Source organism: Microtus oregoni, unplaced genomic scaffold, assembly GCF_018167655.1.
Source record: "Microtus oregoni isolate MIOR12 unplaced genomic scaffold, Mior012 000013F_ref0000133, whole genome shotgun sequence".
NCBI classification, from domain to species: domain Eukaryota; kingdom Metazoa; phylum Chordata; class Mammalia; order Rodentia; family Cricetidae; genus Microtus; species Microtus oregoni.
In genome coordinates this window covers 9074-285359 of record NW_024543072.1, presented here as the reverse complement: position 1 = coordinate 285359, position 276286 = coordinate 9074, and the positions used below count along the sequence as shown (strand labels likewise).

The window sequence follows — 276286 nt, the reverse complement described above, 5'->3', positions numbered from 1 at the left end:
AACAACAACAAAAAAAGATTCATTTTAAAAAAACATCTTAAACTGGGCGGTGGTGGCGCCTTTAATCCAGCACTCAGGAGGCAGAGGCAGGAGGATCTCTGTAAGTTTGAGGCCAGCCTGGTCTACAAGAGCTAGTTCCAGGATAGGCAACAAAGTGACACAGAGAAACCCTATCTCAAAAACAAGAAAACAAAACAAAACAAAAAAAAATCTTTAAAAAAAAAAAAGCCAGATGTGGTGGTACATGTCTTTAATCCCAGCAGTTCTGAGGCAGAGGCAAGTGGATCTCTATGTTTGAGGCCAGCCTGGTCTAGAGAGTGAGTTCCACGACAGTCATGACTACACAGAGAAACCATTTGAAAAACAAAAATAAATAAGTAAAAATAACAAGTATCTCTTGGGGCTGCAGAAATGGCTCAGCAGTTAAAACACTTGCTCCTTTTGCAAAGGCCAGAGGTTCAGTTCCCAGCACCCATGACCTGTAACCCAGCTCCAGGGTATCTGGCACCCTCTTCTGGCCTCTGAGGGTACAGGACATGTATGTAAGTGGTGTACATGCCAAAAACAAACAAACAACAACAAAACACTCATACATATCTAATAAAACTAAATCTTTTTAAAGAGTTATTCCTTGATTTTACAAAACTAAAGTACTGCTACCATTGAGAAGAAGAAATAAATACAACTCTGACTCTTTTCACCCAAGGCCCCACACTGGTGCCAATCAGAGCTCGTTCAGCTAGAGAGCAATCATGCTGGTTGTGGTGACTCATGCCTGTAACCTCAGGTTACACAGCGAGACCCTGTCTCAAAAAACAAAAAACAAACTTAAATCATTCCAGGCCAGTCTGGACTATATAGGACTCTGTTTCAGAAAACAAAGAAACAGAAGCACTGTGCTAACTACTTCCGACACCTTTCCTTGGCATGTTATTTAGGAAATAGCCCCACGTTGCCTACTGTTTCTTTTTTCATGCAAAGTTCCATAATTGGACCTAATGTCAATTTTTTCAATCGACTTGTGAAGAAAGGCCAGGCTTATCTGGAATTATCTCCATCCTCATAAACCTACCCCTCCCCAGCCCCCTCCCCTCATTTTGAGACAGGCTCTCACCATTTACCTTATATACTAAGATCCTTTATTAACCTTCTGTTAGGGTACAATGTCCAATTTCTACAATAAAAATTATTTCTGGAATCTGAGCTGGAAAAAAATCCTGAAGGGTTGTGGTATTTGTGGAGGTGGTTAAAAAAAAATGACCAGTATCCCCTGGCAGGGACCCAAGTAAAGAGGGCAGCAAGCTCAAGACGCTTTGCTGAGTTAGTGTTTATTTATTTTTAATTTTTAAAAGCTCTATAGGGATTCTTTAAGAAGACATAAACAAAATCAGCTAGCACTTCTACTTCTGAAAACAAGAGATGAACAAACATATATGTATACACACACACACACAATTGCAAGCACAGTATATATCTTAGTTCTATCCGACAAGAGGACCTAAAGTCAATAACGTGCTGGTAGCAGCGAGCACATCTAACACTCCAGTACTGATGCCATATTGAAGAACTCCTAGTAGCCATGGCTAGAACAACTTGAGCATCAAAATAAACAATGACTGTAAAAGAGTGTAACTTCTGTGCAAAACAGGAATCCTTAAAAGAAAGCAAGGTTTGCCCTACAGAAAGAAAGAAATCTAAAGAGTATATGCAATAAGGCAAGCATGGTGGACTCAACCTATAATCTCAATCTCTACTGAGGTGGAAGCAGGAGGGTAAGAAATTCAAGGTCAGCCTCAATTACACACTGAGACTGAAGCCAGCCTGAGCTACGTAAGACCCTGTCTAAAGCACCAATAAATAAAAAAATTAGTAAATCATGAAGTCGAGAAATGAGCAAGACCTCCAGAATCTAGAAACTGCAAAAACAAATGGATTCCCCTAGAGCCCAAGGAAAAGATAGCCCCTGTTAGCTCGCTTATTTATTTTAAAATATTTCATGTATAATTTAGTGTACCATGGTACACAAAATGCAAACTTTGGGGAGTCAGTTCTCTCCTTCCACCATGCGGGACCAGAAGATCAAACTCGGTCGTCAGGCTTAGCAGGAAGAACCTCAACCTACTGAACCCTCTTCTCAGCCTGATAACTTTAGCTCAATGGAGCGAGTCACATTTCTAACACAAGTGCAAACGTATGAACTTGTGTGTTCTTTCATAGCTCAGGCTGGCCTTAAATTTGCTATGCAACCGAGGACAGGTTAAACTCCTGATCCTCCTTCCTCAGCACCCAAGTGCACCACCTGGATCAGCCTCAAATGGCAATTTTTTTTTCTCTGTGAAACAGCCCTGGCTGTTGTTTTGCAGACCAGGCTGGTCTCAAACTCACAGAGATCCACCTGCCTCCTCCTCCCAAGGCCTGGGACCAAAGGCCTGTGCCACCATGGCTGGACTTTAAACAGCAATTTTAAGATCAAACAACCTAGCATAACACATTCCAATGCTATAAGATTCTGCTGTTTATATGCTAAGGACTCATAGTAGGAAAGTACTAAAAGTCATTGTTCTCCATAATTAAACCATAAGAGCAGAACACTCTGTATGTGAAATAAAAACGCTACAATTCAAAACAAAACATTCCACAGTCTCAAATTCAGTGTTGTGTGGTGTGACGGCAACGTACAGGACAAAGTGTGTGTGAAGTCTTCAATGTAACAGCAAGCAATTCCAGAAACACCTCTGACTCATGAGCTCTTTGCGTCTGAACTTTCTTTTTGGCAGCTGTGCATTCAGAAATCTTTCACTTGTGGTGAACTTTCTCAAGACACTCCCACCGACAGATGAAGAAGCTGCACGCTGGTGTGGACAGTACCGTCATTACTGCTCAGCCCACTGCTCCCACGTGCTCCCATGTGCTGCATTCAATAAGTTACTTAAAAAAGGGCTAACTCTAGACCATCCAGCTCCAGTGTCCTTACCTGTAGATACTGATATGGGGAGAAACAGGACGGTTTGAACTCGTGTTCTTGTTCCAGAACCGCTCCATCTCTTCTTTGGCTGTGGTTCCCAACGGAACAGCACTAAAATAAAACAAGAGGTTCAAAAAGGACTAAGGTTTGTATTTTACATAGTAAAAAGTGTATTTTTAAAGTTTTATCTTATTTTAATCATGTGTGTGTGTATCTGTGTGTGGGTGTGTGTATGTTACTGCAGAAGCCTGAGGAGGCCTGAAGAGGGTGTTGGAACCCAGAAGGCTGGAGTTACAGGCGAGGGTTAGCTATACATCATGGGTGTTAGGAATTGATCTGGGTCTTCTGCAAGAACAGTACATGCTCTTATACTGTGCTACCCCTCTAGCCCTTAGATGTCTTATTTAAGAAAGGAATGGTTGGATCAGGAGGATGGCTCAGTGAGGAGGTGCTTGTTGACAAATTTGATCTCCCTGGATGCACATGGTAGGAGAAAAACCACTCCTACAAGATGTCTTCTGACCATCACCTGACCATCCCTGAGCCCCACCACACACACATCAATAAGTAAAATATATATAAAGGATACGGGTGAAAAATACATTAAAAAAAAAAGATAAGGCTCAAAAGTTAAAGGCAGAGGCTGCTTTCTCTTCCAGAGGACCCGAGTTCGATTCTCAGCACCCACATGGTGGCTCATAACAGTAACTCCAGTACCAGGCAATCCAACTGACCTCCTAGACACTGAATAAATGTAGTACACAGACAAAAATGCAAGAACACCCATACAGATAAAATTAGATAGAAAAAAGTAAAGAACGCCAGGCAGTGGAGGTACACTCCTTTAATCCCAGCTCTCGGGAGGCAGAGGCAGGTAGAGCTCTGTGAATTCAAGGCCAGCCTGGTCTACAGAGAGAGTTCCAGGACAGTTAGGCTGCCGCACAGAGAAACCTTGTCTCGGAAAAAAAAAAAAAAATTTAAGAAAAAGAAAAGGTAAAGACCATAAAAAGATAAAGTGGCACACAGCAGCACACCAGCAGAGGCAAGAAGACTGGGAGGCCAAGGCCAGCCTGGACCACATAGTAAGTATAAGGCCAGCAAAAGAGCTCACAATCCTAGCACATAGGAGGTAGAAGCATGATGATCAAGTTCTGTATCATCTTTATCCACATATCAAGCTTGATGATTACCCTGAATTACACGAAGCCCTGTCTCAAAACAAAACAAAACCCAAGCCTAAAAAAAAAAAAAAACAAAACCAAAAAGAAAACATAATAGTTATGTATATTTATGAGTCTGACTAGGTTCTGGCTGTAGGAATAAAAAGGCCATAGTTCTCTAAAGTACATTTGGTATAAACAGAAAATTCGAAAATCAGCTGTGTATCAGATAAGCATTAATCAGCTAATTTCTTAATGATAATGATTATGCTAGTACAATTATACTGTTATGTAAGCAAACAAACATGTTAGCAATTGATGAACCTGGATGAAATGACCACAGGACTACACACACCCTGACTGTCTATAATGTCAGCACACAGAGGCTCACGCTGGGGTCACCGAAGGTCAACACCATGCTGCGCCACACTGCAAGACTTACTCGAAGAAACAAGGCAATGAGACCAACACAAAGGACCAAAAATGTACTATTCTTATTTTCTGAAAGTATAAGGTTTTTGATATTTCCAAGGTAAAAACCTTTAAAAAAAATTGTTGAAGGCAACTGCTGAAGTCAACAACTAGGAATAAATATTTAGCAGGAAAAAGTAAAACTCCCAGAGATTCAGCTTCCTCTGCCTCTGGAGTGCAGGAACCACACCCAGCTTTCTACAGCCTTTTCATGAGGAAAAAAGTTAATAATATAAAAGAGTCATAGTATGTAGACTAATTTTTCCTACGTTTTAATCTTTTAATCAACATTTGTTCACGTGGCTGAGTTGCCTTTACTCTGTACTGCCCATCCTGTGTTCTCAACGGCTGGCTGGAGACTCCGCCTTTCTTTCCAGAGCTCTTTCTGTCCAGAAGTCCCTGCTATACCTCCTGCCTAGTTATTTATTAAACCAATAATAGCCCTGTTTAGCTTTTTATTAAATCCATCACAGTGACACACCTTCACACAGTGTAAAGGAATTCCATAACAGACTTCAAAACTTACTTTCTGAGACAAAGCTGAGAGTTAAGGTGGGCTCGGAGGCAGTGACGACCAACGTGTCTGCAAGAGATTCAAGAAGACAAATTTAGTCACTAACACCAGCATATCAACTTCCCCACCTTGTACTATATATATATATATATATATATATATATGTACTATATATATATAGTCTTGTGAGACAAGAAACAAGTTTGTTGTGTGTTTTTTGAGACAGGGTCTCATATAGTCTAGGCTGGCCTCAGACTCACTATGTAGCTAAAGTCTTTCCCACCTCCCAAGTGCTAGGAGTTCACATTTGTCTTCAGGATGTTTTTGTTGTTGTTTTGTTTGTTTTAAAGCTAGGTCTTACAGGAGGTTGTTTGACCACACCTCAACTTTGGCACGAGAAATAATTTAGGTGCGGACTGGTCCTGGATCCCGACATAGGTTAAATAAAACACAAGAGTTTAATAAGGGGGTTGTAATAGTTCAGCGCTTGCCTAAAATTCAAAGGATAAGGCTTTGGGTTTAATCCCCAGCATTGCAAAAACTAAAAAAGCCAAAATGAGAAATTGACACTAGGAAGCACATAGTTTATGTATGGCAGAGACCTGCTCCAAATGGATGAATTAAATTTTGAAGAACAAGGGATCTGAGGATGGGCAGTCCTAATATTAAGCCAGGTCATTTCAAAAACTACCATCTGGAGCCAGGGAGATGGCTCAGTGGATAAAAGCACTTTATAAAACCCTGACAACCTGAGTTCAGTCCTACAAAACCCACCTAAAGGCGAAAGACGAGAATCAACTGTACAGAGTTCTCTCTGTCACATGTGCACACAGCCACACACACACATGCAATAATAATAAACAATTTTTAAAAATTAAAAGCCTACCACCTACTTCCAGCTAACAGAGACAAACTTCAAGTCCCAAAGCTTTCTACATGGTAGTATAAAAACATGAGAAAGCAAAAATTCTCTCCATTCCCACAAAAAGTATTTACAAAAAATAATTACTTTTTCTACCTAAAAATTGCTACTTAAAAAAAAAATTACATGGACTGGAGAGATGGCTCAGCAGTTAAGAGCACATGTTGCTCTCTTAGTGGACTAGGGTTTAGTTTCCAGCACCCACATGGTATTCACAACCATCTGTAACTTCAATTCCAGGAAACCTAACGCCCTTTTCTGGACTCTGAAGGCACCAGGCACACACCTGGTACATAGACCAGGCAAAACACTCATACACATAAAAAAAAAAAAAATAATTAAATTTTTTTAAAATTACATTTTATTTATTTTGTGTGTGATGGTGTACACCACAACACACATGTGGGAATCAGACAACTTGCAAGGACCTGGTTCTCTCCTTCCAACATGTGGATCCTGGGATCAAACTCAGGTAATCAGGTTTGTAAACTGTAATACCGGCATTCCGGAGGTAAGACACAAGACTGCTGTAAATTCAAGGCCACCCTGGTTTAAACAGCAATTTCCAGCCAGCCAGGGCTATATCAAGACCTTGTCCAAAAAGCCAAAAAGGAAAATGAAAAAGAAAAACATTCAACAACACATTCTTTAATCTCCTAATTCCAGCGAACACTTCCAAAGCATTGAAGAAGGTGACCACAATGAAGTTCTGGAAGCCAAAACATTTACTATGTTAATTCTATGTAATTAGAATTGTTCACTATGTGCAAGGCATGTGGAGATAGAAGAGCTTATTAAGACCCCAAACCTGAGCCAGATAGTGGAGATGCACACCTTCAATCCCAGTACTCAGGAGGCAGACAGTGGTGGATCTCTGAGTTTGAGGTAGGTTGGTCTACTCTACAGAGTGAAGAGTGCCAGGACAGCCAAAGCTACAGAGAAACCCTGTCTCAAAAACCAAACTAAAAAACCAAAAACGAACAAATAGTATATCTTACCTGGATAATTTATTTTAAAAAATTTAAACTCCTGCATCTAATAGTTTAGGAATTAGCTTTCTAGACAGTAGGTTGTGGCACATGTCTTTGATCCCAGCACTAGGGAGGCAGAGGCAGGCAGAGTCTACATTTGAGTTCGGCCTAGTCTACAGAGCAAGTTTCAGGACAGTCAGGGCTGTTACACAGAAAAACCCGCTCTGGAAAAATAAAACAAAACAAACAAAAGTCTAAACAAACAAACAATCGTCTAAATCCAATAGTGTTCTAAAAGGTTTATGATGTCCATCAAATCATCGACATTAGACACATATCATTTCAAGAGCCTTATGCTCTACAACAGAGCATCAGAAGGGACCATTATTCGAAGAGAAAAACCCAGCCAACCCTTCTTCAGTTCTCTCTCTTCCCTTTGGAGGCAAGAGGTGAATGCAGACATTGTGTACTGAGGGCTCTTTGAAAGAAGTGGGAACAAATCTCTTTAAATCAACTGAATTGTCTCTGAAGTTGCAGGGCACACATTCCTCACACCAAGTTAGGCCCTGTCACTCAGCTACCCAGCAAGAGTTTGCAGATGTGGGCTGGAATCTACCGCATGTTCTTCTGTCTGGTGCTATTGTTTCCCCAAATACCAATGTACGCTCGACACAAGGCCCTACAGAAACAAGCTGCATGAACTCCATAGCCTTATTTGAAATATGAAAGTAAGTATCTATCCTTGTGTTCCACGTGCAACCAGAACCTCTGAAAAGACTTTCTGTGCTGGAAAGGAGCCAGCAAGACGGTTCAGAGAGCAAAGGCACTTGCCACCAAGCCAACCTTAGTTGGACCCTTGGGAGTCACAATTGTCCTCTGACCTCCCCACACAAGCCACGGCGCATGTGTGCCCACCCACACCCACAATAAAGGAAAGTGAAAAGATTGTAAAGGGTTATGGCTAGAAGCAAGTGCTTTGTTTTGAGATAGGATTCTACTCTGTGGCCCAGGCTGACCTGGAACTCACGCTATAGCTCAGGCTGGCTTCAATATTACAGCAACCCTTCCTGTCTCAGTCTCCTAAGTGCTGAGACTACAGGTGTGAGGGTGTGAGCCTCCTCAGGCAGCTGATTAAGTCACTTATTGTAGGGCCCGGGATGTCCTGAGCACATTGTCCAATACTTCCAATAATTTCTGTATTACTTATTATGCCCAATATAATTTAAATGTTCCATAAATGTTATGCCATATGGTTTAAGAAAGAGGGGTGCTACCTATGTGCAGTCCAAATACAATCAACGGGGAAAAGTTGATATATATGTATATATACACACACCAACAGGCAGTCCAAATAAACCAATCCCATGCCTACACGAGAACAAAGGTTTTGAAGCAAACAATACCCATTAAGTGCTGGACTGAGAATGAGTATCTGAATGACAGAAGGCTACAGCAGGGTAATACCTACAGTTTCATCCACATGAACTCAGCATAACACTTGTCAGGTAACAAACTCAAACTGCTTTTTGTAACTTGTTCTTCAAATATTTTCAGCCTGAGACTGGCTGACTCCAGGAAGAACCCAAAGATGAAGACTCTAAACACTAACCCTGAAACTCCTAAAATGAAATGTTTGAAACCAATACGATCATTTCAAGCTAAATGTTAACTCACCCAACAAGCCCTAACAGTCACCAACATATGTTACATCAAAGAATTTGAAGGCATTCAATTACGCGTCACGTAACTAAGAATGAAGGACGCAGCTCTGGAAAACTGGTCCTGTCGTATCTCAGAGAAGAGACGCTTAAGAAAATGCACAGCACCATGAAAATAAGAGTAAAGATAACTGACCCCAACTTCCAAAGACTCACTTTGTAACAAAGAAAACGAAACAGAATTCCTCTATTTTTATACTGCATGACTGAAGTGGAAAGAGAAATGAAAACACATTTGGGAGAATCAGGGACTGGAATTTCAACAGCACTGAAGTTAGTTTTCCATAACAAATAATTTCCAAAAATAGGCAGGCATAAAACTGCGTTGGAATTCGTACCACAACTGTCTATGCCCTCACAACTATAGAGGCTCTGGGGATGATACCAAAAGAGTGAAGAATTCAGAACAAAAGAAAATCTCTGGACAGGAAATTGATTTCAGAGAAAAGCGGGGGTATCCACCATAACATAACGCTAATGAAAACAAAGCGAATTTTCTGGGCAGCAGCAGAGACCCACTCCGGCTGCTACTGCTAACCCTGGGCTGGGAGGGATACATTTGGAAACCAGATAGTGCCCACGCGTTACAGCAGCATAACTGCCAGGGATTAGGAAGCATGGAGGTGCAACACGGAGCCCCTCCCCATGGTCCCTAAATCCCCCTCCCCGCAGGCCTACGGGGCAACTGATCTTGAAGTTAGAGGTTTTTGGAGCCTCGGACCTGGGTGGGTTCACAAGAGCAATTTGGGAAGAGGCTTTAGACGTGGGTGGAGCAGAGGGACAGCCGCGCCACTCATCCACACAGAGTGACCTCTAAGCCCTTCCGAGCCCGCGCGGGACTGGGGGATGCTAGGATCCCTGGGGCGCGGCCTGCACATCTACGGTCCTTTCCTTGTCCCCGTACGCCTACGCCGCTGTCACCACCCTGAGGGCCCAATTCAGGTCCTCCAAGGATAGCGGGCACGGATTCCCAGCCCCAGGCTAAAGTCACCTCAGCAAGAGCGCAGCCATCTTGAGTTCCGGTCTGGACGGAAATGACGCACTGCTCCCATGCAGCCCCTCCCTTTGCGGAGGAGCGGGCAGGGCTGTCATGTGACGACTTAGTTTTTGTTTTTTTTTTTTTTTAAAGCTGTGTTTTGTGGTTTGGTTCTTTGTGGATGGTGATCCCCCATCCTCCACCCCGCCCCCGGGTCTTTGCTTTTCCTCTCTCGTCGTAGTTTCTAGCATCGTTTGTCAAAGCTTTGGCCAAAGCGTCGCGTGATTATACTTAGTGCCTTTACCTACCTAAGTGTTTATTTTGTACGGCTCGCTTTACCAGACAGCGACTTCGCCTCGTTTTTTCACTGAGGGTTTCGGCAGCTCACTTCAACTCCCTCCTTTCCAAGTTGTCCTAAAATCTCCGAGTTAACTGACTGAGACACTCAAGGAAAAAGTTACTTTGGGCTTCCTTTGGTTCCTTAGTGCTTTCTCACGGTTCTACAGTCCTAAAGAGATGTTAGGCAAGCACTATACTTTCGAGCTGTATCCCTAGCGAGATAAGCACACTGAACCCCAATTTGGACAGTACAGGATGGGGGCGGGGCTGCCAGAGGGCCTTACACCATTATTTGCAAGGATCGGGGATCCTCTTTGACCACCTCCATTAGGCCTGAGAATTCCAGGGCTTGAGCTGCGGCCTGAACCAAACTCCCACCGGCCAAAGACAACGCTCCCTTGTTTCTTTTTCAGGGCTATGTGGGTGACGCCCACAGCCACAAGAAGCTGGGGCGTGGAGAACCCAGTTTTTGATTTATATGTGCTGTATATAAATGGTTTTGAGGAATCCAAGTACTGAAATCAGTTGCAGAGCACTCTCAACTGAGAAAAGAGAGTGAGCTAGTGAGAAAGGAACGAAATTGAATGCCAAAGTTCCTGACCCTGGGAGCTGTGGTGGCGGGGCAAAGGGAGAAAGACTAGGGGGAGCGCAGGGCGACTAATTCTATTGTAAATCTCTTTCGGTTGTGTTAATATTCAGATCCCATTTATATTTAGCTCGCTAGCACTCTCCTGCCTTTTTCCTTTCAGGATTTAAATAGCACAAATTCGCATTTCCCCCTGCATCAAATGAATAATATTATTTCTGTAAGGTTTGACAACTCTCTTTCATATTTTAGGGACTGGAAGGGACCTTAGAGGTTCTCTCGTCCAGTCTTCTATTCAGTGCAAGAATCTATTTTGCAGTGTTTCTTGATCTTCAAGACGGCTGCAGCACAGTTCAGTGCTGGATACATCAAAAAATAAGTTTCATGCTGGGAATAGTGTGCTACCTGCAGTCCCAGCACTTAGAAGGCTAAAATAAGAAGATCGTGAGTTTGAGGACAGCCTCCAGAGATAGGAAAAACAAAACAACAACAACAACAAAAACAAAACCCTGCTTTTAAAAATTTAGTAAACAGGGGGCTGGAGAGATGGCTCAGTGGTTAAGAGCACTGGCTGCTCTTCCAGAGGTCCTGAGTTCAATTCCCAGCAACCACATGGTGGCTCACAACCATCTGTAATGAGATCTGGCAACCTCTTCTGGCGTGCAGACATACATGGAGGCAGAATGTTGTATATATAATAAATAAATAAAATCTTTAAAAAAAATTAGTAGGAGCCGGGCGGTGGTGGCGCACGCCTTTAATCCCAGCACTCGGGAGGCAGAGGCAGGTGGATCTCTGTGAGTTCGAGGCCAGCCTGGTCTACAGAGCTAATTCCAGGACAGGCTCCAAAGCCACAGAGAAACCCTGTCTCGAAAAACCAAAAAAAAAAAAAAAAAAATTAGTAGGGGCTGGAGAGATGGCTCAGTGGTTAAGAGCATTGCCTGCTCTTCCAAAGGTCCTGAGTTCAATTCCCGGCAACCACATGGTGGCTCACAACCACCTGTAATGAGGTCTGGTGCCCTCTTCTGGCCTGCAGACATACACACAGACAGAATATTGTACACATAATAAATAAATATTAAAAAAAATTAGTAAACAGGAGAAACAACAAAAAAAACAGCTTTTAAAAGTAAACAGGTTAATCAGTAAATACAGTCTTCTGATATTGAACTCTAACCCTCTCTAACCCAGGCTTGGTGGCACACAGGCAATCCTAGTACTTCGAAAGTAGAAGTAGAAAGATCAGGAATTCAAGATCATCCTCAACTACAGGTTGAGTTCCAGGTAGTCTGGACTACATAAACCATTATCTCAAAAACAGAAACAGTAAAATGTAATGAATGTCTGTTTAACTCAGCTCTGTTTTTTTTTTCATTTTGTTTTGTTTTAGTATATATAGGTGTTTTACTTGTTTTGTGTGTGCACCACGTGTGTGCTTGGGGCTCCAGGAGGCCAGAAGAGAGAGCCAGATCCCCGGAGCTGGAGTTGCAAACCTGTGAGCTGCCATGTGGGTGCTGTGCTGGGACTCAGTCCCCAGCCTCTGGGACAGCAGTCAGTTTTCTTAACTGCTGAGCCATTTCTCGGTCCCATCACTTGTCTTTTATAATTTTATTGACCGTATATGTATAATTGACTTCTTGCCAGTCTGTGAAAGTGCTATAGGGAACTCAAAGATACACGAATATGCTGACCAGCCCACCTGAAGAGACTTACAGCCTTAGCAAGGTCAGTAAAGAAACAAACATAGAAAATAGTAAAGCTAGGCATGTAGCCAAGCAAGTAGAATGACTGCCTAGTATTCACAGTGCCCCAGTTTTTAGTCCAGCACTGCAGATAACAGCACAGCAGTGCACACCTGTAATCCCAGACTCTGGTCATGTAGACATTCCAAACATCTTGTTTGTTTGCTTGCTTGATGAGATGATCTCTTATAGCCCAGGCTAGGCTTGAACTCCTGAACCTCCTGCTTCTACTTCCTAAGTGCTAGGAAGACAGGCATAAACTGAGGCTGATTTCCCCATCTCTAATTCAATTCTTGAGGAGATCCTTCCAGTGCACTAGAATAAGTCTACCGTCTTGAGACTGTCATTTGAGACCTTCAAGCTTCCTGTTCAGACTTGTTTCCTACTGTACCGTAAGATCCCCACATCAAATCAAACATGGATGTATATAATCTGCTCTAAATATGCCCAGAGCTTCACAAATGTCACACACACACACACACACACACACACACACACACGGGATGGGGGAAGACGACTTATTTTTGCTTCTGCTCTCCGCTGTTCCATCTAGCCACTGTCCCTCCTAGTCCCCTTTTTAAAATGGCACTTCTCCTTCAAGGTCCCTATAGAACATTATCCCCTAGACCTGGCTGCTCCTTTCTCTGAACTTTATATATGAAGTGAAGGTTATTTGAAGAACCTAAGCTTCCTGATGGAGTGAGTGGTTGGTGTTGTGTGGTATTCCCAGCGTTCTGTTCATTGGCTGTTGATGAGTTTGTTGGCTGTTTCTCCCCTCTGCCTCCTCAAACTAGATTTTGAGCTTGCAGGCAGAACCGACTTACCATTTGAATACCAGCATTCTTATACTTTCTAAATGGCCGGCACGCAGGACGACACGTGCCTTTGCTTGTTTAAACTGCCTTACAGCATAAGGTGTTGAAGGGTTTCCTAACAAAAGGGGGAGATTTGGGCTTTTTCTTGGAAGTTTCTAAATTAAAAAAAAAAAAAAAAGCTTCTGTCTAGGTAGAATCTCTTAGGATTCAGAGAGATGGAAAAAGTTGTTCCCAAAGGGCTTTGTCATCTCAAGGAGGCTACAGTGTTGCCGTAGCAATCAGAACAACATGGGACATCCTAATTTGGGAGTTCTCTGAAAGAAATTGGCCTCTAGGTCCTGGGGCTCTCAGGCAAGGAGGCTAAGAAGGAAGCTTTTGCATGGCCTTTTGGATCTAGATTTCTCAGCTTATCTATTCCCCAGAGAAGGGTGTCTGTGTCCCTTTTTCTGTCCCTCTCCCTCACCCCCCCCCAACATTCCAGCCTAGGGTAGGGGGAGGTCAGAATATACAAAGCTCTCTGTGTATGGGGTGGTATGTGTTCTCCCACCCCTCCACCCAGAGTATACAATGTCCCTTCTGCTCCATGCCCCCTGCCACCCTCCCAACCACCTCTCAGTCGCACATGCCAGGCTGCAATTGGTCACTGGCTCAGGACAGCCCCCTCATGCTGGGAATCCAGGGGATTTTAAGCAGGTTCCAGAAAACCCTGCTCAGTTCCTTGTCCCCCACTTTCTTCACCCCACAGACGCTCTGGGCCCTAGCCCCTACCCCAGCTATGGCTCCTGGGGCTCCTTCATCCAGCCCCAGCCCTGTCCTGGCTACCCTGCTCTTCTCTTCTTTGGGTAAGTGAAGCCCCCAAGTCCCGGAACCCTGAGATTCAGGTGTTCTCTCAGCAACTTCTCCAGGTCCCCGCTATGCTCTTCACAGCAAGTGAGAGCAGGAAGGGGGTGCCATGTTAGGTGTGGGGAGGGAAGGGATATATCATTTAAAGGAAGCAGAAAGGGTATTTCTTGAAAAGACACAGTAAAAGAGATCACAGAGAGCTTCCCTGAGCATCCAGGTTGGAAACCAGTCAGATGTCCCCAGATCCACGCTGACAGCCCACCAAGAAGCAAAGAGGGGTATGGCAAAGAACAGGATCAGACGCTGGGTTCTGAACCCCATTCATTCCCAAGTGGTGCAAGAGCTATCCAACCTTAATTTCCCAGAAAAGAAAAGCCAGGCAATAAGAACTAATGAGTGAGCCCACCCTCAGGGGTCTCAACTTCTTAGATTGGGTGTCTGGCTGTGGCCTCTCGTCTATAATGTGAGTGAATCCTAAGATCCTGTCCCACTAAAGCCTTCTTCTTTAAACTGAGCAACCTTTTCCTTTACCTCTGACAGATGTTGAGTGAGCAAGAGAACATTAGAAAGCAAGGTTAACTAAGTGGATTCTTCCAAACTGCCTTGCCTTCCAAAGGCAAGCCAGAGTAAGGGTGGGATGAGCAGCAGGGGAGGGGAACGGTTAGAAAAGCCAAGGTTCTTTCCTTGGTCAAGTTCAACTCTTTGGGTTGTATATCCAAAAATTAGGCTTTTTTGGTTCATACTGGGCTTTCTGTGGTTCCCCAAGATTATGGTGAAGATAGGAAGTTGGGGGAAGCCTTGGTAAAGGAAATGAGGAGCTAGGGAGGCTAAGGGGGTGAAAGCTCTGTCCCACCCATAGAACCACTGAGCAAGTTGAGAAGAGCAAAGATTAATGATGGAGTAGGAGGAATAGGAGTCAGAACCAATGAATAACCCTCTTTATTATATTGGGGATTCCCAAGGAGGCTCTAAGGTAGAATTTCCAGGAGGCAAAGAAAAGATATTGCATGCTGAGGTGGAGGATTCAGGACCAAGAGGGTGAGAGTGGGTGTGGCATGAGCCTCTAGCACTGTTTAGACAATGAGACTTTGTTTGGTTGCCCCCTCCTAAAGAACAGAAAAGTCTACAGTTGTCCCCAGGGCCAGCCCACACATAGTCTCCCTGGAATGACTCTCCTTGTGTGGGTGTGTTATAGGGGTGGCAGCGGGCCAGTGTGACCAAGACGAGGGAAGATGCGTGAACCGCAGAGGTCCACATGCAGAGTCCCCTGAGTGCTGGACTTTGGGTCTTACTCTGTACCAGTTTTTCCCGACAGTGATATGAAGTCCTTTCTTCCCTGGCTCCCCAGTAAAGAGCAAACTAAACGGCAACCAGGGATGCAGCAGGACAATTGTGCCCAGCAAGAGGACTCGTATTCCTAGTTGTCTTCTTCTTCCTCCTCCTCCTTCTGTGTTCTTGCAAGAATGTGAATTTGCTGTACTGTGAAATGCTATAAAACTGCTTAGTATGGGCCAGGCGGTGGTGGCGCAAGCCTTTAATCCCAGCACTCGGGAGGCAGAGGCAGGCGGATCTCTGTGAGTTCGAGACCAGCCTGGTCTACAAGAGCTAGTTCCAGGACAGGCTCCAAAACCACAGAGAAACCCTGTCTCGAAAAACAAAAACAAAAACAACAACAAAAAAAATTGCTCAGTATGGAATGATGTCTATGAGTCATCACAGAAAGCCATCCCAGATACATAAATTCTTAATTCAAAACAAAAAAGTAAATTATAATCCAATATATGGTATATACACTGTATTTTGAAAAGCTCCATAAAACAAATTTAGCCATTTGTTATAAGCACAGATAGATCTTGAGTGTATTGCATTTATATTGGGTTTTATACATAGAGAAAGTATATTTACTAACTAGTAATGGTGGTTCAAAGTGGGTGGAGATATCAGGAAAGAAATTGGTTGTTAGAGTAAGTGTCAAAGGAGACATTATCTTTATTTGTATTGCTTTAACAGCTTATAAGAATGCATGCACGACACGGTGGTGCATGTTTTTAATTCCAACATTCAGGAGACAGCAACAGGTGTATCTCTGTGCATCCCGTTGGTCTACATATTGAGTTCCTGATCAGCCAGGGCTACATAGTAAGACTCTTTGTCTTAAAAAAAAAAAAAAGCTGAGTGGTGGTGATGCACACCTTTAATCCTAGCATTCAAGAAGCAGAGGCAGGCTGATCTCTTTGAGTTTGAAGCTAACCTGGTCTACAGAGTGAATTTCGGGACAGCCAAAGCTACACAGAGAAATCCTATCTTGGAAAAAACAAAAACAAAAACATTGGCACATGACTGTCATTCCAACACTCAGAAGGCTGAGACAGGAGGATAATTACTATGGGCTATAGTAAAGCTGCCTCAGAAGAAAGGAAGAAAAAAAGGAAGAAAGGAGAAAAAAGAGACTAAAAGGGAAAGTGAGAGTTGGCTACCACCCACCTTCTAGAATCCTACAGAAAAGCACTGATCTATCTCCTCCACGCTGAGCCTGCTTAGCTTTTGAGATCAGACAAGATGGGATACATTCAGGGTGGTATGGCAATAGACACGAGGAGCAGTCTTTCTGCTGAGACCGTGGGGCTGATGCAAGCATTTACATTCACCAACCAAATTCGTCCAGATGTGTTTCTTTGGTACGGCCTCACCTGCGTCCCAGCCCTTGATGGCTGGTTGGTCTCACATCCTCTCCATGTCTGACTGTTCCCGTGTGTACATCTCATGTTCTTCTGCTTGCAGTGCTGTCCCCGGCCCTGGCCATTGTGGTTTACACAGACAGGGAAGTCTATGGTGCTGTTGGCTCCCAGGTGACCCTGCACTGCTCCTTCTGGTCCAGTGAATGGGTCTCAGATGACATCTCTTTTACCTGGCGCTACCAGCCTGAAGGAGGCCGAGATGCCATTTCGGTAAGTATGCTAAGCGGGGTAGGGGAGTATCCTGGAGTTAGATAACAGGGTGCTTCAAACAACAGAAAAGTGAACTTGGGCTACAGAGGGAAGCTATTTTATGAGCCATAAACTCAACTGTAGCAAAGTAAGTAAACAGTCTTTGTCACCTTGCCTAGGACCTGTGTGCACTGTCCTTCCTCTCCTGGGACAAGATCTGTTACCCTGAGTCTGGAGCCAAGTTTCAGCAGTTTTCACACTAGGGTTCCCTCACACTATTTCCCTCGTTCCTCGTAGATCTTCCACTATGCCAAAGGACAACCTTACATTGACGAAGTGGGGACCTTCAAAGAGCGCATCCAGTGGGTAGGGGACCCTCGCTGGAAGGACGGCTCCATTGTCATACACAACCTTGACTACAGCGACAACGGCACTTTCACCTGTGATGTCAAAAACCCACCAGACATAGTGGGCAAGACTTCTCAGGTCACGCTCTATGTCTTTGAAAAAGGTATGGGAAGGGACAGGGGACAGGGGTCTGGGAAGCAGTACAAAGAAGGTATCAGGGAGGGCTGATAGACTGGGGGGAGGGCAAACAGATTAACTAATCTGGATGTGGTGGTGTGAGCCTTTAATCCCAGCTCTGGGGAGGCTGACGAGGTGATTGCCTGGGTCGCAGAGTGACCAGGCTGAAATATATAGTAAAACCGGGGTGGGGGGGTGTGAGGAGCCGTGGGGGTAGGCATGGAGGTTCTGACTGGAATCCTAGTACTTCAGAGGCAGAGGCCGATCCATCAGAAATTCAAGGCCGTTGTCAGCTATGTAGCAAGTACCCAAAGACTAGTCAAAGGCCAATCTGGGCCACGTGGGACCCTGCCCAGCCCAAAAAATATAATAAAATAATAGTAAAAAACAAAACTCTGGGAAGGGAGGCAAAAGGCAGTCTTGGCTAGAATTTTCACATTTCCAACCACTGGAAATGGGTGTAGGGCGAAGCAACATAGATACAGGCTTCTGTTACCTACCCCTCCACCCACGTTATTTCTTTGCCCCTTCCTAGTGCCCACTAGGTATGGGGTGGTGTTGGGAGCCGTGATCGGGGGCATCCTCGGGGTGGTGCTGTTGCTGTTGCTGCTTTTCTACCTGATTCGGTACTGCTGGCTGCGCCGGCAGGCGACCCTGCAGAGGAGGCTCAGGTAAGGGGCGGAGCCTGACCCCCACCTTCTATCCAGGATCCCCCAAGACTGCTTCAGAGGTGGGAGGGCGAAAGAAAAGAGGAAGTGCGTTCGCTAGGAGTAGGTTCCAGTGAGACCAATCCTGCTGCAACCCCTCTTTCCACAGTGCCATGGAGAAGGGGAAATTTCACAAGTCTTCTAAGGACTCCTCGAAGCGCGGGCGTCAGGTTAGCGAGACGTGAAACTGGGGAGGAGAACGATGGGAACCCGGGACAGCAGCGAGGGATGGGTGGGGGAGGTCAAGACCTAAGCTGAATGTGTGCAACCCTCCCCGCAGACGCCAGTGCTGTATGCCATGCTGGACCACAGCAGAAGCACCAAAGCTGCCAGTGAGAAGAAGTCTAAAGGGCTGGGGGAGTCTCGCAAGGATAAGAAATAGCGGTTAGCGGGCCGGGCGGGGGGTCGGGGGTCTGCGACGGAGTCCTCCAAAGGCTCTCAGGTGGTGGTCATCGAGATGGAGCTTCGTAAAGATGAACAGAGCTCAGAGCTCCGGCCTGCAGTCAAGTCCCCCAGTAGAACCAGCCTCAAGAACGCCCTCAAGAACATGATGGGCCTGGAATCGGACAAATGATGGTCACGTCCAGGCCCTGTCAGAGCAGGGGGACCTAGGCTCCTCTTTTCCCAGGTCTAGGTACTTTCCTCTTGCTCCTCAGCCCTGCCCTGCCCTTACCTCCCAATGAGATGTAAAGTTTCATTTCAACCTTCCTTTCCAAGTTCTTGTATTCCTCCCTCATCTTTACCCCTAGGCTTTCTCGGAGCCTAGGGACTAACCCTACTCCTCGCCTGCCCCAAGGGCTGCGTGTTTGGTGCCTGTCCCTCAGGCACCGAGAAGAAAGGGACCTTGATAGCCTCTGCCCAACAATAGGCCACTTGGCCTCCCATCCCCCACAACTCCACCCCAGCTGATCCCCCTGGCTCTTTCCTGCTCTCTCTTTTCCTTCCCTCAGAGGCCCAACTCCACACTCTTGTCTTTGGGCTCAAGTCCACATCATCTAGACCAGACTCTCCATCGGGGTTTATTTAGGTTGTCGAGCATTTTTTATTTGTTCACCATATTTTTTTCTGTTTGTTTATCTGAGCCCATGCCCCCATGACTGAGGACCAATGACGTCATGTGGCTTTTGCAGTTCCCCACTCCCTGCTAAGTCTTTATCTCTTCCGGAGAGCCAGCCAGCTCAGGCAGTGGAGCCCCTGATCCTCAGACCTCAGCTACATGATTGATGCCCTCTGACCACACTGGAGCAGAGTTCTGGGACTCAAGATTTGGGGAAGGAGAGAGAGAAAAATGGATCCTCACGGGTCAGGGGTCGTGTAGGGGGCTTTAAGAAATAATGAGACAGCAAACAGCAAAACCACAGGAGGGAAAGGAAGAGGTTGCGCTCCCAGGCGCAGGGGATTGTTAGGATTTTTCTACGTTCTGCACATTTCTTCTACCACCTCCAAATGTCCTTAAATGTTTAATAAACACTGACATTTCCAGACACCGCTGCCTCTATCTTGCATTTTCTAGTCCTCATAAGAATCCCCACCTCTTTCTTCTCTCATTCCCAACCCACATTTCTCTGTGTCCAGCTCTGCTTGTACATGGGTGGAAACGCAATAGAATAGCTTTCTTTCCCGAGACCTGAACTCTAAAACATGCCAGCTGCTCACTGGTTGTGTTCCCCAGGCTGGTTACTTGCCTTTGGTAAGTTTGGTTTGCTCTTCATAAACACACAGGACCATTTTATCCACCCTGTGTGATTCCTAGACCTTTTGTAAGAATCAAGTAAGAGACGGTGGAACCCTCCACAGCTATAAGCTTAGTTGTACATAGTATAACATTCTGGCCTTTGTGGGCAATGGGTGCTCACATGGTGCATAGACACACATGCAGGCGAAACACATGTACAAATAATAAAATAAAATTAAAAATAAATGAGTGTACTTTATAAACTAGCAGAAATTTCATTCACCTTCACAAATATACATAGAACTTTAGGCTAAGCATGACAGTACATACCTATAACCTCAGCACTTGGAAGGTACAGTCAGGAGGATCAGAAGTTCAAGACCAGTTCTGCCTAAATATCAAATTAAAGTTCAAGGCTAGCCTGGGCTACAAGAGACAACAACAACAGCAACTTCATGTTCTTTGTTCTCTATTCTAGAAACACTATTAATAACTGACTAGACAGTTTGTTGATATATCAATACACACACATACACACATATATATATCACTAATATATTAGAATCCTTAGCTGACTGTGGAAACATGTTTGTGACAGCTTCCCCTGGGTCAGGGGGATCCACTGGTTACAAAAGAGAGAAAACAACTATATGTCATTCCCCTTGTAAGCCAAAGACGTAATTGACACTGGCTTTGCCAAACCCAAGAGTGTGTCTATTCACTTGAGGATATGGTTTACATATTTAAATTTTTCATTTCTCATTAGTTTTTAAAGTGAGGGTGTGTGTTCACACACATGTGAGTTCTGCTGCTTGAGGAGTCCGGAAGAGAGTATTAGATTTCCTGGAGCTGGAATGACAAGCCATTGTGAGCTGCCTGATGTGAGTGTTGGGACTTCTCAGCAAGAGCAGTGCACAGCCTGTCTGTGGAACCATCTCTCCAGCTGCTCAAAAGGGTTCTTCGTAAAAGACACCAGCACAATGTCTGAAGGAAAACGGAGATTTTATTTCATGCTATATTAAGAAAATGAAACATAGAGGTAGGAAAGTGTAGTGGTCCACTACTGTGACCTTCAGAAGGCCGGAAGGTGAAAGGATTGCAAGGAGTTCAAGGCGAGCTAGAGCTGTGCAACAAGACCTTATTAAAAAAAAAAAAAACTAAACAAATACACATATGAGTAGCACTAAATGGACTCAGCATAGTGTGTTTATTCATCTTTCTCACACACACATATACACACACATACAGACACACTCACACACACACCATTAATTAAAGAAAAGTTCGTGAATTTGAGGAGTAGGGGAGACAATTATTAAAAAGAAACATTTGTCTAAAGTCTGACAAGTTGGCAGATGCCTGCAATCATCACTTTTGGGATTTTGAGACAGAAGGATGGCCTTGAATTCAAGGCCAGTGTGGGAGTTAGAGGGGGTGGTGGAGGCACGGGATATTTGCTTAAACTCCTTTAAGCAACCCAGGAAATCTAAAAATCACACAGGAAACACTTCAAAATTTTAACCTCTTTATTGGCATAAAATACTGTAATAAATATTATAAACGAAATCCGAAAGTGAATTGGTAGTGACCGAGGAAACACGAGGCATTTTAATAGCGTCCATACTTCCACTCTGTCTACAGTGTGCTTCCCTGTGTAACGAAGCCATTTGAATATGTCTATTCTGGTATATTATCTGCAGTGTGTCCCATTGTCCTATGACTTCCAGAAGGAACTATCTAAGGAGGGAATGAGGATGCTTTTCTTGCGGTCTTGTGATCAGGCTGACTTTCTGCCTCTCTGGAGACTGTGACTCTCTTGCTTTTCCAGATTTGGAGTCTGACCTGTCACTTAACCAGAAGAAAGAGCACCTGTGATACCTAACAATATAAAAAGCAGAACTCCCCACCCTCAAATTCTCAATTTCCAGAAGCATAGACAACAGGGACTATATTTAGAGTGGTTATGACAAACAGGATGACAGCGGGTAATTAAAGTTAGTCCGGTGAGGCCTGATTCCCAAACACCAAACACATGGCAGGGACAAGGAAGCTTCCAGGAACCACTACCTCTGCTAACAAGATCAGAAATCAGGAACACTCAGGAACAAGAAGCTAAGGGCTGGGAAGGAAGGGCAGATCCTAGAATGATATCAGCCAGGGATTCCCGTAAGAGGAAGCCAGTTCCAGGACAGGGTCTAAAACTACAGGGGAAACCCTGTTGCGAAAAACAAAAAAACAAACAAACAAAAAAAAAAGGAAACAAACTAGCTCAACACTGGGCAAGATCAGTACAACTCTTTCCTGCAACACTGTCAAGTCTCTGAATGCAGCTTGAAATACTGCCCAGAGAGAATTCTTGTCTCTTTAACACCCTATTCCCTGTTCCCACTCCTGACCTCACCAGACCTTTATCTGTCCAAGTCTGGGCTTTGGAAACACCCCATGCCCTATTCCCACTCCTGACCTCACCCAGACATTTATCTGTCCAAGTCTGGGCTTTGGGAATGTAATTAAAAGTATATCCCTAGCTTATAAGATCCCCAGGCTCCTTCCATTTTTGTCAGGGCTGCAACCTTAACTCTGTCATCCCCACACAGCCTGAGAAAGCTCCAGAAGAGAAGTCAGTGTTACAGATGTGATAATGTGATACAGTAAGAAATGTAGGGTCAAACAGGCCAAAGAGAAAAATCCATTTCTAACTGACAGATCCTAACTCTCTGGTGTCTGACCTAGTGACTTGTAATTCTTTAGGCAATTAGAGACCAGCTCCTAATGGCTTGTGGAGCCTCACCCCGAGTGGCGTGTGTCAGAGAAGACAAGTGTTGATCTAAGACTGGGATTATGAGCTGCTCTCTGGATTGTATTCAAGTATGACCCTGCACAAATGGCCCAGGAGGCAAAGCTGAGGGGCTTCAAACTGCTGCTAAAGGATCCTGCTGCATCCTGGATCTCTCTCTCTCTCTCTCTCTGTTTTTTTTTTTTTTAAAAAAAGTGTGTGTGTGTGTGTGTGTGTGTGTGTGTGTGAGAGAGAGAGAGAGAGAGAGAGAGAGAGAGAGAGAGAAAGAGAAAGAGAAAGAGAGAGAGAGAACAGAGGCCATAAGAGTTTGTCAGATTCTCTGGAGTTGGACGTTACAGGCAGTTGTGAACTGCCTCCTGTAGAAGGTAGGAACCAAGCTTGGGTCCTCTGCTAGAGCAGCAAGTGCTCTTAACTGCAGAGCCATCTCTCCGGCTCCACCTACTGTACTTCTAAGCCCAAAGTGTCTATTCTTCATGAAATTTTTATATTAATTCTAGTCTAGTAAATTCCTTCCCCCCACAAGCCTTGGACTAGTTCCTACTAAACACAAATGGTTTTCACCCTTAGGTCTTGGCACAGGAATCCTAGAACCCCCGGAATTTACTGTGTGCTAAGGGTGAGGGGAACAGCTTTCAATATTCCTAAACCCTTTAACCCCTGCTCAGGCTGACTTCAAATTTCCCAGGTTATTCTCCAAATCAAAGCAATCCAGCCTCCTGAGTGCTGAGATTACAGGCCTGCAACACCTCAGCTAGCTCAAAAGCACAATTCAGCAACACCAGAGCTGATGTTAGTTATGACTCCAAGATGACTCCTGGAAGCTGGCAAGGTCAACTGCGTGAGAAGCCAACTTTGTGATGTGAGGATGAGAGCTTTTAGCCCAACCCTGATCTCTAGGAAGGGGAAAGGGAGTGGAAATTGATTTAACCACCAACATCAGGTGACTTAATCGTGATTATGTAATGATGATTCTATTAAAAACTCTAAAACTGGGGTTCAAAGTTCAGAGAGCTTTCAGATTGGTATATCAGTGGCCAGGAACATGCCCAAAGGCGGCACGTGAGATTCTGTTCACCTCATTCCTTGCTCTGTTTATTTCTTCCAGGTTCATAGCTGTTCCCTAGGAGATAGGTAGGGGAGTTTTTCCGTGTTTCTCACCTCTCACTAAGTCACTACTTAGCTCAGGCTACCCCTGAACTCCCCATCCTCTCTTGACTCAGAACCCCAAGTGCTGGGATTGCAAGTGTCCCTCACCGTGGTGGGTTCTGGGTTATCTCCTTTATGATAAAGTTTCAGTAATAAGTAAGGAACTTTCCTGAGCCAGTCCAGCAAATTTCTGAGCAGGAGGAAGTAGTCTGACTGGCAGCTGATTAGCTAGAAGTGCAAGCCACAAGTGGCCTTAATTCTGGATACCTGGTGTCATAACTACAGGATAAGATGTCTGGAGCTGGAGAAGGGCTTTATGTGAGAGGAAGTCACACATGTGCTGTCAGAAGTAATGTGCATACGTTTCTTTTTTTTTTTTTAACTTTTTTGGGGCATGGAGATTGAGACAAGGTCTCATGTAGCCCAGGATAGCATTGAACTAAGTATGTTGCCAAGGATGACCTTGAATTCCTGATATTCCTGCTTCCACCTCCCAGTGCTGAAATTACAGGCACAGCCAACCATGCTCTGTGTCTTTTTTTCCCCTTCTGTTTATCTTTTCTGTTAAGATCTCCAGTTTTTGTTCCACAAGACAAAATACGCGAGAAAAAAAAAAAGTCTCTCTGTGATTAGCATTCAAAGATCATTTCTTTGACAGAGTTTTAGAGCTCCAAGGAGAGCCCATCAAAAGTCCTGGACCTCAAGAGAGTGTTCCAGGCAGGCAGAGAGAAGCAACTCAGCTTAAGCCATGAGGAACGGCAGGTGGAAGAGAAGCAGCCCTTAGAGTGTTCATTGAGAAACACCGCTAATTTAACTGAAGATGCCAAGTCTCTGTTTTGGGTCAGAATTATCTTTCTGAAATCAAAGGGGTTGGGGCTGCATCAATAGGCTCCACATTAGTGTGGCAAAATGATTCAGCAGATACCCTCCAACTGCAGGTCTACAGAGACAGGCTGACAACAGAGAAATCACCATTGCCTAGCACCAGCCACACAGGCAGGACCAGGAACTTCTGCCTGGCCTCAGTGTCATAGAGGCAGATGAAGGTAGAAGGCAGTCAGTTCTCCTCTCATCCATGGACCAAAGGACAGGGAGTATTTTAAAAGGGTTATTGTTGCTGTTGTTGTTGTTCTTACTATTTAGTGTGTATGTATGTATCTGTGTGTGAATGTGTATGTGCATGTGTACTTGAGTGGTCACAGAAACTAGAAGAGGGGCTGGAGAGATGGCTCAGTGGTTAAGGGCACTGACTGCTCTTCCAGAGGTCCTGAGTTCAATTCCCGGCAACCACATGGTGGCTCACAACCATCTGTAATAAGATCTGGCGCCCTCCTCTGGCGTGTGGGCATATATGGAGGCAGAATGTTGTATACATAATAAATAAATAAATCTTAAAAAAAAAAAAAGAAACTAGAAGAGAGCATTGAATCCCTTGGGACTGGAGTTACATCTGACCTGGGTCCTCTGGAAGACCATTTTTACAGCTGAGCCGTTTCTCTAGCCCTGGGAGTACTTATTTTACATCCCAGCTGTAGCAATGGGGTCCTTTTTTTATTTGCCTACGAGGCTGAGATTTAAGACTACCGTGATCACAGAGAAACCCTGTCTTAAAAAAACAAAAATAAAAAATAAAATAAAATTAAATTAAAAAAAAAAAGACTACCGTGATTACTCTATGGCACTCATATCAGATTCCAAACATAACAATGAAACTTCCTTCTTTTCTCTGGCATCCGGAAGAAGTACTTCCTTTTGCAGAGGGCCTTCCTATTACTTAGTATTCAATTCTATTAATATTCCATAGCCATGGGCTCGCTAGGAGTGAAAATACTCTGGAATACAGGCTGACTTCCAGAGATACCATCACTTGTTTCTTACACTTGGCTACTGCGTGGTTTTGATTCCTATATTCCTGGACCAAAAAAGAAGGAAATTATGTTGTGGAACATTACTTTAACTATGTGTTACATTTGTTTCTGTTGCAGAATACTACTTTAAATGTGTAAAGGTGTGTTACCTTTGTTTCTGTTGCATTAGTTTAGCTACATAAAGATATGTTACATTTGTTTCACCTTGCCTGCCTAAGGCACCTGATTGGTCCAATAAAAAGCTGAACAGCTGATAGCTAGGCTGTAGAGGGACAGGCAGGGCTGGCAGGCAGAGAGAGTAAGTGGGAGGATGAGTCTAGGCTTGAGAGAAAAGAGAACAGAGAGAAAGAGATGGAGATGACCAGGGCTAGCCAGCCAGCAACCACTGGCCAGTCAGACACTGAAGAAGCAGGAAAAATAAGAGATACAGAATGAAAGAAAAGTAAAAAAAAAAAAAAAACTCTGAGGCAAAAATAGATTAAGACACACAGTTTAAAATAAGTTATAAGAGCTAGTGGGACAAGCGTAAGATAAGGTTGAGAATTTATAATTGATAGTAAGTCTCCATGTCATGATTTGGGAGCAAGTGGGTGGCCCAAAAGAAGGCCTGCTACAGAGTTACACATGGTGGTTTTTGTACACTCCTATAATCTCAACCCTCAAAAGAGGATCTTAAGTTTTAGGATAGCACCAGCTGTGTGGTAACACCCTGTCTTTAAAAAAAAAGGGGGGGGGAGCCAGAGAGATGGGCAGTAGAACAATAAAATTCACAGAGGCCAGGAATAGAGGGTGGGAGTTGTTTAAAAGATAAAATTTGGGGACTGGAGAGATGCTGCTGCTCTTGCAGAGAACCCAAGTTCAGTTCCCAGCACCCACATGGCAGCTCATAACCACCTGTAACTCCAGTTCCAAGGAAATCCGGGGCTGCCTTCTAGCCTCTGTTGACACCAGGCAAGCACATGGTGCTCATGTATACATGCAGGAAAACGCTCACATACATAAAAAAATGAACTCAAGGTGGAGTGATGGTTTAGCCGGTAAGAGCACTGGCCGTTCCTCCAGAGAACCTCGGTTTGGTTTTCAGCAGCTACTTGGTGGCTGACAATCATCTATCTATATTCCCAATTCCAGGGGATCTGATGCACTCCTCTGGCCTCCATGGACACCAGGCTCACAAAAGGTACACAGACATATATGCAAGCAAAACGCCGATATACGTAAAACAACTAACTCAAAACTCCCAACTCATAGTATGTATAAAGTAAAAACAAATAAAAAAATGGTAAAATTTATGTTTTACAAAGTTTACCAAAATAAAAACCATTAGCTGGGCATAAAGGCTGTAATCCAAGCCACTTGGGAGGCTAACGCAGTAGGGTTGTGAGTTCAAAGACATCCCGGGCTACATAACAAGTGCTAGGTTAGCCAGGACTACAAAGAGAAACCATTTTGTTTTGTCGTGTTTTTCTGGAGACAGGGTTTCTCTGTGTAGCCCTGGCTGTCCTGGAACTTGTTCTGTAGACCAGGCCGGCCTCAGACTCAAGAGGTCATCGTGCCTCTGCCACCTGAGTGCTGAGATTAAAAACATGTGCCACCACGCCTGGTTATTGCAGTGACACTGTTTTAATCGCCACTCCCTGCAAAAAAAGTAAAGAGAAGCATGACAGGTATAAATGATTTTTTGCACAATCTTCAGTCATGTTAACGTGTAGAGCCCATTGCTCAGCAATGCTACCTCAGTTCAAAATCATTTCTGCTTGATTGCTGGTTAAAACCCTCAGTGCAAGAGTGATACTCTTTTAGTGTCCAGAGCCATTGTCTCCGCCTCTTAATTTTATAAACGCTAGGAGGGGAGGGGACGATCTGGGATGAAGACCAAGCAGGAGGGAAATCTAGAACAGGTCATTTGGGGATAGGAGACAGGGAAGAAAAGGTTCGTTTTCAGAGATGTGTACCAAGGGTGATTATAGCTGGCAGAAGAGCAGGAAGCCATTGTCCTTGCAGGTGCACCTGGGGGCGGTGATAGCAGCAGAGCGACACCGTGTGGGCATCCGCATCAAGGTGAGGCCAAGGTGAGGAGCAGGAAGGCAGGATTAAGCATCAGCGGAAATCTTCTCAGGCTGTGTTAATTTCCTGTGCCACCCTGTAACCCATGCAGTTTCTCCACTGCCCTCCCTGGGCCAGTGTAGGATTACATTCGTGCTCAACCCAAGAAAAAACACTAGTAGAGGTTCAGTGGCCCCATTTGAGGGCTTTTTTTATTGTTATGATTATTAAACATGCTAAAATCACATTACAGTGACTATTTTTGCCCTGACTCCACAGTGGGGTGGCTGAGAACTATAGGGGTGTCACTTGGCTCATGTGGCTCTGGGGATGACTAGAGATGGGGAAGATTAAGAGGTAGGCAGATTAGCAATGGCCAGAAAGCTCCTCACGTAGTATTTATTTAACAATTAAATTTAACTTCTAGCTTCAGACATCTTTCCCTTCTCTACTTTTCTTTCCTTCCTAAATGTTTCCTGGCCTCTGGGTCTTCTGCCATCTTTGACTCCTCTGATCTCAGACTAGACCATGAAGGAAGGTTTTCCTGTCTCTACCTGCTTTCCTTCCTTGGAAGGAATCTACTCAGCATGCACTAATTTATTAAGCTGCTTTTTTTTTTGGGGGGGGGGTGCAGGGTTTTTTTTTTTTTGTTTTTTTTTTTTGTTTTGTTTTGTTTTGTTTTTTTGAGACAGGGTCTCTTTCTACATAGCCCTGGCTGGCCTTGAACATACAGAGATTCCCCTGCCTCTACCTTCCAAGTTCTGGGACTAAAGGCATGCATCATCACATTCTGCAAGCTCCTTGATTTATGTCTGCCCAGGGGAAAGGACAGCTGCATTGTGGCTGAAACACAGGAGATGGGAGGGATGGTGCAGAAGGACCAGAAAGTGTTACCTGAAGCGTGAGTGCTGCCTCTGGCAGAGTACATCTCCCCACCCTCAGGCACTGCACCCTGAAGGCTTTCCCATCCTGCCCTTGACATTAGGGGCAGGGGAGGGTCAAATCTCAAAACCTTTTGTTCTCTGCAACGCACTGATCCACCTTTAGCCTAGTGACAATCAACTGGCATCTTCTCAAGTCCTGTGCCTCTACTACTGTGATGGCTTAAGAGAGCCTGAGAAAAGAATCTATAAAGGTTCAGCTTTCCTCTAGGAGAGGCCAGAGGGATAAAGGGACAAGACACGTGAGAGCCAGAGCTGTGGAGGGGAGAGAGGAAGTAGAAGGGTGAAGGGAAGGCTGGCCATTCAGGAACTGGAATCCTTTTTCTTTTTCTGGAATTGCCTGAACTTGCCCTGAATTGCAAGGGCAGCCTTCTCTGTCTCTGGAGCTGTCAGGTCAATGTCAATCTCCTCCTCCTCCTCAGCCTTCTTGATGCTGCCAGCCTTCCCTGTAGACAGAAGGAGACAGATTGATGAGTCAACCCAACCGATTCCACGTCTTTTCTCAAACCTCAAACCCAGCACCTAGAGTCCACTTAGAACTAGAGTCTTTGAGGTTCCCCCAGTCTGGAGATTACAGACAACTGATGATTCTAAAAGTTAGGGTGCTAGGCTTAGAATTAGCATAATTACCACCAGAAGTTTTGCTGTCCTTGAATCAAATGACAAATGTCTTCTCTCATTACTTATTCCTAAATCCTATGGTTTAAATCCCAAAGCACACACCCTTCAGTGTCTGATGGAGAACAGTGGCTTGGATTATCTGAGAAGTTTCTTTTTATTGCTCGATGTTTTATGGGGCTGGAGAAATGGCTCAGTGGCTAAGAGTCCTTAATGCTCTTGCAGGAGACCATGGTTACAGTCCCAGCATACACATCTGGTGGCTCACAACCACCTGTAATGCCAGTTCCAGGGGCTCTGAAGCCCTTGTGGCCTCTTTGGGCACCTTCAAGCGTGTGGTGAACATAAGCTCATACAGGCACACACACATACATAGAAAACATTTTAAATAAACAAATCTTTTAAAATATATCACTTTTTTTTTCCCGTATGTGGAGGTCATAGGACAACTTGTGAGTGCCACTTCTTGTCTTCCATCATGTGGGTCCTAGAGATTGAACGGAGGTCGCCAGGCTTGGCAAATAAGCGCCTTTTCCCACGGAGCCATCTCGCTGGCCCTTTATCACTTTACAGGCCTTTTCTAACCTGTAGAGCCCGGGTCTACCCTTGTTCCTGGGGTGCATCTTGAGGACAGTTTCTGGTCAGCTAACTAAAGCAATCTGTTTGTTCCTGTGCTCCCCCTGCCCCACCTGGTGGTTAGCTGCAGGGCATTTACTCCATCGTTGGTATGGTAATTTCCCACCTGCCTGGGCGGAAATCCTTGTGCAGCAGCTAGGTATATAAGGACTTCCCCAAGGTTGAATAAATGGCATTCGGCTGATCTCCTTTCGAATGACCCAGGTCTCTTTGTGTGTTCTTTCAGTCTCCAGGCCCTTGCCCTACTCACGTACAGTGGCGCGCGAACTGTACCAAGGGGGTAACACAGAATCAGGTGTTACACTAACCATTCACAGTTCTTGTATCACGTTTCTCCCTTCATCAGCTCTGCTAATGGCCTAGCTCAGCCTCACTTACCTTTTTCCTCAGGGTCAGATGCCTGGTTGGTCGCTGGGGGTGTTTTTGTGTTCAGCTGGAAGAGAAGAATCACAGTGTGAAATATTCATGGAGGGATGAAGGCACCACTGTCCCAGATCTCTTATGCGCATTCAAGTTTTCCATGACCCGGCAGATTTCCCACATCTTTCAAAGAAGGAGGTTTTGAGATCAGATGAAAAAAATCATCAACATTCATTCAATAAGCCCAGCATGATAGAGAGTGCTTGTAATACCAACATTCGCAAGACTGAGGCAGGAGGACTACCATGAATTCCAGACCAACTGGGGCCACGTAGCAAGCTACTTAATAAAAACTTTTTTTCAAAAAGAATTAAATCTGGGCGGGAGAGATGGCTCAGAGGTTAAGAGCATTGCCTGCTCTTCCAAAGGTCCTGAGTTCAATTCCCAGCAACCACATGGTGGCTCACAACCATCTGTAATGGGGTCTGGTGCCCTCTTCTGGCCATCAGGCATACACACAGACAGAATATTGTATACATAATAAATGAATATCTAAAAAAAAGTTTGCTCTGCTTCTGACCGACACACTGAGTTCTAAGACTCAAATGTTTAAAAAAAAAAGAATTAAATCAATGGATATTTATTGATGTCAGAGATTGTAGAGGACAAACCAGATAAAGTAACCCGCCTTCACAGAGCTCATTCGAGGGATATTGAGACAAACAAGGTAACTGTGGTGTAAGATGGTAAAAAAGGTAGCCAGGCGGTGGTGGCCCATGCCTTAAATCCCAGCACTGGGGAGGCAGAGATGGGAAGATCTCTGATTTTGAAGCCAGCCTGGTCTACAAAGTAAGTTTCAGTTCAGCCTCCAAAGCTACAGAGAAACCCTGTCTCAGAAAAAGTACCAGAGAAGAGGGCAAGGTAGGGAAGTGATGACTGCTAGCTAAGGACAGAGGTACAGGCCTTTACACAATCATCAAGATAAATCTATCTGGTGAACTATGGGGTCATCATCATATGATGATGATGATGATGATGATGATGATGATGATGATGATGATGATATAGATGTACTGGGGATTGAATCCAGGGCCTCATGCACGCTACACCAGTGCTTTAACACTGAACTATATCACCAACCCTGGAAAAGTCTCTCTGAAAGGTGGCACTTGAGCAAGCAGCTGTAGGAGATAAATTGGTAAAGATTGCAGAGATCCGTGGCAAGACCCTGGGGTCTTCGCCTCTTTGAAGACCATCAGGATCCAGACATAGCTGAAGTGGAGAAAGGAAAGAAAGATGGACGGACAGAGACCTAGCTACGGGTGGGAGCAGATTATGTAGGGCCTTGGGGGAGACCTAGTAAGGGATTTCTTGGACTAGAAGTAAAAGCCATTTGCAGAACTCTGATTTGCACAAAAGGCAAATGAAAGAGGAAGCAGAAAGCCTGCGGGGAGGGCGCGGGACTCCTGCAGTAAACCAAGCAAGAGAAGATGGATGGTAGCTTGAATCAAGAACAGTGGCAGTGGTGAGGTTTTGAGTACTGTGTTCAAACTGCGACCAAGGTGACTTTAGTTGTATATGTGGTATTGGGAAAGAAGGAATTGATTCTCCTCCTGAGAAGGAGAATTGGCCTGAAAATTGAAAAGAAGGATTTCTCATCTCCTGCTACAGAGACGACAGCTAATGGCGTGGGTTTTAGGGACAGGATCAGGAGGGGCTTTTTTTGTTGTTGTTGTTTTGTTTTTTTTCGTTTGTTTTTGTTTTTAAAACAAGTTTGGGATATCTTTTAATTATCCAAGAGGAGACTTTTCTTGTCATTTGCTTGCTTGTTTGACATGGGGTCACTATGCAGACAGGGTAGCCCTTGAAGTAATCCTCCTGCCTCTAGCCTTTCACCTCCCAAGTTCTGGGATGACAAGTGTGCTCCGCAATTCCCGACTCTGGCAGGTTTCTGTTGTTGTTTTGATAGTGAGGGTTTAAGGAAGGATATAGCCGGTCGTGGCTCAGGAGGCCTGGCAGAAGGTGTGTGAGGAGGCTGATCACGTGGCAGCCTCTCTTTCAGGTGTTTCAAGGATGAGTCTATCTGACAGAGAAAAACCGTGGGGGAAATTGGGAGGGTCTGGCATCATTGTAAGCAGGACATTGGGCATTTAGACTAGGATCACAGTGATGAAGAGAGAGTATCAGCTGTTTTAAAAAAGTTTTGTGGTAACAAGTTAGATTGGCAGGTGTGATTCTGAGCACACAGAACTCTGTGAAAGAGCTTTCTCTTTAAAGACAGCAGAACGGGGCAATAGTTTGGGCTGGATATGAGGTTGTAGAAAGGAGCCTGTTACAGTAGCAGATCTGAATGCTGATGGGAATAATTTAGTGGAGAAGGAAAAATTGATGATGGAAGACAGAAAGGATAATTACCAGAGAGGCATCCCAAATGAGCAAGAAAGAAAAGGATATTCAGCACATAAGTGGAAGGGTTGGCTGTAGACAGGGTCCTAACACAGCATTAACAGATAGGAACGAAAGCATGCGACGGATGCCAATTGGTGGCAGATATGGTGGGAATGTACAGATGATCTCTATCGAGTGTTCCCATTTTCTCAGTGAAACAAGGACAGTTGTCATCAGAGAGTTAAGGGCAAGATGTGCAATATTATTTTAACTAGGCAAAGACGTGATACATTTGTTTATGTTGCATTTGTTTAACTAGGCAAATATGTGTAACATTTGTTTCGGCTGCATTTGTTTAATTATGTAAAGATGTGTTACATTTGTTTTACCTTGCCCTGGCCGAAGGCACCTGATTGGGCTAATAAAAAGCTGAATGGCCAATAGTTAGGTAGTGGAGGAATAGGTGGGGCTAGGAGGCAGAGAAAAGAGAAGGAGGGAGAAAGAGAGGGAGCTACCTAGACAGGATTTCTCTATGTGTCAGCCCTGGCTGTCCTGAAACTCACTCTGTAGACCAAGGTGGCCTCAGACTCACAGAGATCTGGGATTAAAGGCATGTGCCGCCACTGCCCAGCACCTCACTGGAATTTTATGTTAATATTTTTTTAACTTTAAATTACTTTCTCATCTTTGTTTACTTATTTAGAAGCAGAGTTGGAGTTAATTTAAAAAGTTGTAAGATGGCTCAAGAGGTAAAAGCACTTGACCAGCAAGCCTGCCTGACAACCGGAGGTCTAGTCTTGGAAACTCTGTCTCAAAAAAACCCAAACCAAAACAAAACAGTGAGTTATGGAGTGGGAGGATAGCTCAGTTACTAAAGTGTTAGCTTGTAGGCACGAAGACTTGAGTTCAATACAAAAAAGCAGTGTAAAAACCCAGGCATGATGGCACACATCTGCCATCCCAATACTGAGGGGGCAGAGACAGGTGGACCTCTGGGCTTGCTGAGAAGTGTCAAGTGTCAAGTCAACAAGAGACCCTGTCTCACCACCCATCCCAAAATAGGTGGATGTGTTCAAGGAATGACACCCTTCCTGAGGGATCCCTCTGGCTTCTGTATGTACACACACCATGTGCACTTGCACACCCCACCATGTAACTAACACACGCATGCTCACACAAATGATGATACACTGTATTTAGCATAGGAAAGTGTCTTTAAAAGTAGGTCATTGCCAGGTATGGAGATGCACACCTTTAATCCCAACACCCAGGAGGCAGAGGCAGGCAGGTCTCTATGAATTTGAAGCCATTCTGCTCTACAAAATGAGTTCCAAGCCAACCAGTGAAACACTGTCAAAAAAAAAAAAAAGGTCATAAACCAGTACTGACTGGGCGAGGATTTATCTCAGTAGTAGAGTATATACTTAGCATGTTAGAGGCCCTGGTTTCTATTCTGAGAACCAAATAAACAACAATAAACTGATTGGTGATTTGACTAAGAATGGCCCCCATACACGTTTATATTTGAATGCTTAGGGAGTGGCATTAGGACATGTGGCCTAGTTGGAGGAAGTGTGTTACTGGGGGTGGGTTTGGGGTTTCCAATGCTGGAGCCAGGTCCAGTGTCACCCTCTTTTCCTCCTGCCTTCAGATCTGGATGTAGAATTCTCAGCTCCTCCAGCACCATGTCTGCCTGGGTGCTGGCATGCTTCCCTCCATGACAATAATGGACTAACTAACCCTCTGGACTGTAAGCCAGCTCTAACTAAATGCTTTCCTTTACAAGAGTTGCTGTGGTCATGATGTCTCTTCACAGCAATAGAAACCCTAACGAAGACACTGATAGAGTCTAATATTTTTTAAAGATAGTATTTGTTTACCTCTTATATATATATATATATATATTTAAATCAGAGGATGGGTCTGGAGAGATAGCTTAGTCCAGGAAGTGCTCGCTGTGTGAGCTCGAGAACTTGAGTCCAATCCCGAGAAACCACATAAAAAAAACAAAAGGCATAAGGAAAGACAGAAACAGGTGGATCTCTGGGGCTTTCACCTACCAGTGAGTCAGAGAGACCCTGACTCAAAAAAACAAAGTAGACAGAGCCTAAGAAATAATAGTCAGGGCTGGAGAGATGGCTCAGTGGTTAAGAGCACAGGCTGCTCTTCCAGAGGTCCTGAGTTCAATTCCCAGCAACCACATGGTGGCTCACAACCATCTGTAACGAGATCTGGCGCCCTCTTCTGGAACACAGGCATATATGGAGGCAGAAGGTTGTATACATAATAAAAATAAATAAATAAATAAATAAATCTTTAAAAAAAAAAGAAATAATAGTCAAAGTTAGCCTGGAGCCTCAATATATAGGTATACTTATATGCTTTAGAACACACATACATACACATAGTGTATAAAAAAATAAGAATTTAAAATCTGAGGCTGCATATGCAGACACAAATGTATAATACCAACATCTGGGAGGCCAATGAATAAGGATTACAAATTCCAAGCCAACCTGGGCTACAGTAGTGGGGGGGGTATTTAAAAACACACCAAACCAGGCATGGTGGTACACACACTTAGTACCAGTACTTAGAAGGCAGAGGCAGGCAGATCTCTGTGAATTCGAGACCAGTCTGGTCTACAAAATGAGTTCCAAAATAGCCAGGTCTGTTACACAGAGAAACCCTGTCTCAAAAAAAAGGGGGGGGGGGCTAGAAAGAGAACTCAGCAGTTAAGAGCACTGGCTGCTCTTCCAGATGTCCTCAGTTCAATTTCCAGCAACCACATGGTGGCTCACAGCCATCTAAAGCATCCAGAGCACGCATAAAAAATACACACATAAATAAAAGTTTAAAAAGAAGCAAAGACACCAGTCAAGATACTGAAACCCCAGGGAAGTCCTTCTAGTCTCCTGTAGACCAGAAGAGCTTCATGGGAGGAATGATTATTTTTTGAAACTCTAGGATGACTGATCCTGTCATTCTTCTTTTTCTCTTTTTGGATTAATTAATTTTTACTTTATTTTTGCACATGATCAAAATAATGGTCTAATCGGTCATACCTTACACTGTGCCATACTGCCGTCACAAGAGGTTTGCTCACGCTGTAAATGTATAGCATAGATCATGGGTAGTGAGAGATTTGCTGGCCAATTGTCAAGACATGAGAGTCATGGAGCAAGAGGCAAGTTCTATAGTTGCATGTTCTCTAACTTCAAATCTTACTTTTTCTATTGGCCAGCAAATCTCTGTTATCCTGGCTTTAACCATTATCCCTCTGTCTGACTCCAAGCTTATAGCCTTAACCCATCAAAACTTCCCCTTCCTCCAAACTCCTCCTTTTTAAAAATAAAAAATTGGCTGGGCGGTGGTGGCGCACGCCTTTAGTCCCAGCACTCGGGAGGCAGAGGCAGGCGGATCTCTGTGAGTTCAAGGCCAGCCTGGTCTACAAGAGCTAGTTCCAGGACAGGCTCCAAAGCTACAGAGAAACCCTGTCTCGAAAAACAAAAACAAAAAAAAAATAAAAAATAAAAAAATAAAAAAAATAAAAAATTGGAGCCCCATGCTAAATATCTCCCCAAAGGGGATTTTGTGATGATTTTAATGAGAAATGTTCCCTAAAGTGTTGAATACTTTATATGTATTGTCCCTGCACGTGTTGGCTAGTTTTATGTCAACTTGACACAAGGTAGAATCCTTTTTTTTCTTTTTCTGAGACAGGGCTTCCCTGTGTAGCCCTGGCTGTTCTTGAACTCACTCTGCAGAGGAGGCTGGCCTTGAACTCAGAGACCTGCCTGCCTCTGCCCTAGAGTGCTGAGATTAAAGACACACGCCACCAACTTCTGCCACCAACTTCCGGCAAGGTAGAATTCTTTTAGAAGAGGGAACCTCAATTGAGAAGATGTCCCCACCATATCATCTGGGCAAGTCTGTGGTACATTTTCTTCATGTGAGGGGACCCAGCTCATTGTGGTCAGTGCCATCCCTGGGCTGGTGGTTCTGTGAACTGTAAGAACACAAGCTGACAAGTCATGAGGAGCGAGTCAGTAAGCAGCACTCCTCCATGGCCTCTGCATCAGCTCCTGCCTCCAGTTTTCTGCATTGACTTCTCTGGATGATGGACTACAAGCTGCCACATGAAATAAACCCTTACCCCCAGAAGTTACTTTTGGTCATGCTGCTTGAGGCAGTTTGAAAGAAAATGGCCTCCAAAGGGAGTAGCACTATTAGGAGGTGTGACATTGTTGGAGTGTGTGTAACCTTGTTGGAGGAAGCGTGTCACTGTGGAAATGGGCTTTGAGGTCTCATATATGCTCAAGCCACACAGAGAGAGAGTTTACTTCCTGTTACCTCTGAATCAAAATGTAAAATTCTCCAGCACCATGTCTGCCTGCATGCTGCCGTACTCCCAGCTGCCATGCTCCCTGCCATGATAATGGACTAAACCTCTGAAACTGTAAGGGAGCCACCTCAATTAAATGTTTTCCTTTATAAGAGTTTCCATGGTCATGGTGTCTCTTCACAGCAATAGAAACCCTAACTAAGACAGTGCTTTATCACACACCAGTAGAAACCCTAACTACGACACTGTATTTGTTACTTTTTTATTGCTGCAATAAGACACTGTGACTAAGAAGAGTAATAACAGAAAGCATTTAATAGGGTTTACGGTTCCAGAGTGTTGAAGTCCATGATGGCAGGGTGAAGCCATGGCAGCAGGAACAGCTAAGGGCTCACATCTCAAACCAAATCACAATCAGGAGGCAGAGACACTAGCCATCCCCAGTGACAAACCTCCTCCAGGCCACACCTCCTAGTCCTTCCCAAACAGTTCCACCAACTCAGAACTAAGTATCAAACCTAAGAGCCTCTGGGAGCCATTCTCATTCAGGCCATACAGTTACAGATGGTGACGCTCAAGAAGTGCGGGCTTGTGGAGGTTAGCATGTCACTTGGAGGCAGGCTGACTGTGAGAGTTTAAAGGCATAACACCATTTTCTAGTTTATTCTCCCGACATTGTGCTCCTGGTTTAAACCATGAGCCCTCAGCCTCTGCTCTCAGCATTCAGTCCCTAACACAAACGGTCTCCACTTCACTATCATGGACTCCAGCCCTCTGGAAACATAAGCCCAAATAAACTCTTCTGTAAGTTGTCCTGGTCAAGGCATTTTACCACAACACTAGAAAAGTAACTAACACAAGCTGTTTCCTTCTCGTGTCTGTTGATCTTGAGCCAAATTCTCTAAGCAAGAGATGTGTCAGGGCTGAACCACACAGGCTGCCATGTTTGTCCATATGCCAGCGTTCCTCTTTCCTGAGCCTGTCCTGGCCTCGGAATAGAGAGGTAGCTGTGATCTGGCTCCCTAGGGGTTCCCAGCTCCACTTGGGATATATTTATGAAAGGTCATAACCTAAGATCAAGAGTTTCCATTGAGGAGGCCAGAAAGGGGTACGGTAAGGTCCCCACTGCTCCCAGCGCCCCGTGAAATCTCCCTCACACCATCAGCTGAAAAGTGCTAGAGGCTCTTCTTCCTGCCCCTCCTCTCTCCATTCTTTCTGGCCAGCTCTCAAAATAGCTGCTTGTGGGCACTGCGTTTCTAGATTTAGCTGTTTGTGACTTGTTGGGGGTAGGGCCAGTTGGACTAGCCTCTGTATGGTACCGGGCTTGCTCACAGGTCCCTGTCCTCTACTTCAGTGCTCTGGGCTGTTTTCTAGAAAGTCATCGGTTTTAGATGGATGAGGGTGGTCTGGTACATGTATGGGAGACATCAGACTCCATATTTCAAGTTCATCCGAGGCTCTAGGAGAAAACCCCTTACAAACACTTCTCTCTCCAAAGGAGCAATGTCAACTCAAGGGCCGCAACAGATCTGCGCATCTCAGCCTCTTCTTAGACCCTCCTTCCTGGCAGGTGTGGATCCTAAACCTCTCAGCTTCTGCTGCTTTCTGGTCAGAAATAGCAATGGTAAATGGTTTAGCAACGTCTTTATTCTTCTTACAGGATACAACAAGGAGAGCTGACAGAAATCAAGGACTTGGGAATGTTACCTTACCTTGTTAATTATTATCACATAGATAATATTACTAACCTTTTTGTTTGTTGGTTGGTTGGTTTTGTTTGTTAGTTTTTTTTTTTTTTCCAAGACAGGGTTTCTCTGTGTAACAGTTCTGGCTTGCTCTGTGGATCTCCTGGAACTCAATTTGTAGACCATGCTGGCCTTGAACTCACAGAGATCTACCTGTCTCTTCCTCCCCAAGTGCTGGGATTAAAGGTGTGCGCCATGCAACTAGAGTCCAGGCTCTTGAACATTATGTTAAGTGACAACTAAAGTATGCATATGTGCGCACACATGCCTTCACCCACATGAACTTGAGGAAGAAGTTTAATATGAACAACTTGACCATTCAGATTATCCCATACAGCACAGCAATCCCCAGGCAGGAAGGAAGATCTCAGGAATCATGACCTAATTCTATACCCACAGTTAAGCAGCTGACTCCAAAGTCTAGCTTCTCAATTGCACATCCAAAACACCTTTTTCACATCTGCTCCACAGGGAACGCTGGGGAGCTGCAACCTGCCTCCTCCTTACGGTGCCATCTTCCATGCCCTGTGAGGACTTCATCCCTGTCCAATGCATACCCACTCAGGTTCCTGCTCTGACCTGACCATCCAGCTTACTCCCCTCCCCCTGCCCCCTGCCATGCTTGCTATGTGGGTCTCTTGACACACCAAACTGACCTCCAGGGACTAGTCACATTCTTCACTCACAGGGCCAGATCCTGGCCCTTCCGAGTGAGTCTGAGACTTACATGTGCAAGATCACCCCACTCTTTTCCACAGCAAATGACTCCCTTGCTTACATTCAAAACCGTTATTCCAGTTCTAGCGAGCCTGGAGCTTGGTTCAGTTCGGTGTCATTGCCCACACAGGACCAATTGTTTCGCACTCCTCAGTACCAGACACTAATTAGCAACTGTGAAGCCCATCAACTCCTGCCTTCCCTAGAGAGTCCTAGTTCCTTTCCTTGCCTACCTTCTTGTATTCCTTTCCACCACTCTCTCCTTTGGGCCTGATGTATTCCAGCAATGTTCCATTCCATCATCTTGGCAGTAGGTGCCAATTCCCATGAGCATCCTTTTGTTTTCTCTGCAGCTCCAAGTTGTGGACTCTCCCCTCCCATGTGGGCTGGGGCATAGAAGATGAAAGGCCTGCTGGGTTAGGGAACTTTTTTCTTTAGGCTTTAAGATGCAGATCAGGACCAATCTTCTCTTTCTCTAGTATTTCTCTCCTATAAGCTTTCTACCCTTTTTAGTTCTTCCAATTCCAGTAGAGGAAAACATATACTTTGCCCATCTCTACCTTCCCAGAACTTTTGTCAGCATCCAGATGATGTCTGGTCCCATCTGAGCTCCCAGCTCATCCCTCTCTCTCTTCTAGGAATCAGGACAATCAGTTCCTTTTACTCTCAAACATAAACACTCCCTTTCTCTCCTGCCTGTTCCCCTGCTTTGATGTGAATTCCTTTTCCGAGCACCATTAGAATGAAAAGAAGCAGGGTGGGCCTGGGATCAAGGTCTGAGGAACAATACTATTAAAAGGATAGGGAAGATCATTATGCTAAGAGAAATAAACCAGACTCAGAAAGATGAATAGCAGGTTTCTTTCACATGCAGACTCTAGACGGGAGGGAGTGTGTATGTCTTGGGCGATGTGCAAGATGAAAATAGAAAGGGGACCATGAAGGGGAGGAAGCGATCTTAAGGGAGAGTAGAAAATGATGGAATACAAGTGACAAGGAGCAGAAGGGGAGACGCTGGGACAGGAAGGGGAGGAAGGATCTTCTTTCCAACAAACAGTAAAGGAACAATTGGACAGTCGTTTGCAAAACCAAAGAAGCCCACCTCAAACTATATTTGCACCTTCCAGAAATGCCCTACAAACAGACATGGGACCTAAACTTTGAAGAAGCAGAGACAGGAAGACTCACGCAAGTTTAAGATCATGGTCTACGCAGCACTGCAGGGCTGCCAGCAGCACAGAGAAATCCTGTCTCAAAGCTAAGTGTGGTGGCGCTCACGTTTAATCCCAGCACTCAGGAGGCAGAGGCAGGTGGATCTCTGCAAGTTTGAGGCCAGCCTGGTCTACAGAGTGAGTTCCAGGACAGCCAGGGCTGTTCCACAGAGAAACCCTGTCTTGAAAAACAAACAGGAAGAAAAGAAAGAAAGAAATCCTGCCTCAACAAGACAGCAGTAGCTACAATTAAGTGTAAATTTTTAAAATAAAGCATAGGGAGAAAGTTTTTGCAACTTTAGGTTAAAAATAATTTCTTAGATATAACAAAAGCAAAACGCATAGAAAAACATTATAAACTGAATTTTTCCTAAGAGAGGAAAGGGGCAAGCTACAGGCAGAAAGAAAATATTTACAAATCCCATATCTGATAAAGAATTTGTATTCAGAGACTTTTTTCATTGTTTGGTTTGGGGTTTGTTGCTTTTTTGAAACATGGCCTTACACTGTGTAGCTGAAGCTGACCTAGAATTCACTAGGTGGCCCTGGCTTATATCAAACTCATAGCAATCCTCCTTAACCTTTTAAGTGCTGGGACTGCAGGCATGATTCACCATAGAGTAGGCTTTAAAACAAATTTTTAAGAATTTCTTATTAGAACTGGAGAGATGACTCAGTAGTTAGGAATACTTGCTGCTAAAACAGAGGACCAAGTTTGATTCCCAGAACCCACATGCTGGCTCACAACCACCGGCAACTCCATTTCTGGGGGGTATAGTGCCTTCTTTTGTCTTTCTTGGACACCAGGCAAGCTCATGGTTCACTTGCATATGCACAAGCAAAACCCTTATATACACATAAAAATAAATCTTAAAGGAGGTGGGGGAGGCTGGAGAGATTGCTCAGTGGTTAAGAGTGTTGCTGCAGCCAGGTGCCTCGGAGCACGCTTTTAATCTCAGCATTCAGGAGGCAGAGTTATGTTCGCGGAGGCTGTTTGTTCATTCCCGGCTGCCCAGAACCGAAGTAATCACACAGAAACTAAATTATTTGCAATACTGTTTAGCCAATAGCTTAAGCGTATTTCTAGCTAGCCCTTATACCCTAAACTAACCCATCTCCACTAATCTGTGCATCACCACGAGGTCATGGCCTACCAGCAAAGTTCCCAGCTGGAGGCTCATCTCTTTCTTCTAGTGGGGGCTACATGGCTTCTCTCTGACTCCGCCTACTCTCTCTCTCTATCTCTTTCAGTCTGACTTTACTCTGTTAAGCCATTGGCCAAAATCATCTTATTTATTAACCAATGGCAATAAAACACATTCACAGCATACATCATCTCCCACATCAGAGTTAGGCATATCTCTGAGAGTTCAAGGCCAGCCTGGTCTACATAGTAAGTTCCAGGACAGCCAAAGCTACATAATAGAGAGACCCTTGATTAAGAAAAAGAAAATGAGAAAAGAAAAAGAAAAGAAGAAAAAAAGGGCACTGATTGCCAATTCCTGGGACACCCAACCCCCACCCCAAGGAAAAAATTAAAACCCAAGAACAAAAACAAACAAACAAAAAACCCAAAAGATAATGTATTCAAGCATAGTATAGCATGCCTGTAATCTCAGCACTGGGGAAGCTGAGTCAAGAAGATCATGAGTTCAAAGCCAACATGAACTATATAATGAAACTGTTGTCTTTAAAAAAAGAAATAAAACACAAAAAGAAAAAAAGAAAACAAAATCCAAAAATAATTATATGAGCCAGCATTGTCTTGCTTAGCTGCTCCTTCCCAGCTGCCACTATTGAGGAGTAGGTACCCCATAGCTCAGTGTTATACAGAACTAACTCACCCTGACCCCTTCCCTTGTTTCTTTTCTACCTTTGTTGCTTTCCCTTTTAGTGGTGTTACCACAGCAACCATTATCACCAGAAGGGGAAGACAGGGTCACCCCACACACACACACCCCTTTTCCAAGCAGCATGTTAAACCAGTTTGGGGAAGGGTAAACTCTTCAGCTTTCTCTGTACTCTTCACACTCTGAGGCTCTTTAAAGCGGGAATGAGGCCGGTGGGTTTAAAAGCAGCAATCCTCAGAAGCGAGCATCAGTCCATTGTACCCGGGCCAACTGCACCCTGTATTTGCATGACATGACTTGGGTGCTGTGCAGATGGAAATACAATCACGTAACTTCGACGAGCAGCCACGGATACCCACAGTTCTGTCTCTGTAGACCAGGGCAGAGAAACCCAGAAAGAACTTAAAGCCGGAAAAAAATTCTAAATAATAAGCTTGAAAAGAGTCCCGCCTTTTGTTTTTGTATTGTTGTGAATCTGAGACTTCACCAACTCCATTTTCAGGAAGTAAAGGGGAGCTCAAATCAGTGGATGTTTTAAAGGGGCACGAGTTAGTGGATCTTTTTCCAGGCGGTGGTAAGAGACTTTGTTCCTCCCTGCCCACGGGGGTGTGTCAATGAGTGCTGAAAGTGTACTCCACCAGGGTTAAAGGAAAGTCACGGTTACAGGCCCGGACAGAAGCCGCCGGGATCCCGTGCCCCGGCGCGACCCCGGACTGCTGTTTTTGGAGTACTGTTGGAAGTGTTTCAACTCTTCCAGCGCAGCAACCAGCTGCAGTCCTCCGACTGCTTTAGAAAGATTTGCTCAAGGTCACCTTCAACATAAGAACAGAAAAAGAACTGGGAACCTGTACTCTAGTTTCTACAGATGCACATTCCTCTCCTCATACAGAAAATACAGGCCACGTGCCTGGTATCTCAGACGCCTTTTACCCTAAACAGCCCCAGTCCCCTTGTTTGTCCCTCTCCCTTTAGCCACCCCACCCTGTTTCCTGGAATAGTGCCCTGGTTTGTACCTCTCCCCTCAGCCACCCCACTGTTTCCTGGAATAGCAGTACCCCCCACTAGAGTCAGGGGCAGAATTCCCTGCCCATGCCAAATCATGGTATGCAGTGAATCAACAGCCCCTGCCCATTCCTCCCAGCCAGGGCTGCCACGGTTTAATAAGTGGTTATTTGTGGTACTCTGCACACAGCTTGGCGCTGTGCCTTTACCCCATACTGAGGACTAGGGGATGGGGGAGAGAGAGAGGGAGTAACGCCAAAGCTTCATTTATTACTATAATCTTCAATGTGCATCCCACCCCTGGTGTTAAAGTTCTAAAATAACCGTATTAATCCCCCCCACAGCCTACAAAGCAAACACTCAGCTGGAGGGCTTTGTGTGGGAGGGAGACAGCACTGAGCACAATAGAAGGGTAAATGGCACCGCTTCCCCTGGGAGGAGGTTGGGGACCAGGTGAGAAAGCCTTCAGGGCTCACCCAGTGGGAAGCAGAAATCAGCTGCTGAGTTGCTGCTCATCCCTGTGGTCGCTCACCCCTGTAAGCTCAGTAGTCAGGAGGCTGAGCCAGGAGCATCTCTGAGTTTGAGGCTAGTCTGAGCCAATAAGCCTGGGCCAGCCTGGGCTAGCAATGCAGGAAGGAAGGGAAGAAGGCAGGGAGGATAAAGGGAAGGAGGGAGGGAACGAGGCTTGGGCAAGCCTGATCAGTGAGAAGATCACAGGTCTAAATCCATTGTCTTGCTTTTGTCACTGTTTTAGGTTTTGGTGTTGTTTCTGTGTCTTGAGCCAGGGTCTCATGTTGATTTTGAGCTCTGGCTGATTTTGAACTCTGTATGTATTGAACTGCTGATCTTGCTAACTATCACCTCCTAAGTACTAGGATTACAGGTACACACCACCACACCTATCCGCAGAGTCTAGGCTTTTATGCATTTATTTAAAGGAACTTTGAAGGAATGAAGATTTTGTGCAAAACAGGGGGGGGGGACATTTGATGTTTTGTTTACTCTTCCTCATTTTCATATTCTTTCCTCTCTGTATCCATAAATTCTCATGTAACACAGCCAGGACTCAAACTCACTACCTGGGGAGGACCTTTTCCAACTTCAGATTGCCCTGCCTCTAACTTGGGAGTGCTAAGATTACAGGATCCTATTTTATGCAGTACTGGAGAGAAAACGGAGGGTTTTGTCCATGTTAGGCAAGCAATCCACCCCACAAGCCACAGCCTTAGTCTTTGTTGGTTTATTCATATATGTTCTGATGGAGGATCTCCCCTCAGACCTGAGACCAGCGCTGAGCTGGCTACATAGCCCAGGGGGCTCAAACTAACCATCCTCCTGCTAGGAAAAGAAAGCCTCACCACAGTGTGGCACCGCCAGGGAGGGATCAGGAGGTGTGGCCTTGCTGGAAGAAGGGTGTCACTGGGGGTGGGCTTTGAGGTTTCAAAAAGCTTACACTAGGCCCAGCATGGCACTCTCCCTTTCTCCCCCCCCCCTCGTGTGTGTGTGTGTGTGTGTGTGTGTCTGTCTGTCTGTCTCTGTCTCTGTCTCTCTCTCTCTCGTGTGTGTGTATGTGTCTGTCTCTGTCTCTCTCTCTCTCTCGTGTGTGTGTGTGTGTGTCTGTCTGTCTCTGTCTCTCTCTCTCTCTCGTCTCTCTCTCTCTCTCTCTCTCTCTCTCTCTCTCTCGTGTGTGTGTGTGTGTGTGTGTGTTTATGGATCGGGATGTAGCTCTCAGTTACTGCTCTATCACCTACCTGTGTGTCACCATGCTCTCTGCCGTGATGATAATGAACTAAACCTCTGAAACTGTAAGTCAGACTCCAATTAAATGTTTTCACTTAGAAAAGTTGCCTTGGCCAGAGTATCATTACAGCAACAGTGACTACCAAAATATCCTATTGATAAATACAGAGGTGTTATGGGTCCAAAACGTCTTTCTATCTTCTTTCTCAGCCCTTATTAAATCACACTGTTTCTGTTGCTTATAAAATATCTATAATATATTAATTAAAAATTAAGCCCGGTGGTGGTGTGTATACCTCTAGTCCCAGCACTGGGGAGGCAGAAGCAGGAAGATCTCTGTGAGTTCAAGGCTAGCCTGGTCTACAAATCAAGTTCCAGGACAGCTGGAGCTGTTACATGGGAAAACCCTGTCTCAGAAGAAGAAGAAGTTACAGACAGGTCCTGGTAATGTAGTTCAGTTGGTAGGGGGCTTGCCTAGCATGCAAGAAGCCCTGGGTTTTATTCCCAGGGCTGCATAAAATCTGACTTAGTGGTGCATCCTCATAATCTCAGTACTAGGGAAGTGGAAGCTGGAGGATCAGAAGTTCAATGTCATCTTTGATCACACAGGGAGTTTGAGGCCAGCCTGGGCTATAATAGACCTTGTCTCAGGGAAAGAAAGAGAGAAAGAGAGAGAGAGAGAGAGAGAGAGAGAACACTACACTATAGGTTGGCAGGGTGACACATTCCTGCAGTCTCAATACTTGGGAGTCAAAGAGGATAGAAAGTTCCAGACCAGCCTGAGCTACATAGTGGGATCCTGTGTCAGACACCAAGGGAAGTGGGGGAGCAAAAGTAGAATTGCAAGATTAAGGCAAGTATGGGCAGCCTAATATGAGCCTGTCTCAAAATAACATACAAAAGGAGCTGGGTATGATGATGAATGCTTGTAATCTCACCATTTGGGAGGTAGAGGCCATTATGTGAGGAGGTTATGGTAGAAGTACATGTCTCCATTAATAAATTAATTAAAAATGAAAATTTAAAGGGAAAAGATAGCTTAGTGATAAAGTATTTGCTCTGAGCTCAATCTCCAGTGCCATACTTTTTTTTTTTTTTTTTTGGTTTTTCGAGACAGGGTTTCTCTGTAGCTTTGGAGCCTATCCTAGAACTAGCTCTTGTAAACCAAGCTGGCCTCGAACTCACAGAGATACTCCTGCCTCTGCCTCCCGAGTGCTGGGATTAAAGGCGTGCGCCACCACCGCCCGGCTCAGTGCCGTACTTTTTAAAACTCTGCAGGTGAATCAGATTCCTCCAGATTCAACAGAGTAACCAGTTAAAAGAGTCCTGAAGAAAATTCATTTGGAAAGAGGCACCAGCAGTAATGTGCCCTAGCCTTTTAGTACTCCACAAACTCAATGAGATTTTGGCTCAGGTTCTTCACCTGTAAAATAGGAAGATCGGGCCAGATGATCTTTAGAGCTCTTCAGCAAATCTAAAACTCTGGCACTATACCGTCTAGATATTTCATATTGGGGTTATCCTGTAGAAGATATACCCAACTTTCTTTTTTTTAAAAAAAAAATTTTTTTAAGGTTTATTTAACTTTATTTTATGTGCATTGGTGTGAAGGTGTCAGATCCCCTGGAACTGGATCTTCAGACAGTTGTGAGCTGCCATGTGGGTGCTGGGAATTGAACCCGGGTCCTCGGGAAGAGCAGTCAGTGCTCTTAACCGCTGAGCCACCTCTCCAGTCCCCCCCCCCCAACTTTCTACTTTGAAGAATTTTTGTGAAACAAAGTTTCATTTTTCTATGATGAACCAGACTTACAAAAAATCATTTAGAAATTTAGAAAAGTAGAACATAAAAGAAAAAAAAGTAAGCATCTACAGAATCAACAGTTTAAAAAGAGAGCTGTTGGTTTATTTTCTTCCCCTTAGCCAGGATTACAGTCTGTATAAGTCCATTGTTAGGACCCCCCACAGACAGGCAAGAGAGATGCATCGGACACACCCACCACACCCCTATGGCAGATGGGCAGGAGAGATGCATCAGACACACCCACCACACCCCCCATGGTCACCTGCCCCACAGAAACGACATTCTGTGAGATGGTGGCTGCCATTTGGGAGAATGAGTCATCTTTAGACGCCTGCCCCCCCCCCCCATCAGAAGATGAGAAAAACCATCAACTCTTTACCACCAGAAATTCTTATTCAAGCTGCTAAAGCCGGCAACCTAAATGGGTGAGCAAAAAAAGGACGAACAAAGTTGTGAACCAAATTCTGGTTTCCCTGTTTTGAAATACAGATTTTAAAAAATTCTAATAGTAAGTAGCCGGTCCTATGCTGTCTGTTCAACTTAACCATAGTAATAATAAACCATCAATGAGAGAGAGAGAGAGAGAGAGAGAGAGAGAGAGAGAGAGAGAGAGAAATAAACTTGGATGACAGGCCTCCCTAACAATTGGCTCACAAAAGATGCTCTAATTGATGCCCTTTGTGAGGAAGGTTGCAGGTGAAGATGTACTCGGCCGGGGGTGGGATGAGCACGAGGCAATCCCTAAAGAGCAATATCTGTTTCCGTTAGGTAAGAACACAAGTTCTCTCCTAATGATCGAGAGGATCTGTCCCTTGTTCTGACCCCTGCCAGCTAAAACTCAGGCGAGGAACTGTGGGGGATTGTCACCAGAAGCCATGGCTCCCATTTCAGGAGAGTGACTGCTGGACCAGAGGATTCTTCCAGTTAAGTTTCTCACAGATGAGAAACTGCAACATGCAAAACCCTGCAGTTCTGCTCCGTGCAGCCAGTTATGCTGCATAAAAAGGGATTAGAGGAAAGAGCCCCCGGGGACTGATGGATTTCCTATAGCCAAGCTTCACAGGAACCAGGGGAAAGTTATTAAACGACAGGAGACAGACTATGATTCACAGCAATCAAGTCCTGCCTCCAGCTGTGAACACAGACAAGCTGGCGATGGTCCCCGCAGCTCCTCAGCACAGGAGCGTGGAGACACAGGGAAACGCTCTGCTGCAGTACTGAGTGACAGAAGAGAGCCACCGAGGGAAAACAGAGCGAGCAGTCCTGCTCAGCAGCTCTACCGGGACCCTCACACTTCCAGTCGCCCTGGTCAAGAGTCCCCACCCCACCACCGTCACCTCTAGTCGTTCCTCAGTTGAAATGTGAATCTCTTAAAGACATCCCCAATCCCATTTTGTGCAGTGTCTCTGAAGCAAGGAAATAAGCAGGTGGGGGAGGTGAAACTTACATAAGATTCAGGGTACACGGCTTTCCTGGCCTGGGCACATCAACTTGAAGGAGGAGAAGTAAAGCCCTTTGGAGTCTCCCCAGAGTTCCAGAGCTCTGGGCAACACTTCCGCTTTTATCAGAGTTTTTTTTTTTTTTTTTTTTTTTTTACAAGAGGAAGAAAACATACTGGTTCTTAGACTGTGGGGAAACAGAGATCCCCCCTCGGGGCTCTGATTTCAAAACAGCTGGTCTCTGTGTACACCCAGGTGGCTGCCTCTGGATATTATAAATAATCATCCCTGAAGCAAGGCTCCTCTCTGCAATAGGAGGCAACTTGGATGGCTAAATTGCTAGCTGGAACCGTTTTTCTCTGACAGCTTAGGAGGCTGGGCAGTCTCACATATAGAGTCCCCACCAAAGGATCCCACTTTTTTCCTGCAGAGTCCCTAATTAAGGCTAGCCAAATTCAGCTGCTGTCTAAGAGTGGCCCCAAGGTATGACTTCCCCGAGCACACGCCAGATTGTTCTCCTTACCGTACAACACCACTGTTGCACCCCTAAAGATCCCTTTCAAAGCCCTCTAACGCCTGTCCTACCCAGGGGCCATGTGTCTCTCCTCATATGCACAAACTAACCACAGACCATGTCAGCAGAGCCTCAGATAAACTCCCAAGGGGGATGGCTTGGATTCAAATGGTCAGATTTAGAAGCACGATGGTGGGAGGAGTGGTTTGAGCCCTAGACCTTGGTTGCAAGGGGGTGGGGAGAGAAAAAAGCCCCTCTTCTCTTGGGAGAGCTAAAAAGCCAGAGAAAGTCACTCCTTTTATTTTTATGATTATTTTCTTTCTGCAAGATTGCCACAGTCACAGTCACAACCAGCTGAGGTACGTGGAAGCTACTGTCTTTCCTCTGCAGCCCACCAGACTCGCTGGATTTCCCAGGATAAACTCCGTGGACATGGCAACCAAAACAACATAGCAGCTGGCACTAATTGACACCCTAGGTGATAACTTTTGGTAGGAGTCAGCAGAACTACTGAAAATATTCTTCTTTCCTATCTAAACTGGGGCCCAGGCTGCAGGGAATTCTCTCTGTCTCTCTGCCTCTGTGTGTGTGTGTGTCTCTGTTTCTCTCTCTCTCTGCCCCTCTCGCTCTCCCCTCCATGTCTCTCTCTTTCTGCATCTCTCTCTCTCTTTCTCTCTGCCCTCCCCCATTTCTCTCTCCTCTCGCTGGAGATTGAATCCAGAACTTCACTCATACTAGAGGCTAGTGCTCTATCACCAAGCGATCTTGGGAATTCTTATGCTGGTCTCTGCAGCTAACTTGAAACACACACAAAGACACACAGACACACAGACACACAGACACACACACACACACCCCACAATCGCTAAACCAGACTCCAGATTGAATGCCTATTCAGAGCCAGGTAGTGCTTAAAGTTTTTTGCACATATAATTTAATCTTTTAGAACAACCAGAATTACCTTCATTTTACAGAGAAAAAGTAGAAGCCCAGACAAATTCTGTGATGCTCCTAAGGCCTCATACTGAGTAAGTAGCAGAACAAGGGACTAGTGGATTCCTGAGAAACAGATTGAACACAAGGACATGCTCACTAGGAAAGAGGGCACAGAAGGAAAGCATGAGATGCTACTGCTCATACCAACCAACATCACCCAGAGACGACAGTCCTCGTCGTAATATGAGGATGTGCCCGGGGTGCCACAAATCAGACAATAGGACAGGTCTTCTCAAAGTCTTACCATGGATAGTGTTCTTTGAAATGAGTCAACCAATTAAAAGGACTGGGTTGGCTCTGGTTGAACATCAGAGAACCTGTCCGAAGACTTCAAGATGTAGCAGGCGCTGAAGATGGAGGTCTACTCTATAAGGGATCATCTCCCCAGGGATTGGACTTGCTTCTACCCCAATGCTCATGGGAGGCAGGACAGGTACCCCAATGTTCCTCACTGAATGAGTGAAAGGGCCAGGGATGGAGCTCTTGGCTGCTGCTTATGGAGAACAACACAATGCTAGGGTAGGCTGGACAGAACCGAAGTGAGGACAGTAAGGAAAACCATGGTAACCTCGGAGCAATAAGATAGATGCGGAGGACTAACACCCCAAGAGACAGCTTATCACCCTGAGAGCTCAGTTCCCGCCTACAGCTGACTCCAGTCACCCCCTCCCCAAAGCATTGTCGACAGTTGGTAGGCTAAAAGCATCCCCTTTCCAGTAGCTTCAGGAAGACGGGAGATTGGGAGCTGTCCTAGAGGGGCAGTGGCGTCCACCCAGAGAGTACCCCTCGCCTCCCGGGGACCTGGAGCCGCAGCCTCCTATCCGGTGCGGCACGGCACGGCTCACCTCGCTCATCCCGGCGGCCGGACGGGGCGTGGCAGGCGCAGGTGAGGCGAAGGGTCCTCGGGGGATGCGGGGACCGTGGCCGAGAGTTGCCGGGCTCCGGGGCAGGCGCCCTAGGGGGCTTGAAGGAGTAAGTGCGCGCCTCGAGCCGCTGCTTCGTGCTGCCCTGGGCGCTCTGGCTGAAGCTCTGCTAAAGGGACCCCTTCTGACCAGGTCCTGTCAGCAGCTCCGCGCGCCTTGACCGGCCCCATCTTTTATAGTGAGCTCCGGTCCCCGCCTCCAGCCCAACCAATAGAAACTCTGCCTATCGCAGACTGACAGCTCCTAGAACCCAGTGGTGGCAGACTCAGAAATCTGCTGCATTTCCAAACTAGGGTAAGACTGAGAGAGCGGGAAGGAGGGGGAGACCGTCGGGGGATGAGAAGACAGAAAACGAAGTAGGAAAGCGGTGAAGGAGAGAAAAGTAGTAAGTAGTATCCGAAGGAACTGAGCTCTGGTCCTCTGTGCAAGAACAGCAAAGGCTCTTGAGCTATCTCTCTAATCCCATATGTTGTCTATATATTTTAGGGGAATAAACAGGGAGGAAGAAAATAAACAGAATACAGGTAAATGTACGAACCTTCTGGTAACTTTAGTTAACGTAGCTCTGTTACCTATATAGTTTTCATCCCTTAAGGAAATTCTTTACATTTTCATGCCTGTGTTACTTGTTGGCATTGTACAATCTCTTACAACTTCAGTCAGCCAAACGCAGACACTTTTAACTTTCACAGATATATTCTTTGGTAGAATATAATACCTTCACAGCTGGCTAAAACCATAACTGCGTTTGTCTCAACCATTCCAGTGGTTTGGCCTCTTCTCAACAACCGAATTCCAGTAAGACTTCAAATAGTCTTTTTTTTTACTAGCTTGCCTCTGCGGTTACACATTTCCCCTGGAAAGAAGATCCACCTGAGATCCTCTGGTTCTGTTTCTATTAGGAATCTGGTTGCCTCGGTTACTAAAGTTCTAACTAGGCTAGCTCCTACTCCCTTTATGCAACCTCGGGAATCTTTCTAATGAACAATTAATTAGCTTTGAAAGGGTTGTCTTCAGTGAAACAGACCTCAATTCTTAAGCTACTATGAAGAAATTCTAGTGAGAATTCAGCCTCCAGGTTAGGGATCAGCTAGTTTTGCAGGTAGCTATCAAATTGTTAAATGCTTTTGTCTTTGACGGACATATGTACTGCGGGTGAGCCATCTCCTATTATGCGTGAATATAGACACAAACAGTTATGTCAACAAACAGGCTTGACTGTGGCTGATATAACTGTATTTGTGATCAATGAAGTTTGAATCTTATATAAATTTCATGAGCTAAGAAAGTTCTTTAAGTTTTAGTGGAAGAGCTGGAAAGATGGTTTAGCAGTTACGAGCACCTGCTGCTCTTCCAGAGGACCCAAGTACAGTTCCTAGAACCATATCCAGTGGCCCACAAGTGTCTGTAACTCCAGCTCCAGAGAATCTGGAACCTTCTTCTGGCCTCCGTAAGCACTTGCACATACGTGACAACATGGCAGATACTCACAAATACATTAAATAAATTTTAGTGAAAAGTTTTCTTTTTTTTTTAAGGTAAACTCCCAAAGAGGCTAACAATACCACACGATGGGAATAAATGACCTAATTGTACGGTTTAAATTTTCCAATTATTTAACTTTTTTAAAGATTTATTTCGCTGGGTATGGTTATGATGCGCACACCTTTAATCCCAGCACTTGGGAAGCAGAGGCAGGTGGATTCCCGTGAGTGCGAGGCCAACCTGGGCTACCTAGTGAATTCTAGAACAACCATGGCTACACAATGCCCAAGGAGGCCAGAAGAGGGCATTAGAACTGGAGCTACAGGGGGCTGTGAACCTCCATGTGGGTGCTGGGAACTGAACTTGGGTCCTCTGCCAGATAGCAAGTGCTCTTAACCAACCCTCTAGCACTGGTTTTTATTTTGTTATCTATTTATTTATTTTGTTTTTCAAGACAGGGTTTCTCTGTATAACCACCTTGGCTGTCCTGGAGCTAGCTCTTGTAGACCAGGCTGGCCTCGAACTCACAGAGTTCCGCCTGCCTCTGCTCAAGTGCTGGGACTAAAGTTGTGTGCCATCACTCTCCAGCAGCACTAATTTTTTTTTAAATAATGTATTTATTTTTATTTTACCTGCATTGGTGTTTTGCATGCATGTATGCCTTTGTGAGGGTGTCACACAGAACTGAGTTACAGGAGTTGGAAGCCACCACACGATTGCTTGAAACTGGACCCAGGTCCTCTAGAAGGGCAGTCGTCACTGGACCCAGGTCCTCTAGAAGGGCAGTCGTCACTGGACCCAGGCCCTCTAGAAGGGCAGTCGTCACTGGACCCAGGTCCTCTAGAAGGGCAGTCGTCACTGGACCCAGGTCCTCTAGAAGGGCAGTCGTCACTGCTTTTAACCATTGCTTCACCTTCCCAACCCTATTTTTTTTTATTATTTTTACTTTGGCTTATGTGTATAAGTGTTTGTCCGTGCACCATGAGTGTGCCTGGAGCCCACTGAGGCCAGAAGAGAGTATTGGATCCTCTGGGACTGGAGTTATAAACAGTTATGAGCCACTATGTGGGTGCTGGGAATTGAACCTGGGTCCTCTGGAACAGCATCCAATACTCTTAATTGCTGAGCCATCTCACCATCTTCTGATTTATTTTACTTTTAATTATGTGTATGTGTGTGTCTGAGGAGGGGACACTATACATGTATGTGCAGGTGCTGATGGAGGCCAGGAGAGGGCACTGACTTGCCGGGAGCTGGACTTACAAGTAGGTGTAAGCCACCCTGATGTGGCTTCTGGGAGCCAAACTCTGGTCCTCTGCAAGTGTCGTCCATGCTCTTAACTCCTGAGCCATCTCTCAACCCCCAGTAAAACCATTTGTACCTATATAGCAACCTATATTTGGCTCATAAATCAATCCCTGACTTAGATGATTCATAAGACAATATAAATAAGTCTAAATGTGCTATAATAGTAGGTCATATAATGTTAAATAGTAGTATGTCAAAGAAGAAATACATTAGTTAGGACTAGCCGGCCTAGTTATTAGTTAGGTGTTACACGCCCTTAATCCCAGCACTTGGGAGGCAGAGACAGGTGGATCTCCATGAGTTTGAGGCCAGCCTGGTCTACAGAGTGAGTTCCAGGAAAGGCCGCAAAGCTACACAGAGAAACCCTGTCTTTAAAAAAAAAATCAGTTAGGACCAAAAAAGTCAAAAGATTCCTGCGGAAGATAAGATTGAAATTAGGTCTTACAGGAAGGAAAGAATATAGATAAACAGAAGAAGGAAAGCTGAGTAACAACAAGAAAAATATAATTAAGCTAGATATGGAAAAATATATAAAGCTATATGGAAGGGTTTTTGATTATCAAAAGAATTTTTTAACTTAGCTCCCATACAAATAGCATTGCTATGGCTGAGAAAATGGTTCATCAGCTAAAAGTGCTTGCTACATAAGCCTGATGACATCAGTCTGCTCCCTGAAGCGTATATAAAGGCGGAAGGGGAGAACTGACCCCACAACGCTGTCCTCTGACCGTCATATATGTGTAATGGCATGAGTTCCTGCCATCATACACACAATAATAAATAAATCAATAAACAATGTTTCTAGATTATTTTATTTTTACAGAGGAAACAAGATTGGTTTTATAAGAAAAGCACTAACAGTAAGAAGGCCAGGATAGGAAAACTGCAACTGTACAGAGAATAAGAACCTGGGTGACAGTTACAGGAGAAAAGGGACAGCGTCTAGAAACCGACAGCAGGTCAAGAATGGGTGCATGCCTGTAGTTCCCGCATCAGAGAGGAGAAGGTAGACATAAGTAACGTGAGTTATAGGCCAATACGGGCTAGACATCCTTTCTCACAAAACAGAAATCCTCGTGCAGCGCGGTCTTTATAGTCTAATGCCACAGAAAGGCGGTGTTGGAAGTGCTAGGAAGGAAGTCTAGGGAAGTGAGGAGTACCATAAAGTAATAAAAGTCATTGAAATTGTTGGGTGTGGTGGTTCAGGCACAGGCCTTTGACCCCAGTGTTTAGGAGGCACAGGCAGGCAAATCTCTGAAAGTTCGAGGCCAGACAGACCCACATAGTGAGACCCTGTCTCTAAAGAATGAGAGAGAAAGAGGAAGAGAGAGAGAGAGAGAGAGAGAGAGAGAGAGGGAGAGACTTAACTTGAGAAAACAGCAGAGATGATTTTTAAAGAATAGCAATTTTAGTTGTTGGTGTTTGTTTATTTGTTTTTTTGTTTTGTAGGGTCTAGCCCTGCTGTGGCTGTTCGGGAACTCAGACCAGGCAGGCCTAGAATTCATAGAAATCCACCTGCCTCTGCCTCCTGAGTTCTGGCAAGAATAGCAATCTTTTTGTTTGTTTTTATTGAGCTATATATTTTCCCCACTCCCCTCCCTTCCTCCCCATTCCCCTTTCTCTCCTATGATTCCCCACACTCCCAATTTACTCAGGAGATCTTGTCTTTTTCTACTTCTCATGTAGATTAGATCCATGAATGTCTCTCTTAGAGTCCTCTTTGTTGTCTAGGTTCTCTGGGATTGTGAATTGTAGGCTGGTTTTCTTTGCTTTATGTCTAAAAACCACTTATGAGTAAGCCAATATGGTATTTGTCTTTCTGGGTCTGGGTTACCTCACTCAAGAATAGCAGTCTTAAAAAAAAATTACAAGTGTTAAGGCATACACCTTTAATCCCAATCTCCGGAAGATGAAGCAGCAGAGCTCTATGAGTTCAAGGCCAACCTGGTCTACACCTTAAGTTCGAGACCAACCAAGAACACATAGTGAGACCCACTCTCAAAAACAAGCAAACAAACAAATAACATGATTCTGTGGAACTAGTTATAGATATTGGAGATCTTCACACACTAAGATGAGGATAAATAAAGCATATAAAGGCACCTTGTAAATGGTTATCTTATCTTAAGCTGTTAGATATTTTAGCTTCTTACTGGTGCCTTGGGAATAGATGGATCTTTAGGGAAGAAGATAGAAGATGGAAGGAAGCAAGACAGAGCCTGAGTAGAGAGTCTACATAGTTGATATCAGAGTCTTGAGAGAAGAAGCACCTCTGAAGCTGGAAGAATAGAGAGCTGTTGGAATAGAGGGGGCAGGGCTGGAGGCGTGGGGGCAGGGCTGGAGGCGTGGCTCCTACTCAGAAGCAGGGTTCTTCTCTGGTAGTTTAACTCCCAGCACTAGGGGACAATGAAGAAAGAACAGTAGCCTCCTTAATAAATAAATAAATTAAAAAGAAAAAGAAAACCAATTTAGTCTCAAAAAAAAAAAAAAAGAAAGAACAGTAGCATGGAGGTTAGAGAAGAAAAGGGTCACAGAAGACAATGTAGCTATCAGGGTTCAAAGATAGTAGAGATATTGATAGGGGAAAAACATAAGAGAAAGCCCACTGAATTCAAGAGACTATTAGAGATCACTGGTGAATTGGAGAAAAAAAAAAAAGATTAAAATCAGATTATGAGACTCAGTTGAAAGGATCTCTTCCCGTTCAGAGTGTTTGTGCCAGTACCTGGGAGGTCAAACAGAATAGAGCAGGCCCAGACTGGAAAGTTGACTCAACGGACCTGAGGGAAGGTCAGCCAATATCAAATGCAAACACACGGAAGATAGGAACAGCGTGTAGCAACAGTTCAGAAGTCAAAAAGGAGTCTGGAATCAGCATGAGAGGATAATAGGCATCTGGCCAGAGAGTCGGAACAACAAAGGATAATCAGGTCTAACAGACAGCAGCTAGAGGAAAATAGGAATGTTTCCAGAAGACACGTTGGGACTTCGGTGTAGCAAAGTGCCCCACACAGACAAGACATCCATTAAACGTTTATTGTAAGAATGAGTACATTCACTCAATATTTACTGAATGAGTGAATCACACAAATAATATCGCATGGAGTGTAAGTTTAGAATGAGACGGTATTTTATTTTACATTACTTTATGTGTATCAGGGTTTTCCCTTTATCTGTGTATATGTACCACGGGTCTTGCCTAATATACTCTGATGCCAGAAAGGGGGCATTGGATCCTCTGGAACTGGAGTTGCAGACGGCTGTAAACCAACAAGGAGGGACTGGGAATGGAACCTAGGTCCTTTCCAAGGGTAATAAAGGTAACAAGTGCTCTTAACCACTGAGCCATCTCTTCAGCCTCTGGAATGAGACTTTAATTCATATCTTACTCAACTGTTTTAGCCAGAAAACATTTATATGTGCCTGGAGTACTTAAGACTGTGTATGTCCCACCCAGGTACCATGGTCCATGCTTGTTTTTGTTTTTGTTTGTTTGATTGATTGATTTTTCTATAGAGGGTTTCTCTGTGTAACAGTCCTGACAGTCTTGGAACTCATTTTGTAGACCAGGCTAGCCTCAAACTCACAAAGATCCACCTGCCTCTGCCTCCCAAGTGCTAGCATTTAGGGGGCTGAGGCAAGAAGATTACCATGAGTTTGAGGTCATCCTGGGCTACAAAGGAAGACATTATCTCAAAAAAACCAAAAGCCACATCTCAAAGCCTCTGTGAATCAAAAAGTAAAAGATGCAGGCTTTAGTCTGGCTCACTGGTTCATAAAGGTTTGTTATCACGGTACTCAGGAGGCCATGATAAATCTCAAAAGGAAAAGAAAAGGGGGCTAGAGAGATGGCTCAGTAGTTGAGAGCACTTCTGCTCTTCCAAAAGACCTGGGTTTGATTCCCAGCACCTACATATCAGTTCACAATCGTCTATACAATGCCCTCTTCTGATCGCCATAGGCATCAGGCTTGTAAGTGGTGCACAGACATATATGTAGGCGAAATATCCATACATATAAGACAAAACTTGGAAAGAAAAAAGAAAAAGGAACCAAGCAGTGATGACACCTTTTAATCTCAGCATTTGGGAGGCAGAAACGGGTGGATCTCTGTGAGTTCCACAAAGGTAATTCCAGAACAGCTAGAGTTGTTACGCAAGAGAACCCTGTCTTAGAAAACCAAAAAAAAAAAAAAAAAAAAAGAAAAGAAAAGAAAAAAGAAAGAAAGAAAGAAGAAGAAAAGGAAGAAAGGAAAAGAAAAGAAGAGAAATGAAAAAAAGGAAGGAAAGAAGGAAGCAAAAGGAGCAATCCTTGGACTGGAGAGAAGCTCAGGGGTTAGGAACTTATACTATTCTTGCAGAGGACACACAACAGGCTGCTCACAACTGCCTGGAACTCCAGCTCCAGGGCGTCTGATACCTTTCTGGTCTCCTACACAAGCTCTTGCATAGACATACAATAAATAAGGATTAAATTTTTTTTTTGTTTGTTTGTTTTTTGTTTTGTTTTTCGAGACAGGGTTTCACTGTGGCTTTGGAGCCTGTCCTGGAACTAGCTCTGTAGACCAGGCTGGTCTCGAACTCACAGAGATCCGCCTGCCTCTGCCTCCCGAGTGCTGGGATTAAAGGCATGTGCCACCATCGCCCGGCAAGGATTAAATTTTTAAGAAAATATTTTTTTTAAAGCTCCATTTTAAAAAAGCAGTTCTTGTTGGGCAGTAGTGGCCCACGTCTTTAGTCCCAGCAGTAGAGAGTCAGAGACAGGCAGGATCCCTATGAGTTCCAGAACAGCCTGGTCTACAGAGCAAGGACCGGGACAACCAGGGCTACACAGAGAAACCCTGTCTCAAAGGAAAAAAAAAAGTCATGTCTTTAATACAGCAGCTTACAATTGATTGATAGTCAGAAGCCCACAATTGTTCTTCAGATAGTACAGTGACAAATTTGAGTGCAGATATAGCTTAAAGGCTCCTAGAGGCCGAAGGGCCAGGAGGACCAAGACAGGAGGGACTGAGGGTGGCAGGAGTTGGGTGGGGAGGGCGGGTATGTGAGGTGATTCCCTCTGAATGAAACAACAAGGGCGGATGTCCGAGGTAAGTGAGCACAGCCTGTTCAGGGCACTCCAAATGTTTAAGCACTTCTAGCGCCAAGTGCGATGTACTAGGTCAGGGCAGGGAAGTGAGGACAGAATAGAAGAGGCCAGCGTGATAAATAGGGGTCAGATCACAAAGGACTTTGTGTTACATGCTAAAGAGATTGGATTTTTTTTCCCCTGAAGGTGATGGAAATCAAATGAGGAATTTTAAGCAGGGGAGAGACATGATCAAATTTGCATTTTTGAAATAGCAACCAGGGAGGATGGGTTAGGAGATGAGGCTGAAAGGAGGGAGAATAATTTAGTAGGCTGCTGCAGAGAGAGTGAAAACTGTGTGGGCCTGAACTCGGCTGAGAGGTGGTGGTGGGCGGTTAGAGGTCAGGGGACAGCAATGACAAATTACAACTTCTGGTCAGTTTTAGGGAGCGAAAAGAGGCCAGGTTGTCCATCTTCCCACTTAACATCTGGGAGAGGGTGGGAATGGAAGAACAAAGAAGGAAGACAATAAGGGGATGAACACGTACAGACCCCTCCCATCTTTTAAGCACTGTTCAAAGAATTTTACATATTACTTTATTCTTTACAATAAAGTTGTCTGGTAGTTCCCTGACCTCAGGTAAAAGAAATAAGAATTTAGAAAGTGTAACACTCAGGTCTCAGACAGCAGTTTTCCGGATCCTAGCCTGGAGTAGGTGTGTAGGGAGAGGGTGAACACATCAATGAACTGAAATCCTATTTTCCATGGATACTCATGACTCATGCAGAAGATTCCACAGAAGAGGCCATAAGGCTGGAGAAGCTGTGCTGTACATAGGAAAGTTAGCTCAGAGAAGTCTGCTTTCAAGAAACCCTGTCTCAAAGAAGTATAGGATGTCCTACACGTGGTGCTCTGTGTCTATAATCTCAGTACATAGGAAGCAGAGGCAGGAGGATAGGGAGTTCAGTACCAGCCTCAGCTACATAACAAATTCCAGATAAGCTGAGGCTACATGAGAGCCTGTCTCGAACAACAGCAGCAGCAACAACAACAGAAGTATAAGGTAGACTTCTCAAAACAAAAACAACAAAAACAAACAACAAAAACAAAAAAACCAAGGCTCAGCATAATTTCTAGACCCCAGTGAATGAACAGCCCCAGGCTCAAATGTTTCCTCCAGTTGACCTCTCCCTAAGCATCCTGTACTGTTTAAGTCAAGGTTCTATTGCTGTGAAGAGACAACATGCCACAGCAACTCTCATAAAAGAAAGCATTTAACTGGGGTTGGCTTACAGTTTCAGAGGTTTAGTGTTGGGATCTTTTTGTAGACTGTGTAAAGATGTGTCTCTGTCCTTCCTCACCTGTCTAAGGTACCTTCTGATTGGTTTAATAGAGTTGAAGGACCAATAGCTAGGCAGGAGAAAATAGGTGTGACTTCCAGGCAGAAAGAGGAACTCTGGAAAAGAATCTAAGACAGAAGATTTGCCAGCCAGATGCAGAGGAAGTTGGACTGATGGCACTGAGGAGAGGTAATGAGCCTGGGGCAGACATGGATTAATATAAACAGGCTAATTTAAGTTTTAAGAGCTAGTTGGTGTTGGGTGGTGGTGATGGAGCTCTATAAATTTGAGGCTAGCCTGATCTACAAAGCAAGTTCCAGCACGGCCAGGGCTATTACATAGAAAAACCCTGTCTTGATAAAACAAAACAAAACGAAACAAAAAACCTAAGCTAAGGCCAAGTTTCCTTTTTCTTTTTCTTTTTTGAGACAGGGTTTCTCTGTAGCTTTGGTACCTGTCCCAGAACTAGCTCTTGTAGACCAGACTGGCCTCGAACTCCCAGAGATCTGCCTGCCTCTGCCTCCCCAGTTCTGGGATTAAAGGCATGCACCACCGCTGCTCAGCAGTAAGAGCTAAAGAGCTAAGGTTAGAACTTGAACTTAAGTTCTTAGGGTCTTGTTGCAAAATATTTGGCTAACAGCCGGGCGGTGGTGGCGCACGCCTTTAATCCCAGCACTCGGGAGGCAGAGGCAGGAGGATCTCTGTGAGTTCGAGACCAGCCTGGTCTACAAGAGCTAGTTCCAGGACAGGCTCCAAAACCACAGAGAAACCCTGTCTCGAAAAACCAAAAAAAAATAACAAAATAAAAATATTTGGCTAACTATGTAAAGATGTGTTGTTGTTGTTGTTGTTTCACCTTGCCTGCCTAAAGTACCTGATTGGTCTAATAAAAAGCTGAATGGCCAATAGCAAGGGAAAAGGTAGAGGTGGGACTTAGAGGTAAGGAAAGTAAATAGGAGGAGGAATTAGACTCAAAGGAAAAAGAAAAGGAGATGACAGGGAGATGTAGAGGCCAGACAGACAGACATGGAGGAAGCAGGAAAGTAGGACAGACATAAATGAAAAAAAGGCTAAAAAGCCCCAAGGCAAAACCTAGCTGAACAGAAACAGGTTAAACTAAGTTAAAAGAGCTAGTGGGATAAGCTCAAGCTAAGGCTGAGCATTCATAATTAATAATAAGTCTCCATATCTTTATTTAGGAGCTGGTTGGTGGCCCAAAGAAAATTCCAACTACAGGTTTCTCACTCTTCCTCTCTCTCCCCCCACCCTCTGAAGCAGGGTCTCACTATGTAGCCCTGGCTGTCCTGGGGCTCACTCTGTAGACCAGGCTGTCCATAAACTCACAGAGATCCCCCTGCCTCTGCCTACCAAGCACCGGGACTCCTGAGTGGTGGTGCATTCTAGGCTCTTAGGGCTTTATTGCTGTAGTTAAACAAAAGTGAGGAGAAAAGAAGCCTGCTCATGGCTCCACCATATCTGCCTTCATGTTTCTGGCTTCTTGACGATCTGCGTTGCGCTTTCAGATTGAGTTTGTCTTTGTTTTCTCCTAGCTAATTCTTCATTGTCGCTTAAAAATCAACTCAGTTGCCACTCTTTCAAGAAGGAAATGGAAAATGGTATCACTCTGCCAAATCAGGATTAAGGTCCCTTCTTTTGATCATAATCCTCTGAACATAGCTCTATCAGAGGTCTGAATATATTTCTTTATATGTGTTAAAAGAACTGTCTGCTTAACAGGTTTAACCCTCATCAATACAGGAGAGTGTCTTACTCATCTTTTTATCATTGTATCTATGGTATAAGACCCTATGGTAGGGTCTCAATTGGTATTTGTAGTTTTGAAGTTTTTGTTTGTTTGGTTGGTTGGCTGGATGATTGGTTGGTTGATTTTTTTGGTTTTTTTGAGACAGGGTTTCTCTGTGTAACAGCCCCAACTGTCCTGGAACTCACCCTGTAGACCAAACTGACCTCAAACTCAGAGAGATCTTTCTACCTCTGCCTCCCAAGTTCTGGTATTAAAGGCGTGTGCCACCACTGCCCAGCTTCAGTCGGTGTTTGTTAATAGAAATAATTACTACACCATCTTCTGAAGTTCGTGGATAAATGTATTCTTGTGGTACACATAAAAACACTCTGGCATGCACATACACATAAAATAAATAATTTTAAGGCTAACTGTTGTGGAATAATCTTTTTGCACACTGTGACAATGTGTTGCTCTAACTGGCTTAATTAAAAGCTGAACAGCCAATAGCTTGGCAGGATTTCCAGGCACAGAGGATGCTGGGAAAAAGAAGGGCGGAGACAGGGCAAGAAAGCTGGATGGACAGTGCATAGATGAGGTAAATGAGCCTCAGGGCAGCACACACATTAATAGAAATGAGTTAATTTAAGTTAAGCTAGCTAGAAACAAGCTTAAGCTAAGGCTGAGCATTCATAATTAATAAGTTTCTGTGTCATGATTTGGGGGCTGGTGGTCCAAGAAAGCCTGCTACAAATGGGGCTGGGCTTTAGGGTTTCAAAAACCCGAGCCAGTCCCAGTGTTGCTCTCCCTCTTCCCCCGGCCTGCAAATCTGGATGTAGAAATCTTAGCTACTTCTCAAGCACCAAATGCGCCTGCATAGCACCATGCTTCCTGCCATGGTAATAATGGACTAAACCCCTGGAACTGTAATCAAGCACCAATTAAATGCTTTTTTTTTTCTTTAATAATAGTTTCCTTGAGCTAGGTGGGTGGTGGTTCAGGCCTTTAATCCCAGAACTCAGAAGGCAGAGGGAGGTGAATCTCCAAGTTAAAGGCCAGCCTGGTCTACAAAGACAGCCAAGGCTACATAGAGAAACCGTGTCTTGAAAAACCAAACCAAACAAACAAACAAACATGGCAACAACAAAATTGAACCAAGTATGGGAATCCTCTGATTGCTAGGTCAATCACACAGGTCCTACACAACCCATGCACTCAGCTCTAGGACAAGAATTCCCAAATCAAGTTCAACTACTTCTAACTTATTAGAGTCATGTGTGTGTGTGTGTGTGTGTGAGTGGGGGGGGGGCGTGTGTGTGTGTGTGCGTGCTTGCGTGTGTGTGCGTGCGTGTGCGTGCGTGTGGGGGGGGCACATGTGTAAATCAGCGGACAATCTTGGGTATCATTCACTTCTCAAGTGCCATCCGCTTTTTTTGTGAGGGTTTTTGCTGTTGTTTTTACATTCCTTTATTTGGGAAGGGGTGGACATATGCATTGATAGAGGTCATAGGACAACTTGCAGAGGGCCAATGTTCTCCTTCCACCATGTGGATTCTGGTATCAAAGAGGTCATCATGCCGGGCAGCAAGTGCCTTTACCCACTGAGTCATTACGCCAGCCCCACCCTGTTTTTTGAGACCAGTCTCTCACTGGTCTGGAATTTGCCAGCTAGGCTAGACTTACCCCAGAGATACACCTGTCTCTGCCTTCTTGGCATTGGGATTACAAGTATGTCCCCCTGTAATGAGTCTTTATCTGCTCCACCAGCTCCCAAATAATGACTCGAAGACATCGCATTAATTATGAGAGATCAGCCTTTAGCTTAAACTTATTCTTAACTAACTCTTATAAAAAATTAATCTGTGTTCTACCACATGACTCAAGGCTGTTACATCTCCTCCTGCACATCCTGCTTGTTCTGGATCTCCTGGCATCTCTGCCTTTCTTTTCCCTAGAGTTCTCTTTCTGTCCATTAGTCCCACCTATACCTCCTGCCTAGCAATTGGTCATTTAGCTTTTTATTAAACCAATCATACTGACACATCTTCACACAGTGTAAAGTAATATTCCACAACATCCACTGTGCCTTTTAGAACAATGTGGGTTTGGGTCTGATAAGATGGCTTGTGGGTTAAGAACACTGGCTGCTCTTCCAGAGGACCTGGGTTCAATTCCCAGCAAACACATGGCAGCTCAATATTGTGTGTGTAACTCCAATCCAAGGGATCTGGCACCCTTAAACAGACATGCATGTAGGCAAAAAAAAAAAAACTGTTGTGATCCACAAAAAACAAAGAACACAAAATAAAAAAATAAATAAAACTTAAAAAAAAAAAAGTGGGTTCTAGGATTTAAACCCAAGCCCTTGTTTGCTTGCATAGTAAGCACTTCAATGGCTGAGCTATTGCTCTACCACGTAGGGTTCCCTTTTATTCATATCTCAGTCATCCCAAGCAGGGAAGAGGTATCTCTTCTGACTTGATGCCTAAATTCTTAATCTCCTGAAGTCTTTTCAAAACAAATTTCTGGGGCTAGAGAGAAGGCTCAGAGGGTAAGAGCACTTAACGCTCCTGCAAAAGATTCAGGTTCAATCTTAGTACAGAACATTGTAGCTCACAAGCGCCTATAACTCCAGTCTCAGAAGATCAGACAATGTTCTCTAGTCTCTGTGTGTACTAGGTGTACACATTAAAAGAAAAAAATCAATAAATCTTTTTTAGAAAAAAAAAAAGAAAGAAAGAAAGAGCTGGGAGGTGGTGGCACACACCTTCAATCCAAGCACTTGGGAGGCAGAGGCCGGTTCATCTCTGTAAGTTTAAGGCCAACTTGGTCTACAGAGTAAGTAACAGGACAACTAAGGCTACACACAGAGAAACCCTGTCTTGAAAAGCCAAAAGGAAGAAGGAGGAGGAGAAGAAGGAAGAAAGGAAGGAGGGAAGAAAAAAGGAAGTAAGTAAGTGGGGGGCGGTTAAGAACACTGGGCTGGTCTTCTAGAGGACCTGGGTCAATCCCCAACACCATACGGCAGGTTATAACAGTCCTGTAACTCCAGTTCCAAAGGACCCGACATCCTCACACGCCTCACACAGACATACATGCAGGCAAAACACCTTTGCACATAAAATAAATAAATAAATTTCTTTGAGAGCCTGGTATAATTGTCATAGCTATCCTTTGACTATTGGCATACTGCATGTGAAAAACCTTGCCCTCTCTCCCTCTTCATCTCTCCTCACTTTATGCAGGATCCACGTAAAGAGAGGACTGTAGATTTAGCCTAAAGCTCACCAATAGGGAAAACAAGTAGCAGTTTTCAATGATCTGTGAGGGCCCCACCTATCATAGCCCCTCCCCATCTGCTACCAACCAACAGCTGGAACATGCTTAGGAAAACCTCCCGCCTCAGGTCTTTGCCCTGGGTCCAGAGTCTGCATCCTACCTACTACATATGGCACAGAGAGTACCCGGAGGTCACATGCATGAGACCTAGAGACAAGGTACCGAGGATAACCCCAAATTCCTGCAGCTCCTGAGATCACAAGGAGAGTAGGGTCAGCGTGGAGGCTTGGGGAGAGATTCTGTGGCCTGTATGCGGCGTGCTGCCTAAGAGAAACAGGTGGGTAATCTGTGGAAGGCCAGAGACCAAAAACAACATTTCTGCTTTTAGTGCAGACAGTGCTGGTATTGGGTGGAGGGTAGGTAGCCTTGGGAAGGGATCCCACAGAAGAAGAGGAAGAGAGTCTAGTGTGTTTCCGAGCTGACTGTTAACTTCCTCCCACATCCAGGAGACCATGACAGCCATGCTAACACTTGAAACCATGGCCAGTGGAGAGGAATATGAGCCGAGGAACTGTGTGGTGTGTGGAGACCGAGCCACAGGCTATCATTTCCATGCCCTGACTTGTGAGGGCTGCAAAGGCTTCTTCAGGTGAATGCTTTCTCCCCATCAGAAACAACCCCCACACTCCTATTAGGCCGCCTTGAAACGCTGGCCCATCTCCAAGCTTATGGGGCTGTCATACTCTCACAGCCAAGCTGTACTGTCCTGTGTCTAGCACCCTCAATCTTGCTGCCCCCAACACTGTATGGAACCGGTGACAATAGAACAGCAGGCCAACCATTTGTCCTAGAGGCTCAGCCTCTTAGTCAAGAGTAGTACACATGATCTGCCCAGGACCAAGTTAGTACTACACAATGAGGGTTCCTGAGTGGCCTCGCTTCCCCGTGAAAATGCTCCAGCAGCTTCTGAGGACCTTTGGACACAACTCAGATTAGCCTGTTGTTAAACCAGCAGCTGCCTGCTTCGCTGCCATCTCAGATCCTGCAGTGTCTTTCTCTGTCTCGCAGACGAACAGTCAGCAAAAACACTGGTCCCATCTGTCCATTTTCTGGAAGCTGTGAGGTCAGCAAAGACCAGAGACGCCACTGTCCAGCCTGCAGGTTGCAGAAGTGTCTAAACGCTGGCATGAGGAAAGACAGTGAGTTGGCCCCCTACCATCCCAGGACGCCATTGAGTGTGCTTCTCTGCTGTTTGGTATACCCAATAGCTCATGTTCCACATAGCAGGCAGAGTAAGCTTTTTGAAACTTAATTAGATTATGCCACAGTTCCCAAAGCTTCCAGTCTCTCTCTTTAAAAGTATTTTTTTTAATTTTTAATGTGTATAAGTGTTTACCTGCATATATGTCTGTGCACCTTGTGTATGCCTGGTGTTCACAGAGGCTCGAAGAGCATGTTGGATCCCCTGGAACTGGAGTTACAGATGACTATAAATTGCCATGTGAGTGCTGGGAATTGAACCCAGGTCCTCTGCAAGATCAGCCAGCGCTTTTAACCCTGAGCCATTTCTCCAGTCTCTCCCTGCTCCAATCTCCTTTAAGGTACATGATTTCATACAAATCCTACTTCAGACTTTGTCTCTTAAGCCCTTCAATACATACTAGCCACACTGGCTCGGTGCTGTCCTCGAGCGCCCCAAGCTTACTCTTCCCCAGGGCTTCCCCATTTCCTCTCCCCAAAATGTCCTTCCCCTTCAAAGTCACCTGGCTTGCCTCTTCTCTTCTATCTCTGGAGTACATGGTACCCGTCTTCTTGTAGGAACTTCTTAGTTATTCATTGCTGTGTTCCCTGTGCCAGGTAACTGTGCTGTGCTCCCACCAGATTAATGCAGCTGGCCTCCCACAGCTTCAGCCTGTCAGCTAAACAGCACAGTCACACTTAGGCATCAAGCCCGTCCGCCTCTCAAACTCCAGCACTTCCATCTCACACTCCTTTCACCATGGAGCGGGTGGAAAGGACACTGTAGAAGCCAAATGGCACTGCCTTGAGTTCCGCCTGTCTCACTTATTTTATGACTGTGGAAGTGTTGCTGGAGTCTACGCTTCTGAGAAATACGAAGCCTGCCCTGTCTAATTAGAGTCGCTACTGCCAGTGAAATCTAGCCATAGAACCTTTGAAAGTACAAAGCTATGCAAATCTAAAGTGACATTTTCAAAATAAAGACCCTTCTTCAACGTTCCCAAGGAGCCAAACATCTCCCCTTCCCACTGTACTCTCCACCCCTCCCTTTTTTCCCATGGTGCACTGTTTCCTGCTGCAGTGTGTCACCGGTAAATACGAGGTCAGTAGATGTGTGCAGGAACCCTCTGCCGCCTAGGCACACTGGTTCAGTGAAGTCCACGGAAGCCTCAGAAACCTTCCTTTCTTCCTCAGTCCTTACACGGGGAGACTGAGTAGCCTCGCCTCAAGGGGCAGAAGAAAGGTGCTCTCTGCTGCTCTCAACTTATGTCGTCTTTCTTGCCTGCCACAGTGATCCTGTCAGCAGAAGCCCTGGCATTACGGCGAGCCAGGCAGGCACAGCGGCGGGCACAGAAAGCATCCCTGCAGCTGAGTCAGGAGCAGAAAGAGCTGGTCCAGACCCTCCTAGGGGCCCACACTCGCCATGTGGTCCCCATGTTTGGCCAGTTAGTGAAGTTCAGGGTGAGAACTTACAGGATTTGTCCTGGGTGCCTGAGGGAGAGTGCTATTACCATGCCCTGACAGAGGACAGATCTCCAGAACCCCAGAGTGGGCAGGTTCCTCAGCCAGAAACCCTTCTAAGGCTGATGAGACCCAAAGGATGGCCAAGGCCGAGGCTTCTCACTCATCCTCTGAACTCTTCTAGCCTCCACCCCACCTGTTCGTCCATCACCGGCCCTTCCCCACTCTGGTCCCCGTGATGCCACTGCGCACACACTTTGCAGATGTCAATACTTTCATGGTGCAGCAGATTATCAAATTTACCAAGGAACTGCCTCTTTTTCGGTGAGTACCATGTGGTCTTTCAGGAAGTAAATGCTTCATAAACCATACCAGGCTCTGATAAAAGTCACATATCCGCTGGCCATTCTGAGCACTAGGCCTTTAATTTTCAGCACTAGGTATGTCAGTTGGGCCTTTTGATGGGCAGGCCTAAGTCTAAAGTGCCCTTATTTTCTGCCCCACACAGGGCCCTACCCATGGAGGACCAGATCTCCTTGCTCAAGGGAGCGGCTGTGGAAATACTGCACATCTCACTCAACCTTACTTTCTGTCTTCAAACGCAGAATTTCCTCTGTGGGCCTCTATGCTACAGAGTAGAAGATGCGGTCCATGGTAAGATGGTAGAAACAGCACAGGCTGTGTGTCCGTGGGGTATAAAGTATGAAGCGTGACCAGGAGGCTCCTAAGCCTACCGCCTCTCACAGTAGGGTTCCAGTGGGAATTTTTGGATTTGATCATGCGCTTCCATGGGACATTGAAACGACTAAAACTCCAGGAGCCCGAGTATGTGCTCATGGCTGCCATGGCCCTCTTCTCTCCTGGTGAGCATCATCCAAAAGCCAAGGAACTAACTCAGCCCCTTTAATCTATCCCTGACCATCATGCTTCCCAGCCCACAGTGTGGATCTATAGCGTTCTCAGTCCCTGTACCACGTGAGGCTCCCCACCTGGGTCCCTGCCATCTTGACCTTCCCGCCTCCTATCTCAGACAGGCCTGGAGTCACCCAGAGAGAAGAGATTGACCAGCTGCAAGAAGAGATGGCACTGATTTTGAACAACTACATCAAGGAGCAGCAGAGGCCCCAAAGTCGGTAGGTAGGAGGCTGGGGACTCACAGGCTGCACCGGGGGAAGGAAGGGATTGGAGAAACATTGGGATCAGAATGAATGCATTTACCGTTGTTTCCTTCGGGAACCTAGATCTTCCCTTGGGCCACCCCTATCACACCTAGTTCCAGTACCCAAACTGTGCACACTGCTGTTCCTTCTCACTTTTCCAAGTTTTTTTTTTTTTATTCAGTAGAGATGCAAAGTAGTAGCTCATAGCCTGTGTGTGATAGCATTCCTGAGACTGGTGATAGCCATCACCTCCTCTCCAACTTCATTCTTCTTTTTGGCCCTCTCCTTTCCCTTGGGTCAATTCCTTGAATTTTTCAGTTCCATTTGAAGTCCTGGTCATTCACAGTTTCATGGGCAAAGCCTGTCCCTGGCTCGATAGTCCAGGCTCTGAAGTTAATGCCACTTTTGTTTTGCTCATTCCTTGATAAATCAGTTTGCTAAGAGGGGGATGTTTTATACCATAGAACAACACACCCGCCTTCTAGAACTCCATCTAGAAGGCTCCACCTTCAGGTTCTATACAGTTGAAGTTTTGGCCAGGTCTAGTTCTTTACATTTGACCTCTAAGCCCTGGGTTCAGGAAAAACTAGGCACAAAGAAGGAAGACAGTGCTGACAGAGGCCCTCTTGGGGACTTCTGAACATTTTCAAAATGTAGTATGTGCCATCCACAGCAGGATTTTCTAATGTTCAGACTTAACCTCCTGGAGGGGACAGTTCGGGGGACTGAGGCCCCAGGACGAGACTCCTAGCTGCCTTATTTCCCTCTTCTTTCCCTGGTAACCCTACTACTCCTTCCAAAGGTTTCTGTATGCAAAGCTGATGGGCCTGCTGGCTGAGCTCCGGAGCATAAACAATGCATACTCGTATGAAATACAGCGCATCCAGGGACTGTCTGCTATGATGCCGCTGCTTGGGGAAATCTTCAGCTGAGGCCCAGGCTGGCCTCCTTCCCCAGACCCCCTGGGATACACTGGACTGGCAAGGGGAAATTGCTGGTGCCCAAGATAGGGACCAGCTAAAAGGAGCTCAGTGGCAGCAATGAAACACTGAACAGTATCTGTCTCTCCGTGCGGTTATCCATGGGGCATGGACAGGGCAGGGGGCAGAGAGTGGGGAGTTGGGGTGACCATAGGACCAAAGCAGTTCTCTGGAAACACAGAAGATGGGAAAGGAGGAAGTCTCAGGGCTAGGAGATGACGGTCCTTCAAGGAATGGGTGGGCCCATTCTTTGGTCTTTCTATGGCCAAAGATTTAGCTCTTTAACCCTATTTTCCCAACCTTGGGAGGCTGAGGGATGGAAAATGGGAGAAATGGTATAGGAAGTGAATCCCATGCAGATCTTTCTGCTTTGAAGAAGCTAATACCTTAATCAAATAAAAATAATAAAGAAGAAAGTAGGGTGAGGGAAGCCAGATACATCCCTTAATCCTTCTCCTTCAGTCCAGAGCCATAGAGATACGGAAAATTATAGTGGGGCTGCTGGCAGAATTGGGAACCTCAAACCACTGCCTCATGGGGAATTGATCGTGTGGCAGCTTCAGTTCCGAGGAGGACACGGTCCTGCCCGCCACTCTGCCCTAGAAGTCATCAGCAAGGTAGGCTCTGGAGAGGGACCTAGTTAGTCTCTGGCCCTAGGGCATCTGACTCAAAGGTTCCAGCTGCTGTGTGGAGGTCGCCTCCAGGACCACTTCAGCCCACGGTGATGCTGAAGCCACAATGGAATCTGTTGCGCCAGTGATTGAGGAAGGCTCCGAGGGCGAGAGTGACGGGCAGGGGGGGCATCTTCTTCTCCAACACAGCACCAACACACCAGTTACTGTCCACCAGGCCTGCCAGGCAAGAGGACACTGGTCAGGCTGTATAGCAGGACTTGGAATAAGGAGTTAACAGAAGCAAGGTAGAGCTTCCTCCCTTCCTGTGTAACCCCAAATCCCTCACCAGTTCCAAACATCACAATAACCCTCACCTCTAAACACCATATTGGCCTGGGGCAGAGTCAGGTGGTAACCAAAGGAGAAGGTTGTATCTTGTAGCCTTGTATTTGCCTCAAACTCCACTCCAACCTGAACCTGAGAAACAGGGACAAAAATGAGAGGAGGAACCGACACCTTGAATACCAGAAGAGTCCCAACAGGGTAGTAGCAAGCTGGGCGCATGAGTGGAGATGTATACCAGAGTGAGGGTAGGAAGAAGAATAGGCCGGGAGCTTGGGGGACCTGAGGGGCAGAGTTTCTCGCTGACCGACTAGGATAGCGGACCAGGTCAATAATCTTACCTGTTCATTTGCCCTGTGGTAATAACTTGCATGGGCCCCACCTGACCCAACATTCAACGTAGCTACCCAGTGTAGAGCTGGGGGGGAAAGTACAGAGGGAAAAGACAGTTACTGTAGTAGACACGGGCAAGGAACCCCAGAAAAGCCCAGAGTCGCTCCCCCTCACCACTGTCTCACTTGGCTCCATACCTGAGTACTTCCCAGCCAGAGTCAAGATGGCCCCCTCTTCGCCTGGTCGCCGGTGATAAACTAGCTCTCCTCCTAGCACCAGCCGTTGGGTGATGCTCTGCAGGAAGTGAGCGACCATGATCACTGTGGGCGAGTAAGGAGACAAGAGTCAGGTGTGTGCCCCTACCATCCAGTCATCCCCACTCTGGCCTGCCCAGAAAGTTCCTTTTCTAATCCCCAAACTACATTGAAGATGAAACGGCATGACTGACATTGTTTGCAAACGGACAAGCTAGAAAGAACTCCGTCCTAGCTCCCCACCTGACTCCCCAATCAGGTCAGGATTTCCCAGGGTCAGAGTGGCTGTGTAGTCCTCTCCCCGATACTCGCCATCAAACTGCCACGTCAGGAACTTGGCCTGCTGTGTCTGGGGAGGAGAGTAAGAAATAAAATACCCTTCCCCCTTTTTATGTTCAATATTGCCTCTGCTCCTCCCCCTAGACCCCCGAGGCAGGATACCCATGGAAGAGAGAGAGAGGTGCCTCAGCGGATGGAGGCAGGAACTGTGGGTCACCTGGAAGACAGCCTTAGCTCGTAGCCGCTCTGCCAACAGAAGCAAGACCTGGGCGTTGAGACTGCCACTGCTGTCCATATCCCCCACCACGGTGGGGAACACCTGTTAAGGAGTGTAGACAGGAAGGCTGAGATGGGTAGGTAGTTTTTATTGACCTAAACAGGAACACTAAGGGATTTCCGTAACGACCCACAGTGCCCCCTGGTGGGCGTCAAAGACAAACGCGGGCATCTTTGCACAGGCGTATCTCTCTACCCTGTCCCATTCAGAAGAGCCGCAGAGAACAAAGTTGCTGGATGATTTTCCTGACAGCACATACATTTCCTCCTCAAGACCTACGCCCGCGTGAGGGTCTAGGAAGTTGATGCAAATGTGGTGGAGCCCTCACCTCAGTGGGGCTAAGCTGCCAGTCCCCTGCGTAGGCGGCATGGAGATGATACCCTGGCAAGCCCAGGGCACTCATGTGCACAGTATGAGCCACCTGAGGAAAGAGGAGACGACGGAGAACACGACATTCTTCTTTAATTCCCTATCCCACCCTTGATCTTTTTCCATTCAGCGGGTGTTTCTAAAAACCTCAACTGTTCCGACATATGAAGAGGGTCACTGGATTTTAAGCAACAAGTCCCACAGGCAAAGAAAGGAAAAGGGACCCCCACATCGTCCCTCACTTGTCACACCTAGCCTTGCTAAGACTCTGGAGTAAGAGGTGTGAAGAAGAGGATCCGGGGATGGGCAGGGAGGTGAAGTGAGGAGGGGCCGGAGAAGTGGGAGCACCTGGAAATGGCTGCTCAGAACCTTGTTGACAACCAGCTTCACGCCCTCCATCTGTGCTGGAAATACATCTGAAAGAGTGAGGGGAAGGGAAGGAATAAGTACAGATGAGGACCCCCTAGCCAAGGAGATAGACCTCCCTTTCAGTCCCACATGAAGCACCGAAGGAAATGACCTCCTTTCAAATCCTGCAACAAAAATGCTCTGCTTTGGACATCTGACCCTTCTTGACTGCTGGATGCTCCAGCTGTGATCTCTCTGTTCACATCACGGGGCATCAGCATTCAAGAGCCTCCCCTCCTCTACCCCTTCCACCTAAGACACCCAAACCCCACATCCTCACCTTTGCACAACCGGTGCAGCTCATCGAAGCTCCCGGGGTTGGGCAGTGGTTCCTCTCGACGGGGGGTCCGGCGGGGTAAAGTCCCCAGCGGTGCCAGGCCCAGGGTGTTACCCATTTTAGTCCAGAGGACAGGGAGGGGTCGGGGTTAGCCTGGGGAAACAATCTATTGCTCCCTCTACCCCCCACGGGCTCCACCCCCCATCATCAGGCTCCCCAGTTTCAGAAACTTCCATAGGGTTCAATGCTAGACCTGCAACAAGGAACAGTAGGAGAAGAGAGCACCGATGGAAAAATTGAATCTCAGGCACACTCCCGCCCCAACGTTAATCCTTCACCCCCACCTGTCACCCCTGTCCGCTCTCCCATTATCTATTCTTAACCACCACCACAGGCTTCAGCTAGCTCCCTAGTTTCTCTATTCTTCATTCCCACGTCCCAAGGCTCTGCCCGCAATGGAACACTAACCCTTACCATCTCAAAGCATCCCGCTGCCTCTTTCCCCTAGGCACACCCCGGTCATCTTGATGGGGGCAGCCATCTTAAGTAATGGCAGAACTATAGCTTCAACCTGCATTCTAAGCATGGCCATAAGCGCCATCTTGGAAATGGGCAAAGGAAGCGCTCAAAGACCCAACCCACCCAATGATGAAAAAAGGTGCTTAAATTTCCAGTGACCAATGGGAGAGGAGGAAGCAGAAGAGTGGCAGCCCTGACGGCCCCAGAGCTTCAGTCCTCCGCTGCAGGGGCGAGTGGGAGTTTGTGGGTGGTACTTTAGACTTGAGTCGAAGGCCACGTAAGAAAGCCCAGCCTCTTCAAGGTCGAGAAAAATTTGTGTGCGTTTGAGACGCCAGAGGGAGCATTTTGTCCAGCATCGCTGGAGCTCCTTAAACCAGACCTGAGAAAAGTGAAACTACAGTTTGAGTTTGGAGACGTGTTTTATGAAGAGACGCTCGGGGAGGGATTGTGAAGACACCAGTTCGCATTACTCTCTACCTACCTAAAATCCTCTGGGGGATCCCCACAGCCGTCCCACACCTCCACAGGGCTGCTGCTCACAAACACAGCTCTCCCTTAGAAAATAGAACCCTATCACCACTACCTCCCCCGCTCTGGAATTCTACAAGCCAGGCCTTCTTGTTAGAATAGGAAAGGCTGTGAGTTTGAGGGAGGGGAGCGGGTTGTGGGCAGAACTAATTTCTGAAGCTGCCCTCTCTAGTTACTCCTTCTTTGCAGACAGGACTAAAGCAATCCAGGAATCCGACTCCTGCCTGTCCTTACACTCTGCCCCCAGGGCCAGGGGCAAGCGGCAGTGTGACAATAGAGCTACTTCACAAGAGGACAGCTGGAAATGGGAAAGATTTCTTGGTCATTGTCTGCACCCTGCCTCTCAGTAGTGTTCAGTGCACACAGGGTAAATTTGGGGGCCAAAGGGTGAAAGATAGCAATGTTTTCAATATCTACTTAGCTTCCACTGGAGAGCTCTGGGCCTAGGGAATGCGCCTCATAGTCGTCCCCCCATGACAATAATTAGAGCTCGGTCAAAGGGCCAGGACCTAACTGATAAGGTGATTAAATAACCAGGCATCTTCGACCTTTATCTGGACTGAAACCTCTTAACTGTTGCAGCTGGGAGCAGGAAGGAGGGCAGAGGCTATTTTTCTGAATTTGTTTTTTTGGGGGTAGGGATGGGAACCCAGGAGTGTTAGTCCACATTCTCATTACACATTAACTCAAAAAGGGACAGAGTCAGCGGTATCTGTTCTTGAATTCCCCTAAGCCCCATTCCCTGCCACTTCCGATTTCAATTCCTTTTTCCTGTTCTTCTCTCTCTCTCTCTCTCTCTCTCTCTCTCCTTTCTTTTTTTAAGACAGGGTCTCTCTATGCAGCCCTGAAACTCACTATATAGATCAGGCTGACCTCCTGAAACTCACTATATAGATCAGGCTGACCTCAAATTCACAGAGATCAGTCTGCCTCTGCCTCCCCAATGCTGGGAAGAAAGGCACATGCCATCATGCCTAGCTTCTTTCTCCTTTCTTTTGTTCCCAAACACCTCTTTGCCAGGTTGCTATGAAAGTATGAAACGTATAGGGTTGGGGGAATGAAGTCTATCCACAGTGAGGTAAAGATAACAAGGGCTATGGGCTTTGTGTCAGAACTTCCCAGAGAAATAGCTTTGAATCCTGATTCCCTGCTATGTATCAATCCCGTTAACTTCAGCCCTCTATCCCAAAAGAATAAAACATAGGCAGATAGATCTTGGTCTTCCCCTGAGTTTATACCCCCTGCCTCTCATTCGAACACCAAGAGTCCCTTTTGCTTGTTATTCCGTCCATCTCTGCAGCATGTTTACTCCAGCATGATCTCTGCCCCTCTGGACTTGCCATACTCGGCATCACCTGACAGGGGTGGGGAAGGAGAAGAGTATATAGCCCTGTCTCCATCCAGGCCGGGGTAGATGCCAAGGACAGCGACACTACAGGTATGATGGGGGAGCAAGGATGTGGGCAGCATGCAGAGAGGATGGGGCTTTGATTGTGGAAGGAATGGGAATTAAGTTAGTGTGGGCATTCAGGTGGGGGATCTCTGGAAGGGGCTACAGCCCATTTGACTTCAGTGTCCTTCCCACCAGCAGCACTGTTCCAAGGCTACGTTCCCACTGCCGCCATCATGAAGCTGCTTGCTATGGTTGTTCTGCTCGTCACTGTCTGTAGCCTGGAAGGTGAGTTTGTAATACGGAGAAAGGAAACCAGAGGAAAGAAGGTGCTGGGGCTCGTGGCTACCCAACTCTCTGTGCTTCTACAGATGAGTATGCCAGCAGAACCCAAGAGGAAAATCGTTCCCTTTCGAAAATCTAAAAAACAAAACAAAAACCCAGAAAACAAAAAACAAAACCTCAAATACCTAGCAGGACACCAGTTCGGGGAAGCGGCTGAAAGCTGGGATGGATCTTGTGAGGTGTGAGGGGAGACTGGGATTCACTGCTGGGAATCCAAATGAAAAGATGGTGCATATGTGTTTGTGTAGGGGCTTTGGTTCGGAGACAGGCAGAGGAGCCGGGTCTGCAGAGCCTGTTCAGTCAGTATTTTCAGACCATGACTGACTATGGCAAGGACTTGATGGAGAAGGCCAAGAGCACGGAGATCCAGACCCAAGCCAAGTAAGTCTCTAGGAGAGGACTCAAGGGGCTCCAGGACTGCAGAGAATAGGAAGACAGGCGTTCTCGTGGGAATCTTAACTCAGCGGCTGGGGTACCTGGAGATTAGGCTTAAAAATCGAGAAGAAAGCCAGGTGGTGGTGGCACACACCTTTAATCCCAGCACTTGGGAGGCAGAGGCAGGTGGATCTCTGTGAGTTCGAGACCAGCCTGGTCTACAAGAGCTAGATCCAGGACAGGCTCCAAAACCACAGAGACACCCTGTCTTGAAAAACAAAAACAAAAAAAAAATCAAGAAGAAAAATTCCTCCCTCACCCCAGTAGATCCATCCAGTGTATTCCTCAGGTGGGGGCAGCAGGAAGTGGACCTTGGACTCTAGTCGCTAGTGTCTGATGCCCTGCTTGCTGCATGGAAGGTCTACTCCTCCTCTTCCAGACTTTCCAGGGTACTTCAGGGTGCCCCATTTAGAAACCTGGGTTGTCACACACTGAGACAATGGGGGTGTTCTATCGGGAACTCACCAAGGCCAGCTGGCCTGGGTCTGAAAAAGCCTGGGATAAAACCGGACTCGCTGAACATAGCGGACAATGAGGACTACTGAGAACTCAAGAACAATGGCAATGGGTTTTTGATCCTACTGCACGTACTGGCTTTGTGGGAGCCTAGGCAGTTTGGATGCTCACCTTACTAGACCTGGATGGAGGTGGGTGGTCCTTGGACTTCCCACAGGGCAGGGACCCTGATTGCTCTTTGGGCTGAAGGAGGGGGACTTGATTGGGGGAGGGGGAGGGAAAGGGGAGGCGGTGGCGGGGAAGAGACAGAAATCTTTAATAAATAAATTAATTAATTAATTAAGAAAAAAAGAAACCTGGATTGGGTCAGTCTGCTCTGACCTTCACCACCAACACAGACCCGGTCAGCGACTGGGGCCCTTCACATCAGCATCTGGTCCTTCCCCTCCCCAGGGCTTACTTTGAAAAGACACATGAGCAGCTGACACCCCTGGTCAAGAAAGCCGGAGCAGATCTGATGAGCTTCCTCAGCAACTTTATGAACTTTGAGAAACCAGCTCCTGCTGCTAAGTGAGGTGTGGGGCACCCGTCTTCCTACCCCAGCTCCCCACTGGCCTGCCCTAGAGCCCCCTCCTGCCCACTGGCCTACCCTAAAGCCCCCACTCTACCTTCTGCCCGTGTTGTACAATAAATGCGGAAGGAATCAAACTGTGCCTCATGTCTTTGGGTGACTGGGAAGACCGTGGCAGAGTGGGGGAGGAGTAGGAGGAAGGAAAGAGATTAATCTGTTTCTAAAAGGGGAAAGGGACGAGAGTTTTGGTGTGAGCTGTGAAGAAAGGGCTGAAGAAATAAGTGTTGGACACGATAGAGTAGATGCCTGTGATTTGTCTCCACACAAAGGAGTCTCCCCCGTGAGTGGCTCAGTAGCATCACTGAAGGACATGGACCTAAACAAGGAATGAAGGACTCACAGCTCGGGGTCACGGAAAACAAGGGCAACCCCCAGAAGTTCTTCTTAACTTTCTCTGAATAGATCATGAGGTGGTTGTTGCTTTGTTTTCTAAAAAAAAAGCCCAGTGGTGTGACCCAAGACTCCATCTTTCCCTTTGAACCTGGAGAACACTGTTTCCGCCATCCCACAGTAAAAGATTAGGCTAACCCTTTTCTCCCAAAGCACTCTAGTTTCTTCCCTCAAAACCACTCATTTAGCCAGGTATGGTAGCACACAGCTGCCTTTAATCCTGGCACTCGGGAATTCCAGGACAGCCAGAGCTACGAAATAAAGAGGCCCTGCCTCAAGACAAAGCAAGCCAGTAAACAAACTGCAAAAGGAAAAAGAAAACAAAACAAAAAGGCTAAGGATATAGTTTATTTTTTTGTTGTTGTTGTTTTTGTTTTTGTTTTTCGAGACAGGGTTTCTCTGTGGTTTTGGAGCCTGTCCTGGAACTAGCTTTTGTAGACCAGTAAGGATATAGTTTAATGGTAGAGTCCTTACCTAGCATGTGTGAAGCCCTAGGTTCAATCCCTAGCATTTGAATCAATGTAAAACAACAACAAAAAAAAGCAAAAACAAATAAAACCTTTTTGTTTTATGTAGAACAGTGTATATATACAAGAAAGTCAGTCCCTACCTTCAAAGTGACCTTAGACGAGTTAATATTTTAAAGAACCTGAATTTTTTTATATTTTTTTATTTTTCAAGACAGGGTTTCTCCGTAGCTTTTTGGTTCCTGTCCTGGAACTAGCTCTTGTAGACCAGGCTGGCCTCGAACTCACAGAGATCCGCCTGCCTCTGCCTCCCAAGTGCTGGGATTAAAGGCGTGCGCCACCGCCGCCGGGCAAGAACCTGAATTTCTTATACAGGTTAGTGAACAGATAAAATGATACAATGGGAAAATACTTTGAAAATATAAATCACTATGCAATGCTGTGCTGTCCAGCACAGGGGACTGCTAGACTGGACACTCTAGCCTTTCTGGAAGAAGGCGGGCAGGTCAGAGACAGAGCTCACTGCACCCTCCAAGGCTTAAATATCTCCATGAAGAGCTTCCTGGTGACCGGGAAGAGGACAGGCACTGGCAGGGATTCCTTGTGGGAAATGACCTCCCATTTGGACCCAACTTGTTCCCCTTGACCTTTCCTACCTCCAACCTATCAGGTTCTAAGATCCTTCTTGCTTCCAAATCCCCTGAAAATCCATTGTCCTTATAAAATCTTCCACTAGGAGGGTCACATGATCTTTGCCATCACATTCCTTCCGCTTGCTTAGCCCTTCAGCGATGCTAACTCAAACGTGCACGAGCTGAATTGATATTATCTAGATTGGTGACTCTTTTAGGTTAGACATACAGTCTTCTCTACAAACCAATCAGGATTCATTTTCAGACACAAAAAACTACACTGAGTACAGAAGTAATTTCTTAGGTTCCAGGGTCTCTGAGTACATGTATACTCCCAACACAGGGTGGGAGTGTGAGAAGGCTCCCTGCACTAGGTTCCATTCCAGAGCACCGAGAGAACAAGGGTCTTATCACTCTAGATACAGTCAGCACTCATACCTCAAAAGAGCAAGGTAGCAAGGCAGTGGTAGTGCACGCCTTTAATCCCAGCACTTGGGAGGCAGAGTTCGAGGCTAGCCTGGCCTGCAGTATGAGTTCCAGGACCACAGAGAAACCCTGTTTGGAAAACAGACAAGCAAACAAAAGAGCAAAGTAACCCTGGAGTCCTGTGTTCTCAGGAGCTGAGTTTGCCTCCCTCTAAACTGTATCTTCAGTATCCAGTCTAATGCTTGGTACAAGCTGAACTGTTATATGACAAATGACAAAATGAGTAGAGTCACATCTGTACCGGCTTTATTGGAAGGTAATCCCTTCCCATTGTTTAGCAAGAGCTGGGGATCAGGGGAGGAAAGAAAGGAAGTAATGGAATATGTAAGGGAACAACCATCTGTGAGTAAGTCTTTAACGGAAATGAGCGACTGCTGGTGGACATTAACTTAGAGCCTGGCATCATGGGAGTAAGGTCAGCTAGCATCAAAAGCACAGAGGTAGCATCGTGATGTCAACTGTGAGGGCTAAGAGAGAACCAGAAGCAGAAAGAGAATGCAGCCAAGGACATATGCTCTAAAGCTACTGGGGTGGTTTCTCATGCTTCAGAGTCTCGTATGTCTCTTGGTTCCGGGTACTCAGGCCCTGCAGGAGAGTCAAAGGCTGATCAGGAGTTTGAGCTCATCACAGGGCCCCCATTCACCTCAGACCCCATTCCTATCAAAGTCACTCTAAACCCAAGCCTCTTTTTTTGACCCCCAAGGTAGGGAAAAGAGATTCACTCACCGTGTAAACAGCATCTTTCTGTAGAGATGAAAGGAGCAAGGCATTAAAGACCTATACCTTCTTCGGGCCCTGTCCCCCATCATCTTCTTTCCCACCCAAGGACTATCTGGGTCAAGGTTAGCATTAGCTGCTGCCTTAAGCTGGGAGCACTCACATACTTGCTCCCTTACCCGTATGGCTACAAACACCCTTCAAGTGCAACACATAACTCTCGGGCGTTGTTACCTCTGCTTCATTCTATATTTTATCATATTTTATCTGCAGCTCAACTAGATGGCAGCATGCTACTCATGCTGAGGTGAGGGGCAGGGTACAGATCAGTCTCTAAAACACACGCCTTCCCAGAGGTCTCAGCGCTAAGGCTAATAACCCAGGAAAACTGAAAGCCTGAAAACAAAAACATTGACGCACAGGTGTGGGACTCCATACCTCATAGCTGGCTATCGCTGCCTTTCTGACCTGGATCTGGAGGGGGGGAAAGGCAATTAGTAAGGGAGAAGTTGGAGGCCCATCTCCTTCCCCTCCAAACCATGGAGAACCCCTTCGGTTTCCCTTCCTGAGACCTCCCACTCCTGGGTCCGGTTCTTCAACCGTCCCTCCCCGCCTTACCTTGAGTCGACAGTAGAGTAGGGTAAGGACAATACCATACAAAAACAGGATGGCGTCCAGGATATAGCAGAGCTGGGGCTCTCCCAGGGCAGCTGAGGGGATACAGGATGCCCATGGGACCCGGTGCACAGGGAAAGGGAGAGTTGTCGCTCAGAGGAAGGGGAAGGGGTCAGAGAGGTGGGACAGGGTCTTGTGGGGGGTCCTTCTAAGGGAAGAAACTAACCTCATCTTTAGACTGTTGTTCCTCTTACCTGCCCCTCTTCCCCCTCACACTATGGCTGGAGCCGGATAGGATGCATAAAGGGTTCGGTTGTGGTAGGACTTGGGTTTACTGAGGGTTACAGACTTCCCTCTCAGCCCCGACCTCTCTTTTCAGTACTGTGGTTCCTCAGGCATCATTGAGCACTTCTTCTACCTCAAGGACCCATCAGAGTTTACTGGGCTGAGACGAAAACCTCAGCCCAGTGGGGGAGGGAGAGAGAAATAGTGGCAAAATTTCAACAAAGAAACCACAAGAGTGTGTCTCTGCTAAGTCCTGTGACCTGTGGCTGAGGGCTGGACAGGAAGGATGTGAGCTGGGGAAGGGAGGGAAGGCAATTACTCTATTATTGGTCATCTCAGCCTCTCTGCCATTTGCCACCCAAGGCACTAACTATACCAAAACAAGCCAACAAACAAACAAAAACAAAGTGACTGCTGTTTGAGGCCCGATAGACACCATTGACTGTCCACATAACGTTGGGTGGTGACCACAGCTCAAAGAAATGACCACAAACTAAATCTAAAATATAGATTCTTCCTCTTGCTACTCTGCCCTGTTAATCATGGTAGGCCTCTAAGAGGGGAAGTTTGTGCAACTGAAAAAAAAAAAATCACACAGGAGCTGAGAGTGGCGGGCCATGCCTATAATCCCAGCATTTGGGAGGCTGAAGCTAAAAGCATTGGGTGAGTTTGAGACCGGCCTGAGCTATATAATTAGTGAGTTCCAGACCAGCCTAGGATATACAGTGAGAGCCTGAAGGGAAAAAAAAAAAAAGCCGGGTGGTGGTGGCACACGATGCCTGGGAGGCAGAGACAGGTGGCACTCTGAGTTCGAGGCCAGCTTGGTCTACACGGTGAGTTCCAGGACAGCCAGGGCTACACAGTGAAACCCTGCCTTGAAACATGAACAAACAAAACAGGAACTCACAACAAGCAACAAACAACAGTCCCCCCCCCAAAAAAAGAGAAAAACCAAAAATCTAAGAAACAAAACTTCCCAAACAATAAAGTGTACAGGAACTGAACATGGTAGCCCCACAATATCAGGAGGCTGAGGCAGAAAGAGTGTGAATGAGATCCCAGGGCTACATGAGATCCCGCCTCAAATGACAGCACAGGATCTGGGCTGAGATTGCTCCCAGCCTTTTCAGGACCACGGGGGTGAATGTGAGCTACTGGACCCCTGAGGTTTGCCTTTCTCATCTGATTCATGAGTCCCTAGGACTGGGACCTTATACCGCCCACCCCCTCACCAGCTGATAAAACAGTGTGACCCCTGTCCAGTCCACACAAGTCACTTCTACTTTTGATTCTACAACACTCCTACACGGTATTACAGAAATCTCACTACATTGTGAAACAAACATCAGCATCACCCTTTCGCGGAGGATAAAATGCAGGTACTCAGAAAAGCTTAGAAACACCCAGGGCCAGTGTCAGTCAACAGAATTGGAACTCAAATCCATTTTTTTTTTCTGCTTCCAAAGTTCATTCTTGTTTGCCTACAGTTTAAGCCCTACCTCTGTAAAAGCCAGCCCTCAACCAGGTTTTCAAACTCCTTGCTGGGCATGGTAGTACAGGCCTAGAAACCCAGCACTTCTGGTGGGGCAGGACTAAGAAATCAGGGTTAGCCTTAGCTAAATAGGGAGTTCTCAGGTTTGTCTGGGCTACATAATACCCTGTCCCCACCACACCAAGACAAACACCTCACACTGATAGCAATGCAAAATAAGCCAAAGCTGAGGGAAGTTCTTTGGCAGCCTAGAAGCTCAGAGTCACTGGATCTTGGGCTTTTGCTTTTACTTCTCAACTGATGATTGAGAACACGGGACTCAACCCTCTGCTGCCTACTGGTATCAGCTGACAGAATGGTATGGCCCACGCCATCCCCAGAAATGGAACTCATGTCTATTTTGAGTCCCCATGCCTTACTCCCAACTCACAGACAGGCCCTAGTCTATCTAGAGAGCGTTGTATATAGAGATCGGCTCCCAACAGAGACCGAGAGCGTCCGTGGTACTGCTGATCAAGAGACGGAACTTTCCTACAGAAGCTCTCCATGCTGCTGCTGCACGGCCCACCCCGACAGACTAACCCAGTACGGGAGGTAAGAAAGGAACAATAAAGATGGAATTGATGAGTAGTGTCCAGGTGGGGACCCAACAGGGCTAACTTCAGAATCTGCCACAGCCCTGCGCCCACCCGCCCGACACCAGCCTTCTCCCTGCCATCCATAACTCACGCCCTGGCTTCCCACTCAAGCACAGCTAGAAACGCCAAACCCTTTCACCTACCTGCTTGTTCGACCAAAAGGAGCAAGAGCAAGATCACGGCTGGAATCATCCTGGGCAGGGGCTTCGGGGCTGGGAACTGGCGACCAGACACTCTGACAGAACTGCGCAGCTGTGCCCACGAACAGCTCCCTGACCACAGTTCCCCCCTTCCTGCCACGCCTTCCCCCCACACTTTGGCCCCTTCCCCTTCCTGCACTAGAGACCAGGCGGCTCCCGGAAGGGCCAACTAGGGGAGCTGGAAGATCTGGCCTCTACACCTCAGCCCTTTCAGGGACCAACCTCCTAACCCACAGAATGAGCAGACTTTCATGTTTGGGAAAGGCTGTCTATATTCGCCATGTTTAACAGCCCCCTCATCAGGAGGAACTGAGGGGAAAGGGGAAATGGGGAATGGAGAAGTGGAAAGGGCGAGCAAGAGTCAGAGAGGGGGTGGAGATTCTGCTGGGAAAATCAAACAGAAATACAAAGTGAAAGACAGTAAGACACCAAGAAAGACTCACTAGAAGCTTGGCATAGGGACCGCAAGGCGGCTAATTTAATATAATTTCTCTTTTTCTAGTACATGCACAGAAAGCCTGTACAGCTAAGTCGGCATGTACATGTATGTTTGTTTATACACACGGAGACACACAGCTTCGTTTCCTATGAGGGACAGGCCTTGCAGGGGAAGCTGCCAGGCGTGGGAACACAAAGGCTGTATCTCTGCTCATCGGTCTATTTCTCCAAACACAATATCCTGGGTACCTAGAAGGTGAAAGGATAAAGTGTTATTGCCAGAGATCCAGAGCACAGGACTGTGTATAACACACTCTGGCCTAGAGTCTAGGACAGTCTACAGTGAACAGGGAGCATTTGGTTTTGTTCCCAAACAGAATCCCAAACCCCATGCCTTAGACAGCCTTACCCCATAACAGGTCTCATACCTATGATGGCTACGACATCTGCCAACATGTGTCCCTTAGACATCTTGTCCAAACCAGCCTGTGGAGATGAGGATAACAACATGTTAATGTAAGTTTGCAGAGAAGAGCTCTTTAAAATTCCATCCAAGGCAGGGTTGACAGTACATAAAGTTAATCTCAGCACATGGGAAGATGTTTATAGTCTGAAGCCAGTCTAGTCTACGTAGAGAATTCTAGGCCAGTCAGAGCTACATACTGAGATCTCGCCTCAAAAACAAAACAAAACAAACCACAACAAAAAACCCCAAGCCAAAATCCTCATCTAAGTCAGGCACAGGAGCTCTTGTCTGTAATTCTAGCACTTGAAAGCTTTAAGGCAGAAGGGTCACTGTGAATCCAATGATAGCCCACACACATAGTGAGCTCCAAGCTTATCTGGGTTATTAAGCAAACTTCTGTCTTAAACAAACAAATGGAAAAAACAAATTCTCATCCGAGAGTTGGATGTGGAGGTGTGTACTGTAATACTCGTACCTGGGAGGCTAAAGCAGGAGACATAGGGAGTTCTAGACAAACCATAGCAAAGTCCTATCTCAGAAAACAAGGTGCTGGAGACATGGCTCAGCTGCTAAGAGCATGTACTGCTCTTGCGGAGGACCCAAGACTGGTTCCCGAAACCAATTAACAGGTAGTTCACAACTGCTTGTAACTCCAGCTCCAGGGGATCTGAGTCTCTCTTTTGGCCTCTGAAGGCACCTATACTCATGTACCATACACACATACACATACAAATAAACTAAAAAGAACTTTTTTGTTTGTTTTTCTAGACAGGGTTTCTCTGTGTACAGTCCTGGCTGTCCTGGAACTTGCTTTGTAGACCAAGCTGGCATCAAAGTCACTGAGATCTGCCTGTCTGCCTCCCAAGTGATGGGATTAAAAGTATGCGCCACTACCGGCTAGCTAAATAAAATTTTTTAAGCAGCTGAAAATAAACAAAAATAATTATTGATGTATTACAGTTAGAACCATTGAGATTGTCTTACCAGGTGGGCAAAACCAGGGGCCTTGATCTTGCACCGATAAGGTCGGCTGCTGCCATCAGATACCAGGTATACCCCAAACTCTCCCTGTTCAAGGAAGAAAGTTGGACACCCTATGAGTAGGAAGAGTGTTCTCTTTTCTACCAAAGCCTCTCTGGTTCATCTTTGAACTTTGAACCTTCTCTGTCACTGTCAACCTCCAGCACCAACTTTTCTTTCCCCTTCTCTCCTCACCTTGGGTGCTTCAATGGCCGTATATGTGGCTCCAGGAGGAACTTGGTAGCCCTCAGTGTACAGCTTAAAGTGATGAATTAGTGACTCCATGGAAGTCTGAGGGAAGAAAAGGGAAACATAAAAAAAAAAAAAAAAACCAGATCCAGCCAGGTGGTGGCACACGCCTTTAGTCCCAGCACTCAGGAGACAGAGGCAGGCAGATCTCTGTGAGTTCAAGGCCAGCCTGGTCTACAGAGTGAGTTCTAGGACAGCCAGGGCTGTTACACAGAGAAATTCTGCCTTGAAAAAAAACTATAAAAGAAAAAGGAAGAAGTCCTATCTAAGCTCTTCCCTTGGGCTTTCCCCCAGCAGAGAAAGCAGTCTCTGCCCTTTGGGAGACTAACAACCTACATGTAAATCAGGCAGCAATGAAGACAGAATAAAACTTGAGTGTGGTTAAACTGAAAGGCAGAATTTAATCCAAGGACTTTTCTCTTTCCCATGCCTGACCTCTCGTCCCTGTCCCTGCAGCCCACCTTCATCTCTGCTCGCTTAGGTGGGGACACTTTGGCGTCATCAACCTTGATCTCTCCCGGAGGCATCTTGTTCAGACACTGTACGATGATGCGCAGGGACTGGCGCATCTCCTCCACACGACACAGGTACCTGACATGGATGAGACAGACTCAGAACAAGAGAAAGTAGGCAGAGGAGTAAGCAGGAGTCTGGACGGATGCCCTTTGGGAGATCTGAAATGTTGGGTAAACGTTCCTGCTTCTGAAGGAACAGTGTCTCTGCTCGCCTTGGCTGCCCATATAAACCCTGCAGTATTTTGATTCTACCACTGAGTCCTTCTCCAATCCCCCCCCACAAGAATGTGGCCTGTAGTTTTTCCCTCCTTACCTCTTACCCTCTTAAACACAGTTTTGACTACAGAGTAAAGGAGTCAAATGGAAAGATAAACAGAGAACAACAGAAGCAAATCTTATTCAGGGTCAGTAAACAGGACTGGATTTTGAAGCTTAGAATCAAGCAGGAAGATCGCTGGGTCAGGAAGATTCCAATCCTAATCACTAGCAGGCTAATCCCTAACTCATGCTTCAGCTTTCTCAGCTACAAAAGCATCCAGGCTAGTTCTCTCTAAGGCAGGATGGTGGGATAAGGGTAAAAAATAAATAGCGCTATTATTTGGCATTTGTATTGGGGGAGAATACTAGGGGCTATGAATGCTAAGCACAACTCTACCAAGTTTACACATTACACAGGCTCCTACAGATACTAGGAAATGGAGCAAAGAAACCAGCAAGGACAAAGAGCTGAGTAAGGATTTGGGTCTTACCTGTCATAGCAGTCCCCTCGAGAACCAATAGGAACATCAAACTCGACCTGGTCATAAACATCATAGGGTTGGGTCTTCCGCAAGTCCCACTGGATGCCTGAGCCTCGGAGCATCACTCCACTGTAGGGTGTAACGAGCATAAGGATCACCCTCCACAAAAACAGGAAAGGACACGCGTGCGTCCTATCTGCCGCTCCCCGCCCACCACTTTGGTTATGGAACACAAACTCACAGAATGGAGAGGAGAGTAGCAAGCATGTGTGCAACCAAGACACTGGGCTGTAACCCTCTATACACTTTTCCACCCCTAAGGAAAGAAGCTGTATTCTCCTACCTGAATCCATAGTTAAGTGCATCTTCTGCTGATACAACCCCAATATCGATCGTCCTGTTTCGCCAGATCCTATTGTTGGTCAGCATCTATGGTTGGAGAGATCCAGTGTGCTAATATTCTACACGACAATCTTCAAAAGTCTCTGTACTTACATAACACTGGGTACTAAAACTCCACAAGCCCTTTTAGGGGACCAAGATATTTTTTTCCCGTTGATTTATATCTTACCTCCTCCACCTCATCAATCCGAAGAGAGAAGTTCTTAGAAAACTCGTAAATGTCATCCATAAGACCAAGAGGTAGGTCCTAGAAACCAGGTAGCGATTCTTGTTACAGTACCCTTTCCCAAGGAGACAGAGTTAATTCCGTTCCATGAACCCACACTGCCCTCCAGTGGACAAAGAGGGAAGAGGCATGTGGAGGCTGAACCACTCACCTGGTGCACTCCTCCTGGTCGGATATAAGCAGCATGCATTCGGGCTCCAGACACCCGCTCATAGAACTCAAACATCTAGACAGAACGCACTGGGAATTAGAAAGAAAGTTCAGCAACACAGCAGCCCACTGCCCTACCTCTGACTTCTTGTTCTAACCAAACACTTCCTACAAATACAATCCAACAAAATATGCTTCTCCCCTGTTTTCATCTGTCTCCTCCTTCCTCCATCTTCTCCTTCCTGCCCTCTTAAACTTCCTTCCCTATTCCTATCCACGCCTCTATCTTATACCTTCTCTCTTTCTTCAAACATCCAGAAGAAAGGAGTCATGGCACCAATGTCCAGGGCATGTGTGGTCACAGCCATGATATGGTTCAAAATCCGTGTGATCTCTCCAAACAGCACTGTGAGACAGAAAGACAACAAGTGATGGACAGGGCTGGAAGGATGGCTCAGCAGGTAAAGACTTGCTAACCAGTCTGGAGGCCACATGGTAGAAGCAGGGAACTGACTCCCAAAAGTTGTCCTCTGACCTCCCCATGCCTTGACACATGCTACTTCACATGCATCTATATACACAATAAACATACAAATCAAATATTTATATTGTGTGTGTTGTGGGTTTGTTTGTTTGTTTGTTTAAAAAAGAAGGACAGAGGAGCCAAGGACTCATCCTGCAAATCAGTGTGGGTGGAATCTGGAGTCTAAATATCAAAGTTGCGTTCAATGCACTGACGTCCTGTGGGCTTCCATCAGAAATAAGGAGCAGAACATACCTCGGATCCACTGTGCCCGAGGAGGAGGCTGGATGTTTAGGAGCTTCTCCACAGCTAGAGAATAGGCCTGTTCGTTACACATCATAGACACATAGTCCAACCGGTCAAAGTATGGAAGGGCCTGTCGAAAGGGAGGAATGAAGATCACATCTAACAGACCCAGAACTGCACTGTCTGCAGCTGGAAACCTTCCTCTTGTCAGGCATCAGAAGTCAATGCTTACCTGTAGAGTCTCAGGAGTCCCAGCTCCCATAATAGCTTATCTAAAACTAGCACTACATGTTTAAAAACTGGCTCTCTAAATGATGAGAAGACCTTGATTTACCATGTTTGATAATTTCCATGGTGAAAATAATCCCACTATGGTCAATTTTAAGCTATCAAAATGTAACTGAATGTACCCCCGAGACACGTGACACAACATTATATAGTATTTTTAGAACTCTACAAAGTGAGTTCTAGGATAGTCAGAGCTACATAGGGAGACCCTGTCTCAAAAAAATAAACCAAAACGAACTAAACATAGACACACAGACACTATATATAATCTAATTTGTAATAACTTCAGCAACCAAGTCATAAAATTCCTAAAACTTAGTACTCAGGCTCTTACAAGCCAGTACAAGTTGACTTTAGCACTGTGACCTCTCTCAAAAAGTGACCTGAACTTCTACGTCTTTCTCTTCTTAATCCCTTGAAACTGAGATTCTGAAGGAGAAAGTAATCAGTGTTACAGAGCTTTCCCCAAGAATGTCAAGAAAACTAAGTTCCAGCTTCCAGGAAGAAGGCGGAGTTAAAACGCTTCTCACTAGGACAGCCTGTTCTGGTCCTGATGTCATTTGTGACGCAGGATGATGCTACAGGGGTTAACCCACGAAAGTTTGAACAGAAGCCACCACTGCTTAGGCTCCCTGGAGGAAGCATATTATATACAGTCACAGTCTAGGCCCTGATTCCAGTCTGCTGTTCTCAGGGCCTTTCTCTATAACAGCAAAAAGAAGAGCAAACAAAACCCAACCAACCAGACAGACAGAAAAACAACAAACCAAACAAACAAACAAACAAACAGCCAAACAGACAGAAAAACAACCAATCAATGAACAGACAGACAGAAAAACAACATTTGGAATTGAATTCCAGATCCAACTCCTTCAAATCTGACCTTCAACGATTTAGGTCACACAGTTCTTCCAAACGCAGCAAATTCTGTCACAAACCTCTGGTCACTCACTCTGACTCATTGAGTGTTTCGAAAACAAATTTAAGAGTGTTGGAAGACACAAGAGTCAGCTGTTAATCCTGAAGAGCTGACGTCTCATTCCTCTGTCTCTGCCTTGAGGGACACTGGCTTTGACGCACTCATTTAAGAGGAGGAAAACTGAGGCACTAAAGTAATGACAAAAGGGCCAGCCAAAAATCAGACAGAGAAAAGCTGGAGTGTGGCTCCAGCTGAAAAGTACTGATGCTGGAAGAACAAGACTCCTGCATCCTTTAACACCTGCTCCACGCTCCCAGCCAACAACGACCTCAAAGGACCAATGTTGTTATTTACACTTTACTCTCTGGGGGACCCGCCACACAGCTCCCAAATAAATACACGGAGACTTACTCTTACTTATGAATGCCTTGCCTTAGCTTGGCTTGTTTCTAGCCAGCTTTTCTTAACTTAAATTCAACCGTCTACCTTTGCCTCTGGGTTTTTTCCTTTCTCCATTCTATATACCTTTCTGTCCTTTTCTTGAGTGGCTGTCTGTCTAGCCCCTGGCATCCTCCTCTCCTCCTTTCATTCTCTCTGCCTGGCAGCCCCACCTACCCCTCTCCTGCCTAGCTATTGGTTGTTCATTAGCCCAATTAGGTGTTTTAGACAAAGTAACACAGCTTCACAGAGCTAAACAAATGCAACATAAAAGAATGCAGTACCTTAAATAACAACATCACTAAACAAATATTCCACATCATAAAGGAACGTAACACCTCTTAAAATAATATTCCACAACACACTAACCCTTGCCACCCTCCTGCTCTGAAGCTTGGGGGCAGCAAAACCATCAGGTCTCAAGCTACAGCTCAGACCCCATCAACAGAGACAGCCCTGTTCACCTCCACACCTGCAGATAGGTCTTGTACTCAATGAGCTTTTCAGTGCCCCGGTGCAGGAGTCCGATGTGAGGGTCGCACTTCCGCACCATCTCTCCACTCAATTCCATCACCAGTCTCAGGACTCCATGGGCTGCTGGGTGCTGGGGCCCAAAGTTCAGGGTCACATTGGAGACTATTTTATCCTTCAAAATGTCCACATCTGAGAAGTGGGAAATAGTTCAGAGCCAAATGGTAATCCCCAAAGACAGCAAAAAAATTAGTTCTTTCTACATATCTTCTGCCTCTCCACTCCACACCTTGTTAGCACCCTCCTTCCAATTAACTAGGAAGATGGCAAGAGGTGGGGAAAAGGGAAGAAGCTCTAAACTATCCAGTGAGAGGGATCATGAAGTCCATATTACAGCCCCTGGAATAGTGGCTCTCAACAGGTGGGTCACAACCACGTTAGGAGCTGAAAGACTCGTTCACAGAGGTCACCTAAGACCACAGGAAAACACAGATGTTTTCATTATCATATCATTCACAACAGTAGCAAAATTACAGTTATGAAGTAGTAACGAAAATAATGTTATGGTTGGGGTCACAAGAGGAACTGCATTAAAGGGTCACAGCGTTAGGAAGGTTGAGAACCCTGCCCTAGAACACCTTTTATTTTGCTGTTGGGCTGAAGGTTAAACTTAGGGCACTACTTGTCCCAGGCAAGTGCTCTACCAGTGAGCTATATCCTTCCTCCTTTTAACTTTCAGACAGGATCTCACTAGGTTACCCAGGATGGCCTTGTAGACAAGACTAGTACTGAACCCTTAATGATCTTCCTGAAGAGTTGGGCTTATAGGCCTGTGTCATGAGGCTTGGCTACTATCCCCCCCCCCCGCCTTTTTAGGCAGGGCTTCACTATTGTAGCCCCAACTGGCCAGGAAACCACTACATGCACCAGGTGCTGGAATTAAAAAGATGTGCTAATACAGCTGACAAATATTTATTATCTATTTTATTTTTCTATGAGTATGTGTGTGCCTGAGTGTATATATATGTGGCACATGTGTGCAGGAGCCCACAGAGGTCAGAAGGCACCAGATCCCTGGAACTGGGGTTATAAATGGTTGTGAACCAATCAGTATGGGTGCTGGGAATTGAACCTAAGTCTTCTTAGAAGAGCCTTTAACTACTGAGCCTTGGCTTCTTACAGTAACTCATGTCTAAAAGTATATGATGAATGGACAACCAGTGAGAAATATACACTTCAGCTCAGCGAGGGGGTACATGCCTTTAACACAGCACAAAGAAGGCAGAGGTAGGTATTTCTGTGAGTTCAAAACCAACCAGGACTACATAGTGAGACCTATCCTCAAGTGGGGGGAGGATATGTTCAATATTTAATATTAAATTACAGGATTGTTCATTGTTTTTGAGACTGGGTCTCAGCTCAGGCTGGCCTCAAACTCATTACCACTATGTAGTTGAAGGTGGTAACCTTAAAATTATGATCCTGCCAGGCGGTGGTGGTGCACGCCTTTAATCCCAGCACTTGGGAGGCAGAGGCAGGTGGATCTCTGTGAGTTCAAGGCCAGCCTGGTCTACAAGAGCTAGTTCCCAGACAGGCTCTAAGGCTACAAAGAAACCCTTGTCTGAAAAAAAAAACCAAAAAACAAAACAAAAAAAACCCTGATCATCCTGTCCCTACTTCCTGAGTGTTGAGATTATAGGAGTCTACAATCACTTATGGTTTATGCTACGCTGGATATTGAACCTAGGACCTTGTTATTGTGTGGATGCCCCAAAAATGCAAAGGAACTTTGGGTGACTGTCTAGGCAGTCAGATGCCTCTGTCATTTCTAGAGTTTTTGGAAGTCATGCGCAATGCACTTTTTGTTTATTTAAATAATATTATATCCTTCTGGTGCCTCTGATGAGGTTGAAGACTATAGATAGTTACAGTTGCAGATTTTCTTAGATATTACAGAAAATAAGTTAGGTATAAAAGTTTGGATTTACTAAACCAGGATAGATTATAAAGTACTTTCTTTAAATTGAAAGACATAAGTGAATTGGAATTCAGTACATTATGAATGTAATTTTTACTTGATAACTGTTCTTTTTGTATACACCTTACTATGCTCAAGTTAAAGTTTTGTATTTTTGTTTAGAAAAAAGTGAGCTATGCTGGGAATATTATGTTAAAGTGTGTGACTTTTGTTTATGCTGCATTTGTTTAACTCTGTAAAGCTGTGATATTTTGCTTGTTTAGAACACCTGATCTATCTAATAAAGATATGAACAGCCAATAATGAGGCAGGAAAAAGGATAGGCGGGGCTGGTAGACAGAGAGCATATATAGAAGGAGAAATCTAGGTGGAGATAAGGAGGAGGGCCAGGCATTCAGCTACACAGCAATCCAGAGTAAGAGTAGGATAATTTAAGTTTAAGGCTAAGCATTCATAAGAATAAGTCTCCAAGTAAGGGACTTACAGAAGTAAGAGAATGGGAAAAGGCAGAGAGGGGTAATGTAAGTTAAGTAAGTTACTACTACTACTACAATGATTCATAATGGTAGCTGTTGTGAAATATTCCTTTACAAAGTGTGACAATGTGTTATTGTGATTGGTTTAATAAAAAGCTAAATGGCCAATAGCTAGGCAAGAGGTATAGCCTAGACTTCTAGACAGAGAGGGCTCTGGGGGAAAAAAGGGCATTGTCACTAGATGTAGAGAGAAAGCAAGATATGTAGAAGGAGAGGTAAAAGCCACGAGTCATGTGGTAACATGTTGATAAATAGAAATGGATTAATTTAAATTATAATAGCTAGGGGCTAGCAGTGGTGACGTATGTCTTTAACTCCAGCAGTTGGGAGGCAGAGGCAGGCAGAACGTTATGAGTTTGTGGTCAGCCTGACCTACAGAGTAAATTCTAGTACAGCCAAGACCACACAAAGAAACCCTATCTCAAAAAACCTATAAAAAAGTGGTGGTGGTGGGGGAGCATAAGGGGACAAGGCTATGGCAAAGGCTGAGCTTTCATAATAAGTCTCCATGTTAGCATTTGTGAGCTGCAGTCCCGACGAGAAAAATCACTTACATATGGCACCCAATGTCCAGCTATATATATCCACATAAGGCCTGATAAAGCTGGGGAAAAAAAAGTGACTTCCCAGTGTCTCTGGTCTCCTGGATAGGCTTGACGATGAGCAGAGACTGTCTGTGGGCTGGAACCAGCCACCAGCCAACAGCCCCATGCACTCAGCTGAGTTTCGCAGCAGCTGACACAGCAGTTTAAGATTCGTCTCATGTGGTCAAAAAACGTGGCAGGTGCTTAGTCAAGATAAACTCAGATGGAAAAAACCTCTAAGTAGGTTACAGTGTGTTTAAAAAACGTGCATAGGCTTAAAAAGAAAAAAAATGGATATAGACACTCATAGAAAAAAATAATTTATAAATAATAAGATAAAGTCTTTAAAGAAAGAAAAATAATGTGAAAAAAAATTAAGCCACACAAAGACAGAAAATACACAGAGAGCCTGGAACCTATGTGGTGTCTTGTTGATTTTCAACATTTTTTTCTTTCTTTTTTTTTTTTTAAAGATTTATTTATTTATTTTGTATACAGTGTTTTGTCTGCATGTATGCCTGCAAGCCAGAAGAGGGTACCAGATTTCATTACATCTGATGGTTGTGAGCCACCATGTGGTTGCTGGGAATTGAACTCAGGACCTCTGGAAGAACAATCAGTGCTCTTAACCTCTGAGCCATCTCTCCAGCCCCCGATTTTCAACTTTTTGATTGCTAATGAACAAAGAACAACAGCTGCTGAGACATTGGATTGTGGAAGGAACTGTTGAATCAAACCAGCCTAGATACTTTAGGAGTGCCTTAACGTTAAAATGGAAGTCAGAAATATATTGCTTTAGGGAAGAGGTTCAGGTTTGAGTGGGGAAGGCCCCCTGAAAAGCCTGGCTGCAGATATAAAGAAACAAACCTAGAAAAAAATACAAGACAGGTGACATATATTTTACCTGTTCAAACATAAAACAAGAAATCATCTTTGGCTGGCTTGTGTTGTTGTAGAATATTAGTTGGAGATATATTACATATGTTTATGCTTTGGAATATTTGTTTAATGATGCAGAGATGTATTGTTTTCTTTTATGTTGCATATGCTTAACTCTGTGAAGCTTTGTTACTTTGTCTGCCTAAAACACCTGATTGGTCTAATGAAGGACTGGATGGCCAATAGCCAGGCAGGAAAGAAGATAGGTGGAGTTGCCAGGCAGAGATAATAAATAGGAGGAGAAATCTAGGCTTGAGAAAAGGGGAGGATACCAGGGGCCAGTCACCCAGCAACATAGGCAGATACAGAGTAAGAAGGAAAGAAAGAAATATAGAAGAAAGGTAAAAGCCCAAAGGCAAAAGGTAGATAGGATAATTTAAGTTTAAGGCTAAGCATTCATAAGAATAAGTCTCCAAGTATTTACTTGAGAGTTGGATGGTGGGCCCCCAAAGAGTAAAAAACAACAATTACGTTGTATACATACTTGTGTTAATGTATATATGTATGTTACCTTTGAAAGCTTGTGTATTTTCACAACAAGGGAACCAGAAACCAATAAAAATTGGTGGCCCAGGTGATCCAGCCTCTCAGGATGCCTCTGTTGCAGTTTCCTTGGAGTTCTACATCTAGAGCAGCTTCAAGGTTACTGGTTGAGAAGGTCCAGCCTTCCAGACTATTGCAGCCAGGACTACAAATAAGCCTCAAGTTTCTCGGGAGGCAGAGGCAGGCGGATCTCTATGAGTTTGAGGCCAGCCTGGTCTACATGAGCTAGTTCCAGGATAGGCTCCAAAGCCACAGAGAAACCCTGTCTCGAAAAAGAGCCTCAAGTTTTCCCATTGCAGAGACTGAACAACAAATGTTATGGCTAGTTTTCCCAGGACTTGACCAATATTTCAATTTTCTCAGGTTTCATAAAGATGCCATCCCCCACAGACAACAAGAAGCAGTCTAGAGAACACAATGCCCACATTCCCAAGAGATGGGATGGTGGTTTTTGGTCACTGGGTGGGTTATGGATGCTTGTCATCATTTACGGGGATTGATTACAAATTGTTACTGGTCATGGTCAGGGAGAAAGCTAAGCCAAACAAAGGAGATTCGCTGGGCTGTGGTGGCACACACCTTTAATTTCAGCAATTGGGAGGCAGAGGCAATCCGTGAGTTCAGGCTAGCCTGGTCTACAAGAGCTAGTGCCAGGATAGGCTCCAAAGCTACACACACAAAAAAAAAAAAAAACCCTGTCTCAAAAATCCAAAAAACAAATAAAACAAACAAAAAACCAGGAGATTAGATTTAGGGATCTCTTTCTGAAGGAAAAGGGGGGCTATAGTATAGAAATGATGGGGTAACAGGGTAGATTGCTGAGTCTACTTTTGAAAAACCACAGTGTCAAATATTTACATTGGTATGGACTTTTGTATATTGAATGCTGTGGAATAATCCTCTGTACACTGTGAAGATGTGTTACTCTCATCATTAATAAAGTTTTTTTAAATATTTATTTATTTATTATGCATACAATATTCTGTCTGTGTGTATGCTCGAAGGCCAGAAGAGGGCACCAGACCCCATTACAGATGGTTGTGAGCCACCATGTGGTTGCTGGGAATTGAACTCAGGACCTTTGGAAGAGCAGGCAATGCTCTTAACCTCTGAGCCATCTCTCCAGCCCCTCATTAATAAAGTTTATTGGTTTATAGTTAGGCAGGATTTTCAGGGTGGAGAGGATGCTGGGAAGAAGAAAGGTGGAGTCTGAGGTGTAGTGAGAAGATGCAGAGAGAAGCAAGATAAACAAGCTGTGCTGAAAGAAGGTACCACCGCATGGCAGAGGGCAGATAAGAAATAAGGGTTAATTTAAGTTGTAAGAGTTGGTTAGAAACAAGCCTAAGCTATCAACCGAGCATTTATAAGTCTCTGTGTGGTTATTTGGGGAGCCACCTAGTGGGACAGAAAAGTCTGCCTACAATTAATACAAATTTAAGGTTATTTTTATTATATGGTATATATGTCTATTTCTTGTTTTAGGTATTGTACCTAGGCAGCTCATTTAAAAATGTAGTTTTAGTACTTGAAAACTATTTTGGATAATAAGAAAATAAAGATTAATAGCTAAATCATCTATAACAATCAATTTTATAGTCATGTTAGGGATGTTTTCAAGGTCAGACAAAGATATATTTTAGATAGGTGATTTTCAAACACTTCAAAGACCTTCAATATGGCATTTAAGATGCTTTAATAACATAAAACTTTTCACGACAGTGAGAGTGAGACACGTATCTGTACCCAGCAAAACCAATTTACTTGATAACTGTTTTGTTATATGTAATTTTGCTATGTTAAAGTGAAAGCCTTTCCTTTTTGTTTAAACAGAAAAAGGGGAAATGATGGAGGAAGGTCATTGGTTAATTATAATAAAGAAACTGCTTGGCCCTGATAGGTTAAAACATAGGTGGGTGGAGTAAACAGAACAGAATGCTAGGAGGAAGAGGAAGTGAGCTCAGAGGCCATGCTCCCCTCTCCCGGGCAGACGTGATGCAATGAACTCCGACCCAGGATGGACGTAGGCTAGAATCTTCCGGGTAAGCGCACCTTGGGGTACTACACACATTATTAGAAATGGGCTAGTCCAGGTGCGAGAGTTAGCTGAGAAGAGGCTAGATATAATGGGCCAAGCAGTGTTTAAAAGAATAGTGTTCGTGTAATTATTTCGGGGCATAAGCTAGCAGGCAGCCGGGGTGCTGGGGATGCAGCCCCACCACTCCTACTACTACAGAATGGTGCCCAGACGTGTGGACAACTGAATCCACTGAAAGCCTGAGAAAGCTTGGGAAAGAGTAAAGCATGTTTTCTTTGTAGCAACAATTTCTCGGGTCTGCTCTGCTTGCCAGAGGCAAGCAAGCGCTCTCATCTAAGAGAGGCTTCCTGACTCAGCTTTAGCTGCAAAACCCTGCAGCTCTTAAGAGGTCCTGCTACGAAACACTTAAATGGTGTTGATGAAAAGCTGAACGCATGCTTTTCGGTTTTCAGCTGTAGCAGGAAAAAAGCTGAGCCGTTTTATAATGCCAGCTTTGCGGGCCATCCTGCCAGGGCAAACTCTGACTCCTTGAGGCAGGAGGTCAGCTACAGAGAGAGCATTTGAGTGTTGTAGCTTGTTTGCTGGCAACGACCTTGAAACACTGTAGACTTGTGGCACTGGACGTGGCTCTGACCGGTACCTCAGCCACAAGGTTGGGAGGCAGAAAGCTAAGGAATGGGCTGGATCCAGCCACGGCTTTAATCCTACCCATATTGCTCAGTAATTTAAAGGCTCATGTGTTCAGAAAAAGAAAGAGAGATATACAGTAAAGAGAGATTCAAAAACAAAGAAAACTTTTAAATGATTTACAGTGTGTTAAAAATATATGCAAGCTAAAAGTTAAAGTTCTTAAAAGTAAAAAATGGAAGAGAGTAGTTGGGTGTGGTAGTACACACCTTTAATCCCAACACTTGGGAGGCAGTCGGTAGAGCATGGGACTCTTAATCCCAGGGTCGTGGGTTCGAGCCCCACGTTGGGCGCCATTCTGTTGTATGAGCTGCGGGCCTCTTCCCACAGCCCGGCTCCTGACCACCTGCTAGCTTTACCCGAAATAACAACACACAAACTGTATTCTTTTAAACACTGCTTGGCCCATTAACTCTAGCCCTTACAGGCTAATTCTCATATCCCGATCAACCCATCTCTAATAATCTGTGTATCATCCGTCTTACCGGGAAAGATTCAGCATGTCTGACCTGGCAGTTTGCTTCATGGCGTCTGGCTCTGAGAGGAGCTGCATGATTTCTAACCTCACTTCCTCTTCCTCCCAGCATTTTGTTCTGTTTACTCCACCCACCTATGTTCTTACCTCTCAGGGCCAAGGCAGTTTATTTAACCAATGACCTTCCTCCATCAATGATGAGCATCGAAGAACCTCCACGTGGAATTTGCTTTGCTTTCTTACTTTTTTTTTTTTCTTTTCTTTCTTTTTTTATTTATTTATTTATTTATTTATTTGGTTTTTTGAGACAGGGTTTCTCTATAGCTTTTGGTGCCTATCCTGGAACTTGCTCTGTAGACCAGGCTGGCCTCAAACTCACAGAGATCCACCTGCCTCTGCCTCCCAAGTGCTGGGATTAAAGGCGTGTGCCACCACTGACCAGCTCTGCTGTTTGCTATCTTAGCCACTGGGCAAAAAAATGGCCCTTGCTTTGAATGCTAATAGTATGTTGTCCAAAATAAAGCAGGACAGAAAGGCAACTGCCAAACTTTGCCAAGATAAGGTAGGACAGTCATTCAAAATTCCTGCTTCACAGAAAGGTCTGTCAGGTATTATAGGACTACAAGCCAAAAATGGATGCTCCAACATTACAGAGGAATCTTGGGTGACTCTCCAGGCAGCCAACTGTTTCTATTGTTTCTATAGTTTTGGAAGTTGTTTGTTCTGCAATTCCTATCCACTCAAGTAATATTTTACCCTTCTTAGGTCTCTGATGGAGACTGAAAATTAGCTAATTATAGTTTTATAGTTTTTCTTGTTACCAAATTCAGAAAAAGAAAACCTACATAAGAGATGCAAAGTTTATAAGGTTAAGAGACATAAAAGTTTACATTGTTTATCGAAGAAAATGTTTTGAGGTCTAAAAAGACAGCTTTAAGATGATAATATAAGTTATGATAGAAAATGGTTTGGGGGCTGGAGATGGCTCAGAGGTTAAGAGCAGTGGCTGTTCTTCCAGAGGCCCTGAGTTCAATTCCCAGCAACCACATGAAATCTGGTGCCCTCTTCTGGCATGCAGGCATACATAGAGGCAGAATGTTGTATACATAATAAGTAAATATCAAAAAATGGTTTAGATATAAAACTTTAGACTCACCAAAAAGGATAGATAATGGAATATTTTCCTTAAATTTACCAAATACGAATTAACTGAACATTTTAAATGTACTTCTTACATGATAATTGTTCGTATTGTATACAGTTTTACTGTGTTCATAGTTAAAATCTTTCTTTTATACAAGAAAGGGGAAATGTTGTTAAATATTCCTTTACACTGTGTGAAGATGTGTCACTATTATTGGTTTAATAAAAAGTTAAATGATCACTAGCTAGGGAGAGGTACAGCCCAGACTTCTAGACAGAGAGCTCTGGGAAGAAAAAAAAATGGTGCCAGCTGGATGCAAGAGAAAACAAGACATGCAGGAGGAAAGAGAAAAAAAGCCACGAGTGACAGGGCAACGTGTTGACGAACAAAAATGGGTTCATTTACGTTGTAAGAGCTAGGGGCACAAGCCTAAATTACAGGCCCAGCTTTCACAATAATAAAAATGGGTTCATTTACGTTATAAGAGCTAGGGGCACAAGCCTAAATTATAGGCCCAGCTTTCACAATAATAAATCTCCATGTCATTATCTGTGAGCTGGTGGTCCCAATGAGAAAGATCATCTACAAGTAGCAAAATAAACAATATGTAGTAGCAACAAACATGATTTTATGGTTGGGGGTCACCACAACATGAAGAACTGTATTAAAGGCCTTAGGAAGGTTGAAAACCACAACCTCACAACAATGTCATGAAATGCAGTAGGCACTCCATTCACTGGTAAATAAGAGAGTTAAGACTTGAAACCAGGGTTGGAGAGATGGTTCAATGGTTAAGAGCACTGGCTATTCTTCCAGAGGTCCTGAGTTCAATTCTCAGCAACCACATGGTGGCTCACAACCATCTGTAATTAGATCTGGTTCCCTCTTCTGGCCTGTAGGAATACATACAGACAGAACACTGTATACATAATAAAAAAAATATTTAGAAAATAACATGTAAAATGATGCTTGGGGAAGATGAAGACACTATATAGGATTCCTGAAGATGGGACAAAAATCAGCGACAAAAATTCAGTAAACCCTTTCTGTATTTTGCAGGGGTTCTGTTTCTTTTGGGGGTCTACTAGTGAAATATTGCAAGGGGGCAACAAAAAACAAGGGAAAAAATTAAAAAAAAAAACAAGCAAAAAAAGTGACTATATGAGCTAGACAACAACAGGGACCCTAAAAGAGACATACATGGATCTAAACTACATAGGATGTAGAAAAAGACAAGATCTCCTGAGTAAATTGGGAGCATGAGGATCATGGGATGATGGAGGAGAGTCATCTGTTTTGTGTTGATTTCGTTGGTTAAATAAACTGCCTTGGCCCTTTAATAGGACAGAAAATTAGGTAGGTGGAGTAGGCAGACAGAATTCTGGGAGAAAGAAAGCCGAGTCAGGCAGTCGCCATGATTCTCCCACCTGACACAGACGCAGGTTAAGATCCTCCCTGGTAAGCCACCTCGTGGTGCTACACACAATATTAGAAATGGGTTAGATCAATATGTAAGAGCTCGCCAATAAGAGGTTAAAACTAATGGGCCAAGCAGTGTTTAAAAGAATACAATTTCCATGTAGTTATTTTGGGTAAAGCTAGCCGTGCAGAGCTGAGCACGTACGCAGCCCGCAGCTCCTACAACAATGGGAGAGGGTAGAAGGGGAGAGAAGAGGAAAGGAGGGGAGCAGAGAAATACAGTTCAATAAAAACAATAAAAAAAGAAAATTTAAAAAAAAAAACTGACTAGAAATAAGCCAAGCATCCATAAGAAAAAAAAAAAAACTATTGATGAAAACATATGTACCTTAAAAATTTAGAGTTGGTCAGGACAGAGAGATACACAGAAAGGTAGAAGGGAGAGACATTCAGTTTAAGGAGTTTGGTTAGAGATGGTGGAGGAAACAGAAGGAGACTTCTGAGAAGTTGGTAGAGAAAGACGGTAAACTGGGTGCTTTCTCTGCCTCTCTGACCCGGCAGACTTTCACCCTAGCATCTGGCGCCTTAGTCATTACTGATCCTGAATCTTTATTAAAAAAAACTGAACAACTGAGATTTTGTTAAAAACGACAAAGGATGCCAGGTAGCAGTGGTGCATGCCTTTAATCCCAGCACTTGGAAAGCAAAGGCAGGCGGATCTTTGAGAGTTCAAGGCCACCCTGGTCTTCAGAGTTCTAGGACAGCCAGGATAGGTACACAGAGAAACCTTGTCTCAAAAAACAAACAAAAATGACAATCATGGTACCACTGATCAAAATGAAAGATCAAGAGGAAGAGTAGTCCTAGCACTTAAGAGGCTCAGGGATGAAGATCTTGATTTTAAGGCCAATCTGGACAGCAAAACCCTGTTTCTTTCTTTTTAAAATTTTATATGTATGAGTGGGTGTGTGAGTGTGTGTGTGTGTGTGTGTGTGTAACGCATGCATGCCTGGTGCAGTTGGAGGGCAAAAGAGAGCATCAGATTCCCTGAAAGCGGAGTTACAGATGGTTATGAGCTGCCATGTAGGTGTTGGAAACTGAACTCAGATCCTCTCAAAGATCGGCTAGTACCCTTAACCACTGAGCCATATCTCCAGCACAAGACCCTGTATATTTTCAAAATACAAAATCCAAAAGAGCTTAATTGGTTGAGTTTTGTTTCATTATTGTTTTATTGGCAGCTCTCTGGATCTTTTCCTATTTTAAAGACTTTTGTTTTGTTTTTCAAGCCAGAGTTTCTCTGGGGCTTTGCAGTCTGTCCTAGAACTCGCTCTTGTAGACCAGGCTGGCCTCGAACTCACAGAGATCTGCTTGCTTCTGCCTCCTGAGTGCTGGGATTAAAGGCGTTTGTCACCATTGCCTGGCTATTTTTTTTAAATTTTATGTGTATGGGTGGTTTGCCTATATGTATGAATGTTCACCACCTACATGCAGTTGTTGCCTGAAGAGGCCAGTGGATCCTGTGCAACTGGAGTCATAGGTGGTTATAAGGCACCTGATACGGATGCAGGGAACTGAACCTGGGTCCTCCGCAAGAGCATTAAGTGCTCTTAACTCAGCCAACTCTCTAGCCCCAAAACACCAGTTTTGATGGGGGGAAAAGATGATTCTACTTAAATAGGTTTCATTCAAATGCTTTTAGGAAACCCATGTTGTCCACAAAGAGATAGAAGTGTATTGAATCTGGAAAAAGCTGACATTAATTAAATAATGGCATGGACCTCTCAGTGTTAATTGAGGACGACTGTCATTCCTTCCTATCTCAAACTAATAAACCCCTGCTATTATCACTTTTTGCCTGAACCAGAAGGAACCCAACAGCACTTTAAAAAAAATCAGCCAAGATTTTGATGACTCGAGACAGCAGCTCTGAGCACTCACCATTCCAAGGAGGAGGCTTCCAGTGGGCTGTTTCCTTGGAGGGGTACATGACAGCTCCCGCAAACTGCTGTGCCCATTCTATATCTGGCTGCCATTGCCGAGCACCTCTGAGGAATTAAAGATAGATCCTATGCAAACAGCACGAACCGTGTGCTTGGTTCCTCTGTCCCCATTCACTGTTTTTCAAAAATGTTTTTAAATTTTAATTTAATTACCACATTTCTCCCTTCCCCCCCCCCCCCCGCTCCAAACTCTCCCATATGCCCCTCCCCAAACTCCTTCAAATCCATGGCCTTTTTTTCACTAATTGCTATTGCATGCGTTCATATATTCGTATATGCATATATGTTCCTAACTATCCTCTTCACTCTTATGCAGATGGGTCCAAAGAAGGAAGGCCTGTATGGCAGGGCTGAACTCTTCAATGTCATAGTACAGTTCTGGACACACAAAGCTGGGGTCCAAGCATGAATACGAATGTTGAGAACAGCATTTGGTCATGGTAAATCTAAGATTACTGAGAGAAGGAAGGGAAGGAGGACGGAGAGAAAGAAAATGCAAACTGGCATATGCGAGCGAAAGAGAGGAACTAGGGAAAGAGGGCTCGGCGAGGAGGGGTCTCCCTTCCGATATGAAAGGAGGTACGCTCAAATCATTAATTTGTAAGGCAAGGTCTTCCGCCTCACCTATTTCGCCTCTGGTAAAACAAACTCACCCCCCCCCCCCCGCCCTTGCCCCATCCTCCGTTACAGGAGGGACACTGTATCTAGGGACTTGAGAAACCTGGCCTGCGCAAGGAGTGTCAGAGGCCTGGGTCATTCTTTCCTCAGGGGTCACAGGGCCCTTGATGTCCTCAGACTCGAGAAATCCTAGTTTTGAAGAGAACGCAGGCAGGAACGGCCTCCTCCTCACCTGCTGGGCTGACTCGGCAGTCGGACCCCAGACCCGGGCCGCAGCACCTGAGCCCCGACGCCGCGGAGGCAGCACACAGCCCTCAGTGCCGCCATCTTTCCCGGGCTGCAGATCGTAAGAAGGAGAACCGGGCGGAAGTGAATCCCGTGCGCCTCCTTGTGGGCTTCTCTTCTATTGGCACAATGGGGCCACCATCTTGGAAGCTGGCAGGGCGGTCAATTGCGAACGCGACCACATCCGGATTTCGCTTCTCGGGTTCATTTGCGCTTAAATAACTACGACTGCAGTCATCTTTAGTAAGGGCGTCCCTCCTGCGGCTTTTCTAGGCGTAAGAGAAATTAACTGCACTCTCCTGAGGCAACTCCGCGGTGAATCCCACACTTCGCGCTGAGTCCACTCCCTGCACTCGAATTTACTTTACAAACTGCGCTCCCTCTAGGACTCCGCCGCACACTCTGCATAGGTGTTTCTTCACTATTCCTTTCCATCTTCGTCATCCTCCTGCGGTAGTCCTCACGGCTTTCCGATTTTTCTGAAGGCTCAGGTTTTCAGAACGGTCCTTTCTTTACGGAATCCAAGAGTTAATTCCCAGATGTCCGAAATCAGAATTATAGAAAGGGATTGTGGAAAAGTTCAGTTGGGTCTGAGAGCTAGCCAAAACAAAAAGGAATAGAAGGCCAAGACCACCAGCATTGGTAGTGTTGTGCAAGGGTGTGAAGCCACCTTTTTACAAATGGAGATCCTCTGTCAGTGACCCTTATATCCCTACGGAATCACAGATTCAGGAAGCGTTCTTAGTGATAGCTGGTACCCTACTTCCATTCAGGACAGTCTCACCCTGTCACAGTCCTTCTCAGAAGGATCTAATAACATAGAAATGTAATAATAACAGGACTCTGGACCTAATTCTGTATGGACAAAGAGTTTTCCTGCCCTGGAGGCTGATTTTTGTCTCTTTCTTTCTTTCTTTCTTTTTTCTTCTTCTTTTTTTTTTCTTTTTTGTCTCCAAGCCCAGCTCCAGCTGGGCCACCCACTCTTTGAGGTTCTACAGTTTTCTCATTGGAAAGAGGCCTCCCCCACACCTCCCCCAGACAGGGTCTCTGGGATATAGCCCACCAGCAGTGCAGCTGGGTGGAGCAGACCGACCAGGGGAGTGGCACTGAGAATTCTTAGCTGTAGAGGAAGAGGAGAAAGCCAGATTTCTAGGCTGAAAATTGACCTAATGGGAACCATACCAAAGGGTGGGGCTAGAGATCCCTGGGCTGTGGGAACTGACCAAGACTTGATGTAGACAAGGCAACCCCCCAGAAAGCCAGGGCAGAGGCTTGGTCCCCCTACCCTCTACATGCTCCTCCCTTTTCTAGGCCTTCTTCCCTGCAATATAATTTAAACACTAAATGCAATAATGATGAGAGGAGGGGTTACTCATTTTTGTGTTAATGCAGCCTATGAGAAGACAGACTCTAGTTTGCTTAGCCCTGGGGGTAGTCTAAGCTGAAACTGGGATGAGGACTCTTGGGGGGCTGCCTAGGACACTGCATCTTTTGTGCCTTCTCCCTTCTGCCAACACCCCCCACATGCTGTGGCTGCCACTCTATGGCCTTTTGTCTTGCCCTGCTCACTCACCCTCTTTGTTCTCATCTCCCGATGGGGGGATGGAAAGAAGCAATAAGAGCACCCTGGTGACAGCTCCTCTTGCCCCTGTCCCTTCTGGTCCCTCATCCCTTGTGTGACTCCTCCAGCCTCAACCCCTCTGCTCAGGACCAGGGAGGGCCAGGGCATGTGATGAGGTCAAGAGGAGAGACTAGAAGTCACCACAGGGCGGGTAATTCAGGAAATGATAGGCACCAGGGCAGGTATTAGTGACTGGAGCAGGAAGGGAGGGGGAGAGGAAGCCTTCTGATGAATACGATGGATGTCCATCTGGGACAGGAGGTGACAAGGCAGAGAATGAATAAAGGGGATGGGGTAGGAGAGGTGGTGCTTCTCTGGGAAAGGGAAGGGACTGCTGAGTGTACTCTCCTTTCTGGGGATTTCCTGGGGAAACAAGTGGACACAGGGTGGAGTGGACAGAAATTGCCCCACTGCTGAACTCTTTGCTTCCTTGCCTTCAGAGTCAGCTATTAATTTCCTTAGTCCCCTCCAGTTCTGAATCAGAGAAGTCATTAGCTCCCTTCTCTAACACCTCACACATGTACCCACCAATCACTAGCCCCATCCCGGGTTCTAGGCTCCTGTTTCTCTTAGTACCCTCAAATGCTGTCTGCAGTCTCTCGCTCTGTCCCATGGAGAATGAGGAGTCAAAGATTACTAGACATTCCAGGAACCATTGGATTCGAAATGTGGGGGTGGGGGGAGCAGGGATTGACTTTGAGTAATCTGGATTCCCAAGAGAGCAGGTCTTGTCTAGGTGAGAGGCTGGCTGACTTGAGGAAGGGGGAGGGTTTGGGGTAGTTGGGAGTAGGTAGGAACAGAGCCAAGAGCCTGGGGGAAGCTACTGGGAGCTGAGCCAGGGGAATGGGCAGTCAGGAAGTCGGGGAGGAGGAGGCCTAGGGTGGAATGACTGTTCCATGCTTTGAATAGGGTAGGGATAACTCAGGAAGGCATAGCAGAGGGGGGAGAGAAAGAGAGCTAGCAGAAAAGATATACTCTAGATCTTCCTCCTCTAAAAAGAAAAGTAGTTGACTTGACTCCTCCTTTGCCATCTGTTTATTTTCATCCCAACAGAAAGGTCCTGACTGCTGTCTCCTGCTTTCCTGTCTCTACTGCCTCTTCCACTTGGTCCCATCCTCTCTTCTCTCTTAATACTTCTTTACCTGTTTGCCACTTCCTTTTAAATCCAGACAGCTTGAAATCAACCTCTTGGGTAGAGGGCAGCAAAAATGACACGTGAGGGCGTCTGGCTATTCCAGGCTGGACAGTAGGGGCATGAATTCTCCCAGGACAGAATCTCATCTGTGTGTGTTCGCCAGGCCCTTTCCCCGAGTCCCTGCTTCCCTTGGGGCTCTGTCCCACCAAAAAGGGAAAAAGACAGCTGAGGGCTGCTGGTGGGATTTGGGAAAAGGATGTGTCATCAGCTGGCTCGGTGCCCATAATGCATCTGGTTGCTAGAGATTCCCTTTCCCTGGGCAAGTCCCTCTTTTTTTTTTTTCCTTTCTTTCTTTTTAAGGGAAAGAAAAAAAAGGAAAAGAAAAGAAACAACTAAGGTCTTTGGGAAGTGATGATACATACATGCGTCCGAGTCCCACTGACTGAGCTTCTGGCTGAGTGGCTTACAGATCAGCCAATCACACACAGAGGGAGGCTCGGGGATGCTTAAAAGAGCTGGCGGGGAGAGAGACTGGGGAGAACCCGGGGGAGACCCACTGATACACAGAAAGGAAAGAGACTGATGAGAAGAGAGACAGAGACAAAGAGATAGCAAAGGGAGGCAGAGACAGAGCAGGCACTGAGGGAAAGCCACAACTGGGCAGAGGGAGAAGCCAGAGAAGCTGAAGAAGACACAGACAGGGAGAGACAAAGACCCAGGAGAGAAGGGCACAGGAGGAAGTTTTGGAGGAGAGAGGTCCTTAGGCGCATTTCTTGAGCCCAGGGACTGTTTTTTTCATCTTCTCTGAACGTCCCTAGCCCCTCTAAAAACTTCGCCTCAGATTTTGGCACAAATCCGAGCCCCTACGACTTTAAAGAGGAGTTTTCCATAGTTAGGGTGGGGAGGATTTGATGCCTCCAATGGCCTCAATCCATCCCAGCTGCAGCACGGGTACCATGTCCCAGATGGGCTTGCATCCCGGGAGGGGCTTGACTGGGCACTGGCTGCGAAGAACCCAACTCCTCTTGCAGCTTCACACAGTGCCTTTCTCTGGTCTGGAGTGGAGGCGGTCGCTGGTGCTGCTGCTGGCCTCCCTCTTGCCCTTAGCCTGGGCAGCCAGCCCCCTCCCTCGGGAGGAGGAAATCGTGTTTCCAGAGAAGCTCAATGGCAGCATCTTGCCTGGCTCAGGTACCCCTGCCAGGCTGCTGTACCGCTTGCCAGCCTTTGGGGAGGTGCTACTACTAGAATTAGAGCAGGACCCTGGGGTCCAGGTAGAGGGGCTGACAGTGCAGTACCTGGGCCAGGCACCTGAAATGCTGGGTGGGGCAGAGCCAGGTACCTACCTGACTGGCACCATCAATGGAGATCCGGAGTCGGTGGCATCTTTGCACTGGGACGGGGGAGCCCTACTAGGGGTGTTGCAGTACCGAGGGGCTGAACTCCACCTCCAGCCCCTGGAGGGAGGCTCCCTTAACTCTGCTGGGGGACCAGGGGCTCACATCCTACGCCGGAAGAGTCCTGACAGCAGCCAAGGCCCCATGTGCAACGTCAAGGCTCCTTCTGGGACCCCCAATCCCACTCCCCGAAGAACCAAGGTAGGCAACAGTGGAGTTTTTGTCCTGTATTATCCTCCCGCCAAGTCTGTCCTACTGACCCCTATTCACCCTCTCTCCTCCCACTCCCGCTTCTAGCTTTTCAGCCTTTCTCCTCTCTGCCTTTCCTATCTCCACTACCCTTACTTTGGAAAGTGTTGGCTTCTCCCTGCCTTAGCCATTTGCTTTGCTCTGAGGATTCCCCGAGGTAACACAGATTCTCTGGGCTGTAATGACCTCCCCACCACACCCCGCCCCTTCCTGGCCGTGGAGTCTCCTGCTGACACAGTTCCCAGCAGTAAAGCTCTCCTAACAGCCTGTTGGCCTAGGCTCTTTTCTCTGCCCCAGTGATTTTTACCCCTACCCCAGCTAGAGAAGTGAAGTTTGAGGCCTGATGGGGTTGGGTTTTTTTTGGCTTCTGACGTTGCCTTTAAAATTGTTCTGGCAAATGTCGAAGTAGGCCAGGCGAGGGGAAGCATCCATACCTCTGGGTCCATCTTCTTCCCACACTGTGGGCTGGCTGCTAGGCTGCGGGAGGCGCCATCCTTTCCTCCCTCCCACTCCTGGGTCTCCCCCTTTTTTTCTCTCCCACCCCTTCTCTAGCTTTAATCCAGACCAGACGCTCCTTCCACACCCGCCACGCTGAGATCTGGCCGTGGCCCTAGCTGCTGACTGAATTGTTCCTCCAACTACATAGGGCAGACACGTCGGTCGGTCGTTGTCACAGCCCAGCCCTCTCTCTAGCTCTGCTCCGACAACCCCTGCCACACTCAGGGACCCCAGTGCCCCTCCCCAAAGCAGTCCCAGCTGCTTTTCACCTCTGGGGCCCACTCAGCCCTGAAACGTGGCAAAGCCTTCTCCTCTTTCAGAACAACAGCTGATTCTTCAACATTACCACAAAAGCCCTGCGCTTTGGGGTTAGGGGGAGGGTCCAAACCAGTCACTTCAGGAATCCTGTGAGGCGTGTGAGGGCCAGCTGACTCTGCTAAGTTCTAGACCCAGGAAGAGAGGAAGAGGAGAAGGGATCCATGGGCCTGGGCGACTGTTTCAGGACCCTCCTCTCATTTTTTTTTCTTTTTTTTCCCCCCTCTCTTCAGCGCTTTGCTTCTCTGAGTAGATTCGTGGAGACACTGGTGGTAGCCGATGACAAGATGGCAGCATTCCATGGTACAGGGCTAAAGCGCTACCTGCTAACAGTTATGGCTGCAGCAGCCAAGGCCTTTAAGCACCCAAGCATCCGAAACCCTGTCAGCTTGGTGGTGACTCGGCTAGTGATCCTGGGGTCAGGCCAGGAAGGGCCCCAAGTGGGGCCGAGTGCAGCCCAGACCCTACGCAGCTTCTGCACCTGGCAGCGGGGCCTCAACACCCCTGACGACTCAGATCCTGACCACTTTGACACAGCCATTCTGTTCACCCGTCAGGTAAGGCTCCCAGGCAGCACCACACCCAAAGAACCACAACGCAAAGAGACACTGCCCATACACAAACCTGATGGAAAGGGCGTCCCTAAAGTCGTGCAACATGTACCAGACCCCAGTCATCCTGCCGTGGGGGGACCATCCGGGCCCTGACCATGCTGGGTCCTCACTAATCTGGGTATCAGCCCCAAGCGTCTTCTGTGCTCCTCCTCCACAGGACCTGTGTGGCGTCTCTACTTGTGACACTCTGGGTATGGCTGATGTGGGCACAGTGTGTGATCCGGCTCGGAGCTGTGCTATTGTGGAGGACGACGGACTCCAGTCGGCCTTCACTGCTGCTCACGAACTGGGTAAGGGAGCAGTGGGACAGTGTGGCCCCTGAAGTGGAACTGAAGGGTACTAGGGATGCTATAAGGAGCTAAGGTGCTCACTCGAGTGCAAATGGGGGTACCAAGGTATTCTCCTCCTCCTCCTCCTCTTCCTCCCCAGGCCTAGGTCCAAGTTCAATCTCCTTCTCTCTTCTGGGTACAGACAAACATAGATTTTTTTTTTTCTATTAAAAAAAAGTAGCAGGTGGGAACGACTTTGAACTGTATATATGTACATGAATTACATGTTCAGAAGGAGAGATAGTAAGGGAGTGGGGACTGAGGATTGGGAGTGTTAGCTACAGTGGACAACAAGCAGAAGAGGCCTTTCCTCTGGGGAGAGAAGACAGAGCAATAGGGGCTACACATGGAACCTTCAGAGAACTATAAGGAGATTTGAGATGGGGGAGGGGAGGTGGATCTGATCAGCAGCAGTTGCAACCAAGCTTATGATGGACCACCCCCCCCTCCCGAGGACACAGGATGGAACCCTTGGACGCTAGCAGGATCTCTTCTCTTACAGGCCATGTCTTCAACATGCTCCATGATAACTCCAAGCCATGTGTTAATCTGAACGGGCAGGGGGGCTCCACTCGCCACGTCATGGCTCCAGTTATGGCTCACGTGGATCCTGAAGAGCCTTGGTCCCCATGCAGTGCCCGCTTCATCACTGACTTCCTGGACAATGGCTATGGTAAGCAGGTGGCATCTTTCTCAAAATAAGACTCGATTCCTGCCCTCTCCCACTGGGCTCTTCTTTCTGGAACATTCTCTGTGAGCCCTGTTGACTCCTCCATGTGTGCTGCCTCTGCTGTACGTGATGGGGTCAGAAATGCTGCTATCTTTGTATGGTTCCCACTCCCTATGAAAACAAATAGCACAGGTAAGGGAGGCAAATACTGGCTCCATACAATTAGAATTGACCTTTAATCTGGGAAGTGGTGGCACACCTTTAATCCTAGCACTTGGGAGGCAGAGGCAGGAGGGTCTCTGAGTAGGAGGCCAGCCCGATCTACAGAGCAAGTTCCAGGAATGCCAGAGCTATACAAAATAACCCTATCCCAAAAAAAAAAAAAAGAGAGAGAAGAATTGACTTTTTAAGGACTAGCACTGTCCAGTGTTGAAATGGATTGGCTAGAAATCTTGTCATTCGATAAAGTATACGAGACAGCAGAATGACTTTCTCCAAAATTTATTTTATTTTTTATTTATTTGCTTATATGTGTATGCATACAAGCTTGAAGGTACCCATGGAGGCCAGAAAAAGGGTGTTGGACCCCCTGGAACTGGAGGCAGTTTGTGAGTTACTTGATGCAGATGCTGGGAACCGAACTCCAGACCTCTCCAAGTGCTCTTAACTGTGGAGCCAACTCTCAAGCTCCCCAAAGTTACTGACTAGAGGCATTCTCAAAAATTCTGTAGATGGGGGCTGGAGAGATGGCTCAGTGGTTAAGAGCACTGACTGTTCTTCCAGAGGTCCTGAGTTCAATTCCCAGCAACCACATGGTGGCTCACAACCATCTGTAAAGAGGTCTGGTGCCCTCTTCTGGCACCAGAATATTGTATATAATAAATAAATAAATATTAAAAAAAAAAATTCTGTAGATGGGCATGGTGGCACATACCATTAATCCCAGCACTGAGAGGCAGATGGAGCTTTGTGAGTTTGAGACCAACCTGGTCTATGTAGTGAATTTCAGGACAGCCAGGACTGTATAGAGACCATATCTATAAAAAAAAAATGTATAGCAGAACTAAGCAGCGTAACATATGCCTATAAACTTAGTATTGGGGAAACTAAGGCAGAAAGATTGCCACATAACTTCCAGGCAAGCTTCGGTTATGTAATAGTGAGTTCCAAGCTATGTGATGCTGTGGAGTGAATGAATCTCTGCCCCCAAGACTCCAAATGGGGTCAGCAAGATGGCTCAGCAGGTTGAGGTGATTGCTGCCAAGCCCAATGACCTGACGACCTCTGCAAGTTGTCCTCTGACCTCCATACATGTGCTGTGGCTTGTGCAGACGAATAAGTGAATATGATAAGAAAAAAAGTTTTCAAAGCCCAAATACTAAAAAAAATAATAAATTCTATGGTGAGTAAGATCAGGCAGAAGCGCTTTGGCTCCTGTGCTGACCGAGCTCTTTGTTACATGCAGACATGTGGATTAAGTTACTTGGCTTCTCTGGGTTTGCAGTTAGTTATACTAACAGCCAGTATCTCACAGTGGTGTGGTTAGTAAATGAGGTCATGTGGATTCAAGGCTTTACCAGTACTGATCACATAATAAACATCCAATACGGTGTAGCTGAGGGTACCTTAGCCACCAGGGAGCCCAGGCTTTCAGTTGGCAATCCTTAGTGCCCACCTCAGTCTCTTGCTAACTTTTACCTTAACCCCCTTCCAGGGCACTGTCTCTTAGACAAACCAGAGGCTCCCCTGCATCTGCCAGTGACTTTTCCTGGCAAGGACTACGATGCTGACCGCCAGTGCCAACTGACCTTTGGGCCTGACTCACGCCATTGTCCACAGCTGCCCCCACCCTGTGCTGCCCTCTGGTGCTCAGGCCACCTCAACGGCCATGCTATGTGCCAGACTAAGCATTCACCCTGGGCTGACGGTACTCCCTGCGGATCCGCACAGGCCTGCATGGGCGGCCGCTGTCTTCACGTGGACCAGCTCAAGGACTTCGATGTGAGAGCCCAGGGCACGGCTTGGGTGAAAGGCTTGTGGGGAGGAGACTGGTTCTAAACCTAGGAGAGTGTACTTATCCCACTTCCGTCCTGTGTCTCTGCAGATTCCACAGGCTGGGGGCTGGGGTCCCTGGGGACCATGGGGTGACTGCTCTAGGAGCTGTGGGGGTGGTGTCCAGTTCTCCTCCCGGGACTGCACAAGGCCCGTCCCCCGGAATGGTGGCAAGTACTGCGAGGGTCGCCGTACCCGTTTCCGCTCCTGCAACACTGAGAACTGCCCAAGCGGCTCAGGTGAGAGCTGGGAAGGCTGGGAGCCCTGGGAGGGGATGCTAGAGAAGAGGTGCTGTCCCTAGAGTGCTGAACTGAGCTGATTGACTCTGCTTCCCCGGGGGGGGGGGGGGGTGTTCTTTATCTTTCAAGAACTGTCCCTGGCAGTCTGTGAGGGAGAGAGATGTCATGCCAGCTAAAGTTCTGAGAGGCTAGATGGAAGGCTGTGTGGGCTAGTGGGAGGAGAGAGGGGCTCAGTCTGCCCATTTTATCCCTATAGCATTGACCTTCCGTGAGGAGCAGTGTGCTGCCTACAACCACAGGACGGACCTCTTCAAGAGCTTCCCAGGGCCCATGGACTGGGTCCCACGCTACACAGGTGTAGCCCCACGAGACCAGTGCAAACTCACCTGCCAGGCCCGGGCACTGGGTTACTACTATGTACTGGAGCCACGGGTGAGGACCAGAAACCCTTAGGCCCAGACAGGGCTTACACACACATCCCAGTGGTCTCTCTCGGGGGGAAGGGGGGGTGTCCCTCCAGACCATTGCTGGAGTGCATCACACCACGTCAGCCTGCCTACAGATTCACTGTCTTGTCTGTCCACGCCCAGTATTAGGGAAACAAATGCCTAACTCTGGATATGTGGCCGGGAAAGCTGCTCTAACTTGTTGTATCTGTTTCCTTCCCTCTTTGTCCATCCTTTTGTACCCCATTTGGTGAGAATGGAAGCCTGTGGCCTTTTGGGGAGGTCCTCAACTCTCCTGTCCATGGAGTCCTCTCTCAAAGAATTGACTCTTGGACAGCCAGTCCTCAATGGACAGACCTCCCAGAAATCACTGACATCTGGACACTCCCTCTGTAATACAGAGTGGCTCGTTCAAGGCAAAGCGTGCCCTGCCTACCAGCTTTGGACCCCCTCCCGTCCCCAGACAATTCCTATAGGTTTGTTGCCCTCTAGTGTCTATCTGGAGGCCATTCCATTAAGTTTTTGTTGCTGGGACTAAAAACCCTTGCCTTGTGATCTTTCTAAACCTCATAATTTCACCCTTAGAAATCTCATGTAGTAATTGTGGGACCTAGATTTTGTTTACAAAGCATTTTGCACATCACCTGTTTCATTTTTTTTAAATATTTTATGGTTTATTTAACTTTATTTTATGTGCATTGGTGTGAAGATGTCAGATCCCCTGTAACTGGATCTTCAGACAGGTGTGAACTGCCATGTGGGTGCTGGGAATTGAACCCGGGTCCTCTGGAAGAGCAGTCAGTGCTCTTAACCACTGAGCCATCTCTCCAGCCCCACATCACCTGTTTCATCGGCAATACTGGGAAAATGATCATATCACTATTATCATTATAATCCTGTAGAGGCTGGATGGTGGTGGCACACACCTTTAATCCCAGCACTTGGGAGGCAGAGGCAGGCAGATCTCTGTGAGTTCAAGGCCAGCCTGGTCTACAAGAGTTAGTTCCAGGACAGGCTCTAAAGCTACAGAGAAATCCTGTCTCAAAAAAAAAGAAAGAAAGAAAGAAAAATTCCATATAGGTAAAGCCCCACTACACCCCATTCCTTACCCATTTTTTTTTCTGATACCACTTTCCAGATGTTTAGCTTACAAACCCCTGCCGACTTAGCAAGAACCCTTAGCCATGTCCCTCCTCTACTCCTCAGGTGGCAGACGGAACTCCGTGTTCCCCAGACAGCTCCTCAGTCTGTGTCCAGGGGCGCTGTATCCATGCTGGCTGTGACCGGATTATTGGCTCCAAAAAGAAGTTTGACAAGTGCATGGTCTGCGGCGGGAATGGTTCTAGCTGCAGCAAGCAGTCGGGCTCCTTCAGAAAATTCAGGTCTTTTCACCATTTCTGTTTCCCCTCTATTTTCCTGGTTGCTGTGATGGGCTTGGGACTAAATGCTAAAGCGGGAGATGAGCAGACATTACAATGCAGGGTTCCACACGGTGGACAGAGGGGACACAGGATGCCGTAAGAGCCTTTGAGGGCACCAGGGAAGGCCTGGGGTGGTGACCTCGGAGCTAAGAGTAGGAACTGGACAGGCCCCAAGGACGCCGGGACTGGAAAGGCACTGGAATAAAAAGCAGCAATAGGAAGTGTCCAGTGAGGAAGACACACTTGCTGGTAGTTCTGTTCTCAGGCGGATACGTGTCTCGTGTAAGCCTGAAGAGGCAAACACACACACACACACACACACACACACACAGAAACACAGGGCAAGCTGAAGGGATTCGAGAGATGCCGAGTTCTTCACGTACTTTTTCCTCACAGGTACGGATACAGTGATGTGGTCACTATCCCCGCCGGGGCCACCCATATTCTTGTACGGCAGCAAGGGGGTTCTGGCCCCAGGAGCATCTACCTGGCCCTGAAGCTTCCAGATGGTTCCTATGCCCTCAATGGTGAATACACGCTGATGCCCTCCCCCACGGATGTGACACTTCCTGGGGCAGTCAGTCTGCGCTATAGCGGAGCCACGGCAGCCTCAGAGACACTGTCTGGACATGGGCCTCTGGCCCAACCCTTGACGCTGCAAGTCCTGGTGGCCGGCAACCCACAGAACGCACGTCTGCGGTACAGCTTCTTCGTTCCGCGACCAGTTCCTTCAACACCACGCCTCCCTCCCCAAGACTGGCTGCATCGCCGGGCACAGATTCTGGAGATCATTCGGAAGCGTCCCTGGGCCGGCAGGAAATAACCTCACTCTCCCGGCTGCCCTTTTGGGGTGCCGGGGCCTCGGACTCATCTGGGAGAATGAGGGGGTTCTGCAGCTGCCTCATGCTAAAACACAGCAGGGAAGTGCTGTAGAGGGCGAAACCTGCCCTGCCTCTCTGCCCTAAACTGCAGGCTGGCCCTGCCCTAGCTTCCTGCCCTGGGAGGCAGCGATGTGTAGGTGAATGGAAAGGGGCTAGGAGACGCCCCCTATCTAAACTGCCCCCTCTGCCCTGCAGGTCACAGGAGGGAGAGGGGAAGGCAGGATGGGTCCTGGATTCCAGTTGTATTTATTTAGTATTTATTCGCTTTTATTTAGCACCAGGGAAGGGGACTAGGTCTTGGGGAAACTCACCCCTTATAGCCCCCACCCTAGCTATGAAATCAGGGTGGTGGTAACAAATATAAGTGGTGTATGTGTGTCGTGTGTGTGTGTGTGCGTGCACGCGTGTGTTTTTGTATGAGGTACAACCTGTCCTGCTTTCCTCTCCCTGGCTTTTTTTGGCTAGGAAAGGGAGAGCCAAAGGTAGGATTGGTCTTCAGGGAGTGAGGGATTATCATATTTTTAAATGTACAGATTGAAGTCTGCTATTTATATGCCCCTGGGGGTCAGACAAATGTGGGTTGCACCTTGGCCCCACATCTTTGAGCATTTGTTTTCTTGTTTGCCAATAACAATAATACCTCCCTTAGAAATTTGTTGTAAGGGTTAAATAATGTAAATAAAGAACTAGCATAAGGCCTCCCCCTCCACAGGTACGCAGCAAGTGGCGACTGCTCTTATTCCCATCAGTGTTCTGTTCACGCTCCTCCATGGAGGGTCTGCCCTGCACTTAAAGCCGACAAGCGTCCATGTCACTTATGCCATTCTTTATCCCCAGGCTCAGATCCCGTAGCTGTCCGTACTCTAAGATTGGGAGACATTGTCAGAAAAGGCTGTTCTGTCCATCACTTCCGTGGGCACATAATCACCTGAAGCAGATGTAATGAACACTTGGCAATATAGCCAACAAGGACATGAAGATACAGAAACCAAAAACCCAACTCCCTCAACACAAACAAGAGTATAGTTGTAGCCGGGTGGTGGTGGCGCATGCCTTTAATCCCAGCACTCGGGAGGCAGAGGCAGGCGGATCTCTGTGAGTTCGAGACCAGCCTGGTCTACAAGAGCTAGTTCCAGGACGGGCTCCAAAACCACAGAGAAACCCTGTCTCGAAAAACCCAAAAATAAATAAATAAATAAATAAATAAATAAATAAATAGAAAAAGAGTGTAGTTGTAAGAGTGATGGAGTCAAGGGATGGAGAAGGATGTTACAGTAGCATCCTGGCACTCCAGAGCTGACGGATCTGAGCTTGAACTAGGGTTCAGCACCTTATTACCTGGGTGACGTTGGGCAAGTCACTGATACACAACTTTGGATTACAAGCATACGGAATGGGGCCCATGGTAACTGCTCCCATAGCTCTGTGTTCAAGGATTTTCGAACAGTAAAGGGTGTTGTAACATGAGAAGTGACCTTTGTGATGACTGACTCGGACAGTGACTCCACCATCAATCAACGTAAGCCCAATAGACTTCTTGGAAAATGTGAGGTTAGAATGGAATTCAATGAGAGGAACAGGATGTGGTCTGGTAAGCAATAAACAGCAAAGCAAAAGAAAAAAAATGTAGACAGATCTAATGAGAGTGGAGCCATCTGTTCAGTGGTGCAGAATGTGAGGAGCAGCACTGAGCGGAAATGGATCTCCTTCCCTTGAGGAACAAGAGGAATAACCTAGTCAGTCTTGGGTGTGTTATAGATGGGACAGGTGGGCAAAGGCATGGTGGAGAGGTTTTTTTTTTCACTTTTATTTATTTACTTTTCATTGGTTTAAATCCGGGATGGGTACAGCATCACACGGATTCTGTATCCAATGGCTTTTGCAGGAAGGTTGCTTCGGAATTTGGCACGACCATGCCACCGTTTCCATGGGACCGAGTTACTTTCCCCCAGATCACTCTGGTTTTGTTTGGTTTGCCTCCAGGTGTCACTGTGTTGTTCTTTGCTTCGTACATATAAGCACATCTCTTGCCCGAGTAGAATTCAGTTTCATCTCGGGCATAAACGCCTTCAATTTTAAGGAGAGCTGTGTGCTCTCTCTGGTTCTGGAGACCTCACTTATAGCCAGCAAAAGTGACCTTGCACCACAGCCTTCAGACATTTAGAAGTCCTGTTCCCAGCAGGCCCCAGAAACTGGTCCCCAAAGTGCAGCAGCACGAACGGCCCTGGCCCTCCGTGGTGGAGAGTTTTGAATGTTAAGCAAATACAGACCTGCTAGGGATTGGGAAAGGGACTGGATGTTGAGGTGGGAAGGAGCTGTAGGAAGAGAAGACCGGGCCTGAGGTGAGGGTGGACCACGGAGAAACCAAAGGCATCTTGCTCTGCTATACCACCTTCAGTGGGAACTGCCAGACAGGAGTTTGAGGTGCAAGGCAGGGCCTCTGAGGTTGAGAGGCAGGCCCAGAGGTTGTTCGTGTTTGTGCAAGTGCTCTCTTAAGTGGAGCTATGCTGTGGAGTATTAGCTTAACTATGTAAAGATGTGTTGCTTTGGTTTATGCTGCATTTGTTTAACTATGAAAAGGTGTGTTCTGTTTTACCTTGTCTGCCTAAAGAACCTGATTGAACTAATAAAAAACTGAGTGGTTAATAGCTAGGCAGAGGAGGGATAGGCAAGGCTGGCGGGCAGATAGAAAAGGGACCAGCCAGCTGGGTGCCCAGCCAGCCAGACATGGAAAACAGGAAAGCAAAAAGGACCGTATGTAGATGAGGTAAACGAGCCTCAGGGAACCACATAGATTAATAGAAGTGAGTTAATTTAAGTTAAAAAAAAAAAACTAGCTAGAAACAAGCCTAAGCTAAGGCCGAGCATTCATAATTAATAATAAGTCTCCATGTCATGATTTAGGGGCTGGTTGTCCAAAAAAGCCAGGTACAGAGCGAGGCTTTCCTGATCAGGTTCTGTATGAGACAGCTTCACGCGGTGCCCTGTTCTTTATACCACCCAGCACAGTGCCTGCCTGCTCACTCTGCTGCAGGCCAGGAAGGGATGGCCTCACTCCTCTCTCTAGCAAGCATGGCTCCCCCTGCTGTTCTTGTTCTCTGGTGTGTCTTAGGGTCCTGCTACCAACCAGGCAGGAAGAGGCAGAGACAGGAGAGTGGGATAAAACTAAGGTGATCTGCAGTTGCTTTGTCTAGCCGGTAAAATTGGACCATATGCTTATGGACCTTAATACTATGCACTCCTGGTACAAGCCGAGCTCTGTTCAAGCGAAGGTAAAATAAAAACACAAATGATATATGACCGTGTCCTTAAAGAGCTCACGTTGCCTCCTGGGAGGAGGTTATGCATTGCCTGTGCACAAACAGAAACAAAGGGATAGTACAAGGAACTATAAGATAAGGGCAAAATGGACTTTGCAGAGGTTGAGCCTGGAACCTGAGCACCCTCAGGGCTCAGGAAGGAGGAGCCCTGGTTGGGTTTTTGAAGGTAGATCACTACAATAGCCCTTCTCATATTTCCTTAGGGCACTTGGCAATTTACTTTGTAAATCACTTTCACAAAAGTTATTTTTTTTATTCTTTCTTTCTTTATTTATTTATTATGTATACAATATTCTGTCTGTATGTCTGCAGACCAGAAGAGGGCACCAGACCTCATTACAGATGGTTGTGAGCCACCATGTAGTTGCCGGGAATTGAACTCAGGACCTTTGGAAGAGCAGACAATGCTCTTAGCCTCTGAGCCATCTATCTCTCCAGCTCCCCACAAAAGTTATTTTTAAGAAACTACTTTGCTCACTAGGCTGACACAAAGAACTTTTCTCCTTGGAAGGTGGAAACGTGAGGATCGGGACTTCAAGGCCAGCCTCTGCTGCTACATCACAGTAAATTTAAGGCCAGCCTGGCTACACAAATCCTTGTCTCAAAAGAGGAGGAGGAGCGTTGGGTGGTGGTGGTACACACCTTTAATCACAGCACACAGGAGGCAGAGGCAGGAGGATTGATGAGTTAATGACCAGCCTGGTCTACAGAGAGTGTTTCAGGACAACACAGAGAAACCCTGTCATGAGGGAGGGGGACAGCAGGAAGAGGAAGAGAAATTCATTTTTTTCCAAAAAATGTGTTGAAGGCTAGAGAGATGGTTCAGCATTTAAGACCACTAGCTAGTCTTCCGAAGGAACCGGGTTTGAGTCCCAGCACCCACATGGCAGCTCACAACAATCTACAACTCCAGTTTTATGGAATCCAATACTTTCTTTGGGTATTGATGTTTCTCTGCTGGCTTAGTGACTGCACACGAATCTACTGTATTCCAATGATCACCTACAGCCCCACGGCCCCTCAGTCAGCCACCGGCTGGCCACTCAGGGGCAGATTGGTGAGGCTTCCAGTCCCTAGGCCCCAGTTATGCTGCAGCTGTGATATGTAGGTTTAAATTAAATCTTTATCATTATATTTATCAATAAGACTCAGGAGTCAAAGGCTGGGGTACAACCTGCTAACTCAGAGAGGCTGAATAGCAGCTAGCTGATCTTGTTTTGAAAGACCCTCAGAGAGGACCTTTCCTCTCTGATGAAGACCCCAGAACCAGGACACTCCGAGACCAGGCCACAGGATGCAATTAGCAAGAGGTTTATTGAGTAAACACAGGTACCTGCGGGCAGCAAGTCTTTCGGAGGACTTGCGCACCTGCAGACTGGGGGGAGGTCTTTTTATAGGGGAGAGCAAAAGCAAGCTTACAGAAGCAAAAGCGTGGTTATCGGAATGAGGCAGGGGCATGAATGGTTTCCTTTCTCAGCATGGATGCCTGGCAACAGTCATCCTGTTCCTATCTTATAGCTAACCTGCTTTGTTGATATCCTATCTTATTGACATCTTGCCTTGCAGTCTTCCTATCTCTATCTCCTGCTCTCTCAGGCACATGGGATGTTCTTACGGGAGCAGGCTGGCTGCTGATCCGGAGAATTTTTTTTAAGCAAACAGGATGTTCCCCCGGGAGCATGCTAGCTGTGGGTTTTGAGGAGGGGGTCTGTAGGGTCTTTAAGTTTTTTAGCGGGAGACACCGCGAGAGATGCATCTCTTCCCTCATCCCACAACCAAGAGGAAGCTCAAACTCCAGTCCCTGCCCTTTTCCTTTCTGTGCATCTTCTCTATCCAAATTGTTTGCTTCTCCGTGGTCAATTCTGGTGAGCTGGTCACTGGCTCCACCCCCTGAGTCAAGTTAAACTTTATTGGGCCAGTCTTGGGAGTGTCAGAGTGAGATCGAAATATCCCGCAACATGATCTCTGTGGGTACTAGGCATGCGTGTGGTGCACAGGCATATATGCAGGCAAATCACGGATAGCCACGAAATAAAAATGAATAAATTTAGAGAGGATTGAGTTTAAAGACTACTTCTGTGATTGAGAGAGTAGGTAGATTTATATGGTGAAAGGGGGCCAGAAAGAGCTAGCCCTTCAAAAAGATGAGTAATCCAGTCCTCAATGTCAGTCAGCCCCTGACCCCTTTCAGGAATGTTTTCCGTATTCCTCCCTGCCCCACAGCCAGAATATAAGCTTCACATAACACCCATCCTGAAGTTGAGTCCAACAAGCTCTTGCTCGGAATGGAGATGAGGGGATATACCTCTTCATATATGGGCCAAGATGACCTTGGTCGATACCAGCTAAGTATTGCCTCCGTAGGTTTGAACTACAATGTGGTGTAGAAGTAGTTGAGGGGCTGGAGAGATGGTTCAGTGGTTAAAACCACTGACTACGCTTCCAGAGGTCCTGAGTAGAAAGAGGGAAAAGAGAAAAAAAGGAGGCACTGAAATTTCTCTTGTATCTATTTGTTTTTTTTTTTGTTTTTGTTTTGTTTTGTTTTGTTTTTGTTTTTCGAGACAGGGTTTCTCTGTGGTTTTGGAGCCTGTCCTGGAACTAGCTCTTGTAGACCAGGCTGGTCTCGAACTCACAGAGATCCGCCTGCCTCTGCCTCCCGAGTGCTGGGATTAAAGGCGTGCGCCACCACCGCCCGGCTCTTGTATCTATTTGTAAGGGTGAAAAGAGGGAGCAGTGACTTGAAAAAGAGGTGGCAGTGATTGACAAGGGACGTACTTCTTAAAGTTCAAGAGGAGTTCGGACTAGCGCATTTCATGATACGGACTCATCTGAACAGGGAAGGAGATTGAGGCAAAACATGGGTTGGACCAGTTTCTTCAAACCCCTCCTGCCTGGCCATGATATTCTCACTTCTGCGGTTAGAGCAGAGGAAATCTGGGCTTTTGTCCAATCATTGTTTTTGTGGTAGTGGTGGGAGAGCCAGGGTTTCTGGAGAGTGCTGTGGGATGGGTATTTGTTTTTCTACACGAACTCTAGCTCCCCCTCTTTCCTCTCCACACAGTATTTTTTTTTCTGTCTCTAAAATACTAGATTGACAGTGGTAAAGCAGTATCTCATTGGTCAGAGCTTGTCAGGGAGGAGGGGCCAAGGGACCGGGTTCAAAGGATTAACATTTTATTGGGTAAGAGAACGATGCTTCTGAGCCAGTTGAATACCTTCCCCATTGACTGTTGCTGGGGGGGGGGGGGGGGGGGGGGAGCCAAGATCTTTGGCAGCAAGAGTCACCAGCTGACAGCTGGAGGAAACCACGAGCTCTAAATATGCTTGGAAAAAGGGGAGTCGGAGAAGGTGGGGGAGCAATATACTCAACAACATCCCCAGACAGGACCTTATATGGGGACAGGCTCAGAGTACTTCATTAGCCTTGGGAAGGAGAGGAAGGGCGGAAATATATTTAAACACTCACTATAGTCTTCAACTAACAAAAGTCCCATGAGTGCTCGCAAACAGTGACACACATTTTACACACCCCCTGATAGAGACATGTTAGGCACATTCTCTTGATAATGTATATGCAAATGTCCATGAGAGAAAGAGACAAGAGAGACAGAAGAGGTGGAGAAGTATAAAGAGAAGGAGGAGAAAGAGGAGAGAGGAGAGAGATCAGGAAAATGAGTCTCAAGAATAAGTTAAAAATCCTGCTTGGGGGTGGGGGGTGGGGTGGACTGGAGGGATGGCTTAACAGTTAAGAGCAGTGGCTGCTCTTCCAGAGGTCCTGAGTTTAATTCCCAGCAATCACATGGTGTCTCACAACTATCTCTAGTGGGATCTGATGCCCTCTTCTGGCATAAAGGCATACATGCAGATAGAGCACTCATATACATAAAATAAATAAAATGAAATCTTTAAAAAAAATCCTGCTGGGTATGAAGGTATATTCCTGTAATTCTTGCACTCAGGAAGTTGAGGCAGAAGACTTGCCAGGAATTCCAGGCCAACTTTGGCTATGAAAAATGGCTGCCTCATGCCAGGCATGGTGGCGCACGCCTTTAATCCCAGCACTCGGGAGGCAGAGGCAGGTAGATCTCTGCGTTTGAGTCCAGCCTGGTTTATGAAGTGAGTTTCAGGACAGCCAGGGTTACATAGAGAAAAAAGGGAGAAAGGAAAAAGGCATTCAGTGGGTAAAGCATGTGCCACAATGTATCCTAGAAAGGGGGTAGGGACAGGTAGACCTCTGAGAGCAGCTAGCCAGCTGGCCTAGCCTAAGTAGCTAATCTCAGCATCCAGATCTGGTCTCCAAAGACAAGGTAAAGGGCTGAAGAGATGGCTCAGTGATTAAAAGTATACACGACTTTTGAAGACCAGGTTGGGTTCCCAGCCCCCACACTGCAGTTCACAGCCACCTACCTGTAACTCCAGTTCCAGGAGATCTGACGCCCTCTCTGGCTTCTGCAGGCACCAGGCACCACTCGGTGCACATACATACAAGCAGGCATACAGGCAAATAAACACACTCATGAAAAAAAATAACTAATGGGGGCTGGAGAGATGGCTCAGTAGCTTTTGCAGAAGACTGGGGTTTGGTTCCCAGCCCCTACACTGCAGCTCATAACCACCTGTAACTCCAGTTCCAGGGATTTCAATACCCTCTTCTGGTTTGCTGTGGGTAACAGGCATGCATGTGATACACATATGTACATAAAGACAAAACATATGAACATACACAAAAATAAAATTAAGGAATATCTAAAAATTAAAGAAAATAAATATATCTAAAAGAACAAATCCCAGCAATCGGGAGGTAGAGGCAGGGAGATCTCTGTGACTTTGAGGCCAGTTTGATTTATAGAGAAAGTTCCAGGATATCCAGGGATACACAGAGAAACCCTGTCTTGGGGGAAAAAAAAGAGTACTTTCTATTTTGTCTGTGGGCAACAGCATCTTTAGGTGACTCAGAGAAAATCGAGATAATGGTTGGTCAAGTCCTGGGAAACTAACTGTAACGTGTAAGTGGAGTTTTCCTGTCCCACGGTCACTCTCAAACACATTGAGGCTTAAAGTAATCATAAATGCTCAAGCAATAGCTCAGGATTATTACTAACTAGCTCTTATATTTACACTCTTATATTTACATGTTCCTTATTTACACTCTGTCATACTGCAGCCCCTTTACTTATGGCATGTTCATCTCTTGCTCCCTCTGCACCTGGCTGGCAATTCCAGACTCTGCCTTTCCTCCTCGCAGCTTTCTCATAGCCTGGCTCTCCTGCCTAACCTTACTTTGTTTAGCTCTCGGCCAGCTTCTTTATTTATTTATTTTTTCAGCTTCTTTATTAAACCAGTCACAATGACATATATTCACACAATGTAAAGGAATATTCCACAGCAGTAACATTTACTGTCTGGTCTCAGAAATGTTCCCATGTAGAGAGATCAGTTGGAAATAATTTGTAAACATTCTCCTCTATCCATAATTTATCATTATATGGACAATATCTTATTAGCTGACTCAAACATGGATGCCTTAAAAGAAATGTTTAAGGAAATAAAGAAAATATTACCTTACTGGGAATTACAGATTGCTCCTGAAAAAATACAAGAGGAGATTCTATTGAGTACTTAGACTATAAAATAGGTTTACAAAAATTCAACCACAAAAAGAACAAATCCAGAGAGATCAACTGTGGAGCCTTAATGGCTTTCAAAATTTACTGGGAGACATTAACTGGCTATGGCACACAATTATGAACAACTCACGGACTAAGTCATTTATTTCAAACCTTACAAGGTGACAAGGACTTAACTAGTCCAAGAAAATTATCAGCTGAAGCTGAAAGAGAATTGGCTGTGGCACAGAAAAAAAATATTACAGGACGCACATGTGGGTCACTTGAATCCAGAGCTTGATTGTGTCCTAGTTATTCTACCTTCTACCTGTTCTCCTGCTGGAATTCTTCCCCTCCCTCCTCCCCCCTCCCCCCTCCCCCCTCCCCCTCCCCCCTCTCCCTCCCTCTCTTCTCCTCTCTCTCTCTCTCTCTCTCTCTGGTTTTTTGAGACAAGGTTTCTCTAGACCTTTGGAACCTGTCCTGGAACTCACTCTGTAAACCATGCTGGCCTGGAACTCACAGAGAACCAATTGTCTCTGCCTTCCAAATGAAAGACCCTCGACAAGGACCTTTTTCGGGAGGAGACCTCCCCAACGCCAAGGAACAGGCCTAGACCGCACGGATGCAAATCGCAAGAGGTTTATTGAGTGGACACAGGTACCTGCGGGCAGCAAGATCTCTCGGAAGACTTGCACACCTGCCAACTGGAGGGCAGGCTTCTTATAGGGGAGAGCAAAAGCAAGTTTACAGAAGCAAAAGCGTGGTTATCGGAATGAGGCAGGGGCATGAATGGTTTCCTCTCTCAGCATGGATGCCTGGCAACAGTCATCCTCTTCCTATCTTATAGCTAACCTGCTTTGTTGATGTCCTATCTTATTGACATCTTGCCTTGCAGTCTTCCTATCTCTATCTCATAGATATCCTGCTCTCTCAGGCACATGGGATGTTCTTACGGGAACAGGCTGGCTGCTGATCCGGAGAATTTTTTTAAAAGCAAACAGGGCGTTCCCCCGGGAGCATGCTAGCTGCGGGTTTTGAGGAGGGGGCCTGTAGGGTCTTTCACAAGTGCTGGTATTAAAGGGAGTGTGCCGCCAATGCCTGGCATGCCTACTGGATTTTTAAATAAGATTTATTTATTTGTTTGTTTATTATATATGCAGTGTTCTGCCTGCATATATGCCTGCACACCAGAAGAGGGCACCAGATCTCAGTATAGATGGTTGTGAGCCACCATGTGGTTGCTGGGAATTGAACTCAGGATCAGCGGAAGAGCAGGCAGTGGTCTTAACCTCTGAGCCATCTCTCCAGTCTCCCCCCTCCCCACTGGAATTCTTATGCAGAGAGAAGATAATATTCCACAATAGATAGTTTTGTCACACAAACAGAACAAAAAAAATCAAAGACCTATATAAAAAAGATTTCTGAATTGATTCTAAAAGGAAAATTGAGACTTCGTCAATGAACAGGAATAGACCCAACAAAAATTGTCATACCTTTTACTAATGCTAAAGTTTCCTCCTTATGGAATAAAATGAACACTGACAAAAAGTTTGCAATAAATTTTTGGTAAAGATTAACAGCATATAGCTCCAAGAAATTTCGACTTATAAAAAGAACCAATTAGGTGCTTTCTCACATTGTATGGGGAACACCAATACCTGGAGCCCCTGCATTCTATGCAGGTGCAAATAAATTAGGAAAAGCAGGTTATAAATCAAGAAATTTAATTAAAATGGCTCAAAGCCCTTATGATTCTGTTCAAAAGTCAGAATTATAGGCTATTCTTATGGTATAATTAGATTTTTCAGAAACTCTTAGAATACTTACTGACTCTCAATATGCAGAAAGAGTTGTTTTATGTGTTTAAACTGCTAAACTTATTCCTGATTATTCAGAATTAATTTTATTATTTATACAATTATAGTAAATAGTCAGGAATAGGAATCATCCCATATATATTACTTATATCAGATCCCATATGGGTCTACCAAACCCTCTGGCTCAAGTTAATGATGAAACTGATCAGCTATTGCTAGGAAATGTGCTGGAAGCCTCAACATTTCTTAAGAAACACCATGTTAATAGCAAGGGTTTGAAAAGAGAATGTTTTATTGCTTGGAAACAAGTCAAGGAACTTATAAGAAAATGTCCTACTTGTTCTTTGTACAACTAAACTCCAATACTTGCAGGAATCAACCTGGGGTACTCAAAGAAACAAAATTTGGCAAATGGATGTATTTCATTTTTCAGAGTTTGGAGAAATAAAGAATGTACCCCATACCATAGATACATATTCAAGATTTCAGTGGGAAACTACTTTGAGTTCTAAAAAGGCTGATTCTGTAACTACACATCTATTAGAAGTTATGGTCATCATGGGTATACCTCTACTAATTAAGACTGATAATGTTGCCGGGCGGTGGTGGCGCATGCCTTTAATCCCAGCACTCGGGAGGCAGAGGCAGGCGGATCTCTGTGAGTTTGAGACCAGCCTGGTCTACAAGAGCTTGTTCCAGGACAGGCTCCAAAACCACAGAGAAACCCTGTCTCAAAAAAAAAACCAAAAAAAAAAAAAAAAACAAAAAAACAAAAAAAGACTGATAATGTTCCAGCATATGCCTCTAGTAAAATGAAACTTTTTTGCATATTACAACATAAAACATATTACAGGTATAGCATACAATCCTACAGGACAAGTAGTTATAGAAAGTTGTAATTGCACTTTAAAATAAATGCTTAAGTGCTGGAGAGATGGCTCAGAAGTCCTGAGTTCTATTTCTAGAACTATACAGTGGCTCACAAGGACCTAGAATGAGATCTGGTGCCCTCTTCTGGCATGTAGGCATAAATACAGGCAGAACATTGTATACATAATAAATCCTTTTTAAAAAAGAAATTCTTAATAAGCAAAAGGGGTAATAATGACCCCTAGAGTCAGATTGCACAATACTTTTTTTTTTTTTTTTGGTTTTTCGAGACAAGGTTTCTCTGTGGTTTTGGAGCCTGTCCTGGAACTACCTCTTGTAGACCAGGCTGGTCTCGAACACACAGAGATCCGCCTGCCTCTGCCTCCCGAGTGCTGGGATTAAAGGTGTGCGCCACCACTGCCCGGCTGCACAATACTTTATTGATTTTAAACTTTTTAAATGCTAAGAAAAAGGGAACAACATCTGCAGAGAGACTTTAGATAACAGAAAAGACCGCTGAACTGAACCAGCCAGTATACTTTAAAGATGTGGAAAATGTTATGTTGGGGAAGAGGTTTTACTTTTATTTTTTCAGGAAAAGAAAAGTATGGATACCGTCAAATTGACAAGGATTCCATTCGAAACAGGAGAGACCTTTTGATTAGATCGTTGATTGATCGTTCATCAACCAATGTCGCGATTCACCCTGACAAGAGGGAAAACTCACCAAATTAAGGTAGGGACAGGGATTTGGTTTTGTCTGTCCAAGAAAATAAAAACATCCAACTGAAGAATGTGAAGAGCTTTGGACAAATGAATCATTGAAAGAAGGGAGAACCATCTGAGAAAAGTAGCAGGAAAAGGAGTAATATGGCCCTATGGTATAGAATACTTCCTATAGAATAGAATTTCATAAACCTTTCAAAATGTCTGCTTTTGCTGGTTTCTACAGACACGTTAAACAGGTAGTCTTTATGTAATCCAACTTAATTCAAAACTAAGGCTGGCTTTGGAGTTGGAGTGTGGCTTTCTCCTTCTCTAAACCCAAGCATGTCTGTTAAATGAAAATTCAAAGTCTCTGTCTCATATCAGAAGAGCCACTTGATATGGGACAGAAGAAAACTAAAATCTACAGACTGTTTATTGTATTGTCACTAATCTCATACCCCTCAAATTTATTTTGACTCTTTAAAACTTTTTTTAAGGTATAAGTATTATCTCAAAATATAAACTTTGCTTTGATATTAATGTTATTATAAAGTACTAACTAATTCTAACCTTAGGCTTCATGTAACTTCCTGTATGTGATATCAGGCCTGAGTTTAAACAGCTATGTAGGAATTAAGTCTGGATATCCCAGGCGTATTTAGTAGATCATGGTCCTTTAATTTACAGCATAAGACATTTAATATTTTTCAGTTTTCTTTTTTTTTTAATATTTACTTATTTATTATGTATACAATATTCTGTCTACATGTATGCCTGCAGGCCACAAGAGGGCACCAGACCCCACTACAGATGGTTGTGAGTCACCATGTGGTTGCTGGGAATTGAACTCAGGACCTTTGGAAGAGCAGGCGAAGCTCTTAACCTCTGAGCCATCTCTCCAGCCCTATTTTTCAATTTTCTACAGTTAACGATAAACATTTCTAACAACAATCTCTGAAGTCTCCAAAAAAGATGAGGGGGCCCCGCAATGACAATTCTATCTGGATTGTGATAATGCCATTAAGCTGATAAAAACCACTTAAAGATTGGCTTTGGGCTGCAAACTGCTCAGGATAATTCCAAGGTGGCTAGTTGAGATGACCCACCTTCAGGCACTTCTCCAGCCAGTACTTCAGATAAGTCCTACACTTTCCCATTACTCAGAAGCTGACAACACATGACACAGCTAACTCTCCCAGGATTTGACTGTTGCTTTATTTTTTTTTTCAGGGTCCCTTAGAGAAGCATCACCCCCCTCCCCCAGACAACAGGAAGTAATTTTAAGAACACAATGCCCGGGGGCTGGAGAGATGGCTCAGAGGTTAAGAGCATTGCCTGCTCTTCCAAAGGTCCTGAGTTCAATTCCCAGCAACCACGAGGTGGCTCACAACCATCTGTAATGAGGTCTGGTGCCCTCTTCTGGCCTGCAGGCACACACAGACATAATATTGTATACATAATAAATAAATAAATACTTAAAAAAATAGATATAAGATAAAATGGTTGATTATTGGATCTAATTTCAAACTAAAAGCAATAAGTAGACTTAAATAATTTACATTGGTATAGATTTTTGTATATTGATAAAAATTTAAGGTTATTTTTGTTACACTGTATGTATGTTTCTACTCCTGTTTAAGATATTTTTGTAGGGGCTGGAGAGATGGCTCAGAGGTTAAGAGCACTGAATGCTCTTCCAGAGGTCCTGATTTCAAATCCCAGCAACCACATAGTGGCTCACAACCATCTGTAATGAAATCTGGTGCCCTCTTCTGGCCTGCAGGCATACATGGAGGCTGAACACTGTGTATATAATAAATAAATAAATAATAATGGTTGTAGTTTGTAAAAAAAAAAAGATATTTTTGTATATTGTTACAAATTTGATGTTATTGTCCTTATGCTGTACATCTGTTTCCATTTTTGCTTAAGGTATTACCTATACAGCTTGTTTAATTATGCAATAAATAAATAAATTTGTCAATTATTTATGAACTGGACATTGAGAATGAATTTCTTACTTGATAATTATTCTTGTTGTATGTAGTTCCATTTTGGTTCCTTTCTATTTGGACAATAATAATTCTTATTGTATATAGTTTTACTATGTTAAAATTAGAGTCTTTCCGCCGGGCGGTGGTGGCGCACGCCTTTAATCCCAGCACTCGGGAGGCAGAGGCAGGCGGATCTCTGTGAGTTCGAGTCCAGCCTGGTCTACAAGAGCTAGTTCCAGGACAGGAACCAAAAGCTACGGAGAAACCCTGTCTCGAAAAATCAAAAATAAAATTAGAGTCTTTCCTTCTTTTAAATATTTATTTAACTTTATTTTATGTGTATTTGGTATGAAGGTGGTCAGATCGTTGTGGTCTGGGACCAGCCAGGACCACAAATTTTTTCTCAGATCAGCGGGGAAGTGTGGTGTAACACCCGATTTTGTGTTACACCCTCGGTACAGTTCCCGCGCCCCTGTACCAAACGCGAGTCGAGCGAGGGCCTGGAGATTGAAAAGAACACACAGAGAGACCAGGGTCATTGGAAAGGAGATCAGCTGAATGCCACTTTATTCAGCATTGGGGGAGTCCTTATCTACCTAACTGCAGCACAAGGATCTCCGCCCAGGCAGGTGGGAAATTACCATATTAACAATGGAGTAAATGCCCTGCAGCTAACCACCAGGCGGGGCAGGGAGAGCACAGAAACACACAGGAAGCTTAGTTAGCTAATCATAAACTGTCCCCGCGAATGCACCCCAGGAATAAGGGAGACCAAGGCCCTACAGTGTGGGAATAAAGGCATAACTCACGTGACTTTATTGGGAGGGAGTTTTCAGGGATCTTTCCTAAAATTCTGAGATTACATCCTGAAAATCTCCTGCGTTTATTCTCCATACAGTTTTTATATGTAAACTGAGGGGGAAGTTCATTAGCATTCTGTTTCCTAGGTAGCCGGGAAAATGATTGCGGTCAAGTCCACACTTATCTATGCCCCCTTTGTCAGGTCTTCCTATCTTTGGCTACTCTTGTCAAATGTAGACTGAATTAGCACCTCTTTCCCAGGTGTCCTCCCAAATTAAAAGAAGGAGCAGAACAACATTAGCAGACCCTGACCCTTTTTCTAGGATGGCGTCAGTTTGTCTCGAACCTGTGGGACAGGGGCAAACTGGCCTGAAATTCTGGTCGCCATACATTGTATGTAATATGAGCCTGTATAATATGGCCCTACATCAGATTCCCTGGAACTGGAGTTACAGACAGCTGTGAGCTGCCGTCGGGTGATAGGAATTGAACCCTGGTCCTGGGTGAGCAGCCAGAGCTCTTAACTGCTGAGCCATCTCTCTTGCACCAAGCCTTTCCTTCTTAATTGCACAAAAAGGGGAAAATGTTTCGGGAATTACGTCATTGGTCCACTAGCCAACTGAGAGGATGGACATGCAAGAGGCAGAGTGGCGGAGCACAGTCTTTTTGAAGCAGAAAGCCACGCGGGCAGGGCTTTTCATTGGTAGCTTGCAACCCACCTCAGGTTTTTATCTTACATTTTGTTCTTTAGTTTTATGATAAATAAGCAAAAGAAATCACTAACACCATACAAATCCAGACTCCCTGTGTAGTTCCCATCTTTTTTTTTAATTATTTATTATATATACAATGTACTACCTGTAGGCCAGAAGAAGGCACCAGATCTCATTATGGACGGTTGTGAGCCACCATGTGGTTGCTGGGAATTGAACTCAGGACCTCTGGACCACCAGGGCTCATCTTTACTGTGTGTCTCTAGCCTTTTATGACCATATGAGCCAAACCTTAAATTGCTAAGTGGTAGCTAGGCCCTCTGCTGTGGCTCTGGCGGCTGGCTCCACCCCCTTCTCGGTCTGTGAGCCTTAAACCTGTTTAAGCATTTAAGCAAGAATTGAATTCAACTACCCCAGCTCTAGGAAGCTGGTGCCTGCACTGTGGCAGGTGTTTTTACTTAGCTTTTTGTTTCTACTTAATGTGAGAGCTACTCAAGTGTTCACTGTATGGCACAGCCTCTTAAAGGGGCTGTATCCATTGGGGGAGGGGAGTTTTTTCTTTTTTCAGCTTTTTCAGGCCCTATGTGGAAATCCAGGCCCCACATTGGACCACCACTTCATACTACATAGCCTTGGCTAGGCTGGAGCCTACTTAATGTAGACCAGGTTGACCTCACCTGCCTCTGCCTGGGATAAAAGACATGAGCCACAACACCCAGTTACTTGCATTATTTTTAACAAAAAGATTTAGTTATGTATATGTTTTCCTTGCATGTATATATGGGTACCACATACCACATGTATTTCTGGTGTCCTTGGAAGCCAGATGATGGCACAGGAACCCTGGTACTAGAATTACAGATGACTGTGAGCTGCTGTGTAAAGCTACTGATCATCAAACTCAGGTCCTCTACAAGAGCAATGTGTGCTCTTAGCCACCAAACCGTCTCTCTAGCTCCAACAATACGTTATTTGCATAAGCTTTATCTCACTGCTGATTTCTATAGTAACTGCCTTCTTGCCGCCTGTCTTTTTACTTGTTGCCAAGGCTAAGTAAACAACCACAGAGCTGGAGATCCAGCTTCAGTCTTGACCACTTTATTGATGCTCCACATCTCCACCAGAGAAACATTCTGAGTGGAGCATTCTGGTCAGAGCAGTTTCATGCCTTCTTCTTGCCCTTGAGATAAAACCAGGGCATTAAAAATTGTGGTGATCCGCCACCACTGACCTACATCTGTTGTGTGATGATTTTTACTCTTTTGACTTTTGGGGGAGCCCGCCACCCAGCTCCCAAATAACCTGAGGGCTATTCCTACTTATGAATGCCCGGCCTTACTTAAGCTTGTTTCTTTCCAGCTTTTCTTAACTTAAATTATCCCATCTACCTTTTGCCTCTGGGCTTTGATCTTTCTCTATTTCTGTATACCTTTCAGTGGTTTGCTGTGTAGCTGAGGGGCCAGCCTGACAGCCTCTTCTCATTTCCTCATTGCTCCTTATTCTCTTGCTCCCAAATTTCTCCTTCTGTTTATGCTCTCTGCCTGCTAACCCTGCCTATCCTTGTTACTACCTTGCTATTGGTCAGTCAGCCCTTTATTAGGAACATGAGTTGTTTTTAGACAGGCAAAGAGTCACAGCTTCAGAGTTAAACAAATGCAGCATAAACAAAAGCAACACACCTTAAAATAATATTTCCCAACATACAGACTCAGCTCCATACTTTTTAAAGGGGGTTTACAGTCTTTTGATTTTGTTTTTTTCTCATTTATTGATTGACTGTGTGTGTATATGTGTGTGGGCACATATGTCATAGTATAAATGTGTGGAAGTCAGGATATCCTGTGGGAGTCAGGGCTCCCCTACCAGTGGTTTTCAAACATCAAATTCAGGCCTTCGGGGTTGGCAGCAAGTGCTTCTCCCTGTCCTGTCACTGTCATCTGACTTTTCCACGCTTAGAATATTTTACAACCTGCTTGAGCTCCAGTCACAAATCCCAGCATTCAGATTTGTTATATTTTGACACTTAAAATGGCTAGAGAGACTTTCTTTCTTTCTTTCTTTTTCTTTTTTCTTTCTTTCTTTTTTTTTTTTTTGAGACAGGGTTTCTCTGTAGCTTTTGGTGCCTGTCCTCGAACTCACAGAGATCTGCCTGCCTCTGCCTCCCAAGTGCTGGGACTAACTAAAGGTGTGCATCATCATCATCCAGCTGGTTGGAGAGACTTTCTTCACAATGATCGTAAAAGGAAAAAAGATGAGGGAAGCAGGAAGAACAGGGTTAGGAAATCTGACAATGAGTCAAATTAGTCTTTATTCAGCCTCAAAATGACATGAAGAACAGAGGGGTACTTGGTGAACTGCCTTGACAGGATTCTTGCTGAAGGCAGATGGGGGCGATCAGAAAGCGTGGGGACGGTGGGTGGTACAATTCTTGCTTATCTGGCTTGGCAGGATTCTTTCTGGCAGTACCAAGATAGGGCCACCAAAGATAAGATCTAGTTAAAAAGAGAGCCTAGCCAGGTGGTGGTTGCACAACCTTTAATCCCAGGAGGCAGAGGCAAGTGGGTCTGAGTTGGAGACCAGATCGAGTTCTAGGACGTTCTTTGTGTTCCAGGGTAACACAAAGAAACCCAGTCTTGAAACCTCCCCCAGCCCAAAGTCTTTTTTAATAGTCATATACAAAGGGAACATTTGTTTATAGTGCTTAAATGATGAAGGAATTGACTTTACCGAGCTCATGTTTACAGATGACTATAAAACTGAATGAGAAAATGGAGACAAATACTTGGCTTTGTTTTTCTCCAAGAGTTGTTTACTAGACAAGACAGAGTTTGCGCTCAGGTCACTCACCTATACTGAGTTGTAAGGTAACTTTCGTGAAAACAATGTTTAAAGCAAGATATGCTACAGACAAGTCCTTCAGGCTTCCCACTAGACATGACTGACTACCTTTGAGAAGCTTGCCAGCATTGCCGCATGTGAATAATGAGGTGTACTTTCTTTTTCTTTTCTCTTTTGGTTTTTCGAGACAGGGATTCTCTGTAGCTATGGAGCCTATCCAGGAACTCACTCTGGAGACCAGGCTGGCCTCAAACTACAGAGATCGACCTGTCTCTGCCTCCCGAGTGCTAAGATTAAAGGCGTGCAACACCACCGGCTGCTGAGGTGTCCTTTTGAGTCATCGTGATCATTGCACTATGTTGTTTGTAGCTCCCCACCACACACACACACACACACACACACACGCACGCACACGCACATGCACGCACACACACAGAGGAGACTGCACTTTTTAGGGCAAAAGCCGTAAGTAATTGGCTTTTTATTGTTTCCTTTTATGAACATTCGTTTTTAAGAAATAATAAACTATGGTCTGGTAGACGCCACTGGATTAAGTATCTTGCACATAGTCGTAGCGTTCATTTTAGTCTAATACTTAGGAAAGCGTATTTACATCAGAGCCGACGCTGCTTTTCCGTCCACGTGCTTTCCTTCCCTGTTAACTAACTACGGGGATACAAATGCCTGTCACAGAATAACAACTTCGATACTAAGTATCACTAGGCTACAGAGGGCGCCATTGACACACTTGGGAAAAGGCTCAGCGCGCCCTGGGGATGAGAACGTCCGATGCACCAGAAACTGGTTCTCAGCCTTACTGAGAAACAAGGGCTTTGAGCTGCTGTGCTCCGATGTGAGCAGTGGAGCCCCGCAAGGAGACTGTGAGGTGGAGAGGAAGATCGGGGTTCTGGGACTCCTCCGAGACACCAGCGAGCTTCTCAGCGGTGCAGGTCACCAGCTCCCGGGCTAACAGGCCGGGCGCTGCTGGGCCCCTGCGCCTGCCCGTAGAGGCTCCGCCCCGTGACGCGGGCCCCGCCCCCTGCGCCCGCTTCCAAGATGGCGGCGGCAATACCTGCCCGGTTGTCCGAGCGGCGGTGACGACGGGGAGCAGACCAGGTATGGTGGGCTTGGAACCTCGGAGACAGAGTCCTCGGAGAAAGGATCGGGAGGTCGGGGGGCGGGGAGGAGAAGTTCTGAGTAAAGGCTGCAAAACCAGATTGAGCACAGACAGGGTCTCGGGTGGAAATGTGGACGCGGGCCGGTGCCTTCACGTTGCACGGTAGGGACAGACACAAGAGACTGAGATGGGATGGGCGTGCCCGAAAAGAATGGGGTTCTAAGCCCCATCCCCCGCGCGCGCAAAGCGCTGACCACGCCCTTCCAGGTGAGCCGGCCCAGGTGTCCTGGGCCGAGTCTGCCCTGGCCCTCGCTCCCTACTTCTCACCTCACCTAGAGCTTGCCTCCCCACCCCCACTAGGGTTGGAGCGAGGTGGACAAGGACACCACCCCCACCCTTCTCTGGGCTTCGCTCCGGGGTTGCTTGCTTGCAGCTCCCAGGTGGTCAAGCACCCTGCACCTGCGGAGGCGCTCCCTGGTACGTGAAGAACTGAAAGAACCTGTTTCCAATGTTTTCTAGGCCACGCCAAGGTCCTGTCACGACTCTCTTGCCTCTTGAATAGTTTTTTTTTTTTGTACCTCCATTCATTTTCCTGACCCCCACCCCCCAAACAAATTTGTTGGAGTACAGAGTTAGGTACAGATCTGACACTTGCCCCTCTGCCGCAGGGAGCCTGAGACTTGACCTGGCGTCTTTTCTTTTTCCAATGACTTTCCCGCACTCTCCATGATGGGAAAGTTGTTTCTTCCTGATTGTGAACTCTGCTGTACAGGTCACTGGTTCTCCTTGATCACGTCTGTCCCCGCTGGTCCCACACTGGCTGTTGGAATGCCCTTTTCTGTCTTCTGTGGCAGTTCCAATTTTAGATAATGCCTCCCCTCTCTGCTCCCCGGGGACCTCCTGGAGACCCCATGATCCGGAAGAAGACAGCTTGAACACAGGTGCGTCTCTCTCTTCTTTTGTAAGATTGGGTTTTAAAGAGTTCTGAAGTGGACTTGGGACTTGAATGATGTAAGCTTTCTTGAGGGTGGAGACCGAAAGTGGGTGCCGTGGATGAAAATGAAACGAGTTTTAGTGACTTGTATTAAGGACTGGTAATGACTGGCTACCTTCTGGGCTGGTTTTTCTTCCTTGTTTGAGTACAGCAGTGTTCTTTTTGTGACTTTGTTCTCTGCCCATTTTTTCTTCCTCCTCCCGGCACCGCTTTCATCTCTACCCGCTGATGTCTCCGCTGCCTTGCTCTCCGCCTTCCTGCTTGCTTCCAGAAATCTCTTGACTTTCCCTAGCCCTCAAGTCAGGATGTTGCGGAGGCTACTGGAGAGGCCATGCACACTGGCCCTGCTTGTGGGCTCCCAGCTGGCGGTTATGATGTATCTGTCACTTGGGGGCTTCCGAAGCCTTAGTGCCCTATTTGGTCGAGATCAGGGCCCAACGTTTGATTATTCTCATCCCCGCGATGTCTATAGTAACCTCAGTCACCTGCCTGGAGCCCCTGTCGCGGCGGGGGCTCCTCCAGCTCAAGCTCTGCCTTACTGTCCAGAAAGATCTCCTTTCTTAGGTGAGTACCAAGGGAAGAAGGTGAAGAAGAGAACAAGGTGAGGGGGCAGGGAGCCTTGGACAGGCGTGTATAGAGACTTAGGTTAATGTATTCTAAGCTGGGCTCATGTTGAGATGGAGTGGACTGTGAATTCAGAGGTTAGATTAAGCTCTTGGGTCCCAAGCTTTTCACTGCCTGCCCATTTTATGGCATCTTTATGCCCCAGGGTGGGAATTACTTCTCTTGTAGATGAGTCTTGGCTTTATTAGGTAGAAGTCCTTTTGCTCTTCTCCTGTAGCTTCAGTGTGGGACAAGAGAAAGTTATATAAACCCTAAAATAAGAAAGTAAGTAGTCCAAGGTAAGGAGCCTGCCTGCAGCTTTAGGCTTTGCGGAGCTGTCTTAATGAAGGGAAAGCCAAGCTGTGTTAGATTTTTGAGTGAGTCCTTGGGGGAAGTGAGCCCTGAATCAGGCTATTTGGCCAGAGGTATTCTGAGATTCTGATGCCCATTTTCTCCTCGTGTCTCCAATTTCTGAACTTGCCTTTTCCTACCAACAGTGGGTCCTGTGTCAGTATCCTTCAGCCCAGTGCCATCACTAGCAGAGATTGTGGAGCGGAACCCCCGGGTGGAACCAGGGGGCCGGTACCATCCTGCAGAATGTGAGCCACGCTCCCGAACGGCCATAATTGTGCCCCATCGTGCCAGGGAGCACCATCTGCGTCTGCTGCTCTACCACCTGCACCCCTTCCTACAGCGCCAACAGCTTGCCTATGGCATCTATGTCATCCACCAGGTATCCCCACATCCACCAGGTATCCCCACATCCACCACGTGTCCCCACTTTCCACCTTATTCTTGTTATTCGTTTTTTTCATTTAGTTTTTGTTTGTTTTGTTTTTTGAGACAGGGTTTCTCTGTGTTGTAGTTTTGGCTGTCCTGAAACTCACAGAAATCCACCTGCTTCTGCCTCCCAGGTGCTGGGGTTAAAGACGTGCGCCACCAACACCTGGCTCCTTCCTCTTTCTTTGATGTTAAGGAAGCTCAAATAAATGCCTCTTCTCTCATCTAATGGGTCTGTGGGATAACTGTAAAAGGATTAGACAATAGATAATTGGAGCCTTCCTCTTTCAACTTTGTTAGTCCCATTCTTTTTCTGTCAGGTCTGTCTCCGTATTATGTTAGGGTATTCCTACTCTCCTATATTTTTTCTATGATTTTTCCTTTGTTTTGTAAAGATTTGTTTATTATGTATACAGCATTCTGCCTGCATATATCCCTACAGGCTAGAAGAGGGCATCATATCTTATTATAGATGGTTGTAAGCCCCCGTATGGTTGCTGGGAATTGAACTCAGGATCTCTGGAAGAACAGCCAAGTGCTTTTAACCTCTAAACCTCTCCAGCCCCTCTTTGTTTTGTTTTTTAAGATAGGGTCTCATGTAGCCAAGGCTGGCCTAAGAATTTATTATGTAGCTCAGGATGACCTTTTCTGATCCTCCTACATCTACCTTCCCACACGGGTTACAGGCACACGATGCCATGCTTGGTTTTATATGGTGCTGAGAATGGTACCCAGAGCGTAATGAATGCTAGGTAACACTCTACCAACTGAGCCACATCTCCAGCCCTTGTTTTGCTTATAGTCTACCTAAGATCTTCCTGTCTGTCTTCTGAGTGCTGGGATTACACTCAGGCACCGCCACGCTTAGCTGTCTGTTTTGTTCTTCTTTCTCTTGGCCCCATATTCCGCTTAGATCCTTCCTCTTTCCACTTCTGCACTTGTGCACAGAGTGCTTTCTCCATGCTGAACCCGGTCCCCTTCATTATCTTCTAGGCTGGAAATGGAACGTTTAACAGGGCAAAGCTACTGAATGTTGGGGTGCGGGAAGCCCTGCGCGATGAAGAATGGGACTGCTTGTTCTTACATGACGTGGACCTCCTTCCAGAAAATGATCATAACCTGTATGTGTGCGACCCCCGGGGACCCCGCCATGTTGCTGTTGCCATGAACAAGTTTGGATACAGGTAGAGGGCATGGAAGAGCACTAGAAAGCCGGGAAAGCAACCTTGTAGCAGGTGGAGAGCTCAGGGAACTGTGGGTAGGGTTGATGCTCCGAATTTGTGAAATACAAGGATCTTTTTCTCCTTAGCCTCCCGTACCCCCAGTACTTTGGTGGGGTTTCGGCGCTCACTCCTGACCAGTACCTGAAGATGAACGGCTTCCCCAATGAATATTGGGGCTGGGGTGGTGAGGATGATGACATTGCTACCAGGTCAGACTTCTGACGACACCTCTTTCCCAAACCCTGGCCACAGTCTTTCAACACAGATCTTTAGCTTCCTGGTTCTGCACGGAGCCAATTCTTTCCTTTGACCTTCGTCTACTCAGGTCAGGCTTTGCCCACTGCTGTCCGTTCTGTCAAGTTTCACTTTTCTAGATAGATCTGGTTGGTTATATTCTTTGGAAAAGGGGTAAGATCAACTGGAAATATGGAATTCTAGCTCTCAAGAAGGGGCCTAAAGACAGGTTAGCTCTTCATTTTGATAGGCTTATGTAGAGACTGCTTCCGTGAGAACGGAGGAGAAAGATTCTGCTCCATATAGCCCAGAATCACTTTTATCTTTTCTTTTTTTTTTTGAAAAAGGGGGAGGGGCTCCTACCTGGCATAATGCCCACTCATGTCCTAGCCTGTGAAACATTCTTACCTTTAGCCTCCCCGGAGCCAGTTTCGTGAGCAGTGTATTTGAGCTTGGTATGCCAGGTTCATTGCTTCCCTTCCTCTTTTGTCCCCTGTAACAACATCTTTATGTGAATTCTCATCTGTGTGTGTAAATCTTACCCTGAAAATTCTAGATGTATTTTTTTTTTTCAGTTCTTTGTCAAACTACCTCCACCCCTTGGTTTTATGTTTCAGAATTTGGGCTGGTTTAAGGTCCTGAGCATCTACCTGCTTCTGCGCTTCTCTTTCACACAAGGCAGCAGCTGGAAAGGAGCTGGGTAGTTGAGACACTACTTCTAAATAAGACTTGCTGGGTTAGGGGTGCAGTTCAGTGGTCACGTGTGTCTAGCATACATAAGCCTCACTTTAAAGCCCAAAGGCAGAGGTGGATGACTCAGGGTCTGCCATTTCTATGCTTTAGACAAAATGGCTCCTTTTCTCTGTCCTCCCAAGACTCCAAGGGCAACTCCCAGGAGCCGTTTAGAAAGGAAGTCTAAGAGTTACCTATCTCTCTCCGCCAGTTCTTTTAGGCCCCCGGGCATCTGGCATTAAGCCCTGCTGACTTGGGTACAGCCAACTTTACCTTCTTTCTATTTGATTTTCTCCTGCCTTCTTGTACCTGGCAGTTTTTATTTATTTATTTTTCTTGCCAGACAGATAGTAATTATTCTTTGTGTGCAGGCCTATGTCATCACTTCCTTGATTGTCTTTACTTTCCTCATTCACCTGCCAGCGTTTTTTTTTTCCACTCTGGCTCCTCCAAGGCTCCCTCCCTTTTCTCATAGGGTACGTCTGGCTGGGATGAAGATCTCTCGACCACCCACCTCTGTGGGACACTATAAGATGGTGAAGCACAGAGGGGACAAAGGCAACGAGGAAAATCCCCACAGGTAGGAAGGGGGTTGTTATTGGGGTCCCCAAACTCCAGGCTATTCCTTTTAGATCTTAGTCTTAAACGTTTAACCTTCAGATTTGACCTCCTGGTCCGCACCCAGAATTCTTGGACACAAGATGGAATGAACTCACTGACATACCAGTTGCTGGCTAGAGAGCTGGGTCCTCTCTATACCAACATCACTGCAGACATTGGGACTGACCCTCGGGGTCCTCGGTCCTCTGGTCCCCGATATCCACCGGGCTCCTCCCAGGCCTTCCGACAAGAGATGCTGCAACGCCGGCCCCCAGTTAGGCCTGGCCCTCTGCCTACTGCCAACCACACAGCTCCCCACGGTTCACACTGACTCTTCTTTGCCCACTTTAATCATGAAACTGAAACAGAGGGATTGTGCTCCCCACACCCTCTGCTCCACACTGCTTTCAGAGGGATGTGAGGGGACTAAACTAGTGCTGGGCTGGGGGCAGGGACCTCTCCTCACTGCTAGACTGGAGCTGGGCTCCTCTAGACCTGGAGGTTCCTCTTTCTAGGGGCCACCTATCAGGGCTTATGACTGTGAATCCTTGTCATTTTATGTGACGAATCCTGGGAGTCCCCTGCCCCCGGGGTAGGAGCAGGGCTGGACCCCAAGCCTCTTCCTCGTCCATGGACGTCACTCTTTTCCAAGAGTGACCTGGCTTCTCCTGGGACCTCTGTGAATATTTATTCTATTTATGGTTCCCAAGAAGCTGTCTGGTGGAGGAAGCCCCTTCCAGGGCATTTCCTGCCTGTGCTGGAGTAGCTCCTCTGGTCTTGGCCCAGGGGGCTAGGATTTTGATATCTTTTCTAATAAAGGACTTTGTCTCATCGTTGCTTGTGCCTTTTGCATTCCAGGACATTTTATCCTCTCCCACCACCCCTGGTCCCAACAAGCCTGTAGGTTGACAGAATAGCAAGAACAAACCAAGTTCCAGCAACTTTTATTTTCGTGAGTGGGAGAAGGGGAATCAGCTGTTAGATTCTGTGCCCAGGACAGCAACTGCTGCCTGACGTCCACTCTCTATACAGTCATTGACCGCGACCCCCTCATAGGAAGCTCCAGCCAAAGTCAGGGGCAACCTTTGAGCAGTCAGGAAGCGCTTAGCCGACTCTGAAAGGAAAGGAAGGATGAGAGGAATGTTTTTTTTGTTTTTTTTTTTAATTTTCGAGACAGGGTTTCTCCGCAGCTTTTTGGTTCCAGTCCTGGAACTAGCTCTTGTAGACCAGGCTGGCCTCGAGGATGAGAGGAATGTTATAGCTGGGCTCTGACTTCCTCAGCCCAGCTGCTTTCCCAGCTTACCTAGTTTTTGCCAGTGTCCTAGTGTGTACTGAGGGATACAGTTCTAAGGAGAGACAAGATGTAAGGGCAAGTTTATTACTGATTTCCAAGGCCTCGTTTGGCTGACATACTGATAAACATATTAGTCCTTATTTTCAATGAGGAACTAATAAGAATCTCAATTCACCTTGTGTAGATGGACCAAGCAGTGACTTGGTGGCTCCTTCAGTCCTAACTGTGTAGCAACTGCTTCCTGTGCTTGCTGTCGGAGCAGCTCTGGAGACAATTCATGACCATTAGCTTCCAGCTTCTGTAACCAGTAGCCTCCCAGCATCACCTGTGAGGAAACACAGCATCGGCCATCCTGCCCTGGCCTTCACTAAGGCACAGAAGAGTCCTTGGAAACCCCACTATAAGCAAAGTTTCCTTCTCTCACAGTTACTCTGAGGCCTGGGGGGTTCCCATCCTGCTCAGGAAAAGCAACTGAGTCATATACGACTCCCAGGACAGTTGGGTCTTCTGATGATGGCACCAAATGTCCAAATCCCTGGGGGAAAATGTCTGTAGATCAGGAGGGAAGGGCTCTTGCTGAGCATGTGTCCTCCCTCCTCCTCCTCCTCATACCTGAACAGGCAGATGAGCTCCTTGGTACTGCAGATTCACCACAGCGACAGATACAGCAGTGATGGTACTCAGGACATGAGCTAGAGGTGCAGCCTCGGCAGGGAGCAGCTTGCTGAGCTCTGGGGATCAGGCAGAGGCATTCATAGTAGGCTAGCTTTGTCTTATAGGAATCCCTCATGGATGACCAGCTCAGGAACCCAGTGTGGCCCTGCTGGCATAGGAAGGCACACTATCGCCTCCTGGTGGTTAGGGAAGGGAGGGACTGTCCCATTACCTGCAGCTGGAATAGCACTGATAATGTGGTCAGCCTGCAGACTGTTGTCCCCTAGAGACACCTGAGTGATAACATTTGAGAGAGAACGGTGTTAGGAGGACTTTAGAGGTAAGTGAGATTTGCTGCCTCACTCTTAGCTTCCCAGGTACCCAAGAGACAAGAAAGTCTGGGTGTTGACCCAGGATGAAGACTGGGAATGACAGTATCATCTGAACAACAAAAATCCTCTGCATAATCCAGAAGGTGGACCAGAAAGAGGTCAGTGTGGATGCTCTGAAATGGTCAATGAAGGCGGGCTGTCCTCTCTCCCTGTCCCAGACACTCCAAAGAATTACTTCTATTCACATCTATAAGGGCTGTTTGAGGAAGGTTCACACATAAAGCATAGGAACCTGAGGTAGCCAATATCCAAAGAGCTTCTCTGAGGCAAGAAAACAGTAAGTCCAATGCTGTCAGCCCTGACCCGGTTAAACCACTCAAAGATAGTGACACAGGGTGTGTGTGTGTGTGTGTGTGTGCACACAAGTGCAGGAGTCTGTGGAGTCCAGCAGAGGTCGTCTGAGCCCCTGAGCAGGAATTCCAGGCAGTGGTGAGCCACCTGATGTGGGTTCTGGGACAGGAGCCCAGGTCTTCTGCAAAGGCAGTATGTACTCTTAATTGCTAAGTTATTTCTTCATCCCCACCCCCTTGCTCCATAGCAGAAGAAATTTGTGGACAAGAAGTTATCACTGACATTAAAAGGTGGCAGGTCTGTCCACGGAATACTGCAGGGTTTTGACGCCTTTATGAATCGTGTGACTGGGAGGTGTGTAGAGATGATAACTAGTGGGCCACAGAATATTAGGATGGAAGTCACATGAGCAAACGTGTTTTTAAGTCTTGGACCAAGTTTAAAGAAATGGATATTCAGCAGAGATGTCCACATCCCTCCCCAGAGGTCCTATTTGACTATGGTATAAAATCAGGTCATGCACATTTTCATATGATACTTTTTTGCTAAATGTATTTTTGCAATATTAAATATAACAACACCAGCAACAACAAATCTAATAACACTGATACAGGTTGACTATACTCCAGAGGGTTCTCCTACCTTCCAGCGCCCTTCTGGCTGGAGGCTGAGCCCACAGACTGGCTGGCCTCTGAAGATGGTGACTCCTTTACTGGTTAGGTGGTCGTGAAGGGCCTGGGGCAACATCTCCAGCCCTCCACGGAGTGACCACTGGCTCCACCGCTCAGCCCGGGCCTGACGAATTAATGAGGAGTCTGGCTGTGCACTCCGTCCTAAAAGGAGACAAATATGTATAATCAAAATAGTACCCCATGTACAAAGCACCTCACTTTTTCAGGCTTTATAATTCACCCCTTGAGCCAATGCCCCTCCCCTCACCTGCCCCCAGCAGCAGCCCCAGTAATATGGACCGATGGGTTTGCTCAGCTTGGAAGAGACTGGGAAAGCAGGACCGGACACTGAGCTCACGGCTGTTGCCTGCAAACACTCCTCGGCAAAGACTGTCGATGGCTAAAGATGCCACCTTAAGGGTAAGACTGGGTCTGAGGGGTCAAGGAATAAGCCACCCTGACTGATTTCCATTGCCCCTGCTTGGGAGGGAATGAGGAAGGGAGAGACTTTGTGTTGGGGGGTGTTCCCACTATAACCAAAGGGTGGGAAGGAAAGGAAAGCATTTATTCCCAACACCGAGTAATGGGAAGAGGACATCCCTAGATACAGCAGCTGGTTTAGGAGGGGAGAGGGTTGAGACCACCTCTGTCTGAGCAGTGTCACCTCAGGTCCAAGGCGGCGCTGGGCAAAACTGTGTACAGTCTCATCAGGCTCTTTGCCCCTGGGCTTCATCAAATCCCTCAACCCAGCCCAAAACAGAGGTTTGGAGAAGGGGGGTGAAGGGCGGAGTAGCCCCCTGCAAGGAGGAAGGCATGGTGAAAAGAAAGCTCCCCCAGTCACCTTCCCAGCTCCAGGGTATTATTTTCATTCATTTAACCCCTGTGGCTGGAAGGGCTGACAGGGAGCGGAGGGAAGAGGTAAGTGTACAGTTAGGAAGTGAGCATTACCTGAGACCAGAGGGTAGGGGGTGCAAGGCACCCCCTACATACAGGAACCTGTTCTGGGCAGCTGGGTGATTCCCCGGGACAGGCAAGACTTCTGACTCCAAGCCAAGCTCAGAAACCTGTTCTCCACAAGCCCTCAGGAAGAGGAGACACTAAGGAAAAACTGACCCAACAAATGTCTTTCCCCTCTGCCACTCTCTCCCTTTGGAAAGCTCCTCCCCTCCCCCAATCACCTGTCGGTCCTACACATTCCACAAGACGCTCACCAGGAGCAGGGTCCGGGCTCCCAGCACTCCAGCTGGCCTAATTCCTCGAGGTCCAAGTTCAAAGATAGCACCATCTGATCCTCGGACTGAGCGGATCCAACCTCCCAAACGCTTGCTGCCCTCCACTAAGATCACCTGGTGCCAAAAGTGAGACACTGTGGGTTCAGGGGAAAGGGACTAGGGATAGGGGAAACTTCACATTCCACGGAACAGAATCTATTCAGTTTTTATGGGAAATGTTAAGAGTTTTAAATTAGTCTTTCTTTGGTTCTAGTGGGAACTCACCTTAGGGGGACAGGGGCCTCGGATCAGATGATAACTTGCGACCAATCCACTGATACCCCCGCCAAGCACGATCACAGTCCGGCCCATTGTAAGGCCTAGGGAAAGGTCAAGATACCAGGCAGAACCGGAGGCACCCTGTTTTACAACTGCAGAAACTCCCACTGGTCCCGTACCCCATTTCTGGGCACTTACTGATTTGTGAGCATCTAAGGCAGGGCACGCGTGTACTTGCTGGTAGAAGAGTGAGGTCTTCGTTCAGAGGCCAGGACTTACCCACAAGATAGGGGGAACTAGGGAAAATGAGTGATATAGAGGCCCTAGGACCAGTGTCTCCTGTGGGTGTGCAGATAAGGCCCACGCCCGCGCTATCTTCCCAGCTCAAACCCTCCGGGGACCAGAATTCTGCAGTACGCGGTTTCCCCAGCCTCAGCGGGTAAGCAGGTTCAAGTCTAGGATCCCCGCCCCTAACTTTTAGGGTCCTTCCGACTCTCCGTCTACTCCATTCAGTCCGCCCGCAGCTGCGCTTCGCTTTACTGCTTCGGGATTGGTGGGTCCTGGAAAGTAGGCTCTGGATTGGTGAGCGCTGGATACATCCACCAATGAAAACACCGGATTGGCAGTGACGTTGCCAACGGAGCTGCAGTTACGTCCAGAGTCCGCTACCAGGTTAACCGGTTCTTTGCCTACTCGAAGTTAGTTGCAGTAGCCGGCACCGCCTTCCCCAGGGCCAAGGCAGTGAAAAGCTGAATCTGGGAGTTAGCATTCCCCAGCTCAAGCTTCCTAGGCTTGTGGTGAGAACCCTGGAGGGAGGGCCCCATGAGCCCTGGTTGGAGAGAGACACTTGGAGGCCTGTCCGTGGGGAGGTGGTTCCATAAACAGCTCTTTGATGTTAGCAACAGTCAGGGCCTACGGGAGCAAAGGCCACCCGGCAACGAAACCAGTGTTTGTCAACAGGGGTTCTTGGGTGCTTTGCTCTCGAGGGGCAGTTCCCCTCGCCGGCAAAACCCGGCATGTCAATGCCTGCGCTCTAGTTTTAGGCCTCTCCGCCGCTTCAAGTCTCAAGGTTTTTCTTCCGAGTAATACTAAAACTCCGTTAGGGCACAAGTGTTACTCAATCTCTGTTCTTTTCCTTCTGTTCTGAGAGCGCCCCCTCCTGTTCAGAGACGGAATTGGGCTCCAATTGAACCAAATGCTGGATATCCATTCCCTCTTATCCGCAAATATAAAGGTGAACATCACTTTTTCTTAATAAATTTATTCACAAAAAGTGAGATTGCAGAGGTCTGGGGGCTGTACATGGTCAAGGGCCTGGTGAGCTCTGTACATGGGACAGGAAACAAGGTGAAAGGGTGCTTCTTAATAAAAAAAATAATGGGAGCTACAACCACCCCCCTCCCCGATTAAAAAGACACAAAAATAGACGTCTCTGAGGTAAATGGGGAGCCTGGGGGCTTAAGGGTGTTGAAAAGGTTTTCACAGGTGCCAGGGCTTCAAGATGGTGTCACAGGCACCGCGGCGGCTCCTGCATCAGTTGGTAGAACAGCACGTAGCCCTCACTGGACGCCACCTGATTTTCACTGACAGGGGAGACACTGCGAAGAAGGGAAATAGGGAGTAGTTGTAGTTATTCCTGTGTGTTCCCCCTCCTCCCTACAGGCCTCAGCTCAGAGTACCCCTGTGGCGCTCAGGAGAGACTCCACCCAGCCTTTGTCAGGAGCTCATCTTTTGGGGTCTCAGAGGAGGGGAGGGTGCCAGGGCTGCAGTGCGATGGGGCAGTTTAATAAGAGGCTGTGCTCACCGGGAGTCATTGTAGACATGCCAACCAGTCTGGCACCGGCACAGGGCCGTGTAGTGTCCGTAGTGGACACTACCCGAGTGGTTGCAAAGAGCGTACAACTGGTAGATAGGGCTTCCTGCGGGTTAGACAAGGTCAGTTTCTACAATCAAGAGTTGTGCCCCGCCCCTGAAGGTGCCGCAGGGCATTCCCCACCAGACTCACCCACTTTGTCACTGGCAAAGTCCCCTAGGCTCAGTCGCTGCAACGGGAAGTCTACACCTACTGAACTTTTCTTGATGGAGCCTCGGGAGGTGGAAAATCGATTCAGATCTAAGCCCTGGTTAAGGAGCATTTGGGAGGCTGAGGGTCTCTAAGGGAGCTGCAGTAAGAAATTCAGTACCCTCTATTCCCCCAACATGTCCTGAAAGATGGCAAAGAAAGTTGGGGTGGCAGGTTTTTCTCAAGAAAAACCCAATGAAGGTGAGGAAACAGAATGTATGGGAGATGCCCTAGAGGAATAAGAACGCCAAGATTAGGATATGGAGCACGAGGATGCGGGGGAATCTTTGTACTGTCAACTTTTTGGTACTTCGTGTTTTCTGCCGGCATCGGTCACACACCTAAGTAAACAGCAAATAGTGTTAGGTTGATGTGTTCTCACCTCAGCTCGTTTTTGACACCCCACTTCACATATAAATTTAGTATGTTTCTCATTGCTTTGCCCCTCCCCCCCCACCTAGGCATACTACAACATATCTGAGGCCCTAACTTTAACACACCCAGACATGTAACTGTTACTCCCAACTAAGGAAGTAGGCATCTCCTTTTATCCAGACAGACTCCCACGTGTCTCCCACCATTGTAAACCCCCACATACTGGGGCATTTTCCGACTCCAGCTCTTCTTCCTTGGTGAAAAGGCTGAAACAGTCCCGCAGAGACACTTTGCCCCCAGCAAATCCTTTCTGGGGGGAAGGAAGGAAGGGTCAGCATGTTCTGAATTTCTTTCTTTTTAAATCTTTTATGTTTTCATAATCCAGGCTTCAATTCTGCTTTAGAGGCCCACATGGTTCCCACCCACACGTAGAACCCATGTTTCATCCACCCCTGGAACCCTCCGGAATCCCACCTTGGGGATGGGCAGCGACAGATCACAAAAAACCTCGAAGGTCGTGGAGCGATACCCACAGGCCTGGCACTTGAGGCAACTTTTCAGCTGGCCTACAAATAGGTCTGGATAGAAGCAAAAAGCAGGAGAAAGTCACTGTTGGACGTCGAAGGTGCTCTCTCGGAATCCTGCCCTTGCTGGACCTGCCTTTCTGACTTCAGCACTGCCACCACCCGGCTCTACAACCACTTCCCATCATCACCCAGCCTTGCTCATTCCTCTCCCAAGCCCAAACCCCCAGTTTTGCCCATTCCATACCCACGATCTTGCTGTCTTCTCGCTCCAGGTAGCGCTTCCACATCAAGTTGGCTCGATCATCGTCACTACCACAGATCAAGGGAAGGGAGGGAGCACCCATGAGAGAGTTATAATACTGGGTACCCCCAACCCATTGAAATTATCCAGAGCCCTGTTCCCTATCTGCATTCCAGCTCCTTCCCTAAATTTCTAGTCAAAGGAGTAATTCTTTCAAGAACTTTCTGGGGAAGTCCAGGATGAGGAAAAGTCTATAAAGGAAAAGTGCCATCCCACCTCTGCAAGCCCATTGGTATATTTTATTGTAAAAGATCCCTCCTTTCCCAATTTAGTGACACCTCCAACTCTATTTTATGCCTCTACCTGCATCCTTCAGCTTCCCTCCTCCTCCTCCCTTCTGTCCTTTCCTGTACTGACAAAACATTTATGTTTCTATGCTAAAGGGTCTCCCCAAGGCCCCACATTTCCAGTTTTAGTTAGCTCAGTTCTGTGACGACTGATTGCTACTGGGGAGAGGAGCAAGGGGGAGCAACCTTTACCTTAATTCTGGTTCTTCATGCAGAGCCCCTCCTCGGCGAGGTGGAGAGGGAACTGGACCACTGGCCAGGATTGGTGGTGCCCGGCGGCCTCGTCGGTTGATTTCAAGATGCAACCGCTCCATGAGGAGCTTCAGAAACTCTTGGGCATCCTGCTGGCTACAGCCAGACAGAATATGAGCAAATGATCCCCTCTTAGTCCACAGACAGTATTCCCTGCCCAAATATGGGTCCTTATATCCTCAGTGCAGAAATTCTCAAGGCTCCGAACGATGGAGCTGTAGCCCCTGCTTGGCCCCAGCCCCAGTCAGAGAGAACTTCCATCCTCTCAGTTTCCCCACCTGTATCCAGAGAAGGAGGGAACGTATTTCTGGAAGACAGCCCGGAATCGAGTAGGATTCACAGCTTCACAGGAGTCAGGGTGCCAGAGGGCACCAATCACATCTGCAAAGGCTGTTGGTGTGACAGTGGGGAAGGTTACAAAGATTAGTGTCTAGAAGAGCATGCAAGAGGAGAGTCCGTGGAGAGAAAACCTCTAGAAAGGAGGAACCCAGAAAATGGATGTGTCAGATTGAAGGGCTGGGAACCATAGGTACTGGGGTATAGAACTGAAAGGATAGGGGGAAGTGAACAGAAGAATCAGAAGGACGTTGCCCACCTTCCGTGAGCTCCTGGGCTCGGCCTCCTCCAGGGACCTCTTGTCGGAAGTCCCTCCGAAGGCAAAAGTCTCGAAGAGGCCTTGTGCTACTCAAACACTGTAGCACGGCGTTCAGGAAACACTGGGGAAGCAGCGGGGACACTGCCATTACCTTTCCAGTCTGGGGTCCAACCAGCCTTAAGGAGAGGTCAGTGCTCTCCTGTGTGCCTTCCCCAAACTCGCAGGCTGGCTCCACCCCCAACACCATTTCACACTCCCTTTACAGAGGAAAGAACAGGAAAATGGCTCTTACTGTATTTCCCAGATTTCGGAGGCCAACATGACCAGAGCCCAGAAGCAGGGTGTGATGAGCCTAGAAGGTCAGAGCACAGTCATTTTCTAGACAGCACTTTCAACAGCATGTTGCTGAATGTCTGTCTCCCCCACCCTATTCGGGAGACCCTTTTGCCCTCCCTGGTCCTCCTACCTCATTGCTCATTAGTAGTAAACCCATCACAGCTGAGTGTACCACAGACTCAGCCATGGCTGTCACACCTATTCCCCATTTACTCCGCTGCCCAGCTAGCCGGCGCTGCAGCTCCTGAGGCAATTCCCCAAGCACTGGCATGGTTGCCCAGCTGCTCCCCACCCCCACTTTACTGCCCCCAAATCCCCCTCCTGCCCCCGTGGCCCCTTCTTGCACCCTGTCCTGCTGGCTCCAACTGCAAGCAGCTTAGCTCACTTAGCTCAGGAAATGGGCAACAGTAGCAGTAGATGCTCTAACCCCGCCCCTTCTCAGCCCAGGTGCTCTAACTCCGCCCCTCTTCAACCCAGGGATTAATTAGGTCTAGGCCCAGTCCTAGGAGAGAAATTGCCTTAAATGGGCAGGCCTAAGGACCTAAAGAAGAATTCTAAATAGTTAATTCCCTACGGACCAGAATGGCACATGGAGTTGAAGAATCACATACAACCCAAAATAATATCTAGAAGGCCTCAGAAAGGAGAAGAGTCCACTGGTGTAATAAGGGGTTGACAAGGGAACTTGGAGAAGGGAACAAGAAAGCCATATCACGACAAGAGAGTTGAAGGCAAAAGGAACATGGTCATGGGAGCCCACGTGTGCTGGCAAGTCCTCACCATCTTGTCATCAGAGTAGAAAGGCTCAGAGGGTCGGGCAGATATCATGTGGAAGGTGCCATGGGAAGTAGGGGGCTCTGTCCGTATGCTGAGCAGGGTAGGGGGGCCAGGGAAGCCCCCAAGACGCCGGAGAGAAGTGCTACGTCTCAAAGTGGGCGGCTCAGGCCGGAGTGCCAAGCGGCTCAGTGCAGCCCCTAGCTCGCCGGTGCCACGGTGCCCTCCCAAGGCAATCCCCATTGGACGCAAGTCCCCACTGCTCACAGACTTGGAACGGGCTAAATTGGTCCGGGATGGGAGAGGCAGAGCCACAGCTGGGGGCGGTGAGCCAGGCAAGGGAACCCCATGATCTGCTCGAAGGGGGCCTCTAGGACGAGAGCCTGAGGTCCGACCCCGACCCAGTTCCAGTTTCTTGAGCCTTTCATCTGGGGGACATGGTCTGGGTGGCAAAGGTCGTAACATGGGGTTTGACCCAGGAACTGGGTTTCGGCGCTCCTTGCTGCGGGCCCGGGGAGGAAATGGTATCTTGGCTCCCACTCGGGGCTGTACATTGACAGGTGGCTCTCGAGTCCTGCCCAGGCGGTGCTCAGAAGCCTGGGGCATTGTGGACACCACAGGCTGGACCTGAGAACAGAGGATCAACATTTGAATTAGTAAGGGAGATATGATACAGGCTACTATGCAAGCTGGCTTCTACATGTACCGAAGGCATGAATCACGTCTATAAAATCAATTCTTGCATCCCCAGAACTTAGCAATGTTTGACATAAAGGAAATCCTTAGTATCCCTTGAATAAACTAATGACTGAATAGTAGCCCATGATTTTGACCTTTCACGCCCCACCCCCTCTATAGAATACAGATTTATTGAAAAGCCAGTGGTAGTCCCAATTTCAGCTGTTTTTATAATCTACAAACTCCTAAAAATCCTCATATCTGGTAGTCAAGTGAGATATACCCCAGACCTGGGACCCTGGATGCAGGAATCAGTCCAAAAGACAGCATTCCAACCTCAACCCTTGCCCCTCTGGGTTGCAAATGAAGCCGATTAAATGGGTGATTTGCAATCCATTCCCTCTCCAGTTCTGGGCCCCCACTTGATAGCTGAGCCCAGGGGGCAATGGTTTGAGATGGAGGACGAACTACTTGACCCCTAATTTCTGCACCTCTCCCACCCCACCACAGCGGGGGGTTTTACCCGGGTCCGCCCCCCTCGAGGGCAGAAAGGCCGAGGCCGCTGATTGGCTACGGGGTCCGGCGGCATATTCCCCGCGGTCCGAGAATGCTGTTCCTCCAGCTCGGTTCTCCCAGGCCTCGCTGGGCACCGCGAGCCTCTCCCTTTGTGATGAACGTCCTCTGGGGTCTGGATCCGTCCTCCCTCAGCTCCCCCACTCCACCCCACCCCACCCCGCCATAAGGTCCCGGCCAATACCTGTCCCCCGGTGAGGCGGCGGGGGAGGCCAGCCGGGGTCCAGCTCCAGCTCAGGGCCACCCCCTCCGAACCCCGAACAGCCTCCCCGCGGGCCGGGCTGCAGCTTTAGCCGCAGCTGTTGCCCAGCTTGCTCCCGCCGCAAGGGCCACCGCCATCTTTGTTGGTGCCGCCCGGCCACCGGCCACCGGCTTCACAATCTCTTAAGGCGCCTGCGCGCCCACTCTCGGAATCCTCCCACCCACCTCCTCGGCGCTTGCGTGAGCCCGCCCCCACGGCTCCCCGACCGACACCATGGAAACGCAGCCAACTTTAGAACCATTAGTTCCCGGCCCTGCTGGTTGGTGGTCTTTAAACCATTGCTGCAAGTCCTTGAGGGCAGGGGCCCCCATCCCTTCATGTGGTCCAAAGGGATGAAGAGCCGAAACATCGAATAACGGAAGGACTTGCAAGGGCTTCTTTCCAAACAAAAGGGATGCAGCATGGAAAGCTGCATGCCAGGTCCAGCTCCAGCCAGAAAACCAATAGTGAAGCATTTAGCACTCCACCTAGGCATGAGAGATCCCTAGTGGGCATAGAACGTCAAACCTGTAAAACCCATTCTTCAAGCCGCTTTGCAGGCTCAGGCAGTAAGGAAAACATGGCTCATCGCTAAAGGGTAAACGCAAATCTCAACGACAGTGAAAAGAAACAGATTTTCTCTTCCATTTGTTATCCCTTGAAAGGACATTCATTTCCCCCTCCCAACCTAGTGTAGGTGTTCATGTCCCTCCGTGTTTTGCTTGTTCATCTTGTAATAGTCATCAGTGAGAACCACAGGCTACATACATCGGAAGCAGCTTTTATTGACAGGTTGTTTCCAGAAACCAAAAAAAGCCATGAGCTGTCAGTTAACGCCCTGTGCCTCCAAGATGCCTCCAGGGTTCCACTTGCAGAAGGGGTGCAAACTGCCTCTTTCAAGGTCCAAGTCTTTTACCTTCCTGTACAGCTTATCTTAGAAACTTTGTGACCTTACTCTATTGTTGGCTTTTGTTCCCCTCCCCCCTCCACCTATAGCTACTTTGTAACAGCCAGAGGTGACCCGTGAAAGAATCATGAGTTAGGAGAAAAATTCACAAGAAAACAGGAATATAGCCCATCAAGTTCCACTGTCCTGCCTCGGTGGCTTGATCCTTCATTGATTGCATTTTTCTTTGTGCTGGATTACACCCTTCTGAATCAGATCAGGGACTTCCACGGCCAGCCAAGGACCCAGCTACAATACAAGGGAGACCCTGTGAGGTTACTACCATAGTCAATGCCCCTTGTTGCACCTGACCCTCCTTCCCAGAGACTCTAGAGCATGCCCAAGTGGCAGCACCGTTACTCCCTTTGTCTCAGCTACGAACCCTCCCTCTTCCTCTCATAATCCAAGAAAAAAAACTTACCCCTAGGGCCATGAGATGAGCTAGTCCAAACTTGGGCACATTCCTGGCCCACAAAGGTTTGAAATGATCAGTCAGACATATTTTGCCACCCCTATGAGGAGGACGAGAAGAAGGTGTTGACATAAAAAACTAGCCATAATGTATAGCAGCCTTTTGGGAACACAGGAAGATTAGCGCTCAGAACTGTGAACAGGGTCAGCTAAGCACTTTGCATAGGCGTGGCACAGGGAAATCTAGACTCCCTCCAGACTCTGGAGTAGTACCCTCTGGGGAAACCCTCTGTCTCTTGAGCTCCTCCCTAAGGCTTTCCTTGCTCTTTCTCACCTCCTAGCCAAGGCCTACCTGTACATCTTTGCTGTCTTTCCATCCAGCTCAGGGACTGCAATTTCTGGAGCAGTAGTAGGATATGTGATAGGAATCTGGAGAAATTACAAAGCCTTAATAAAACAGAATCAAGAGAGAAATGAACTAGTCTAATTAAACATACACATTCCTTGTTTGAACTGCTTATTCAGCAGATCCCCCAAGCGACATGTACAGGCTAGGACTCGAGACATAGAGATTAGCAACTGTTACATATCTGCTTCAAACCTCAGCTTTCCCCTCCCGTTTTAAAAGTTTTATTTAGTCCCTTCAAAAAAGTTTAGCTTGCTAACAATCATCTGATCAATCCCTTTCTACTAACCTTCATACTTCCCATTCTATCACACTCACGTCAAACTCGATGTCAAACTCATATTTGAGGAGGTCATGGATGTACCAGCATTTTCCAAACCACCTGGAACAAAGACCAAACCTCACTCAGTCTAGTCAGCCCATTCCGATCATACTCAAATGACATCTGTTTAGGCCACCAAGCAGGAAGACTCATAGGTCAGGAATTAGGGAACTCTAAACTGATGCATGGCATGGCAGCTTTGGGTTGGTTATTGGATAACAAATTGCTTAAGCCAGGTAAGGATCCCACTCATACCTCCCAAGAGGGTCTGCTTACCGGGTCCCTTCCTTGTTGGACTCCAGTCGGAACCAATCATTGTCTGAATTCTTGTTGTTCTCCACATACTGAAAGCAGAAAATGAAATCTTAGAAGGAGCTAGAGCCAGTCAGTGATAGCACACACCTTTGATGCTAGCATAGGAGGCAGAGGCAGGAGGATCTCTGAGTTTAAGGCCAGCCTGGTCTACAAAGTAAGTTCCTGTCCAAAGAATTATTCAGAGAAAATCTGTACAAAAAAAGGGGGGGGGGGGAGTTTTCTGGAGAGATGGCTCAGAGGTTAAGGGAACTGGCTGCTTTTCCAGAGGTCCTGAGTTCGATTCCCAGTAACATGGTGACTCACAACCATCTATAATGGGATCTGATGCCCTCTTCTGGCATGCAGGCAGAACACAGTATATATAATACAATAAATAAAACTTAAAAAAAAAAAGTGTGGGGGGGAGCTAGAGTCAAGGGTTGCCCCTCTTCAAAAGTATGACTATTTTCTGTTTTAGTACATTTTTCACAACTTTTCAGACATAAACAAAATGAAAGAAAAGGATACACATGTAAGCTGGGTGCTTTCCCAGAATAGAGAATAGAATGTCCAGGTTTCCCACAGTATAGCAAGCACAAAATGTTTGGAGACTCATCGGGTTATTTTCTCACTTCTGATAGTACCTGTCCTCAGCCCCAAACTCACTTTACCATCTACGTTGTTCCTGGAGGACCCTGTGCTAGCTTTCATTAGCAGCCACAAGTTAATGACTCAAACCAGAACTTCAGGTTCTAGTATTCAACTCCGTGTTTCAGTTTATTCCATTTATTTATTTATTTATTTATTTATTTATTTATTTAATTTTTTAAGACAGGGTTTCTCTGTGTTGCCCTGGCGGTCCTGGAATTGTTTTGTAGCCCAGGCTGGCCTTGAACTCACAGAGATCCACCCCCCTACCCACCTCTGCTTCCCCAGTGCTGGTTTTAAAGGTATTTACAACCACCGTCTGGCTTCAATTTATACCTTTATCTAACAGAAAACAGAAACTCAGCACTTCCATCTGGATTTTATATTGTATCCCTCACCTCTTCCACTTCAGGGACTCCTGCCCAACCAACATTTTATAATTAAGAATGACCTTGACATTTTGATCCTCCTGCCCCTCCTGAGTGCTGAAATAACAGGCGTGAACCACCATGCAAGTTCTCAATTTCAGGAGGCAGTCTCATTCAGTCACTAAACCAAAAGACCAGCCTTCATCCTTGACCTTCCCTTTCCTTTCCCCACTAATATTTCATGATGTCCTGCTGACTTTAGTTTCTGCTATTTGCCTGTTACAAGGTCTCTCTGTAGCCAGGGCTGGCAATAAAGTCAGTGAAATCCTTCTGCCTCTGCTTCCCCCATACTAGGTTTATAGGTATGTACAACGATATCCAGCCTTAGCCCAATATTTACTTTTTCTTTTCTTGATAGGGCCTCACTAAATTCCTCAGGCTGGCCTTGAACTCATTCTGTAACCCAGGAAGGCTTTGAAACTGTCCAGGCTGGCCTCAGACCTGAAATTTTTCTGCCTCAGCATCACAATTGCTGCAATTACAGGATCCCAGCTTATAGCATGCTGTTGCTAGCTTGCATTCCTTTGCCCACGCTGTCCTTATATTGTTCTTTTTTTCTTCGCAAAACAAAAAATAAAAACAAAACTCTTAAAAATATCTATGTGTGTGAGTGATTTTTTTTTCTGCCTGTATATACCACACGTGCACATGGTACCTGAGGAGGAGACTCGAAGAGGGCATCAGAACCCCTGAAACTGGATAACTGTGAGCCACCACTTAAGTGCAGGGAACCAAACCAGGTCCTCTGCAAGGGCAGTAAGTGAGCTACCTCTCTAGCCTCTGTCCTTTTTTTTCCTATCTTTAGGTTTTAGATGCGTGTCTGTGTGTATCCATGTCAAGACTGTGCATGTGGCAGCCAGAGGACACTCAAAGGGTCCTGTTCTCTTCATGTGGGTTCCAGGGGCCAAACTCAGGTTGTCAGGTTGAGTAGCCCATCTCTACAAACTGAGCCATCTCTCTCTCTCTCGCCCCTGTGTTTATAGCTTAAGTTTCAATTCAAGCTTTACCACTTCTTAAAAAAGATTTATTTATTATGTACACAGTGTTCTATCTGCATGCATGCCTGCACACCAGAAGAAGGCATCAGATCTCATTATAGATGGCTGTGAGCCACCATGTGGTTACCAGGAATTGAACTCAGGACCTCTGGAAGAGGAGCCAGTGCTCTGAACCTCTGAGCCGTCTCTCCAGCCCCCAAGTTTTATCACTTCTGAGTATCCTTACCTTAGCAAACTAAAGTTGAATTACACATCCCTCCCCATACTCTCAAAATATACTAGTTATGTCTGTCTTTCCACTTAAATACTATTCCTGTCGACCTTAGTAGGACCCTTCTTAGTGGCTTTGTATACCTTCCAGGGTACTAGGAACACAATAATGTTTTATTGTTGTGTTTGAGGAAGGGTCTCGTGTAGTCCAGAATGACCTGGACTTCCAATCCTCTTGCCTCCACATCCTGGGTGCTGAGAATGCACGAGTCACTCCAGTCTATGAGGTGCTAGGGGTAGTAGAACCCTGCTAAGCAAGCACTCGGCCAGTTTCTCAGTGAAGCAATATATAAGAAAGAAGAGCTGACAGAAACCACCATAAGGGGTGTAATCTTTCTCTTGACACAACAGATTAGCTGAAAAGATGGCTATTTTATAAGTAGAGGCACCAATCTAACGCCTTACGCTTTCAGTTCTGACATTCATTCCTTTCATTCATTCCATTAATTTCATCACGAAGAATGAAAGAGGAGCAGTGATGGGCTGAGACCTCGGGCTCGAAGAAGCGCTTTTGACCCCCATTCCTACATTCAGTAGAGCAAACACCTGGGGCGGGAGCGACACGTCACCTTCCAGAAATACTGCTGTTTTTTCCTTCAAGGTCTAGTCCTACTGTACACCTAACCAGAGTCTCTTCTGTTTCCAACCCTCCGTCCACCCGTAACCCCCCAGACTCCCAAATAGCCGCATTTCTATGAATTTATAAACTTAAAAACCGGAAGCGGCTTCCACACGGAGCCAATTTCTGAGGACACCTGATTCCCCGCCACCCCTTTGCTACGCGGTCAACCGCAGCAGTAAAACTGACCCGGATAAGGGACTGATATTCCTCCTTTAGTCGCTGCACCCACAATTCTCGATCTCGGGGTCCGGCGTTAGTCTTCAGCACCGGGATCTCGGACACGACCCGCCGGGTAGCCTCATCCGCCATCTTGGACCAGGGCACAAGAAAAATGCGGAAGTGGAGTTGCTTGTTACTTACTCAGTGCTTCGCCATCTTTACTATGGGAAGATGAGGCGTTGTGTTGCCTTAAAGCCGTCTCTGAATGCACTCTTATTTTCTTGTAAGAAAATAGACCCTCTGGTGTGAGCCTCCGGAAGAACAGAATGAAGACGGGTTACTCCGTCCAGAATATGGCACCTACCATTAAACCACACCGGAGACAGCTCAAAGAGTGACTTCCGCTCATGCTCAGAAGCAATCTTGGAAAAGCCCACGACCTTCCCAAACCAGGAAAGTAGTTAGAATTTCATGTTTTTCGAGACACTTTTCAAAGTATTGTCTCTTAGAATGTACAATTTACGTGTTTGTGCTGAGTTACTTCCTTAGTTTATACAATACCTGCCCTGAAAAACGAACAGCACCTAATCAGGAAGTACACGTGCTTGTTTGGGTGGGTTTTTTTTTTTGTATTTTTTATTGATTTTTTAAAAATATTTATTTATTTATTTATTATGTATACAATATTCTGTCTGCATGTATGCCTGCAGGCCAGAAGAGGGCATCAGATCTCATTACAGATGGTTGTGGGCCACCATGTGGTTGCCAGGAATTGAACTCAGGACCTTTGGAAGAGCAGGCAATGCTCTTAACCACTGAGCCATTTCTCCAGCCCTTTAATTGATTTTTTATTGAGCTTACATTTTTCTCTGCTCCCCTCCCCTTCAACCCTCCTCCAGGGTCCCCATGCTCCCAATTTACCCAGGAGATCTTGTCTTTTTCTTCTTTCTACTTCCCATGTAGATTAGATCTATGTAAGTCTCTCTTAGTATCCTCATTGTTGTCTAAGTTCTCTGGGATTGTGGTTTGTAGGCTGGCTTTCTTTGCTTTATGTTTAAAAACCACCTATGAGTGAGTACATGTGATAATTGTCTTTCTGTGTCTGGGTTACCTCACTCAAAATAATGTTTTCTAGCTCCATCCATTTGCCTGCAAAATTCAAGATGTCATTAATTTTTCTGCTGTGTGTAGTACTCCATTGTGTAAATGTACCACATTTTTCCTTATCCATTCTTCGGTCGAGGGACATTTAGGTTGTTTCCAGGTTCTGGCAATGACAAACAGCTGCTATGAACAAATCTGAGCATATGTCCTTGCTTGTTTGTTTTTAAAGGGGACAGAGTCTCACATAGGATGGCTGGAACTCTTCTTGCTTATGTAAAATAATGAATGTGTCTATGTTTTAAAACCAACTGAAAGCTAAAACATTTTGAAAAGAGTTACTGAATATCTTTTGTGTGCTATGCACTAAGTATATAGACATATTTGGTCCAGGATGAATTCTCCCAAATGGTTAGAGGACAGACACTGAGTGCCTATTCTTAGAATTGGTCCAGGATAAATTCTCCCGAATGGTTAGAGGACAGACACTGAGTGCCTATTCTTAGCTTAAGACAAGTCTTCTGGTAACGTTTTGTTGATTTTGAGACAGGTTCTCACTATGTAGACCAGGCGGGCCTCCGACGCAAAGAGCAGCCTGCCTGTCCCCCAAGTACCGTCGGGTAATTTCCAAACTCATTTGATGCTAAGAAATCTCACTGGGACACAGTGGCCCGCACTGGTTATCCTAGCATGGGCTGCGGTGGGGTGGGGCAAGACAGGAAGATTGCTGCAACTCAATCTAAAACAAACAAACGTCCCTATGTGGCAGCTGTGGTGGTGCACACTTCTGAGTTTGAGTCTACACAGGCAGCAGATCCCGTCTCAAAGAAAACAAGAACAAATGTGGAAATGGCTCAAGTGGGTATAGGTGCTTGTAGCCCAAGCCTGGCACCTGAGCCATCCCTGGAACCCACATATGGAAGGAAGGAGAAAACAAACTCCACAAGTTGTCCTCTGGCCTATGTACATGTGTTGTGGCGTGTGTGTCCCTTCAACTAAAATTTAAATTTTTGTTTGTGGTTTGTTTTTTTTTTTTTTCCTCAAGACAGGATTTTTCTGTGTAACAGACCCGGTCACCCCGGAGTTCATTCTGTACACCAGGCTGGCCTTGAACTCACAGAGATACGAAGTGGTAGAATTAAAGGCATGTACCATTACACCTGGCCTATTTGTTTGTATTTTATGTGTTTTGCTTGAATGCATGTAAGATACCATGTACATGCAACGCCCCTGGAAATGACATTACAGTAACAGACATTACTTCCATGTGGGTGCTAAGAAGTAAACCTGTCTTCTGTGAGAGTAGCAAGTATTTTTAACTGCTGAGCCATTTCTTCAGTCCACAAAACAAAACAAAACGAGAAGAAATAAAAACCACACAGGTGCATTTTTAATTATTGATTTATTTATTTGTTTAGGTTTTTTTTGTTGTTTTTTGTTTTTTTTGAGACAGAGTTTCTCTAACAGTCCTAGCTGTCTTGGAAGCAGCTCATGTAGACCAGGCTGGCCTCAAACTTACGGAGCTCCACCTGCCTCTGCCTCCCGAGTGCTGGGATTAAAGGTGTGTGCTATTACCACCCACCCGGCTGAGGGTTTTTATCTTACTAGCACACTATAAATTTCTTTGTAAAGATATTAGATACAGCTAAGACACAACTTTGTAATGATTTACTAGAGATCTCCTAAGGTAAATAAAGGTTTATTTCATTTTTGGTGTAGGCACAGTGATGTGGTCAGAGAACAGAGATGAGAAATGAGGTTTTACAATTATCCTTGGTTATTCTAATTCTGTGACATGCATCTCTAAAGAAATACAGACTTTTCCTAACATTCCTGGTTGGATCTCTACATGTAGTACCTTTTTTTTTAAACCACTTTTAGAAAATATATTTAAGTATTTTTTATGTGTTGAGTATTTTACCTGTATATATGTACACCACATGCATCCTGATGCCCACGGAGGCCAAAAGAATGACATCAGGTTCTCTGGAACTTGAGTTATAATTGTGAATTCTCACGTGGCTGCTGGGACCAAACTCCCATCCTCTACAAGAGCAGCAACTACTGACCCACTGCTGTGGAATAATGTTTTTGCCAAGACAAGGTTTCTCTGTGGCTTTGGAGCCTGTCCTGGAACTCGCTCTGTACCCAGGCTGGCCTCGAACTCTCAGAGATCTGCCTGCCTCTGCCTCCCAAGTGCTGGGATTAAAGGCATGCACCACTACCGTCTGGCTGTTTTTTTTTTAAATTAATCTTACGTTATTTCCATTGGTGTTTTGCCTGCATATATCTCTGTGTGAAGGTGTCATATCTTGGGAGTTATAGACAGTTGTTAGCTGCCATGTAGGTGCTGGGAATTGAACCTAAGTCCTCTGCAAGAGCAGCCAGTACTCTTAACTGGTGGGCCTTCTCTCCAGTCCCTGGAATAATCTTTTTTGTACACTGTGAAGATGTGTCTTTGTCAAGGCACCTTCTGATTGGTTTAATACAGAGCTAAATGGCCAATTGCCAGGCAGGAAGAGGTTAGGCAGTATTTCTGGGAAAGACACCAGAGGACTTGGAAAGCCCTCTCTTCAGACCTTCTACCTCTGTTTTTGATTCTGAGAATCTAAACTTTTTGAACATAGTATATTCCCAGCATCCAGTGGCTCACCATCTTCCACCTTCTATAATTTCAATTCCAGAGGATTCGACACCTCTTCTGGGCTTCATGAACACTCCTGAGGACCAGCCTAGACATAACTATTTCTCGTACCAGCGTAGAGGTGTGGGAATAATTGAAGCACAGTTTACACGACCGTATCGGGAAGGAGTCTCAGTGTTCATTCAAATCCTGAAGATCACCCGCATTTATTATCCAAACAGCTTTTAAATCAAAACGTAAACTGAGGGGGAAGTTCATTAGCATTGTGTTTTCTAGGTAGTAGGGAGAATGACTTTGGTCATGTCCACACCTATGCCTATTCTGTCATGTAGACTGAAAAACACCTCTTTCCCAGACGACCTCCAAAATTACAACAGAAGGAGCAGAACGACATTAGCATATCCTGACCACTTGCTTAGGATGGTGTCAGGCTGTCTCAATATCAAAAGGCTAGGAGACCACCTTCTGTGCGGTAGGTTCAAATTGTGCCTTGCCAGGTTGCTCAGAAATCTGACTGCCATACAGTGTAGGAATATGGGTCTGTATAATCCAGCCCCCACAGAACACGAGGCATGCATGTGGATGTACATATATACCATGCAGTCAAAACACTCACACAGAAAAAAAATAACTTAAAAACTTAATACTTTCTTTGAATATACTATGATATTGGGACATACCCACTGATATTTAAAAATCACTGGTTCAGGGCTGCTGAGATGGTTCAGAGGGCAAGAGCACAAGCCTGAGTTTGACCCTAAGAACCCACATCAAAGTGAGGGACTGTGTAGGCAGACTTTTCTTTCCAACCTACTAGTTCCCCAATAACCAACATGGAGTCTAACACTAATTATAAATGCTTAGCCAAGAACTCAGGCCTGTTACTAGCTAACTCTTTTTTTTAAAATATTTATTTATTTACTATGTATACAATATTCTGTCTGTGTGTATGCCTGCAGACCAGAAGAGGGCACCAGACCCCATTACAGATGGTTGTGAGCCACCATGTGATTGCTGGGAATTGAACTCAGGACCTTTGGAAGAGCAGGCAATGCTCTTACCCTCTGAGCCACCTCTCCAGCCCTAGCTAACTCTTTTTTTTTTTTTTTTTTTTGGTTTTTCGAGACAGGGTTTCTCTGTGGTTTTGGAGCCTGTCCTGGAACAAGCTCTTGTAGACCAGGCTGGTCTCGAACTCACAGAGATCCGCCTGCCTCTGCCTCCCGAGTGCTGGGATTAAAGGCGTGCGCCACCACCGCCCGGCTCTAGCTAACTCTTAAAAATTTAAATTAACCAGTATTTCTTATTTACCCTCTGCCAATGTTAGCACCTCCTTCCAACACAGCACATTCATCTCTCTTGCTTCTCTCTGCATCCCTCCTGATTCCTCCAACTTCTTCCCAGGATCCTCTCTGCCCCAAAAACCCTGCCTAGCAATCGGTCAATCAGCTTTTTATTAACAATCAGAGCAACACATTTTCACAGTGTACAGAAGGATTTTTCCACAGGAGGACCGACTCCACAAAGTTTCACATATGATGTTGTGTTATGCACATGCATCACACAAAAATGATAAAAAAAAATCACTGATCCATGTGAGATTAAACTTTCAATGAACATGTCCAAGTTTGAAGAAATATTTCCTAAAGCCACACTCAGAGAATTCAGGCAGCATTCTGTTCACAGCAAAAGCCTGTCCCTGAATACAACTAATAAACCTGGGGTAGTGGCTCATCCAGGTAAGATGTTCTGACCTGGAGCCAGAATTCAGATCAGTTTGTAGACGAATAATCAAGACCATTAATCAGTACACATGGTACAACGAGCCCTCTTAGCAGGACAAAGATCTTCATTGCTTCAGAGTGCAAACCAGGGTAAAACAGGAGGGGGACTATCAAATTTAATCTTTTCAAGTGGTTTCTTTCTCTCACCACCCCCTCTCTGGTTTTTCGAGACAGGGTTTCTCTGTGTAACAGTCCTAGCTGTCCTTGAACGAGTTCTTGGAGACCAGGCTGGCTTAGAACCTAGGAAAGATCCACCTGCCTCTCCTCCCAAGTGCTGGAATTAAACGTGTGCACCACCACTGCCCAGCTTCAAATGATCTCTTATGAATTTATTCTTTTTGGGTTTTTGTTTTATTTTTATTTGAGGTAGTTTTGCTCTGAAACTCTGACTATCCTGGAACTCACTCTGTAGACCAGGCTGGCCACAAACTCAGAGATCTATAGCTGCCTCTGCCTCCCAAGTGATGGGATTAAAGGCGTAAACTACTACCACCCGGCTAGTTTATACTTGTTTTTAAGAAATTCTTATAGAATATTTATTAGAAACTAAATTCTAAAAGATTAAAGGAGGGCCTCAAGTTCACCTGTTTTTAGAGGAGGAACTCATCTATAAGAATGTGTTTAAAGAATTCCTACTTAGCCAGGAGCTGGTGGTGCACACCTTTAATCCCAGCACTTGGGAGGCATAGATAGGTGGATCTCTGAGGCCAATCTCGTCTACAGAGCAAGTTCCAGGAAGGGTGCCTTAAAAAAGAAAACAAAACAACAACAACAACAAAACCACAACCAAAGCTTACTCTACTATAGGTGTTGGAGATAAGGTAGTGCACAAGGGACTCAAGAGTCCCTGTCCCTGTCCTTATGGAAATGGAAATGATTGTAACACATCTAAGCAAAGAGCAGGTCTGGTTGAATAACTAACTCAGTCTAAAAACCGCACTGATGGAAGACTGATGTTTGGCTGAAGAGTGCAGCTGGTGAATGGGGAAGCTCCGGAGTTTCTGGTAGGGCCATTATCAGTCATCACAGGGCAAGTAAGTTTGTGGGACAGGAGAAATGACTGTTTTATCAGGGAAAAAACATTGGATTGGGGGAAAACAAAATTAAAACAGAGACAAAGAGAGTTCTTTGTGAACTTAAGGCATTGGTCTGGACCCTTTTAGAGTTACAGACAGTTGTGAGCTGCCATGTGGGTGCTGTTGAGCCATCTCTCCAGCCCCTGCTCTGGAAGATTCTTTAAGATGGATAGAGAAATGCTCCTTATATTGTAGGGATGTAGAATATCAGTATACACAAGGAGCCAGTTTGTAATTTCTTTTTTTTTTAATTTTATTGATTTTTTTTATTGAGCTCTACATTTTTCTCTGCTCCCCTCCCTGCCTCTCCCCTTCCCTTCAACCCTCTCCCAAGGTTCCCATGCTCCCAACTTATTCAGTAGATCTTGTCTTTTTCTACTTCCCATGTAGATTAGATCTATGTAAGTCTCTCTAAGGGTCCTCATTGTTGTCTAGGTTCTCTGGGATTGTGATTTGTAGGCTGGTTTTCTTTAGTTTGTAATTTATTTCTTTTTTTCTTTTCTTTCTTTCTTTTTTTTTGAGACAGGGTTTCTCTGTAGCTTTGGAGCCTGTCCTGAAACTAGCTCTTGTAGACCAGGATGGCCTCAAACTCACAAAGATCGGCCTGCCTCTGCCTTCCCGAGTGCTGGGATTAAAGGCGTGCGCCACCACCGCCCAGTGTAATTTCTTTTAATTATCCTGGGGACATCAATATGAATTATTGTAAATTAAAGTTTGATCTTTATTATTGCTATAAACTATTAGATTCATGCATATAATCACTTGATAAGAAAACAGTTAAATTCACAGGATGTTTATTGTGTGCTAGGTATGGTCCTAAATATTTTATGTATGTTAACTCCTTGAATACTAACAACAGCTCTTCTTAGGTACTTTTATAATTTTCAATTACATATAAAGAAATAGGCTGGGCATCTCATTACTCAAGAGGCAGAGGCAGGAGGATCTCTGTGAGTTTGAATTCAGCCTGGTCTACAGAGCTAGGCTCAGAGACAGCCAGGGCTACACGAGAAACCCTGTCTGGGAAAAACAAAACTAACCAACCAACTAACAACAAAACAAACAAAGAAAAACAGAAAAGAAACAGAAGCACAGTAGATTCGATGAACCTCACATATAATGACAGATCTGCTCTTTAGTCCCAAGCATAGCCTGGTGTACCAGGCTTTTTCTTTGGTGCTATCAATCAGTTCCCAAATCATGATACATACACTTATTACTAGTTTTCAATGCCTTAGCTTAGCTCTTATTTTAATCTGTTTCTTTTCATCTATGTTTTGCCTCGGGCTTTTGACCTTTCTTTGTCCCACTCTGTATCTGCTGGCTGGCAGCTGATGCCTGGCCCCGGGCATCTCCCTCTTTTGGGCCCTCATTTTCTCCTCCTCCTCTCCAGTCTAGATTCTTCCTCCTATTTATTTTTTATGTCAGGCAGCCCCACCTATCCTCCTGCCATTCAGCTTTTTATAAGGCCAATCAGGTACTTTAGGCAGGAAAATGAAACAAATGCAACACATCTTTACATAATAAACAAGTGTAGCATAAACAAACACAACAGCTTTACACAGTTAAAAGTAATATCCCACAGCATAAACAAATATAAGACATCTCTTCTAAGTTAAAATAATATTCCACAACAGCCTGCCTCCAGAATTCACATCCTTAATCAATTCATGAGCTTTTCTACCACCTCCAGACCCAATTAGCAGCAAGGACCAAAGGGGTTGGGAATGGTGGCAGTCTAGGTAGCTTAGGCTAACCAGAAACTTTTGATTTTTTGGCCTCAGCCTTTAGAGTGAGGAATTGTATCCATTCATTAACATGCTGCAAACCTGGAAGAATTTAACCTTCACTGTGACTTCACCTTTACCCAGCAGCTAGTGACACCTGGTGTTGTACTATATTGCTTTAACTATGTAAAGATGTGTTACGTTAGTTTATGCTTGATAGGCAGGGCTGGTGGGCAGACAGAATAAACAGGAGGATGACTCTAAGCTCGAGAGAAGAGAGACAACAAGGGAGAAAGAGTGGGAGATGCCCAGGGCAAGCCAGCCAGACATGGAGGAAGCAGGAAAAATAGGACATACAGAATGAAAGGTAAAAAGCCCTGAAGCAAAACACAGATGAAGAGAAACAGATTAAATTAAGTAGTAAGAGCTAGTAGGACATGCACAAAATATAGCCAAGCATTCATAATTGATAATAAGTTTCCATGTCTTATTTGGGAGCTAGTGGTAGCCCAAAAGAAAGCCTGATAGAGTTTAGTGTGTCAGAGTGTTTGGTTTACAAAGGCGCAGACACTCTTTGGGGAGGAAAGAGCTGATATGAAAGTAATTATCATAAAGAAATTCAGCTGGTCAGTGGTGATGCAAACCTTTGATTCCAGCACTCAGGAGGCTGTGGCAGGTGGATATCTGTGAGTTCAAAGCCAGCCTGGTCTACAGACTAAGTTCCAGGCCATCCAGGACTACACAGAGAAATCCTTTCTTGAGTAACAAACAAAAAACAAAAGAAAAAGAAAAGAAATTCAAGAGCTCTGTGCATGGTGGTACACATGTATAAACCCAGAACTCATAGGCTGAAGTAGGAGCATAATGAGTTTGAGGCCACTCTGGGTTATACAGTGAATACCAGATCAGCCTACATTATGTAACAATATTCTGTATCAAAAAAAATGACCAAGGCTAGGGACATGGATCAGAGGATAAAAAGGTTACTGCACAAGTACAAAGCCCTGGATCTGAATCTTCAGAACCCACCAAAGCCAGATGTAGAAGACTGAATCCTAATCTTAGTGTTGCTAAGGGGAGATGGGAGGTACAGACAGGAGAATCCTCAGACGCTCATAGGTCAGCTATCCTGACTGCAGTGGTGAATGACAAAAAGAAATCTTGCCTCAAATGAGGTATAAGACAAGGACTGCAGACCTCCATACATTCGTCCTGGTATCTGCATGGCTGCATTCACATCACATACAACACACATATCACATTATGTACAGCTATACATATCACACACACACACATATATATATATAACATCACACATACATACACATATTACATATAGGCACACATCACATACACACATATATATTAAAGAATATATACATATAGACCGTGCACACAGATATAAATATCACACACACATATATAGCTGGATTTTTCTTTGGGCCACCAGCTTACAAATAATGACATGGTGTAGAAATAGGAGTGACAGGCTGTGTTCCTGCTGCCTGGTTCCCGGCCGCCTGGCTAGCTTATGCCCCGAAATAACAACACACAAATTATATTCATTTAAACACTGCCTGGCCCATTAGTTTCAGCCTCTTATTGGCCAATTCTCACATCTTGCTTTAACCCATATTTCGTAATCTGTGTAGCACCACGAGGTGGTGGCTTACCGTGAAAGATCTTAACCTGCATCCATCTCAGAGAGGAGAGCTATGGTGTCTGCCTCACTGCCTTCTTCCTCCCAGCATTCTATTTTGTCTATTGTACCTATCTAAATTCTGCCCTATCAAAAAGCCAAGGCAGTTTCTTTATTAACCAATGAAAGTAACACATAGACAGATGACCCTCCTCCATCAACATGGAGACATTATAAAAGCTTGGCCGTAGCTTAGTCTTGTCCCACTAGCTCTTATAAATTAACCCATTTATTTTAACCTACATTCTGTTGCATAAATCCTTACTTCATCTCTCCATACCACCCATCGCCTATATTGCTTCCTCCACATCTGGCATTAACATAGGTAAGACAATAGAATATTCTCCAAAATTGCCAAATACAATGAATTGGATATTGTAAACGTAATTCTTACTTGGTAATTATTCTTGTTGTATACAGTTTTACTGTGTTAGAGTGTAAATGGAATTTCCTTTGGGGCACCAGCTCACAAAAAAATGACATGGAGACTTATTATTAATTATGAATGCTCAGCCTATAGCTTAGATTTGTCCCACTAGTGCTTTTTTTGTTTGTTTTGTTTTTAGAGACAGGGTTTCTCTGTGTAACAGTCCTAGTTGTCCTGAAACTAGCTCTTGTAGACCAGGCTGGCCTTGAACTCCTGGAGATCTGCCTGCCTCTGCCCCCGAGTGCTGGGACTACAGGCGTGCGCCACCACCGCCCGGCTCGGCTCCACTCTTATAACCAAAACTAACCACTTCTATTCATCTACACGTTGCCGTGTGACTCATGACTTTTCTCCTCTCTATGTTGCCCATCCTGCGTACTCCTAACATCTCTGCCTTTTCCTTCCCAGCATCCCTCTGCCCAAAAAGTCCTGCCTAGATGTTGGCCATTCAGCTTTTTATTAAACCAGTCAGAGTGACACATATTCACAGTGTACAAAAAGATCATTTCAAAACATTAAACACTTTCCTTTTTATTTAGACAAAAAAATGGAAAAGTGTTGTGGATTATTTGTAAAGATGTGTCTTTGTCAAAGCACCTTCTGATTGATTTAATAAAGAGCTGAATGGCCAATAGCTAGACAGGAAGAGGTTAGGCAGACCCTCGGGAGATAGAGAGGACTCTGAGAAGAAGAAAGGCAGAGTCACCAGGAGATGCAGAGCAAACAAGATGTGCAGAAAGTGAGCTAACAGCCATAAGACCTGTTGCAGAATGTAAATTAATATAAATGAGTTAATTTAGGTTATAAGAGTGAGCAAGTTACAAGTCTAAGATCTAAGCTGAGCTTCCCATGTCATAGGGATGCTGGAGGAACAGAGAAAGACTTGTTACAAATAAATCTTCATTTTAAGAACACAAAAAATTTTCCTTCCATCCTCTGAAGGTTTGAGGGAATGACCTAACAATAAACAGACTAGGCAGGAAAAAAAGACATATATTTTTATTAATGTTCCAAAGAAGAAAAAGTCACAACTTGCGGGGGTGGGGAGTGGTTACCACAGTAGTGATGGTCCAACATTAGTGAGGAACTTACATATGTTTTTGTCTTTTTTTTTTAAATAGGGAAGGGAGCTAATAAGAAATGTCAGATAGTGAAATATTATTGGGGAAACTTAGCCTCCTTAAACATATACTACTCTAGGACAAAATGTGTCCGAGGCACAACAGAAAATGGATTTGTAAGTGATTCTCCATGGGGCCAAAACAAAGGACAATGATGCATGTCAGAAGCTGTGTGTGCAGACAGATATCAATGTTCCTTCCATGTAGTTCATGGTGAAGTCTCAGTAAGATGGAAGGCAGCTGTCTTCCCCATCCCTGGATTGTTAGGTAGATAAGGAATCGTGTAGAAAGCCTCTTTGTATTCAAAAAACACGAAGAAACAAGAGGTCAAAGGGACTTTAACTCTGTGGAAGATCAAAAAACCTCTCAGAACGACAAAGCATCAACCATCACTGAGCGACTATTTTGACATACCCAACAGCATATTATGTTTTTGTTTGTTTCAGACAGGGTCTCTCCATTATGTAGCCCTGGCTATCCTTGATGTTACACTTTAGACCAGGTTGGCTGACTTCAATGACTGCCTCTGCCTCTCAAGGGCTGGGAATAAAGGTGTTTGCCACCACATCCAGCTAATTTTATGGAATATGACTTATAAAAGAAAGAGAAATATTTCTAAGATAAATGTGATGAAGCTAAAACACAAACTTGAACATATATCCTGTTTAGAAACAAATCCTGTTATAGCACTTGTGTTTTTGTTCCACTGGTGGACAAAGGCAGGGAAGACAGATGCAAAAATAGTACCTCTTTTGTAACTCAATACTCATTATTTGGTATAAATTTTGATACATACAAAAAGGAAAACGATACAAGATAGCCTAAAGGGTTGACAGTGCTGATGACGCTTGTCTTGAACATGAGGTCGCAGCTGAAAATGTCTGTAAATTGAATTCTGTTTCAGTGTAGGACTGGCATTTCCTACCTACAGATTGGTATTCTGAGTAAATTAGGAAAGAATACGAACTGAACTTTTCTTTTGGGGGCAGGGGGTTGAGACAGGGTTTTTCTGTCTAGCTTTGGAGCCTGTCCTTGAACTTACTCTGTAAACCAGGCTGGCCTCAAACTCACAGAGATCCATCCGCCTGCCTCTGCCTCCACCTGGGATTAAAGGTGTAGGCCACCACCACCTGTCATGAACTGAACTCTTTAAAGGCATGTATCACCACCACCCAGCTAGGACCTAACTCTTAAGAGATGTGGGTTGTCAGCAACTGAAAGGCAGGCCTACCTTAAAATGCTTTCTAAAGTAAATCAAAATGCTAGAGATTCTCCAGTGCAGAACTTTGAAATTGTCATGAGTATGTCTTTAATTTGAGGAGAGATAAAATGATAGGACAGGACAACTGGATTAAGCACGTTTCTTTGAGAAAGGGCTATTTTCAGATTCCAACACCCCCCACCCCTGCAGACAGTATTTCTCTGTGTAACAACTCTGGCTCACTATGTAGATCAGTATGGTTGGAGTTCACAGAGATCCGCCTGCCCCTGCCTCCTGAGTGCTGGGATTAAAGGTGTGTGCCACCACCACCTAGTTTATTTCTAGGAATCCTAAACTTGAGTGATCCTGATGGAAAGCAAAGGAATCACATGTAAAATTCCTTAAATAAAAAATTATTAACTTAAAAAATACTTTTAAGTTGGGCATGCCTATCATAGACCTTTATTTCTAGCACTCAGCTAAAGGCAGGCAATGAGCCAGCCTGGTCCAAACAGTGAATTCAAGGTCAGCCAGGGCTATATATTGTTGTGGGATATTTGATCAAAACATAAACCTGAGACTGCATTATTTACTTGAAAAACCTGTTTCTAGTTGTGGTGGCTCAGCCCTAGCACACACATTTAATTCAAGATCTTTCTGCTTGCATTTTGTAAACAGGACTAAAAAGAAAAGTCAACCAAAAGGGGGAGCAAACAACTAGGTGGCAGGAAGAGAACATAAGATTATTAAGAAAAACCATAGGGAGTAAGAGGGAATCGGAAGGATGAGTAGAGAGATGCACAGGAAGCAGAAGAGAGGGACAAGGAGTTGGGGGACTCATGTTTGAGACGGACAAAGTGAGGCTTCTGGGACATCGGCTGTGGAGGAAGGTCAGCTGGTGCTTTCTCTGCTTCTCCTGGGATAGTAGGCTTTCACCCCAGCATCTGGCACCTGAATCTTTATTGGTAAAAATCAAACAATTGAGATTTTGTTAAAAACAACATTGGCTCTCCAACATGTGACATGACTCATGTTATACCCACACATTCTAGCCTCCTGGAATATGCAGAAGATGTGGCAAAAGCCAGCATTGGACTAATGAATGCAGATCAATGAGGGACAAGCAAAGTAACCCTATGCCTTCAGCAAATGACTCAGGGGACCTACTGCAGGTTTCAAAACCAAATTTGGTTCAATCATTCCCTGTCAGCATTGGAGAAACTCATCCACAGAATGATTGAAAGACTTAATACCTGTTATTAAAAAGAACACAGCTCTGAATGTGATGAAGGATAGAACAGTATCAGTAGATAAAGGGTCAGAAGAGATCAAACAAGTATTTTGGCAAACTGGTACAAATGGTCAGAGACCAAAGCTAAAAATACAGATAAATGGCATTGAAATTGAAAGTTTTGTAGATACAGGAGCAGAAATAACAGTAATCTCATTGCAGTACCCAGACACTTATTAATTATGAAATCTTGGTTTTTAGGTTAGGTTTGTCTCAACTAGCTCTTTTAAGAAAATTAACCCATTATATCATATGGCATTACCTCTCTGCTTGCACTTTGTTTCCTCTGTCTCCTGATATCTCCTCAGCATAATTTCTGCACCTAGTCTTTCTCTCTTCACCGCCCCCCCAACCATGCCTAACTCTCCTGTCTAGCTATTGGACATTCAGCTATTTATTAAACCAATCACAGTGACACATCCTCACATAGTGTAAAAAAATATTCCACAACATTTCACCCAAATCTTGGCACCCAGATTGGTCTCTTTAGGAGGTAAATATTCAGCTTCTAGGGAATGAAACAAAGTACAAGGTGGACTGAATGTACAGGGCCAGAAGGACAGGTAGGGAGATTAAAACCGTATGTGGCTAACTGCTGTGGAACAATCTTTGTACACTGTAAATATGTATTACTCTCATAGGTTAATAAAGATCTCACTGGCCTATTGCAGGGCAGGAAGAGACTGGGTGGGAAAGCCAGACTAGAAGGAAGTAGGGAAGAAGGGTGGAATTTCGAGTCACCAGCCAGACATAGAGGAAGCAGGACGTGTACAAAATGAGGTAACAGGCCATGAGTCATGTAGTAAAACTAAGATTTAAAAAAACTGGATTAGGGCTGGAGAGATGGCTCAGCGATTAAGAGCACTGCCTGCTCTTCCAAAGGTCCCGAGTTCAATTCCCAGCAACCACATGGTGGCTCACAGCCACTTATAATGAGGTCTGGTGCCCTCTTCTGGCCTTCAGACATACACACAGAAAGAATATAATAAATAAATAAATATAAATAAAAAAGCTGGATTAAGTTGTAAGAGCTAGTTAATAATAAGCCTGAGCTATCAGTCAAGCATTTATAAATATTTATTGAGTCTCTGAATTGGTTAGTTGGGAACTGGCAGGCAGGAAAGAAAAGTCTACTGACAGCTAACATAGTAATGAATTTGTTGGTTATAGCACTAGAACAGGTGGTAGAACAGCAGTTAAATACTCAACATATTGAAGAATTGATCAGTTCTTGGAATTCTCCTGTATTTGTTATTAAAAAGAAACCTGGAAAATGGAGAATGGTAACAGATCTGAGAGCTATAAATAAGGCAATTCAGCCAATGAGGTCTCTGCAGCCTGGAATTTCCTTGCCTTCTTTATTACCTAAGGGATGGTCTATTATAGTGTGCTGAAGTGTATTGTGTCTCTGCCTAAGGCACCTTCTGATTGGTTTAAGAAAGAGCTAAATGGCCAATAGCTAGGCAGGAGAGAATAGGTATGATTTCCAGGCAGAGAGAGAGAGAAACTGGGAGGAGGAATCTAGGTGAGCAATTTCACCACCAGACTCAGAGCAAGTTGGATGTGCTATATCAAAAAGAGGTAACTGAGCCATGTGGTAGAAGGCAGATTAAAAATTATGGGTTAAGTTATAAGAGTTAGTTGGATAAAAACCTAAGCTAAGGCTAAGAATTAGTAATAAGTCTCCGGGTAATTATTTGCAGGCTGGAGGACCAAAGATAGTTTGACAAGAAAGCTTGCTACTTTTTAACTATACCTTTACAAGAACTGGACAGAGAAAAACTTCTCTTCACAATGCCTACTTTTAATAAATCCCAGCCTGTTAAAAGGTACCACTAGAAAATTCTTCCACAAGGAATGTTAAACAGCTCCATCTTATGTAAATATTTTGTACAATAGCTATTAGAAATAATTCATAGGAGCTGGAGCAATGGCTTAGAGGTTAAGAGCACTGGCTGTTCTTCCAGGTCTTGAGTTCAATTCCCAGCAGGCACATGGTGACTCACAACCACCTAGAATGAGATCTGGTGACCTCTTCAGGTGTGTGAGCATACATTCCGGCAGAACACTGTATAAAACAAATAAATCTTGAAAAGAAAGAAGGAAAGCAGGCAGGCAGGCAGGAAGGATTTGTAGACAGTTTCCTCAGTCTAAAATCTATGGATGTCTTACTGGCTGATTCAGATGTAGATACCTTTGAAAAAATGTTTGATGAAGGAATGAGAAAAACAATGTAATGCAATTTGATATGGAAAAGCAACATAATTCAATCTTGGGGTTCACAGTGTGATCCAATATCTTGCAACATATGGCTGGTCTGTTACATAGGTCCAGCTTTGGCTCAAATCATATCCTTCAGCTTTTTAAGTGCTGGGATCACAAGTCTGAGTTGCCATGCCTGGCCACAAAAATGTTTTGTACATAGTATCTTTCCATTTCAGTCCGGTTCTTAACAACAGCTTTTTTCAAATGTACCTAGTGTCCTTTCTTCTTCCACAATCCATAGGACACATTTTAATCCACATCTTACCTGACCTGTTACATGTAACACTTTAAACCTTTCTTTCTTCCTGTTTGCTCCTTCTTACTGTCCTCAGCTTCCTCCCCTCGTCTAATCCCTCAAATACATATTTCTTCTTCTCTAGGCCATTATCCTCTTTTACAGCGCCAATAACTATCCATATGCACAGAAGCGCACTTTAAAGTTTCTTGGTTTCCAACCCACACGGTCTCCCTTAGAGTTAAAATAATATAACCCAGTTCTTCAAGTCAGAACATTCATACCACCTTATCCAACGCATGCCTTCCTACCTACACACCACCACCGACTCTTCCTTATCTTCCTAATTGTTCTCTCCTCTACTTTTCCAAACATTCTTTACAAGGCAACCGGTGATCTCTCTCTACGCAGCCCGCTCCCTGGGGACTGAACACTAGGCTGAACTGTGCTAAGAACACATTCTCTCACTGAGCTAACGTTATAGTGGTCTTCCTCGCTTAGATGAAGCCCAAACTGGTCTCCACCTTCAGAGCTCAAACAATCCTCCTACCTCAGGCTCCAGACCGGCACTAACATGCCCAGGTTGGCAAGTAGTGATCTTTCTACAATACAAACACAATTGCTCACACCTCTGTTTAGACCCTTCAAAGCCCTTTCATTGCCCTTAGGATAAAGTAAATCTACAAGGCCGCGAAACCAGATCCCTCCCTATCTCGTAGACCTTATGCATTACCTTTTCCTTTAGCCACGTTAGGCTGTTGGCAGCTCCAGAACAAACGTGAGCCCCACCCCACCGCGCCCCCCTATTCAATTCCCGACAGTCCTACTCGAGTCAGCTCAGGAGAGACGTTCGACAGGAAGTGAAAGCGCAAAAGGAAAACACTGAAGGGATGAATTCCGAGAGCAACTCTGAGAAGCGCTGCAAGGTCCGGGTTTCAGAACGTCCGGGTGACAGGAAGTTCAAAGCAAAGGTTAAAGCCAGATCTTGAACTTTCACCCAAGTTCACCAGGCAGTCCAGCTCCCGTACTATTCCGCCCTTACGTGTCATGGCTGCCAGCCCAACTCTCCCAATGGGCTTCGGAGTCCGATACCAGCCAGCTCTGGCGCCACCAAGTCGTCCACAGCCAAGCGCGTTACTCTCTCCGCTTCTTAGAACCGCCCCGAAACCGCCACTAAGAAAACCCTGCGTTGCCAGCTTGCCCCAAAGCAAGATGGCTGCCCGTCTCCATTCTCTCTTCCCTACGTGAAGCTAGCCATTCCCTGCTTAATGCCGCTGCCAGGCTGCCCTCACCTAGTATGGCTCCTCCGCTCATGCCTCGTTATGGTCTCGAAGCCGACACTAACCGGCCAGGTTCCGGGAGGCGCTGTGCAGGATGCAGCCACCCCCGCCCGTCCCTCCCCTCCCCCACGCCCGCGGCGGCGGCGGCGGCGGAGGCGGAGGCGGCAGCGGCTGGAGCCCGGATGCGGCGCCGGGAGACAGGCCCGGGAGAGCCGCGCGGATGGATCCAACATGGCGGCGCCGAACCTGAGCCGAGAGTGAGGCGGCGGGGCGGCCGGAGTGGGGAGGGGGAGTCGAGTGGGACGGGGCGGGGCCGGGCGGGGCCGCCGAGGGCTTGGGGGAAGGAAAGTGAAGGGGGAGGCGGTGGCGACGTCCAGCCGGAGAACCTCCGGGGAGGGAGGTGACGGGACACTGCCAGGTGGGGGAGGGGAGAGGCCGAGGGGGGCGTGCAGGGGAGGTGGCAACTGTGGGAGAGGGCAGGGGTCGGGGCGCACGAGTGCGAGCATGGGGAGGGGCGTAAACAAGGGCCCAGGCCGGGCCAGGCCAGGGGTATTAAAGAGGCCGAGGTGGGGAGCGGGGCTGGGATCCAGCGCCTCGAGAGGGGTAGGAGCCGGAGGGAGAGCCTGAGGGTGCGAAGGGGCAGGGGGCTTGTGGCATGCGGTGGCAGGAGGGACCGGACTCCCGGGAGCGCTGTTGTGAGGACGTGGGAGAAGGGGGGAAGAATTTGACTTGAGACGTTTCGTGAAGGGAGGCTTTCAAAGTGTTAAAATTGGAAGTGGAAGCGGAAGGGCCTTGGGGAGAATTCGGGTGGAAAAGGAGAGAAGGAGGGTTTGGGGAATGGGGAGAGTGGAGATGTGCCGAGGCGGTGTAGAAAGTGAGAGACCCGGAGGAAAGTTTGGAAGGAAGGGGGGATAGGGCAGTGGAGCTGCACGGATGAGAGAGGTTTGGGGGTTTCCCTCTCCCCTGTGGAAAGACAGCAGAGTTAGGCAGTATCAGTTGCAGCCAATTTTAATTGCCAGGCGCTTAGCTTTTAATAGGGTGGGAAGGGCAGAAAGGAATGGTCATGTGGGTTTGGAGAATTGGGGTTGAATGAGGGTTCAACCGGATTTGCTTTCCAAAACAGACTCTTGCTTACTGCTTCCTTGTTTTTCCTGGTTACAAATAGGGAGATGAGTAAAGCGCTCTTCTAGTTTTTTTTTTTTTTTTGCAATTAGCCGTACAAGAATGGGGAGGGAATCGTGATTGGAACCTTATATATAAAGGTGGAGGCGCTGGGAGCCTGAGGAGGCTATGGAAGAGGCAGCCTGGCATTTAGGTAATCAGGCTAATTAAATATGCCTTCCTTTGCAGACCCTCCTTTGGCTCTTCGGGTGCTGGGAGGGAAGGGGGGGTCCATATGCATATTTCGAGGCCTGGTTCTTACTGAAGCGTAGGCGTGACTGGATGCTGCTTTAGTGGCTATTTTGTTCTTGTTGTGTGCTAAAGGAAAAGGTGAAGTTCGAAATTGATTCTGGCCTGCTGAGTGAAGTCTAGCGAAGGAAGTGCTTTCTTGGGCTGCAACTTTTCCCCTTCCAGTTCCTCCTAAGCGCCCATGTTGTAAGAAAATAGATGGACTAAGGATCTGAGGAGAAAAGGGAGACTGTGTCAGCGGAATGGTTTTTTTCCCAGAGATGGTTGAGTTGGGGCTCTTCTTGCTATGAGCCATTGAGCCTGGAAATTCTTGGGGTTGATACTACATTGTGAATTGACAATCAGAGAGGGGACTTTGGGGACTTTGTTATGTTTGAGTTCTCTTCTTTAGCTTGGAGTAGTTTGTTCAGTGAGGTGACTTTAGGCTCCGATGACTTTTTTGGCTAACTGTGGGTGGACCTTTGAAGTTTCAAAATAAAGCTTGAAATTTTGCTCTTTCCCTCCTTACTTGTTTTTGTTTTTGTTTTTCTGCTGGCTTTGAAACTTGTGCTAGGAAGAGACCTGGGAAATTAAATTTCTTGCAAAGGTAAGTCTGGAACTTTTTGTTGTTTTCCAACAGTGGAAGGGACTGGGAAGGGTATGGCAAGCGTTGGGGTGAGGTAGATAGATGCTAGGGAAACTGTGGTTCACTCACTTTTCTGAGATCATTAAGGTTTCTCACAGTTACTCCTCAGGTAACTGGAGTTAGACAGGAGGAGAGAAAAATGGATCTTAGGTGTCTTGGACAAGGTCCTAGTGTTGGTTTGCTATTGTCTAGCTTTCTGGTCAGCTCTGAGTGAAACGTGTTTAGCATATGGAAAGCTGTGCTCTTGTACATTAGCTGTGAAATATTTCTCTTGGAGGGTGACTGAGGCACTTCAGCAGGAAGGCTTTTCTTCTAGTTTACTGTCTCTCCCAGCTGTTCAGAGTTCTTGGGATTTTTTTTGAAAACATACTGTGTAATTCTGCCTTCCAGATATATCTGGTTATGTTTTCCTAGTCCCACCAGCAGGAAAGCGCTTCATGTACTCTAACCGCCTTGAAGATTTTTTCATGTAGTAGTTGCTTCAAGGTTCAAGCCACTGTCCTCCCCCCACCCCCTCCAAGACAGGGTTTCTTTGTGTCTACTCATGGTAGACCAGGCTGGTCTCGAACTCACAGAGATCCACCTGCCTCTGCCTCCGTCTCCCAAGTGCTGGGATTAAAGGCATGCGCCACCACCGCCTGGCAAGCTATTCTTTTTTTTTAGATAGGGTCTCACTATGTAGTTCTGGCTGGCCCATAATTTGCTATGTAGACTAGGCTGGCCTCAATCTCACAGAGATCCATCTGCCTCTGCCTCCCAAGTGTGGGGATCAAAGGGTGTGCCACAACACCTGGCTATTGTCACTTCTTTTTTTTTAAGTTCTTCCACATGACTTAGTCTTGTAAGGGCTTCCAAAAGAGTCAAATATTTTTTTTCTCTTGTGAAAATATAGCTGTTATTCCTGTTAGAAAGAAGCTACATTTTCATCCTAAGATATTCTTCACATATTGTTTCTGATAATCAAAGCACTTTAAAAAGTTAGAGTTGTCATTTCTGGATGGGAGAGTCTAGACTGCTTGACTAGAGAATAATCTGTCTTGAAGAGACTGTCTAGGTACACATAGCCTCTTAGAGGCTCTTGGTATTTCAGTCCTCCCTAAAGGAAGACAAACTGGGACTTCCGGAAATTCAGCAGTTCATCAGAATCTAGAATTATTCTGTGCTAGGATGTATGTAGCTCAGTGGGAGAGCGCTTACCTACTCATGCCCAAGGCCCCTAGGTTTTAATCTCTATTCCAAAAAATTTTGCATGTTAATATCTGAAATAAAGCAAGATCATTCAGTGGATCAGTATACTTGTTTATGGTTGTGTATCTGTTTGTTTTTATAGAGTCTCACTATTGTAGATCAGGCGGCTTTGAACTCGGAGATCCACCTGCCTCTGCCTCCCAGGTGCTGGGATTAAAGGTGTGCTACCGCGCTTGGCTGCCTGCTGCTTTCTGTCTCAGTAGTTACCGTATCTTAGAAACCAACACAAACGTTCTTTCTAAGAAATCTGTTTGGAGGAGTGTGTTCTGACCGCGGTGCTATCTTCCATCTAGGGGCTCTGTGTCTAAGCTGAGTTCTCTTGCCACTGAAAGCTGAATATAATTTGGATTAAGAGGAAGTTGGTAACATTCTTTTCATCCTGAAGTGAGATTCTTAGACACCTTGGCTGGGTTGCTGAGTTAACTCACAATCCTAGATGATAATTAAATGGGGAGAGCTGCCCACCAGCCTGCACGCCAGCGTCTTGATATTATGCTGGAAGACATGCCTTGGGAAATGCTTATTTCTGTGTTTTGCTTCCTTGCATAGTGTTAGTCTGATCAGTGGCCCAACAAGGAAGAGTCTGGATCATTTGTGTTGGTCTTAAAGAAGTTGGCATTTTCTTAGTCCCACACAATTTCAGATATAACTAGGTCAAAGTAGACCTCCTGGGATGGACCAGAAGGGAGTATGTCTCTACCACCTGCTGTTCACCTGAATGGCAACAGCAGGCGACAGAGGAGGCATTGCTGGGGTGAAATGAAACGCGTTTGTGATAGTTGGATTTAGGAGTTAAATGAGCTGTGTCTGACTGGCCTTCCTTTTCCTGTAGAATATGATAGAATTGTTTTGGGTTGAAGAGACCTAATAGCGTCTCTGGATCTAATAAGGAAAGTGACATGCATCCTTTTTTAATCATCTTTCATGTAAAATAGAATTTCTCAAACTTAGTACTATAGACATTTTTATCCAGATTATTATTATTTTGGTTTTTCAAGACAAGGTTTCTCTGTATAGTTTTGGAGCCTGTCCTGGAACTCACTCTGTAGACCAGGCTGGCCTCAAACTCACAGATCCACCTGCCTCTGCCTCCTGAGTGCTGGGATTAAAGGTTTGCACCACCGCCGCCTAATGTCGTCCAGATAAACTTTTGTTGATAGTGCTTGTCTCCTGCGCTGTAGGATGTGTAGCGGTGCCCTAGCATTATTGGATGCTGGTAGTAGGCTCTTCACAAAGCTTGACAATCAAAACCGTCTCATTGCCAGATGTCCCCTGGTTGGACAAATTGCTCTGATGAATCCTAGTACCTTAGATGATCTAGTACTTAAAAGTGATTCTGTCCCCCTTCCTCCCCCCTCCCAAGAGAAGGGTGTTGATCCCAGAGGATCGAGACCTATTGTAGAATTACATTGATTGTGGAATTAGGACTACAGTGTTTTCCTTTATTTTGCCTCATTTTCCAGGGACAGAGTATGTGGGGGTGGTTTTTCTTAATTGCTTAGGGTTTCAGGACACTTTGAATTAGAGAACCAAGGAACAACCTGCTCTTCTGATTGGTTGGACGTGAAGCCTGCCCATCTGTTTTCTTTGGGATGCTTATAATCAGCAGCTGGCCAAGGGAACAGGTGGGATAGGGACCATGAAAAAGTTGCAGGGACTCTAAGGAAGCTCAGTTTTCTCCTGCTGCCTACTTGAGTAAGAAGCTATTTTTCCTCAGCAGCCCCATTTGTACTCGGTGACAACAGGTGAAACGGGAGAGGAAGAGATGGGGAAAGCCAGTGTGTAGTTGAATAACGGTTCCCTCAGCTGTTTCCCATACTGTGGGTGGGATACCTGGCCTATCAAAACTACATGTGGCTTATATTTCCTTTTTTTTTTTCTTGGATTTCTCCTTTTTCTTTTTAAAATTTATTTATTGTTTTTTTCTTTGTTTTGTTTTGTTTTCTTTTTTGAGATGGGGTTTCTGTTTGTAGCCTGACTGTCCTGGAACTTGCCTTGTAGACCAGGCTGGCCTGCCTGCCCCTCTGGAGTGCTGGGATGAAAGGCATATATCAACTGGCTTATTTTTTCTTTTAAAGGGAAGGAGTCTCTCTGCACTTTCCTTGTTGGGTCACTGAGGGAGAAAGGTTCTGTCAGCTATCATGATGGTCCTTCTGAAGTAGCTTAGCACTCTGTTCTTCTTTTCTCTTTGGTGCTAGGAATAGACTCCAAGGCCTCATGAGGGCTGAGCATCACTCTACCACTGAGTGATAGCCGAAGCTTCTCGGTTTCTGTCTTGTAGCGTAGCCAGTATCCTTGTGTATAAAATGGTCGGAACATCATCTTGTTGAATAGGGTGGTTTGCTATGGGTAGTTTTTTATGGTATGGAGACAACTCTAGCTGGATTTATGTACTTGGTTACTGAAATGTGGAATGTACTCATGTGCACACCCCCACCCGCCCCATTCCGAGTCAGGTCCCACTGTATAACTCAACCTGGCCTTGAATTTGTTATCCACCTCAGCCCCCCTAATTCTGGGATTATAGGCGTGCACACGTACAGCCATGCCTGGTTTCCATGTCTTTTTGGTGGAGTCCTCTCTCTGTCTTGGACTTTGATAAGTTTGAGTTTGGTTGTTCAGTTGGTGTTGCTCGTGTTGTGACCTCTTGGAAATTCAGTTCAGTTCCCAACAACAGGCTGCTCCGACAGATGTCTGCTATTAGGGTTAGGATTATAGAGATGAGCCTGGCAGTGGTGGTGCACACCTTTAACCTCAGCACTCAGGAGGCAGAGGCTGGAGGATCTCTGTGAGTTTGAGGACAACCTGGTTTACAAATCAAGTTCCAGAACAGTTAGGGTTGTTGCACAGAGAAACCCTGTCTTGAACCCCCTCCCCACCCCCACCAAGAAAGATTAATGGTGGTGGGTTAGATGTGGTGGCAAATACCTTTCTTTAATCCTAGTACTCAGAAGGTAGAGGCAGGTAGATCTTCAAGTTGGAGGTCAGTCTGGTCTACATAGAGTTCCAGGACAGCCAGGGATACAAAGAGAGACCTTGTCTCAAAAAAAACCAGCACTTCCCCCACAAATATTGATGGTGTTAGAATCTGCCTGTAATCTTAGCATTGAGAAGGCTCAGGTAGGACGAATAAAAGGCCATTGCCAGCCGGGCGATGGTGGCGCACACCTTTAATCCCAGCACTTGGGAGGCAGAGGCTGGCAAAAAAGAAAGTCCATTGCCTACCTAGGTTACTTAGCAAGTTCAAGGCTAGTCTGGGCTACATGTTGAGACTTTGTATCAAAAAAAAAAAAAAAAGATTTAGAGAACAGAGACTCCTTGAAAGAGTCAGTTACAGAAGCTGGTGAGATGGCTCAGCAGGTTAAGGCATGTGCTACCAAGTCTAACAATCTGTCTTCCATCTCTGGGACTCACTTGGTAGAAAGAGAGAACTAACTGGCCCCTGAATGTTGTCCTCTGACCTCCACACGTGCACTGTGGCCGTATGCCCACACACACACACACAAAATAAATAAATAAATGGAATACAAATTAAAATAGAGCCAGCTGTAGTAGTATAGTTCACACGATGATCGGAATCTGAACCATGGCAATGGCAGTAGCAATGAAAGGGAGAGCACACTTAAGAAATATTTTGCCGCCGGTCGGTGGTAACATATGCCTCTAATCCCAGCACTGGGGAGGCAGAGACAAAAAAAGAAATATTTTGCATTGTATAGTAGGAATTAAGAACTGGCTGTGGTTGGTGGTCTTGGTCAGGGTAGAACAATACTCAGTAGAACTCTCTCTCAAGACAGTAAGTATGAGAAACTATAAAGTGGAGGTGAAAACTGTTAAAACTAGATGATTGGTTGATGATATTACCCAGGGTGAGTTTGTGAATGAAATACAGGACTGTGATTGGTCCTTCGCAGGGGTTTGTTACATGCCATCTGTGAGGAAGGGTTAGTTTTTTGTTTGTTCTTGTATTCTGTTTTTGAAACCAGTGGCCCAGAATGGATTCATCCTCCTGTTGCGTGAGGCTCTGTGTGCTGGGATTATGGCGTGTGCCACTATACTCACTTTGGCCACTGAGACTTTGAGGTTAAGGGACATGCTCAAAGTCACACAACTAGAGTTTGTAACGACACAGTCAGAATTTAAACTAGCTCTAGCTAGTGTCCGATTCAGTGTCTATATCAAAGACTGTATTCTCTACTTTTCGGTTTTGCCTATATTTAAGAAATGGGGCAGATGGTGGTGGTGCACACAGGTGGATCTCTGTGAGTTCAAGGCTGGCCTGGTCTACAGAGTGCGTTTCAGGACAGCCAGGACTACACAGAGAAATTCAATCTTGAAAGAGAAAAATAGATTAAATGAATGAATGAATGAGGCCAAGTGTGATATTGCGTGCCTTTAATCCCAGCACTCAGGAGACAGAAGCAGACAGATCTCTGAGTTTGAGGCCAGCCTAGTCTACAATGGTTTTAGGACAGCCAGGTTTACATAGTGGCCTGGGGCTCTCTCTGTAGACCATTAGTTTGGTCTCAAACTCCCAGAGATCCTTGTGAATTCTAGGATCAAAGGGGTACACTGTCCAGATGTTACTCTTACTGTATTTTTTTTTGTTTGTATAAGATGGGCTTTCAATAAATAGACCAGGTCAGTGTAGAATCAGAGCCTAGTGTCTCTCCCTCATCACTGCTGGTTATAGGCATGTGACTCCATGATCATTGTTTTCAAGGGACCAAAAGCAGTGTTTTGAATGCAAGAGGTGTTGTAGAGTTGAACAATCTGGATAGCATGAAATAAAAAAACAAAATTTGAGATAGTTTCTTGTAGTCCATACTGGCCTAGATCTTGCTCTATAGTTGAGGATGGCTTTGAACTTCTGGTTTGAGTGCTAGGATTACAGGCATGCTTTATCACACTGGCTTGTTTTGTTTGAGAAGTGGTCTACCTATGTATCTCTGACTGGATTGCAACTTGCTGTGCAGACCAGAATGGCTTCAAACTTAGGACAGTCCTCCTGCCTTTGGCTCCTGAGTGTTGTAAGTACAGATGTGTACTCTCATGCTTAGCTGCAGTAGAAACTTCTGAACTATGCCATACTAAAATCGCACAAAAATTCTCAAGGAAGTGACTGTATCCCTCCGTAGGATCTGGACTTAGGGTGTCATCTGTTCAGTATGAAGAGCCTTAGGATGGCTTTTATTTGTTTGTTTGTTTTTTGAGATTGGGTCTCTATGTAGCTTTGACTGTCCAAGAATTCTGTGGTCTACTTGTGTCTGCCTCCTGGATGCTGAGATGAAAGGCATGAACCACCACACCCAGGATGGGTTTATTTGTTTATTTACTTATTTTTAGTAAACACTTTATGATATTTAATAAATGTACTAAGCAGTATACTGTTAGTAGCATGCTGAGACAATGCAGATAAATAAAATTAGTTGTTACCAGTGTGTGGTTCATGGGTTCTTGGCCTGTCTTACAGGACACTGGAGATTGCAGCTGCTGAGCAGGGGTTCTGGAAGGCACTCTGTCCCTGAGCCTCTAGCATGGCGGGCCTGAAGCGGCGGGCAAGCCAGGTGTGGCCTGAAGAGCATGGTGAGCAGGAACATGGGCTCTACAGCCTCCACCGTATGTTTGACATCGTGGGCACCCACCTAACGCATAGAGATGTTCGTGTGCTTTCTTTTCTCTTCGTTGATGTTATTGACGACCATGAGCGTGGACTCATTCGAAATGGCCGTGACTTCTTACTGGCACTGGAGCGCCAGGGCCGCTGTGATGAGAGTAACTTTCGCCAGGTGCTGCAGCTGCTGCGCATCATCACTCGCCATGACTTGCTGCCCTACGTTACTCTCAAGAAGAGACGGGCTGGTGAGGGCTTACAGGGTCTGGGAACACTTGAGTACGAGAGGGCTCGTGGGAGTTAGTAGCATAGGAGTCTAAAAGGGAGGTGGTCTTGACCGAGGGAGCACCCAGAGAATAAACTGTGAGACCCTTGGGAGGAGGTAGATGTGTATTTTTTTCTGAGTGCCTCGTTCTCCTCCTACAGTGTGCCCTGACCTTGTAGACAAGTATCTGGAGGAAACATCAATTCGCTATGTGACCCCCAGAGCCCTCAGTGATCCAGAACCGAGGCCTCCCCAGCCCTCTAAAACAGGTGAGTTTTTACTTGTAATTTTCATAAGCAAGAATATTGACCCCATCACATGCCTGGCTGGGCCAACATAATGAAAGGATATTGTCCTCTTCATCTGCCCATTAAAAAAGTCAGAGACTGGGTGATACTCAGTCTGTAACGTGCTTGTTGCCTAAGCATGAAGACTCAAGTTGAGCATCCCAGCACCTACATAGAAAAGCTGGGCAATCAAAGAGTGGCTGTAACCTTAGTTGTTGTAGAGGCAGAGAGAGGCAAATCCCTGGAGCTCCCCGTCAACCAGCCTTAGCACATTCGTTAACTTGAGGTTCAGTGAAAGGCCGTGTCTAGAAAGTAGTGGGCAGAGAATTGAGGAAGATGTCCACTGTTGACCTTTGGCCTTCGAATCAGGCATGCCCATGTGACTACATCCTGTGAACATGTACACACACAAATCAGATGAGATAAGCTTTGTCCAGGTCTAATGTTTGCTCTCACTAAGATTTTTCTTTAAGTCATTTTTTGAAAAAAAAAATCAATTTTATGCATATGACTATTTTGTCTGCATGCCTGTTAACCTTCTCTCCAGCCTCTAGGGCAGTTTTGTGTTTTTTAAATTTATTTTTATGTATATGAGCATCTGCCTGGATCCTGTGGAGCTGAAGAAGGGTGTCAGATCCCTTCAAACTGGAGTTATAGATAATTATAAGCCACTGTAGGTGTTAGAAACTGAGCCTGGGTCCTCTCCAAAAGCTACAAGTGCTCTTAACCACTGAGCCATCTCTCCCAACTTTTTGTTTGTTTGTTTGTTTGTTTATTTATTTATGGGAGGCAGGGTTTCTCTGTGTAACAGTCCTGGGGAACTCACTCTGTAGACCAGGCTGGCCTAGAACTCAACAGAGGTCCACGTGCCTCTGCCTTCCAAGAGCTGGGATTAAAGGGTGCGCCACCACTGTCTGACCTTCTCCCAACTTTTTTTTTTTTTTGAGATTTCTATTTAGCCCAGGTAATGTAGAACTCTGTGTAATCCAGGCTGGCCTTTGACTTCATCTTCCTTCACTTTTTTTCTTGTTGCTGTTTTGAGACAGAGTTCTGAAACTCACTGTATAGACCAGACTGGTCTCAAACTCGGAGATCTGCCTGCCTCTGCCTCCCAAACACTGTGATCAAAGGTGTGCATTGCTGCCCAGCTTCCTTCTTTCACTCTTGAGTGCTGGGATAACAAATTTCTTCCGCCACACTTAGTACCCACCCCCATGCTGGGGTTACGCCCAGATCTTCATTATACTAGACAGACATTTGATCACCTCAGCCATCAGATTCATCAATACTGCTTTTATTATTAAGTATAAATGATTCCTTTGCATTATTCCAAGTGAAGTATTTGAAGTTCTGCTTTTAAAACGTGTGTTTTCCATTTCCTTTCTGGCCAGTGCCTCCCCACTATCCTGTGGTGTGCTGCCCCACTTCAGGTTCTCAGATGTGTAGTAAGCGACCAGCCCGAGGGAGAGCCACACTTGGGAACCAGCGAAAACGCCGGAAGTCGGTGACACCAGATCCCAAGGAAAAGCAGACCTGTGGTAAGGAAATTCAAGGATTCTAAAGGAAAAATACAAAGAACTCCTGGGATAATGGGCAGTGTGTTGTTCAGTGCAAGGCGGCTTTGGTTGCTTTTGTCCGGTCGGGTGTGGTTTTTATGAGATTATCCTTTGGCAGTGTTACATTACAATTCTTTTTAGTTAAGTCAAAGGAATGCCAATATGACTTCTTTATTACAGGATGAACCAAGTCAAGACAATTAAAATACATTTCTGCACCTTTTTAAGAAAACAGCTGTTACAAACAAGGTGCTGTTTGTGAGTGACCCAAGCATATTCACTGTAGGGAAGCTCCAGCACTGAGGCAGGACTTCAGAGACACTTCAGAGAACTGGCTTTGGGGAGGGTTTCTGCTCTGCTGGTCTTGCTTGCTTTTCTAGCTTTGGATGTAAACCCAGTCCTTCCTATAAACCATTCTCCTTAAATTCTCCCAGACATCAGGCTTCGAGTCCGGGCGGAATACTGCCAGCATGAGACTGCTCTGCAAGGCAACGTCTTCTCCAATAAGCAGGACCCACTTGAGCGCCAGTTTGAGCGCTTTAACCAGGCCAACACTATCCTCAAGTCCCGGGACCTGGGCTCCATCATCTGTGACATCAAGTTCTCTGAGCTCACCTACCTCGACGCATTCTGGCGCGACTACATCAATGGCTCCTTATTAGAAGCACTGAAAGGTGTCTTCATCACAGACTCTCTCAAGCAAGCTGTGGGCCACGAAGCCATCAAGCTGCTGGTGAACGTGGATGAGGAGGACTATGAGCTTGGCCGACAGAAACTCCTGAGGAACTTGATGCTGCAAGCATTGCCCTGACCTTTCCCCCTTCTCACCTCTGGGGATTGTTTGCTCCGTCACGTCTGGAGCTTACATACTATTCTGGGGTTTGTTCTCTGCCCTTCAGCCAATCACACCGCCTTTTTTTTTTTTTTTTTAAAGGAAAAGACAAAGGAAAGTGGAAGTGGTGTTCCCTACCCCTCCCTGCACCCATGTGCCTGGGCTTCCCCTCTGTTTCCTGTTGCCACTTACCCCGTAATGTGTGTCTACAGCCACCTTACCACTGAGCCGTAAGACAAGTGTATAGGGATGGAGTCTATGGAACATAGCCTGTGTAAGGGACTGAACGTTGCTTTCAGGTGCATTGAGGGGTAATCGATACTTATGGCTTTATGAGGGCTCTTAGATTTGTCTGAAAACCAAAGGGCTGTGAGTAAAGGAGCTGTGGAAGGTGGGACTCGGAAGTGTATTTTGGAAATTAATTACCACCTTCTTCCAAATTATAGAATTTTTTAAAAACAAAGAAGCTGTGGCCCTTTCCACTCTCTCCTGGCCTCTGGTGCTGCTCCTCTCTGCCTTTCCTTCATTCCATGGCTTGAAACTGCTGCCTCGTGTGGCTCCCTCCCTTTCCCCTTTGTCAGATCCTCTCCAACAGTTAGATGACTGGGGCAGCCTCATAACCCCTCCCAGCTGTGATGTATGTGTGACACCAATACACAGGATGGACGGACGACAGGGTGCTGGTTAAAGTTTCTCTGAAAAGGAAGGGGTGTGTGGCATGTCCCTTCCATTTCTAGTAAAAATAACAAATGAACTCTTCCCTCATCCTGAGCCCCTTTGCCCTTGCTTCCTTCTGGCTTGAGAGAAAGTGAGTATTCAGTATCAACTTCGGCTCCTGCCCTCTACCTTTCCTCCTGGAGAATGGGGCTAGGACATGCACTGAGCCTTGTTGCACTTTCTTAGGTAGGGAGGCATGTTTGAGCCAGGAGGCCTACAAGTGGAGCGTATTCGAGCAGGTACCACAGCAACTCCCCTTCCAGCCCTCAAAGGAGAAGCCCAGACAGACATTATGATTATTATATTTTTTTCAATGCCAGTGCTGCTCAGCCTTCAGCGTAACTTCAGTTTTCATGAAATAAACACTGACTATATAAAATTTTACTTTTCTGAAACTGAAATCTGAGATCAGGTCAAAGTTTTTTCTTTCCCATGAACCTGAACCTGTGTTCCATTAAGAGTTTAAGGTTCTGCAAGTGAGAGAACTGTGCTTGGGTCCTGCCTGCAAGTCACAGTGGCCTCACTTCACAGCTGAGTATGTCTCTGTGTGTCTCAACCCCAGCAGAAGTCACAGGCTTAAGACAGCGGTTGACCCAGACTGCCATACAGGTCCGGTCTGCGATGCTGGAACACAGGCAGGTGTTGGCGCATCTGTCGCAGAAAGTTGAGATCAATTCGGGCAAGGCAGAGGCCTGGTCCCTCAGAGCAGCGGGCCACCACCGTACCCCAGGGGTCCACCACCATGCTGTGGCCATAACTTGCTCTTGTCTCATGGTGGCGTCCACACTGTGCTGCCGCTATTACATAGCACTGAGATTCAATGGCTCGGGCCCGCAGCAGCACCTGAGAAGGAGAAGTGATTAATAGGCAAGTGACAAGAAGTGGACACTCCAGGCCAAACTACTCATTGACCATTCTGCTAATCAACCAGAATTAGTGACTGTATTAACTCTCTAATACGACTCAACAGCTAAGAAATGAATTTCCCCCTAGATAGGGAAGGAAGATAATCCTTTCAAGTAGAGAAGGAGAGTAAGATTTGGCTGCTTTTTTTGTTTTGTTTTGGCTCTTTTGTATTTTCTTTTTTTTTTTTTTTACTTATTTATTTTGGTTTGTTTTCAGGGCAGGGTTTCTCTGTCCAGCACTGGCTGTCCTGGAAACTAGCTCTTATAGTCCAGGCTAGCCTTGAACTCATAGAAATCCGCCTGCTTCTGTCTCCAGAGTACTGGTTTAAAGGTTTGTGCTACCACCGCCTGGCATATACTATGTATTTTCTATTTTTTGAGGTAAGGTCTCACTGTGTAACCCTGGCTGGCCTGGAAGCCACAGACATCTGCCTGCCTCTGCCTCACAAGTATTGGAATAAAAGGCGGGCACCACATGCCCCACTGTTTTCTGTTTTGTTTTTCAAGACAGGGCATCTCTGTGTAACCTTAGCTGTCCTGGAACTTGCTCTGTAAACCATACTGGTCTCGAACTCAGAGATCCACCTGCCTCTGCCTCCAGATGTGTGCCATCACTACCTGGTTTCTATTTTGTTTTATTAAGTCAAGGTATCTCTATGTAGAACATACTGGCCTTGAACCTGTGGCAAATCCTTAGACTGCCTGGAGTTTAGCTCCGTACCACGCTACTAAGAATAAGATTAAAAGGAGTCCTTATGGTTTGAATAGGCATTCTCTTACCTCCCAGTGGGCAGGTCCAGTAACCGATCCAAAGGCTGAAGGATAAGTAAGTATTTCTGCCCCAGCTTGAGCCAATTTCAGAGAAAGTTCAGGGAACCGCATGTCATAACAGATTGCTAAACCCACCTGAAATTAAAAACAACCCACTCAACTTCCCTGTCCCGTTCATCATAACATCCAGTACCTTCATTATCGTACTCCAAAGGGGAATGTTACCACTTTTTCAATGTATTCCTGTTTCCTTTTCAAACTCCCACCTTGCCTGCTGGTGTGCTGATGGGTGGCTCGAGAGTGCGTCCAGGCATGGTAGAGTTACTTTCCCGCATAGGCCCCTGACCTGGGATCTCCACATCGCACAGATGTGTCTTCCTGTACTGGGCCACTACTAGCCCTAGAGGAAGAGATAGAGAAAATAGTACAGGCAAGCGAGAAGCCCAGCTATGCTCTTCTCCCAAAGAGTAATAAAGCTAAGAACAGAAGTACAAAGCGTACTAAAGCCAAATAGTTGAGAAAATAATGCTGAAGGATCTGGGCTGGTGGTAGAAAAGCCTGGAAAGAGGCAAGCTAAAATGTTGAGTCTCACCCTTGTTGTTCAGAAGCACATGACAATTGTAGATTTTCTGAGTCTGCTCCCAGTCTTGGCCACGCTCGTGGAATCCACCCAAGGACAGCCAGATTCCACATTCCCTGGGGGGAGGGGACACTGACAACCCTACTCAAGGCTCTACCCCCTCTATGTGGCAATCCAGGAACACAGCCCAGTAATGATTCTATTTCCCTCCCACCCTTGTACCTGGCAAGCTGGCTATATCGTTCCATAAGGTCCCCATCCAGTGGCTCAGACAGTTGTAATGTCTCGGCAGGATTTCGTGCAATGAAGTCAAATGCCTCAGGCAGAAAAGCCAGGCAAGCACCCAGTCTGGCCGCCTCGAGAACCAGCTCAGCACATGTTTTAAAGTTCTCTTTCTTGTTTGGGGTTGATGTTACCTGGCACACAGCCACCAGGGGCAGCTCCCAGGAAGTTGATGAGGACACCGCCATGGCTCTGGGCCTGTGAAGGGCACAGGCAGTGTTGTCAGATTTGCTAGCATGGAGAGTCCCAGAGGCTCCAATGGGACTGGGCCAGAGACATAAATGTTTTTCTCTTTTGAGACAGGGTGTTTTGTAGCCCAAGCAGGCCTTGTTATGTAGCTGTGGATGACCTTAAACTCCTGATTGATCCTCCTCCTGCCTGTTTCCCAAATGCTGAGATTACATGGTGGTGTGTCCCACCATTCTTACGAAGCAGAAACCCAGAGCTACTGGAGTTCACTTATTAAATGCTTGGTGGGTGGCAGACGCTTTTGTCTCCCACTATGCAGTTATTAACATGGATTGAGCAGCAACATGCCAGGCAGAGAACATAAAAAAAACATGTTACCTGTGCTGAGTACAAAGTACTGAGCTTCGGGGTAATCGGTATCCGATACACAGAAGGGACAGGAGTTGGCGAGGAGGCCTGGTGATGAAGCCCAGCCTGAAGAAGGTGAGAAATCAGGACACCTAACCCTCCTTCAAGCAGTAAGTTTCTACAATTCTCTGCCATTTTCAGGCCTGGTCAGTACTCCCCTCCCCCAAGGCTTCAAAAACACTTTCTTTAAAAACTATTAGTAGCCATGGAAGGCGATCATAAAATGGGAAAATGAGGGAGGAGACTATAATCCGTGCCTCAATACCTCAACTTCCAGTAATCTCACATTTAAAACTGAAGCCCTTTTCCTCTGCCAAAGGTTTCCGCAGCTCAAGTCATCTCATGGAACCTTCCTCGTTTCCCCAACTCTCTCTTCTCGGCTGTACCACCTGCACAGCTTTATAGACTCAACACATATCTTTCCCCTTACACCAGTATCTGGGGAAGAACGTTCACTCTCCCTAGATCCCCACCATCTCGTGGTGGGTAGGGGGCACAGGACCAGATCCCAACCCTAGACCCCGCCCTTTGATTAGCGCGTCCTTCCCGCCTCTCCCTGGGACAAGAATCTCTGTTGCACAAGTTAAAGCATCGCAGGTGGAATTCACCGCAGCGGGCAGGGTTGGGGAGTAGGTCCTACATGAAGACACAGCCAAAACCATTCGCAGGGTCGATCTGAGGAGCTTCCAGGAACCAGAAGCGCTGGGGCAAGTGGGTGGTAACTACCAGACCGGATGTGACGCACTGGGAGTGCGCAGGCCGGAAAGCTTGCAGGTGGCGAAGATGGCGGACAGCGGCGGCCGTGTGAGTAAGAGCAGCGGGAACAGCACGGGGAAGGGAGCGGTGTCGGCGGAACAGGTGAGGATCGGATCGCGAGCGCTGAGGGTTACTGGGTCGCTGTCGAGTTCGTGCAAGAAGTGGGGTCTGTCGCTTGGACGGGCCTTTAGCCCCCTCCACGCTCGCCGTGGTCGCACACAGGGGAAGGGTGTCTTTGGAGGTGGTCACGAGCCCTCCTAGGGCATGGGTAGGTGGGTTTGTAGCTGAGAGCCACGCCGCGGGGTGGGAGGTCCAGATCCCTAGGGTGTGGGTCGTCCTTTGCCCCGTCTCCGAGGTACCATAAAGAGGGTATGGTTTGGCATGGCATCTAGTAACGAATCCCAGAGGGCTATTAGTCAATGAGTTGTTTAGTCTGTTACTCCAAACCCCGCGTTCACTGTCGCCGACACTCTGCAGAACCACGTGCCTCGGACTCGACCAGTTTAGTCTTCTGTAACTATTTTAACCGAGGAGTAGTTAGTAGATAGGCTTTGTGGTTTGGTCTTGGAGTGGAATGGAGGTTGCGACAGGGTCGCTCTATGTAGCTTTGGCTTCTCTGAAATTCACTGTGTAGATCAAGCTGGCCTGAAACGCAGAGATTTTCTTGGCCCTGCCCCTGCCTCTCAAATTCTGGGATTAAAAACCGTGCACCACTATGTTGGGTCAGGGTGGTTTAGTCTTTTGAGACATGGTCTCACCAAGTAGCCCAGCCTGGCCTCGAAGTCGCTGACTGTGTTCTCGGAATGTAGACTGACTTTTCAGAAGGGACCAGAAACCCTTTTCTGATCCAAGTTTGCTTCTCCTATATAACATTGGGATATGTCTGACTGATCAGAAAGCCCTTTGTGGTATGGGAACTGTGCCTTGTTATGTGATTAATTCATATTAGAAGAAAAAAAATCACACAATTGAATTGTGGCTAGCGGTGTAGCTAAGTGGGTCAAGTGGGAAAGCCCTGAAGTGTAGGTTATGGGAGGGTGTTCAGGTTGGTGTGTGTGTGTAATAGTTGTTTTAATCATAGGTGCATTTGTTAGTTAATTGTTGAAAAATCAGTACAAGCAGGTAAAGGGTATCAGCATAAAGAGTTTAAAACTGATCCTATCAAAGAGCACAATCTATTGGAGCCACAAAAGGGGGGGGATTTTCGTAATTCTATTGTGAGACAGAAAGTAAGTGTTCGAAGAGAAGTAAACTGCAGTGAAATTTTGAGGATGGAAGAGGTAGCATCTGACACAGTGGAAAAAACAACAAAAAAGCCGGGCGGTGGTGGCGCACGCCTTTAATCCCAGCACTCGAGAGGCAGAGGCAGGCGGATCTCTGTGAGTTCGAGACCAGCCTGGTTTACAAGAGCTAGTTCCAGGACAGGCTCCAAAGCTACAGAGAAACCCTGTCTCGAAAAAACCAAAAACAACAAAAAAAAAAAAAACCAACAACAACAACAAAAAATAATGCTCTTTGAGGGTCTGTCCTGTGTTGGGCTCCAATGAACACAGAGAAATAGGTAAATGAAACAGACCTTGTCTTCAACTTGATCAAAGACTAGTTAGAAAAACAAGATGGCCAAGTGTGGTCACTCAAACCTGTCATCTCGCTGGATTACCACGTCCATTTCCAGGCTGCCCTGGGCTACAGAGTGAAACACAGTCTCAAAAAACAAACAAGACAGACAGAAAAACAAATAAAACAATGAGGCTTTAAAAATTATTTTATGGGCCGGGCGGTGGTGGCGCACGCCTTTAATCCCAGCAATCGGGAGGCAGAGGCAGGCGGATCTCTGTGAGTTCGAGGCCAGCCTGGTCTACAAGAGCTAGTTCCAGGACAGGAACCAAAAGCTACGGAGAAACCCTGTCTCGAAAAATCAAAAAAAAAAAATTATTTTATGGGCCTGGCGGTGGTGGTGCACACCTGATCCCAGCACTTGAGAGGTAGAGGCAGGAGGATCTCTGTGAGTTCAAGGCCACTGCTCTACGGAGCTAGTTTAGTTTCAGGAGAGCCAAGGCTACCCAGAGAAAGACTGTCTTGAAGAATAAACAAATAAAGAAATGTTCATAAGGGGCTCGAGAGATGGCTTTTGCAGGGCCCCAAGCTTGGTTCCCAGCACTCGTGTTGGTTGGCTCACAATTCCCTGTCACTTCAGCTCAAGGGAATCCAATGCCCTGTTCTGCCCTCCAAGGCACTCAGGTGTACATGCTCTCACGCAGACACGCACATAATCTGAACAATTTTTCACTTGTTTTTGTTGTTTTGTTCAAGACAGGGTTTCTTTGTGCAGCCTTGGGTGTCCTGGAACTAGCTCCGTAGACCAGGTTGGCCTTGAACCTGCCTGCCTCTGCCTATTGAGGTCTGGGATTAAAGGCATGCACCACCACTACCTAGCCTAAACAATTTCTATAAATGGTAATTTGCTTTTATTTTCTGGAGGGTAAAATTCTGCCGCTTAATTATAAAGGATGAGAAAAGTTGGTCAAGAGTTTTAGTTAGAAGTAATAATTCGAAAGCGTTGAGACATGAACTGCCTGGCATTGGAAATTCTAGTGGACTTGAAAGCTATGTAGTGGAAAGTTTAAAGGGAGCTACAGGGTTTCTGTATCTGATGGACAATGGCACTTTAGATGAGGGGGGGAAAAAGTGGAAAGGAAATGGTTCAGCTGTTTTTCGAGGGGTGATAGGGAAAAGTCTCCAGAGGAGACTTAAGTGTGCATATATTCTTGTCTGCAGGTTGCAGGCCAGAAGACATCAGCTGTCATAGGTGTCATTTACTTTGTTGTTGGAGACAGCTTCTTTCGTTTAGCCTAGAACTCACCAAACTAGCTGGAGTGGCTAGCCAAAAAGCCCTAGGTCCCCTTTCCCCAGCACTGGGATAGCAAATGTGCCTGGGGTTTAAGTTCGCCAACAGTCTAACATTCCATTTTAGGCAGTTTGTGCCTGCAGGCCTTTTTTCTTTTCCTTCCTTCCTTCCTTCTTTCCTTCCTTCTTTCCTTTCCCCTCCCTCCCTTCCTCCCTCCCTCCCTTCCTTCCTTCCTTTTTTCTTCCTTCCTGTCTGTCTTTCTTCCTGTCTTTCTGTCTCTCTCTCTTTCTCTTCTTTTGTGTGTGTTTATGGATGGAAGAAACATGCCCTAGTCCATGCTACTGCAGCCTAGGGAAGCTTGGGAAATTTACAGATGAAACATTTATTTTGCCTCAGGGTTCTGGAAGCTGACAATTTATTTCATGGCTATAGTAGCAGCATTGGCAAGAGGTAGACAGGGGAAGGGCGAGTGCATGCTTGCAGAAAGGGAAAAACTCGAGAAGCGGTCTAACTCTACAAAAAGCTGCTTTCCTGGAACCAGCCTCCTGTAGATGGAGGTTTTCATCGGGACCTCAATTAACCACGCAGAGACTTAATATTAATTATAAATGATTAGTCAATAGCTTAGGTTTGTTACTAGCTCTTACAATTTTAATTAACCCATACTTCTATCTGTTTCTATCATGTGAACCGTGCCTCATCCTGCTCCTCTTTGTCTCATCTTGACCCCACAGACTCTGCCTTTTTCCTTCCCAGCATTCTCTGCCCTGAAAATCCCACCTAGCTATCGGCCAATAAGCTTTTTATTAGCAATGAAAGCAACGCATTTTCACGGTCTACAGTAGGATTGCTCCACATCAGGCTCCCACATGCCCGCACACACATGGGGCGCCCACACACAGGTGCACCTGCACACATGTACACACACAAAATGGAAAAATAAAGAGTTCTTTCACAAGGTCAGCAGGATGATACAGGGGCATAGGATGATGCTTTGCTTCATTCCCAGGATCCATGTAACCCCCCTCCCCGCCTTTTAATTGAACCCTGATACACAAAGGACAAGTGCCCTACCACGGAGCCAGACCTTAATTTGTTTTCATGTTTTAGAAGTAAACAAGACACAGCATCTAAGCTATCATAGTGCTTGGCACACAGTAGATGTTCTTTACTTTCCATTTTGGGGAAAGCAGTTGTAGGGTCATGAAAGAGTTAAGTGTTTAAAAATGGGCTATATTTGCATGTTAATTTTTCCGAGAGATAATAGAAAAGAAGGCAGTGTATAGTGGCAAGACAAATATAAATAAAAAAGATTTGGGGTTTGGGGTATAGCTCAGTTGGGTCAAGTGCTTGTCTTCTATGCCTGAGGCCTTGGGTTGGATGCTTAGCATTGAATGTGCTGGGTGTGAAGAGCACTCCTGTATTCCTAGCAGGACTTGGGAGGTGGGGGCAAGAGGATCAGAAGTTCAAGTCATGTTGGCTACATGGCAAATTTGAGGTCATCTTGGGCTATATGGGATAAAAAATAAAAGAAAAAGTAGAAAAGATTTTCTGGGGGCTGGAGAGATGACTCAGGTTAAGAGCACTGGCTGTTCTTTCAGAGGTCCTGAGTTCAGTTCCCAGCAATTATGTGGCTCACAACCATCTGTAATGAGATTTGGCGCCCTCTTCTGGCATGCAGGCAGAACACTGTATATATAATAAATAAATAAATTTATTTATTTATTTATTTATTTATTTATTATACAATGTTCTGTCTGTGTGTAGGCCTGCAGGCCAGAAGAGGGCACCAGACCCTATTACCTTTGGGCCTTTGGAAGAGCAGGCAATGCTCTTAACCTCTGAGCTATCTCTCTAGCCCCATAATAAATAATCTTTAAAAAAAAAAAAAAGATTTTGTAGGCCGGGCGGTGGTGGCGCACGCCTTTAATCCCAGCACTCGGGAGGCAGAGGCAGGCGGATCTCTGTGAGTTCGAGACCAGCCTGGTATACAAGAGCTAGTTCCAGGACAGGCTCCAAAACCACAGAGAAACCCTGTCTCGAAAAACCAAAAAAAAAAAAAAAAAAAGATTTTGTGTTTAAAAAGGGGAAAAATACTGGGTTGGTGGTGCCTCATGCCTTTAATTCCAGCACTCAGGAAACACAGGCAGGCGGATCTGAGTTCAAGACGAGCTTGGTCTGCAGAGTTTGAGAGTACTGGCTACTCTTCCGCATGGTAGCTCACAGCTGTGTATAGTGGGATCTGATGCCCTCTTCTGACCTAAAAAGAACAATAGGGAATAAGGAAAAGGGAAGAATTAGATATAGCCATAGTGGAGAAGACCACGAGAAAATTTGTATTTTAAAAGGAACAATGGAGCCAGGTGGTGGCAGTGGTGGTGCCCTCAGGAGGCAGAGGCAGCAGGCAGATCTCTGTGAGTTCAAGGCCAGCCTGGTCTACAGAGCAAGTTCCAGGACAGGCTGCAAAGCTACAGAGAAACCCTGTCTTTAAACACACATACACAACACACACACGAACTGTGGGAATTCCGAGGAGTGGGAATGGAGCTAGATAGTTTTGAGACCCCAGCAATGGCTGCTTAAAATTGGCTGAGTGTGCATCCCACTCAGAGTTATGTTGCAGTTTGCTGCTGACAGTGCATTTACTTTTACTGCACTTAGGGCCGAATTGTTCCACAACTGGGGATAATTCACTCATTTCAGTAGATTTAGTTCCTATCCTGAAAGACAACAACAACAGATAGTTCATATTACACTAGCATAAAGAAACAGGGTAGGTGGCTGGGATAGCTCCCTGGTAGATGTCTTTTTAGCATCATCACATCCCCCCCTCCCAGCCCTAGGTCTGATCTAACACTACAGTGAAAGGGGTGGAGAGGTGGCTGTTGGTAAGATGTTGGCCAGGAGTGTGATACCGCATATGTCCAGAAGAGCGCGCCATAGTGCTGGGAGGACATTTAGAGTCTGCTTTAGTCGGAGGATTTCCTTTTACTTCACTTCCCTCTCTCTTCCATTTCTTTCTTTCCTTATCTTCCCTCCCCTCTTGTCCTCTCTTCCTCTCACCTCCTCTCCTCCTCCTTTTAAAAGACAGGGCCTCTGTCTCAGGTGGCTTTGAACTCGTGATCCTCCGGCCTCGGTCTCCTCAGTACTGAAATTATGGACTTGTGGTACTAGGCCAAGCTCCTTTTTAAACTAAACAAAACAAACAACTCGTTTGTCTTTTTCTCATTAGTTTTCAGGACAGTTTATCACTGTAGCCTGACTAGCCTGGAACTTACCACGACCGTACCTGTTTTAATGAGTGTTATTGAAGAATAGCAGGCAGTTTGCAAAATTGAGCTGAAAAGGGCTAATTAGACTAAAGTTCAAGAACTGGGGCTGCTTTAAGGAATCCAGGAAGGTCACCTCTTTGTAACCACAGGTTCTGTAGCTTCAACTGCTTTTATTAGACCTTCATTTCTACCCACAACTCAATATCTGAAAAAGGACTGGCATAGGTACTAACGTCTAGGGTCAGTGCTGGGATTAAAGGCATGTGTCTCCACCACTTAGCTGCTAACAGCCTTCCTTACCTGCAAGTCTCCTGTAGGTTTTCCAGCACCCCCCCCCCCCCCCATTTAGATCTGTTATTAAATTTCCTTGTGCCTAGCAAATACCTCACACATGTAGGCACCAAGTGCCTTCTGGGAAGGAATTACACAGACTAGGAAATTGCAGATTTGTATTCTATTCCTTTCCCAAGACGGGTAATCCACTCCTCCATCTTTGTGAAACTTGCCGTCCTGTGGGCTGCCTTCACTTTCTGGCATTTTCACTGTCTCATCTCTCATCTTTTCTCATGTCTTAGGTAATTGCTGGCTTTAATCGCCTTCGGCAGGAGCAGAGAGGCTTGGCATCCAAAGCAGCTGAGTTGGAGATGGAACTGAATGAGCACAGGTAAGAAAGTCACAGAGAAACAATAGCAGTTGAGGAGGGGTGCAGTAGAGTGGGACTGAATTTTGAGGTCTTGTTCTCTACCCTAGCCTAGTGATTGACACCCTGAAGGAAGTGGACGAAACCCGCAAGTGCTACCGAATGGTTGGAGGCGTGCTGGTGGAGCGGACTGTCAAAGAAGTGCTGCCTGCCTTGGAGGGTAACAAAGAGCAGGTGAGCAAGGGGTTAAATAGGGTGACCAGGAATAGAGGGAATGTGAAGGAAGAAAGTCCAAGCAGAAATTCATGTTGAAGATAGCGTGTAGCCTGTTAGTCTGTGCCCTTTATACGATTGCGAAGTCCAGCTCCTTACGTGGGGAGTTGCTGGCTGTGTGCCCTTTCCATAGGCTCTTTGATGTGGTTGATTTGGAAAGAGGATGGGTAGAGCAATGTTTCTCACAGTGGAGTCCATGGATACCTGAATCAAAATCACCTGAAGAACTAGTTTAACAGCGCTGGATCAAATCCAGGTCTTGTGCATTCCAGGCTAAGAACTTGCCACTGCTACACCTCTAGCCAAGAATCCGTTGAAAATGCAACTTTTTACGCTTTCTCTGGATCCACTGAACCAGACCCTCAAAGATACCATTAGTGACATTTTAAAAGGAGAAAGAGTACTGACTGGGGTGCTACATATTGGTGATTAACTTGCTATGATGAGGCAGGGGAATCTTGGGTTTGAAACCATCCGGGGAACCTATAAGTCAATAAGTTAAAAAAAAAAAAAAAAGATGAATGTGACCAAAGAGAAGAAATGATAGTGATAAATGCTGTTTTTTTGTTTTGTTTATTATATATACTGTGTTCTATCTGCATGTATGCCTGCAGGCCAGAAGGGGACACCAGATCTCAATCTCATTACAGATGATTGTGAGCCACCCTGTGGTTGCTGGGAATTGAACTCAGGACCTCTGGAAGAGCAGCCAGTGCTCTTAATCTCTAAGCCATCTCTCCAGCCTGATAAATGCTGTTTTAAAAACAAGCAACCCACCCTCCCTGGGAAGCTGTTGGCAATTAAAGGTTGCTAGGAGAGGGTGGGCCGTTGTCTTCAGTAATGTAGCCCCTGGTGAGTTGCTCATCCTCCAGTGAATAGTTCCAGACTTGTGACCACAAGGGTGGTCCTGGTAAAACTCAGTGGGTCACAAAACAAATCCAAGATAAATGATTATGAGATGGGGGATTTGTCAGGGAGGTAGATAAAGGAGTGGGGCTGGCCAGGTGGTGGTGGTGCACACCTTTAATCCCAGCAGTTGGGAGGCAGAGGCAGGTGGATCCCTGTGAGTTTGAGGCTAGCCTGATATACAAAGTGAATTCCTGGACAGCCAGGGCAACACAGAGAAACTCTGTTTCAAAAAAATAAAAAATAAAAACAAAAAAACTGGGGCTAAGTATCTAAGTATGATCAGAATATATTATGTACATTGTACTATTGGAGGAAGACGCTTATTGGTTCCTGGTGCTAGCTTAGACCCAAAATAATCACACAGAAACTGTATTAATTAAATCACTGCTTGGCCCATTAGCTCTAACTTTTTTTTAATATTTATTTATTTATTTATTTATTATGTATACAATATTCTGTCTGTGTATGTCTGCAGGCCAGAAGAGGGCACCAGACCTCATTACAGATGGTTGTGAGCCACCATGTGGTTGCTGGGAATTGAACTCAGGACCTTTGGAAGAGCAGGCAATGCTCTTAATCACTGAGCCATCTCTCCAGCCCCTAGCTCTAGCTTTTTATTGGCTAACTCTTATATTAATTTAACCCATTTCTATTAATCGGTGTATTGCCACGTGGCAGTGGCTTACTGTTCCCAGCATCTGTCTCAGATGAGGATCTGTGGCTTCCCTCTGACTCCGCCCTTCCCTGCCTAGCTAAGTTCTGCCCTACTATAGGTCCAAAGCAGTTCTTTATTCATTAACCAATAAAAGCAACACATAGACAGAAGGACTTCCTACACCATTGTACATTTATGAAGTTGTCAAAGACTAACAAAAGTAAGAAGGTCAGATGATTCCCTTGTATAAGACACTGTGTGTGAGAAAGAAATCACTTGAGAGCCTGGGCTTGGTTAATTCTGGGCTAAAGGTGAAGTTGAGTATGATCTTGTTTCGCTTCCTCTAATTACTGTCCGCTCCCGGTGGGGAAGGGAGATGTGCAGCCTTTTTACAGCCTCTTTTCTTTACTTCTAGATTCAGAAGATCATCGAGACACTGTCACAGCAGCTTCAGGCAAAGGGGAAAGAACTCAATGAATTTCGGGAAAAGCACAACATTCGTCTTATGGGGGAAGACGAGAAGCCAGCAGCCAAGGAGAACTCAGAAGGGGCTGGGGCGAAGTCCAGCTCAGCAGGAGTGCTGGTCTCTTAGGAACTAAGGCCTCTACATTTTTTTTTTCATCCTGATACCCACTACTAATTTCTTTTTATTGTTGTTGTTGTTATTATTATTATTATTATTTTCTCTGCTATTGTAATATTTTTTGTTAATTAAATGTTTTGGTCAGAATGCTTAGCTGTAGCCTGAAACTTTCTCTCATTAAGGGCAAAAGACAGCATACAGCTGGACATGTTGGCACACGTGCTTTTAGTGCGTGGAATAGAACAGGAGGCTAAGGCTATCCAGGGCTATATATCGTGAGACTCTGTTTCAAACATGCAAACAAACAAAAATAGTATCTGATTTGCAGTTTTTGTCTCTGCCAGGTTAGCGGCTCCCAGTATCAGAAAGGCTTTGGGCTTTCCCTTGCAGATAAAGGTGTCTGCTTATTTAGTGCCCTTCTAAAACGGACTCAGACAAAACGTTGATTCTCGGATTGAAGTTTAATAAGTTTTTGAAGTGGGGCGATAGCTCTGATGAGAGTGCTGTGTGTGTCTGTCACGACAGAGGCTCTGGCCATGTGCCTTTCAGCTGCTCTTTAGACGAAGAGTTCCAGGATGCAAACCTGTGGGCTAGCTGTCCTGCCGTCCTCACCAAAACCCCCAACCAAATAAAGCTGGTCATTCCAAAGGCAAGTGCGATGGCCCACGCGCTTCAGTCCACGGTCTGCGCAGGGGAAGTGGAACCACAGAGGTGGAGACTTGCCTGTAGGGTGGAGAGCAGAGGGTGGTTACTGAGGAGGGATACCGCGGTCTTCGCTTCAACAATGCTTGCCTATTATTTTTTTCCCCATTTAATTTGTTGACCTTTTCAAATATTCTATGTATCTTGTCTATTTTGTTTTGTTTCTTGAAGCAGGATCTCACTATCCTGGTTGGTCTCAAATTGTATGTAGACCAGGCTGGCTGGCCTCAAACTTCCAGAAATCTGTCTGCCTCCAGGGGCTGGGATTAAAGGTGTGAATCACCATACCTGGCTCTTTTTTTGTTTTGTTTTGTTTTTTTGAGACGAGGTTTCTCTGTGTAGCCCTGGTTGACACGAACTTGCTCGTAGACCAGGCTGGCCTTGAACTCACAGAGATTCTTCCGCCTCTGTCTCCTGAGTGCTGGCACTAAAGGCATGTGCCATTACAGCCTGGCTATGGCTCTATTTTTAAGAAGTGTATATGTGTGTGTATATATATTAGATAGGATCTTATGTGTAGCGCTGACTGACCTGGAACTCATATTGTAACAGGCTTTTTTTTGGGGGCCACAACCAGCTCCCAAGTAAAGGCATAGAGACATCTTATTAGTTATGAATGCTCAGTCTTATTTTATGCTTGTCCCACTAGCTCTTATTAACCTCTCTTTACCTGCATTTGCCTCGGGGCTTTTTACCTTTCTTTAATTCTGTATGTCCTACTCCATGTCTGCCTGGCCCTCACTCTCTCCTCTGGCTTTAGACTCCTACTTATTCTCTTTGCCTGCCAGCCCCACCTATCCCTCCTCTGCCTATGTATTGGCCGTTCAGCTTTTTATTAGACCAATCAGGTGCCTTAGGCAAAGCCACACATCTTTACATAACTTAACAAATGCAGCATAAACAGGAGTAACACATTTTTTGCCTAGTTAAAGAAATATTCCACAACACTATATAGACCAGGCTGGTTTTGAACTCACATAGAAGGCATTTACTTGCCTTCTACCTTCCATCTGAGTTGAAAGGTGAGGGCCTCCATATCTGGTTCAGTATATTTCAATTGATGGCTTGGTTGTAAGCCTTAGCCTTTAAAGGTTGAGCTAGCTTTCTGATCCTCTATTGCATTTTCCTTTTTTTTTTTTTTTTTTTTTAAGACAGGGTCTCTATGTAGCTCTGTCTGTCCTGGAACTTACTGTGTAGACCAGGCTGGCCTTGAACTCAGAAATCCATGCACCACCGCACCCAGCCCACCTTTAACTCTTGTCAACTAATTTGTCTTCCGTTCTGTCCCACCACTCCATCTTTTTGTAGTTTTCTGGTTCACGTGTCTTTCCCTCCTCCCTTCCTCCGAACATTAGTTTGGCTCTCACGGGTATCATAGATGTAGAGGTCGTTGCAGATCGTGTCCCTAGCTCTGGTCAGAGTTTCCCCACCAAAGAGTACAGCGAAAGGTCCCACCACAGAACAGGAATGGTGCCGCAGGCTCTGGGGTCCCTGCTGCAACCCCTGCCCACTGCTCACAAGCCTGGCAAGCTGTTCCATCAAACGAGGGGCAACAGGTGGTTCCTCCTTTGGAGAGAAAAAAGGGACTGTCTGAAGGGTTTGCTCATCTCTACTCATTTCTACTCTAAAATGTGAGAGGAGCTAATACCTTAATTTTCCCGTGGCTCCATTGCCCTGCTACTTCTGGATCGACGGAGTTGCAGCCCCCAAAGAGCAATAGCTGATGACCCGGGTGGGGTCCAGCAGTTGGCAGCAGAGCAGCGCAGTGGCCAGACCGTGAGGCCGTGTGGCAGCCTTCTTCTTTGTAGCTGTTGGTACACAAATTCGGGTTTTCTGAAAAGATTCGGTTGTTGTACCGCTTTGCCAGAGTGCCCTTGTGAAAGAAAATCAGGCTTGGAGCAGATGGTTAAGCCATCTTGGAAACTGTAGATCCAAGAAGGAGGGGTGCTAGGGTAAGGACAGGAATCAATTACCAATAAGTTTGTTAAGTTTTGTTTTCCTAGATAGAGAGAAAATGAATAGATGTTTGGGGCAAAGGTTGTACCAATAAGTGCGGGTGCTGTGGTCCAACTTTAACGTGTAGATGCTTCCATAGCGTCGCTGAGTGCGGGTACCACCCTCTCTGCCGGACACTCGTAGCTCTCGATCTGATAGACGGGTGCAGGTGTGACTGCTGAGGCCAGCAGGAGGGCTGTTGCCAGGGTTCGCAGTCCATACCTCCCACACTCCACTCTCCGTGTCCAGAGCCGCCACTGTGGCTAGGCGACGTGACCCGTCCCAGCCTCCCACCACACAGAGCCAACGTCCTCCCACCAGTGCCGCATCGTGGTGACTGCGAAGGGGACTGCCCCGGGCTGGCAGTCGTACAGCTTGGCCCCCAGCTGGGTCAAAGATCACAGTATCACTGCTGGGCACTCTTGCACCACCTTCTAAGAGACCCCCTACCAGATAGAACCGTCCCCGCAGTTCGGTGCATGAATGAAAGGCACGAGCCAGAAGCGCATCCCGCGCCACTGGCCTCCAGGTCCAGGCTGAGCCCCTTGCTCGACCGGGGGATTCCGCCCCAGCCATGGGCCCAGCAGAAGGAAGAGCCCTTGGATCGCTTCAGATCACACCCCTTCTTGCGGGGCCCAGCACTTCCTTCAGGCATGGGCTAGCTTCCCCTCCAAGACCAACCCAGGTCCTTCCGTACTCAAGACACCCCTTCTCTCCATTGCTGTTGCCCAGCAACCACTGCAGGGACTGCAGTGCGACCGCTGCAAACCGAAGGTCGCAAAGCGCCTGTTACCTTGGAGACAGGAGACCTGGTTAGCTACCGCGATCGTACAGTGATGTCGCCAGGGCAACGAGATGTGGGGGAAGTCAGTAAATATCCTAAAAGACTTGGGCTCAAAAAAGGGTGGGCGCTGACAAGTCCTTAGAAGAACCCAATACTGGCGAGTTAGCTTGATTATGACATTCGGGACGCAGGTGTTGGGGTTTGGGGGAACGGACCGTGTCTCCCTCCCACCCCCTGGCTGCAGGGTTTCAAATTTGGAATTTTCTCTAGGGATGAGGTAGGAAAGAAACAAGTCACAGGTCAGAGGTTGAGGGAATGAACGCGGACTAAGTGACTTGGGAGTCAGAGATTTGGGTAGACACCCACCCCCCACCCCCCCAGCGTTCCCATTTATGTAACCGTTAGTGGTAAAGTGCTTCAAAGTACTGATTGGGTGGAGAGTCTTTTCACCTCTGGCCACTAGAGGGCAGTAGAGTCCAACCTCCAAGGGAAGAGACCGGAGTGAAAGGTGGCTGATGGTGGCGAGAGATAGGAAAAGAGACAACTTGGGGAGGAGGAGATGAGTTACAGTGGGCAAAGTGTGTGAGGAAAATTAGCTTAGGCATATCTCGGACAATTTTTCACTACTGAGTCCTGAGAAGAAAAATTATTTCATCTTGCCTCTTCAGAATCATGTAATACATGGCACTGTGGAAGTCAGGATTAAGGAAGGGTGGGGACTTTCTCCGATAGGATCCTGGGCAGAGGTGCCCAGCCTTAGAAGGTGGGTGGGGGTGAGACGGGGAGGAGAGAAAAACACCCCTGCCCCTCCCTGCTCTCTTCCTTTGATTCAAGCCGGGTTACTGAAGGCCTTAATGCTGTCCCCACAGGACCCAGTGCAGAATAGAGAGGCCCAGATCAAGGCTGACTGGTTTCGGCTGTAGGAGGAAATGAGACAGATTTCTCCTCCTAGCCCAGCTGGGGAGGGGCAGAATTGGATCTGTGTCCCCCAAGCTGGGCTTTAACTGGGAAGGGTGGCTGTGACTTTGGCCTTTGGTTTCTAAACATGAACTTGCTCCCCATTAGCTTGAGAAATCCAGCCCACGGAAAGTGTCCAAGATTTCAGTAGGAACGGCCATGTTATTCAGGGGACTGGGATCATGTGCACTGGGCCTTTCCCCTCCTGATCCCAACTAGATCTTGAGAGGAAGCTACATGGGGAGGGCATGCAGGGGAAGGCACAGCTGTAGACTATGTGATTACCAGGACCCATTGCCGTTTTCCCTATCCCTCCCTGCCTTTTTGAAAATGTGTATTACTGAGGATTGAACCTAGGGTGTTGCTAGGCAACACTCTACTTTGCTGTATCTCCAACCCATGTTTTTTTGTTTGTTTGTTTTTGTTTTTGTTTTTGTTTTGTTGTTGTTGTTTTAAACTTTGAGTTAGGGTCTTGATAAGTTTCCCAGGATGGCCTTCAACTCATTTTGTAGCTCAGGCAGTCTTTGCCTCAGTCTCCTGACTAGCTAAGATTGCAGACCTGCCCACCAGGCCTGTCCCCCACCTGTATGTTAAGCTGAGATTCAACAATAGCTTTTTTTTTTTTTTTCGAGACAGGGTTTCTCTGTGGTTTTGGAGCCTGTCCTGGAACTAACTCTTGTAGACCAGGCTGGTCTCAAACTCACAGAGATCTGCCTGCCTCTGTCTCCCAAGTGCTGGGATTAAAGGCGTGCACCACCACCGCCCGGCTTCAACAATAGCTTTGTGTCTTTGCCCGTCCAGTTATCTTTTCCTGCATTTGACAAGTCAGATACTCAGTTTTCTAAGTTATGGTAAAATTCTCTTCTAAAAGAAACATCTAAGGCCAGGGAGGTAGCTCAATTATGCAAGTCCCAGGACCTGAGTTCCATCCCCAGAATCCACATAAAATAGATGGGCATGGCATCCCAGTGCTGGCAAGGCAGAGTCAGCGGATCCCTGGGCTTGGTGGGCAGCCCTAGTATATTAGATGAGCTCCAGGCCAATGAGAGATCTGGCTCAAAATACTAGTGGACAGCATCCAAGAAACAACACCTGAGATTGCCCTCTGGCTTCCACATGTACACACCTGTGTGTCCTTCCACACACACACATGAATATGAATAACCAGAGCCTTTGATTTCAGCAGTTGGGAAGCTGATGCAGGAGGATGGATGGTCTAGGCTACACAGGACTAAGCTAACTGAGACTACATGCAAAGGTCCTAATTTTTTTTAAAAAGTTAAATAATAATATCCCCAAAACAAAGACCCCCGCCTGCCCCAACTTTTTGTATCTGTAGCTAAAAGCTAATCTCCTTAAGGCCTCTCACCGATTCCCCTTCCAGCAACTGGACATGGATCTGACACACTCACTCCTTGGAGCCAACATGGTGCTGGCTAGACAGGGTGGGATCATTTTACTTGAACCTCACTAGTCTGCTACACATTTTCGGCTCTTGCTCTTGCCTACCTTTGACTGAGTTGCCAGTCTTATTTTCTACCTCTCCTCATGAGAAATAGTAACTCCCCATCCCAGGGGCCTTTGTGGTTTCTCCCAGCTTTGTTTCTCTTCCTTCTAGCTTTGACTCTAACGCCAGGCATTGGACTCTTGCATCGTACCTGGACATGCAGCTTGAGTCTCACACACTCTTGCAGTACACTCTCTAGTTCTGTATTTCCTTCAGTTCTACCTAGCAATAACCATAGCGAGAAATTCCCGAGAGAGGGATTGCCTAGGATTCCCTCTTCTCCTGATTGTTCTAAACCAAGTCCATATCTTGGAGGAAGCAGACAGGAAAAGGGAGAGCTGGCAGGAGGAAGTGGACCCAAGTCAATCTGCATTTTGTTTTGGTTTTAGTTTTTTTGAGGCAGGGTTTCTCTGTGAAACAGTCTTGACTGTCCTGGAACTTGCTCTGTAGATCAGGCTGGCCTCGAACTCACAGACATCCGCCTGCCTCTGCCTCCTGAGTGCTGGGATTAAAGGTGTGCGCCACCACTGCCAGTCTGCATTTGCATGACATGTTCCTGAGAATGGCACCTGAGGTGGTCTATGCTGTCCAGGCTGAGATGTCCCTCCTAGCCCCGAACCTAAGCCTTGACTTCAGTCTTCACAGCGTTCTTTTTCTTCTCCCTGCATTACCTCCATGTTCTTTTCTTTTTTGAGACAGGCCTTGCTAAGTACCCCAGGCAGACCTTAAACAATTTTGCCTTGGCCTACTGACTGCTAGGGTTACAGGCATGTACCACTATGTCTGCCCCTGACTCATTTTCTGACCCTGGCATCATCTCTGGGCCTCAGAATTGTTCAGTGCACACAAAAGCCAATGCTTCTGCCAGTGAGTCTCTGTCACACTCCCAGGACTTCCACAGTGCCCTCCCGTCTCCTGCAGCTGCTGCATCTGCCAGGCCTTCTCTCGGACTCTTCCTCTAGTGTCCCTGACCTGTCTACATTTTTCCTACAGCCCATTCTGGTCACTTGACTTCCATGACCTTATGCTACCCTGATGCAAATTCTGACCGTGTTCTTAGCTCGAAGGGGACATGGACAAACAAGATCAGAGGAGTGGCCAGGAGAATAAATCGCATGAGGCCAGGGGCTTGAGAGTGCCTTTCACTGGACATGAGCCAGAAAGTATCTGAGAGAAGCCAGTCAGTGGTGGCACACGCCTTTAATCCCAGTGCTCTGGAGGCAGAGGCAGGTGGGTCTCTGAGTCTGAGGTCAGCCTGGTGTTAGTTCCAGGACAGTCAGGGCTACACAGAGAAACCCTGTCTCGAAAAACCAAAATAGATAGATAGATAGATAGATAGATAGATAGATAGATTTTAAGGAAAGTATCTGAGAGAAAGAAATCCTCCCAGCAGTGGGCAGTAGGCATCCAGAAATTTCTCTTAAAGGATTTCTCTTGTTCAGATTTTGTCTCCGAATTTCCTCTCTAAGATAACTCAGTAGGGAAAGGTTCTTGCGGCTAAGTCTGATGACCTGAGTTCAATACCCCAGCCCCACGTGACTTGTGCAAGTTGTCCTCTGACCTCCACATGAGGGCCATTGTATGCACCCCCATCCCACCTCCACCATCCTCACAATGCATAAATGTAATTTCCATTCTTTAGAGATGGTTCTATCTTTTGCTTTTTTTTTTTTTTTTTTTTTTTTGAGACAGGGTTTCTCTGTGTGGCCCTAGCTGACCTAGAACTTGGTTTATAGACTAGGCTGGCCTCAGAGTCAGAGATCCCGGGGCATCTTCCTCTGGAGTGTTGGGATTAAAGGTGTGGCCAGCACACCCTGCTATCTTTTGCTTTTAAAACTCTTTTTTGGGAAGCTGGCAAGTTGGCTCATCAAATAAAGAGATCTGCCACTAAGCCTAGGACACCCAAGGCTATCCAAAGAAACTCTGTCTCCAAAAAACCAAACCCAATCCTAGGAATGGCCTCTAGTTCCTAGACAAGCGCTCTGACTCGTGAGCTCCATTGCCAGGAGCTGCCCCCACCCCGCACTCCACACACACACACACACACACACACACACACACACACTTGAGAGATTCTGGCTGGCTGGAAACTCATTGTGTAGATCAGGGTGGCCTTGAACTTATGACATTCCCTATACCTTTGCTATGATTACAGGCATATGCCACAATTCCTAGACTATGTCAGCCCCCCCAAAAAAAATGTTTTGGGACAGCCTTGAGTTTGGGACTCCCGTGTAGAATACAGGCACTCCAGGAGGCTTCTTCCCTCCACCAAAAAAATGCTTCAGCCTCCTAGGTCTGCTAGATCACAGCGCCGGCTTCCTTCCTTTTTCTTCCCAGTGTAACTTTCCGCTAGTTGGGATCTGTCTCTGTTTTCCCTTGCTTTCCTTTTAGGATTCTGCCTTTTCCTCTCTGCTGAATGGAGCCGCCACCTGACTTGCCCAGAAATGGCTGGACATCTTCCCTATAGCTGCATCTTAGAACCACAAACGGTGGTTCTAAGTGGAACCCCTTGGCACAGTCCATAAGACCTTCATGATAAGGACCTAAGTGAGCACCCTGTAGGACTTTTCCAGGCATATGATCCCACCCCTCGTCCCCCAGAAGACCGCAGTGAGTGGAAGCCTAGATGCTGATTGGTTAGTTACCGTCCTTATTCCTTCACCCTTTCCTTACAGCTCTTAGACTAGGCTCCTGACCTTGCTGGTTATCAGTGGCAGTGGATATTCTTGACACCTAATCCTTTTGCCTTTAATGCTGCTTCTGGAACTGGAGGAGAAACCAATCAGGAAGACTTCAAAGTGAAGCTGGAAGGCGGGGCGGCTCTGGGAGCTGCCTCCAAATACAGTGGGCTCCCCCAGGAGGAAACTAGCTCTTTCTATGATTGATAGTGGGGACAGGGAGAACACAGCCAGGGTCCTCACTCTAGAATCCATTTTCTCACCAAATTCTCAGGCTTCCCCCTTACCTTCCCTCCTACTTCTTTAACTCCCGCTACATCTTCCGTTGCTACTGTCACCTCTCAGAAGACTGACTTCCCTGAGAGTCCCTATCCTCATCCCGTGCCAGCCGGGGCCTATTCCAACAGCCTTCTAAAAGTGCCAGCCCATCCATAAACACCAGGTAAAATAATAAAGGCTTTGTCTCTTCACCCATGTTCTCGTCACTGGTGTTGTGGAAGTGTGTTTACGGAGGCTGTGTGAGAGCGAAGAGGAGGGGCTCTGCCTTCAGCCGCCTCTGCCCAGAACAGGGACCCAGCTATGCCTGTGTTCTGCCCTCTCTGTTCCTGGGTGGCTTTAGAACCCTTGAGGAACAAGCACGCCCAACCCCCTGAGCTTGAAGGGATGTTGTTAGGCAACCAGGAAATGTGGTTGTCATTAAGAGATGGGCTGGGTATCGAGACTGCATGATTGGCAGATAAGAGCAGAGGGCACACACCAACATTTAGATGGAATAGCTTGGAAAACAAGATGCCACCATCCCAATGTTGGGTGTGGCGAGGTTTTAAGATGGGGGTTTTGAGTCCTTTTCTGGGGTAGGAAGGGCTTCTGTAGCCCCCTGTGTTTTGTGTGTGTGGGTAGTCTCTCCTCACCGCTGTAAGTGGAGAGGCATCCTATGGAGGAACAGTAGAGGTGACCCGCTGCAGCCTCAGTCCTGGGGATGGAATCAAGTCCCAATTATCAGTGTTCTTCCACTATGTCAGTCAGCAGCCACAGCTTTCTGTGCAAAGTGTGCAGGAAGCCGGAGGATGAGGCAGTGGGGAACAGCTTAGCAAGGCTGTGCAGAAATGGAGCACCAACATTTCGTCCACACCCATGCTCCTACCTACTTGCCCTCTGATTTATTATTCAGCCTCCTCTCTCCCAAAGCCAGAGTTCCTCTTCGAGCTCATGTCTGCTCTCTGACCTGGAATCTCACTGCAAACAAACGGGACATCACTCACTGAGGAGGCCTCTTACTTCCTCCTACCCCAGGCCCAGTCTCCTGAGACCCCACCCCACCCCATCCCTTCCTACTCTGGCCCACTCCCGCCCTCCCTTGATCACTCAATCTGACCCTCACTCTCACTGTTCTTCCCCCCCCCCCCCCCCCCCCCCCCCGCACTCCACCCAGCCTTGTCCCTCCCTGACTCACCTCAGGTCCCATTGTCACAAACAAAAATTTCAGCATAAGCCTCTCCAACCGGTTTGGCTAAGGTGTGCAGCCTTCCATGGGGACTGAGACCAGTTGAAGTTGCTTGGACACACGCAGGTAATATCCACATGGATATGGACAGAGGCAGGCCCGTGTATATTAGCAACACACAGAGACACGCAAAGGAAACGTGATGGTAAGGTGTCATGTGTTGGAGATATATGTGTCTGTCCTCTCCTGACCAAGGGGCCCTTGAGGGCAGGGATCATATGTCCTATGTCTTTGTCACCTCCCTTGAGCCTGACACTTAAGCGTCTGTTGATTGAATGTGCACTTGCAGTCATGCCCTGTGATGCTGCTCAGACGAATGCATGTGCTAAGGATGCCATCTATCATGGCTTGAATTGTCCCCATTCTTCGAGCTCAGAATGCAGGTGGGAGGAGGGTAGGTAGTGAGGCATGAGGGGAATGGGGAGTCAGTGTTGAAAGAATTGGGCTCTGAATGTAGGCACTGGTCCTGAAAGGTTTTCATAACCATTATTTTAGTATATAGTCCCTGACCTGCAATATGGCTTCCCTAGGACTTATCTCAGAAGAGGATAGAAAAGGCCTGAATATAAAGCATATTTCTCAGGAGTGTGGTCCACGTGAAACATTATAGGACTAAGGGAGAGAGGACTTGAAGATAAATATTTGTTAGATGAGGAAAGAAAAATCCCAGCTAAAGGCATGGATGGCCACCTTATTCTCTCTGCCCGTGGCACTTGCAGCCCCCAGTTTAAGGTTGTTTACTAGGGCCTGACCATATCCACGAAGATGGGGTGTTCATTACCTTAATACTGCCTCAGAGAAGTCCTATTCCCCTTTAGTGATTTAGGGTCCCAGCCTCCAGGGGCTCAGAGATACTCTGGCTGGTAGCCCTCTGAGGGGAAGAGTATATTGTGAATAGATCCACCCCAGCGGACTGGATACTCACTTTGTGGTCTAGCTGCTTTCCCACCCCCATGCCTCAGTTTCTCCCGTGATTTCCTGTACCTAGAGGGATGAATCCGTGGGAAGGAAAGAGCTCCTCTGACAGCATGTGATAGGATCCAAAGTGTGATAATTATAATTATAACACAGGATGCTCCCCCTCCCATCCCCCTGGCCCTACCCCACCCCTGCCACACTGGATCTCAAAGGAGCATCGGGGTGGGGCTGTTCCCCTGGCATAGGCGGGGACCTGGGTCCTGAAGAGGGGAAGGGGTTTGCCAAGGCGGAGGTGGAGAGAAATTAAGGAGATTTGGCATCCAGCCTGACCCTTAAATCTGCCTCTGACCCGCAGGAAATAGCCCTTGAGGAAGAGGCCACTATCCTAATCACTGCTGAGAGGTAGGGTCCAGAGAGGGGTCTACTCTATGGCGTTAGAGCCTAGATTGCAACCCAGGTTCAGGATGGGAACATGATTATTCGAGATCTCTGCCTGCTGACCCTCCGTCACCATCTTCTCCGGACTGACACTGGTTGATTTAGACATGCAGGCCTTCCTAAAACAAATGCACTCACTCCCCACTGGGGTTGTGAGCTGCCCTAGCATGGCTGACTGGGCAAAAGTATAAAACGAGCCCGACCTTTAAGTACTTCACAGAGGGCAGCTGCCATCCTTTCCCTCGGTTTAACGAGTTTACTGTTAAATCTCGGGCATGCAACAGGCCTCAATCAATGGCTCTTGAATTAAAGCTTACAATTTAGTTAAGGAGATAAGATGTGCACAAATTATGAGTGCACAAGCTATAATAAAGAGACTGGCAAGGACCGAGGAAGACGAGAAGAAAGGTGGGAGGAGCCGAGAAAGCTTCAAGGGAGATATGGCCTTTGAGGTCAGTTTTGAGAGATGAGCAAGACTGACAGGTAAGGGAACTGAGGAAGTGGCTTGGTGGTAGAGAGCTTAGCTTGTATGCACAAAGCGCTGGTCCTAAGCCTCCACCTAAAAAACAAACAAGAAAACGAGAACTGGTAGAGTTGGGGAAAATCTCCTACATTAATAACCTCCCCCGTTATTGATACTTCTTTCTTCTTTTCTATGCTTCTGGACACGAGAACTGTGTAACCTCTCTATTCTCTTCCCCTGGGTTTATTTCTACATGCATATGTCTTTTTAAAGTTATTATTATTATTATTTGAGGTAGAGCCTCATATAGCCCAGGATAGCCCAGAACTCTGTGTAGTCAAAACTGCCTTCACCTCCCAAGGGCTGGGCCTGTGGAGATGCACCAGCATGTCTGGCTTTTACCTGTCTGTGAAATTCCAGTCTGCCAGCGATCCCGCCTCCCTCTTTCAGGGGATAGATATGTACCCCTTCTTCCGGCTCTCTAGCTGTCCCTTGGTTACTTTTATTCACCCAAATTGGAAATATGTGATCAGATGAGCATAAGAGTTACAGGGGTACAAGGATAGAGTGAAATCCTCGCCAAGTCCAGACACATGTCCATGGGGGGGCACACCATAGAGAACGAGGAAAGCCCCCCCTGTTTGGGTTGCACTGATGCACTTTTAAAACTCCTGCCATGGGTTAAGTTGTTGAGCGAAGGTTCTGAGAGGAAAAGCAGGAATTCACAGGGCTAATCCCCTGGTCAGCCCCTCTTCCTCTCCCATGCAGGGGTGGGCTAGAGGAAAGCAGTGAAGTTATTTCTCAGAGGGTTCTCTGAACTAACTTTCTGCTTCCAGAAAATCACTAGACTAACTTGACTGTCCTCTAGCAAGTCCATCCTCCTATTTAGGCCTTCTGAAGCATGAGGTAGATGGGCCAGCGGGCCAGGGACCTCCTCAGTTCTCTGATTCTGTGGCACCAAAAGTGAATCCTTCAGGAGTTTGAGGAACTTGTCAGGGACCCCAGGAAACAGCTGACCTGGCTGTCATATGAAAGGGTTGGGTGCTTTTTCAGACACATCTGGTGCTTCCGTCTTTAAGACACCCAGGCCTCCTTGTTCCACGCCCCCTGCTAGAGGCTCACCACCACCCTCACGCTGCTGTCCATGGCCTCACAGGTAAAGCCCCTGTTACTGATGAGATCCCACTGCCCGCACCCAGATTCGTCCCTTCTTCCCTCCCTCCTTGGCGCCCATTAGCTAGCCCAGGCCGTGGGGGCGGTGGCTGCGGAGTCTCCTCTCTGTGCCAGGCCCGGCCCCCAGAGACGCACCTGTTCTGACCTGCTTAGCAGGTTCCCAGGTTTCTGCCTTCGTTGTTGGCCACGGCGTGGGAAGCAGCTCTGGGGGAGCTCAGGGCTCCCGATCACGGCTTCTTGGGGGTAGCCACGGCTGGGTGGGTAGAACTGGGGCCTGGGTCCCCTAGTGGAGACCCAAGTGGGATAGGCAGGCACGTTAGTGCCTGGGGACTCCGTGACTTCCTGCCTTCTGGGTCAGAGCTTTACACAGCTCCAGAACCGGCTCCCAGGGAGAACTCCGTGGAACTCAGAATCACTGGCCAGGTCTGACTTTCAGCCAATGCCCCTGTCCCTGGGAGCCGAGATGTGGGGCCTTGAAGCCTGGCTGCTGCTGTTGTTCCTGGCATCGTTTACAGGTAGGACTTGCCTGAACCGTCAGGACTCTTGCTTCTGAGCTCTACCTGGCAGAGACAGGCACACACACACACACACACACACACACACACACACACACACACACAGACAGACTTACACACGAATGTACCACATACCCAAACATTCCCTTTCCTTGGACTCCGGATGGAGAAGACAATCTCTCTCTCCTGTTCATTCCACTTGCCATCAGTGCCCTCAAAAGAACCAATGTAGCTCTTTCTTCTCAAGTCTCCTCTCTGTCCCAAGACCAAGCCACTTAATGTCTGCAGTCCCTAACTACCTCTGCTAAAGCCTTGCTTGCCAAGGCCTTTGTAGATACACACACGCACACGCACACATGCACACACACACATACGCACACAGGGCAGGTGGGCTGAAAGGTGGACTCCGAGAACCCTGCTTACCCCAGGGCTTCCTGAAGGCTTTGTGGCCTACCCACTGGGCTTCAGACCTGCCTCAGCATTCACCAGGAGCAGGAAACCTGGTGTCTGGGGAGTGGAGGGGCATTTCTGTCTCCTTCTCCTCTCATAGTAATATTCTGAGCGCAGGATTGGGGTGCTCATTGTGGGATTACAGGAAAGCCATGAAACGCCTCTCACCCTAGCGCCTCTCCCTCCCTGGCACACACTAGTAGGTGGAGAATAATGGTGTGTGTTTCTTACACAATGGGGGGATGTTAAAGGGTAAAGGGTCTTCTAGATGAGATGCGGTCCACTTTTATTCATTTATTATCTTTCCATTTCCTCTGTTGAATGCCTATACAATACTTAGACTTTCTGCTTGCCTAATATAGCCAGAACATACATAAAACATCAGAATGTATCATTGTCAGAGCGAGAGGGACAGAATATGTGTGCAAGGAGACCAAAGTAGGATGCTATTGGCTGTTGCTGGGGAAGGAATAGCTAAGAGCTCTTTTTCCTCAGAAAGACAGGGCCTTGTCTGCAGAGGACAGTAGGGTCCTCAGCTCAAGAAACAGAAGCAGGGACTATCAGTTGTCCAGCAGCACTTGGTGACTCTCTCCCCACCTCCATTCTCAGTTGAAGCACACACACACAAGGCATAGATGGAGAACAAGGCATAGATGCCTGGATTGGAAGGCTTGAGGTTGCCCTCACTCTGGTCTTGTAACAGAAGGGTCAGTGGGTCACTCTCCAGTATCAGAACGCTAAGCTCCAACCTCTGCCATCTGCCCTTACCCTCAGCCCCTGCCCTTAATTTCCATTTTCCAGATAGCCCTTTTCCCTGGGTTAAGCCAAGAGGGTGGGGCCTCCTGCTGGGCCAGGGAACCCAACTGACACTTTCCTGGGGAATCTACCTACCCCTGAGGAATGGAGTCATGCTGTCTCAGGACTTGGGTAGGATCAAAGAGATCACTACTCCAACTCCTTCATTTTAAAGATGGGAAAACCAAGAGAAACAGATGGGCAGGTGAGATCTGCAAGATTACTCAGTGTAAAAAGCAGAACCAGGGTTAGGGCCTTGGTCACCCAACTCCTTGTTAAAAAAAAGAAAAAAACCAGGATAGTTGAGAGCATGCGGTACTAGAGGCTGGCTACTAGATACTAGATACAGTGGTAAGGGTAGTACCCCCGCCTTCCTTCTTCATGAGGCAAAGCTGATCTTTCTAGTAGAAGCCCAGAGAAGAGGGAGAGAACTCCTGGCTAGAAGATTGCCCCAGACTTCACCCAGGTCTGGGAGAAGCTAAGCTGAGGAGAAAGGCTGGCTCCAGGATAGCCCAGGAGGCTAGTAGCTAATCGGATGTCACTGAACTTCTGCTGCCATGACCTGCGCAGAGATGAAGCCTGTTCCCAGGAATCCCTGGAAGCTCGCACTATGGGGCCACAGCCCAAGGACTAGAGAGTCCCATCCCCTTCATTTTGGCTCCCTTGTGTGTATGTGTAGGCATCTTGTTCATGGCCCTAGGAACCTAGACTCATTTTATATCTCTGAACACCCCTCAGATTTGGAAATCAAGAGCCTTGAGTTCTGATCCCATTTCTTCCATTAATTTGTTAGGTATTTTTGAACAGCTGAGAGACTGCATCAGGAGACCGAGAAGGACTGGAGGGTCTCTGCAGACCTTTTGACTCTGAAATACTAGGCTTCTGTGATTGGTTGTCCAGCTCCTGGCTTGAAGTGTTGTGGTGGCTGAAGAATTGATCAGTCTCCCTGTGGCTGAGAGGACCCTTCCCAAGGACACAGCCTTCCTGGCCCAATTGCAAAGTGACACCTGCCCCCCAACTCCAGGACCATTAGAGCACTGAGCCCTAGGGCCCTGCCCCACCCCTGACAGGGAGAGGAGCCCAGGCTTGGGAGGCGCCTCCAACACCACAGCTCTTTGTTTCTCCTTAATGGGATGAGTTTCCGGGTGAGGTCCCATCCCTCCTCCCTCCCCCATCTCTTGCCCTGGGGCTGAGGGGCCTGAGTCTGCAAACTGTTTTCCTATAGGTTCCCAGTTTCTAACTCTTTGAGTCTTGCGGGGCCCTGGGAGTAAGCTGGTCCATGAATTCTAAATTCTGTCTTCTGATGGTTAGGATCAACTTTCTGTTGAGATTAATTTCCTAGAAAGGGAGGGGCCCCATCCCTGCTTTTCTGCTCCCGTTGACAGAGGTGGGCAGGCCCTTTCCTGTGGGGCCTACCCAAACCCAGAGAAGCCAGAAAGGGAGGTTTGCTTCCCGCCCAAGTGTGGAGAACCAGGAGAATCCCAGGGAAGCCCTTGGCCCCAGTGACCCTGGTTCCATCCTAGCATTTTGTATTGATGCAGCGGGTGGGGGGGTGGGGGGGGTGGGAGGGTGGAGAGACCCCCAGCTACAGAGATAGCAGTGATAAGGTTAATGTGCACAGTCCCATCTTCTAGAGTATAGCCTCAGACTCCAGGGGTCCTGGGGCCACTGAGGAGAGCAAGTCCTGTAGGGAGAGAATGCCTGTAGAATCTGGACTCCAAATCTTCAAAAGACTCGACAAAGAAGGGATGGAAATGAAAAGTGGCAAATTAAGTCAGGAGCACAGAGAGCAGAGGAACTTTGGGGTCCAGATCTGGAAACAGAATCTAAAGCAATTAAGTTTTAAATGGGAGGTACCCACCTGTTTTCTGGAGGAGAATGGGGGTACCATACCCTATCCTTTCACTGGAACAGGAGCCAACAGGGTGCCTGGGACTGAGGACCTGTTCCCATGGCTTTCTGTACCACCCCCACCCCCAACACGTCTCTCTAAAACTGTTCTGAAAGCTAAGGTTAGGGCTGTGATGTGGAATGAAGCTGGCTAGACACAATGGGAGAAGGGATGGGCAGAATTTGGGTGTTGGTGGGGAGGCTAGATCTCAGGGGTTTGAGAGAAGTTGAATTCTAGGTCTCCCACCCACCCACAGCGGTGACTCAGCAGGGCTCAGACTCTGGCTCCTGGGGGGTTTAGGGGACTTATCTGTGCTGAGAGCTGTGTCTAAGGCAGAGCCGCCTGCCTCATGAACTGTCCGTCCTCCCCATTGTTCCTCTTTCCCTCTGTTACTTACGTGGCCCCCCTCCCTAGACACTAATCTGTGGGTGGGCGCTTTGCCCAGCTTGGGAAGCTCTTGTTAAGCTGGGGGGCTTAGGAAAAATGAGGGGTATGTAAGGGAGGTGGGTGAAGGTGGAGGGAAAGTTTTTGGTTTTCAAAGTCCCTCGATTCCAAGGCCAAGGTTACGGGCAGAGGAAAGTCCAAAATAACCATTTGCTTTGTCTGTGTCACCTGTCCTGGGTGGACGGGGACTAGAAGCTTCCCTCTCATGTCTTCTCTTACCTCTAACACACCTACGCCAGCCTTCTCTGGTGAAGCAGTGAAGGGAGGGAGGCAAGAGTTAACAAAAAATATGAGACCCTAGACAGCCTGGACCCCTCCCCCTAGCCCCAGGCAATCCCCCCCCCCCCCCCCCCAGCTGCTTCCCACCGAACCTGCATCAGACAGTTCTTACCCCAGGCCTGGAGCCAGAGCTGGTTTTTCTGGTGGTAGCAAGTAGCAAAGCCCTGACAGAGATTCCCAGGGAAGAATCTCTGCTTGGGGGGTCAGAGTCCTGAGGGGGCCCAGGGGTGTGGCCATAGGGGGTAAAAAGGGTGGGAGTCTCTTTGTAGGAACCCAAAGAGAAAAAGAGAGAGAGCCTTTGTTTTGTTTGTCAGGGAGGTTCGGTGGCAATTTCCCATCACCTGGAGGGACAGTGACCTCATCTCTGATTACCTCCACCTTTAGCCTGAGATGAATCTGCCCTGAAGTCTTGGGGTGAGATGGAGAGGGAAGCCAGGGGCAACATTAGAACGGGCAGAAGCCCAGAGCTACACGCTGACCAAATGCAGCTGAGCCAGACGTGCGGAAGCCAAGATAAACGCCATCAAAATATTTACTGTGTGTGTGGAGTTCCGTAGTAGGGTGATGTGGACTGTGTGTTCAGAGGGTGAGATGTATATGTCATGGTGCGTGCGTATATGTTCATATGCTAACACATAGCTCTTCCCTCTGGGTACAGAAAATTTAGGATGTAGATTTCCCCGAAGAGAGCTGTGAACACATATATTATGTATGAAACACCCCAGGTTCTTGCAAGGAAATAGTTTCACATTCATACGAACTAGAAAAACTGGCCTAGCCCTCATCCAAAGATTCAGACACAAAAGACTAGACAGTTATTACCTTTGTCACACAGACACACCTCAAGGACCCCAATGTGTGTACATCCTCTTATGCACCAATAGAAGACAATGATGGATAAAAGTCCCTCAAAAAAAAAAATCTCATTCTCAAACACATTGCTAAGGTTGGGTATCTGCAACTGCCAGCCTCAGTTTCCCCTTTTGAGCTTAAAGGCCAAGACTTACACAGAAAGGAAAGTAGGAGCCAAGGGAACAGAGTAGGGTGTAGCCAGCTAGCCCAAGCCAGGAATGAAGGACCTGTCTGGGAGCGGGCGGGGTACACAAAAGGCAGGGCCCCAAAGAGGCCTGAGGGGGCCTGGCCAGGGGTGGGGGAGGCTGAGGGCAGGGATCCCGTCTGGCCAGTTGGGCCTGTTCTCTCCCTTGCGCAAGGTGGTGGTGGCTGTGGCTAGGCCTGCTGCTCTGTGGCAGCTTCTGAGTCACTAAGGCTCCTGACCAGCGTCCTGGTGCTCCTTGAGAGGAGGGGTGGGGAGAGTCAGGAGGAGGAGTGCCCAGGAAGCTAGAGGCCACCAGCCTCAGCAAACTACACACACAGCAGTAGAAGGGTCTGTGGGCTTGACCTGGCCTGGCTACTGCATGCCCATAAGGTGACCTCACCAGGCAGGCGGTGTGTCTCCTTCAGCCTGGTGACATCATCATGCTGACGCCAGGCAGGCAGTGGGTGGGGGAGAGGAGGAGACAATCCTGGCTTGCCCTGGCTTGGAAGCCTGGGTTCTTGGGTCCATTTAGCTCAGGACAAGGATCCTTGGCCCCAACTTCTCTTAACTCATCTCTTTTGATTTAGAAGATGAACTGAAGGCCATTGGAAGTGGGGATGCCTCAGCCTAAGATACTTCCACTAAATAGCGGCTTTAGGACAGTGTGGGTTTTGTAGGAGCAATTCCAAAGGAACTTTCCTGTCCCATTAGGTACCTCAGTCTGCAAAACTGGGGCTTGTACCTTCAGGATGAGGATTTCGGACTCACAGGTTAGGGACATTATGGATGGAGACGCAGGCATGTGATGGGTACCCAATTCTTACTGTGCTTTAAGGAGGTATCTTGGGGGACAGAATATGGATGACTTGTAGTGGGGGTAGGGGCCAGTGTAAGGGCTTGAGAGATGATGGTTAAGAGCACTTGTTCTTGCAGAGAACCTGGGTTCAATTCCCAGGACCCACATGGCAGTGACCAGCCACCTGTAACTCCAATTCCAAGACATCAGATGCTCTCTGCTAACCTACATGGCCACCAGGCATATAGTATACATATATGCAAGCAAAACATTCATACACATACAAAAATAAATAAGTAAGTAAAAATTTAACGATGGAAATATGGGATCTGCCAATGTCACAGAAATGTCTTTGGAAGGATTTCTATCTCCTGGTGGGCAGGACTTGGGGTCCCTGTGACATGCATCCACATTATTGTGACTTAAATCTACATCAGTGTTTTGCAGCAGAGTGAGCTGAGAGCCCATATTGCACCCCACCGCCAGGCTTTTTTGACAACCTTACTCCCTTTAGTGCTAGGAGGAGGTACCTGGGAGGGGTGCAAGCTGGACTCCCAGGCTGGGCTGGGTGGGACCCATGTCAGCTTAGGCAGGTCAGGGCCCTGGTATCTGGCCCTGCAGGTCTGTCCCGTCCAGTCTGGGGCCCTCCCAACTCCCAGCAGCAGCATCCTTCCCTCCACCCCTCCTATCAGGGCCACAAGACCCATTCATCTGTCTCCCTGGAACCCTCTGCCCTACCCCATGCTTCATTTCCTCACTACATGCCTGCCTGTCTCCATCGCCTTCGTCCTTTGTCTGGTCCAGAGTTGCTCGCTCTGGCAGTGAACCCAGACAGCCAGTTTATCTTACCCCCGCCCCAAGGTTGCCATGCCAACACTTTCCCTGCCTCATCCAAATAAGGGACTGTGCCTTCCTCTTGGTTCTACTTTCTTTCTGCTGCCTCTTTCAAGCATCTGCTCACTCATTTGTATATTCTTTTTGTTTTTGATTTTTGTGGGGATTGAGACATTGTTTCCCTTTTGCTTGGGATGATGGCCTTGAACCCAAGATCTTCTTGCCTGAGCTTCCCCAAGTGTTGGGATAAGAGGTATGGGCTACCAAGCCTGGCTTTGTTCACTCATTCATTGATTCACTCAGTCAATAAACATTCATCAGCGTCCAGTTATGTGACAGGAAGGAGACCACATACCACTGACTGAGCATGAAATCAGAAACCATGTTTTTAATATGTGATACATGACCCTGTTTCGACTCTTTTGAAGCTCAATGCCTTGGGGAAGGAGAACACGAAAACAGAAAGTCTGATCTATAGGTTAAAGCGCTATGATTGAGGCTAAAGCAGAGGGGCAGGGCACTCGAAGCGGCTTGAGGTGGGGGAAGGGAGGGAGGACTCAAGAGGAAATGATGTCTAAGCAGAGTCTTAAGGCGTGAGTAGGTGTTCTCCAGACAGCGATGAGTAGGAGCAACCAGACACAGGGAGGAGAGCATTCCAGGCAGGGGTACAGTGTGAGCAAAGGTGACAGACAGCAGGGTGTGGGGGGGTACTGGTTAGAGGCAGGGATTATCAAAAGTTGGATGCTCTAAGTGGAAGCTCTGGCCATCCCAGAACACTCTTCTGCCCTGGCCCGGCCCCTGACCCTGGGTTTTGTTTATTTATTTACTTATTTTATAACCATAGGCATTCCCAGGCCCAACCTTCTTTATAAGCTACTCATTCTAGATAACCAGTTATCTTTTCCTGTTCCCCACCTCTCTCTAGTCAGTGACCAAATCCCCACCAAATGCCCCCTTTTATCTGCCCAGTACCACCTTGCCAGGCTACGGCCTCATGGTATCTGCCTCGGTCTCTTTCCATGACCTGTTTTCTGGTCAGACTATATGTTGTCACCTGCTTCATGCAACTTGCTAGCTAGGGAAGCTTTGGTGACTTTCCACTTCCTACTGACCAAATTTGAATTCCTTTTCCTGGCATGGGTAGTCCTGAGCTATTCGGACCCACCCTACCCCAGCTATGGTTTCCCTGCTGCTCAACACACACACCCCCTTAGGTTGGGTCCTCTTCTCTTTGCTTCCTGAACCAGCAACCAGCCTTTCTACTTCCTTAGGTGTTTGCTTACTTGATCCTCTATTATCAATGCCTTTCGAGGTCTCCCGGGCCTCCTGATCCCACTCAACTCACTCATGAAGCCTTCCCTATGACTCCCACATGCCTCAAACAACCTAGGACCCAGACACGAAACACTAAACCAGAAACCACCATTGCAAGTCAGGTGGGGTGATGGGGTGGTGTATCCAGTAATCTAAGCACTCCAGAGGCTGGGGTGGGAGAACAGTGAGTCTGAAGCCAGCCTGACAGGTTACATAATTAGTCCTTTTTTTTTTTTTTTTTTTTTTTGGTTTTTTCGAGACAGGGTTTCTCTGTAGTTTTGGAGCCTGTCCTGGAACTAGCTCTTGTAGACCAGACTGGCCTCGAACTCCCAGAGATCCGCCTGCCTCTGCCTCCCAAGTGCTGAGATTAAAGGCGTGAGCCACCATCGCCCGGCAGTTAGACTGTCTTAAAAAGAAAGAGGAAGAGGAGGAGAGTGGAAAGAGGAGAAAGAAAAAAAAATTATCATTGCATGATTCAATGCCTGTCTGTTAGTAGCTAGATGATAGATAGATAGATAGATAGATAGATGATAGATAGATGACAGATGGATGGGTGGATGGATGCATGGATGTCTATCATTTGTATTTCTTCCTCCTAAACAGACCTCGAGTTCCATGAGGGCAGGAAATGGATCTTTACTTGCCAGTAAGGTTATATAATGGACTTATCTAAATTCAAAATTTCCAAATGCTTCCTACAGCTGCTCATCAATTACCAAAGCACTAGTCCTTCATCCCTGGTCCTCTGATTCTGGCTCAACATTCTGACAATTGCCGTGTACCTGCCCTGACCTCATCTCTCCAGGCCCCTGACCTAGGGGCCCTTTTTGTCTTCAGTGACTTGCTGCTTCCTGCTCCTAAGCCTGTTCATGCCATTCCTCCTACATGGAAGACCTCCTTCTCTCTGGGAATCCAGGACTCTCATCTTCAAGCCATGGGAAAAAGCGTTCCCAAGGGCCTTATCCTTCCAAAATGGCCCATCCCAAGCCCCAAACATTCTGAACATTTTCAACCGCTCTTCACCATTCCTTCCAAAAGCACTGGCTTTTACTTTTACCCCACTTTGTAGACTGTGCCTCCTGTGAAATTTGTCCTTGGTTTCCTGTTTCTCTGGGCAGAGATTCCATTTCCTGGAAGGCTGTGAGCTCTGTGAGGGGCAGAAGCTAGGTCTCTGGACCTGTTATAGTTTCTTTGTTCAAATAGAATTCTAGACGGCAACAGGGTGAGTCTTCCATAAATCATCTGCGTGGCCTTAGGGAAGCCACTTCCCTCTGGGTCTCAGTTTCCTCCTCTGTTAAATGGTGATAATAACGCCTACCCTCTTGGGAATGTTGAGTGGATCTAATGAGGTAATGGCTAGAATGCGCTTTGCAAGCATAAATTGCTCCTGGAGTTCCGGCTGCCTTTGCTGTCATTATCATTTTGATTGCGTTCCTTTGGTTCTGGCACCCTCCCCGCCCCCCCCCCCCCCCCACTCTGACTTACTGTCTACCCCCTGCAGGCCGATGCCCGGCGGGTGAGCTGGAGACCTCGGACTTAGTGACGGTGGTGCTGGGCCAGGACGCAAAATTGCCCTGCTTCTACCGAGGGGATCCTGACGAGCAGGTGGGGCAAGTGGCGTGGGCTCGGGTGGACCCAAACGAGGGCACCCGGGAGCTGGCCCTACTGCACTCCAAATATGGGCTTCATGTGAGCCCCGCCTATGAGGACCGCGTGGAGCAACCACCGCCCCCACGAGACCCTCTGGACGGCTCCGTGCTCCTGCGCAACGCTGTGCAAGCAGATGAGGGCGAGTACGAGTGCAGAGTCAGCACTTTCCCCGCCGGCAGCTTCCAGGCACGGATGCGGCTCCGCGTTCTGGGTTAGTAGAGCCAGCTGGGCACAATCAGAATTCGTGGGTGTATGGAGGGGAACGGAGACAGGACGGGACTGCAGAGATGGATGGGGCAGAGGCAGAACAGGCAAACATAAAAGATAAGGCCATGTAGGGGTGAGGGAGGAATACCCAGTCCCTCCCACCCAATCCATAAATTCTCTCCAAAAGCCGCCAAAGCTGGGGAATAATACATATTTTAGGGAGCTTGTCCTTCCCACGGTCCGAATTTCACTCTGTGCACCTTTGTCCTTCTGGAACATGGGCTTATTCTTTCGAATAGCTTTTCAGAGAGCTGAGAACTTCTGGCAGACTCCACTTAAACGCCCTCGTTTCCAAGTTGCACTTACTGATTCTAGAAAAGACACCAATGCACCAATGCAAAGCTTTCTTCACTACCCTAGGCGCTGCGGTTTTACAATGTGAGAGTCACAGATGTGAACATGACGCCCAGCTGTGATGTGATATGTGAGCAGGGGAGCGGTTAATAGGTTAATACGCTCCTTGATTGGGACTTCAATGGACGTGATCTAAGACCACGATCACGTTTATCTATCTGTCTGTCTGTCTGTCTGTCCGTCCTTCCGTCCATCCATCTATTGGTTTTTCGAGGCAGGATTTCCTCTGTGCAGCTTTGGAGCCTGTCCTGGAACTCTCTTTGTAGACCAGGCTGGCCTTGAACGCACAGAGAGTACTGGGATTAAAGGCGTGTGCCACCACCGTCTGGCTCACAATTGCATTCTAAACCACTGCTTTGCATTATGGACAGTGGTGCTGGTCAACCTGTTCCTATGGTCAAGGTGTCTTTTCAATTTTGTGGTTGGGCTATTTTGAAGCTAGAATTTTTTTTAAAAAAAAAGTGCTTTGGGTTATTTTGAAGTTAGAAATAAAAAGCCTTCATGTTTTTGCTTTGGATGGAAGTTAGTAGCCTAAGTCTTGGAGGGGAAAAAAAAAACAAAACTTGAATGAAAAAAAAAAAAAAGCTGGGCATAGTGATAAATATCTATACTTACACTGCTCCAGAAGCTGAGTCAGGAGAATGGAGAATCTGAGGCCAACACACACCCCAAAACAAAATCTGTGACTCTAGGCTTTGTCACTTAAGAGCTGAGGACCTGGAGCAAATCCCTAACCCTCCTTGAGCTTTGGTTTCTCATCTGAAGAGCAAAGCATAATAATACCACCTCACTAGTGTGTTAGCAGAATCAAATGAGATAATGCATGAAAGCATTTAGCCTAATAGTCGACACATGGTAAGCAGTGGTTATTATTTTTATTATTACATAGATAGTATCTAATTAGTTCTAAAATAATTTTATTTTTTTAAAAAAAATAACCTATGCACGTTGTAAAAAATTCTAATAGCGAAGAAAGATGTAAAGACACTTGAAATTACACCACTGATCTGGCACTTTTCTTAGTAAGATAAGAAAGGGGGACTGGAGCTCGCTTCAGCAGCACAGATACTAAAATTGGAACGATACAGGGAAGATTAGCACGGCCCCTGCACAGGGATGACAAGCAAATTTGTGAAGCGTTCCATATTTTTAAGACAAGATCTCCTGAGTAAACTGGGAGCATGGGACCATGGGAGAGGGTTGGAAGGGAGGGGAGAGGAAGGAAGGGGAGCAGAGAAAAATGTATAGCTCAATAAAATCAATCATTAAAAAAAAGTGGGGCTGGGGCTGGAGAGATGGCTCAGTGGTTAAGAGCACTGGCTGCTCTTCCAGAGGACCTGAGTTCAATTCCCAGCAACCACATGGTGGCTCACAACCATCTGTAATGAGATCTGGCGCCCTCCTCTGGCTTACATGTAGGCAGAGTGTTGTATACATAATAAATAAATAAATCTTTAAAAAAAAAAAAAGTGGGGCTGGAGTTTGCAGCTGGGTAGGACTGAGAGAGGCCTCCTGACAGCGGATCTTCCATACACTCCTCTCCCCATCCACAGTGCCTCCCCTGCCTTCACTGAATCCTGGTCCACCACTAGAAGAGGGCCAGGGCCTGACGCTGGCAGCCTCTTGCACTGCCGAGGGCAGCCCAGCTCCCACCGTGACCTGGGACACAGAAGTCAAAGGTACTCAGGCCAGCCGCTCCTTCAAGCACTCCCGCTCAGCTGCCGTCACGTCAGAGTTCCACCTGGTGCCTAGCCGAAGCATGAATGGGCAGCCACTTACCTGTGTGGTGTCTCACCCTGGCCTGCTCCAGGACCAGAGAATCACCCACACCCTCCAAGTGGCCTGTGAGTATTGGGATAGATGGGTAAGATAACCTATGTTCTGAAAATAGTGCTAGGACCCTGTGACCCTGAACCACGCCAGGAGGGTCAGCCTGAGAACAGAAGACTTGGGGGCCAACCTAGATGCCCTGGGAAAACCACTGTGGTCTCTGTGAACTATATTTCAAGTGCTGGGATTAAAGGCAAGCCCCACTGCCGCCTGGTGTCTCTGTGAACTTTGTAGAAGAGACTGCCTTATTTTCTTTTTTTTTTTTAATTTTTTATGATTTATTTATCTTTATTTTATGTGCATTGGTGTGAAGGTGTCAGATCCCCTGGAACTGGATTTTCAGACAGTTGTGAGCTGCCATGTGGGTGCTGGGAATTGAACCCGAGTCCTCTAGAAGAGCAGTCAGTGCTCTTAACCGCTGAGCCATTTCTCCAGCCCGAGACTGCCTTATTTTCACAGTGTTGATGGGAGAATAAAATATAAATTTGATACTGAAGGTATTTGCATAATATACAGTTTTAGAGTTTGGAGGCAGACTTGGAACAAGCCGCCGTTCCGCTATTTACCAATAGTTATTTAATCTTGTTAGACTTCATTTTATTCACCAGAAAATGAGTGTAATTATACCAACTCTACAGGATTTTGATGAGAATTAGCGTCCTTGAATGCAAAGCATCTCACAGATTTGAAATCCTGTAAGGGTTCAGCAAATGATAGTGTGCTCCCAGCGTTAGACTGCAAGCCCAGATTACACCGCCATTTGGCACGAAGTAGGAAATCAACACACGTCTGTTAGGAAAATGAACAAACTGGCGGATTTTTAGGCCCTTAGTGAGCACCTGCTCGGTGAGTTAGCAGTATGCTAGGTGTCACCGGAGAGTCAGAAAGACTGAAACTCCCTTACTCCTAGGGACGGGCGGGCTTTGCAGCACAGGTCAAACAAAATAAACTCTGAGCTTGGGCGGGGGTGGGGGGGGTGGGGGGGGAGCACGTGACAATGTAGTCAGGAGCTGTGGGTGAGGGGAGAGGGAGGTTGTTCGTGTAGGACAAGAGGGGATTCATGGATTAAAGCATCTTCCTCCTCCCTCTTCCCACTCCAGTCCTTGCAGAGGCCTCTGTGAGGGGCCTTGAGGACCAAAACTTGTGGCATGTTGGCCGAGAAGGAGCTACACTCAAGTGCCTGAGTGAAGGACAGCCCCCTCCCTCATTCAACTGGACGCGGTAAGGGCCTATGCCTGCAGAAAGGCCTAGCATGGGACTAGCATCCTTTTCTTTTCAGGATGAACCCTATATTAGTTAGGGCATATGTTCAGACCAATATAAAAATATGCATAGTCAGCAAATATTACTGGTGCGGTCCAGGGAATGTGTGATTACCCATGGGAATATGTAGATATCTTCTTGGCTTTTCAAAACCCCTTAACTTGGGCTGGAGAGATGGCTCAGCGGTTAAGAGCACTGGCTGCTCTTCCAGAGGTCCTGAGTTCAATTCCCAGCAACCACATGGTGGCTCACAACCATCTGTACTGAGATCTGGCACCCTCCTCTGGCGTGCGGGCATACATGGAGGTAGAATGTTGTATATATAATAAATAAATAAATCTTTAAAAAAAAACCTTAACTTTAAACTATGAACTAAAACTATGGTAGATATGAATATTTTAACTATTTCTGAGTGCTAAAAGTGCAGGAGACAAAAAGACAGCTGGCTATAACTGCTGTTATACCAATGCTCCTTATAACTATCATGTGGCTAGCACCCCAGAAACACCCACCCCCTTCCACCAGCTCCTTCAAGAGCCCTTGTCTTTTCTTCCAAAGAATTACAAAAGGGTAGGATACCCATGTATGTGAGCCTATGATAGACATGTTCTTACATGTGGACATACGAACGATACATGTGGCCTTGTGCCTAGGGCTAGGTTTGTTTTCTCTGCCATGTAATATCATAGGTGTTGGAGCATGCAATCACAGTTTCCAGGTACCTCTGAGGCCAGCTAGGAGTGGAGTGTCCTGTTGTGTGGACTTTGTAACATGTATTCCTGTTACCTGGTGCTAGATGACGTGATGCCTGTGGGAGCATGTGGGATGGCACGCGTGTGGATCTTCCCCAAGTGTGTGTGGGGGTGCCCGGGTCAGGCTGGGCGGCAGGGAGAAAGGGCCTCTGCCTAGACCTGCCTAGGGTAGGGAGGGGCACCGTGGGAACAGCCTGAGGCTCTGGATGACGTCATGGGGGAGGGGGATGAATAGCTGCCTGGGCACGTTGGATGGTGGCAGCCTTAGCCTGCCCCAGCCAGCACCCTTCAGCTTCCCTGTCCTTCAGGCTGGATGGACCTCTGCCTAGCGGGGTGCGAGTGAAGGGGGACACTCTGGGCTTTCCCCCACTGACCACTGAGCACAGTGGCATCTACGTCTGCCATGTCAGCAATGAACTTTCTTCGAGGGACTCTCAGGTCACCGTGGAGGTTCTTGGTAAGCACAGTGGTTGGGGAACAAAGACAGGGAGGCTGAATCAGAGCTGGGGATGGGCAACAAGAAGCAAGACAGAGAAAGAAATGGGAAGGAGTGTCTTTGGGGATGGTAGATGGGGCTAAACTGAGTGGGTAGCTGAGGATGTCTTCTGTGAGGATAATATTTGGGTAGCAATGGGGTCTGGGGTAGATCCAGAAAGGATCTGGGCATGCGCCTCAGACACAGCCTGTCTCCAGCAGACCCTCAAGATTCAGGAAAGCAAGTGGACCTAGTGTCGGCCTCAGTGGTGGTAGTGGGCGTGATTGCTGCATTCTTGTTCTGCCTCCTGGTGGTGGTGGTGGTACTCATGTCCCGGTATCACCGACGGAAAGCACAGCAGATGACCCAGAAATAGTGAGTACTGGCTACATCGAGTGGGTGGAGCCGAGCTGAGACCAAAGACAATGAAGTAGGAGGTGAACCAGAACAGAGGAGAGAGGACACTGGGTAGCCTATGACTGGACAGCTTGTCCACCAGAGATGGGCAAAGCCTTTGGGGAAGTGAGGAAAGCCTGGGGCCTGGACCACAGCTCGATGAGGAGGCATGAGCCTGAGAGAAGCCCAGATCCATATTCTCCGGTGTCATCTACTATGCGTACTTTAGCACTATGTGGCACACATATACTCCAGCTATCGTACACAGGCTCAGCCAGGCTAGATTCGCCGTAGGAGGCTGTCATTGCTCTCAGGTCCTGACAAGGGGTGTCTTTCCCAGTGAGGAGGAACTGACTCTGACCAGGGAGAACTCCATCCGAAGGCTGCATTCTCATCATACAGACCCCAGGAGCCAGGTGTGTGCTAAGGATGGGGCCTGTGTGGGGCGTGGGCACACGGGTTTGCTTGGGTCTGGGCTCCTCTACAGATAGGAACATAGCCCTATACCAGGTCTGGCTGCTTACTCATAGCTGGAGCTGAGCCGAGGCTGGGATATTAGCCGGGGATAGATGCTTTGGGGCTGCTGGGACTCCTCCTTGCAAGGCCCTTTCAGCCCTGGGTTGGGGGCTGCTCTAGGAATCCACCACCAGTGCTGGTTCCAGGGTGGGTTTTTGGGAGTGAGTGTGGGAAGGGGGATGTTTGTGTCAGAGAGACAGAGAACTACGGGTTGGGGGAAAGGTGATCAGGGAGGAGGCTGGTAGAGGATGAGAGAGGTGAAGAGGCTGAGGGGAGGAGGCTGGACTCTCTTCTGACTCCTCCTCCCCTATGTCTGGGCTCCTGCAGCCGGAGGAGAGTGTAGGGCTGAGAGCGGAGGGCCACCCCGATAGTCTCAAGGACAACAGTAGCTGCTCTGTGATGGTGAGGCCCCCGGCCCCACCGGTGTCCCCAACACTCTCCTGGCCCCAGATGTGGTGTGACAGCAGCCCCCTCTACCAGTCCCTGCCTCTCATCCCTGGCTCCCATGTGAGCCCCGCCCCGCATTTCTGCTGTGCCTTCGTTCTCTGTCTCCCCATCCCTATATATAACACCTGCTCTTGCCCTCCCCACCCCCAAATTTCCAAGCCCCATGCCTCCAGGACAGCCATTACCCATGCTTTACCTGACCTCTGACCCCACCACAACCCATCCCTACCCTACTGTGTCTGCCTGTTTGATCTCAACTGCTGACTTATCCTCTGCCCTTGGTCTCCAGAGTGAAGAGCCAGAGGGCCGTAGCTACTCCACGTTGACCACAGTGAGGGAGATTGAAACACAGACTGAACTACTGTCTCCGGGCTCTGGGCGGACAGAAGAGGAGGAGGATCAGGATGAAGGCATCAAACAGGCCATGAACCATTTTGTTCAGGAGAATGGGACCCTGAGGGCCAAACCCACAGGCAATGGCATCTACATCAACGGGCGAGGGCACCTGGTCTGACCCAGGCCAGCCTCCCTCCCTAGGCCTGGTTTCTTCTGCTTCCATGGGGGATTTCAACTCTTCTTAGGGGAACCCTCCTTAAAAGCCTGCATTTCTTTAGGAAGATACTTCCCACCCCACTGACTGCTCCACTTTTACCTCCAATCCTGGTCATCAGGAGGGTCCACTGATTGAGTGTCTCCTATTTGTATGTGTGTGTGTGTGTGTGCGTGTGTGTGTGTGCGTGCGCGCGTGTGCGTGGCATGCATTGTGCTGTCATGTTAAGAGTCCCAGCGAATGGTATGTGTACCACAGGATTTGTGGCTGTGCACAGAACATTGCTAGGGTGTGGCTCGTGCCTAGCATGCCTCATGTGTGACCTCTGCCTGCAGACGCAGGTATTATCCTCAGACCCCAGAGCAGTATTAGTGATGCAGAGGTTGGAAGGGAGACGTGGAGACTGTGGGCCAGATCCAGGTGTGCGGGCATAGCTGGAGCTAGAATCTGACCTCCAAAGTCGGGGAGCTGTGTTCCCACCCTTGGGGGGCAAGTGTGAAGCAGGCCTCCAGGGGTCTGCCAGAGGCTTGAACTGTTACAGAAGCCCTCTGCCCTCTGGTGGCCTGTGGGCCTGCTGCACATACACACCATACTGTCTGTAAATTAACCTCCAAGGGAGCCTCCTGAGGTCCCCTCAGGCTCCCTTAGTAAGAGAAAAAGAAACTTAAAAAACAAACAAACAAACAAAACCCTTTTTGTTACTGTGCATGCTTCTTGCTGGGCTTAAGCAAGGCCAGCCCACATAGGCATCAACAAGACTGTTTAGCAGACCCCACAGCAGGAGCTAATTCTTATGGTTCTGGAAAGTTCTCCTCCTAGGGCATCTTCACCCAAAGAGGCTCTGGGGAGGAAACTGACAGCTGGCGGAGTCTGGAACCAGTGGTGTGAGGTATAAACACGGGGAGAAGAGGGTAGAGATAGGGTGTTTGGCTCCCATGGCCCTTCAAATCTTCCCCGAGTTGTGTCCACAGTTCAAACCTTCACAGAGTTGGGACCTGGTGTCCAGGGCCCCTGGTTCAGTTGTGTAGAGGGCAGAGGGTAGCAAGGGAAGGGAGAAGTTCAGGGGAGGTTTGAGCTGCTGTGGGCGAGGGTGATAATAGCTCCTTCCCCAGGGTTTCTGAGTCATTAATTTGGGGCTCTTCTGGCGTTTTCTATGTGTGGGGCTTGGGATTAGATGTTTTTCTTTAGCCTGCCCAAACCTACTCAGCCAGAATACTGAGATTTACTATTCCAACCTTGTTTGGCCTGCAGTCTGGTCTGACGGAGAGGCTTTCATCTCATTCCCATGGACTTGTGGACCCCAAGGATCTGGGGTCCTAGTATGTATATTTTATGTAAATATATGTATATTTGTACATAAAATGATATTCTGTTTTTAAATAAACAGATAAAATCTTTTCTGTCTGATTCCTGTCTTGCCCCTTGACCTGGATAAGTCACAAGTGCGATCTCAGTGTCTTCCTTCCTATGCTCCTGGGCAGGGTGAGGACCCAGGTACTTGCAGCTAAGAAGGAACAAATAGCTTTCAAAACCCTTTTAGCCATTTCTGAGTGCCCTCAGGTAGGAGAGTGTGGACGTGACCTCCTTTAGGGGAAGCCAGTGCCTTAATGTGCAAAGTGCTTCGAATTTGACTGTGCTGGAAACTTCCAACAGCTGTGTGGGGTGGACAGCCGTGTAGTCTTCTACAAAGAAACTGAAACTCAGAAGGCAGCTGGTCTGTGTACTCGTTTTCAAAGGTATGGCAACCGAGGCTCAGTGAAGAAACGTGGCTTGACCACGATGACAAAGCCACCAGAGGCATCCTCCATTCTGAGTATATTCTGCCTGGTCCTTGCTCCCCGAATTTGGGTCTCTGGAGATGCCAACCACCTGCTCACACCCCAGGCCCCATTACTCCACCCAAGCGTCCTGACATCACCTCCCTTTGTGACCAATAGATGAAGTCCCAGCAATGATGAGGATGTGAATGTCAGCTACCTCCCCCACCGCAGGCTCTGTGGTTGCAAAGATGCTCTAACAGGAAGCGGGTTTGAGGAGCTGCACAGCTTCCTGCCCCCCTAGAGCTTCACAGTGCGAGAAAGGGCCAGGGCTCAGCTTGGCCACGAGATACAGCTTCATGCCAGGGTTCTGGTAGCTTCCTCTTCCATATCCACTTCCGTGTGGCCCCGAGTGGGCCCCAGAGGCAAGTGCTGCTGTCCGTTGCCCAAGCCACCCTCCACCTCCAGTTTGGAGCCCTGCCCTTCTAGGGCTGGGCCAAACCAAACTACTGACTGGGATTCCATGGGGGACTGGTAGGTCAAAGGTCTTGGGGAACAGAAGTGGTGGGGCCAGATCCTGGGGGCTCTGGCCATGAAGTCTCGGCAGAAAGTAAAGAAGAAGGGCTGCTCCAAGGAACGAGTGTTTGGGTGCGACTTACAGGAGCACCTACAGCACTCAGGACAAGACGGTAAGGAGGCCAACCGAGCAGGGGGCAGCGGAACGGGTGGGCGGACTGGCACGCAGGCACCGAGCTTGTCTTCTCTGGCTTGATTTGATCTGTTGGGAAGAATCAACTCCTAGGGCCCCGTGGCTCAGGATCACCATCCATGAGACCTGTGCCCAGGAAAGACAGGAAATGCGGCTCAGAGGAGGCAGAGAGGTTCGCTTCTGTAATAGTTGTGGGGCAGGTCTCTGAGAGGGTGAGGATAAGAACTCCAAGGGGATGCGAAGTGGGGGATGGTGATATTTATAAAGTCTAGAGATGCCGACGAATCAGGTGAGGAGACGGAGAGGGGGACAGAGGGTAGGAATGGAGGTCCTATGTCACGAGAGTGGCTGAAGGGATGGTTGATAGAAAAATAAACGGAGGTGGGATTGGGCCCAGTGGGTCTGAGGACATAGCTTGGGGAGAGTGGAGGGAGGCATCCTAGCTGGAGAACAGCACCAAGGGACAAGGACCTGGCCCTTCTGCATCTTTGCTGGGCCGCGGGAGGGTGTGGGGGAAGGAGAGACCGTCTTCTTTAGATTGCTTGCAAAAAAGAAACAGGTTTGGCGTAGAAGGCAAGGGGAGAAGCTGCTGGTGTACGGAACACAGAAAAGTGAAGGAGATGGTTTAAGCCCTGGTTTGAAGCTGGGAGTAGAAGCTGCAATAAAGATAGATGTGGGCACTGTCTGGAGCTGCCTCGGTTCCTTGCCTGGTTCCTTGCCTGGCTTACTACGCGGTGGCCTTGGAAAGCCAGCCTACCCAGGGACAAGCCCTGGCTCAGTGCTCTGCCTAACACGCGCTCAGAACCATGTCTTACTTGATTTGAAATTGAGCTATCTTGACTATACCGGCCAGCTTGTTTTCAGCACACTGAGCAACTTACAAAAAAGGGCATGATTCTGCCCCCCCCACTCCACCCCACCCCAATCTGTCATTTCCTCTTTGTCCCCTTCTCTGGTTGTGGTGCCTGCAGAGAAGGGAGGGCGATGGTGGTTCCCAGCTCATTTCCTGCTCTTAGCCCCGCCCCTGTGTCCCCAGACACCTCCTTCCCCTTTTCTCCTCCATCAGAGGGCCCCATCCCTACCAGCCTCCATTAAGGGAAAGTCCAGGCCCCAAGAAAGAGTGTTTGCAGCCGAGGTGGACTTTTCTGTGCCTTCCTCTTCTCTCTGAGCACACCTGGCTCCTTTACTATTATTCCACTGGCCATAATGATTCTTTAACAAAAAGTATCACACCATTTACTTATATATTTTGTATGCATGTTGGGAAGGGGCAAATTGGTTCCCCCGCAGGTATGGAGGTCAGAGGACAACCTGAGGGAACCAGTTTTCTCCTTCCATCATGTGGGTCCCAGACATCAAACACAAGTCATCAGGCTTGGTGGCAAGTACCTTCATCCACTGCACCACCTCACAGGTTGTATTTCGTTGTTGTTGTTGTTGTTGCTGTTTTTCAAGACAGGGTTTCTCTGTGTAGCCCTGGCTGTTCAGGAACTTGCTCTGTAGACCAGGCTGGCCTCAAACTCAGAGAGATACGACTGCCTCTGCCTTCTGAGTGCTGGGGGTTAAGATTAAAGGTGTGCACCACCACTGCCTGGCAGGCTATATGTATTGGTAGTATTAGTGTCAGTGTGTGTATGTGTGTGTCCACATGCATATGTGGAAGTCAGATAGCAACTTTTGGAAGCCAGTTCTCTCTTACCATCATGTGGGTCCCAGCGTTGAACTGAGGTTTTCGGGCTTGGTGGCAGGTATCTTTTACCTCCTGAGCCATCTCACCAGCACTAAAGGATTTTCTTTTTAATTTTGAGATTTTTTTTAAAAAATTTTTTATAGGCATGAGTTTTGTCTGTGGGTGTGTGTTTCACATGTGTGCAGTGCCTACGGAGGCCAGAAGAGGGCATCAGATTCTCACTGGAACTGGAGTTCCCATCCGTAGCTGCCAAGGGTGCTCTGAAGAACAGTCAATTCTCTTAGCTGAGGAGCCGCCTAGCCAGCACTAGATAACGATTCCCGACAGAGAGCCGTACATCTTCATTGGACTTCATTGGGGATGATGTTCTTGTAGTTCCTGGTAAACCCTCAGTTCAGCCTCCTTATCCTGGTTCAGCCCTTCCCTGTGGTTCCCATCCCCCACAGACAGCCCAGACTCCCCTTCTGGGACTCTCAGGGCCACCATTCCCAGCTGGTAAAGGTTTCTTTCTAGAGATCCAGGGATAATGAAAGGCCAGCGGCTCCTGGTTGCAGGTGAATTCAGAGCAGGTGAGAAATTACTTCTGTCCCTTACCAGAACTTCACCTGCGCTGCAGGCTTGAGAGATGACTCTTGGGTCTCTCGGGTATCAGTGAGAACTCCTCCCCTAATCCAAAACATCCTGGTACAGAGAGGTGTAAAGTGTTAGGGAAGAGTGAGGCTGGTTGATTGCAGCTTCTCTCGTTAGCTCAAGATCCAGCAAGAAATTGAAGGTCCTGGTAGGCGAGATCCATCTGCTTCTGGTGTACTGATTCTCCCAGGTCATCTTAGTTTTCTCTACTCTTACACCCTTGCTTGACTTTAGACCTCTTCCCTAACTCTTCTCCCCTAAATGGATCTTTCCCTGTCCCTGAGCCCTGCATACACTCTGATAACTTGCTTGTGTTTCTGATTCACTGTCGGTGCTTCTTTGACTCCACCCACACCCTCCGCATCATGTTGACTCCATCACCCCAGTCTTGTCTCTAGATTCCATCGTCTTGTCTCTGACTTCATTTTTCTGATGTCTATCTGCAGCTCCACCAACTCTCTGACCCTGTTATCTTTAGAACCATTTCCCTTATGACTCAGGCTCCTTAAGACCTTCCATCTCTGTAAAGACTACTCCAGAGGTTCAAAATCAACTGAGAAGAATAGGGCAGGAAAACCTGGTTTAGATGAAACCTAGGAATTTAGAGGAGAGAGGGAGATTGATGTTTGAGGTGCAGTCTCGCTATGTAGCTGGGATTACAAGTGCGCACTAACCAGACCCAGCCGGCAGCCTATTTGTGAGTCATCAGAGCAATATGGTGGCCAAAAGAATGGATGCAGCATTTGGCACCCAACGGCGGAGCAGCAGCTTCAACAAGCAGGGCAGCCTCATCTCTTCATTTAGTGCCGAGAACTAAGGACAGGGGACCACGGAAAAGCGAGAGCAGGACCCGAAGGCATGAACAGTGGCTAGGCTGGAGTGAGGTGAGAAAGGTGACAAGAGCCCAAATTTTAGGAACCACTCACTCCAGAGACATTGTGCAAATGTCCTGGGTCCCTCATTCTAAGGATTAACACACACACAACCCTGAAAGCAAAGACTTCCTTAAATTTTTTTTTAATCCTCCATGCTTTTCTTGTTTCACCCAAGTTCCGGGTATGAGCAAAAAGACAAAGGATCTGAAAAGCAGGTCACAGGAAGAAAGATGAAAACCAGTGATCGGTGGGATTATTATCTAGAACCTTCACCCTGGTTTTCTGTCATATTTGTTCCACAAAAAGCTTGGGAAGACAGCTGGCTCTCTGTGCGTTTGAGGTTAGCCTGGTCCACAGAGTGAGTTCCAGGACGGTCAGGACTGTTAAACAAAGAAACCCCCATCTCGAAAAATGAAACAAACACAAACCTCAAACAAAAAGCTTGGGTTGACTCTGAGAGGCAACACAACAAACAAATAAATGACTGAGGAACTGAATTGAATGGAAATTAAGAAGAGTAGGACCCAGAGCTGCACGTCAGATAGTTCTATGTGGCTGCTAGGGGTGGGCCGTAAACTGCGTAGTAGTTAAAGTCATATGAAACTCACAAGCCTTTTAGGGAACAAAAATTTAGGTAGCTGAGAAGAAGCACAACTTTCCCCGATACTGATAAACGCAAGGAACTTCTCTGGTGACTTCCAGTCAACAGGACTCAGTGCTCTGTGAAAGGCAATGTTCCTTATCAAATCTCTAAGGGACTTTAGTGATTCAGACGTAATTCTGAATTAATTCATTGTGTAATCTAACAAACATTTGAATACCTCAGGTTCCACCGCAGTGAGAGATATGATTCTCTGACAAGAGAGTACCATTTGTCAGGAGGTATAGATACAACCACTTACAATAAAGTGTCGTAAGTACTGTAAGATTGGGGGCTGGAGAGATGGCTCAGTAGTTAAGAGCATTTGCTGCTCTTGCAGAGGACCTGGGATTAGTTCTCAGCATCCACATAGTGTAGCTCACAACTGCCTGTAACTCCAGTTCCACCCTAATCTGACGCCCTCTTCTGGAATCCTCAGGTACCTGCATATATAAGGTGCATGTACAAGATGCTCACATATATAGATACAAAAAAAATTGAGATGAGTAAAGGACTGTAATATATATACATATGTATACATACACACATATACATATGTATATACATATATACACATACATACAAAGGGTTCAGAATCAAGTGATTTTTTAAATTTGTTTTTATCTTATTTTTGTGTGCATGGATACATGTGTGTGGCTATTTGAGGTTAATATCTGGGCTCATTCTCCATCACTCTCCAGCACATTATTTTTGGCAGTGTCTCTCAGTCAAGCCCACAGTTTGCTGATATGGCTGTATCACCAGCCTGATTGCTCTGGGGCATCTCCTATCTCCACTTTGTGAGGACAGAATTGCAACCCATTTACATGAATTCACATGGATTCTGGGGACCTGAATTCCAAAACTCTTGCTTTCCAGGCAAACACTCTTAATTGCTGAACCACCTCTCCAGCCCTTGTTTAGTTCATTTAGTTTAGTTAAGGTTTTTTGTTTGTTTGTTTTCTTTTGTTTTTTTAAGATGATCTCATTATGTTGTATGTTGGCTCTGAATTCCTGGGCTACAGTGATTCTCCTGCCTCAGCCTCCCAAAGAGCTAGGACTATAAGCATGTGCCCAGCTAGGAGGCTATGCTTGAGATATTTTGAGTAACAGTTTACCAGGCAATTGGAGGGGAAGGTATATTCCCAGACAGGAGAATAAAACAAGTGCCTTCATCAGTTCTGGGTTGCTCCAGCAAAACAGCTCAAATGGAGAAATTATGGAGAAGTTGCTTTTGCTCATGACTACAGTGGCTGAGGTTTTCAGAAAGCTTATGCTAGCATCCTGGCAAGGGACTCCTGGGTATGTCACAATATGGTGAGGTGGAAAGAAAACTATCTGCATACAGAAGGACCAGGAGCATGGAGTGGCATTGCTTTTGATAACTCACTTTCTGATCCAGTCATGAAAGACCCACTCCCGCCCAAAGAGGTAGCACTGTAAACCTTGGTGGCACACTTTTTTAATCCCAGTACTTGAAAGGTATAGGAGCATCTTCAAAGGCCTGTCTGAGGTAGTAATAAAGACCATCTCTCAAACAAGATTATACACACATTAAAAAAACAAAAAGCCAGGCCAGGGGATGATGGTGGCGCATGCCTTTAATCCCAACACTTGGGAGGCAGAGGCAGGTGGATGTTTGTGAGCTTGAGGCCAACCTGGTCTACAAAGCTGGTTTCAAACAGCTAGGGCTGTTACACACAGAGAAACCCTGCCTCAAAAAACAAACACAAAATACCAGGCAAACCCCCCACAAAATTTAAGAGACAGTAATAATTCATTCATGAGGAGAGAGTCCGATGACTTGATTATCACTCACTAGATCCCATTTTCTTGACTGTTTCCCATCTCAACACCACCACTCTGAGATGCTTCCAGCACACAAACCTTTGAGAGAAAAAGCATGTCCCAGCCACATCACTGAAGAATGGTACCCACGCTTGCTTATGGATTAGCAAAGGGCTCAGTCATAGAGTTTGTCAGGACCTGGTTTGTGAAGGTCTTCTATCCCAGGCTGAGGAGCTCATATTTTATTCTGTGTCTATAAGATAAACACTGGGTACTCGGGTAGGGTAGGCTGGGTGTTTCTGTAGCCTAAGATTAAAGTGTGGAAGGGGGCGTAGTTTGTAGGTTTGAGTTAGGTTGCATTCACAGCTATCTTTGTCTGCATGGCTTTCTTTTTTCTTTTTCCTTTCTCTTTCTTTCTTTCTTTCTTTCTTTTGAGGCATGGTTTCTTGATGTAGCCTTGGCTGTCCTGCAACTTGCTTGGTTGACCAGGCTGACCTTGAACTAAGGGAGATCTGCCTGCCTCTGCCTCCTGAGTGCTGGGGTCAAAGACATGGGCCACTACCGCCTGGCTACATGGCTTGCTTTCTTTTATTTTTCTTTTTTCTTTTCTTGGTTTTTTGAGACAGGGTTTCTCTGTAGCTTTGGAGCCTGTCCTGAAACTAGCTCTTGTAGACCAGGCTGGCCTCGAACTCACAGAGATCCGCCTGATTCTGCCTCCCAAGTGCTGGGATTAAAGGCCCCGGCTAGCACGGCTTTCAATACTTGTTTTTGAGACTCTATCACAACTGCTACTCTATCAAGATAACACGAGAAATACCATGATAATCTTTAAGGAGATTAGTCTAATAGCACAATATTGGCCCAAGGTCAGGAGAGATAATATAATTTTTTGCATTCTTTTTTTTTTTTTTAAAACACCATATTTTTTTTTAATTTTATTTATTATGTATCCAGTGTTCTGTCTCTGTGTATCCCTGCAGGCCAGAAGAGGGCACCACATCTCATTACAGATGGTTGTGAGCACATGTGGTTGCTGGGAATTGAACTCAGGACCTTTGGAAGAGCAGGCAAAGCTCTTAACCACTGAGCCATCTCTCCAGCCCTTTGCATTCTTTAAAAATGGTTTATTATTTTGTTTGTATATTGTGTGGACACACATGTGCCATGAAGGGCATGCGAAAGTCAAAGGACAACTTGTGGAAGTCGGTACTCTCCTTTTACGCCTGACCATGTGATCAGGCGTGGTACTTTCCAATGCCAAACTGAGTAACTGCAAGTTTTCTTACCGGAGAAAGTGCCTGAAGCTAAACCCTTTCAGCTGCCTTCCATTTCAGCCGGGATAACCAGGGTTCATTTGTTCACGGCTGGCAGAGTGTTACATAAATGCAATTTGGGTGCCAGTCTTTTACTTTGACTTGTCTACCCCACAAAATTGCTGTTCCCTTTAAAAATTCTGGGGTATGTCACAGGGTGGTGGGACAAACCTTTAAATCCCAGCTCTTGGGGGCTGGAGGCAGGTGGATCTCTATGAACGCAAGGCCAGACTGGTCTACAGAGCAAGTTCCAGGGCATACAGGGCTACACAGAAAAACTCTGTCTGGGAAAAAAAAATCTGGGGCAACAAATGATGACAAAGAGAAGTTTCAGTTCCAAAGCTGCGGACCTGTTCTTCCTGTAACTACATACAGCACTGACAGCTGAGTGCAGGGCAGGAGGGATGGCTCAGCAGTTAAGAACACAAGCTGCTCTCGCAGAGGCCAGGGTTTGGTTCCCAGTACTCATGTTGGGCAGCTCACAATCACCTGTAATTCTAGCCCCTCGGGGATCCTGGGATGCTTCTGCACTCATAAGCACATGCATGTGCACACACATGCACACACACAAGACTATTAATGAGATGCCATTGGTCTAGTCAGGCATTGGTGACACATGCCTTAATTTCAGCACTCAAGAGGCCCAGGGCTACACAGAGAAACCCTGTCTTAAAAAAACAAAACAAAACAGTTACCATTTATCTTATTTCTCTATTTAATGTTGTGATTTGGCCTAATAATTTTATTTGTGTTTTCTAATACAGATACTGATATTTAAAGTTAGATTGAGGTGGTTTTCTTTTGTATTTCTTTTTTTGGGGGGCGTTGTTTCAAGACAAGATTTTGTGTGTGTGTGTGTCTGTGTGTCTGTGTAACAATCCTAACTTTCCTGAAATTCGTTTTGTAAACCAGGCTGGCCTTGAACTCACAGAGATCAGTCTGGCTCTGCCTCCCCAGTGTTGCGATTAAAGTCATGAGCCACCATTGCATGGCTCTTTTGTGTTTCTTTTTTCTTTTTAATTTATTTATTATGTATATAGTGTTCTGGGCACCAGATCTCATTACAGATGGGTGTGTGTCATCATGTGGTTGCTGGGAATTGAACTCAGGACCTCTGGAACAGCAGTCAGTTCTCTTAACCTCTGAGCCATCTCTCCAGCCCATCTTTTGTGTTTCTTAATGATTTATCTGTTTTTGTTTTGTTTGAGGCAGGTTTTCTCTGTGTAGTCTTGGCTGTTCTAGAACTTGATTTGTAGACCAGGCTGACTTCAGACTCATAGAGAGATCAGCCTGCCTCTGCCTCCCAAGTGCTGAAATTAAAGGCGTGTGCCACTATGCCTACCTTAATTATTTTATCTTTAACTTTTAAGGTTTTTGTTAACTGGATTTGTGTATAAGATGTTAAATATCTATAAACTGTTAAAATGAATGTAAGGTTATTGTAAATTATTTGATGTTCTACAACCATAGCCCGTCATTTTCTGTGTAAATCTAAAATAATAAGCTATAACACTGAGTACATATCATAAAAAGGGAACTGGGGATGTAGCTTGGTCGGCAGAGTGCTTGCCTAGCGTGCATAGGCCGGCCTTGTGTTTGATCCCAGTATCACACAGACCAAGTATGGGGGCACATGCTTATAATCTCAGTATTCAGGAAGCAGAAGCAGTAGGATCAGGAATTCAAAGTCACCTTCAACTACACAGCAAATTCAAGGTCACCCTGGGTTAGGTAAGACTCTCAAAAACAAACAAATTGAATGTAATGGGCACACCTGTAATCCCAGTACTCAGGAAGTAGAGGCAGGAGGATCAGAAACTCAAGGTCTTCCTCAAGTATACAGCAAGCTGAAGGCCAGCCCAAGATCTGTGAGGCCCTGTCTCAAAGCAAACAAATGAACAAACAGAGGTAGAGCTGTGTTATGGAATATTACTTTAAACAGGCAGAGACGTGTTAATATTTGTTTATGATGCATTTGTTCCAGGATGTAAAGACTTGTTGCTGTTTCACCTTGACTGCCTGAAGGCACCTGATTGGCCTAATAAAAAAACTAAATAGCCAATAGCTAGGCAGTAGAGGGATAGGCATGGCTGGTGGGCAGAAAGAATAGGTGGAAGGAGAGGGAAGAGAGAAAGAAGAGTGAATGAGGGAGAGAAAAAGGGAGACACCCAGGGCCAGCCAGACAGCCAGACACAGAGAAGGACATACAGAATGAAAGAAAGGTAAAAAGCCCCAAGGCAAACTGTAGATGAAGAAAAATGGATTAAATTTAGTAATAAGAGCTAATGGGGCAAGCATAAGATAAGGCTGAGCATTCATAACTAATACTAGGTCTCTGTGTCATGATTTGGAGGCTGGTTGGTGGCCAAAATAAAGCCTGTTACAGAGCTGGGGCTCAAGAGATGGCTCAGTGTTTAAAAGCACTTGCTGCTCTTGCAGAGATCTGAATTCAGTTTCCCAGCATCCATGTTAGGCACCTCACAAGCCCTACAATTCCAGCTACAGGGATATCTGCTGTCTCTGGCCTCTGCAGGCACCAGTACTATATGCAAATTCCCTTGAGCAGACACATACACATAATTTTTTAAAAATCTTTATCTTTAAAAAAGAAATAGAGGGGGCTGGAGAGATGGCTCAGAGGTTAAGAGCACCGCCTGCTCTTCCAAGGGTCCTGAGTTCAATTCCCAGCAACCACATGGTGGCTCACAACCATCTGTAATGAGATCTGGCGCCCTCCTCTGGCGTGCGGGCATATATCGAGGCAGAATGTTGTATACATAATAAATAAATAAATCTTTAAAAAAAAAAAGAAAGAAAAAAAGAAATAGAACTAAGAGGGTCAATATTAAGTAGCAGTGAACTCCTCTTTAGTACAGGAGAGACTTCAGGACTATGGGATAAAAATATTATACAAAGATAGGTGAGTTGGGTCTGATCACCTGTAAGAATCTTTCTAGTGAGTTTTTTATTTCACAAGCTTTGCCCTTAACCTTGGTGAACCCTCTTCCATGATGTTGCGTCTCTCAGACCCCTTACAGTAACTAGCTTTTCAGATTTTCTTTTCTCTGCCCATCTGTGTCCCCAGTGCCCCAGGTGCTAAGGAGCTGTGCAGAGTTCGTGCAAGAGTATGGAGTGGTGGATGGGATCTACCGCCTCTCAGGGGTCTCCTCTAACATCCAGAAGCTCCGGTGAGTCAGACAGAGTGGACAGGCTCTGTGGGCCAGACAGTCATGGTAAAAGCTGCTGGGGAGAGCTGGAGGAGGGGTAAGGGAAAGTGGGAGAAGGAAGCACAGAGGTTAAGTGCTATTCCAGGGAGAGGCTCTGAAGTCTGGTCAGGCAAGGTGGGGACCCCAAACTCACTCCCCCAGCAGACATACTCTCCCCGTTCCCACATATGCAGTCTGCTTTTAAAACACACACACATACTTGCATGCACATACACATGATTTGCATACTATAAAATTTACTATTTAAAAATGTTTGCATCAGTTATATTTAGTATAATCACAACACTGCAATCATTACCATTAATTCCAGAACATGTCACTATCCTCTCTACATTTCCCCTTCACCTAACTTGACTTTCTGTCTGTATAGATCTGTCTCTTCTGGACATCTCATAAAAAATAACAATACAATGCATGTTTTCACTGTCTCTTCCCTCTGAGTCCTTTCAAGGTTCACACATGCTGTGGCATGTACTAGTATTTTATTGCTTTCTGTAGATGAATACAATTCTCCAGCATGGCTACACATTTTTTTCTACCCTTTTATCAGTTGATGGCTCTCCAGGTTGTTTTCACCTTGGGCTATTATGAATAATTCTACTACAAACATGTACAAGTTTTCATGGCTGTATCTCACTTATTATTAATGTAAACCTGAGTGGAATGGCTGGGCCATATGGCAACTCATGTTAAACTTTTCAAAGTAACTGCCAAACTGTTTAATTTTGGTTTTTTTTTTAATATTTATTTATTTATTATGTATACAATATTCTGTCTGTGTGTATGCCTGCAGGCCAGAAGAGGGCACCAGACCTTATTACAGATGGTTGTGAGCCACCATGTGGTTGCTGGGAATTGAACTCAGGACCTTTGGAAGAGCAGGCAATGCTCTTAACCACTGAGCCATCTCTCCAGCCCCCTGCCAAACTGTTTAATATAACAGTGTATCACTTACATGTCTGCCTGCCCTATATGAAGGCTCCAGTTTCTCCTCAGTGCTGGCAACATTTGTTACTGTCTTTCTGATTGTAGCCTTCCTAGTGGGTGTGTATGATATGTCATTGTGATTTATGTGTGCATCTCCGCAGCTACAGATGAAGTTGAATACCTGTCGTGCCTTCCTTTTGGGAAACAACTATTCAAATCTTATGCTTCTGCTTAATTTTTTTTTAAATCATTGAGTTGTAATAAATTATATGTTCTGAATGTCAAAGTTTTTTTTTTTTTTTTTTTTTTTTGAGACAGGGTTACACTGCGTAGCCCTAGCTGTCCTGGAACTCACTCTGTAGATCAGGCGGGCTTTGAATGCACAGAGATTCGCCTGCCTCTGCCTTCTAAGTGCTGGGATTAAAGCGCACCATCACGGCCTGGCAAAGTACTAGGTTTTAATCAGATGTATGATGAGCAGTATTTTCCCCTCCCCATCTGTGGTTTGTGGGTTGTTCTCTTCCTCTTCTTCTTTGTGGTAGCGGGGATTTTGAACCCAGGGTTCTTTTTATTGATAGTATCCTTTGACACATAAACATTCCTTTTCTTTTCTTCTATTGTGGATGGTATATGCACGTATATGTTCGTGTGGTTATGTGCATTTGTGTGGATGCCAGAGATCATGTTTTGCCTGTTTTCCTCAATTGCCTAATTTTAAAAATGAATTTATTTTTATTAAAATATCTTTATTTTATGTGCATGGGTTCTCTGCCTGCTTGTATGCCTGTGTACAACGTGTGTGCCTGGTGCCCAGAGACGCCAGATGAGGCCCAGAACTAGAGTTACAAACGACTGTGGGGCACCATAAAGGTGCTGGGAACGGAACCTTGTTCCTTTGGAAGAGCAGCTAGTGCTCTTAACCACTGAGCATCTTTCCAGTCCTCTCCACGTTTTTGTTATTATTAATGTTGCTGTTGTTTGAGTCAGGGATCTTGCTGAACTTGAAGCTTTCAGATTTGGCTAGACAGAATGGCCAGCAAGCTCCTGGGATTCCCCAGTGCTGTTCTTACAGGTCTCTGCTGCCTTGCCTGGCTTTTCCTGTGAGTGCTGGGGATCCGAACTCAGAGGCTTAAGCTTATGGGGCAAGCACTTTATCAACTGAGGTGTTTCCCTAGCCCCTTGTCTTGCTCTTTCTCTTTTTTTCCCCCTTACTCTGTAACTTAGAATTTATTACATAGCATAGGATAATCTCAAATTCACGGAAATCTTCCTGTCTCGGGAGAATTTGTGTCATCAATTTATCTATCTTCTTTTGGTTGTTGGCACTTTGGGTGCCATATCTGAGCACCTGCCAGCTAATTAAATCAAGATCATGAAGACAACAGCCAGGCTAGGCAAAGTGGCATGTGTTTTGAATGCCAGCATTTAAGAGGCAAAGTCAGATGGATCTTTGTGAGTCAGCGCTCAACTTGGTCTATATATTGAGTTCCAGACCACCCAAGAACTATATAGCAGGACCCTTTCTCAAAAAAAGAAAAGGAAAAAGGAGAGACACATTTAGGTCCATCGCCTGTGTCTACTGAGTCCGCTCTACCTCTTCGCTGCTAATCATAGATCCCTAGTTAGTCACGCGCAGATCCACTTACCTGTCTCTACTCATCTTTACATTCATGTCTACATATCCACATATGCAATTCCTAATATTTCCTGACATACATAGAAAATATATGTAAATACTCCAGTGAACATATATAATGTATATACATGTGAATATGCATACATTCCAGCATTCTCCCTCCAAGTCTCACCCATGTGGACCATGACCCTGCCTGCAGCTGACCTCTATGGTCCTGCTTCTCCCTTACACATCCCCCGTCTGACCTGTACCACGCCTGACCACTCTGCCCCTCCCCAGGCAGGAGTTCGAGGCCGAGCGGAAGCCGGACCTTCGGCGGGATGTGTACCTACAGGACATTCACTGCGTCTCCTCCTTGTGCAAGGCCTATTTCAGAGAGCTGCCAGATCCCCTCCTCACTTACCGGCTCTATGACAAATTTGCCGTGAGTTGAGAGGTGGGGGGTGGGAGACAGGGTTCAAGGGCCACCGCCTCAGTTTTGACACCCCAGGTGTGTCACGTGCCAGGCACCGTCTTGGGAGCCTGACAGTTAAGTGTTACTGAGGAGAAGAGCCCTCCTTCCCAGACCTCGTCAACTCCCTGCCTGCCACCTCTGCCAGCCTCTGTCCCTCTTGTCTTCACTCTCTCCCTATCGTGTTTCCCCTAAGACCTGCAGACCTCACAGAGCACAGCAGTAAGACTTGGGAGGTAAAGGGCAGGCTGTCAGAGCTGGGAGGCCTTGGAAAGCACCTAGACCAGAGTTTCCCTACACTTAAGAGAACAAAAATGCTGTTTACATAACAAAAAAAATATTTTCAGGAATGTCCCTCCAGTTACAACTATAACTGTATCTTAAATCTTAAACAGTTTTGGAGGAGAAAACACATGACAAAAATGGTGTCCTGATTTGAGTAATACTTTTTTTTTTCCCTTTTCTTTTTCTTTTCTTTGGTTTTTTACACAGGGTCTCTCTGTGTAGCTTTGGAGCCGGTCCTGGAACTTGCTCTGTAGACCAGGCTGGCCTCGAACTCACAGAGATCCTCCCAAGTGCTGGGATTAAAGGTGTGCGCCACTATCACCCGGCTTGAGTAATACTTTTAAAGTAAAGTTCTCGCTTCTTCGGAGGTTGAGGCAGAAGGATTGCTGGAGCCTAGAGTTTGAGCGTAGATTGGGCAACATAGCGAAGTCCCATCTACTTGCCAAGAGTTTGCATTTTATTGAGTGCAACAACATTGAGACTCAGAATAGCAACCGCAGCCTGCTCAGTCCATCCAGACCAGCCTGGGTGGATCACCTTCCCAGACACCTTTCAAAGGTCTAGCTCCAGAGCTGTACCGAGGTGGACACTGAGGCAGGGGAAATGGCGGTGAGTTGCTCAAGGTCACAAGACGACTTATAAATAAGATTCAGCAATCAGCTATGTCGTGGTGGCTCCTGCCTTTAATCCCAGCACTTGGGAGGCAGGTGAATCATTGTGAGTTTGAGGCCAGCCTGGCCCACAAGAGCAAATTCTGGGACAGGCTCCAAAGCTACAGAGAAACCCTGCCTCAAAAACTTAAAAAAAAAATTCAGTAGTCATTTGTGCGCCCAAAGGTCCTAAGCTTGATTTCTGTGGTTTTGGGGATTGAACCAGTGCTCTTGTGCATGGCAGGAAAGCACTCTACCACTGGGTTACATCCCGATCCTTGTTTCCTGCCTCCTGCCTCTGCCTCTAGAGTGCTGGGGTCAGAGGCATGTGCTACCATGCTCAGCCTGAGGTGTTTCCACTGTTTTATGGTGCCTTGAAGATCTAGGCAGGGCCGTTGTGGGACATAGCAATAGATGATCCCTGAGAGTTTAATTTGGACCTCTGCGAAGCAAGCAGGTCATCTGTGAGTCAATGTCTCCCTCTTATACCCTGGTCCCCAATTAGGAGGCAGTGGCGGTACAGCTAGAGCCAGAACGCTTGATCAAGATCCTTGATGTGCTCCAGGAACTCCCTGCCCCAAACTACAGGTGTGTGGGGTTCCGCCCTCTGTACTCCAGAGACACCCCTGCCCCTGCCCTCCCTACAGCCCCAGCCTGGCTGGCTCTCCCAGCTCTCAGGTCAGCCCACCCCTGCCTTGATGTTCTTTTGGGTGATTCTGTTCTTGATTTCTGCAGGACGCTGGAGTTCCTTATGAGGCACTTGGTCCACATGGCCTCATTTAGTGCCCAAACCAACATGCATGCCCGAAATCTGGCGATTGTGTGGGCCCCCAACCTGCTCAGGTGGGTGTATGTGTGAGCAGTGTGGAGCTGCTCGGAGACTTGGTGTAGCAAGATATACTCGATGTGGTTGTGAGGGTGCACTGGAGAGGGTTTGGGGGTCTCATAAACCCAGCAAGACAGGGAAGTTCAGCAGTGGCTAAGTAGTATAAAGTCTACCAACTTGGGCCTTCACTGAGACCAAGTGAATTTCTTAAGAGCAAGACTTGCACTGTGCTGTGGAGGCTGGAGACTAGAATATTGGTCTTTGCCAAACATTTACTGAGAGAACATCTTACAGTCTATTCAGGAACTGGCCTGTCTCTGACTCATTATGGCACAAAGCATTATTAATTATAACAATTATAACAATTCTTGGTCTTCCTTTTGCGGTACAGTGCAAGGAGTATGGCAGGACATTGCAGATGGCTTTCTCGGGGGAAGTGGTATTTGAACTTGAATCATACCTGTGGCTTAAGAGGTAGTTGTGAAGGTAAAGACCAGGGGCAGAGGTATAGAGCATTTCAGAGGTTAGGCATTTGTAATATGACTTTGACACTAGCACTTGGGAGACGGAGGCAGGTGGATTTTTGTGAGTTCAAGGCCAGTCTGGTGTACACTGACAGTTCTAAATCAGTTACAGCCACAGCTACGTAATGAGACCTGTCTGTCATTTGTGTGTGTGTGTGTGTTTTCAGGAAGACTTTAGATAGGAAAGTGTTTTGAGTCTTGGGAGGGACTAATTCCACATCTTTACAGGTCTAAGGACATAGAGGCCTCCGGCTTCAATGGGACCGCAGCGTTCATGGAGGTGCGAGTGCAGTCCATTGTCGTGGAGTTCATCCTCACCCATGTGGAGCAGCTCTTTGGGGGTGCCTCCCTCTCTGGTTAGTGTCCTTTGTGCCCATTACCCATCACCACTCTCTGCTGGGAAGAGCTTTTTAGTTGCTTTATGGTTTTGACTAAGATCAGCTCTAGAGAGTCTCACAAGTCGCTTCATTCAGACTCCTCATTTTGTGGGTAGGGAGACTGTGTCTCTCACAGAGGGCAGTACGTGATCAGCACCTGCAGAGAACACTGGAGAAGTGTTAGTACAGCCAGGGCTTGGGCAGGCCTCTTCTGTTGGCATTCTAGCACATAGATTAGTCTCTGCAGCACCACCTTGGAGGACAAGGCTAATGTCTTGGGATCTCCTGATCCTCTTCGTTCTTGAGAATACCCTTCTGAAATGGATAGAGAGGATCTATCTCCAAGAGCCTCTGAATATATCCTTAACTTGGTAGTTTGTTGTGGGGGGGATGGACTGGGGACTTGAGGTTCCTTTCTTGGTTCTGTTACTGGCTGGCCAATTCTTTTCGTTCTCCTAGCTGGTGCAGATGTGGAGAGCGGATGGCTGCCAGGGGCCCGGGCATCAGGCAGCTCTGAGGACTTCATGCCCAGGCCTCCTCCCTACCACTTGCCTAGCATATTACAGGCTGGCGATGGACCACCGCAGATCCGGCCCTACCATACCATCATTGAGATTGCAGAACACAAGTAAGGCCTGCTTCCCGGGACTTCTTCCCTTGCACTGAGTCACCCAGACTCCACTCCTAATTATATCTCCATTCTCTGCAGGAGAAAGGGATCTTTGAAGGTCAGGAAATGGCGATCTATCTTCAATTTGGGTCGCTCTGGCAATGAGACAAAACGTAAACTTCCACTGCGGGCTGAGGACAGGGGTAGGTCTGGGATGATGAGGAAATGGGGCTCTGGTGAGGGCGTGCGAGGTCTTGGTGCTATGCACATTCATCTATTTCAGAAGAAAAAGCCAACAAGGGGACACTGCGGCCCGCTAAGAGCATGGACTCACTGAGTGCTGCAGCTGGCGCCATTGATGGTGAGGACAGATGTTAGTGGCTATGTGTGTATGTGCTGTGACAATTACAGCACAGGCTTGGGTGTCTATAAATGTGGCCAAGTGTGTCTAGTAATTTTATTTTATTTTTTTCAAAATATTTATTTATTTATTATGTATACAATATTCTGTCTGTGTGTATGCGTGCAGGCCAAAAGAGGGCACCAGACCTCATTACAGATGGTTGTGAGCCACCATGTGGTTGCTGGGAATTGAACTCAGGACCTTTGGAAGAGCAGGCAAAGCTCTTAACCACTGAGCCATCTCTCCAGCCCCTAGTAATTTTAAAAGAATCCCAAATAATTATATATCAGTCTTGGATACACATGGCAAGTTTTACAATAGATGAGCCTATTGTCTAATCTCTGGGTATATTCATGAGTATTTGTACATGGAGACTCTGTGTGTGTGTGTGTGTGTGTGTGTGTGTGTGTGTGTGTGAGTGGTAGCTAGTGACTGTATCTACAGAGAGGGAAGAGGATCCATCAGGTATGTGTGACCTTTAACCTGCTGACTGGGTGGATAATTTGCAATAGAGGCCAAAAGAAAGCTGGGTCTGGTACCTTCCAATTATCCTACCCCTAAAACCTAAGAAAAGGGAGCCACTGAGTCTGACCTGAGCTGTCAAGACCCTTTGGAGCTGAGGCTGCTGAATACCTGACCTCTCTCTCTTCCACAGAGCCAGAGGGACTGGTAGGGCCCAGCAGTCCTCAGTCAAGCTCACTGATATCTGAGAGCTTGGAGAATAATTCTATGGATGCAGCAGAGGGTGAACAGGAACCTGAGGCGGAGGCACAGGGCAGTGCGAATTCTGAGCCAGGAACTCCACGAGCTGGGCGGTCAGCTATTCGGGCCTCGGGGAGCAGTCGTGCGGAGCGTTGTGCCGGTGTCCACATCTCAGACCCTTACAACGTCAACCTCCCGCTACACATAACCTCCATCCTCAGTGTACCTCCAAACATCATTTCTAACGTCTCCTTGGTCAGGCTTACCCGTGGCCTTGAGTGTCCCGCCCTACAGCCCAGGCCAAATCCCACCTCAGGTCCTGGCCCTGGCCCCGGCCCAGGCCCCCCAGGTGAGAACTTGGAGATTTCCCAGGACTGGAAAAGAATCTAAAACTTTAGGTTGAAGTTGTGGGTGCTGAGGACGTAGTGTTGGAAGGTCAGAGGTCAGAGGCTTCAGCCCTTAGGCTTTGAACACAGTCTTACGTTGCCTGCCTAGATTTGGGGTTTGGGGATCCAGTAATATTATTAGGTTATATGAAGTGCATGGAGAAGGGATCTCTGTCAGGCTTCAAATCACTGATTTACCCCCAAGAATAGGGGCCTGTGCCAGACGCAAAAGGGATTTATTAAGGTACGAGTAGGGGTAAGAACAAAAGTTGCTGTTGAGTCTCAGCAAATTAATATAAGAGCTAAATATCACTTATCAATTCATGCTGAGGGCTGTATTAGACACTTCACAGGTATTAGCTCATTTTCTCATAACATTAAGATGTAAGTATTGTTATTCTTACAACAGTAGAACCTGAAAGTTATCTTCAGCAATTACTACTGATTTAGGTAGCGAGAGCTAGGATGTGATTCATCCTCAGATTCCTATGCCCAAAGTGTCACTGATGAGAAAGCTGGGGTTGTATAAGGTCGAGGTAAATAGAACAGTTAAGTGGACAGAACTCAAATTTTGTCTGCGCCACTTATTAGCTGCATAGCCTTGGACAAGCTGCTCTGAGCTTCAGTTTCGTTAAAGCCAACGGAGGATGAAGAGTCGGGGGCGTAGCTCTGTTGGTACAGTGCTTGCCTGATGTACAAAGCACTGGATTTGATCCCCAGCACCACATAAACCTGGTATGGAAGCTTATGTAATCCAACACTTCGGAGGTGGAGATGGAAGACTGGAAGTTTGAGGTCATCCCTGGCTCCATAGTTTGAAATCAGCCTGGGATACAGGAGACCTGTGTCAAAAAAAGGGTGTGGTACAACATCCTCTATAATATTTCTTTATTTTTGGAGGGTATTTGTGTGAAGGGGAGTTGCCTGTGCAGGTGTGTACATGAATATAGGAACCAGAGGACCACCTTAGGTGTTGTTCTTAGATGTCCACATTTTTTTTTTTCTGTGACAGAGTATTTCAATGACCTGGAACTTCCCAAGTAGGCTACAGTGGTCAGCTCCAGGGACTGACCTGCCCCTCTTGCCTAGCACTGGGATCAGAAGAGCACACCAACTTTCTGGGGATCCAACTCAGGTCCTCGGGGCTGGAGAGATGGCTCAGAGGTTAAGAGCACTGACTGCTCTTCCAGAGGTCTTGAGTTCAATTCCCAGCAACCACATGGTGGCTCACAACCATCTGTAATGAGATGTGCAGGCACACATGCAGATAGAACACTATACATAATAAATAAATTTAAAAAAAACAAACATAGTTCCTCATATTTGCATACACTCATTATGAACCAAGCCATCCATCCAGCCCAGGGATATATAACAGTTTATTCTGTAGGGAAATATAAAGATTAATTATAAAAATATCAAACACAGTCAGGCAGTGGTGGTGCATGCCTTTAATCCCAGCACTCAAGAAACAGAGACAGGTGGATCTTTGTGAGTTCGAGGCCAGCCTGGTCTATAAGAGCTAGCTCCAGGACAGGTTCCAAAGCTACAGAGAAACCCTGTCTCAAAAAACAAAAAACAAAACACACACACACACACACACACACACACACACACACACCAATGCTTAGAGCTGGTGGTGCATGTCTTTTTAATCCCAGCATTTAGAAGGCATAGATATCTTGATCTCTGTGAGTTGAGGCCAACCTGGTTTACTTAGTCAGTCCAGGCCAAGTAGTGCTATGTAGTGACACCTTGCCTCAAAAACAAAGAAATGCACAAACACCCCACAATGTTGGCACTTGAGTGAGAATAAAGAGAGCTATCAGTAGTGAGCCATTCTGGTCTGAGAGGAGGAGCCATGTTGACTAGTACATACCAGGAGTGTTGGGCCCCTAGAGTATCAATGTGAGGAATACCCATACCTGAAAGCGTTGGGACTGACCTTGACTTTTGGATTTCTGAAACTATTTTTCTTCCAACAGATGAAAAGTCGGAGACAAGATCAGCCCTAGGTTCTCTGGCTGACTCAAACCCAGCAGACATGACTCCTGCCCTGGAGGACTCCTTGTCCCAGGAGGTGCAGGATTCCTTCTCCTTCCTAGAGGACTTGAGCAGCTCAGAGCCTGAGTGGGTGGGGGTGGAGGATAGGGAGGTGGCCAAGGCAGAAGCCGCAGGAGCAGCAGGAGCAGCAGGAGCAGCACCTTTCTCCCTTGGGGAGGATGACCCTGGGATGGGCTACCTGGAGGAGCTCCTGGGAGTTGGGCCTCAGGTAAGGAGGAGCTGTTCTGGGTATTTGGGTAGTGTGTAGCCTAGAGAGTGGCTAGGACTACCTGGTCCTTAGACACAATGCTTTGCCTACAGGTGGAAGAGTTTTCTGTAGAGCCACCCCTGGATGATCTGTCTCTGGACGATGCACAGTATGTCCTGGCTCCTAGCTGCTGCTCCCTCGATTCTGCTGGTCCCACACCTGATGTGGAAGAAGAAAATGGGGAAGAAGTCTTCTTGAGTGCCTATGATGATTTGAGCCCCCTTCTGAGCCCTAGATCCACGAACTGGGAGGGTGTAGGGAGTCTGGAGGAAGAGGCAGCAAGATGTGGAAAACAACCTCCGACACAGGCTGAAGAGAAACAGGCGTGCCGGGAAGCTGAAGAGGACAAGGAAGCTGGGCCTGGAAGCACAGCGGCTAACAGGAAAGATGCTGAGGCAACTCCAGAGGCTGAGATGGAAGCTGGGGAAGCTGATGAGGAAGGAGGGGAAGGGGAAAGAAGCCAAAAGGTGATGGGTGGTTTTGAAAAGGGGAATAGTGAAGAGATAGAGACCATGGAAGGAAATTCCAAAGGTCAAGCGGTTGAAAGTATAGAGACCAAAGATACGGAGAAAACAAGAGAAGAGGATAAAGACAAGCAGGAAAGAGAGAGTGGGAGAAAAGAAGGAGCTGAGAAAGGAGAGGACACCCCTGTAGAAACTGGAATGGACCCAGAGCATCCGGTCCAGGAATACCTGCTTCCTGGAGAGAGCTGGGAAGTGGTATACAACCAAGAGACTGAGAAAGGCAACAAGGATGAGATCAAAGGACTGAGTGGGAATACTGACCACCAGTCAAGAGAAGACCAAGGACATAGTGCAGATAGTAGAAGTCCAGTAGAAGATGATGATGGGGAGGAAGGGGAGGTCAGCAAGGAAGAAAAAAGTATAGATATAGAAACTGAAGGCAAGAGAGCTGTTGGTGACCACTTAGAAGAGGGGACCCTCTCTGAAGAGCCAGGTGCAGAGTTCCTGGAGGTTGACAGTACAGAAGAAGTCAATGAACAGTCTTCTGAGATGGAACAAGGTCCTCCACAGCCATCTGAACCAGAGGGGATGGAGGCTGAGGGACAGCTCAGTTCTGAGGCATGTGACTTGTACTCTTGTCCCTGTGGTTCAACTGGTGGTGTGGGTATGCGTCTGGCTTCTACCCTAGTTCAGGTCCAACAGGTCCGCTCTGTTCCTGTAGTACCCCCCAAACCACAGTTTGCCAAGATGCCCAGTGCAATGTGTAGTAAGATCCATGTAGCACCTGCAAATCCATGTCCAAGACCTGGTAGGCTTGATGGGACTCCTGGAGAAAGAGCTTGGGGGTCTCGTGCTTCTTGGAGGAACGGGGGTAGTCTTTCCTTTGATGCTGCTGTGGCCCTGGCCCGGGAACGCCAGAGAACTGAGGCGCAGGGAATTCGGCGGACCCAGACTTGTACTGGGGGTGGGGATTATAGCCTCAACTCCAGAACCTCTCCCTGTAGCATGATTCCTGCCCATTCTTCCCGGCCCCTTAGCTGTCTGGAACTCCCTCCTGAAGGCACAGAAGGGTCTGAGCCCAGGAGTCGGCTTAGTCTGCCCCCTAGAGAGCTTCACCCCCCTGTCCCTCTTATGTCCCCTCAGCGTCAGACATATGCCTTTGAAACACAGACTAACCGTGGGAAAGAAGGGCTGTGATTAGGGTGGGACAAGAGGAATCAGAAATTTATCATCAATCTCTGGAACCCTCACCTAGCTGTCGTTGCACACTTGGCAGCTGAAGTGTCCAATTCCATAGGCTTGGGTCCTCCAGCTACTTGTTTTGACCATGGGAGGCACTGCCTTAGTGGGTTTACTTGAGTTTGTGTTAGACACAAAGCACTTATTTCTTAGCAGAGTCTTAAGAAATATAAGAAGATTTTATTCCCATGAAGTTGTGATTATTAACCAAAACATAGGGTAGGTAGAAACTTATTATTTTTCTTAAATTTAAATACATGGGGGGGGGGAATTCCAGTCAAACTCCTGCCCTCTTCTGAGGCTGTGAACATCTCTTCATAGAAGCCCAAGGCAGATGTGGAAAATACAGGGCCAGATACAGAATTGCTCACTTCTGTTTTGTTCCCAGATCCTTAACTATCTCCTGACCCTTTTAGCTCCAGATTAGGGGAAACACATCCAAGAAGCTCTTTAAAGTCCTCAGTGTTCACTGAAAGAAATGGATGGCATCTTCTGTTTTCAATTATTTGCAGAGGAAGTGCTGTACAGATCTCTCTGGTCTTTCTTTTTCCCATTAGAATAACCTCCTATTTCAGGAATGGGATGTCTGGTCATCACTCTGGCCCTGGCACTGTTTCTCTGCACAGGCGGGAGCTAGAGGCCTCATTTAGCCATGGTGGCTGTTTGATAATAAAATTGAATTTTTTATACTTAAATAGTGTATGGACTTACTCTTATTAAAGTCTTGGGGGGAAAGGTCTCACATTTGAATGTTGCCAAAATGTATATATTTTGTTTAGATATTCTTTCTCGGTTGCCATGGGAACCTGGAGCTAAAAAGTAGAACTAAGTTCGTGGTGGTCAAAAAATGAGGAAGAGAAACCTGTATTTACATAATGTTCATCTAATGCCAGGAATTGGGCTAGATTTATGTGCATAAAAACTTTGCTCTTGAATTTATTCAATCTACTTAATTTGGTAACGTTGGTATTAGTACTTCCATCTTACAAATGAGAAAATTAAGCTGTAATTAACTAAAAATGCATGCTTATCAAAGATCTCAGAATGAAGAAGCAGCAGTTTCCAGTGACACACGCCCTTAAACTTAGGCACTCAGGAGGCAGGGGCTAGGGAATCTATGTGACTTCAGAGACAGCCTGGTCTACATAAAACAGTTCAGAACGACATAGTGATCCTGTCTCAAAAAAAAAAAAGCATCAGTTGAGGATTTAAGATCGGGGTCTGGAATGGTTTCAGAATCTGAATTCTAGCTATTATACGTCACTATTCAAAAACCATCATGGGTATCACCCTGAATGAGACAAAATGGTAATCAAAATTGTCACACATGATCCTCAGAAAAACTGGAAGCTATGAAGTCTTTGGGGGATTGCTGACGCTAGTACAAAGGAATATACCCAGATCTACGTATGCCCAGAAATGTCCCAATGTCCACTTGGAAATTCCTCAAAATGATGCCCTGATCCAAGATGGCGTCCCAAATTGCCCTTGTTAAAGATGGCGCCGAAGAACGCCGTTTCTCCCCCTACTTCCTTTTAGCGGAACTAAAAAGGCTCCGCCTAGCACCAAGATGGAACTACAGTTTAGACTTTTTTCTGGTTCTTGTTGAAAAAGCTGGAACTCTAGCGACGTCCCCAAGGATACTGCTTCTCTTCGGGGCCCGTAAAAAACTCGCATCCCCACGCCGGCTTTAGCGCGCCTCGAAGTTCGAAGCGAACGGAAACCGGGCGGTCCTGGGAATCCAGCGGTCGGCTGGGCAGGTCGAGGAGATACACTTCCGCCCCTCATCAATATGGCTGCAGGCTACGATTGCGCATGAGCAGTTGTCTATGGAGAGACCTAGATCCAAAGAGGGAGAACGCTGCCGGGGGAAATTGGCGACTAAAGCGGCCTGGGTCGGTGAGTGCCTGGGAGCCAGCCGGCGTCTGGAGACGAGGTGGAGCGGCCAGGCGGGGCAGCTTTGGTGTTGCTTCATTGTGTCAGGCCAGGCAACGCCTGGGCACGGAGCCTTTGTTTTGGGGGAGGGGGCCGTAGCCAGCTCTTTATCTCCTGCCCTGCTTTGTGGGCCGAGCTCGCTCCCCGCGCCGGAGAGCACACGTCCCACCCTCTCCGCAGGCCTGGAGAGGTCCCCGGTGTCCTTTTCCGTCTCCTCTGCGGAGCAGCCGCGGCGCGGGGCGAGCAAGGCTGGGCCGGCGGGGTCAGCGCGCGGGCTTCGGGGCTCGCGCCTGGCGGGTGCTCGGCTCCCCAAGCGCCTCCTTCTAGTTGGTGGGCCTGCAGGGTGACGTCTCGTTCTCCGGCCAGGTTCTGGCGCCTGAATTCTTTCGGAACTTTATCTTTTTTTGTTTGTTTGTTTGTTTGTTTGTTTTGCCTTTGCGTCCGTACTTGGCGAGGGCGTTTGCTGGGCCCGCCTTTTGAGCGTGCAAACCACAACACCCTATGCTGATTTCCGTGTCACTTATTCTTAATGCTCAGGAAACGCTTCCGGATGTCCAACCAAGGTTTGAGTAAGTAGCCTAACGCGGTTGCTGGGTGGCCTCAGAAGTTGCACTGTCTGACGGTTGTGGGTTATACAGTTACCTCCTGTGCCTGGCCTTCTCCCTTGCCGCCTCCTGCAAGCCATGCAACTAGCTTCGGAGGTGCCCTTCCTCATGGCGTTTGAGGATGGAGACCTAGTGGTCCCTAAACACTGCCTCCCTTTGCAGCCTTACTTTGGACAGGCAGTTTCACTTTCAGTTCCTCTTTGTTGTTGTTATTGTTACCATTTTCTTTGCACGCGGGCTTTCTAAAGTGATTCATCCGCTAAAGATTTTCTTTGGATTAGCAAGGTTTGGAGGACCTTATTGGTAGAGAGTTTACAAAAATCTTGCTGAGATTATTTTTATTGCGTTGTACTGTGCAGCTGTTTCTGGAGGCATCTGTCTGCACAGTTCTTTGTTTTTCCGGTTCCCTGGCCGGGTGTCAAGAGTTCTAAGGCAGAAACATTGTAGATGGATTCCTCCCCCATTGTCTTTTCTCCTTCAGAACCCTGAGCCTGGATTCTCCCCCCAACCTCCCAGGCTTAGTTGATTTGGAGTTGTCATGGCAACATTTTAGCAACTGTGTTTCTCTACAGGAAGTCTTGATGAATAAAATAAAGAAGCCTTGAATATGTTGCACTTGGGCTTTAGAGCTGGTAACAGATGCTGTAAATCTGGACTCCCCCAAACCAACAGCCCTGACAGTAGAATGGTGCCCAAGAGCCAAATCTAGGTTTTGTGGTTCCTGATGATTTTCCAGTGGCAAAAAGAGGTTCCGGTTTTCCCTTTAAACTTGAGGACTGGAATTTCTTTTTTTCTTGTTATTTTATTTTGAGACATCTCACTTTTGATGATCTTCACATTTTGGAGGCTCTCACTATATAGAGCCCTGGCTGTTTTGGAACTCAGTATGTAGATCAGAATGTATTGGAACTCAAAGAGATCCACCTGCCTCTGCCTCCTGAGTGCTGGGACTAAAGGCGTGCACCAAAACGTGTGGTGTGGACTAGAATTTCTTTAGTTTTTCCAAGACAGGGTTTCTCAGTGTAGTCCTGGAACTTACTCTGTAAACCAGGCTGGTCTTTAACTCAGAGATCTGTCTGCCTCTGCCTCCCGAGTGCTGGAATTAAAGGTGTGTGCCATCAACACCCAGAATCAGGGAACAGGGTGGGTGTTATTTGATCGTGGTGGTCTAATATGGCCCTGCTAATCCTATGAAACTGCTGTCGTAGCAGACTATAATAGCTTTAGTAATAATTCATAATTGCTTCAATAATGCACCTTGAAACACATTATTTCTCAGCCTTCCAGTATAATTATCTCCTTCCTCTCAGAGTTTGAATGACTAAGGAGGAACGGCCAGGTGGTGGTAGTGCATGTGTTTAATCCCAGCACTCTGGGAGGCAGAGACAGGCAGGATTTCTATGTTGGAGGTCAGCTTGGTCTACAGAGTGAGTTCCAGGACATCCAGAGCTACATAGAGAAGCCCAGTTTTAACCAAAACCAAAAGAAAAAGAGCAAAGAATATTATTTTAAAAGTTGCTTTTAAAAAAGTTCTGGTACGCCGGGCGGTGGTGGCGCACGCCTTTAATCCCAGCACTCGGGAGGCAGAGGCAGGCGGATCTCTGGGAGTTTGAGGCCAGCCTGTTCTACAAGAGCTAGTTCCGGGACAGGCACCAAAGCTACAGAGAAACCCTGTCTCGAAAAAAAAAAAAAAGTTCTGGTGTGTGTGTACATACATGCATGTGGTCTGTGCACCTGTGGAGGTCAGAGCAGAGCTTTCGGGACTTAGTCTTATCTTTCTTGGTTTTTCAAGATAAGCTTTCTCTGTAGCTCTAGATTTTAGTAGGCTTTGACCGCCAGCCCCCAATCATGACACAGAAATTTATTATAAGTTATGAATGTTGGGCCTTATCTTATGCTTGTTTTTACTTTCTTAACTCTGTGTGTCTTTTACATCATGTATCTTGATCCCCTTTATTTCCCTATCCCTCTGAATCTGCCCTCTGCCCCGCACCCCTCCACAAATAAAACAAAATTTCAGAGGAAAGGGGGGAAAAATTAAAAATCTCATCATGAAAGCTTCAGTGTAACACAGTGCGTCACACAGTACACCCCTTTCCCAAGTATCATTCATTGCTTCACTTGCAAGTGTTCATTGCAGAGAGTCATTAGTCTGGTGCCCGGCCTCTGGTTTCTACTATGCTCTTGATGCTGGGCTCCCACTGGAACTTCTCTTGGTTATCCTGCTGTTGCTCTGTGTTGTGGAGATCCTGCAGTTTGGGGTCTACAGGTTAGGTCCCTTTACGTGCTCCAGCAGATCATAGATGAGGTGGATGAATGTTGTGTATCTTATTTTGCTTTTTCCTCTGTGTCTGGCTGGTTGGCAGTGCCTGGCTTCTGGCCCTGGGTGTGTCCTTCTCTTTCTCCCTTATTCTCTCTTCTCCAAGCCTAGATTCCTCTTCCTCCTTATTCTATCATCTGCCTGCCAGCCCTGCCTATCCCTCTACTGCCTAACTATTGGCCGGTCAGTCAGGTCCCTTAGGCAGGCAAAGTGAAACAGCAACACATCTTTACATCATTAAACAAACGCAGCATAAATAAATGTAACACATCTTTGCCTAGTTAATGTAATATTGCACATCAATAGATGTCCTGGAACTCACACTGTAGCCCAGGCTGGCCTCGAACTCACAGCAATCCTGCCTCATTTTACCTCCCCAGTGCTGGGATTAAAGGTGTGGACGTCTACTGCCCAGCTTGCTAAGCCGTCTTAACAGCCTGATTTTTCTCTTTGGTTCAGAGGACAACTTTAGGGTGTCGGTCCTTGCTACCTTGTTGGAGACAGAGTCTCTTCACTGCTGCATTTGCCCCCCGGCTTCCAGGGATTCCCTTACCTCTCCTGCTCATCTGTCCATCGAGGCGTGCTGTGACTTACAGGTGCTCACGACGGCGTCCCTGCTCTCACCGCTGCGCCCTTTTCTTGTGTAGGTTTAGGTTTCCATTCCAAGTGCTTTTGTCCCTGAGCCATCTCCCAGTTTATGGTGTTTTGTTTGTTTGTTTTTGTTTTTGAGACAAGTTCTTGTAGCCCAACCTGGCCTAAGACTTGCTTTGCAACCCAGGATAGCCTTAAATTCCTAATTCTTTTGCCTCAACCTCCTAAGTATTGGGATTACAGGCATGGGCAAGCACACCTGGTTCTTTCTCTCCAAGGTCTCATTCTGTAGCCAAAGCTAGCCTCAAACTTGCACCAATCTTCCTATCTCATTCCCTTGCGTGTTAGGATTCTCGGAGTGAGCACCGTGTCTCATGAGAATTGCTTTTCAATCACTGCAGGCCAGCCCTTGCCATCAGAATTGGGGAAATTGGCTGTCCTTTGCAGATAATTAGTTTATTTTCCTGGCTGTGTCTTCTTGGAGCCTAGGTTCCAGAACTTGGAAAATTGTTCAGTTGCCTGGCCTCACTGTTAACTATAATTTCCACCAGGATTTAGCTCTCAGACCTTTCAGTCAGGAGATACGAAGATTTCCAAAAGGATACCAGATCCTCGGATGAGCTCCCTCACAGAGAGATGAAGGGGTAAGTGGACAAGTGGCGTCTGGGATGAGAGAAGGATGACCATGGGGAATCCAAAGTGGCTAAGAGTTTAGATTCAGGCAGAACTGGATTTGGGTCCCCCAGCTCCATTACTCACCCGCTCTGTGATTTAGTTTTAACTGTAAAGTAGGTATTATTATTGATTTCATATGTTGTTATTAGTATCATCCATTGGGCGGTAGTGGTGCATGCCTTTAATCTCAGCACTTGGGAGAGACAAAGGCAGGCTGATTTTTGAGTGTGGGGCCAACCTTGTCTACAGAACAAGTTCTAGGACAACCAAGACTACACAGAGAAACCCTTTCTTGAAAAACCAAAAAGAAAAAAAAAGTTATTATAGCCTAATTCTATGTACATAGCAAACACTTAGTTCACTAGTTTTTTTTTGTTGTTGTTGTTGTTTATTTCATTTTGTTTTTGAGACAGAATATATCTCTACATAACCCTAACTGTCCTGGAACTCACTATGTAGACCAGGTTGGCTTCAAAAATCACAGAGATCTGCCTGCCTCTGCCTCCTGAGTGCTGAGATTAAGGGCGTGCGCCACTGTGACTGTCGTTATCTAACCTGACCTAACATCTGTTGTGGATGCTCGTGAGTTTGGGAGCCGTGTTAATGAGCTTCTCACATCTTCTCTTTGTTTTTGTTTCACCACAAATAGGCAGCAGAAAACAGCTGAAACCGAAGAGGGGACGGTGCAGATTCAGGAAGGTGAATGCTAAAATCAAGACCATGCACCCATTGTAGCCTCCCTCCCTCCTCAACTGACTGGCCCATCTTCTGTGTACCACAGGTCTTTTAAGTGCGATGCAAGTAGAACAGGGAGAAAGGCAGTTAACTCATAGATCTTTCTTTACCTCTTTTCTTTTTTTTAAATTGATTTTATTGAGCTCTACATTTTTCTCTGCTCCCTTCCTTTCCCTTCCTCTTCAACTCTTTCCAATGTCTCCATGCTCCCAGTTCACTCAGGAGATCTTGTCTTTTTCTACGTCGCTCTTTGCCTCTTTTAATTTAGGTGCAGTGGCTACTGGAGAGGACCCAACTAGTGTAGCCATCGCCAGCATCCAGTCAGCTGCCACTTTCCCCGATCCCAACGTCAAGTACGTCTTCCGAACTGAGAATGGGGGCCAGGTAAGGGAGGGGGCCAGGTGACTGCAGATGTTACCTGGGCTTGGGCTCAAGGGAGGTGCCTGGACACATTTGGGGAGCTGTGACTTGGAGAATGAGATGGAACTGTACTATTGGGGTGAAATGTTGATAGGAGGCTAAGATAGAGGTTGGTGTGGGGCTGGATATGCGAAAGTCTCAAAATGAGGAAAGAAGGGACAAATAGCTGAATCTGCTTTTGAAAGGTCCCTGGGACTCAATCCAAGAGGCACTTTTTTTTAATTTTTAATTTTTTTTGTTTTTTTTTGTTTCTGAGACAGGGTTTCTCTGTAGCTTTGGAGCCTGTCCCTGGGACTAGCTCTTGTAGACCAGGCTGGCCTCGAACTCACAGAGATTGGAGTGCTGGGATTAAAGGCGTGCGCCACCACTGCCCGGCCCAAGAGGCACTTTTTGAGAAGGCCTAGGATTCTGGATACTTACTCTTGTCTTTTCTTCCCACCCCTCACCCCTCTTCATTGCTTCTAGGTGATGTACCGGGTGATCCAGGTGTCTGAGGGGCAGCTGGATGGCCAGACAGAAGGCACTGGTGCCATTAGTGGCTACCCTGCCACTCAGTCTATGACCCAGGTATGGGGATAAGCTGTGAGAGGACTAGAGAGCTCTTAGCACTAAGAGAAGCTACGGAGCCAATAGGAAGGAAGGGTGGGGTTAGAACAGTGGGATGCATCGGGGACTGGATTCAGATGTATTTAACCTTCTGACTACAAATTCCCAAAATGATTGTTTATAAATGTTTGTTTTCATTTAAAGGGGGGATTAATTATAAATGATTAATGGTCATAGTTAATCTCTTTTAAGAAAGGGGGGAATATAATATAGAAATGATACATTACACTGGTATGGACTTTGGTTTATTGATACAAATTTACGGTCAATTTTGTTATATGTATATTTTGACTTGTATTAAAATTATAAATCATCATTTATAATAGTCAAACTTGTCATTTAAGTATTGTCATTGAGACATGTCTCTGTCATCTACAAAGATCATGCCCATGAACAACGCAGTTGGGGCTGGAGAGATGGCTTAGCAGTTAGCAGCAGTTCTGAGCACCTTTTGCTTTAAAGAGAACCTGAGTTCAGTGCTTAATATCTGCATGGTGGATCACAGCCATCTGGTTTCAGGGTATCAAATATCCTCCTGCCTCCTCGGGCAAAAGGCATACATATAGTATACATACATACATACATGCAGGCAAAATACTCCTACATATAAAAATAAGTCTTAAAAGACTCACACAATTGAATTAAACGATTCATATTTTAAGTAAGGATAGTTTTGTGTTGGGTTGCATTCATAGCTATCTTTGGCCACATGTGTTTCTCCTTCCTTCTGGTAAGGGATAGAAACTTCAGGGTGATGGCGTGGAAATATGTCCCTGCCTGACTGGACTCTGCTCTCACTTCCCTTCTCAGGCAGTGATCCAGGGTGCTTTCACCAGTGATGATGCAGTTGACACGGAGGGAACAGCTGCTGAAACACACTATACTTACTTTCCCAGCACTGCAGTGGGAGATGGGTCAGGGGGTACCACGTCTGGGAGTACCACTGCTGTCGTTACCACCCAGGGCTCAGAGGCACTGCTGGGACAGGCAACCCCTCCCAGTACAGGTGAGAATGGCAGCCAGAGGGGCTACTGTGGGATGTGGCTGGGGGCTCTGGGCCCTAGCACTTGACTTAGTGATTCTAAGATCAAGGTCACTGGGTGGTGATCGCACACACCTTTAATCCGGGCACTCAGGAGACAGAGGTGGGCTGTTAGAGAGTTTGAGGTCAGCCTGGTCTACAGAATGAGTTCCAGGACAACCAGGGCTTCACAGACAAAGCATGTCTGAACCTCTCCCTCTGCAAAATCAGGGTATATAGTGAGTCTGAGCTGCTTTACCAGCAGGTGGTAGTATGTTCTCAAAAGGGTCCTAAGGTTTTGGTGAGGCTCCTGGCTCTAGGTCCTGACAAAAACCTAACTCACGCCGTCACAGGTCAGTTCTTTGTGATGATGTCGCCACAAGAAGTACTGCAGGGAGGGAGCCAGCGTTCAATTGCTCCCAGGACCCACCCTTATTCCCCGTGAGTGACCTTATCTCTCCTTAGTCGTTTTGAGTGATTTTAATGCCTGCTAAAGATTGTGTAATTCTTCATCCTAAACAGTCTTTTTTGCTTGTTTATCTTTAACTTGTCACCCTGGCCTCTACCTTCAGGAAGTCAGAGGCTCCCAGGACAACTCGGGATGAGAAACGCAGGGCTCAGCATAATGAAGGTAGGGAGTACCCAGGTGTGAAGCTGGGCGCCACCTGAGTAGATCTGGGAACTGCAGGGATGTGTGAGGGGGGCAGGGCTGCTCATCTTTCACAGAGTCACTATGTCCTCCACTTTGCCCCACAGTGGAGCGCCGCCGCCGGGACAAGATCAACAACTGGATTGTGCAGCTGTCCAAAATCATCCCAGACTGCTCTCTGGAGAGCACCAAGTCTGGCCAGGTCATGGAAAGGCCCTGGTAGCAGGGAGGAGGCTAGAGTTCTGTCTCCTGGCATTATTTTCAGAAACGGTGGCGAGTAGTGTTCACGGCAGTCCACTTTTCCTCATACTCTCTGAGACAATTGTCACCACTCTGAGGGACATAGGCTGGAAGTATGAGTGTGCTCTTGGACAGAAAGCGGGGTGTGTTAAGCCTTTGTCCTCATTTTGTTGACTTTGCCTTGCAGAGTAAAGGTGGAATCCTATCCAAAGCCTGTGATTATATCCAGGAGCTGCGGCAGAGCAACCACCGGTTGTCGGAAGAATTGCAGGGGTTAGATCAGCTGCAGCTAGACAATGATGTGCTTCGGCAACAGGTCAGACAAATGCCAGGGCAGGCCCCTTGGCAGCCCTGTAGCCACTGACCCAGTTTGGATTCCCTAGAAAACACTTCACATTGCCCTCCTCAGCACTGGGTGTGTGACTGAATTTCTGCTTAGCAGTATCAGGTTTTTTTTTTTTTGTTTTTTTGTTTTGTGTTTTTTCCTATCCATTCCCCTTACTGCCTCCTTTCTGTGCAGGTGGAAGATCTTAAAAACAAGAACCTGCTACTACGAGCTCAGTTACGGCACCATGGATTAGAGGTCGTCATCAAGAATGACAGCAACTAACTGTGGGGATGCAGGGGCTTTGGGCCCTAGAACTGCAGAGAGCCCGGGAGCAACAGGCTGATCCCACGCCCCTTCCCTTCACTGCCAACTTCTGGCATGTAGGGGGGAGTCTGGCAAGCGTGTGTGTTAAAACACGAAGTGGACCTGTCCTGACAGTCTCGCCTGCTCCCGCTGTGTGGTCCCCGGGCCCTGTGCTCCTTTGCATACTGCATGTCCCGTATCCATCGACACTGGACACACGAAATCTGGGCTTGCCTTGTGCTTGCTTAGAGTGCCCAGCAGAGGGTCCGTGGACACTCTGTGGGTTTAGCACTTCTACTGGTTCTTCCTTTCCCTGGAGCAGGAGCTAAGATATGCACCTGGTTACTCTGGGGAGCAGGCTTATTCGGAAATGGGGAAGGATGCTAGGTGGCTGCTAGCCCATGAGTAGTCGAGGGGCCAGTGTGCAGCTGGGGCCTCTGCAGAAGTCTCTGAAGCCAGGGAGAAAGATAGGCAGGGGCTCACCGAGAGCCTTCCCCTTCTGGGGGTGGTTCTTTTTATTTCTTTTCTTTTTTTTTTTTTTTTTTTAAAGATAAAATTGTTTAGATCCACAGTTGTCTGTTTTCCTTCTTTTGTGGGGTTCTGGGGGAAGGGAAAGTGCATGTTACCCTTTGACCAGTAAGGGTTGGGTCACGCTTTGGGTGGGGTGTTAGTATTCCTATATTCATTACCCAGAGCATGGGTACCTGTGCCAAACCTGGATGTCATTTCCGGCCTACACTGGGCAGATTTTAAAGGTTTCGAGTGTGGACTGGTTAGAGTTGTCACCAACAGGTGCTCCTGGGGCTCTGCGGGTGCCAACCAGGTGCCGCGCTTTGCTTCTATTTCCTGTCTCCCTGGTTGGACTCGGGGAGGGAGGGGGTATGCTGCGGGTTGCATTCCTGCGTCTCTGTCACACAGTTGCTGCTGGCACCATGTCTGGAGGTACTCGAGAAGGATATGGGGGTACCTGGGATGTGGGAGTAGGGCTGTGTATGCTGGTCCCCGAGAGGAGTGTAGGGGTGTGTCCACAGCTCCACTGGGTTCGGAAGCTCCCAGGGAGAGGGCACAGACCACAGGTGTCTTGTGGTCCCCCAGCCCTTGATTCTTTCCTGTTGTCTTTCTCAGTGCCTACGGTCTCGTTATCTGAACTACGGTCACTCCTAGCCTCAGGCAGGGCCCGGCTCTTCGATGTTCGATCTCGGGAGGAGGCAGAAGCTGGTACCATCCCCGGGGCACTCAACATCCCTGGTATAGGATTTCTTGTATTGGCAGAGTGACAGTCCGAGTTGGTCTTAGCTAAAGGGGCCTCACTCAGGGTAGGGATGATGCTGGTAGAGATAGAGATGGCCTTATATCTGCTCAAGCCAGCCCTCGGGTTCCCTAGAGAAAAACCGAATGGAGAATCCTGGCAGTAGAACTAGCTTATCCAGTTTGAGGGGGCAGCAGGCAGCCAGAGGGGTAGATCAGCCCCTATATACATGGCTTGCCTGAAGCTGGATTCCCTAATCCACCTGATCCTCTACCGCCTCCTTAGGACCCAGAAAGCGGCTGCATTGTTGGCCTAACTTCCTGCAATGGCAGGCTCTTCCTTGTCTTTGAGGTTGGGGTGGGGTGGGGGGTGGCCACCATAGGTGGACAATCTCTGCAGACCGGCCAGGACTCCGCTCTTGAGGTCCACATTGTGAACCCCAATGTGCCACTGGCTCTCCGTTTTTGTCCTCTCTCAGTGTCTGAGTTGGAAAGCGCCTTGACCATGGACCCAGCTGCTTTCCGAGCTTTGTACAGTGCTGAGAAGCCAAAGCTTGAAGACAAGAATCTCGTTTTCTTCTGTCAGCTGGGCAAGCGAGGCTCCCAGGCCACACAGCTGGCACAAGGTCTTGGATACACAGGGTACGACAAGGCGTGAGACTTGCTGACTGGGGACTGCCTGGGGCCGGCCTACAGGACCTAGTCCTTTCTCAACATTATTTTTCTTCACAGGGCTCGACACTATGCTGGGGCCTATAAGGAATGGCTGGAGAAAGAGGGCTAGGTAGAAGGCTTAGGGGTCGTGACCCTTCTCATAACCACCTTGCAGGGTTGCACAAGCCCTTATAGTGTTTTGTACATGAAAAACTCAAATAAAGAACATTTAATCAAGTATTACAAGCATTTAATTTGGTAGGTGGACAAAAATGGTTCCAATGTTAATCTAGTTCTGAGAGTTTATTGTAGGATCCTTGTCCATTCGTTTGTCTGTTATCTGCTACCCAATCTGAAGTGGACCAAGGGCAGCAATGTCCAGCCCAGAATGCATATCAAGTAATCACCTAATAGCTTTAGAGTTTTTTTTTTAATATTTTATTTATTTATTATGTATACAATTTTCTGTCTGTGTGTATGCCTGAAGGCCAGAAGAGGGCGCCAGACCTCTTTACAGGTGGTTGTGAGCCACCATGTGGTTGCTGGGAATCGAACTCTGGTCCTTTGGAAGAGCAGGCAATGCTCTTAACCACTGAGCCATCTCTCCAGCCCCTAGCTTTAGAGTTTTGAAGCTAGGTGTGTTCAGTCCCAGCTACTTGGGAGGCTGAATCTAGTTCAGTTCCTGGCCAGTCTGGTAACAAGCAAGACTGAAGAGCTTGTTCTGGCCCAGGCATGGTGGCACAAGCCTTTAATCTCAGCACTCAGGAGGCAAAGGCATGTAGTGGGAACAGCAGGCTACGTTTCTGCCACCCGGCTCCCGGCCGCCTGGCTAGCTTATGCCCCGAAATAACAACACACAAACTAACTGTATTCATTTAAACACTGCTTGGCCCATTAGCTCTAGCCTCTTACTGGCTAACTCTCACATCTTGATTAAGCCATATCTATTAATATGTGTAGCACCACGAGGTGGTGGTTTACTGGGAAGATTCTAACCTGTGTCTGTCTTGGGTCAGAGATCATGGCGACTGCCTCATTTCCCTTCTTCCCAGCATTCTGTTCTGTCTACTCCACACACCTATGTTCTGACCTATCAGGCCAAACAGTTTCTTTATTAACCAATGAAAGTAACACATAGACAGATGACCCTCCTACATCAAAGGCGAGCAGATCTCTAAGAGGCCAGCCTGGTTTACACAGTGAGTTCCAGCTCAACCAAGGGTCTGTAGAGAGAGAGCTAGTTCCAGGGATCTGATGCCCTCTTCTGACCTCCTTGGGCACCAGGTTTGCAAAAAGCACAGATACATACATGCAAGCAAGATAGTCGTACACATAAATATTTTTTAAAAAAGGAACTTTTTAGCTATGTGTGATAGAACGTGTCTAATCCCAGTACTTTGGAGATGGAAGCAGAAGGATTATAGATTTGAGGCCAGCCTAGGCTTCATAGTAAAAAACTTAAAAGCTTGGACACTTTTGATTTTATGGGCTCCTCTTATGTTTCCAATATGCAGCTACAAACAACAGACTGCTGTCTTTACCAGTCCTTTTTGTTGTCTACATGGGTAGGACATATGCCTTTTGTACAAAATTAGCAGAATCATGTAACAGCTACATGTCTTTCAGAACCTAAAATGGCACTTTATAGAAAATGCTTACCCATTACTGCTTGAGATTTACAGCTCCTCAGCCCCAATTCCACCTTCCTCAGATTCTAGAACTGGATTAAGGTAATGAAGTTACCTATGAACTAGTGGTAGTAACATATATATAAAACTCTGAATTCAGAAGGGTGGCTCCTTCCATGGGTCCTGAGTTCAATTCCCAGCAACCACATGGTGGCTCAGAAGGGTGGCTCACGCTCACGCCTTTAAATTCAGTACTTGGGAGACAGAGACAGGTGGATCTCTGTGAGTTAGAGGCCAGCCTGGTCTACAGAGCGAGTTCTAAGACAGCCAGGGCTACACAGAGAAACCCTGTCTCAAAAACAAAAACAAGACAAAAAGAAACCTAAAACACACAGAAAAACTCTCTGAATTCAATTCCCAGTATCACCACAAAAAACAAAATAGCAACAAAGAAGCACTGGGGTTGGGTAGGAAGTGTGCCTGTATCAAGCTATTTGGGAGTTTGAGGCTAAGTCACTGTGGGAAATAATCTTAAGAAGATAAGTACAAAGCCGGGCAGTGGTGGCGCACGCCTTTAATCCCAGCACTCGGGAGGCAGAGGCAGGCGGATCTCTGTGAGTTTGAGACCAGCCTGGTCTACAAGAGCTAGTTCCAGGACAGGCTCCAAAACCACAGAGAAACCCTGTCTCAAAAAACAAAAAAAAAATAATAAAAAGAAAAGAAAATAAGTACATTTAGACCAGGACTGGTGGTGAATGTCTGTAAGGTAGGAGACTGAAGCAGGAGTATCACATTCAAGGTCTGTCTAGGATACAGACTTAAGTTCAAAGCCAGCCTGGTCAATTTAGTGAGAAACTCAAAAATTTACAAAGGACTTTATATAGAGCTCAGCGGGAGAGCACTTGCCTACTTACCACCAATAAATGAATAAATCAATATATGTATATGTCAGATACCTACCAGTCAGATATGGTGACATACACCGTTAGTTCCAGCCCTCGGGAAACAGGCAGATCTGAGTGCAAGGCCAGCCTGGTCTACAGAGCTGAGTTCCAGAACAGTCAGGGCTATGTAGAGAACTCTTGTCTCAACCCAAATAAACTATCAACAAGGAGCTTAACAGCAACTTGCAAATTCTTACTGAAATAAGTCTCACTGAAAAGTTGATCTACCCTAGGGTGGTAGATCATTTGGATATTCTTTTGAGATACTGAATTTTTTTGTTGTTGTTTTTGAGAGACGTTTCTTGTAGCTTTGGAGCCTGTCCTGGACTAGCTCTTGTAGACCAGGCTGGTCCCAAACTCACAGATATCTGCCTGCCTCTGCCTCCCAAGTGCTGGAGATATTAAAATGTTTTTGTGGGGGCTGGAGAGGTGGCTCAGAGGTTAAGAGCACTGGCTGCTTTTCCAAAGGACCCAGGTTCAATTCCCAGCACCCAAATGGCAGCTTACAATTGTTTGTAACTGGTCCAGAGGATTCGGCACCCTCACAGACCTACATGTAGGTAAAACACTAATGCACATGAAATTTTTTAAAGATTAATTTAAAATTTGTGTGTGTGAATGTGTTAATTGCCTTAACTGCTTTCCACCTTTAGTTTTTGAGGCAGTCTCTTACTGAACCTGAAACTCAAGGATTTGGCCAGGCATGTTGGGCAGGCAATGGAGCTTCAGAATTCACCTGTCTTTGCCCCTCAAGGGCTAGAGTTACAGGCATATGCCATCACCTCTGGCTTTTTTTTTTTTTTTTTTTTTTTCCGAGACAGGGTTTCTCTGTGGTTTTGGAGCCTGTCCTGGAACTAGCTCTTGTAGACCAGGCTGGTCTCGAACTCACAGAGATCCGCCTGCCTCTGCCTCCCAGAATGCTGGGATTAAAGGCGTGCACCACCACACCGCCACCACTGCCCGGCCACCTCTGGCTTTTTACATGGATTCTGGGGATCTGAATTCAGGTCCTGAGGATTTTGCAACAAGCCTTTTCCCCAGTTCTAATGGAAAAATAGTTTAGCAGGTGTGGTGGTACACGCCTGTAAGCCCTGCTCTGGGGCAGATGCAGAGGCAATGCTAGCAGGATTTCTTTAGGTTCTAGTCTGGGCTGAGCTACTGTGAGTTCTGTGCAGCCACAGCAACATACCAAGACCCTGTCTCGAAAGGAAAAAGCTCCTGGTTGTGCACACCTTTAATCCCAGCAGTGGGAGGCAGAGGAAGTTGAATCTGAGTGTGAGGCCAGCTTGGTCTGTGTGGTGAGTTCTAGGTCAGCCAGGGCTACATGGGGAGACACTACCAAAAACAAATCAGCAGGTGGACAAAATCTACATATGGGCTGGTGAGATGGGTCAACAACTAAAGAAAGGCTCCTGCTGCCAAGAGGTAGAAAGACAGACCAACTCTGTAGATTGTCCTCTGATCTCACATGGGTGGCATGTGCCCATACCCAAAACATAAATATTTTTATAACCACATGAAGTATTCCTTGGCTGGTGAAATCGTTCAGCAATTAAAAGCACTGATCCCTGGCTCTTCTTCCAGAATGCCTGGGTGTGATTCCCAGCACCCACATGGGAGCTCATGACCGTCTGTCACCCCAGTCTTAGGGGGGTCTCCTCAGTCACCAGGCACATGTGTGGGAAGACTGGCACGCAGACAGAACACCCATACACATACAGTCGAATGAAAATTGAAAATATTTGCAGGGTGGCGGTGGCACCCACCTTTGACTCCAGCATGGTCAGCCCCGCCCACAGAGTGAGACAGTCAGAGATACACAGAGAAACTATTTCGAAAGCAAAACAATGTCCCTCACCAAAAAAAAAAAAAGAAAGAAAGAAAGAAAAGAAAATTAAAGGACTTGTTCCTTTAGCTAGAAAAGCAGACTTGCTCAGGTATGTTTCCAATTTTCTGATTTTTTTTCAAGTGCTTAAAACAATTTATCAGACATTTCCTGTTTTCTTTGCTTTTTTCCTTCTTTTCCTCTGCTCTCCCACCCACCTGGATTCTCCATCGTTGACCCAGCCTACTTCTCCTGGACAACTTGAGTTTAGTTTTTGTTTGCACATGCTCACCAGGTTCTCCATTCCTCAGTCACCTGGCTTCCAGCCCAAGTCTGGAGATAAGAGTGGTATTCACCTTTGGGTCAGGTAAATGGCAGGTGTTAGTTTTTCCCCCAAAATTCAGTCTCTAACTCTGCAGTAGATTGGGAAATCTCTCCTGGATGTAACTTTTCTTGTCATGAGTGTACACACCCCTCCCAATACCTTTATTATGGTTCATAGTATTTAAGATTATAATTACTGAGACATAATTTATTTGCAACAAAATACAGTAGTGTGAATGCTTAGTTCATTGAAGGATCTTGTTTGTTTTTGACAAACCAAACAGGGTCTCATATCCTTTTAACTTTTTAATTTAATACAGATTTTACAGACAGGGTCTCATTGATTGAGTTGAATTTCAGATATTCCTGTCTCCGCTCCTGACTGCTGGAACACCCTAAGTGGTGCCAGGGATTGAACCCAGCCCCAAAATTTTTTGTTTGGTTTTGGTTTTTCAAGTTCAGGCTTCTCTGTGTAGCTCTGGCCATCTTGGAACTCAGAGAAACCCTGTCTTGGAAAGAAAAAAAAAAAAAAGAGGTACACCTGCATAGTGCCATCACCACCTGATCCCAAGATTGATTGATTGAGTCCTCCCATCCCTGCACCCCCCCATAGGGTGCCCCTGGCTGTCCTGGAACTCCCTCTATAGACCAAGCTGGTTTCGAACTCACAGAGATCTGGCTGCCTCTGTCTCCCAAGTGCTGGGATTAAAAGCATGTGCCACCACGTGAAGTTTATTTTAAAAAGCCGATTAGGCTGGTAAAATGGTTCAGTGAACAAAGGCATTTGCTGCCAAGACAACCTGAGTTCAATTCCCAAGATCTACAGGGTGGAAGAAAGAGAACCTACTATTGAAAGTGTGCTCTGACCGCCACACACACATAAATGTAATTTCAAAAAGGGGGTAGAAAGGAGGTGGGGGGAGGGGATGGGAGGAGAGGAGGAGGGGAAACTGGTTGGTATGTGAAATAAATGGTCACTGGGGGCCGGGGAGATAGCTTAGTGGTCAAGAGCATTTCTTTCTTTCTTTTTTTTTCGGGGAGGGGGGCATTGAGAAAGGGGGTTTCTCTGTGTAGCAGCCCTGGTTGTCCTGGAACTTGCTAAACTAGGCTGGCCTCAAACTCAGAGATCCGCCTACCTCCACCTCCTGAGTGCTGAGATTAAAGGCATACACCACCATGCCCAGCTGCAAGTCAAGAACATTTCTTGTAGAGGACCTGGTTCAAGTCCCTGCACTCACACAGCTGACCAGAGTTGTTGGTAACTCCAGTTCCAGGGCACCTGCTGCCTTCTTCTGACCCAGGTATCAGACACATACATGGTACACAGATAGAAACACTCATATGTAAGACTATGACAATTCTGAAGCCATTTCTGACAATTCTTTTTTTTTTTTTTTTTTTGGTTTTTCGAGACAGGGTTTCTCTGTGGCTTTGTAACCTGTCCTGGAACTAGCTCTTGTAGACCAGGCTGGTCTCGAACTCACAGAGATCTGCCTGCCTCTGCCTCCCGAGTGCTGGGATTAAAGGCGTGCACCACCATCTCCTGGCTATTTCTGACAATTCTGAATCCTCTCAGCCTCTGTGCCATAGTGCTTCCCCTCCTCCCCTGGGAACCAAGGACCTAACAGCTACACATGCACGTACTCAGTTCCTGAACAATTATACCCATATATGTATGTTTTGATTCGGTCCCCTGAGAAACAGGGTCAAAATGACCTCTTACCTCATCTGATCTGGCAACAGCTCTCCAGCCAGTTATTGGTAATAGCCCTTTTGAATAAGCCAATCACAACCCCCCTTTGCCTCTGTGGCCTTCTCCTTTAAAAGTAACCTGTGCCAGCTATTCGAGGTCTCTCAGCTTCCCGAATGCTGAGGGACCCTGTCATGACAGAATTAATAAAATCCTCATGCTTTTGCATCAGTTGTGGTGTGTGAGGTGGTCTCTGGGGGTGACTCCTCCTCGGTGTTTGGACGCTAGAGTCCAACACATACACATAAAATAAAAGGAGTAAACCTAAAAAAAAAACTTACTAAAATAAAATGAGTCCTTTTTTTTTTTCTTTTCCTTTTCAAAACAAAAAATTCTAAGCGAGTGAGACAGGACCTTGCTATGTAGTCCTGGCTGGTCTCCAGCTTGCAGCAATCCTCCTGTGTCGTTCCAAATGCTGGGGTTACGTCTGCGAGTCAGTATGTCTTTTTCTTTTTTTCTCTTGTGATGCTGAGGGTTGAATCCAGGTCTTCGTGCATGCCAGGCAAACGCTCCATCAACAGAACTTTTGGAGTCCAGGAATGGAGCCAGTCAGTTTGATTTCCGGAGAACAAACTCCATGCCTGTATGGCCCCTCGATCTTTAAATACCTATTAGAGGGAATAAATAATTAATGGTCAGAAGTTTGGGAGATTGTTTTGTGTCAACCTAAAGGGATAGTGCGAGGTTGGGTGATTTTAAGATGACAATGGGTTGGTTAAGTATATTTATTTATGCCTAGAAGACCCAGCTCAAGGCAGACCATTGGTTTACCACCTCCACAAGGGCTGAGCTCTTTTTTTTTTTTTAAAAAAGTGTATATATAATATATATATATATATAATTTATTTATTTTAATTTTATCTACATTGGTGTTTAGCCTGCATGCATGTCTGTGTGAGGGTGTTGGATCTTAGAGTTATACAGACAGGTGTGAGCTGCCCTATGGATGCAGGTCCCCTGGAGGAGCAGTTTTCTCTTCGCCACTGAGTCGTCTCTCCTACCCCTAGCCTTAGCTCTTTAGTGAAAGGGATCTTTATTTCATTGTTAGAACTAACCATGAAACCCAAACATGGCATCCATTCAGTAAGTGAGCTTAGAAATTCTGAGGGGAGGGGCTGGAGAGATGGCTCAGTGGAGCATTGCCTGCTCTTCCAAAGGTCCTGAGTTCAATTCCCAGCAACCACATGGTGGTTCACAACCATCTGTAATGAGGTCTGGTGCCCTCTCCTGGCCTGCAGGCATACACACAGACAGAACATTGTATACATAATAAATAAATAAATATTTAAAAAAAATTCTGAGGGGAAAGCTGGGAATACTAATGAGTGGGGAATGGCTTATTGTGGAAAGGGATTGTTGGGGTCTGGGTCTGCTAACCATAACTGAGTAGCTACCACGAGGCACTTTTAGCTACTTCATCACCTTCACTATTTGTAAAATGGGAATTATAAGGTTTATGGCCCTTCCAGGTATGGTGGCTCGTGTCTAGATTCCCAGCACGTGAGAGGCTGAGGCAGAAAGGTTGCCATGAGTTCAAGGCCAGCCTCAACTATAGCAAAATTTTCTCTGTGGCTTTCCGTGATAGTTTAATCCCCATGAAATACCTGTCACAGAGAGCATATGGTTTGTTGCTGTAGGAAGACCTTCAGCTTGTAAGTACTTGCCTACTGGGGCGTGGCCTCTTATACTATATATGCGGATAAAAAAATCCAGGTCTGTCCCTTTTCTTCTTCCCCTGCTCCTTTTCCGGCTGCTGTTCTTTTTGGATTGCGTGATCCAACCG

The 276286-nt window shown here is 46.5% G+C and overlaps 21 protein-coding genes, 1 long non-coding RNA gene and 2 other non-coding genes across 49 annotated transcripts in view; 14 read left to right on the top strand and 10 right to left on the bottom strand.

The window, feature by feature from the left end:
• Positions 1-9766, bottom strand: part of LOC121455251 (succinate dehydrogenase cytochrome b560 subunit, mitochondrial) — an 18580-nt gene extending 8814 nt beyond the window's left edge. The window contains exons 1-3 of the mRNA XM_041662884.1: positions 9713-9766; positions 5123-5179; positions 2975-3076 (exon numbers count right to left, since the gene is read on the bottom strand). Coding sequence (XP_041518818.1) covers positions 2975-3076; positions 5123-5179; positions 9713-9732 — 179 coding nt within the window. The 5' untranslated portion in view covers positions 9733-9766. The remainder of the gene's footprint in view (positions 1-2974; positions 3077-5122; positions 5180-9712) is intronic.
• Positions 9767-13954: 4188 nt separating this feature from the next.
• On the top strand, positions 13955-19535 carry LOC121455262 (myelin protein P0-like). The gene is given in 6 exon segments (XM_041662899.1): positions 13955-14021; positions 16804-16970; positions 17247-17460; positions 18010-18145; positions 18291-18351; positions 18462-19535. Coding segments are annotated over 6 exon segments (939 nt in total). The 3' UTR covers positions 18756-19535.
• Positions 19536-27894: 8359 nt separating this feature from the next.
• LOC121455200 (Purkinje cell protein 4-like protein 1) lies at positions 27895-51108 on the bottom strand. The gene is made up of 3 exons (XM_041662807.1): positions 50862-51108; positions 30287-30341; positions 27895-29100 (listed from the first exon to the last, which is right to left on the bottom strand). The coding sequence occupies exons 1-3, from the start codon at positions 50868-50870 to the stop codon at positions 28958-28960; spliced, it is 207 nt and encodes a 68-aa protein (XP_041518741.1). The 5' UTR covers positions 50871-51108; the 3' UTR covers positions 27895-28957.
• Positions 51109-65325: 14217 nt separating this feature from the next.
• LOC121455180 (nuclear receptor subfamily 1 group I member 3) lies at positions 65326-70084 on the top strand. Of its 5 annotated transcripts, none has more exons than XM_041662780.1 (9): positions 65326-65503; positions 65673-65815; positions 66235-66365; positions 67697-67866; positions 68051-68190; positions 68375-68520; positions 68616-68729; positions 68897-68999; positions 69829-70084. In XM_041662780.1, the coding sequence occupies exons 2-9, from the start codon at positions 65679-65681 to the stop codon at positions 69956-69958; spliced, it is 1071 nt and encodes a 356-aa protein (XP_041518714.1). In that variant the 5' UTR covers positions 65326-65503; positions 65673-65678; the 3' UTR covers positions 69959-70084. The 5 variants fall into 5 exon arrangements, with proteins under 5 accessions (XP_041518714.1, XP_041518713.1, XP_041518717.1 ...); XM_041662779.1 differs by having other exon boundaries at positions 68613-68729; XM_041662783.1 differs by having other exon boundaries at positions 68897-69003; positions 69829-69962.
• LOC121455183 (mitochondrial import receptor subunit TOM40B) lies at positions 69066-73758 on the bottom strand. The gene is made up of 10 exons (XM_041662784.1): positions 73634-73758; positions 73163-73412; positions 72823-72890; positions 72434-72526; positions 72046-72147; positions 71793-71898; positions 71493-71615; positions 71304-71380; positions 70995-71097; positions 69066-70857 (listed from the first exon to the last, which is right to left on the bottom strand). The coding sequence occupies exons 2-10, from the start codon at positions 73275-73277 to the stop codon at positions 70718-70720; spliced, it is 927 nt and encodes a 308-aa protein (XP_041518718.1). The 5' UTR covers positions 73278-73412; positions 73634-73758; the 3' UTR covers positions 69066-70717.
• A 1813-nt stretch (positions 73759-75571) lies between these two features.
• LOC121455275 (apolipoprotein A-II-like) lies at positions 75572-77540 on the top strand. 2 transcript variants are annotated; one of them, XM_041662922.1, is made up of 4 exons: positions 75572-75644; positions 75798-75884; positions 76190-76322; positions 77286-77540. In XM_041662922.1, the coding sequence occupies exons 2-4, from the start codon at positions 75833-75835 to the stop codon at positions 77404-77406; spliced, it is 306 nt and encodes a 101-aa protein (XP_041518856.1). In that variant the 5' UTR covers positions 75572-75644; positions 75798-75832; the 3' UTR covers positions 77407-77540. The 2 variants fall into 2 exon arrangements, with proteins under 2 accessions (XP_041518856.1, XP_041518855.1); XM_041662921.1 differs by having other exon boundaries at positions 75578-75644; positions 75795-75884.
• A 2130-nt stretch (positions 77541-79670) lies between these two features.
• Positions 79671-83668, bottom strand: LOC121455076 (high affinity immunoglobulin epsilon receptor subunit gamma). The gene is made up of 5 exons (XM_041662611.1): positions 83329-83668; positions 80774-80865; positions 80594-80629; positions 80165-80182; positions 79671-80023 (listed from the first exon to the last, which is right to left on the bottom strand). Exons 1-5 carry the CDS (start codon positions 83375-83377, stop codon positions 79961-79963), a joined length of 258 nt encoding a protein of 85 aa, XP_041518545.1. The 5' UTR covers positions 83378-83668; the 3' UTR covers positions 79671-79960.
• A 171-nt stretch (positions 83669-83839) lies between these two features.
• Positions 83840-103825, bottom strand: LOC121455075 (NADH dehydrogenase [ubiquinone] iron-sulfur protein 2, mitochondrial). Its single transcript, XM_041662610.1, has 14 exons — positions 103670-103825; positions 102758-102864; positions 90478-90668; positions 88370-88490; positions 87885-87997; positions 87593-87667; positions 87385-87462; positions 87157-87242; positions 86823-86942; positions 86020-86149; positions 85505-85600; positions 85274-85357; positions 84252-84309; positions 83840-84072 (listed from the first exon to the last, which is right to left on the bottom strand). The coding sequence occupies exons 1-14, from the start codon at positions 103762-103764 to the stop codon at positions 84035-84037; spliced, it is 1392 nt and encodes a 463-aa protein (XP_041518544.1). The 5' UTR covers positions 103765-103825; the 3' UTR covers positions 83840-84034.
• A 3201-nt stretch (positions 103826-107026) lies between these two features.
• On the top strand, positions 107027-117628 carry LOC121454872 (A disintegrin and metalloproteinase with thrombospondin motifs 4-like). Its single transcript, XM_041662244.1, has 9 exons — positions 107027-108073; positions 109168-109491; positions 109706-109838; positions 110380-110550; positions 112262-112548; positions 112652-112838; positions 113095-113270; positions 114491-114666; positions 115102-117628. Exons 1-9 carry the CDS (start codon positions 107390-107392, stop codon positions 115526-115528), a joined length of 2565 nt encoding a protein of 854 aa, XP_041518178.1. The 5' UTR covers positions 107027-107389; the 3' UTR covers positions 115529-117628.
• A 17085-nt stretch (positions 117629-134713) lies between these two features.
• On the top strand, positions 134714-141369 carry LOC121455403 (beta-1,4-galactosyltransferase 3-like). 3 transcript variants are annotated; one of them, XM_041663062.1, is made up of 9 exons: positions 134714-135369; positions 135731-135847; positions 136143-136311; positions 136636-136928; positions 137465-137700; positions 138741-138931; positions 139057-139179; positions 140412-140516; positions 140597-141369. In XM_041663062.1, exons 4-9 carry the CDS (start codon positions 136670-136672, stop codon positions 140865-140867), a joined length of 1185 nt encoding a protein of 394 aa, XP_041518996.1. In that variant the 5' UTR covers positions 134714-135369; positions 135731-135847; positions 136143-136311; positions 136636-136669; the 3' UTR covers positions 140868-141369. The 3 variants fall into 3 exon arrangements, with proteins under 3 accessions (XP_041518996.1, XP_041518995.1, XP_041518997.1); XM_041663061.1 differs by lacking the exon at positions 135731-135847; XM_041663063.1 differs by lacking the exons at positions 135731-135847; positions 136143-136311 and having other exon boundaries at positions 136657-136928.
• Positions 141370-141464: 95 nt separating this feature from the next.
• Positions 141465-145869, bottom strand: LOC121455163 (protoporphyrinogen oxidase). 5 transcript variants are annotated; one of them, XM_041662743.1, is made up of 13 exons: positions 145527-145869; positions 145335-145429; positions 145050-145184; positions 144787-144902; positions 144503-144635; positions 144107-144251; positions 143810-144000; positions 142717-142777; positions 142443-142561; positions 142255-142365; positions 142006-142155; positions 141840-141882; positions 141465-141650 (listed from the first exon to the last, which is right to left on the bottom strand). In XM_041662743.1, the coding sequence occupies exons 2-13, from the start codon at positions 145419-145421 to the stop codon at positions 141508-141510; spliced, it is 1434 nt and encodes a 477-aa protein (XP_041518677.1). In that variant the 5' UTR covers positions 145422-145429; positions 145527-145869; the 3' UTR covers positions 141465-141507. The 5 variants fall into 5 exon arrangements, with proteins under 5 accessions (XP_041518677.1, XP_041518678.1, XP_041518679.1 ...); XM_041662744.1 differs by lacking the exon at positions 142255-142365; XM_041662745.1 differs by lacking the exon at positions 145527-145869 and having other exon boundaries at positions 144787-144918; positions 145335-145427.
• Positions 145870-146015: 146 nt separating this feature from the next.
• LOC121455087 lies at positions 146016-149034 on the top strand. Its single transcript, XR_005975428.1, has 3 exons — positions 146016-146125; positions 146477-146562; positions 148151-149034. It is a non-coding gene; the product is annotated as an uncharacterized LOC121455087 (long non-coding RNA).
• LOC121455086 (ubiquitin carboxyl-terminal hydrolase 21) lies at positions 146581-152481 on the bottom strand. The gene is made up of 13 exons (XM_041662627.1): positions 152273-152481; positions 150844-151464; positions 150020-150079; positions 149728-149848; positions 149411-149522; positions 149073-149228; positions 148537-148601; positions 148240-148343; positions 147989-148075; positions 147651-147731; positions 147334-147439; positions 147133-147247; positions 146581-146926 (listed from the first exon to the last, which is right to left on the bottom strand). Exons 2-13 carry the CDS (start codon positions 151441-151443, stop codon positions 146836-146838), a joined length of 1698 nt encoding a protein of 565 aa, XP_041518561.1. The 5' UTR covers positions 151444-151464; positions 152273-152481; the 3' UTR covers positions 146581-146835.
• Positions 152482-153094: 613 nt separating this feature from the next.
• On the bottom strand, positions 153095-175461 carry LOC121455213 (ubiquitin-fold modifier-conjugating enzyme 1). 2 transcript variants are annotated; one of them, XM_041662830.1, is made up of 7 exons: positions 175444-175461; positions 157861-157983; positions 154691-154758; positions 154411-154474; positions 154039-154115; positions 153697-153787; positions 153095-153524 (listed from the first exon to the last, which is right to left on the bottom strand). In XM_041662830.1, exons 2-7 carry the CDS (start codon positions 157981-157983, stop codon positions 153444-153446), a joined length of 504 nt encoding a protein of 167 aa, XP_041518764.1. In that variant the 5' UTR covers positions 175444-175461; the 3' UTR covers positions 153095-153443. The 2 variants fall into 2 exon arrangements, with proteins under 2 accessions (XP_041518764.1, XP_041518763.1); XM_041662829.1 differs by lacking the exon at positions 175444-175461 and adding an exon at positions 158198-158257.
• On the top strand, positions 170095-170218 carry LOC121455490. Its single transcript, XR_005975513.1, has one exon. It is a non-coding gene; the product is annotated as a small nucleolar RNA SNORA40 (small nucleolar RNA).
• A 266-nt stretch (positions 175462-175727) lies between the features above and the next one.
• Positions 175728-188502, top strand: LOC121455212 (death effector domain-containing protein). 6 transcript variants are annotated; one of them, XM_041662823.1, is made up of 6 exons: positions 175728-175938; positions 177645-177677; positions 184438-184826; positions 185005-185112; positions 186522-186668; positions 187121-188502. In XM_041662823.1, the coding sequence occupies exons 3-6, from the start codon at positions 184502-184504 to the stop codon at positions 187495-187497; spliced, it is 957 nt and encodes a 318-aa protein (XP_041518757.1). In that variant the 5' UTR covers positions 175728-175938; positions 177645-177677; positions 184438-184501; the 3' UTR covers positions 187498-188502. The 6 variants fall into 6 exon arrangements, with proteins under 6 accessions (XP_041518757.1, XP_041518760.1, XP_041518758.1 ...); XM_041662826.1 differs by having other exon boundaries at positions 177626-177677; XM_041662825.1 differs by lacking the exon at positions 175728-175938 and adding an exon at positions 176004-176099.
• A 154-nt stretch (positions 188503-188656) lies between these two features.
• On the bottom strand, positions 188657-192076 carry LOC121455210 (deaminated glutathione amidase). Of its 3 annotated transcripts, none has more exons than XM_041662820.1 (7): positions 192011-192076; positions 191341-191436; positions 190714-190971; positions 190504-190607; positions 190178-190311; positions 189921-190046; positions 188657-189078 (listed from the first exon to the last, which is right to left on the bottom strand). In XM_041662820.1, coding segments are annotated over exons 1-7 (987 nt in total). In that variant the 5' UTR covers positions 192013-192076; the 3' UTR covers positions 188657-188811. The 3 variants fall into 3 exon arrangements, with proteins under 3 accessions (XP_041518754.1, XP_041518756.1, XP_041518755.1); XM_041662822.1 differs by having other exon boundaries at positions 191979-192070; XM_041662821.1 differs by lacking the exon at positions 192011-192076 and adding an exon at positions 191657-191967.
• A 6-nt stretch (positions 192077-192082) lies between these two features.
• LOC121455215 (prefoldin subunit 2) lies at positions 192083-201459 on the top strand. The gene is made up of 4 exons (XM_041662831.1): positions 192083-192228; positions 198822-198910; positions 198997-199120; positions 201139-201459. Exons 1-4 carry the CDS (start codon positions 192154-192156, stop codon positions 201313-201315), a joined length of 465 nt encoding a protein of 154 aa, XP_041518765.1. The 5' UTR covers positions 192083-192153; the 3' UTR covers positions 201316-201459.
• Positions 201460-201593: 134 nt separating this feature from the next.
• On the bottom strand, positions 201594-204797 carry LOC121455209 (kelch domain-containing protein 9). The gene is made up of 4 exons (XM_041662819.1): positions 204053-204797; positions 203657-203816; positions 203376-203574; positions 201594-202029 (listed from the first exon to the last, which is right to left on the bottom strand). Exons 1-4 carry the CDS (start codon positions 204577-204579, stop codon positions 201863-201865), a joined length of 1053 nt encoding a protein of 350 aa, XP_041518753.1. The 5' UTR covers positions 204580-204797; the 3' UTR covers positions 201594-201862.
• Positions 204798-214867: 10070 nt separating this feature from the next.
• LOC121455202 (nectin-4) lies at positions 214868-232661 on the top strand. Of its 2 annotated transcripts, XM_041662811.1 has the most exons (9): positions 214868-214943; positions 224284-224643; positions 226607-226897; positions 227984-228104; positions 229207-229355; positions 229595-229748; positions 230110-230185; positions 230613-230687; positions 231022-232661. In XM_041662811.1, exons 1-9 carry the CDS (start codon positions 214868-214870, stop codon positions 231244-231246), a joined length of 1527 nt encoding a protein of 508 aa, XP_041518745.1. In that variant the 3' UTR covers positions 231247-232661. The 2 variants fall into 2 exon arrangements, with proteins under 2 accessions (XP_041518745.1, XP_041518746.1); XM_041662812.1 differs by lacking the exon at positions 230613-230687.
• On the top strand, positions 226098-226204 carry LOC121455470. Its single transcript, XR_005975497.1, has one exon. It is a non-coding gene; the product is annotated as a U6 spliceosomal RNA (small nuclear RNA).
• Positions 232662-233377: 716 nt separating the features above from the next.
• Positions 233378-256335, top strand: LOC121455155 (rho GTPase-activating protein 30-like). The gene is made up of 12 exons (XM_041662734.1): positions 233378-233728; positions 243770-243872; positions 246754-246898; positions 248366-248448; positions 248596-248703; positions 249439-249566; positions 250047-250215; positions 250297-250400; positions 250481-250558; positions 251256-251651; positions 253674-253960; positions 254053-256335. The coding sequence occupies exons 1-12, from the start codon at positions 233632-233634 to the stop codon at positions 255658-255660; spliced, it is 3306 nt and encodes a 1101-aa protein (XP_041518668.1). The 5' UTR covers positions 233378-233631; the 3' UTR covers positions 255661-256335.
• A 989-nt stretch (positions 256336-257324) lies between these two features.
• Positions 257325-266695, top strand: LOC121455217 (upstream stimulatory factor 1). 5 transcript variants are annotated; one of them, XM_041662834.1, is made up of 12 exons: positions 257325-257601; positions 261022-261158; positions 261705-261797; positions 262478-262527; positions 262832-262947; positions 263449-263550; positions 264400-264595; positions 264964-265051; positions 265183-265241; positions 265367-265461; positions 265687-265815; positions 266020-266695. In XM_041662834.1, the coding sequence occupies exons 3-12, from the start codon at positions 261790-261792 to the stop codon at positions 266107-266109; spliced, it is 933 nt and encodes a 310-aa protein (XP_041518768.1). In that variant the 5' UTR covers positions 257325-257601; positions 261022-261158; positions 261705-261789; the 3' UTR covers positions 266110-266695. The 5 variants fall into 5 exon arrangements, with proteins under 5 accessions (XP_041518768.1, XP_041518769.1, XP_041518771.1 ...); XM_041662835.1 differs by having other exon boundaries at positions 261022-261205; XM_041662836.1 differs by lacking the exon at positions 257325-257601 and adding an exon at positions 257627-258206.
• Positions 266696-266900: 205 nt separating this feature from the next.
• Positions 266901-268272, top strand: LOC121455216 (thiosulfate:glutathione sulfurtransferase). Of its 2 annotated transcripts, none has more exons than XM_041662833.1 (4): positions 266901-267072; positions 267256-267348; positions 267858-268020; positions 268111-268272. In XM_041662833.1, exons 1-4 carry the CDS (start codon positions 267012-267014, stop codon positions 268160-268162), a joined length of 369 nt encoding a protein of 122 aa, XP_041518767.1. In that variant the 5' UTR covers positions 266901-267011; the 3' UTR covers positions 268163-268272. The 2 variants fall into 2 exon arrangements, with proteins under 2 accessions (XP_041518767.1, XP_041518766.1); XM_041662832.1 differs by having other exon boundaries at positions 267256-267378.
• Positions 268273-276286: the final 8014 nt, after the last annotated feature.

Coding starts and splice junctions, on each gene's coding strand:
- LOC121455163 (XM_041662743.1), bottom strand. CDS start 145,421: ATGGGCCGGACTGTGATCGTGCTTGGCGGGGGTATCAGTGGATTGGTC. Junction 142,156..142,254: donor CCCCAGGCCTCAGAGTAACT/GTGAGAGAAGGA, acceptor GTTTCCTCACAG/GTGATGCTGGGAGGCTACTG. Junction 141,651..141,839: donor AGGACACTGGCAAAAACTAG/GTAAGCTGGGAA, acceptor CTTTCCTTTCAG/AGTCGGCTAAGCGCTTCCTG.
- LOC121455200 (XM_041662807.1), bottom strand. Junction 29,101..30,286: donor ATCTGACCCTGAGGAAAAAG/GTAAGTGAGGCT, acceptor TTCTGTCTACAG/GGAAGGCTGGCAGCATCAAG.
- LOC121455075 (XM_041662610.1), bottom strand. CDS start 103,764: ATGGCGGCACTGAGGGCTGTGTGCTGCCTCCGCGGCGTCGGGGCTCAG. Junction 87,998..88,369: donor TCGGGCACAGTGGATCCGAG/GTATGTTCTGCT, acceptor TCTGTCTCACAG/TGCTGTTTGGAGAGATCACA. Junction 85,601..86,019: donor CTAAGCGAGCAGAGATGAAG/GTGGGCTGCAGG, acceptor TTCTTCCCTCAG/ACTTCCATGGAGTCACTAAT.
- LOC121455209 (XM_041662819.1), bottom strand. CDS start 204,579: ATGGCTGGGGCGGAATCCCCCGGTCGAGCAAGGGGCTCAGCCTGGACC. Junction 203,817..204,052: donor CACAGCACCCGCACTTATTG/GTACAACCTTTG, acceptor GTGTACCAACAG/CTACAAAGAAGAAGGCTGCC. Junction 202,030..203,375: donor CCTCTACATCTATGATACCC/GTGAGAGCCAAA, acceptor TCCACCCTACAG/GCAAGTCTCCACCTCTGTGG.
- LOC121455213 (XM_041662829.1), bottom strand. CDS start 158,242: ATGAGCGGAAGTCACTCTTTGAGCTGTCTCCGGTGTGGTTTAATG. Junction 153,788..154,038: donor AAGACAGCAAAGATGTACAG/GTAGGCCTTGGC, acceptor TCCTCCTCATAG/GGGTGGCAAAATATGTCTGA. Junction 153,525..153,696: donor CTCATCTCATGGCCCTAGGG/GTAAGTTTTTTT, acceptor CTTGTATTGTAG/CTGGGTCCTTGGCTGGCCGT.
- LOC121455217 (XM_041662837.1), top strand. Junction 265,462..265,686: donor AGAGCACCAAGTCTGGCCAG/GTCATGGAAAGG, acceptor TTTGCCTTGCAG/AGTAAAGGTGGAATCCTATC. Junction 265,816..266,019: donor ATGATGTGCTTCGGCAACAG/GTCAGACAAATG, acceptor CTTTCTGTGCAG/GTGGAAGATCTTAAAAACAA.
- LOC121455210 (XM_041662820.1), bottom strand. Junction 190,608..190,713: donor CGATATAGCCAGCTTGCCAG/GTACAAGGGTGG, acceptor CCCTCCCCCCAG/GGAATGTGGAATCTGGCTGT. Junction 189,079..189,920: donor CTGGACCTGCCCACTGGGAG/GTAAGAGAATGC, acceptor TCTCCTTCTCAG/GTGCTGCTGCGGGCCCGAGC.
- LOC121455155 (XM_041662734.1), top strand. CDS start 233,632: ATGAAGTCTCGGCAGAAAGTAAAGAAGAAGGGCTGCTCCAAGGAACGA. Junction 243,873..246,753: donor TCTAACATCCAGAAGCTCCG/GTGAGTCAGACA, acceptor GCCCCTCCCCAG/GCAGGAGTTCGAGGCCGAGC. Junction 253,961..254,052: donor TCCTGGGAGTTGGGCCTCAG/GTAAGGAGGAGC, acceptor CTTTGCCTACAG/GTGGAAGAGTTTTCTGTAGA.
- LOC121455212 (XM_041662824.1), top strand. CDS start 184,502: ATGGCGGGCCTGAAGCGGCGGGCAAGCCAGGTGTGGCCTGAAGAGCAT. Junction 185,113..186,521: donor TCCCCAGCCCTCTAAAACAG/GTGAGTTTTTAC, acceptor CTTTCTGGCCAG/TGCCTCCCCACTATCCTGTG. Junction 186,669..187,120: donor CAAGGAAAAGCAGACCTGTG/GTAAGGAAATTC, acceptor AAATTCTCCCAG/ACATCAGGCTTCGAGTCCGG.
- LOC121455086 (XM_041662627.1), bottom strand. CDS start 151,443: ATGCCCCAGGCTTCTGAGCACCGCCTGGGCAGGACTCGAGAGCCACCT. Junction 149,849..150,019: donor TCCGAAATCTGGGAAATACA/GTAAGAGCCATT, acceptor CTGCTTCCCCAG/TGTTTCCTGAACGCCGTGCT. Junction 149,229..149,410: donor CCCTCCTTCTCTGGATACAG/GTGGGGAAACTG, acceptor GTCTGGCTGTAG/CCAGCAGGATGCCCAAGAGT.
- LOC121455076 (XM_041662611.1), bottom strand. CDS start 83,377: ATGATTCCAGCCGTGATCTTGCTCTTGCTCCTTTTGGTCGAACAAGCA. Junction 80,866..83,328: donor CCTTTTGGTCGAACAAGCAG/GTAGGTGAAAGG, acceptor GTATCCCCTCAG/CTGCCCTGGGAGAGCCCCAG. Junction 80,630..80,773: donor TACTCTACTGTCGACTCAAG/GTAAGGCGGGGA, acceptor CCCCCCCTCCAG/ATCCAGGTCAGAAAGGCAGC.
- LOC121455216 (XM_041662832.1), top strand. CDS start 267,012: ATGCTGCGGGTTGCATTCCTGCGTCTCTGTCACACAGTTGCTGCTGGC. Junction 267,073..267,255: donor TGCTGGCACCATGTCTGGAG/GTACTCGAGAAG, acceptor TGTCTTTCTCAG/TGCCTACGGTCTCGTTATCT. Junction 267,379..267,857: donor CGGGGCACTCAACATCCCTG/GTATAGGATTTC, acceptor GTCCTCTCTCAG/TGTCTGAGTTGGAAAGCGCC.
- LOC121455403 (XM_041663063.1), top strand. CDS start 136,670: ATGTTGCGGAGGCTACTGGAGAGGCCATGCACACTGGCCCTGCTTGTG. Junction 138,932..139,056: donor ATGAACAAGTTTGGATACAG/GTAGAGGGCATG, acceptor TTTTCTCCTTAG/CCTCCCGTACCCCCAGTACT. Junction 139,180..140,411: donor GATGATGACATTGCTACCAG/GTCAGACTTCTG, acceptor CTTTTCTCATAG/GGTACGTCTGGCTGGGATGA.
- LOC121455202 (XM_041662811.1), top strand. CDS start 214,868: ATGCCCCTGTCCCTGGGAGCCGAGATGTGGGGCCTTGAAGCCTGGCTG. Junction 224,644..226,606: donor GATGCGGCTCCGCGTTCTGG/GTTAGTAGAGCC, acceptor CCCCATCCACAG/TGCCTCCCCTGCCTTCACTG. Junction 229,749..230,109: donor CAGCAGATGACCCAGAAATA/GTGAGTACTGGC, acceptor TGTCTTTCCCAG/TGAGGAGGAACTGACTCTGA.
- LOC121455275 (XM_041662922.1), top strand. CDS start 75,833: ATGAAGCTGCTTGCTATGGTTGTTCTGCTCGTCACTGTCTGTAGCCTG. Junction 75,885..76,189: donor CACTGTCTGTAGCCTGGAAG/GTGAGTTTGTAA, acceptor GTGTTTGTGTAG/GGGCTTTGGTTCGGAGACAG. Junction 76,323..77,285: donor GAGATCCAGACCCAAGCCAA/GTAAGTCTCTAG, acceptor TCCCCTCCCCAG/GGCTTACTTTGAAAAGACAC.
- LOC121454872 (XM_041662244.1), top strand. CDS start 107,390: ATGCCTCCAATGGCCTCAATCCATCCCAGCTGCAGCACGGGTACCATG. Junction 112,549..112,651: donor ACCAGCTCAAGGACTTCGAT/GTGAGAGCCCAG, acceptor GTGTCTCTGCAG/ATTCCACAGGCTGGGGGCTG. Junction 113,271..114,490: donor ACTATGTACTGGAGCCACGG/GTGAGGACCAGA, acceptor TCTACTCCTCAG/GTGGCAGACGGAACTCCGTG.
- LOC121455183 (XM_041662784.1), bottom strand. CDS start 73,277: ATGGGTAACACCCTGGGCCTGGCACCGCTGGGGACTTTACCCCGCCGG. Junction 72,527..72,822: donor TTCTGAGCAGCCATTTCCAG/GTGCTCCCACTT, acceptor CTCTTTCCTCAG/GTGGCTCATACTGTGCACAT. Junction 71,616..71,792: donor TGACCTGATTGGGGAGTCAG/GTGGGGAGCTAG, acceptor ACTCGCCCACAG/TGATCATGGTCGCTCACTTC.
- LOC121455180 (XM_041662779.1), top strand. CDS start 65,679: ATGACAGCCATGCTAACACTTGAAACCATGGCCAGTGGAGAGGAATAT. Junction 68,521..68,612: donor AGTAGAAGATGCGGTCCATG/GTAAGATGGTAG, acceptor CGCCTCTCACAG/TAGGGTTCCAGTGGGAATTT. Junction 68,730..68,896: donor CATGGCCCTCTTCTCTCCTG/GTGAGCATCATC, acceptor CTCCTATCTCAG/ACAGGCCTGGAGTCACCCAG.
- LOC121455215 (XM_041662831.1), top strand. CDS start 192,154: ATGGCGGACAGCGGCGGCCGTGTGAGTAAGAGCAGCGGGAACAGCACG. Junction 192,229..198,821: donor GAGCGGTGTCGGCGGAACAG/GTGAGGATCGGA, acceptor CTCATGTCTTAG/GTAATTGCTGGCTTTAATCG. Junction 199,121..201,138: donor TGGAGGGTAACAAAGAGCAG/GTGAGCAAGGGG, acceptor CTTTACTTCTAG/ATTCAGAAGATCATCGAGAC.